Here is a 288,358-nt window from a genome sequence, read left to right as displayed (position 1 = left end):
TGGGGTCCAAAATTAAACTTTGTTTGATTTCAACAAAAATTGAATATATGGGGTTCTTTGATATGCTGAATCTAAACATGTATTTAGATTTTAGATTTTTGGCCCAGTTTTCAAGTTGGTCCAAATTGGGGTCCAAATTAAACTTTGTTTGATTTCAACAAAAATTGAATATATGGGGTTCTTTGATATGCTGAATCTAACCATGTATTTAGATTTTTTATTTGTGGGCCCGCTATCAAATTGGTTCATATTGAGGTCAAAAGGGTCCAAAATTAAACTTTGTTTGATTTCATCAAAAATTGAATTATTGGGGTTCTTTGATATGCCAAATCTAACCGTGTATTTAGATTTTTTAAATTTTGGGTCCCGTTTTTTCAATTGGTCTACATTAAGGTCCAAAGGGTCCAAAATTAAACTTAGTTTGATTTTAACAAAAATTGAATTCTTGGGGTTCTTTGATATGCTGAATCTAAACATGTGTTTAGATTTTTGATTATGGGCTCAGTTTTCAAGTTGGTCCAAGTTGGGGTCCAAAATAAAACTTTTTTTGATTTCAACGAAAATTGAATATATGGGGTTCTTTGATATGCTGAATCTAACCATGTATTTAGATTTTTTATTTGTGGGCCCTGCTATCAAATTGGTTCATATTGAGGTCAAAAGGGTCCAAAATTAAACTTTTTTTGATTTCATCAAAAATTGAATTATTAGGGTTTCTTTGATATTCCAAATCTAACCGTGTATTTAGATTTTTAATTTTGGGTCCCGTTTTTTAAATTGGTCTACATTAAGGTCCAAAGGGTCCAAAATTAAACTTAGTTTGATTTTAACAAAAATTGAATTCTTGGGGTTCTTTGATATGCTGAATCTAAACATGTGTTTAGATTTTTGATTATGGGCCCAGTTTTTAAGTTTGTCCAAGTTGAGGTCCAAAATTAAACTTTGTTTGATTTCAACAAAAATTGAATATATGGGGTTCTTTGATATGCTGAATCTAAATATGTATTTTGATTTTGGACATTGGACCATAATAGGTAAATTAAGAAAATTCAAGTTCTTAGACCACATTCTTTCTGTGTCAGAAACCTATGCTGTGTCAAATTTTTAATCACAATCCAAATTCAGAGCTGTATCAAGCTTGAATGTTGTGTCCATACTTGCCCCAACTGTTCAGGGTTCGACCTCTGCGGTCGTATCAAGCTGCGCCCAGCGAAGCATTTTATTAAATAGATTTTATAATGTGTTCTTTTGTTGTGTTATTATACCACTGTTCCAGGTTAGGGAAACATTTTTAACCCCCCCCTCCCCCCCCCCCAAAAAAAAAATATTCTGTATGTGCCTGTCCCCAAGTCAGGAGCCTGTAATTGAGTGGTTGTTGTTTGTTGCTGTATATCATATTTGTTTTTAATTTATTATGTACATAAATCAGTCCGTTAGTTTTCTCATTTCAATTATTTTACATTTGTCATAATGGGGCCTTTTATTGCTTTTATCAAGAATGGGTTTTGCTCATTGTTGTAGGACGTACAGTGACCTATAGTTGCTAACTTCTATGTTATTTGTTCTCTGATGGAGAGTTATCTCATCGGCAATCATACCATGTGCCTGTCCCCAAGTCAGGAGCCTGTAATTGAGTGGTTGTTGTTTGTTGCTGTATATCATATTTGTTTTTAATTTATTATGTACATAAATCAGGCCGTTAGTTTTCTCATTTCAATTATTTTACATTTGTCATAATGGGGCTTTTTATTGCTTTTATCAAGTATGGGTTTTGCTCATTGTTGTAGGACGTACAGTGACCTATAGTTGCTAACTTCTATGTTATTTGTTCTCTGATGGAGAGTTGTCTCATCGGCAATCATACCTGGCACATCTTATTTTTATTTATACAAGTATTTTTTTTTCTATCATAGATGACAGGATGTTAAAGTTTTAGATATTTTTTTTCAACTATAAATGACTTGTGAAGTTTCAGCCATTGGTGATTGAAAGATAATGTTCAGTTAGTCCGCTTTGAAATATAAATGACTAAATGGTAAATACTTTACATCAACCAAAAATGTTGTATTGATAAATGTCTATATGTTAAATTTTGAGCTAGAGAAGGTTGGATGTTAATAATAAACATTTGAACAAAAGGAGATGTGTTGCATACCTCATTGAGACAGCAACCTCAGACAAAAATAACCAAAAGACACCAAGAAGACAACATACATGCAGTGAACTTTAGACAGAAACCTAAGACAAAAATAATCAAAAGACACTCAGAGGACAACATACATGCGGTGAACTTTAGACAGCAACCTAAGACAAAAATAACCAAAAGACACCCAAAGGACAACATATATGCAGTGAACTTTAGACAGCAACCTAAGACAAGAATAACCAAAAGACACCCAAAGGACAACATACATGCAGTGAACTTTAGACAGAAACCTAAGACAAAAATAACCAAAAGACACCCAAAGGACAACATACATGCAGTGAACTTTAGACAGAAACCTAAGACAAAAATAACCAAAAGACACCCAAAGGACAACATACATGCAGTGAACTTTAGACAGAAACCTAAGACAAAAATAACCAAAAGACACCCAAAGGACAACATACATGCAGTGAACTTTAGACAGAAACCTAAGACAAAAATAACCAAAAGACACCCAAAGGACAACATACATGCAGTGAACTTTAGACAGAAACCTAAGACAAAAATAACCAAAAGACACCCAAAGGACAACATACATGCAGTGAACTTTAGACAGAAACCTAAGACAAAAATAACCAAAAGACACCCAAAGGACAACATACATGCAGTGAACTTTAGACAGAAACCTAAGACAAAAATAACCAAAAGACACCCAAAGGACAACATACATGCAGTGAACTTTAGACAGAAACCTAAGACAAAAATATCCAAAAGACACCCAAAGGACAACATACATGCAGTGAACTTTAGACAGAAACATAAGACACTGACAACATACATGCGGTGAACTTTAGACAGCAACCTAAGACAAAAATATCCAAAAGACACCCAGAGGACAACATTCATGCAGTGAACTTTTAAACATTTTTCTGGTAGAACATACTGATGTAATACTTGTGGATATACACTCAGAATAACTTTATGAACACACTGGAGCTGAAGTATTATTTAAGTAACAAAACCATGAATGAAGACATTTAGATATTTTATTCTGACATTGTGCTGTAATCTATGAATAACAAATCCAATAAGTTTTCCTTCTGATAAATAACTATAACTGTATATTAAGTACTTAGTATACATATATACAGTTTTTTGTATTCAAGATTGATACTCTTTCTGTTTAAATGGTAAGATCATTTTTACTTTTTGAAATGGCTGAGCTTGGGATTTAAGATACAAGAAGTTTATGTCATACCTCAATACATGCTGCATTTTTATTGCATCTTCAAATGTAGCATACATAGCTCAATTGGACTCTAAAGAAAGAAATATTCTTACTTTGACAGTTTTTACTGAAATTTCTAAAATTTAAAAAGAAATGTTATAACTTTGAATTATGTAAACAAATGTAAAAAAAAAATGTATTTTGAACTAGATTCACAGTTGCCATCAAAAAGTAGCTGAGAAATAGTAAAAAATTTATTATGATAGGCAATATATTTCGCCAGTGTGACTCCTTCTCGTTATTTATACTGATATGATATGTGACTGTTATTGACAACATGACAGTAAGAAATTTATATGGGAGCTCGAAGTATATACCTCTTTTGTCTTTTGTTAACCGTGCCATTGTCTTAGTTTTTCAGTTGTCTTCATGCTATATAATCCTGATGTGGTATGATTGGCAATTGGTCATAATTGCACAAGATTTATCAAACCCCAACACAAAAATCTGTTAAATACAAACACTGGACACTTTTAATTTGCAAAACACTCATTTGCAAATCCGCCGCCGCCTCTCCTTACAGCTACAGTGTCGTGTATATAACCAAAATGTGCGGAATTACATGGGATTCAATAATTTCATTGCTTTTCTGCTGTTATTATAATATATATTTTGTAATTTGATTTATAAAAACATGGGATTTTCAATATCCCATGGGATAGGGCAAATCCCATGGGATTGACCATTATCCCATGGGATTTTGGTTAAATCCCATAGGATTTTTTGGGGTCCCATGGGATAATTGTAGTCCCATGGGATATTTGTTGTCCCATGGGACAAAAAAAATCCCATGGGATTATAATTATCCTATGGGATTTTTAATATCCCATGGGATAAAATAAAATCCTATGGGATTCAAATTATAAATATACAGTAATGTGTATGTTACAATGAATTCTGTTTGGTAGTAAAAAGTTTATAATATATACATGAGTGTATTTTGGTTTTTTTTTCATTTTGTCACAAACATGTTTTTAATTTGTTTATATGACAATAAAGATAATTATAATTTTGGAAAGAATAATAATATTTAAGGTCAAAAAAGAAAATCCTTTAACTGAAATAACATACAACCTGAGACTGTGTTATACATGTAGTAGTCTCAGATACAACAGTGTATATGATATGACTTTCTCCATTTCAACCCTCATGGGTTGATGCCGGTATACTCTCTAGTATATATCTATAACATACATTTTCCGGTATACAGCAAAACTTACGTATCCGGCAAACACAGACTTTGAGTACAAATGAAAAGAATACACGTTAATTTGCATTAAAGTTTTCCTATTGAACTTATTTGCAGAATTTTTAATTGGATATGCTCAAAACTGAAGAATGGAAGTCCAAGACCTAAAACAAACGTTGAAGAGTTGTTCAAACCAAAATGGACCACACACGCAAAAAAAAATAACTTATCTAATTTTCATTCAGGTAATAAACAAATCCTTAAATTCACAACATATTCATGATAAACTTCAACATACATATCCATTAAATCATTCACACTTCCAAGTATATAACCGTTTAATAAAATCGAGTCAAATTAAATACACAATTGAACGGAACAAATGTTCATTTGATACCTGATTTATTTTATTAGTTGTTATTGGCTTTGAACTAGCTGTCAGTAACTTCGAGTACTCTCAGATCTGCACTTAGTGTCTTTTTGTTGTGGGGATAACCGACCGTGCAAGACCCTCATGGGTAGTCGAGGTCGTTAAAACCCCGGCCCTCGTCGTTGTGGGGATGTATAAGTACCCGTGCACGTCCACTCTGTTTTTTTTTTTTTTTTTTTGACTTACCGACCGTGCAAGGGCTGTATAGCCAGTCAAGGTCGTTAAAAACTTCCATATATATCTGTTTTTTGTTAGACGTATTTCTATTTGTATCCATCTGATGAGTTAAGCCTTTTCAACTGATTTTTAGCTCACCTGACCCAAAGGGCCAAGTGAGCTTTTCTCATCACTTGGCGTCCGTCGTCGTTAACTTTTACAAAAATCTTCTCCTCTGAAACTGCTTGGCCAAAGTTAACCAAACTTAGCCACAATCATCATTAGGGTATCTAGTTTTAAAAATAAGTCTGATGACCCCGTCTACCAACCAACATGACCGACATGGCTAAAAATAGAACATAGAGGTAAAATGCAGTTTTTGGCTTATATCTCTGAAACTAAAGCATTTAGAGCAATCTGACAAGGGTAAAAATGTTTATCAAGTTTAGATCCATTTGCACTGAATTTTTCAGACGAATCAGACAATCCGTTGTTGGGTTGCTGCCCCTGAATTTGTAATTTTAAGGAAATTTTGCAGTTTTTGAATATAATTATAGATAGAGATAAACTGTAAACAGCAATAATGTTCAGCAAAGTAAGATCTACAAATAATTTAAATGACAAAAATTGTCAATTGATCCCTTAAGGAGTTATTGCCCTTAATAGTCATTTTTAACCATTTTTCGTAATTTTTTGTAATCTTTTACAAAAATCTTCTCCTCTGAAACTACTTTGCCAAATTTAATCACACTTGGCCTCAATCAACATTGGGGTATCTAGTTTTTAAAATGTGTCCGGTGACCCCGCTTGCCATCCAAGATGGCCAACATGGCTAAACACAGAACACAGGGGTAAAATGCAAGTTTTGTCTATTACTTTGAAAACCATTATAAAGAGAGAAAATCTGACCAGAGCAAAAATATTCAGATTGTTGAGCTCTACCAATTGTCCATGCATGTCTAAACTGTCAGATGACTTCTTATAGGAGTTATTGCCCTTAAATGACAAATTTTACCTTTTTTTTTTATGTTTGCGTACTAAATTGAAATTATAATAGATACAGAGAAACTTTAAAATGGTCAGCAAGACAAGTTCTACAAATAAGTCAACATGGTCGAAATCGTCAATTGACTCCTTATTAGAGTTATTTGATGATGATTTTGACCAATTTTTTTGCGTTTTTGCCTTATATCTGAAAATTTAAATAGACAGATAGAAGCTTAGCTAGGCAAAAATGATCAGCAAAACAAAATCTACAATAAGGACAATATGAAGGAAATGGTCAGACGACTCCTTATTGGAGTTATTGCCTTTTTAAGACGATGTTCCCCTCTTTTTTTTTGCTTTTTGCCATATACGATAGACAATTATAAAAGATAAAGATACACTTTAAATTACAAAAATGATCAGCAAGTCAAGATCTACTAACAAGTCAAATCTTGCCGATATAGTTTAGTAGACTGTCACTCTTTCTAGGAGTGATTGCCCTTAAATGAGGATTTTTTTATCCTCTTTTGTGTTTTGAGCAAAAACTAAAGAAGATGGAGAGAAACTAAACAGGCTAAATACAGCAATACAATATTAACAAAACAGATTTTTGTCATGAATTCTATTCTTTTCTACAATGTTGGAGAGTGTCCTTTGTTGAATATGCACATAGAACAAGGTGAGCGACACAGGCTCTTTAGAACCTCTAGTTACAGTTTGTTCTTATGTTGTACTGTTACACCACTGTCCCAGGTTAGGGGGAGGGTTGAGCACTCACAAACATGTTTAACCCCGCCACATTCTTTATGTACCTGTCCCAAGTCAGGAGCCTGTAGTTCAGTGGTTGTCGTTGGTTCATGTCATATTTGTTTTTCGTAAATTGTTTTGTTATAAATTACGCCGTTAGTTTTTTCAATTGAACTGTTTCATATTTTTCATGTCTGGGTTTTTCTCATTGTTGAAGGCCTCACGGTTGCCTATAATTGCTTACATCCACTTCATTTGAACTTTGGTGGATAGTTGTCTCATACCACATCTCCTTATTTTATATGGTTTTAAAACTCTTTGACAAGTATCTCTTAAATAGTTCCATGTTATATAACAGTATTTGACATGAGATGATCATCATATATACTTTAACAAAATTAAAGGGTAATTAATAATCAATATTAATCTTTGTTTAAATTGTGCACCACTTTTTGCTGATATCTGTTTATTGTTGAAACCCATGCCGTTGATCCTTGGGTGTGTTTTGGTTATTTCTTTGTGTTGTTTTCTCATTGTCATATACCCCTACAATTTCTGGAACCTTGCTCTTTCTGTGTAGGATAAGCATGAAAATGAAGAATAACGTAAAAATTTAATAGGTCTGAAATACCATATTGAACTTTTAGTATAATAATTGTCGATTCATCTGGGGTTTCTATCAAGATTTTGGGCGATATATTTCCCTAAACCGGAACTACCGCGGGGAACTTACGCATGGTAGAATATACGTTATCCTACATAATATTTGTTTTCCAACATTTCGTACCATACGCAGAAACAATAAAGCAATCTTTGTTCTTAATGTGAATCATGGCACATATTAAACCAAATAAAGGAGCCATATAAAAAATTTTGTTATTCTTAACGGTTAATTTCGACTTTGTTGTTTTTTTTCTTCATTGCATGAAGAGCTAAGTCGCTGAAGATTTATTGCTATTCGTTATTATCATCTGTTCAATTGTCTAGATGAATATTATATGGTATTTGAACACTTTTTAATTGTATTTGCAAGGTTACCTCTGTCAATAATGATTGTCATATACATGTATCTACGAGAGAAAAATGAATTCACAATTAATTACCGATTTGAAGTGCTTATATCATATCTATTTTAATATATTCACATGTCAAATTGCAATGTACTAATTAAATCGAAATTAAAATTCTTGGTTGTAATTGATCTTGTTCATTTGAAGAATGGGGATTGTCACTGTCCTGTTAGCTTTGCTTTTGTTGTCATGTAAGTATTCATTTAAAAATAAGCAACTTGTGTAACTGAAATTGTTCCGATGACTTATTGTTTTACTATGAATTGATAATGACTCTCTCGGTTCATTATTTAAAGACCGGATTATCTCAGGATATATACAGCGGTTTTATTCCTTTACGCAAATTATTTTTCCGCAAAATTTATATTATCTTTCCGCAAACGTATGGACTTTTTTCGGCAATTACTATTAATTCAAATGGTATTTCTAGCTATAAAACCACGTTTAATCCACCATTTTCTACATAAGGAAATGCCTATACCAAGTCAGGAATATGACAGTTGTTTTCCATTCGTTTGATATGTTTGAGCTTTTGATTTTTCCCGATTTGATAAAGCACTTTCCGTTTTAAATTTTCCTTGGAGTTCGGTATTTTTGTTATTTTACTTTTTTTTCATAACAATTGCTTGACGTTTCCGCAAATTTTCGCATCCTCTGTAATCCCTTGTAGTAAATGTTGTATTGTACATACATGTATCTGAAAATAAAAAAGAAAATTATTCAAAATATAAGCATTTTAATCTTTAATTTAGAAATTATATTTTTTAATACATACACGGATAAAATCAGCACATATAATATGGAGAAACCATTTAATCGACAAAACCTTTTCATTTTTCACAAATATAGTAAAATTCCAATATGAATTGATATAAAATTCAAATATACATGCAGATGCAATTTTGATTTTTTTAAGGATTAGATAACCTATATGTTAATGTTTTATACTTATGCATTTACTTCCTTAAGAATTGATTGATTGTTGCTTGCTCAACGTCCAGTGACAAGTATTTAATGTACACTTGAAGGACGGGAACTAATTAACCATTAATACAATAGGTATGTCCTACAAAGTGGGTATGAGGGTATGACTGGTATGGTCAGTTTTTTGTAATAGGCCACAAGCGAGTTGTTGAAAGGTTCTTACGACAGTACCCCTTGTTTCCCATGCATATAGGGTAGGTTAATTAATTTTGCCATTAGCAATGCATTGAAGTTACAAATTTATTAAGGGGCATTTTTTTAAATCATCTTTTAAGATTGCTTATGGTATACTAAATTGAAACTTAAAGAACATTCATTAAGTCTCTAGGAACTGACATAAATCAACCATTAAAACATAAATAGTTACATTTGGACAGATACATACATGTACATGTAAAAACATAATTAATGAAACCATATCTAAGTGACGTATGTTATATTTACAACCTGGGAATAGTCAATACATTATGGCCCAGTTACAACCAAAGAATCTTTCAATGTTTAAATTTAATTTTGATCCATTCCAGTGTATAATATTTTTTTTTCGTTCATTATTTTGTACATAAATTAGGCCGTTAGTTTTCTCGTTTTAATTGTTTTACATTTGTTATTTCGGGGCCTTTTATAGCTGACTGTGCACTATGGGTTTTGCTCATTGTTGAAGGCCGTATGGTGACCTATAGTTGTTCATTTCTGTGTCATTCGGTCTCTTGTGGAGAGTTGTCTCGTTGGACAATTATACCACATCTTCTTAATTTTATATGTACACTTTTTATTAATTTTCAAAAGTCAAGGAAGCGAGATACCTTTCCGAATTTTAAAGATCGCAACTAATTTTTCATTTACTTATTTTGTTAGGTTGACTTTTACCTAACATTCCACAGGCGCTTGGGGAATAGACACCCCCTTTTATAATAAATATTTTTTTTTTTGTGTTTTAAATGTTTAAAGTTTATATTCTTTAATAACGAGAAAACGCGAAAACGCGAAATTGGCCGCATCCGGCTTCCATAAACTTACCCTCTTTTCACTTATTTAATATGATTTTGCTCTTATCAATACGATATTAAAATAACAGTATTCAAATATGACCCCCCTCTATTATAACTTTCCGCACTTGGTGGAAAATTATAGTAGAAGGGCATCAAATTATAAAAATGCAAGGTCAGCAAATATCTGGTTTGTGTATTTATATCGTGAAATTGAAACATCTTAGAAAAATAATATTATCATTTCAAAAATTAAATTTAATGTATTCCTGGGGCTCTTTTCAGAAAAAAATAGTCCGATTAAAATACATCGTTAGTTACACTTAACTGTTAATAATTTACTAGTATTTTGTCTCGTACCATTTTTTTTAAACGAGTCTCTGGTTCTAGCAGGAAACATAAGTAGTTTTGTTTTACAGCATTGGCTTCAAAAGGTATAGCCATCTTGTCATAACAAAAATTGGACAATACATTTTTCAATAGATATTTCGACCAGCTGTAAATCAAATAAGCATGGTCAGATTATAGAAAATAAAGATTATCAGTAAAAATACACAACTTTTTCTATTTCAATCTTAATATTTTGTAAAGTGTGTCCATTGATTTCCGGATCATATAAAAAGTATAGCCGTTTTGTCACAACGTCCGCAATACCTAATTATGTGCTGCTCGTATTCTATAATCACGGTTATGATGATCTTATCCAGTTTAAATCCAATAAAACTGTGAAAATTAAATATAAGTTATTATATTAGCCACAAATACGAACATACAATACAATGGTTCTAGTTAATGAAATAAAACTACCCTTGAACGCTTTTTATCTATGATCGTTCTTTTGAACAACGTCAAAATCTTCTCGTTGTCAGGACTTTCGTGTAACGCTCTTTAGTAAGTTACAATACCGTGCGCTACGTTTCCATTCAGAGGTCACCATTGTTTCGATTTAAAGAAAGCTTAACCGGCGTTCAAACTTTAGGGTCCATCTGTATTTATCAAATATATTTACGTATATTAGTATTATCCAAGAAGCTAACAAGTTTAGGAAATATTTTTTATTATTAATTATAGTCTTATTTTGTTGTTTAGTCACTCTGTATTGTTTTTGTTTTTTATCATTAAAGCTGTTTTGTTGATAAGACTTAATGATAAAACATCGAAAATATAATTTTTTTTCTCTTCTCGTAGTTCACTTGTAAAATTTCATTGTTGCATCGATAAAACACACACACACACACACACACACACGCACTAAGCTACCGTGTAACGGAACTGTCTAATATATACTTCATCCCGATTACAAATTAGATTGACAGATCAAAAACTAAATGTCAAATGCAACATGAACAGATGTGCACGTTTCGAACAGTATAAAGCGTGGTTTTATTGGAATTAAAATAGAAAATAAACACGGAAAACCGCCCCTTATCAGATTCACGTAATGAAAATCACACTTCAGAAGCAATACACGACATAATCTGACACCATATCAATTGAAATGTGTCAAATGAAGACAGATTCTTCACGTTAGATAATAATTATTATATTGACATAATGAACAATTGCCTGTACCATGTGTACGTAAGATCCTACTCTAAAAGTCTGTCTCGGTGTTGTTTTTTTTTTAAATGCTTTTCATCCCGGGTAGTCCTGAAGACGTTAACAGAAACATACAACGTAGTTTAAACTTAATCAACATTCAGAGAATTAGCGAAATTGTAAAAATAAGGCGGTGTGATGTAATCATATATATATCTGTAAGATCTTGCACTAAAAGTCTTTCTCGGCGTTGTTTTTTTCAAATGGTTTTCATCCTGGATACTACAGTCATGAAGAAGTAAACAGAAACATCAAACGCAATTAAAATTGTGAAAAATAGTGGAATATAAAAATAAGGAGATGTGATGTAATTACCAATGAGACAACTATCCATAAAAGACAAAGGACAAAGACGTGAGGACAGCCTTCATAAAAATAAACTTACCGTACTACTGATGTCGTAAAGTGAGCTATAATAGACCGAGATGACAAAATTTTAAATAATTTGAAAACAAAACAGTCTGATCTATACAATATAAATAAACAGTCTGATCTATACAATATAAATAAACAGTCTGATCTATACAATATAAATAAACCAGTCTGATCTATACAATATAAATAAACAGTCTGATCTATACAATATAAATAAACAGTCTGATCTAACGACAACCTTTGGATTACAGACTCTTTGACTTCTGAAACAAAAACATGGTTTGGTAAAACATGTTTTTGCGCGGTCAACTCTCCTTTTATGACAGTATTGTAATAACACTATATACGAACAAATTGTAGTTACCAGATGGAATTGGGAAATTGACTAATAAGCTCGGCATTAAGGTCGGAAACAAGTGAGACTATCGTTCTAAGATCACTTAAATTTACTGGAAGCTAGTCCAAAGCATAATTGCGTCTAATAAATGAACCTCACATACATAATTATATTATATATCCGAGGTCACGTCGTTTACAGAGACGACGGAACAAATGTATTCAATTAATATAAGTAATAAATAATAGTTTTATTTTTAACTCTAGTAATAAAATGTCTGAATCAGGAAGTTATCGAATGAAGTTGAACAATCTTTCTATGTGAAAAAAATACGGTAATTCAATGACTAAATTTAATTGTCACCACAATCGATAGCATGTCACTATTGACTTATGAAGAACTACTTCTATTTTATGCCCCCTTGTAGTCGAAGGGGGCATTAAGTGTTACCCTGGACCGTCCGTCCTTCCGTCCGTCCCAATTTCGTTTCCGCACTCTAACATAAGTTTTCAGACCTCATCCAAATTTTATGAAACTCATACAGAAATGCTAAGAACTAAAAACCCGCAGACAGAGTTCGAATTTGTGAAGTGAGTCACTTACCGTTCTAAAGTTATGCCCCTTTATAACTTGGAGAATTGCATTTTTTCTGTTTCCACACAAATTTTATGAAACTCATACATAATGCTAAAAACAACAACACGCAAACAGATTTAAATTTTGGCAGTTATAACTTGGAAAATTGCAAATAATCTAGTTTCCGCACTCTAACTTAAGTTTGTCTCACTCAAATTTTATGAAACTCATGCACAAGTTAAGAACCATAACACGCAGACAGATTTTGAATTTGGGTAGTGAGTCATTTACCGTTCTAGAGTTGCAAAGCTCGAGCGGGGGCATTCGTGTTCTTTTTTAATCTAAATTATTCAGTTTCTAATTCCTGACTCTCAATTCAACGAAAATATTTTGATTATCAACATTCACATATGAATACTTTTCCTCCATAACATAGAAAAAATATAAGATATAAGATATAAGATATACAATATGAAATATAAGATAGAAGATAGAAGATAGAATCGGATTGTTACACCACAAATTAACAATAAACAATACAAATATGTAACATTCACAAATAAAGTATAATCTTAAATTAAAACATATAAGTTATATTTGTATTTTACACTTTTTCCCCTCATTTTTCTTAAATGCTAGACATCATGCCTCTCCTCAAATAAGCACAAAAATTACTATGTAAAAAGAAGGTGTATGACACAAACAGCGAGATCTATGTAAAGTGTAGTTAGACTAATGGTCTTTATTTAGTTTTGAATGTATTTTTTCTACATAATATGTACTTGAATCAGCTAGAACTATTCATTGTATCCGTATTTTAAGATTTGCCCATTGGTTAATGAGTTCAGATATCAGATTTTATCCAAAGGACAATCCTTCGACAGAAAAAAAACTGTGTTGCAATGACATCTACTTCTATTACATAGATGCTGTGACTTGCAAGTACAAAACGGTGGCAGGCTTCTATATATAAAAGAACTTTAATTTAAACTATAGACCAGGGAACAATGCTCTCTACTTATTTCAATTACTTGTTGCCGCTCAAACTGGCTATTCAACAAATATACAACTCAGTTGTTTGATCATCTATCTTGGAAACAACAACGAAATCACACAACTTGAAATAAATGTCCTAAACCCATAACTCGAAAATTGTTTCAACATCTACAACCAACACTAAACTTATTATATAAACATTATTATCATCAACTTGTGACTTAACTTGTTTAACTATCTGTATTACTTCGACAATAAAAATTAAATATGATTGCTTTATAGCATTTATCCCTGTGGTGGATTAAGGAGGGAGAGGGCGACCTCTTTGATCGAAAAAATGTCATCTTTTTGCATAAAATCGAAATCATATATATTTCAGTATATATTCCGTTCTGGGGAATTACGGCCCACTTTCAAAAATCCAGGATCAGCCCCTGTATCCGACGTTAAACAGCAATTATGTTTTAATCAGTCACCATAGAAGGATTTTATTTCATACCGGCCTATCGGTTAATACAACAATGACTAATAAACAAAGTTAGTTAAAAATGACAAGTTAATCTGCGTTTTTTTTTTTCAAAATGGAAATCACATAATAAAATAGACATAAAATTCTAATAATTGTCATTTGGTTGTTTATAATAGAAAATCATATTGTTCGATTCGATTGTTTACAGGCGTCGAATATTTTACGGAATGACGCAATGGGAAGGCAGAAATTAAATCAATTTACAATTGTGATTAATGAGTGGGAATAATAAATAGTGAAAGATTAAACTGTCATATCAAACTGAAATACGATTGACATGTTGAAAGTAGGGCGATATTTTCCGCAATAAAAATTATTTGAAAGCCAAGGATTTATAAATACCTGAACACTTGAGGAGCTATTATTAAGTCTTATATAACTATTACGTACTTATACATCTATGGCTTTCTATTTCTTATTTAGGCGTTCTCGATAAATGCGCTTCGGACGCATCACATTTATTAACTGTTGATCCAATACTGTTTCTTGAATGTGGTTGATTGGTCTGTACGGGATAAACTGAAACTGTTGAAGTTGAGATCGAATTTTAATTTTGAGAATTTGTCATGCATTCTCTGCACGTTAAAGCATTATAATCGAAGCTCCAATGAGGGATGTATAAATACATAGTCAATTTCGGCGATTATGGGCATTTCATATGTATATATTACTGTAAAACTCATGCGGGATTATGTCAGGCCCTGTTAAGTTAATAAAACCCTTGCTCTTTTCAAGCTCTTGCTGAGAAAAGTGTATGTTCATTTAGCTACCAGGCTGTATATAATGTGAAAAATCAGTAATTTAAAAAAAAATCTAATTGAGAACTTAAAGGCATGGAGAGAGAAACGTGATCTCAACGCACAAGAGAACACACCTCTTTCGCAAGATCTCATGAATAGCATATATTGCAAACCTTTAATACATGACGTATTTTTACATACATTCAACGTTGAAACATTAAACGCTGTCTTGAAGACTAATTTTCCTTAATTTACTAAGGGACGATCATTTTGAAGGTTACTAATTTAGTCATAATCATTTGCCTTATAGTTAGGGGATGTCTAAAATGCATCTGAAACATGAAGACTGGAAAAGATTTGAAAGAAGTGGGAGGGTGGTCGCACCGTAAATCTGCTTCAATTTATCACTTTAATTTGTAAAGTACTTAAAAATGATTGCCTGTCACTTATTGTTCTAACGATGATCTTTTAAAGAGTATTTTCCTCGGATAGACAGTTTGTATACATGTTGATTTTTCGGTCCGATTTTGCGGATAGTGATACCATGACACCTTTTAAATATACATAATTATGGAGGTTATTAACATTACTTACAATTTATTCATTGAACAAAGTTCAGTGACTTTTGCGTTATATATTAATGGTTTTGTCCTTAGAATTTGGAAATTTATAAATCATTTTCAATTGATATTAGCAGAGACATATATACACATGGGTATATATGTCTCTGATATTAGTGATCTTTTTATACAATAATTCTCATGCCACTGTCATAATTAATCATGTTGGTTTTTTCTTTCTTTTGGCAAGGGTGTTGTCTATTTTTCTTCAATTTTATATCTGTACTGGCTCTTAATTATATTCGTCTTCTTCCATGTAGTGCGTTTTAATATTTTACACAAAAATTGTGCCCCACATTTAAAACATAATTGCAGGATGTTGATAAGATTTGAATACTTGGGTATTACACTGATTGACCTACAGAGAGTATGTAGCATTGGTAAACACACCCGCTACCGAAACTAGAAGAGGGCATACATTTCTAGACACTACTAATAGTGTAGCTCCTTCAAAGTTTCATTTGAAGATACATGATATAGTTTCTCTAAAATTTAGTCACAATTTTTCATTCCCGAGTGCGAGTTAGAGCTTGACATATTGACTATTGTAGAAACATCTGTCTTTTTTTAACATTTCTGTTGACACAATTGTGTCATTTTTTCTTTTGTGTCGTTGAGTTGTACTCTCGTTGATATAAACCACACTTCCCCTTTTTATCATGAAAAATACATTTTCAGCAAGAGCTATGTCTTAAAAAGAATGAAATTAGTTATTGCAAAATGCAACATGAATATTAGTCAATAATTTTTTTTTTTAATTTTCAAGCGAGGGAAATTTTACAATCAAGTTAATTCTAACGTAATTGAAGAACATACGTGATTATTTTGATGATAACTTAATTGCAAAAATAAAGGTAATTGAACTGCACAATATCTCGTTTGTTTGTATCTAGGTATTGATGATGCAGACAGTAAAACGAAGCTGGACGATGATGACCCATCTCAAGACGTAGGAAAGCTTATAGAAACAATTAAAACAATTTTGGAAATAAAAAATGATATAAAGAGAGCTTACGAAAATGTGGCTAAAAAACAAAAATCAACTAACGCTAAAGACAAAGATTGTGAGAAAATAGATGCAGCAACAAAACCAACTACTTTTAATACACGTCAGCCTAGCACAATTAACAATGTTAACCATTCACCGCCATTCAAGTATTCTGAAACAGTAGACAAACCAGCCATTGGTAAAACAGAATCTATGTTTAAACATACAAAATCAACTGGTGTAGAAATATATGATATACTTTCAAAGCAAAACAACAACAATGATAGAAATTCATTAAAAATTCAAAAGGCTGGGGGAAAAAACTCTGCCAACAAAGATATAAAAAAATTAGGACAAACAACAGAAGATGTGACCGACAAAATATCATCTTTAAAAAAAAAACAAATTGTCACGATTAAACTGCCAAAGGATGCACATTCTACTTCTTCTAAACCTACCAATAAGGATTCGAAAAAAATGAAGGATTCATTGACTCCAACTGAAACAGAAGAGTCCCAACCATCGTCTGCGAAGGTACACTCCGAGACCAATCATAATTTTAAGAATAAGAAAGATGCCGTAGTTATCATGCCTATTAAATCACAGTCCTTTACTATTAATATTTCAAAAGGTGATACCGTATTGCCTAAAACTACAAAATCAGTAAGCGAAATTGCAAAAAGTGAAAGAAAAACAAGCAAGTCACCACCTTTACCTCCACCAACAAATTCGATGGCTCAGCGTAATGTCACAAGAAATACAGTTTCAGTTAAATCCAAAACAACAGTGCCGAAAAAGTCAACTAAGGGAGGTGTTATGTCATTGGCTGATTTAAACAGTTCAAATGACGATATTACATTACATAAAACCTCAGGACCGGTTAATAAAATTGTTATAATTCCAAAATCACCTCTATCGTCAACCAAGCAAAATGGTATTATGGATGATGGCCAGAAAAAGAATATCGTATCGTCCGGATCATCTGCTACAAATCAACCAAATAAGTCTCATAACGGAAAAACTGAGTTGCATTCACATCAAAATACAGAACCTTCAATTACTGGGAAAAAACCAACTATTGCCGATAAAGCTATAAACATGGTATCTTCAAATGATGATGAAAACCATCTTAGCATCTCTAGAAATTCAAAATTTATCACTGGAATTAATGACGATGGTAATAAACGTCTATTGCATAAAAATGACTTTTCATATACGGAAAAACTAACCAGTCAAAAGAAAGGTTTACTTGACACAAATGAGCCGGTAAAGCACAACATATCAAAACCCATATTCAACACTGCTGATGAAAATCAATCGTCATCGAACAAGGAATTTTCCTGGAAAGGAGTGTCGGGTAAAAAAAACCGGAGTTCACCATTATCCAAAGATATAACAGTATATAATGACAGAATCCACACTACAAAAATTCAATCAGAACAAACACAAACTGAAGTAAACAATGGCAACCACGTATCATCTGTAACACGGACCGATTCTCCAATTAAAAATCAGAATATGAAACGTACCTCAGATTCAAGTTTTTTGTCTGTAATGAAAATAGAAGAAAATTTGAAATCCACATATGGGCAACATGATAATGATAATGAAGTATTGGGAAAAGGACACGTAACAGCTGAAGACAAATCAAATACTGAACGAAAATCCTTTCTAGACCCTAAAGATCCAATGCTGAACGAGGATGTACGAGAGGGAACGAAGAAACTTGTTGTGGGGAAGATAAGTCCATCAATTATAACTGGTAACGGTCAACTTGCTACGGAAGCTGTGGAATCAGGACAAATTTCTATGTCCCCTGGATTGTCAAATAGTAATGTATTTGTTGTAAATGCTGGGCCAAGATTTGTGAATAATCAGGAACATGTCCCCTTTTCCAGTGTTTCAATTAAAAAAGTTGATAGAAAACAAACCATAGATGGACTAAATCTGGGACAGAAAAAAGTAAGTAAACTATCAGATAGCAATATGTCTTCAAACGATGATGAAAGTAAGATTAACAGCATAACCACGGATTACGTTCCTATATCAAAGGTTGCCAATTTAGCTAACGTTTCGGAAATTTCTAACATTACCAAAACTGAAAATATACAAGTGTCCGAAGAAACTAACAATCAGCCTAAACATAATACAGTGTCAGGTTCCATTGTCACAGAATCATTCGGGATAGACCAAGTAGTTGCTAGGAATACACTGTCATCCCGCAGGAAACTCGATTCAATTGTGCCTACTCAGCCTAAAAATGCATATCATTTATCTAAAGGAACATCCATAAACAGAAATTTCTTTGATCAAGCGGTTTATGGAAACAGAGTGCAAAGCATCAACACTCTAAATGTGTCACCTAACGAGAAAACAAATACTGGCAATTCTATTATAATAAATTTGAAAGTTCACAGCAATGACGAAAACAGATTTCACAAAAGTTTTGATAAGAATGACGACTCGGACTTTCCTAAAAGTGGAGTGTCTGTAAAAAGTTTATCGACAGATTCACCTGTTTCATCCAAAACTAATGGATCCTTGTTCGTTGTTACCGCATCACTTCAAAGCACACCAACCAAAGTACGGAAGGCTAAATTAAATAAGGATAAAAAGAAATCTTTCGGCACGATTTTTGTTCCAACCACACAAATGGCTGGTTTTGTACCAATGAAAACTATTGTTGATCCGTTAGAACAGTTCTCTAAAGATAAAACAGAATTTACTGAGGATCCAGAAATGAAAATCAAAGAAAAATCTGATATCACTGAACGTAATATATCTAGTGGTAAAGCAACGTCTATGGTACCGGCTGGATTAACAATTCAAATTCTTTCATCAAAAAAGGATGAAAACAAACATAAAAGTTCCAAGAATGCAATGAATGCAGTTTCCTGGAAACTTAAAAAGACTGGACAAAAAGCCGTTATAACAAAACCTGGTAAGTAGAAAATAATTTTAATAAAAAGTAAAATAACAAAAATACCGAACTTCAAGGAAAACTCAAAACGGAAATTCCTTTATCAAATGGCAAAATTAAAAGCTCAAACACATCAATCGAATGGAAAACAACTGTCATATTCCCGACTCGGTACAGGCATTTCCTTATGTAGAAAATGGTGTATTAAACCTGGTTTTATAGCTAGTTAAACCTCTCACTTGTATGACAGTCTTATAGAATTCCATTTTGTTGACAACAATGCGTGAGCAAAACAAACAGATATAATAGGTAAAAATGTCAAAAATTGGGGAACAGCAGTCAACATTGTGTTATATAAGCTTAATCACTATAAAAACAAATAACTATTTCAACATAGAAAAACAAAACGGTACATAGACACTCTATAGACAAAGTACATAAGCAAAAATGAAAGTCAAATGAATGAAACGGTTCGTCAAAAGAACTACAAAAATTAAACATTTATCAGTCACAACTGCAAACAGTTTAAAGGTTCAAAATAAACTGACACATTTGAATGTGCAGTCCCATACAGTGAACAAATTTTGATTAAGTAAAATATTTTGGACCCTGTCAACCAATCAATTAGCTGTATTTGACATAACATTTCAGAATTTTTGGCCCTTAATGCTCTTCAACTTCGTATTTTATTTGGCTTTTTTCTTTTTTTATTCGAGCGGCACTGATAAGTCTTTTGCAGACGAAATGCATGTCTGACGTACACAATTATAAGCCTGGTATCTTTAATGAGTTTTTAAACGACCGCAAAAAATTGCAGCCGTATAATGTTATGGCGATGTCGTCGTCGTCGTCGTCGTCGTCCGAAGACATTTGGTTTCCAGACAATAACTTGAGTAGAAGTGTATGGATCTCTATGCAATTGTACCACAAGGTACCGTACCACAAGAGGAAGGTTTGGGTTGATTTTGGGGGTATGGCCGTAACCATTTAGGAATCGGGGACCAAAAAGGAGCAAACATTAAGGATTTCTGGTTTCCGGACAATGACTTGAGAATAAGTCAATGGATCTCTATCAAATTGTACAAAATGGTTCTAAAAAGGAAGGGTAGGGTTGATTTTGGGGGTCACGTATGGCCCTCACCGCTTAGGAATAAGGGAGCCGAAAACAATACTTTTTTCATACTAGTACTTTGTATCAATTGCCTATTTCTTGACCAATTTCAATGGGGTTTAATTCAAAGTCTTGAATTCTTTGGGTTCTTTATTATGCTCATGTATATGTATTTAGATTTTTGATTTTAAGACCGGTTTTGAATTGGTCCATATTGAGGTCCAAAGGGTCCAAAATTAAAATTTGCTTTATTTTACTAAAATTGGATTATTGGTGTTATTTAATATGCCTAATCTAACCGTGTATTTCGATTTTGGATATCGGACCATAATAGGTAAATGTCTTATTTAAAATTTTTAATCATTCTATGTCAGAAACCTATGCTGTGTCAAATATTTAATCACAATCCAAATTAGGAGCTGTACCAAGCTTGAATGCTGTGTCCGTACTTGTCCTAACTGGTCTGAGTTTGACCTCTGCGGTTGTATCAAGCTGCGCCTGAAAGCTTTTTATTCTATATTATGTATATTATGAAGACCATTCCCCCAACCGTTCAACAGACCAAAAACAATCCGAGATTACTTAAACAACAGTTACAGGTAGACGTAAATATTTGTGTTCCATTCCATTTACAGTATTTGTTAGATGAACATCATATCAGAGGCAACAGTATATCCCCAAGGTTCCATTCAATTAGAGTTAAAAAAAAAAATATGAGAAAATCGATTGATAGGAGGGAGACCGGGTATGTCGACATTGTAAGCGTCTTCTGCTATATAAAAATAAGAAGATGTGGTATAATTGCCAATAAAACAACTCTTCACAAGAGACCAAATGACACAGAAATGAACAACCATAGGTCACCGTACGGCCTTCAACAATGAAAAAATCCCATACCGCATAGTCAGCTATAAAAGGGCCCGAAATGACAAATGTAAAACAATTCAAACGGAGAAAACTAATGGCCTAATTTATATACAAAATAATGAACGCAAAACAAATATGATACACAGAAACATACGACAACCACTGAATTACAGACTCCTGACTTGGGACAGGCACATACAGAATGTGGCGGTGTTAAACATGTTAGCAGGCGCCCAACCCTCCCCTAATCTGGAACAGTGGTGTAACAGTACAACATAAGAATATGCTTGCATCATTTGGTAATATTATTTAAACAATATCAAACATTCTTGACACACTCAACATGATAATGGAACTATTTCTTTTTTGTTTATATTTTTTTTTATTTGATTTGTTTTTATTGAATGCTTGATTGGTATATTTTTATTATCTATTTTTTTCGATCGCAGTAGTATTTAAATATTTTTTGCAAAACTAATTATTGCTTTGTGAAAAACAGAAAAACTCCTTTATTTTAGACAGAATTTGCGCTAACTTAATTTTATTCTAAAGAATTTAAAACAAAACATGCGTTCCTCAATAAGAATTATGCCCTTTGTAACAATTTTCACAAGTTAGTAACCATGCCAACTGTATAAATTATGGAAACACACAACTTCATTTCAGATTAACGTTTTATGTTTGAAGAATTTTTAATAGGAAATTTCTTTTATAAAAGGTCCTTGGTCAGACAGTAATGGAAAAAGGTTATGATAAAATGGTTTTGAAATTATACCTGTATGTTACTTTAATGCAAATGATTTTATTTTTCATGAGATCTGCACAAATTCAAATTTTAGAAATCTACAATGAAAACTAAACAATCACATTATAGGATTATTATGGAGAAGTTAGTTGCTGAAATCCAATAAGAAAAATAATTAGGGTTTTACATGTACTAGAATAGTACGGAATTAAAAAGGTCTCATGTTTTTCTCCAGACGAATAAAATTAGTTATCATGCTAAATTTGTATGCCGAATTCTGACATACAAACAAGATAAAATCTCTAGTCATTCTATATATGGAATCTGACACTAGTCGACAGGCAAAGTTGACCTTAGATGGATTTGGCTATTATTTAATGTAGTTTTTGGTCATGTAGCTCTTCAAACTTTTCGATTCTTATAAATCCTTGGCTTTAAAATTATTGGCTTTGATCGTTCCTGATAAAGGTAAATCCAGAAAAGAGCTTCTGATCATGACATGTTTAAAGTGTTGTTTCAATTTTTTAGTCGAGAAAGAAATTATTTCTCAAATAAGATGTACCATAAAAAGGATTTTCTAAATAAATAGGATTATCATGCAAACAAAAACATACACACTTTTTTCTTTCCAAATTTACAAGAAATACCAATCTATTTATCTTAAAGTGCATATCTTAGAATAGGTTGCTTAATACGAAAATGATAATGCTCTGAAGAATTGTATGCTTCATTTCGTACAAGACAACCATAAAAATGGCGATGAAAGAGATTAAAAAAAATACGATTGTGAAAATGTCGATAGGTTAACCATTATTGGTCGATTTAGTTCAACAACACATAAGGATAAAAGTACTCAATAATGTAGTTGATTTTTTAACAACTCAGTTTAAAAGTTAAGTTTTATTTTTTTTACTCAAAATTTCCATGATCATACTTGAAGCTTTTTTTGATACAACTGTAAAAGTGGTAAATGATGAGTACATCAAATTAACTTAGTTTAATGAAACAAATTATAAATATCTGTGACTTGGTATTTACCATCCACTTTGATCCTCACAAGGGAGGCGAAATATGCCAATTGGATATACAAACTCATACGTCGAAATCAAACTGACAATGTCATGGCAAAAAAACGAAAAACGACGAAAAGACTTTTTTTTGTTGAAACAACAGTACACAAAACACAACATGGAAAAATAAAGACTTAGCAACACGAACCCAACCAAAAACTGTGGGTAATCTCAGGTGCTGCGGAAGGGTAAACAGATCTTGCTCCAAATGTGACACCCGTCGTGTTGCTCGTGTAAGTACAATTCCGGTGATAAGTCTAATTCGGTAGTTACAAAGAATGACACTTATGCTTACGATGATTGGTACTGTCATGAATTTTAAAATGCTTTAATCTGTTTTGTTTTTTTTTACCGCGGAAGAGTCTGTTGTTTAAGACCGTTGGCTTGTAGTTTTTTGGGTGTTGGTGTCTTTGGGTTGGTGTCTAGTTTGCATATATTCCACATCGCTTTTTATCCATAAATATCTTAGGGAGTACACTAGTTCCTTGTTAGTCCATAATAACCAACAAAGATTAATAACCAACATGAGCAATCACTGCAACACCTGGGGTATCACAGTAATAGTAGTAGTTAAAAGTATAGACAATCTAAACAAGCATGTAAAAAGATAAGTATGAATAACACTTATGTACTTATATACTTTGCTAGACTGGTCATGTCATGAGTGAATGATACAGGCATCTGATTCCTCATAGTTCTTTTGATTGTACAAATCAATATTAAAAAGTTCCTCCTTAATTTGCCTTACCTGACAATTAAAGTTACAATATCTCATATATTTTCTGTTTTAGGAACAAGCGTGAGTCCAACGTTGTCGACAGCTACTGAAAAACAGCACCACACGAATATGGATTCTTCTAATAATGAAAACAAACCTGCAGATTTGTATGAGAATACACATACAAGAACCACTAATGTGGATGGTTCAGAAGCAACCTCTACAAGAACCACTAATGTGGATGGTTCAGAACCAACTTCTACTAAGAAACAGCAAATTAAAATGTACTCTGTGCACCCAGGAATGGTACAGAGTATAACTAATTTTGAAAATAATAGAGTGTTATACAATGCATTCCGGAAATATAAACTTTCTAGTCAAAAACGACAGAGGAGATCAATATCAATTCCTTCTTTCTTACAAAAACCAATAAAAGTTTACAATAATGCGTATGGAACAGGTAAACGTAATCAGAATTCTATTCATATCAAAGGAACGAATAAAGTTAGAAAGATCTTTTTTGAAGTTCCAAACAATATTCATAGTAAGATTGAAACACCTACCGAATCATACAATGACTCAAAAGTTTTAAAGACTCAACCAGAAATCGAGGTGTTATTGAATTATGCATTAGAGAACACGAAAAATCCTGTTTATCAGAGTGACAAGAAAAGTGAATCATTGGGAGTTGTTATTCATCAATATACGACAGAGAAACCTACACTACAAAAACGCAAGAAAAGTCGGCACACAAAAAGACATATAAAAGACCGTCTATTTCGAAGGATAAGTAAATCTTTGTCAAATGGGCTGCCTATATATTCGAAAGCCAATAAAGAAAGTATTCTGGAGAAAAAACCTACAGAATTTTTTCCGGGAAATGAGTTAAGTCATGGTAGTGGGATTCGAATTAATCTGGGTAATATTCAACAAACTCTACAGGAAAACTCTGAAATGATTCGTTCAAAAGATGTATTAAAAGTGAACAAGAACAAATTTGATTTATCTCCATCAAAAACATTTATGTCTATTGACCATAATCCTGTTTCCAAGACTAAAATCAGACCGAAGAATATCTTTTATGATACAAAATTTGAATTACCAAAATCATCCAATCCTGCTGATATAAAAGAAAAAGATAACATTCCGAAACAAAATAATCAGTGGTATGAAATGCCTCAATCGAATTTAAAGCCGATATTCAAAACTCATCAACATGATAAGAACAAGGATAATAATGATAATAATAACAATTTACTTCCAGTTGATACTGCCATGCCTTTAAATAGACGAAAGATGCCAACATACAAATTTCCATTTAAACATTCCAATCAGATGAACGATAAGCCTACCAAAACAGAAGAAATAAAACCTACTAAAATATTATCATATCATAGCAGTGATACATCAAGCAGTGGTCTCTCTTCAAAGCCGGGAAAATCATTCGTGTATAACCCGCAACAGCATCACGACAGCATCACTGATAGGACGAAGTTTATATCTGGATTATCAGAGTTTAACGATATCGCGGTGGAAAATGATTTTCCCAATTTTAATAAAGAAAAGCCTTCTGAATCAAATCTTAATGCACACACTGATAATATGCCTAGTGTGAATGATATAGGGACTGATCAGATTGAAAAAAGTCGTTTAGATCCTAATCGTCCTAACGTCATTAACTTGTCAAATATTAAAATAGTGCCAGGGGGTTGTATAATCGAAGGCAGGTTCTATCGTTATGAAGATCTTCCAAAGTTTATTCAGGAATTTTATGATAACAAGACAAAAAACGAACATCTCGAACTGTCGCTCGGTGATGTTGAAAACGTTTTAAACGATTACACGGAAAACAAAGGTTCTATTTCTCAAAGTTTCTCAACTGAATTCCCAATGTTAGAGCTGATCAAAGGGAAAGATGCCAGTCCTTTTTCTATACAACTCCCAGAAGATTCTCAAGGATATGACATATTAGCGGGTCCACACCTCCACGAAAGTTCACGTCAGTTGGCTGTTTTACAAGCAAATAATTTCGCAGCAGGTAAGTGACGTTAATTTGATATAAACCCAAGCATGTAATGTTGACTACAGTGTTTCCTTACAGGAATTTGATAAATAACATTTTAGAGGGTCACTTTATTGTCATTCCTGTTAGATGTTAATGTCTTATCTTGTAGTTTTAGAAGAAATTAGAAAGGACACATTATGTAGTTTAAGGGAATTTGAAAGGGAATGGAGACATATTTAAGTTTTGGGTATAGTGAAAAGTTATAAACATGATTATTGGAAAAATATTTTTTTCAGGCAATGAACGTTTCGGCACGCCAAGAACAATGGTATCAAGGCCTGATATACACAATAGACAAACAAAAATAAAGGGAAAGGAAAACAACCGCCAATTATTCAATCCAGTTCTAAAATGGAGTGAAGGTGTTTCGGATAAAGCTTGGACAGGATTAGCCCCAGTCGCTAATTACCAAGTTGCTTCGGATATTAGAGTTGTAAATTCTTTATCACCAGGCCATTTTGGTGCTCAAAACAAAAACACCAACGATTACAGGACTTATAAACTGAACGGTAACAGCTTTGGGTCGTACAACAATGAAATGAAGGAAGTAATAAGCCTACCAGGAATGGGAATAAAAGACCAGAAGGTTTTAACTAAGTTTTTCAATCCAATTCACATCAGCAGTAAACAAACCGTTTCTCTTGTGCAGAGAAAAAATAGTGAATCACCACCTTCTACAAAGAGACCTAATGAAGGAAGTAAACTGTATTTAAATGACGTAAATACTGAAAAGAGTCATCAAAATAAATTTTTAAAAGGTGCTTCGGGTGATATTATTTTGAGGGGCTTTCTTGATATACCCCTGAATAGTATGTCAGGTAAACTAACATTGAGTAAAGCTTTAAAGAAAACAGCAAACCAAAAAACACAGTCAAACGGTGTTGCCAAAAAATTGGGTTTAGTACGAAAACAAGCTAAGCAAGATGCAAATTCAAATGGTAAAGCAGATAAACTGGTTTTTAAAAACCCCGTACAAGATGAGGCTTATCACGATGCATATGCAAACAATGATGCAGATAAACTGGATTTAAAGAGCCCAGTACAAGATAAGGCTATTCATGACCTACATTCAAACGGTGTCGCAAATATACTGGGTCACAACAGCTTATTACGAGAAAAGGCTAATAGAAATATACAATCAAACGGTGTCGCAGATAAACTGAGTTTAATGAGTAAAGTAAAAGATAAGGCTAATCAAGATGCACAGTTAAACGGTGTCGCCTATAAACTGGGTTCAAAGAGCCCAGTACAAGATAAGGCTACTCTGGATGTACGTTCAAATGGTGTCGCAGATAAACTGAGTTTAAAGAGCGAAGTACAAGATAAGGCAAATCAGGATGCGCAGTCAAACGGTGTAGCAAATAAACTAGGTTTCAGCAGCTCAGTACGAGGAAAGGCTAATAAAGATGCACAATATAACGGTGTTGCAAAACTTGGTTTGAAAAACGTAGTAAAATTACCGGCTAAGCATGTTCCAAGTGAACGGGTTTTACATAGCGCAATTCAAGAAAAAACTAATTACAAAGATCAATCCAACGGTAAGACAGATAAATTAAATTCAAATAAAGGAATACAAGAAAATGTTCACCGAGATACTACCATAGTTGACACGGTTAGTAGTGTCAGTACAAGACCAAAAGACAAATATCCCCATGATACGCGTATGAATAGCTTAGAAGAAAAACTAAAAAAACATACAGGAATACATGGCACAAGTCACAATGATATGTGGTTAAATGGATTAGACGGAAAACCAAGTTCAAGTTTAAATACTGGAATTCAAAACAAAAATCCCAATGATGTAAAGTTGAATGGTGTTGCAACGAAGAAACGTTTGAATAGCAGAAAACAAGACAAAACAACTCGACATGACAAGCAGTTAAATAGGGTTGTGTCTGTAAATACGAAAATACCAGAGAAAAGTGTTCTTCAGGATATAACACTTAAACAAAAAGATAAAGTCTTGTTATTATTGAAGGACAATAAGCGCAATTTAGACCACTTGAACAACAACGCATTTACAAATCTCAAAAGTATATTAAAGGCTACTTCCAGCGCACAAAAATCTGTCGCATCACACGTGCGTAGTGTAAAGAAGGAACTTGGACCTCGCACATTTTTTGACATAATTGAAAATAACATTATCAGCCCTTTTAAATCAGTACCAAAAGTTACTCATCTGAAAGATAATTTTGCTTCTAACTTCAATTTAGGGGAAATATTGAAAAATGGCATGTCTGCCTTTAATTATGAACCTGTTACGTTTCCAAATTTCATAGCGCCTCCGAAACGAAATTTAATAATAACACCTACAGCCAGTATCCCATTACATTTATCAGGACAACACAATCTGGACACTATTATGCACGAAATTGTGACATCACCTTTTGGGACGAGACAAAATTCAATAATGGACATTTTCGGCTAATGTTATCTCAAATCAGAAAAAAAAAAATCACCTTTGGTGATTACATATTAGATGGCTGCTTCAGGGGTATATAATGGAAGTTACTTTTCCTAAAATGAGCTTTATTGCTCTACGCTTACTCTCCGAAATAAAGGACGCGTGTAATATATGAATTATTTCAATTACGAGAAAGATCTGTTTATGGGGTCAGAATTATTTAGATAAAACAGAATATTAGACTTGAAAGTATGAAAACGCTATTTTAGTGACAGAATTTCTCATTCAAAAACAATAAATTTTATTGTACGGTTAGTTACAACATACTGTGTTTCAAAATCCGTCTTATTTATTTTAGCAAACAAAATAAATTATCTTAGCCAAAATGAAAGGTGTCGCTTTTTCGACTTTTTATAGACAAGCATCTGCTTGTCCTATTGTTGCTGCTTTTTCTGCAGATTATATCAGTCTGATAATTTTTTTATTCGACAAATGACTCTTCACTTTATACTCGCACAATTATAAAATGTCGAATTGTAATTATTTTTAATAAAATATCATTTATATTCTACGTAATTGAATACACCTGGGACTATTATACTAGTATAATAGTCCCAGAATAGACATATAAATATGTGTTTTCTCAATATATTTATTCTACGTAGTTGAATAGCAATAATATGTAGTAACAGGTCCGACTTAGAGTATCCTTTTCACCTATTTTTTTGTAAGTTAGTTTGACATATGCACATAATAGAAAAATCCAATCCATTTACCAATTTCCTTGTAAATTACATCTGTCAAACAAACAGAAAATATCAGTTAACACCCGGAAAATGTTTCACACTGTAAAACATGATAATTTTCTTGGTTTTTTTTTCGAGACTGCAAACGATTATAAACTTGGCCTTTTCAATATCAGTAAGAGGGTTACGCACTGTTTGTTCATTATTACGTAATTGTAAACTGTTTATTTTTCATATTTGTCACTTGATTACTAGATGTGACATTCATAATAACAAATGTACATGTATTATTACAAATGTTTTATTTTCATAGATAGTTATAAGCATCAATCATGTTATGCGTTCTTCATATTTTATGCAAAGCTTTCTTTTGACGCTGCCATTTTTTTGTTTGTTACTTTTTTATATGAAAAAATAAAGAATAAGGTAGATTTTCGTAAAGCAAATTCTTCCATGAAATTCTATGAAATGTCAAAATTTTCGAAGAAATGGCGATTTATATAGGGTGATGTTCTTTATCCTAAATGCTAGTAGAAGATCATCAAACAATAATTGAAGCGAGTAAAGTCTTCTTCAAATAGATTCTTGCATTTTTACTATGTATGGAAAGAAATGCGAATGAATGATACTTTATACATACTTTATTCATCAGCAGGATCTTGGAAGTAATAGACCCAAGCATCTTAAAGGACAACAAAATGTGACGTTAAAGATTTATTATCAAACAGTTTCTGTAGTCGGATTGATAAAAATGAAATGATTTCCGACAAACAAAAATGTCGAATAAACGAATCAATTAAACTTAAATTAATTGCGAAAAAAATGGAAGATATATAACCGGTTCATAACTTGAAATCAGTTTTGGTAGATGCAATAAGTATAAGTCGGGGTTTTCGATCGTGTGGATTGAACAAATAGTTATGCAAAATGTTGTTGTCCTTGAGATTTTCAAGACATTTTGACAAGGTTTCAGATTTTCAAGTGTTTTCCCCTGGATTGTCACAACGAAAAATGTAATTACTAATAACATAGGTACGTACACTGGTAAGGGGGTGGTGGAATATATCATGCTTTAGTACTGACTGCTACATTTGGTCAACAATCATCGAACAGTGACTTTTTTTATTATATTAAACAGGTTCTACATAAATGAAATCAATACTTTTACTTAATATGTAGTCGATTTGCTATGCATATTATGAGATCCTTAAGTTTCTGCTTAAACAACTGATGTTTTTGGACCAATATAGGTTCTGTATACTTTAAAATATTGGATTATTATGATATGCATATGCATTTCCTTTCACCTGCTCAATCTTTAGTTTTATGTTAAATATTGTGTGGACTGTCTTTTCGCCGATTTTCTTTTGGATTGGTATAGTCTGTTTTTTTTCCGACTTCTGGTTTGTATTGCCCCCTCTCTTTGATATGATATTCCTCTTTCTATACCGACATTAAAGTTCTTACCTTTTTACTGATAAAAACAAAGAAGCTATGGTATAATTGCCAATGAGACAACTCTCCACCAGAGACCAAATGACGTAGAAGTGAGCAACTATATGCACCGTATGGCCTTCAACAATGATCAAAACCAATATCTCATAGCAAGCTATTAAAGGATCCGAAATGACCGCATCTGTTTATTTCGCAGATGAAGATAAAAACGGGGGTTTGAGCACTCAACATACTATTTGACACATGTCTTAAGTCAGGAACCTCGTCTGTGGTTTACTTTACTTATATCTTGATAATTTTTTTTTTAAAGATCATTGGAAACCTTTGCAAGAACTATTCAACTTGTTTATCTCGGATAGAGCGTTAAATGTGTATAGACATGTGTGTACTGTTGAAGCATTCGTCCAACCCTCTTTAAAAGATAATAAAGACATAAATGAGGACAATTGTTTTATCCTAGGAACACTATTTCAGTGACCTCCATATAAAGGTTAATCATGTATGTTAATGAATGTTCTATCAAATTATAAGATTATTGTTAAAGGAACGTTAATAAAACAATGATATATATGCGTGTCGTGTTTGAACAAGAAAGTATACACTACTGTAGATAAAACAAGTAAGATATTAGTAATAAACAAATAACAAGGAAAGTGTAAGAACACGTCAGGTGTTTCTCTTGTCATTAATAAAACAATGCATTGTACATCCAAGAATTAAGACAAACTATGTAAAAATCATGTTTTTCTTCTATATACTTTTCCTGATTTAAATACATTAGCTCTTTATTTTGTTGCAATTTCACATTACTTATAAAAAAAACCTGTAATATAAATTGTTTCCTTCCTAACATTCTTTAATAACATTTGAAAAGTGGAAACTAGAAATTTGTCGTAGAAATTATTTTTTCTATTGTGTTTCATGCAAACTCATTGATGTGTATCTCACGGGTACCACATTTGGAGAAGTATCTGCTTACCCTTTCGGAGCACATGAGATCACCCCCGGTTTTTCATAGGGTTCGTGTTGCTTAACCTTTAGTTTTCTATGCTTTGTTTTGTAGACTGTTGTTTGTCTTTTGTCATGACATTGTCAGTTCGTTTTCGACTTATGAGTTTGAATATCCCTTTTGTATCTTTCACCTCTCTTTTATAAATGCAAAGTTTTCCTTTTTAATCTTTATACCATGAAATTTCGTGTTATAAAACACGACTGAACTGTAGTTTTTGGAAGACAAAGGTTAGGGTGAAGGTTGGCGCCTGTTAAAACGTTTAAACCCGCTGCATTTGTTTGCACCTGTCCTAAGTCAGGAACCTGTTGTTCAGTGGTTGTCGTTTGTTCATGTGGTTCATAAGTGTTTCTCGTTTCTCGTTTTTTATATAGATTAGACCGTTGGTTTTCCTGTTTGAATTTTTTTACACTAGTCATTTTGGGGTCCTTTTTTAGCTTGCTGTTTGGTGTGAGCCAAGGCTCCGTGTTGCAGGCCGTACTTTGACCTATAATTGTTTACTTTTTACACATTGTGACTTGGATGGAGTGTTGTCTTATTGGCACTCAAACCACATCTTCTTATTTCTATTTAACTCATGTATACTGGGGTACACAACTGTATTCCTGGTATCTATAATGAGTTTATTCACTACCAAAAGTGTTGATGTTTCTTCATCAGCAAAAACATGTCATCCATTACAAACACAACCGACACTAAAAACATCTGATTATAACAAACCAGAGTCGATACAGTCTTTGAAAATCGTATATATATTTGTTTTGAAAAAGCCTGCCGCACGGTTAAGTTTTAAATTTAGTACTTCGGTGCTAAGTCAGTGCTGTCATGGAAAAAAGGAAAATAACAAAAATACCGAACTCCAAGGAAAATTCAAAACAGAAAGTCCCTTATCATATGGCAAAATCAAAAGCTCAAACACATCAAACGAATGGAAAACAACTGTCATATTCCTGAAAATATCACTAGAGGCAAAACAAATCTAATACTTTGCAAGCAATTTGAGAAAAATGTTATAAACTGTTACTCATACACAAAAAACAACTGATATTACTAATTCTATTCTAATATACTTGTCAAATTTTTTTGCATACATGTAATGTTCTGAGAGACGTGTTAAAACATCAATTGAATTATTAAAGTAAGGGATCGAAAACTATGAAAATATTGCTCTGATGAATAGCCTGCATAATTATATATTTGACATATTCGTTATTGAATGTTATTGAAATTTAAAATTTGAATTTGTGTATCTTTATACGTAACCAGAGACATATGTCTCTGACGTAACTAATTTAACCAATTTTATCAGTATTCTCTACGTGTCCAGGAAAAGCCCTTGTAAATAGCTAAAGCAATGTTGTTCATAAAATATTACCTTTTATTTAATTCAATTTATTATAACAGTTTCATCCTAAGTATCATTAAACTGAATTACACATTCACACTTTTTAATGATCACGGAAGGAGTACTTTTTACAATATTTCAATGTCAACAGACTTTTGTGCAGACCAAACTATGTCAATTGACATCATTCAATTGCAAATTTCAAGATTTTACAGCATAAAGCTTTTACGAAAGGAAAAACTTTCATACAATACATAATGGTGAACAATTCAGTCAGATTTTCCTTTAAGTAGGTGTGAAGGAAAGTAACCATATATTAAAAATAATATAGATGATTTTACTAATGTTAACATATAAGAAAAAATCATACATTGTTCTAAGGAGGAAGTTGTAATTCACACTTATTATAATGACACATGTAAACCTCAAGTTTGTTACAATGATATGCATTAAACATAAAGAATAAATCAATTTGAAGACCAAGTAATGTAGCTGACCCAACGCTCTCTTGTCAGACTATTCATTTGTTACATACATGTATATCCAAAGTGAATAAATTACCAATAAGGAAATAACTCAAAAGGTAGAAGGTTATTTTCTAAAGAAGTTTTCCAGATTTTTTATTGAAGAAGCATTGAAAAAGATGTAATAAAAGTCTAGGTTCCAGTATAAATATTTATGAACAGAATACGCTGTAGACAATTCGGTACCACTGAAGATCATTCAAATTAATGTTAGGTTTATATTTAATATCAATAGTTTAGCAAACTTTGTTATAAACAATGTCATAATTTCAGTTCCTGTTGGCATACATGGAATTTATTTTAGATTGACTGCTATCTTATTGTTTCTCGTTATTAAGATTGGAATAGTTAAACCGGGATATATATAGATTGCCTATAGTTGCATACATCCACTTCATTTGAACTTTGGTGCTCATTGGTAATCATACCTCATCTCCTTATTTTCATATAAAATGATATTGCTTATATGCAAACTATTTGAATTTCTACATCGTACAGTGTCTAGCTTATTCTTAAATAGTAACTAACAATCAGTCTAATCGTGATGGCGTTTACGCATTGCAATTGATACGAAATGTTAGAGCATTTTCTAATGATGTCGATTTCACTTACATATACTGTATTGTACTCAAACCTATACTCCAAGAGGTTATGATGACAAATAATCGAAACTCATTGAGCCGGTATATTTATGTATTAATGCCTGAATTTGAATGTGATCTAATCATTTTAGTTGTAATAGAGGCTGAGTTACATATTTCACTACCATAATCAATTTTTCATCCAAACAAAGATAAAAAAAAATCTAAGTGTATGCCTGGTTGCGCCCAATCTGGTTCCTGTAAGTAATTTCAAACAATCAATAACTTTCATGCACTTAGTTTGTAAATTTTGAATATATATATATTTGTTTATGCAAAGTTAAGTTCCTTTAAAGAATTAATCATTTGTAAGTTACAATTTCTCAGTTTCTATTACAGATATATCTTAACGAGGATGAAAATCAAAATCACATGTCCTTACTCGATATCTGATTTTAAACTGTCGATCAAATAACCAATGGCCAGTGATTTGGCACTGATATAACTCGAACGTTAGGTTAAAAAAATGAAATAAAAACTGTCACGCTTCTTTCTCAGTGCAAAATTTTTCAATTGAAAGTTATAGGTTAAAATATGTTCTTGCTTTCAGTTACTGCGATCTTTCTTTGATATAGTATGACGTATTGTTTATTGAACACATGTTTTTGTCAACAGTACTGATAATATAGGGTTAAAAAACTGAGAGGCGGACGATACCAAGGGAACATTCAAAACTCATAAGTGAAAGAGAGACTGACAACGCAATAGCAAAAATTTAAAAACAAAACGACGAAAAGACCAGAAGTCCACCAAACACTACATAGAAAACTAAAGACCGAGTTACATGAAACCCACCAAAAACAGGGGTGATCACTGATGCTCTGGAAAGGTTAGCAGATCCACCCATCCGTCGTGTTGCTGCTATAAAATATGTTGACAAGTTCAAAGGTTTTTTTTCTTCTATGTACCTTTGTTATTCCACTGTTCTAAATTTAAAAAGGGCATTGGGCTGAGCGGTCAAACGATAGTCAAACACCATGATATGTCAACGTGCTTATTCCAAGTCAAGAAAGTCGTCAGTGCTTGTTTTTGTTATTTTTTGATTGTTTTGTACTTTGGGTCAATTGGGAAAAAAAGTACCGCAGTACCGATGACAGAAGTCTTATCCAAATATTGACTTCTTGAATTTCAATTTACAAAACCTAGCACCTTACCATAAAGGGCCCTTGTAACTACCGATGGCAGATCTTTGATAAACTCATACCTCATTAATGATACCCTTTTTATTCATTAAAACCAAATACAAGTTGTGGATTGTATCTAGTGTTATAACGCGACCCATCTTATCGACTGAATAAGCATAGACTTACATGGAGGGGAAGGGTCAAAAGGAAGTTTTATCTAAATATTGAGTTCTTGAATTTGAATTAACAAAACCTGGTACCTTACCATAAAGGACCCTTGTAACTACATGTTCGTTTATGTATGCATTCTGAACAGACAAGCGTAGGATATTTTGTAAGGATCTTAAAAAAACAGCAAATGTTCATTCCAATCTAATTGATATACAGATCCTGTGTCCACGATTCGCTACAAAGTAATGGAACCATGATCTGTATTTTAATCAAAATGATGTTCATTCTTAACACTTGACATTTCAATGTCTACATATTCGGACATTTTCCTAAGAAGTGCAATATTCTTCCATGGAACCTCTCCCTTGCATTAAGTTTTCATTTCTATTGGTTTTCTTTTCAAAAGGTTGTTTCACATAACAGTGATGTATTCTAGTGAATGTCATGCAAATTTAAAAAAAGTGATAAAACTCTTCGTTTTGAGCACGGTAGCGGACATCCTTGGCTGAGTTTTACCAAAAGCTAAGGTTTTAGAATCGGAATTCGTGCTATAACCTGCTTATACTATAAACTGTAATTGGTTTATCCCTTTTTGAGTGGCAGCTGAAACCATCGAAAACTAACATTTATCATGATTAATGGCGCGTCTACTACGTGTTTATCATTTTGCAGATAAATTGTCGTTGGGTTGTTGTCTCATTTTTTTACGTTTACCCTTCATCTTCATCCTACTCTTTATATTCATAATGATACATGTACCATTAATGACAGTAATTGTACAATTTGCATTTTAAGGCATCAAATCGGTGATACAATGCACCACGTATGCTTTATGTATCAAAAGTATCACGATGTTGGTGTATTGTTTTTTGTTGATGTTCGAAATAGTAATCCCCTTTTAACCTTTTCGTATTGTTTTCGTTAAAGAAGCTTTCAGGAAACAATACAAGTATTCCCATTACAGTAAGATGTGCAGAAGAAATACATTCGTACATTTTTGATATGGTCTACTTTGCTCTCTCTTTCGATCGATCGACGTGTCTACATATTCAATATAAAAACTATCTAAGTAGTACGAAGATAGATAAATAAATAACTAAAGAAAATATGATCGTTTTAAGGTGCCTACATATCAATCAATATTTATGTTAATTTGTTGTCCCTATAATTGTTGTTGGTATACAAATAACCCGTGGTTTCCTCGATCTTTATTCTATGTTTTTTCCACATTTTTTGCACTATACCTATAATGACAATTGGTTTTTTGTGTATTTTGCCATAACATGTTTCGTTAATTACACCTTAAATTGAGCAGGGCGAAATATAATGGACATACTTAAATTATTTTCATATTTATTCCTAGGATTTTTCTCCTCTAGTAAGTAAAATATTTAACTTTTAATTAGCATTTTATTATTTTCCAAACCGTTCATTTTGGTTCAACTTGCATTATTTTAAAACTGTACGCAATGGATCTAGAATAATACATAAATTTATCATAATACATTCTTAATTTAATTTATTATGTAAACAATTGTCTTCTTAAAATTTCTACAAATTAATCACAATTACTCTTTTGAATTTAAAATTTTAACGAGGTTTGACAGTACATGTTAAACTTTTAATGTTTTACGGGAGAATGAATGTCATGCATATTAATTTTATACATTTCTGTCCTATTTATGATCTGAAATTTAAACAAATAGAACCACAATATTTCTGACAGATTTCAAAGGACATCGTGAAACATCTTCATTGTATCTAGGGAATCAAAGCTCCGCGTTTATTAGTCACATATACAAAGTACATGTATTATCATATGACGCACGTGTTTGACAATAGATTTATAAAAATGGAATTTAACATAAATTTCAAGCGTAGAAGCGCTTTTCTGGATTTTCCGCCAACAGGAACGCTCAAACCTAAGCATTTTTAAAGCCAGGAGTGTATATATACTCAAAAACAGTTAGGAGCTGTATGACCAAAAGGGACCTAAATTATAGAACAGTATCTTATAAATCATGTCAGTACAGAAGTACTACTGAAATGAGGATTCCATCGGGGACTAACAGTCCACCAGTAATGGATTGACTTTTTGTTATTAAGCGAAAAATTACACTAACTGGTATTTCATCCTCTTTTTGTAATTAATAATACAATGTGAAAGTTCCGACTTAAACAATGACGAGAACAACATGCATTATTTGATGAAAACAAATATTGATTGGTTGAGAAAAGAATTTCTAAGTTTAGGTGGGAAACAAGTCCATGTTTAGTTTACAATACTAAATTGTGTATTTTCTTCTCGTTTCAAAGCTAGATTTTTATGCAAATCACGACCCCAACAAATCTTTAGCCAAACAAAAGTGTGAACATCAGAAAAATACATTTCAACAAGGATCCAAAGCGTTTGATCCGACATTTTACTTGAACCGGTATGAAAAATAGTAAGACTAGATTCAAATTAAAACTAAGATAATTCATTCGATTCAAAAGTCAAGTACATTTCAACGGCATATTTTTCTTTGGTCACTTTTAAAGAGAAACTCGCTTTTCAAATAAATAACTCTTAATTAAGTGCATGCGTCTGAAGCGCTTTCCTGGATTAACCTTCATCAGGAACGCCCAAACTCAAAAATGTACAAGCCAAGTATGGATTAGCACATACACAGTTAAAGAACTATATGACCAAGTATGGATAAGCACATACACAGTTAAAGAACTATATGACCAAGTATGGATAAGCACATACACAGTTAAAGAACTATATGACCAAGTATGGATAAGCACATACACAGTTAAAGAACTATATGACCAAGTATGGATAAGCACATACACAGTTAAAGAACTATATGACCAAGTATGGATAAGCACATACACAGTTAAAGAACTATATGACCAAGTATGGATAAGCACATACACAGTTAAAGAACTATATGACCAAGTATGGATAAGCACATACACAGTTAAAGTACTATATGACCAAGTATGGATAAGCACATACACAGTTAAAGAACTATATGACCAAGTTTGGATAAGCAAATACACAGTTAAAGAACTATATGACCAAGTGGGGAAAACCAAAAGCGGTCAACTTTATATGAGAGAATAGGATCCGCGGTTTCTTAGTCATTTCTTAATTTCTCAATGGTGAATTAAAAAAAAGTTTGTTATAAATCCTGTCAGTACCAAAGTACTTTCTACTGAGCTGATGATACCATCGTGACGAACTGTTCACCAGCAGGGGTATCAACCCAGCGGTAATAAATGAAAGCTAGCAAGACTAGTGATTTTATGCGTCCATAGCGGTATTCCGGATATACCTTAATCAGGAACAATTTTGAAAGTTTTTGATTTATTCTATAACTTATACATTTAATACGGGAATTCGGGAGGGCAGTATAACACTGATCGTTACATTATCAAATTTGACTTACTAGTAATTGATCTTAATTCAACACAAAATGTAATTTAAATGGACACAATGAATTAACATAAAATCTCTCCGGTCATCAAACTATCGAAACCAGTCTCTGTACTCAAAAGGCTTAATGGAAGCTGATATCAGAATAATAGCTATATTGCAAAAGTACAAAAAATGAAAACTTAAATCAATTTTCATCTATACTTTGGGCACTATGGGGTGAATCTCTTCAAACGTTCATTAGTAGAAAATTTGGAGGTTGCATGGCGTAGTCCTGTTTTGGTACAGGCACTTTGCATTGAGAATTGTGTGTATTCTACTGATTGTATTACAGTCATTCATAGTTTTAATGTATTTCTGTTTCAGACAAATTCGAAATATAAAGTTATAAAATTAAGGTCCATTATAAACACCTCGAATTGCATATTTTCATCGAAATTAGCGACAGGTTGACGCTTTAAATAGGATTAAACATTAAGATTAATAAAATAATCATTTTAAATTGAATGTTTCAGCTAAAAAGTAGAAGGAACTATAGATAAAGAACAGTATATTTCTAATTCAGGATATCAATAAAGTCTAAATGCAATAGGATAACACGTGGCATTAAATTAACTTTTAAGTTGCTCCAGATTAATGAAAATACAAGGCAGTCAAAATTTTATGTATATATAACTAGCGTTTATGAATAATTAGGTCAATCTTTGATTATTAAAAAAAAAGATTTTTTTTGCTTGTATTTTATTGATTTTTGTCATGTCATGTACCTATCAGCCCTATCACGATACATGACTTACTCATTATATACACCTGACCTCAAGTTTTTTTGCGCATGTTAAACAATCGTTATCTAATTTAGTGCGTCTGACATTTTAGTTAGTTTTTAATGTAAAAGGAAGATCGGGGGCCTTTATCCATCTTGGAGTGTAAAATAGTACAAAACAGACGGGTTAGGTCTTTAATGAAATATGCAAAAATTGAGACAGAAATGCACTGGCTTTTTATCTAAATGATGAAAACTACGTGATTGATCTTGTTATTACTACTTTTTTACAAATACGGAACTATGATATTTTTTCTTAGATTCATTTTTTTAAAAACTAAACCCATTTAAGGGGAGGTAACTCATATAATTTGATTACATGACGGAATGTAAAGTTAATCAACGACTTTGTTGTGTAGCATGTAAACTAATACGGCATCCCCATTTTTGTTTTCTGAAGGCACATTATAAGAGCTACCTTCTCATATTTTATTTTTAAAACTCTATCGTAAGTTTTGCGTCAGTAATAATATTGGTTTGTTACCTTAAGGACGCTTAACTATGGTAACGGCATACATGATGTCACCAATCTTTACTCTGATTGGACGAAATAAGGGAATTGAACAAAAACCAACAAAAATAAGATATATGCTACAATAAACGGAAAACATTACGGACATATTATCAAACTTAAAAATGAAATTATCCAGAGAAATAAAATAAATTCGGATAAAGAAGGTGTCATTATCACCACTGTCAAATTGTCTTGATTTTGTAGGCTTAGCCTTTAATACATGAGCAGGTAAATATCACTGACAGGTGCATTAGATCTACCATTTATGCTAATGCTGGTCGATTAGGCTATTAATAACTCGAGTGCTATAAATATATCGTATCGACTTTGTGTACTTGCAGCTGCAGTCTAAATCTTCCAAGGATTATAATAATCTCAAAGAGTACAAAATATTATACTTGAAATTGAGAAAGTCAAAATTCATATATCGACAAATGTAATTACTTGTCAAAATCTGTATTATATTGATCGAGACACTTAATTCAATAAACAAAATTGTGCTTTCCGTTTCAGGCATTCAGACACACAATGATAAACTGTATATGACCCGGCGAATTGCTTATAGCAATAAGATTTACTGATTGGTTGAAAGTTGGAACAGCACGTTTGAAAGAAAGAAATATTAGATTGGTGATACCCAAGAAACAAACCCCGTGGTAACAGTACAGCGAGCTCAAATCTAGTACTGTATACAAACACAATGTGCATGTTTGAGAAGATAAGCGATCGTTCTACTGATTCTTTGTATTGCTTTCAAAGTTTTCTGTACATACAGTAACCCATCACAACATGTCTAACCGATATTACTTTCTTTCAAACGTGCTGTTGCAACTTGTGTGTCATATAACAGCTGATGTGATTAATTACAGTGTTCTGTAGATAAATATGGCAATGCTGTTACCCATCACGTGTGTCAAAAAAAACTTAGTGGTACGCAATTAATGTTATTAATTACAGAATGACAATATTGGTGTATATAAACCAACAATTACATGGGAAATGACCCTGTATGTCCAACAAATTAGTGGCCCTAAATGACCTTTTAGCATTCTTCACTATTTGAAATAGTAGTAATTAGTAATTCACTATAGTAATTCGAGCCTCTCTACACCATTTTTAGACATCGCATAAACTTTTTTTTCTCGAAAATTCATTGAATAGATATAGGAAGATGTGGTATGAGTGCCAATGAGACAACTCTCCATCCAAGTAACAATTTATAAAAGTAAACCATTATAGGTCAAGGTACGGCCTTCAACAGGGAGAATTGGCTCACACCGAACAGAAAGCTATAAAGGGCCCCAAAAATTACTAATGTAAAACCATTCAAACGGGAAAACCAACGGTCTAATCTATATAAAAACGAGAAACGAGAAACACGTATGAACTACATAAACAGACGACAACTACTGTACATCAGATTCCTGACTTAGGACAGGTGCAAACATTTGCAGCGGGATTTAACGTTTTAATGGTACCAAACCTTCTCCCTTTTTCTGAAACAATAGTATGACATCACAACATAGAAAGACACACTATAAAATATCAATTGGAAGGCTTAACTCAATCAAAAAACGTAAATTAACACACAATGAACGAATAACTTTGATCTGTGATACCTGAATGCAAATACATAGTTAATAAAAATTATAAGGGATAAATAACTAAGGTCAAAAGTAAATAAACAGGTTGAAACAAAGTTAAAGTATGATACCACTGTGAAATGTTAAACAATATTTAGAAAATCATCACTTTTGAAAAAACCTGCGTCATATTATACACAGGTAAATGAAAATAATTTTGTTGTTAAGTATACTTCTTCTTCTGTGTGTATAAAATCTTCCGTTTAGGAATACCAAGAAATTTCTTTAATATCAATTATAAAACTAATCTAACACTTGGTACATATGGGGTGAATATCAACAATAAAACTATACAATTAGTGCTAGATAAAACTTCCTGTACAGGTGCAAGAACATTATTTAAGGAGAAATGAAATGATTTTGATGTTCATAGTACGAAGAAGTGAAAATTTGTAGTAATTCCAAATAATCAAAGCTGGTATATAGACAAGATCCATGTTAACATTAAATAACAAAAAAGCATTACAACTAGTATCAACAGGTCAAATTAACAAGAAAGTACGATTTGAGAGTACTCGCAGTTACTGACAGCTAGTTAAAAGCCAAAACAATTAATAATAAAAAAAAAAACATTTATTTGCCACGCTACTGATAGCGCATTCGAAACTTCTGACACTGATAATATGAATACAAATTTTACTCACAAAATACGAAAAGATGTGGAAAACAAATATTTGAGTAAAACATAGTCATTAACTTACTTATAGAAAGCGTGAAGTAAAACAAAACTAATAAAACATATTACTTTTTAGAGATAATCTAAAAAAATGTTCAGATATCATTTTAGGCTTTGAGTTTTGCTTGAAATAGTAAGAACTGCATAATGGAGGATCTGGATGGGGTTTACAGAATAGAGAATAATGGACGACATGGGCAGAAAAAAATAGAATAGAGAATAATGGGGTGCTAAAATATAAAGAATAGAGAATAATGAGCAAAATTATGATGAATAGAGAACAAATGCTTAAAAACTAAATAATACAGAATTAAAGGACCCCATTCAGACCCTCATAATGCCGTCTCTCGTGTTTTACTTAATTGTGGTACAAGTATGGTTGTAAAAACCCACAGCGAAACAAAAACTGAATGAAAGGGGTAGGCGGCCAGTATTGTAGAACACCTGATGTAAAATACATATTTGGTAATGATCCTGATGAATTTATGATGATTTTTACTATCATAATCACACAATAGATACTATTACAATGTCATCATGTTGATGTATTAATCCTGGTAACAAGTTTGATGATGAGAAGTACGATTGATAGATATTTGTTTACGTAAATAAAAGATAGGTTAATATGTTTTTAAGATACTGATAGACAAAACAATCTATATTTTATTACATGTCATTTCTTTTAATACTATGTTACATCAAATAAAATTGAGAATGGAAACGGGGAATGTGTCAAAGAGACAACAACCGGACCAAAGAGAAAAAAAAACAGCCAAAGGCCACCAATGGGTCTTCAACACAGCGAGAAAATCCCGCACCCGGAGGCGGATTTCGGCTGGCCCTAAACAAAAACGTGTACTAGTTCAAAGAAAATGGACGTCACACTAAACTACGAAACATATAAATGAACTAAAATTAAAAAAAAAAACATACAAGACTAACAAAGGCCAGAGGTTCCTGACTTGGGACAGGCGCAAAAATGTGGTGGGGTTAAACATGTTTTGTGAGATCTCAACACCTCTAGCCAATGTAGAATAAAAAAAAAAAACACACGGCAATACGCACAGTAAAACACAGTTTAAAAGGAGTCCGAATGTATACTTATAGTTGATTTTATTAGAATTGGATAATCTCATTAAAACGGCCAATGCCTGACAAGCACTGGGAAAGTCAAATGGACATTCAAACTCAAAAGTCGAAAAAAAAAAAAAAAAAACTGACAACGCCATGTCAAAAAAAAAAAGAAAGGAAAAGACTGAGTAGACTAAAGATTGAGCAACGCAATCCCCACCAAAAAAAAAAAGGGGATGATCTCTGGAATCAAAGATTAGATAGAAACAAAAGTGGCTAACAAGGGTGTAAAGTTACTGGTGCTATATCGATTTTGTTCGTTTTATTACTACCACTGGGTGACTGCACAGGTGTCACATTGTGCCAGAGGCCATCTATAAGTTTTGTTGCCAAAATTTTGTTTTGTCCCATTTAAAGAAGAATAAGCGTTTGAAATAAGAAAACAAAAAGACCATGAAAACCATTGACAAGAGATCAGATTGTCATTGAAACTAGTGTGTATTTTATTTTTCTCAGAGTGAGACGTTGTATTTGTTATTTTGCACTCTATAGTATGCAATTAAACTTTCTAACTTCCGTTTATATATAAATTTATCTATTTTGGTTTTTTTTTATTATGTATTCTTTATGTTTTGTAGATTTTCATCCTGCTCAGGGTCAATGGGGTCTCAGATGGGGCTGGCCGGGATCTTTCGGAAATTTAAAAACCGTGAAACTTCTTGGAAATTTGAAAACAATCAAACATAGCAAGGTTTTATGGCGTCCAATGAAACATGACATTGTTATAGCACGTGATAGTTCAGATTCTAGTGACGATTCAGATAAGCATAGGCGACGTTTTATTAAAAAACTCAAACGTCGCCTTTCAAGACGGAAACGTATAAAATTACGAAGAAGAAATGCTAATGTATTGATTGAAAAACTAATAAAAGAGAAAATTTTGCGAACAAAGACTGCACAAAACAAAATTGCTAAGTCGGATAAAATGGAACCTCGTATTCATAATATTGACAAAGGAAATCAAAACGTAAAACCCTTAACTAAAACAAGTTTGGTCAAAACCCTTGGAGAAAGGCTACTATCTGATTATGATTATACAACAATATCCCCAATTGACACCGAATCAAAAGGACCAGTTGTTTCTTGGGACGGTATCAATACGGCAAATAAGAATTTACAAAGTTTCACAAAATCTAATGCAGTTGGGAATATAGGTCACTCTCTTACCATAAATTCTTCACCGGGAATTGGCGTTTCAACATCTCCAAAATCAAACACAAATCAAAATACTGAACAAGAATTTGAAGGAGAGATAGAAACTGAAGAACAAGTTATAACAACAACAGAAAAGAATATATTTTCAACATCAAAACAAAATAATGGAGAACAGGAAATAGAGGCAGAAGAAACAACAACAGAAAATACCAAGTCTACCAGACAACAACCGTCATCTTCAATGGCGTCACAAAACAATGGTGAACAAGAAATAGAGGCAGAAGAAACTACAACAGTAAACAGTATAATTACAGTACAGTCACTTTTATCAAAAAGTACAGCCACCGGTGAGCAGGAAGTTGAAATAGAAGGTATTTCTAATACAACGAAAACCCCTGTCACACAACAAACTTCGGCAACTGTAGACCAAGAAGTTGAAGCCGAGGAAACTACAACACCACTATACAGTACATCTACAAAAACATTAGTATCTAGTATAAACGATCAACACCAAAAACAGGGGGTCAATGATAGTGCAGTGACAAATAAACAACACGGTATTGCGGGTATATATATTAAACCAAAGTCACTAAGTAAACCGCACATAACTGCTCAAAAGGCAGCATCGAAGAGAACAAAAACTGAAATCCCTTTAACTAATGGTAAATTTAGCTATGTCACAAACAGCGAACTTTCAATTTCTGGCAAAAATTTACCCATAGTTATAAATAGCAAACAGTCAAAAACAATTCTTAACAAAGATGTAAATGGGCATTCAAGGGGTTTTGAAAGAAAGTTTGATATGAACAGCAGTACTAGGCATCCACAAAAAGCTTTAGGCAGTTACCACCCACCAGTCGCAGCAGATGAGGCTGTCGTTAGTGTCCCAGGTGATGTTTCTGTAATCAGTTCGTTTGACAAAAACCTACTTAAGACTAAGACAATTTTAGGGAAAGTAGGAAGTGGTAGACGACGAGTTGATGATAATGGAAAACCAAGCTTGAAACATCCCGCTGACCTAAATTCTACAACACAGTTAACATCAATCGCACTGGATCCGTCAGAAAAAGAGACACTAGAATTCAGTGGAAACGTCTTTAAAACACACCCGTCATTAAATGTTCACAGTAGAACACCGGCATCAAAAGACAAGACGGATAAAACATCTGAAACTCCTTTAAGTGCTCATTCTAAACCCATTTCAAAAATACCATCAAAGTCTAATAGTTTTGTTGCACCAATCAAAATCCAGAAAACAATTCATACAATAAGAATTAACGGACAAAGTAAACCATCAACAAATCACATTACTCATGGAACAAGAGGGTCCAACATGCGACATATTTCACTTTCAGGGAAAGATAACTTCAAATTGCAAAGACATGGGATTACGTACTTACAACCAACAATTGAACTAGTAAAGACAAATGTGAAAACATCAGATTCATACAACCCCGAAGATCAACAAACTGGTAATGGTGTTGCAGTTAAACTAAACAAGAAAACAATCTATGGGGAGAAAAACCTTAATAATTTACCACGGATAAATGATGCCAGACAATCTTCAAATGTTATACTTAATGTTGGTGGTAATGCTTCCGGAAAGATAATGTCGCAGAAACCAATTGACAAAACCGTCATTGCTGGTAGGAAAGTACCAGATTCATATAACACCGCTCATCCACAAAATGTTAATGGCGTTGCATTTAAATTAAACAAGAATACAATCTCTGGGGAGAAAAATCAAAATAATTTACCACTGATCAAAGATTCTAGACAATTTTCAAATGTTATACTTAATGTTGGTGGTAATGCTTCAGGAAAAACAATGTCGCAGAAACCAAATGACAAAGCCTTCACTGCTACTGAAAAAGATATCAAGAAAGCAAGTTTAGGACTGGTGAAAAGTCTAACCCCTTCTCTTCATAATACAGCACCTATTTTAAATACAAATGAGAACAATATATATAACAAAAATCAAAATCAAAATCTGAAACCAATGGTTCACAGCGATTCAATCATGAATGAAATACACACAGAGACAGGGGGTTCAAAAGATACTGGTTTGGATCATACTGCAACAAGTAAACCAATTTATAAATCACTGCAAAGTAAAAATAGATCAGGTAAGCTGAATAATTTGTCATGGCAACACAGAGCTACCAGCAAACCAGTTGTTCAGCAACAAGCTTATGTAAACAACCCACCAAAGCCTTTACCTATTTCTTGGGGTCCTGTGGCAACGAGTAACACAGCTATCACAGAAAAAAAATTTGGAACTGTTGCAGCTGATTTACCCGGTCATAAAAAAATATCGTGGGGTCCAGTGGCAACCAGTAAGCCGAGTCTTGATAAAAAGAAAATTAATGTGGAAATTGATAATAATATACAATGGGCACCAGTTGCTACAAGTAAACCGAGTCTTGACAAAAAGAATATTAATGTGGAAATCGGTAACAATATACAATGGGCACCAGTTGCTACAAGTAAACCGAGTCTTGGTAAAAAGAATATTAATGAGGAAATCGGTAACAATATACAATGGGCACCAGTTTCTACAAGTAACCCGAGTCTTGGTAAAAAGAATAGTAATGTGGAAATCGGTAATAATATACTATGGGGACCAGTTGCTACAAGTAAACCAGCCTCCACAGAAAAACCAGCTAGTGTTGACTATATTCAAATTCCTAAAAATATATCATGGGGCCCAATAGCTACAAGTAATCCTGTTGTGACAGGACATCAAACGAAAATGCTTGACAAACAAACAAACTTAGATGTATCACGACAACTATTTACAAACAATGGTCAAGGCTCAAGGGGAAAAGTAGCAACAAATAAAATTCTTAACTCTGGACAGAAAACCAGAAGTCGCATATCTGGTCTCTCTATTGGTTTACTTGATCAACTTAGACCACCAAGCAAGAGAAATTTGGGTTCAAATAGAGGTAGGCTTACTATTGTGGATGCAGGCAACAGTTCAAACGTGTTACCAATGCCAAATGGAAAAGCCAAAGATCAGATACAAAATAAGATAAGAGCAGATGAAATTTTAACGACTAAGTGGTTAGACTCCAAAAGGAAAGAAGCTACATTGTTAGCAACAGAGTTGGACGGCATATGGAAAGGTAATTACTTTACATATAAATTAATAAATACAATGTATACTTCAATGTTCGACTAATTTTCAATTGATTTATGAGGAATTCCCATATTTAAAGAGTATCTCTGTTTGTGAGTCGTAAATGCATAAAATTTTAACCTTACACCTTCACAGAAACATTTGCATATAATGAAATCACAATAATGGGTCTGCTTGGAATGTCACTTCAATTTGTTATCATGCTTAACAATTAACAATATTTCAAATCAAGATATATATTCCTATACGGAAACTGCTTCTTCTAGAAATAAAAGTTCCCGCCAAAAATCAATTTAACGCATTTTTAGATATCAATATAAATAAGAAGATGTGGTATGAGTGCCAATGAGACAAAGTTAACAATTATAGGTCAAACCTGTTCTTGCTGCTTTAATAGAAAATAATACACTTAACTCCGACGTTATTGAAAAGCATGATAAATGCAGGATATCCAATTTCATTTCATGACATCTTGGTGTAAGATGATTGAAAACCACAATAATATAGAATGCATATGCTAAGGAAAATGCAAGTTTCTGATTATAAAAAGCAACCTTGAATTTCGTAAATATAAACACATTTTCTTCATCAATTAAAGTATGGTTTTCAGATGTAAATAGAACAATGATTGGTGGAGCAACAAGCTCGTGTCCCGTGTATACAATTAAATATCAGGACAATTCTGTCATATTAGATACAGTGGATAATAAATGCAGAACGTAGGTTCGCTGTCGTGCAGTAGTGCTAGTTTTGCATGTCATCTCTATTGTAATCAAATTCATGTGTGAAAGTAGAATTTAGTATTTGCAACTACGTAATTTTAATTTATCATATACATATGCTTAATGCGATAATTGCTCTTGTATACTCTGCAGGTGCGTGATTTCTGTGAGTTAATCTATATCTATCTGCTGGCATGCTTGATATTGATGTACAAATATAAAGTAACTGTCACTGAATATTTTTAATGCGTTTTTCAAGATATAATGCATAATGTGTATTGCTTACTCAGTGCTCTGACTTGTATCATCACGTATGTACGTCCATATCAACATTTCAATACATACGAAACATGATGTCAAATTTATTCTAAATTGCATATACCGAAAAATGAATTTTCGTCATCGTTGCATGAAACAAATACCAAATAGTAATGGGTTCAACTGATAGCATAAAAAAAATGGACAGCAAACACAGCTAATGACAACATGTACCAGTCCATCTGGAGGATTAGCTTAGAATGAACACATTAAATCCTTAGTGTTAACAAAAATATTGCCAAGAATCAATGTTCAACAAAAATATTACAATACGGGCAAGTGACCTATCAATTTTCCACACATTACACTAATAGATGAATGCCTATAGGGCAAGTTCAAATATCCATATGGTTGCCAATGAGACCAGTTCAACAATCCATGACAAGTCCTCAAATATCCATTTAAGACTAAAGGACAAAGATGTGAACAACTACGGGCCATATTAAGTAAGTTTTGAAGGGCACAAATGTAGAAGCGGTATGACATCCAAAAAGACAATTATTTATCAAATTGTGAGTTCATATGTACCATACTTGTTCGTTTTTCATTCGTTTTTCCATTTGATATAGGCTTGTCATATTGATGACATAATAATGTACTGCTCGATCTTCATCAATCTTTATGAAATTAACATTTTGATTAAGTTCATTGTTTACTTTATATCATTTTAGGGTTATCACATGGCACAAAAAGACAAAACGTGAACAAATCCGGGAGAACACGTGGTACGGTGCCAATGTCTACTACAGGGATAGGTTAGTTTAAATAACTTTTTGTTGGTACCATAGCAGATCTTACTAGGAAACAACTTATATTTGAAATGTTACGAAACATTATTTTTTTCAATTTTAAGCATGCAACATGAACAGAGCAACATGTTAAGCTTTTGTCTGTAATTACTGTATAATGTAGATAAAAACACAAAACATCAGTTTAAAGTAATAGATTTATAACTGACAATTGATATGGATAGCAATCAATCGTAGGACTCTCAAAGCAACCTTCTTCCGCTTGGTTTTGAACATTCTCTTCAATAGTAATATGAAATTGCAAAGGTAAATATCTGCTGCATGCATCTAACAACAATATTAACTGTTAAAACAATAGCAATAACAAGAGAGAGACTAAAAACAAGAAAAACAAAGATGTCGTCATCATCATCATCATCATCATCATTATCGTCGTCGTGGTCGTCGTTGTTGTCAACATCCATTATTTTGCTTCCGTTTATTTCAGACCCTATTACGTTCCGGTGGTCACCTACGTGGACTTAGCTAAAGTATGAGAACAGTTAGTCACTGCCTGTACTTCAAGAATTCCATGTTTCTTTCATCAGGGACGCAAACGCTACAATTGACATATGAATGTACATTTCTGTCTATTTCATTAAATGGGTACCATCGTATATCATGTATAGATGTGTTTCTGAACGCTATTTCTTTGAAATTCATATTTAAACCTTATATTGATATTTTTGGAAATGAGACACGGCTTTCTATTGGAGATTTCTTTTATTTAGAATCAGACTGATTTAATTCATTTTATACGTAAATATATTGTATGATTTATGGTGCCGTGGAATCATAACTGTTATTAATATTATATGACCCCTCCCCCCTTATATGTGTTCTCATGACAAGAACAATCAGCCCGCTTTATATCTGCGTCTCAACTCACTGGAGACGTGTGTCCGCAGTCATAGATCTTTTATATACCAGAATAGTCGTCTCAGTGATCTGTACCTATTGTGTCCTATTATATACCAGAATAGTCGTCTCAGTGATCTGTACCTGTTGTGACCTATTATATACCAGAATAGTCGTCTCAGTGATCTGTACCTATTGTGTCCTATTATATACCACAATAGTCGTCTCAGTGATCTGTACCTATTGTGTCCTGTTATATACCAGAATAGCCGTCTCAGTGATCTGTACCTATTATGTCCTATTATATACCAGAATAGTCGTCTCAGTGATCTGTACCTATTGTGTCCTATTATATACCACAATAGTCGTCTCAGTGATCTATACCTATTGTGTCCTATTATATACCATAATAGTCGTCTCAGTGATCTGTACCTATTGTGTCCTATTATATACCAGAATAGTCGTCTCAGTGATCTGTACGTGACCTATTGTGTCCTTCTCCCATTCTGGACATTTTTACTGAATGTGGATTCGCATGGCAGTTGATGCGTGCAAATCAGGAGACACTAACCTTGTCTCTTTTTGAAGTTATTGCAATTCCAATTTGTTTTCTTTACCTTGATTTGTGTCTTCTTAATGGATTTATTAGAATGTAAACACCGGTCAACGACTGCATGATGTTTCTAATTTGCAGTGTTCTCATGTTACAAGTTTCTAAATAAATTTCAACACACAGCCTAATAGTTGTCAGTCAGTGCGTATGACATTTTAAACTAATATTCCCTGTGATTGAATCGTCTGTGAGTGTTTTTTTTAAACTAAATAATCACGAAAACAAAACATGAAGTCGTCGTCAGAGTGGTTATGTTACTCTTCACACAGCAGCACATTATTCAAAAGATTTTAAAAATATGTTATACTTTTAGTGCATGTGTATCAGTGTATGTAATGTGCGAATCCTGAAATGTCATTTTCACTGTATCCGTGATGAATTTCTGATGTAGAATGATAAATAAACAGACGACAAATTCATGATTTTTTAATAAAATAAGAAATAATATATGATGTGTACTGTTTTTTTAAATTCATGATATAGGTATGAGATGCGCACGGGTTTTCATCGCGTCTACAGCCATCCAGGTGCAAAGTTGATACACAAATAGATAAATATTAAGAATAGTTCACGAACAGAGCGTGCAAGAGATTTCAAAGTTGTAGTTAAGTTTCATTTGCAGAAAAATGTACCTTTTAACATAATTATTAATGTTGTATAACTTAAAACAGGTTTTGTTATTCAGCTTCTTGATATTGAATCAAATTCCACTATGCTGTTTTCATTATGCGATTCATGTTAACTGTCGAATAATGATACTATACTTTCATTTTCACTGTAGGGCGATTCATTTCTATTGTATATGCGATGCATTTTCACAGAAGGAAATTAATTAATTTTCATTATATAAAGTCTTAATTCAGCCGACTCTCTAACAAAATTTATGAAGTCAGAAGGATTGATTATATATGCATACTTAGTGAGTGAAAGTCTGAGGTAATATATCAACAAATTCCTTAAAAATGGCATTTATTGTTAATATAGTCAATTCTATTTTCTTTAGTAATTTGTCCAGATCCAGATCTATATGTAGGATAAAATTTATCCTTTCCTATGACACGCCATCATTTAATACATATATCTTGGAAAGTTAAGCCAATCCGCGTCACCGAAAAAGCAACGTTTCTGTTTCGGTCTAAATCTACATCGCATACTAATAAAATAAACGTTATTAGAGCTATTTTCCTAATGCTTGTAGTTTAAAGGTGTGGTTGGCTTGCTTGCTTTGTATAAATGTTTGCTTAAGCATTATAATTAAGATTGAGCAAACATTTATACACACAAACAAAACAAACAAGCCAACCAAACCTTTAAACTACAAGCATTTGGAAAATAGCTCTAATGGATGCATTTTAGATAACAAAGAGCATTCACAAAACGATCTTCATTTCACGATTAAATGAGTGAAAACGTTTTCATCTTGTACAAACAATTGACGCTTTGATGAGTGGATAATTGATATTTATCGTGCAATTGTGTATACATCTAATACAGTAAAGAAAGTTCGAGCAACAGTCGAGTCACCTTAATTTATGTTTGAATTTCTTATAAGTTGGTGTTACAAATCAGCAAAAACGCAGTTGTAAGAATACAAGGAAATATTGACAACAGTCAGCTATTGTTACATGTTTAAATGGTGTTATACTACGTGGTATAACCGCCGTACAGTTGATTCCGGACGTTAATCGCTACATCGCGAAGCGATGTTGGTAGATAGACTGTTCTTATATTTTCACTAAAGACTAATTGACGTAATGTTTAGTTAAGTATTCAATATTTATTAAAACATAGTTTACTGCTCTTGACATCATTGTGTATTATTTATATTACATGAACACCATGTGACTATTTTAAATAGACAGGTCTGTGAATTACTTGTAAACATCGCGAAACAAACACTCTGTGTAACTCAAACTTGATTAAACTACAAATAGAGCATACTAGTAGTTGGTTGGCTCTTACACTAAATGCGACCGTGTATTTTGTGATTTGTTGTTGTTAAAAATACATCATGCGAATGAGAAACCCGTTGTTATAATTATTTTTGAAGACATTTACTTGCAAAATTGACCTCAGAATTTTGGCACTGTACGATTCATTCTCTTTGTAGTTTGTTTGCTTTCTTTAGCACCGTTCTTTGTACATTCTTGTACTGTTCGTTGTGAAAAAGCCTATCAATAGGGTAGAAATACGAATGACACGGCGTGACAAATTTTCAAAGCTTTTTTAAGCGAGTTCTAAAACTTTTAAAGGAAAATTCTCCGTAGAAATACGTTATATTCAAGAATGTTCTGCTCCAGTAAATTTTCGGATCCATGACAAGCTTATAGCAAACTCACCAACAATATTTGAATATGCATGCTATGAACGTGGTTATACCCGTGTTTATTCAATGAAGCATCTACGACTAGCTTGCATTTCAAATTGTAAATATCATCAATATTAAAGTCATTTAAAAACTATTTTCAGTTGTTGCATGTCGAATACATATAAAAAACAACAATGAAAATTCATCGCACCTCCAAAAATTCCACATCAGAAATGATTGCACTTACAGTGATAATTCATCGCATCTATAGTTAAAATGAATCGCATTCAGTAAACAATAATATGGATTCTGCTGCTTTAATACACTTATGTGAACTTAAATCCTGTTATTAAACATTAAAAAGTTATATTGTAATGAAATTGTGTTAAAACATACATTCAAATCAATTATTGTGTATTTTCAAAAAGTAAACAAAGGCATTTTTTCCCATCATCCTTTATTCTACAATAGACATACTCGCATACAACAGTGAAAATGAACTAACTGGATTCGCACTTTATATACACTGTGTATTACGATGGAATATTGTTGAAAATAAGCAACAAGTGGATCACCAAAACACTGATTAATCATCACCGGAAAGAAAATAAAAGAAAGAATTTGAAAGCAATTTGAGTGACACTTATATGCTATGTCATAACCATGACCTGTTGAAGGTCGAAACATACATGTTAGGCATGCCTACATGTTATTCACCAGCAATGCAAACTGTCATTAATTAAATTCAAAATGGCACATGCGTTGGTCACGAAATTTAAATTCAATGAAAAGGTAAAGGAGTGAAGAATTTTATACGCAAAGCCGAGTAGAACTTTGGTCACGATATTTTTCTTCAGTAATGAGAAATTAAATTCATCCTCAAAAGAAATCTTTCTAAATTCACACTTGCCTTTAAAATCCAACAAATGAGCACTTCAAAGGCATTTGATTTGTTGCTCTACAACGTTGAAAGAGTTTACCTTGTATATACATGTACACATAGTTTACTCTAAATAGAGACAGACTTGCGCAACTGGAAAAGTTTTAAGGCATCACTCGACTAGATATTTAAAAGCTAAATTAACGTATTTTGTGTTTGAGGAAATTACAAAAATAAAAAAAGGAGAATAGAGAATGAAAACGGGGAATGTGCCAAAGAGACAACAACCTAAAAAAGAGCAGAAAACAACACAAGGCTAGCAATGGGTCTTCAACGCAGCGAGAAAATCCCGCACCAAAGGCGGGCTTCAGCTGGCCCCTAAACAATAATGTATGCTAGTTCAGCGAAATGAACGCCAAACAAATTCTGAAAAATACAAATGAACCAAAACAAAAACCATGACTAACAAAGGCTAGAGGTTCTTGAAAGAAAGGAATACAAAAAACTATAGGTTGGTCGTTCCCCTCATGAAACAATTGTATGGAAATGCAATGATTGATATAAACTAAAGAGGGACAATAGATATTCTTGTAATTTGTCATTCTCGAACAAAATATCCTCAACTTCGGATAAGCACATATGGTTGTATTGGGTTTGCATGTTTAAAATGTCTCCTCTTGCAAACAACTTATCTGACTTTTGAATCAGGCTTCAGGCTAATCTAATATCATCAATAGCTTTCAGACAGTCATCCAAAGTCTCGTCCATCTGATGTAAACTGCCAGGAAAGCACTTATCGCTAAGGCATATCTAGAATTTCTCCAGTTGAAACCGCTTGTCTCTTTGAGCTTTATTAAGGGTAAAGATTTTTTTTTACCTTTTATTGACGTAAATCCAAAATACTTAAGCTCAACAGCATTATTATTTCTTTCATTAAACGCAGAAGTTCATTACAATTTTTCGGGTACTTTGATAGACATTCATTCAAGTCAACCACATCCATTTCTAACCACATCCATTTCTTAGAATTTCATCAAAATCTTTTTTAGTTGACACACCATGTATTTTTCTTTGCCTAATCTATCTATCCGGTCCTTTATTGTTGGCTTGTCTTCAAAACCAAAGAGATCCACACCGCCGCACATTGATCTGGATGATATAAAATTGAGAATGGAAATGGGGAATGTGTCAAAGAGACAACAACCCGACCATAGAACAGACAACAGCAGAAGGTCACTAACAGGTCTTCAATGCAGCGAGAAATTCCCGCACCCGGAGGCGTCCTTCAGCTGGCCCCTAAACAAATATATATACTAGTTCAGTGATAATGAACGCCATACTAAACTCCAAATTGTACACAAGAAACTAAAATTAAAAATAATACAAGACTAACAAAGGCTAGAGGCTCCTGACTTGGGACAGGCGCAAAAATGCGGCGGGGTTAAACATGTTTATGAGATCTCAACCCTCCCCCTATACCTCTAGCCAATGTAGAAAAGTAAACGCATAACAATACGCACATTAAAATTCAGTTCAAGAGAAGTCCGATATGTTCAGTTTGTTGCCGTCTACACAAACCTTGTAACCGTTTCTGTCTATCGTTCCCGGAATAAATTTCAAGCGAGCGCGTGAGTAATCCTGGTTTCATTTCACTACTTTGATACACCTGGGTGGCTTGTAATATTGATCTTGTTGGCACAGCAAAGTTGAACTGTGTTGAACCTCCATTCAAAAAAAATTCAGTGGATTTTTCTTGATATTATACATAAATCGAAGAAATCTCCCTTGAAACATGCAATTTACTTCCAATATGCCAGATTTGATTGATTTCATCCGAATATCTATCTCATTTGCATTATATTATCTGAACTTAGTAGTTTAACTATAATCTAAAAAACAAAAGATACGAAATTTGGTTTGGTTAAAACGTTTTTATTTGAAGGCTAAACCGACTATGTTTTTGCATTCCATGTATAAGTATACAGCAATATTAGGGATCATGCTTGTTTGATATCAAAGATAAATGATTTTGAAGGTGGTTAAAATACATTCTTTGGCATTTGTAGCAATATTCTCTATTTGAATTGTCAAAAATCTTTTGTATGCAAGTATGCAAAATTTATTCTGTAATGCATCATGTTATTAAAAAGTGAAGAATCAATATAGAAAACAAAATAAACATACCAAACTGAATGTCCTGTCGTCATGTGGTGTTGAAAAATGGAAGTCACAGTACACCATGAACGAAAGACACATATCATTAAGGACACCGTTTACATAGTGTGATCCTAATCTTTTAGCAAAAATTGGTGTGTTTCATCTCAGATTTTATTTTGAGTATAGATAAAACTATGCGACTAGCCAACTAGAAAAGTTTGACATGACCTATAGATTTATAAAAATTTATATGAATTTTGTGTTTGAAAATTGTTTGGGGGTTTGAGATTATTTTTTTCATCCGAACATCTTATTTGCCTTATACTATCTGACCTTAGTAGTATAGCTACATTTAAAAACAAAAGATACGAATTTGGTTTGGAGAAAAAGTTAAAACTTTTTTATTTACAGGCTAAACCGACTATGTTTTTGCATTCAATGTATACAGCAATATAAGGGATCATACATCCTCCCTGCAGCAGATGGTAATTGACAAACACCTGCACTTTATTTAATACATCGTCCATATTCTGAATGGATGGATGGCTGTTCAACATTCCAGTGGCAAATTTAAATGCATATTAAGGACGCCCTACCCGGACACATTATGCTGACTACGAGCCGACTAGTAGTTACTCCATCTCCTTAATGTCGCGGGCTTAGTGGAAAGCAGCAAATACCAATTCTAAATTCTTTTGGTTTGGCTTCCGTCGGGTTTCGACCTTACGACCTCCGGAATCCAGACATGCATGCTAAAACGGAAACCACTGAGGCGGTTAGCATATTCTAGCTGAGAACACATTTACAATAGATCTAGGTAAGCTCTGTTATGTAGGTAGATCAGCATTTACACGAAAATGGGGGCGGGAGGGGAGCTAGAAAGGGGGGCAACTTTTTGTTTTGCTTGTTACATGTAGAAGTTTCCCCCTTCCGCACTTTCAGACTACTCCTACACAACTGATATCAGGTGGGACATATAGATTGCCATGCACTGGAAAAGATAGGCGAAGGATACGAAAGGGACATTTAAACTCATGATACTAAAAATCAACTGACAACGCCACTACAAACGAAAAAAAGTCCAAAATACAAACAACAGCTTACCAAACAACATAGAAAACTATAGACTGAACAACATGAACCAAATTAAAAACCGGGAAAATGAGGGCATTTTGGTTACTGACAGAATTTTGGCTTGCAACAGGCTACCTACAGATCTCTTAAAAAGTTGTTGCATAAGTCTTTTTATGTTCTTAGAGAGTTATATTTTCCTCACGAGGCATCGGATTGAACTTCCCACATTCTGACCAGACGTGACTACGTAGCCGTATGCATATAATATCGTACACCCCAAAAACGGGTGTTGTGTCCCTCTCCACAGCTGGTGGTTGGAACCCTGCAACCAATTTACATATTTAGACTTGTATTTACTATATATATATAAAAATATTAATTTTCGCGAACCATTTAGGTCACGGAAATTCCATTTTTTGCCATCAGTAAGGAGAGTTGTACAAATAATTTGAATACACAGAACCCCGATCCAATTCATCTTTTGCTAAAAATATTTATCATTTTCTGTTTTATATCTCCTCACATCATTCCATTTTTCTCTAATTTCGATTAAAATATGCCAAAACCTGCAGTAAAAATAGATGTATGCCCCAAATAAACATTCCCCGATTGGTTGAACTACTATGGCGTCGATGTAATGCAACGAAAGCCTCGATGTAAAGCAACGCAAGCCTCGATGTAAAGCACACGCTTCCCAAGAGTAAGGAGAGTTGTACAAATAATGTGAATTCACAGACCCCCGATCCAATTTATCTTTTGCTAAAAGTGTTCATCATTTTCTGTTCTGTATCTACCAACAACATTCCAATTTTCTATAATCCCGATTTAAACATGTCGAAACCTGCAGTAAAAATAGATGTATGCCCCAAGTAAACATTCCCCGATTGGTTGAAAAGCTGTGGCCTTGATCTAAAGCAACGCAAGTACACGCAAAAATTTCCGTTGAAATGTTGAACTTCGACCCCGAGCCAATTCACATAGAGATTTTCTTGCGCTCAAATGTAATTCTAAGTGAAGTATACTGGTAAAGTAAAATTTTGTTCTTTTACAGAAATATTTACAAATTTTATTATTAATGTATTGTCATGCTTTTGCATATTTACGCTGAACTTTAGTTAAATATAATTCTATACAAATTTTGTTACGTCAAGCATTAAGAGTAAGAATATATTTCGCGCCAAAACAAGAAAATAATCTGTGTCACCAAATAAGTTTATCAGCATCTTTCTGAAATTTTCCAACAGAAAATAGCGTTAATTATAGAGAAATTTTGGTGAGTATTACTTATTAATGTTAAGGTTCTCCAGAGGTGGCTCTCTACACCTTCTTGGCGGTCAATTTAATCCCATTTATCAATTATCCCCGATGTCGATGACACCCAGTCGATTTGTGTCATGAGTGAAAATCTTTATCTATTTGATGAAATAACTTCTTCATTAACTGTACATGCAATATTTTTGTAGCTTTTGATAACCGTGCACATTCCCATTGCATGTCCGCAAGATAAATGGGTTATGCATTTGTGAATTGTGTAAGTACAGTAATATTGTGTGATAAAAATTTGTGACGGTCACTGCGTGATCACGTGACATTATTATTTGTAAACAAACGGGCTCCCCATATAACACGTGTCGGAACTATCCATACAAGTGCAATCAATCTTTTATTTCACTATTTGATGATATTTCTGTGTCTGTTTGTAGGTTTTGCATATCAGATCATCGACAGATGTCATAGTATAGTTTCATAGGTAAAAAAGTACCATATGATTGTTCCTGTTCAGTAGTTGTGAATTTTTCAAAAAAATGACTCAACTCTGTGTAATTTTCCCCCAATTTTTGATACATGCATAATTTAATGAGCATTTGCTTCCCTTGAACCCTCCCCCCCCCCCCTCCCCCTTACAAATTGCCCAAAACTCATACTCATAGTCCGAGATTACTCTAGTGTCCAACATCTGTTTTTGCGATTCCGGCATTTTAACTCTTTATTTTCAAATTGAACACACACGGCCATTCAGCTTATTTGCATCATAAATGAACGAGGTGTTAGATTATGTTTTCCTATTGAATAAGGGTCATTTTCATAAATCAGCTCTCATACATGTAATGCATTGTAAATTACTTTTTCTGTTGGTCATGTCACAATCTTTTAAAGTTAAAGTAAAAATGCCAGTATTGATGTGTCGATGTGAAAACTGTCCAAATATGAGAAAATAGCGGGTGGCAGGTCGATTAAACTTACTTTAATGAAGAGAAAAATGAACTAATTGAGGCTCGATTTATATAGATTATGTTTTCTATGGAATATGGGTCATTTGCATAAATCAGTTCCCATAATGTTGGTCATGTGACATTCTTATAAAGTGAAAGTTAAAATGAGGGTGGTAATGGGGGTACCTTCATGACGAATAACGGTAAAAAATCATGCCAAACGACGTTAACGGTAATTTTTGGTGCATGAGGATAAAATACTTTCTTCAAGATGATAAAAAAATAGATTTTGACGAATCACATTAATTTTTCCACAAAAATAACGGTAACGATAATTATTTGAGACCTCTGACGAATCACGATAAGGATATGTTGACGAACCACGGTAAAATGTTAACCAATTTTATGCTAACGGTAACCGAAAATGACTGTTTGACGCCTGACGGTAAAGGGCATTCATACCCTCTAAAATGCCAGTATTGATGGGTCAATGTGAAAACTGTCCAAATATGAGAAGATAACGGGTGGCAGGTTGATCAAACTTACTTAAATGAAGAGAAAAATGAATAAATTGAGGCTTGATTTATATGAATCCAGTCGCCTCCACTTCGGACAGGCAAATATCATCTATCTGATATGGGACCAGCTGAAGTCCCACTGCCCTAGCTGGTGCGCAAAACAGTCGTTCTAGGTTAGAGTAATCTCCGACTACAAAACTCAATTCCAATGACAAAAATGCCCTTATCTTAAATTGAAAGCATTGGAAAAGTAAACTAAACTATAATTTTTACAATGACCACAATTTGTTTTAGTTCAATGTACATGTAATAATATGCGGGATAATACATGAACTTAATACTGCTTCAAGGTTATACAGGTTTGTCAATGTAAAAATAAAATAATTTGTTTGCTAACTTAGGGAGCTATCATTTGATTTTTTTTTGGGGGGGGGGGGGGGGGGGGGGGGGAGGAGGGGGGGTCTAGGATGAAATTTGAAAAAAAGGCAGGATGAGACAATATGAAAAAAAAGGCAGGATGACAATTTATGTAAACAAGTCGGGATAAACTAATAGAAAAAAAGGCAGGACAAAAAAAGAGTGAAAAATCAAAAGGCAGGACAGATTACATCTCGAACTAAAAAAAAAGGCAGGAAAAAATTTTTTCATCGTAGCCCCCCCCCCCCTTTTTCCCCCATAAAAATGGAAAGGAAGCTCCCTTATAGTGTTTCCTTCAGAGGGTGTTGGCCTGGAATGGTACCCTGCAGTTTTCATACACCTGTTCATGAGAAATATTATGGTATGCCTTTGTCCGTCTGTCTGCCCTGATCTGTCTGTTTCTAGCATGTTGTTCACTTACTCCGTAATATTATCACCAATTTGCATGAAACTCTGGTGAATTGATTATATCTACTGACGTGAGCTCCCTTTTAGATTTTTAGGAATTTATAATATACATTTTCAAAATGTGAGGTTTTATTCATAAAAAAAGGGGGATTTTCATGTTAATGCCCATTAACTCTAAAAATGCTTTGTTCACCAACTCTTCAACGCTTTCACCAATTTGCATGAAACTGTTGTGAATTGATTATTTTATAAATTTTAGGTTTCCCGTTTCAGAGTTATATGGGATTGTATTTATGTATTGATGTGAGCTCCCTTTAGATTGTTTTGGAATTTTAGAATTTACATTATCCAGTTACAATATAAGGGGTTTTATTCATTCAAAAAGGGGGATTTCCATGTTTTCGGACATTAACTTGAAAATGCTTTAAGCAGTTGTTATTTGTCATGAAACTTTGGTTAATTGTTTATATATATCTATTGATGCAAGCTCCCTTTCAATTTAATAAATTGTGGGATTTTATTCGTAAAAAAGGATGGCTTTCCCAGTTTGCAGATTAAATTCAAAAGTTTGTACATGCACTTCTCTGGCATGTTTCAGTAAATGTGTAAATTATAACTGACATAACTAACTTTGACAATGACCACATATTTTTAAGTTCAATGTACATGAAATATACAAGGTAATGCATGTAGACTCGATACTGCTGCAAGGTTATACAGGGTTGTCAATGAAAAAAATAATAAATTTGTTTGCCAACTTTAGTGTTTCTTTCAGAAGGTTTTGGTGTGGTATGACACCCTGTCATTTTTATACGCCCGTTTACGGGACGTACTATGGTATACCGTTGTCTGTCTGTCTGTCGTCAACATGTCGGACATTTACTCAAAACCGCTTTAACCAATTTGCATAAAACTTTGGTGAATTGTTTATATCTATTGACATGAGCTCCCTTTCGTTTTTTATAAATTTTAGATTTTACGTTTTTGAGTTATGGGGTTTTATTCATTAAAAAAACGGGGATTTTCCAGTTTTCGGACAATAAAAGCTTTCACCAACTTGCAAGAAATTGTGGTGAATTGTTTATATCTATTGACATGAGTTCCCTTTCAATTTTTATATATTTTAGATTTTACATTTAACTTTTCTGAGTTGCAGGGTTTAATTCATGAAATAAGGGGGGATTTTCCAGTTACGGACAAAAATCAAAAATGCTTTCAGCAGTTCGTATGAAACTTTGGTGAATTGTTTATATCTATATTGATGTAAGCTCCGTTTAAAATTTTATAAATTTTACATTTTACATTTCTGAGTTATGAGGTTTTATTCATTAAAAAAGGGGTGATTTTCCAGTTTTCGGACAATAGCTCAAAAATGCTGTCAGCAATTCTCATGAAACTTAAGTGAATTGTTTATATCTATTGTTGCACGCTCCCTTTACAGTTTCATAAATTTCTAATATGACTGGGAATTAATTGAACTTTATTTGTTTATAGTCTGACGACAGATTTATTAAGTATTGCGCAACAGCACAGTGTATTGCACAACAGCAAGAAATCTTTATTTTCATCACGTTCTAATGAAGTAACAAGCTTATTTTGCTGAAAGTTAGAATGATATGATCTGCAATTGAGTAACAAATACCAGAAGTGATAAAAAAATTGTCTTTATGAAAATAACATGCAACCAACTTTAAAATCAATGCTTAAACCTCTTAAAGAAAATAAATTGTTTACGTCTTTGAATTTCTTTACTTTGAGTTTCAAATGAAAAATTGCTGTTTCATCGACTTGGTAAATGTTGAATATTGCCGATGACGAAAGCAAGTGAAAGCGAGTATTGTAAACAACAGGGCGACTAGATTTCACTTTTGAAGGTCGGTCAAAGCGAAGTGGCGACCGGGGAAAGCGACTTTGTTGCCCCAGTAGCATGGTAACATGAGCCCTGCACAATGCTTATTACTTTAAAACACAGTCCTGTAATATTTTTTATTCTACTTTGAATATTGCCTGCTTATTTCAGCAACTATTCTTGCAAAACAATCCTCTATTTATCCTAGGTGTTGCACTCAGTATTGTTGATTATATTTATATGTATATGTAGTAAAGTGAATGCAACCCCCTTTTTGAAGGGAAGTAACAGTTAACAAACTTTATCACTTATCAGTAGCTTAGAATGGTTTAAAAAAAGATCTAATAGATGTTACATGCATTTTGCCTTCCTCTCAAAAAGTTTGCATGTGTTTTAAAGTGGTTATTTAGCAATGTAATTTTTTCCCTCAGTATTAACATTAATTTGGAAGTAAGTTAAATGATTTCAGTTAACCAAATAATTTGGAAGTAAGTTGAAGGATTTCAGTTAACCAAAATTATTTCACGCCTAATTTATATAAACAAATCCCACGTCGATATATAACATGTACAACAATCAAACATCAACCCACGCCAAACTGGATGTAATTGAAAGACATCTAGAGGTCAATATACAGTCTCGAACAAAAGACAAAATGAGGAAAAATATAGCGAATTTTTGAGAAGTATTATTGCATGTATATTTGCAATATTTAAAATGCATAGTTTAAAATCTTTTGAGTTTTAGGTACCATTTTAGGAAACTGGGATTTCATTGCAGCTAGTCTATTAGATAACATTTTATAGTTTTGAATGTTTCTTCATCAGTTGACTAAAATTAGGTGGAGGTATGTTCTTATTTCTGACAGAGGGGTACTCAACCTATATCAATTTGTGCATGAAGCGATTGATAGTTGCTTGATACTGAATAATTTTACCACAAATTTGTGAAAGTTTTAACCGGTGTATATACTTAAAATATGTTAATAAAGTTCATGTCTATTTCAGGACTTCTGATCCAACCATGTAGTATGGCATGTTTGTGAGATATGGTTTTGGCCAGTAGGATGTTCATGAAGGACCTGTAGTACAAAGTATATCACTGGATTGAGCTCATTGTCTAAGTGTATTATTAAAGTGCTTTGCTTTGAGCTCAGTTCATTGTTATGCAATTCATTCTATGTGAAATAAAGATTTGACAGACAACTCTCATGTACAAGGAATTGTCAAAGTAGTATCCATTCTATGAACAATGTAAGTAATAGGGAGATAAAAGCATTTTATTTAGATTTGAACCAAACATTTTTTGTCCATTAGCCAAACTAAAAAAAAGAAGCACAAATTCACCAAACAATGCTACTGGCGCTACTAGCAATATGATGCTAAGTTCTTTTGTTACACTTTATTATGCCCCAGCCGTATCGGAGGGGGCATTAAGTTTTACCCTTGTCCGTCTGTACGTACGTACGTCCCAAAATTGGTTTCCGTTCTCTAACTTTAGTTTGCCTCAACCAAATGTTATGAAAATTGTACACAATGCTTATTACCACAAAACACAGAGCAAGTTTGAATTTTGGTGGCGTCACTTTTACCATTCTAGAGTTATGCCCCTTTACAAATGGAAAATTGCTGAATTTATCATTTCCGTTCTCTAACTTTAGTTTGCCTCAACCAAATGTTATGAAACTTATACACAATGCTTATTACCACAAAACACAGATCAAGTATGAATTTTAGTGGCGTCACTTTTACCGGTCTAGAGTTATGCCTTTTACAAATGGAAAAATTGCTGAATTTTTCATTTCCGTTCTCTAATTTTAGTTTGCCTCAACCAAATGTTATGAAACTTATACAAAATGCTTATTACCACAAAACACAGATCAAGTTTGAATTTTGGTGGCGTCACTTCAACCATTCTAGAGTTATGCCCCTTAAGAAATGGAAAAATTTCAAAATTTTTATTTTCTTCTAAATATCAAGTAATTTTTTAATTGGAGTTATCTTCCTTTGTCCATGATTATAGTTGAATCAGCTACAATCAATGCTTTATACAATGCAATGTTTAATTTTGACTTTCACTGATAAAACACAAATCAAGTTGAATTTGGGTAGTGTCACTTTAATCATTATTGAGTTATGCCCCTTTATAAATTGAAAGATTGCAAAATTTTTAGTTTCCATTCTGTAACTTAAGTCTGCCCTAACCAAACATTTTGAAACCTATACACAATATTCATTACCACAAAACTAAGATCAAGTACAAATTTTTTGTTTCCGTTTTCTAACTTTAGTTTGCCTCAACCAAATGTTATGAAACTTATACACAATGCTTATTATTACATAATACAGATTAAGTACGAAATTTGGTGGCAACACTTTTAACATTCTTGAGTTATGTCCCTTTGTAAACATAAAAATTGCTGATTTTTTCGTTTCCGTTCTCTAACTTCCAAATGTTATAAAACTTATACACAACCGTTCTAGAGTTATAATTATTTATTGCGTGTTTACAAATAGAAATTGCTGAAATTTTAGTTTCTGTTCTCTACTTAAGTTGGCATCAACCAAATGTTATGAGACTTGCACACAATGCTTATTACCACAAAACTAGGATCAAGTTCAAATTTGGGTAGCGTCACTTTTACCACTTCAGTTATGTCCCTTTATAACTATATGATATGCAAGTGGGGGCATCATCTGTGTCCACATGTGGACACTATCCACATTTATTTTTTTTTTACATCTGTACTGCCTACTGGTGAATCAGTTCTGAGTATAAATATGGTCATTCAGTATGTTAAGAAAAAGATTAGAATTTATAAGGCCTATCTGGCCTAATTGATTTCTAAAATATATTTCATTGTACATGTTCAACATTTATCATTCATTTGTTTATTTCTTTATTTGTGTGAATTAATTTACTACACTTTCATACCATAACAAAACTGCCTTACTGTATTGGTATCACTTATATTTGTATCCATATAACAAAAAAACTGAAAAGAGGTTACTTTTGCAATAGCTTTTTCATATTGAATACTAAAACTTTTTAGATATTTAGACATATTAAGTAGATGCTCATAATATCCACTTGACATTTTATCATATGACTTCTGTAGTTAGTAATGAGTCTTTGAAGCATGCTCACAAAGGTTCTTTTGTTGATATCATTTTCATACTGGTCAAAACTTTTTTTTTGTTTTGACCAGCTTTGGAGGAGATATTTTCAAAGAATTGATAAAAAATAACACAGAAATTCACTTTCTAGCTCATCTAGCCCCAATCATCATGTCAGGCATTGTCATTACTAAAAAACATTAAATGTCTTCTAAACTGAGAAACAATTTCCACATTTAACCGAAATCTTTTACTTATGATACTGACAATCCCCCACAAAGTAATATAAATAGAACCATACAAATAGTAAGCAAATACATGTTCTCAGATTCCATCTCCCATATAAAAAAAAATCACATTAAGAAAAAAATGAACCTATTATATGTTCCTCTCCTAGCTTCAAAATGTATCCAAAATCAAAGATGTGGAACATATATATTTTATCATAATCATTTGGTAATTAATGCAATTAGTATCTGTTGAACATAAAAAACTAAATATTACATAAACAACACCCCTAATGTTCATGTTGGTTGTCATTGTGCAACACAGTTAATACATAGAAAACATAAAACATAGAACTCCTTTTGTCATATAAAACACTGTCAAACATCCAATCATACTGTCCACACTGATCTGTGTCCACACTTGTTATATATATATATATATATATATAAATAAGTCTAAATTGAAAACAACGTTCAAACCTATGATTGCGTTGGATAAAAACCGCAATTTTTATACGTGTGCATGCAAAACAAATTTCTTGTTAGAGGGGTCTAAATACAGCACAAACAACATTTTCCAAAAGGCCAAAAAAGTGAAAAAGTATATTTTAACAAAACGCATATTTGACTAGCAGGTCGAACAACTGATGTTCTTAAACCCTGCTGACTGCCATTGGCGATTGCCAAATAAACGGATCACCGATGTTATAAATGGATCTTTATTATAAATGTAATACTAAACAGAAAACAATAAACTTGCGGAGAAGATGGTATACCGCAAACAAAAGTTGCAAAGGTTTTCGTACACGATATCCGGATTTCGACAAATAATGTCTCTTCAGTGATGTTAGGGATCGAAACGGTATTTGGAAAGCCCAATGATTTACCTCAATTTAGGATAGACTCTTGAATTTTGAGGAGTCAAAATAGGATGAACGGATCATATAAACCCTAAGGCAAATATAATACAAGCCCAAACGAAAAAATATAAACAAGTCTAAATTGAAAACAACGTTCAAACCTATGACTGCGTTGGATAAAAATCGCAAATTTTTTTGTTCTTCCCTCGCAGGGATTCGAACTCATGCTACTGAGATATCGTGACACCAAATCGCCTGCACTGTATACGACGCGCTAGACCACACGACCACCTAGGCTTCACTATAATAAAGCTTTCGGTGGCCGGGTGTTACCTTTCCTCGTCAGTTTTAATCTAGCGTCGTAATACAGTACATGATATATAAGGCATGAAGATGGAATTGTTACAGATCAGCTGAAATATCATATATATGTAGGACTCTAAAGTGCGATGGTACTCTAAAGTGCGATGGTCACGCTAAAGTGCGATGGTGTGCGCTCAAGTACGATGGTGTCTCACGCTAAAGTGCGATGGTTGTTTGTTTGCTAAAGTACGATGGTATATCACGCTAACTTGAGTGCAATGGACCAATAGGGTAAGGTTCGAGGGCTTAAAACGTTAAAGTACATGGATGTTAAATAAAATAGTTTTTTGGCAAAAGCTAGAAGGCTAAGGTATAACATATGTGACAGGCTTTATAATTTACCGGTAGGCTTAAGTGATTGTTTCTAAATTTAGAAGACCGACCAGGTAATAATTGCAAAACAGTCATTTAGAGGTCACAAAATACTATAGTTCCTGTAAATGTTTTTTTAAACAATTCAGGCGTATTAAATATTTGGATAATTGGTGTAGCTTGTCGTTCACACAGTCTATCAATAATCTGAACACCTCCCCTTACATGCAGTCGTCATTGTAAATTACAAATACAAAATTAGTTCATTGTCGGAATATAAGTAACATTTTTTTTGTACAAGCTTTAATGTAAATGCGAGAGAAAGACGAAGTTCGCCGAGCTTCCTCCTTTTTTCGTAGCGAGTACAAATACATGTTATATTTTCCTACAATGTACAAACTATGTTATAATTAACGATTGAAAACATGTACCTTTATTTTACCGATGTTATTTTTCAATAAAACCGACACTATTTTAACGGGGACTGCAAAGTAAACTGCAACGTAAACAATGATTTAATCAAATGTATCCGTTCGCTTCCAGTAGAAGCAGGATACAGGATACCTATGCGTATACTATTTTGTATCTATATAGTAAAATGGTCGACTGCAGGACACATTGTCAAGTCCTTCTTCCAGCACCCGAAAAAAAATTAACATTTGCTTCAGCGGACAAAGCACAGTTAGGTTTGAAGTAAAGTCATGGACATTTGATTTAAAAGTTGTTAATTAAATATTCTTAATTTATCTTCCGGCATATTCATTTTTGGTTTGTATAAACGACTGTTAACGTCATAATCCACCTACGTTTCATACTTCTATACTTTCGCGGACCATCGGACTTGAGCGTGACCATCGTACTTTAGCGTCCCCATCGCACTTTAGAGTCCTACATATATATATATAAACAAGTCTAAATTGAAAACAACGTTCAAACCTATGATTGAGTTGGATAAAAACCGCAATTTTTATACGTGTGCATGCAAAACAAATTTCTTGGTAGAGAGGTCTAAATACAGCACAAACAACATTTTCCAAAAGACCAAAAAAGTGAAAAAGTATATTTTAACAAAACGCATTTGACTAGCAGGTCGAACAACTTATGTTCTTAAACCCTGCTGACTGCCATTGGCGATTGCCAAATAAACGGATCACCAAATGTAACAAAATGGATCTTATAATAATTTATTACCAAACAGAAAACAATAAACTTACGGAAAAGATGGTATACCGCAAACATAAGGTGCAAAAATTTGTACACTGGCCATATCCGGATATATATAACTCAAAAGTTCGACTGAGATTCATACATTATTATGACAATGACGACAAAGGTGAATAGAAATCCTTTAAATAATGCCTGCGTCACGCTGTTCCGAAATTGACACAAGATGGACACGCGATAAAGGTAATGTTCCAATTCGGATATGATCGTAAAAACATCGGGCCATTCGTGAGGGCATCTTCCTGACTGAGGTCATAGTGTTACCAGCGGTTACGTTTCTCAATTTCTCAGGCTCCGGCAGCAACTTTGTGAACGGTAGCAAAATCTTTGGCATGCCGAAAAAAATGTCGACAAAAATTTTCGTATTTTTTTTTTCATTGTATCAAAATATAGTGAGATTCTGACATTTTTTTTGTGTTGAATAAATCTTAATCATCTTTTGGTTAGTGTATTGCTATAAATTTATGTTTTCATTGTTTCAAAATAAAGCGAGATTCTCACGTTTTTTTGTTTTTTTGTGCTGAATAAATCTTAAATTATGTTTTGGTTAGTGTTGTGATAAATTTTTTTTTTCATTGTTTCAAAATAAAGTGAGATCAAAGGGGCCAAGCTGTTAAAATCAATTATCTTTCGTGTTTTTCTTTTAAAATCTTCAATGTTTTACTCATACCAAGCTAAATACATGCAGTATTTACATCAAAGCAAGTTAAAACAACAATTATGATTTTTAAACACAACAATAATACCAAATTTAGCTGTGTATAAATACCAATTAGCAGTAATCATACATTTGTACATAATTAACATTTATTAATTAATCATCAAATTGATAAAAAAAAAAAGAAAAAAAAAAACATTCATATAATAATTCCCCAATTTTTATTCAGGAAAATATATTTTTTTTGGGTATATTCATATAAAAAAATATCTAATAATTCAACTTGAATTTGAATAAAAATTGGGTGCGAACGGACCTAGGGGGCGAACGTGTGAGGTGCGACTGAACGTGTAGGGTGTGAACGTGTATTGGGCGCGAATGGACCTGATACCGGTTCGGGTGCCATCGTGTGACTGTAGGCATCATAATTGCTTCGGCTGTTGATCAAGTCCGGGGCCATCTTCGCGCTAAATTCAAAATTTCATATTCGTATAGCCATCTGGTGTCAATTTCGGGACAGTGTGACGCCTGCATTAGGAATAAGATTTTTTTCTGTGTACATGGTTTCCTAACGTTGACTTACTCTACACTGGGAAAAGTATACTGACTCAATATATTATGTCCCAGCTCTACGTGTTTTTTTACGTGAATATTAGTCTTTAGAAGTGTCAACTTGACACTATAATCTCTCTGTATTTTCGATCACTCTGGTAATTTTATGTCACTATTGTATAAAACTCATTTGTATTTATGATGTGGCACTGCAGAGAAAAATAAATAAAAAAAAAAAAAAAAGTGAATAAATAAGTAACCCTTATAAAACCTTAACTATCTATTTTGCGAACCTTCCAGTATCTTTAATAAAGACCCCTAACAAATGTTGAATATCTTCTATGTGATGTTTGTAATTTTCATTTTCTGTTGTTGCTAATAATACTTCTGATTCAAGTGTTAGTTTTGATGTTATGAAGTAGAGTGCAGAGCGGAGTTTCTCTCTAGCCTTCTCATAATTTTCACAATACAACAGATAATGGTCAACTGTTTCTATTTGTCCACAGCTGCATTTGTCGATGAGTGCTAGGCATATCATTGATTTGTAAGAGTTTAAATTACAATATCCTGTTCTTAAACTATAGTAGTTATCCGATATATTTCAGTTGACGGTTTGTCTTTTGGAATTGTATTTTTTACATTTTGTTGAAAGGAATAATATCTTCTTCCTTTATCACTGGTGTCCCATCGGTTTTGCCATTTTAACATTACACTGTCTTTTGCTCTTTTTTGTATATCTTGTTTTGTAAATATTGGAATGCTTTGTATTTTTTCTGCCTCCTGTGCTGCTTTTTTAGCTAGTTGTTCTGCTAGTTCATTACCTTGTATATCAGCGTGTCCAGGGGTCCATTCAATGGAAACAATGATTCCTTCAGATTTTAGTGCCAATATACCGATTTTAATATCATGAATAGTTTTGCCGTAATTATCTGATTTCCAATTTAAAGTTAAAATTCCAATTGCTGATTGGCTGTCTGAGAAAATTTTGATGGATTCAGTGTTTTTTCTGTTGTTTGGAATTATAAGAAAATCTATTACCAGCTTGATAGCTACTAATTCCCCTAATAAAATAGATCCTCTATTGGAAACTGGCTGTGTTAACTCCACATGTTCTGTGCTGTTTGATATTAAAATAGCTGCCCCAGCCACGCATGGACCTGGGTTTCCTTTGCAGGAGCCATCCGTGAAAGCTAATGTTGTATTCTTTTTTAGTTGATGTATTTTTTCCAAAATAATAGTCTTTCCCTGAAATGCTTGTTCCTCTGATCTAGACTTTGAACTTCTACTACTTCTAAGGCTTCTATACTAGCTGTTGTTGGTTGGTTGAGACATAAGGCTATTCCTTTTCTTTGAATAGCATTTAATTTATTTATATGCGTGTTGTTGTTGATTTGCCATACACTGCTAGCATATAACATTGTAGACAGCACTATACTTTGATATATTTGTATTAAAATTTTTGTAGATACCTTTGCTATTCCCTTGATGTTTCTGATTATCCCTAAGGACTTTTGTGCTTTTTGCTCAACAGTGTCTATGTGTTTATTGAAATTACATTTTTCATCTAAAGTAGGGCCTAAAATTTTGGGGTTTGGATTGTATTTTAATTCCTTTCCTTGTAACATTATCTTGATGTCCTCCTTTGTCATACCATTTCTGGAAAATACACAAAATTCTGTTTTTTCTATACTGAGGTTTATTCTCCATTTTGTTGACCATTCATGGATAGAGTTAATATCTTTTTGTAACTCCTTCACTAATTCATGTTTGTCTTTGCCTGTTTTCCAGATTGTCCCATCATCAGGAAATTTACATTTGTTAGAGGAAATTTTAGCAAAAATATCAACAATAAAGATGTTGAAAAGTAAGGGGGATATAACTGAGCCTTGTGGAAGCCCAATTTGAGTTTTAAACCATTGTCCCTGATGCTTGTTTATATTACATCTTGCTTCTCTGTCTTTTCAGAGGCAGCACTAGGGGGAATTACAGGGTGCGCTTTTAACATTACCTTATGGAGCTACCTATATATGGTTAATGCATAGACTTTTTACATGTCTCACTCCAAACGTTGCCTGGATCTGCATCTGATTTTATTCTGTAATAAATAACTACAGGCACTTTAGTACCACGTGTTGAGTGCCGCATGCACTAGGATATTGTATTTTTCATCTTTTGCACTAAACATTGAAAAATTCTATTTTCATACCACAAACGTAACACTACTTTGCTTGTCTCGAGCTTTGTCTAACATTGTATAACATAAGTGGATTGATCAACTATGAAACAATCCCCTTTTTATATCCAAACTGACTAAAAAACAGAAAACGAAGACAGTACGTACAAAGTATCAAGATGCTACTCACAAAAAAGACATAAACACATAGTTGTAAAACTTTGCAGACATAAACACATAGTTGTAAAACTTTCCAGATATATAACAATAAAAACCAAATTATTGTTAATAGTCTATTAGACTATTTTCATATTACCGATTTTTGACTCCGGATTATATAATTTGTCGACTGGTTACCTTGGACATCATGGTACCAAGTCAGGTAAGAGCAAGCTTAAGAAGTAAAACCAAGCGTTCAATCGGTACAATTTTGGGGTAAAATTACCTGCTTAACATTTTTTTTTCACTACAAAATCATCATAAACAATAAACATTCCCCTCAAATTACACCGATTATATGTTTGATTTTACTTATTTTGGTTGCTCTTACTTGACCGAGTACCATGATGTCCAAGGTAACCAGTCGACAAATTATATAACCCGGAGTCAAAAGTCGGTAATATGAAAATAGTCTAGTTGTTTTTTTATTGTTACTTTTTGCGGGTAATCGTGGCCAGTGCCAAAAAGTTATTTACCCCCTCCCCCCCCCCCCCCCCAAAAAAAAAAAACGAATCGAATCGTTGATGCCTATCAAAATCGAAACTAATAGTAAGCTATTAAAAGTAAATCTGTCTTTCTTTATACAAATCTTTGATCTAACCTCTGACTTAACTGGCCACCCGCTGATTGATACTTCGACACTTGTGTAGATAAGATTGAAACAACAGCAGGGGTCCAGTTTAACCTCTGACCTCTGATCGTACCGAAGAATACGGGTTGTGCGGTTTACATTTTTCCCGCCAAAAATTACACGCGTATGAAGTTCTCCCGATTAAAAAAGTTCGCATAGATTACTTCTGCTCACTAAATGTGTAGCAATATTAAAGTAAATATAATGTTTAATTTATAGCCATCTTAAACTTGTTCAAGCCAGACAGAGATAAAAAAGAAAATAAGTGTACCCTAAATCTGACGTCATCTTACGCTGTGAAGTGTCGGGAGTTTTGTATGCTTTCTGGCAAAGGTCCCGAGGATTTCCTGCAAGATCGTCTGCAAAAGTCGAAATGACATTGATATCATCCTTTGTTTTAATGTTGTCATAGAATCAAGGTAATGCTGACCGGTATTTCCGTTCATCCTCTGAGTCTGTTCATTTTACTTTTTGTCATCAAATTGGCCGATCGTAGTTTATATGACACGATCCACAGAAAATCAAATGGTCGCCCCTAACAAGTTGGGACCAATCACTCAGTTGACAATATATCCCGTTTGGAATATAATGCCCCAAATGAGATATAAATTTAGTGTGCCCCAGAAATATCATGTTTTGGATTATTCGAGGGAAATTACCACAGGCCTATCCATGGGAAGCCCCACTATCAACGTATATTAATATACGTTGATAGTGGGGCTTCCCATGGATAGAAACAAGTGCCTGTGGAAATTACAGATTAAATGATTATATAAAAGGATACAGCTGTTGTTGGTTTATAGCAACTTTTCTTTATATGTTCAATAATCAGGTTGTTGAAGTCAATGAAGAGTTTGATCCCTTGGAAGATGCTATTTTTTCAGACAATCAATTCATTTTCTGGAAAAGTTGCTACTATTTACCTTATTACAAATGCACTTTTCAGTACTTTTGTGAATTCAAAAAATATGATTTATATCACTGTAGTCTAAATTTATATCCAAATGGGTGATTGGTCCCAACCTGCCCTAATATGACAGGAGTTGGCAGTTTTGTCAATAAATCAGAAAAATGATGTGAAAAATTAGTAGAATTCTATATATGAGCTTCACGTACATTAATGTAGAAATTCTAAATTCACTAATTTTTCAGGACTTCATTTCTGACTAAGGCCAAAAATGGCAAAATAAATCAATATTGTGTTTCTTATTTCACCCCCCCAAAAAAATAGGTAAGGTAGGTATTAACATTTTATTTTATGAAAACATTTTTATTTTGATGACAGCAGTCATGCAGCAGAAAAAAGTTCCAAATCAAATCATTTGATGTACTAGCCAGTGCTTCTTTGAAATTTAGAATAGTAATTAAATCTACAGCTTTTTTTATTTTCTGTCTTTGCATGTTCTGTGTCAGAAATATGAAAATAAACTTTAATGAAAATTTTATGCATTTCAATGATCGTAATAGGAATATGTTCTTGCCGAATAATTATCTTAAACATAAAATGGCAGTGAAAAATCTGGCATGGTATGTTATAATGTTGGGCCTAGTTGAACCTAACAATGTAAATGACACACATGTGGGAGCAGATAAGTACCCCTTGAAAACACTGTGAACTGATTCTAAGCAGCTGTTAATTATGATTTTTCGAGTGATAATACTCGGCCCTTGCACCCTCTTTATTTAATATATAGATGTGTTTTGATGTTTGACAATGTGATCTTGAAGAGTGGGTGGTTCTGACAATATTAAAACTCCAGGTTTTGAGAAGAGGGAGAATTTGAAATTTTAATTTTGTCTTAATCTACTGGTCAAATAAATTGCAGATATAAATATGACATGATTTTTTTTTCAATTTCTTGTATAAATTGTTATGGGACCAACCAGAGAAAATATAAAAGAATAAAAGTAGACATGGTGCTGGGGCAGATTCATTTATAAATGCTGGATAATCAGGATTGATTTTAGCTGTAAATTGAACTCATTTTACTCTAAAATTGTTTGTTAATTAACAAACAGATACAGTCTGTCCAACCTGAAACGATTCTGACTTTTGGTCCTACAAGACAAGATTTTGTTAATATATGTATATAAACAATATGCTATTCATTATATATATACAAATATTTAAAAAATCTCACTTGTACCTGTTCAAAGAAGTTGAGCAAAATGCGTCAACTTCGTATTTTTTATGGCCCTGCAACAAAGTTGTCATATAGTTGTACCCTTGTCCTTCATTCCGTCATTCTGTCATTCTGTCATTCCATCATTCCGTCATTCCGCAACAAACCATGATACGAACTTTTTATGCCCCCACCGTAGCGGAGGGAGCATAAAGTTTTACCCTTGTCCGTCCATATGTCCGTACATCCGTACGTCCCAAAGTTGGTTTCTGTTCTCTAACTTTAGTTTGCCTCAACCAAATGTTATGAAACTTATACACAATACTTATTACCACAAAACACAGATCAAGTTTGAATTTTGGTGGCGTCACTTAAACAGTTGTAGAGTTATGCTCTTTACAAATGGAAAAATTGCTGAATTTTCCGTTTCCATTCTCTAACTTTATTGATTTTTGGTATGTGTGTTAACCATGATGTGTTACAGATCAAGTTTAATTTTGTTCAGCTCTGCTGATTTTTGCCGTAATTACGGGTTTTGGACTTTGAAAATTGTTGAAAATCACAGTTATATGGACTTTTTTATATACGCCTTCAGAATTTGCACTGATTTTTGATATGTGAGTCTACCATGATGAGTTACAGATCAAGTTTATGTTTCGTTCCGATATGCTGATTTTCATGTCGTTTCAACACATTTTCAGTATCCACTTCCTGTTTGCTGATAGTTTGAAATTTAACTACTCATTGATCAAGGAAATTTTTCATCAAACTAGTATTGCTCTTGAGACCTGGATATTATCCATGCATGTTTGTGTCCGCATGTGTTGTTGAAATTGCAGATTTTCAAACTTTTTAAGACGGGGCCATATGTGTCGTTCCGACACATCTAGTTTGTCCATAGGTCCATCATGATGTTCTTCAAAAAGATTCATCATATCGTAATTATCCGGAATCGATGTCATTATATTTTGCGTCCATGTGATCACATTTTGCAAATTAAAAAATATCAGCTGCTCGACACAATATGAAGCCTTTTTTAACTCGTTTGATGCACTCACTCGACAAAAAGCTTCACATTGTGACTTGCAGATGATATTTTACAATATCAATATGCAGACAACCTGATAATCAGTACATTTTGGATAGACATTTTTACAAACAATGTTCTCCTGAATGTTCGATTAGACAAATTTCTTTTCAAGACCTCTATGTGTCACTGTTAAGGATTTTAAGATGGGATAGAATTCAGGTGGGGGATCCAGGATTTAAAAAAAGTGGGCCCCTAGCAACATTTGAGTGATACTTGTAAATAGTCTATGCATTTATAATATATGGAGCTCCATATGTTTTTTCTTTTTAATGTATCCTTTGGTTTTCAATTCTGGAGTTAATATTTAATAGCTGAATTTTGACCTTGGACTGAGACCAAAAAAAAATATGTGTGTTTACCGTCTAGGATTGGTAGCCATAGGTGGCCCCAGATTCAGAAATTGCCTTTTCCCCTTCTGGTATCGAATCCTGTATTACCTTTACCGAAGTTGTTATTTACAGTCAGATATATTTTTACTCTGTTTTACACATTTCTTGTTGAGAATTATTCTGCATTAAATTAGAGGTTGAACATAAAGAACATTGCACACATACATGTAGGTGAAAGTATGATTTCTAATATAAAAAACATTCATAGAATGACATTCCTTCTGAAAATGAAGTACATGTAGCACTGCAGGAAGATGTTCCTAAAAATCTATTTGCCGTTTGGGAAATTAAGTGGCCAGTGGGTGACTGCTTATTAGGAATCCCGTAATAAAACCAATGGAGCAGAGTTCATGAAAGTTTTTTTTTTTTGTCAGCCCAAGGACTGACAAACAGCAAACTTTTGCTGGTCCTTCATTTTTAAGATTTCGGATTTACTATTTAGATGCCACTATTTAGAGATGTGTCAAGACTTGCAGAAACTATAAAACACCATTTTATTTATCTACAATCACAATCTTCACGATAAACTTTTGAATCCACAAGCCTGAAGCTCAATTTTACGAAAATTTTAGTTGGATTCTGTTGGCTTGTAGAGAAGAATTTTAAGCCCAAAAGCAATTTTACAAGCCTGGGCTGGTGGTCTTGTGGTTAAGCGTGATGACTGATTGAATCAACTTTTCACATGCAATTTTATCAGCATCTTTTTCTTGTGGCACTGTTATAATGGTACTTAATAATATTCTGAAAAAGATGTGTATTGTGAAATTTACCCCTTTTTCATGTCCCATTCTTGGGCAGTATGTTTTTCGGTCTGTGCGTCTGTCCGTCCATCTGTCCCGCTTCAGGTTAAAGTTTTTGGTCAAGGTAGTTTTTGATGAAGTTGAAGTCCAATCAACTTGAAACTTACTACACATGTTCCCTATGATATGATCTTTCTAATTTTAATGCCAAATTAGAGATTTGACCCTAATTTCACGGTCCACTGAACATAGATAATGATAGTGCGAGTGGGGCATCCATGTACTATGGACACATTCTTGTTTCAAATATATTCTAAGGGAGCCATTATAATCTTCGTTATCAAAACTTGTGACCTATCTACAGGGTTCGACATTAACTTTTATACCAACTTGTCCAGTTGGGCAAGTGCCCTATTACTTTTACTTGTCCGAAAGTGAAATCTACATGCCCAAACTTTTACATGCTATTTTTGTGGTTGTAATGTAGTACATGCAGATAAAATATAGTTATCATGTATATGGGGTGTAAATTGATTATGGAGTATGAAAATATACTATGAGGTATATATGAGCCGAGGAGGGAGGGAAAAGATCGATGAATATACGGGAATTGGATCATTTACATAGAGATACTTATTTCATAATAATTTATCTAAGAAATGCCATTTCAAATAACCCTTCTTGATAAACTGACAACAACTGACAAATTTGTTAAAGTTTAATTTCATTTTCTCTTTCAAGCTTTTACGTTTTTCCATCTTAGGGAAATACACATCCGATGTCAAATTATAAAGTTAGAAAAACGAAAATAGACCTCCGCTTTCCATTGGTCGGTGGGAATAACACGTGCGTCGGAAACGCCCGAGTGGTGTCCCGATGGATAACGATAATGACGAAGCAACGCCGCGGCCACCTGATTGGCCAATATTTTTAAACGTGATCTATTTTTGGTAAAATGGGGAATTAGTGTGAACAATTGACGAAATATACGCATTGAAGGGGGGTTAAGACCACTTTACTCGACCGTGCGGTGTTATCACTGAGTAATCTATGGACAAAACAACAGACACTATTGATTTTGTGAAATTTTAATCATATAACACTTTTTTTTCACTTGCCCGATCGGACAACCAAGATGATGTTTTTACATATCCGAATACGGCATTAGCTTGCCCCGGGCAATCGAACAACCGTAAGTGTCGGAACCTGATCTAACATTTACAAGTTTATCTAAGGCCACCCTTAAAAAAATATTTGTTTGATGTTGCCTACCTATGTCTCATAGGGATGGGTAGGAAGGTAGGGATTTTTTTTCTCTTTTGCCAACAACATAAGTTACATGTTTCAGACAAGATGTTAGAGGCAATAGAGCAGGAAAAAATAAAAAAAAAAAAAAATTGAAATGATTTGTGTCACAAAATTTTCAAATTAAAAGACTTTTTAAACAAATTGCATAAATGTTCATCTCCCTTTTAATACTTCAAATGAGATTTGAACAAATGCTTTTGATATGCTGCTATTATTTTCTTTTTTTTAACCCTGATATCATTCTTATAAAAAGCAAACTTCATACTGTGACTGAGATGTCAATGTGCAGAATACTTGAATTATACTTGTGACTAAAACTAAAAAGGTGTGGGTATATCTCAAGAGACCGCAACTGGACTGGACAACAAGAAAATCTAAAGTTTATCATTGTTTATTCATTAGTTTTAATATATACATGTGTATTTATATAAAACTTTTTCAAGTTTCTAGAAAATGGCTTTCTTGGGTGCTGATCCAGCACATGGGATACAAGAAAGGAGACAGAGTGTTGCTATACATGCTGGTTTACCAGGAAGACGGAGGAGCACAGTAGGATCTCTGTTAATGAATACAGAAAGCTTAAAAGAAAGACAGGTGAACATTAAGTTTTGTTTGTAATTTAGATTGACGCTTGATTGAATCTAACTTTTGTTCTATTTACATCTGACAATATGTTAAATTGTTTAAGTGCTCATATATGTACATAGGAATTATATTGATATACAGATATGATTAGTAGGTTACTGTATGAAAATAAATTTTCTTTGGAGATGTCATATGGAAAAGCAAAAATCTTAAAACAGTAACCAGTTTGTCATCTTTATTCAGTCATTTATTGTGAAAGAAATGAAACTTTTCCACAGAATCATTTGTAGTTTACTTATGCATTTAAATTTTTGTTAGTTCACTTGTCCCATTGAATAAATACTGATATTGTTCTCTGTGGACTTTTATCACTTGGACCTTTAAATTTCTTCTAAGAGAAATCCATCGTTCAATGATTAATTTACCTGAAAAAAAAAATATTCTAAGTAGTGTATCAACTCACAAAACTGCATGTGATGTTGTATGTATTCAATATCATTAATAATATATTTTCAATCTGTTCAATTTAAACACTGATTTAGACATTAGAAGTTGATTACTGACAAAATTTTCAGCATTGTTCATATTAAATTTTTTTTGTTTTATGTTCAATGTGTAAACAAACACAAAAACAAAAAACACACAAATTTCAGTAGGCAGAAGGCTTAAAATATTTTGTCTGTAATCAACTCTTTACGATTAAATCAGTGTTTATATTGAACAGATTTGAAAAAATTTGGTGGCATAATGGGGAGATAACTTTGACGAAGTAGAATTCTGACTGCTATTGTATTCTTTCAATGGGACAGTACAGAGTAAAATTTAGAAGGATATGGTCTGAAGGTTTAACTTAGAGTAGGAAATTGCTGCAGTGTGACATTAAAAAATTGTATAAAGTCAAACTAAAACAAATTTCAATATTGATTTTGTTTGATGATTTTAGCAAAAAGCAAAAGAAGTAAGAGATGTGAGAAAATCACTGCTCCAGCCTCATCACAAATTTTTGATACAGATGGTAGCACAACATTTAGCATTAGACTATTCTGTATTGGAAGAATTTGTCTTGGATGCTGAAAGGGTGTGTATATTATTGTTTATCAATTTTTTCTGTAATTCTTGTCTCTCTAGTTGATAAGATATTGAACTTCAAATTTGATGATTTGAATACTTACTTGCCCTCACATATAATGCTGATTTCAATTGAATTTTATGAGGCTTCATGAAACCTGTTTGAGAGTTGTATCTGATTTTTTTTTTTAGCAGCAGTATTCATTTAAAAGCTGTGCCTACCTAAGCTAGCTTCCTGTAGTACCATAAGCGAGCACATTTTGACCCTGCTTTCCAAATTATTTATCCTCTAAATAATACATATTCATATTATTCAATGTAAAATCAATTATACCATCATGCTTTCAACAACCACTATTATCCTTACTTTAGATTCTCTTGCAAATTTAAGCTTATGGAGAGAATGAATGCAAACAAAGTAAAATTACAACTGGTATTTAGCTTGTTTTTCAGAATTTCTTGTATTTAATTCATATTAACCATACTGCATATTCATTTTGTTTTGTAGCAAGTTACACTGATAACAGATTTCTGTGTAAAAGATGGCAGTAGAAGTGTCAAGTTTTACTATCAGGAAGCAATGATACCTCTTCTTGAAGGTAATAAGAACTACAATCAAATATATGTATGTTATAATATTAATATCACTGAAACTGTCAATTGAATCCTTAAATAGGAATTTTCATTTTCGCTTATTATCTTATAAGTTGAAAACTAAAATAGATAAGCAGAAACTGTTAACAGCAAAAATTATCAGCATTACAAGCTCTACAAAAATGCAAATATAATCATGTCTGCTATAAAATTCACTTCTTTTGAGTGAAAACCTTTCTTATCAGGTTGCTCTACTCTTGTCCTGCTGTAGTAATAGCTTTGAATTTTGAACATCAATTCAATGGTCACCTTTATGCAAAGGTCAGTGTTATGTGTTTGCAAGAATGACCTTTATATTCAGTTTACTCAATTTACTCTTTTTAGGAGTTACTGCCAGATGAAATTAGATTTGACTATTTGAATAATCTTCTCAATAATTTAGGAATAAAAAAACTGAAACTTCAAATTCAGTACATTATTGCACATTTACACATTGTAAGTAAAAATATACTATTGCAAATTCAGAAATTATTGTGATGTTTTTATTAATGCAAAAAATGCTACTGTGTCAGGTTAGCAATAATAACAACTCGCATTTATAATTTCTGTAGGGATTTTCCTTCATAAAATTTTTGCAATCGCAATATTAGATTAAGCATTTTTTCTAGAGATCAAGGATTTACAATGATAATGAACACATTAACTTCTGAGTTTACAGTATAGAGATATAAGAGATTTGCAGGAAGGTAGGGATTTTTTTCTTTTTTGGCCAACAACATGAGTTACATGTTTTAGACAGGAAAACAATATTAACACTTACCATGCTGAATTGTTTTCAGAAAAAGTCTAATTTTCGTTTATTTGCAAAAATATGCAAATTATATGCAAATGAGGCTTACCCTGCTGCTGAAGCAATTGATTTCTTTAAATCTAAGGTAGGGGATCACGGGGCGGGGTGGTTGGGGTGAGGAGGTTCGGGGTGGGTGGGCGGGAATTTGCCCCAAAGTTGGTCATCAGGTGCAAAAAGCGTCATTTTTGACGATTTTTCGTCCTATTACTTGACCCCAAAGACCGAGGGATGCTGATATAGGTATCCATCTGTAGTCTGCATGTACAGTGGACCCCAGTAAACACATTAACCCCAACAGTTCTTAGGTTGGAGTGAAACTGATCTGGGAACACCAGTCTAAAGAAGGTCATTTGGACAAAAAGTACGGAATTTCACGATTTCTTCCGATTTTGGACTTCAACTGGACCTGAAACCGGAAGTAGTCGTTTCCTCTGCGTATTTCAAAAATAATTATGATCAGTAGATATATGCCTGCGGGTTTACACTATTTTTGAAAGTTTTAGGCCTCTGAACTTCCTGTGTAAGACACAGAAGGGAAGCCCACCCCTCCAGAAAAACCAGTTTTATCCAATTTCAATTTTCCAAGTTCGTATTTGAGCTCAAAATGCTACTTAAACATGAGAAACATGACAATAGATAGCCTCAGGTTGAGGGAACATGCATCCATTTCGAAATAAGTATCATAAAGTTGACCTCTAAAAGTATGGAGAGCCATTAGAGCCAAATAACGGTGGTCTGGGTCATCCCGTCATATGACGGGCTCAGCATGGTAAGGGTTAAAGCAGGAAAAGATCTTAAAAAAAGATTGAAACTATTTTTGTCATAAAATTTATCTGGTAGGCTGCTTTTTAGGTGGGTAGGTAGGCAATATGAAACAATTTAAATTTTATTTATGGTCTGACCTTAACACTAAATTCAATAATTTAAATGATATTGCACTTTTTAGGTTGAATTTGCCTGCAATATAATTTTCCAAAGAAAGTTAAGCAAACTACAATCATTTAACCTTATAACAATAAAAATCTTCAACATAAAATAAATGTCTAGAGACAAGATACACTTTTAAAATTTTACATTCTACCAATTTTTGTGTCTGTCAATTGGACATCTTAAAGCAAATTTTAAAAATTAAAAAATCTTATTGTACATATACACCTGACAGAATAAAGCAAATTTTGAAAATTCAAAAATCTTATGGTACATATACACCTGACAGAATAAAGCAAATTTTGAAAATTTAAAAATCTTATTGTACATATACATCTGACAGAATAAAGAATATTTCACATAATGCAAATTTATTACAGAATGTGGAAGAACAATACATGGAGCAGGAAAAGGAGCAGTAGCACCAAGAGTACTGGTAACAAGTGGAACAGGCGAGAAACTGAGAGGAATATGCATTTATTTTCTACGTACCAAAACTGATATTGCTTTAACCATAAAAAATATTTATGATGTAAGTTAACTGTTTTATTTGTTGTCTGCCCAGACAGAGGGATCACTATTCATCATATCTCATAATGCTGCAAAATCCTTTATCCATGTGCTATGCAGGGATAATACTTCAGCCCTGTTTTTATAACCTTTTGAGAAAAAAAAAATGTTGTTATGAGTGTCAAATTTACAATCTAAATGACTGTTCTTAATTAGGGCTGTTCCATTAAAACATGCATGGTACCCAGAGAAGGCACTTTGAAAACAGAGTGACCACCCATAGAAGCAATTTTAGAGTCCTGCATACAACAATATTTCACACCCACCCATAGTGGCAAATTTAAGTTGTCTTCCCTGGGTCCCATGTATGTTTTTATGGAACAACCCTTACAGGGATTGAAGTTAACAGTAGCACAGTTGCCCAGAACCCCTAAAATTTGATCTGAGCTGATAAAAAGTTTTGATTAGTAGCCTTGACTTTTTCTTGATCTTCATATTGTTTTGCTCTGGTATATTACATTGGGCTCTGAATATTAAAGACTGCAGCTTGATGAAATGTGTATGTGGCAATTATAGGAACATGATAAACTTTTCTCCTTTTGTTAAATGCTTCATAATACAAATGGTGGCAATCGTGTGCAATTTTAAAGTTTTACATAATCTCTGTTATGTGGAAACTGCACCACTTAAGGTTATACTTTTTGGGGTGTTAAATTAGGTATTATATCAAACCGTTATAAAGATTTGCCAGTGTTCTTCTGGCTTTGTTTGAAAAGATACCAAGTAATAAATGATAATGGTATTTTCAGGCATAAATTTTGACTTCTTTGGTCACAGTTAAAGTACTGAAGTATCAGTAAATGTCATATAAAGAAATCATTACAGGAATTAATCATAAATATAAGTAACATTTGCAAATGAAAAGATCTTAGACACAAAATTACCCCTCACATTTATTTACTTTTTGAAGTTTTCATCAGTTTTTTTTATGATAAAACCAGTTGTATGAGCTGAAACTTTTATGACTTGCGGTGGTATATTCAAACACAGTGTGTGAAACCTCTGCTTGCCAACTCGCCAAAGGTGAGTATTTAAAGAAACGAATATGATGAGCACTGATACTTGGTTATATATAACTCTCCAATGTGGCAAGTGATATAAAATTCTTCAACTAGCCAGAATAAAAAATTCTCTGACCAGTTGAAGTATTTTGACAGTTGTCAGGTCTTATATTGTCAAAGGTTCATGCATTTTAATATAAAAAAGAAGATGTGGTATGATTGCCAATGAGACAACTCTCCACAAGAGACCAAATGACACAGAAATTAACAACTATAGGTCACCGTACGGCCTTCAACAATGAGCAAAGCCCATACAGCACAGTCAGCTATAAAAGGCCCCAAAATGACAATGTAAAACAATTCAAACGAGAAAACTAACGGCCTAATTTTTGTACAAAAAAAGAACGAAAAACAAATATGTAACACATAAACAAACGACAACCACTGAATTACAGGCTCCTGACTTGGGACAGGCACATCTGTTGAACTAATTTCAATGTGGAGTGTTACTAAAAATGATATTCCTAGCTCTTAAACAGTTTATTTGTCGCAATTGGCAAACTAAAACATTATTATGATAACCTTGACACTTTTGAATCAGCATGCTAAAACCTACTATACGATCCCCACCTCGCGGATTTTAATTTCTTGACATGACTGAAATAAACATATTATGCATACAGTTGGGTATCAGTGAGTTACAAATAATACATTTAATATTTATTTTACCTTCCTATGGTCCATGTAGGTTTATTTTAAGCAAAGTACAGGATGAACAATGTATTTGTTGACTAGATTTGAAAGCTATTTTTTATACTTTTCTGAATGTTCAACAAGATACAAGATACAAGATGTTTTATTAACCAATCATGGTGTCCAAAATTTTAGCTATACAATCAAATGAATTACAAAATGAAGCACAGTAAACGATTAGAATGATTAGAATGATTCAAGTACCTTTAAACAAAAACATGTATACACAAGTTCAATCTGGAGGCATTGATTATGAAATATATAGTATAAAATTTCAAAATGGAATAGTTTTTAAGGCTAAATAATTTAAACAAACAAAAAGTAGGGATGTCAGCTCGGTTAGAGATAAATACTCGAGTACTCAGTGGTTTTACCGAGTGATACTCGAGTACTAGCTCGGTAAAATACAGATTTGTAAAATTACATAAGTTACAGATTTTACGATTTGTCAGTCGTTGTCTAATTGACTTTTAATCCCCCTAATTATGTGATACTAGAATTAATAGATCATTTATTAAATGAAATAATTAAGTAAACAATTATCCAATAAACAATTTAATAAATACGAATTGAACATCAATTATTACAAAGTCACACATGATCACACAACAGTTACATTCCTGGATTGTAAAGAAAACATATTTACAAAGGTGAGACGATTAAAGGCGCTGATGCGTTTAACAATCATTGATGGTCACTACGGGGTATGCATTTGTTCTTAGTCATAAATATTATTTTGTCCACTATTTCTGGTGAGAGTCAGTTTCGTAATTTTGTTACTAACAATCCTGCTGATGAAAAAATTCTTTTGGACAATACCGATGTTGCGGGAATGGCTAATATACGCTTTGCAAGAATTGTAAGCCTAGGGTAACTGTTCTCATTTGAAGCTCACCACTGTAAAGGATTTGTCTCAGGGCTAAGTTTTTCAGCGAGAAAAGAATTAAGTTCATCGTTATCCATTTCTGATTTTTCCGTAGATTCGTGAATTAGGAAATCAATCTTCGTTGTCGTTTCGGTTTTGGTTCGTTATCATTGCAATCCTGAGAAATGTTTGAAGATACTGATATTTTGTTTAACGGAATGTCATCTAGCTTTGACTCCAATACATCCTCTGCTGTTTTACGTTGCTTTTTGTCCAGAAAGGTTAAACGTTTATAACGAGGATCCAAGATAGATGCCCAAATTGGTGTTTGGTTTCCAATATCATCGTCGGTGGGTTTAAATCGCCGTTTAATTTCGTCAGCAAGTGTACTTTTAACTTTACGAACAACTGAGTTGTCGGTATCATTGGAATTCAAACTTTTCTTCAGTAATCCACACACGATAAGGTAGATTTGCGAAGTAGAAATGTGCTGTTCAGTAGACATGTACGTTGTTACATTAGAAAAATCATTCAAAACGGTTGAAACATCCGACATTATATCCCATAATGCATTCATGATCTTTTAATAACATTACCATATCTTGTTTCTTTGTACAGGAGGGATCTAGCATGATATCGTTAAGAACTTGTCCCTGCTCGACTAGGCGTTCCATCTTAAGTTGAGTTGAGTTCCATCTTGTTGTCACGTCCTGTATTAATTCGTGTTATGGTGCATTGAACAGTTTCTGTCGTTTTCTCATCTCAGCAGTTAATGTTGTAGAATGTTTGAAGTGACCGACAAGCTTAAGTCCTCTTGCTACGATCTTGGACACAGAACCTAGGTCAATTGCAGGCTTAATGCTTAATTGTAGAGTATGTCCAAAACAGCCTAAATTACCCCATTCAGGGCATCTGCTACCTGCATTTTCCATATTATGCCCATTATCGTGTACAACAGTGTCTATTTTAGTCATAATGTCAAATTCACTTGCAATGGACTGTAACTTTTCTGCAATATTTAATCCAGTGTGCCTTTCCGGCAATTCACGGGTACACAATATGTTAGCCTTCATTTCCCAATTTTCTGCTATATGGTGTTACGTAACTGTTAAATTACTGTCATTCGACGTAGAAGGCCATGTATCAGTGGTCAATGAAAAACTTTGAACATTCAGTTCTTTAATCAGATTGTCCTTTTGTTCATCGTACAACTTATCTATCCTAGATCTGATTGTGTTCCGCGATGGTACTTTATATTCTGGGATCACAATTTTCATCAGATTCAGAAATCCTTCTCCCTGTACGATACTTAGTGGTAGTTAGTCCTTCACAATCACATTAGTTATAGAAATGGTTATGTTTTCATGAAGTACAGTATTTACCTTCCTCGGAGAATTTACAAAACTGGTTATTGCCGTCTGATTGTCCGTTTTACTTTTAGCATTAAGTTTTTCTTCTGCAGGTTGTTTAGCTCTTATATGATGTAATATGTTTGTAGTTCACCCACAATATGTCAGTGAAACTTCACAAAGTTGACATTTTACGATTTTATCGTCAATACTGCGTTTAAAATATTTCCAAACAGACGACTTCGGTGGCATTTTAAATGATCAACAACATACAAATGTATATTATTTACACTTTAATACTAATCCATGATAACTATTTAATTTTCCCAGGGATATTCTCAAGAAAATCAATTGTATGAAAAGACGGGGACAATATCCCAAAGGACACTGATTAGTCGAGTATTATTTTGGTATTCGATACTCGGTACTACCGAGCAATACTTGAGTACTCGAGTACTCGTTGACATCCCTAATAAAAAGGCCTTTGGTGTAGAACAGTGTAATTATTCATGTTTTTTTAAATAAAAAATATGATAATCATAGTAGAAGAGGCTGCTCAATAACTCCAGCATTTGTACTAAGATTCATCCATAATCATTGGAATAAGGAAGTATGGTTAGGACAAAAAAACTTTTAACTTGTCAGTTGTGGTAAAAATGTAGTTGAAACCCCTCTCCTAAGGTAATCACAAGATTAGTTGACTGCTCCCCTATATAACTTAGACTACTATATGTTAATAGTAATTTGAATTTTCAAGTTACATGTATCAGTTATATATAGATTAAAATGATGAACATAAGTACATGCATTTAGTAAGTGGAATGGAATAATATGTTTTAATAATTATGTATGTAAAAGACAACAAGTTCCAAAAGTAAATCACTCACCAAGCTGGCATGTGGAATTTCAATTTGGCGAGTTGAAATGAAAAGTTGCTCGCCAATTTGGCGAGTAAGGAAAAAAAAGGTTTCACACACGGCAAACAAACCATATAATAGCAGAATATATTTTATCAATTCTTCCAATTAATGAAAGGGATGATTCTATTCAACTAATCTAATTATTTGAAATGCAGGGAGGAAAAAACACCTTTACAGTCTATTTTAACTTTTTAAAGTTTATTCATGTTGTATCCTTAGTATACATTTCTAATGGTAGAAAATATATTTTAATAGGAAGTGACTTTTGGAGTATTAGATGCTTCAGATCCAACAGGAATATTGACTGCATTTGAATGTGTAATGTCCAGTCTGTATCAACCATGCCTTACGGCACTAGAGACTTGGGGAGAGTTAGATAATGATCCTCATGGTAGAAAGTCCAGGTCAACTTTTATGGATAGCTATGAAAATTTTGTGAGCTTCCTTGGTCGTAAGTATTATTTTTCTGAAAGATTGGGCTAAAAAAAGTTATTAATGTTTTTGATTAATTAACAGAACCTCATACATTGTCATATTATAATTTATTAATTAAAGTAATTGCATATTTTTAAACTCTCTATTAGGTGTACATGTCCAGGGGAAAAGCAGGAATGAATATATTCCCATCAACTCACATTTAATATAATGCTGTCCAAGCAAGGTTTGAGAAAACTTGAGCATGCTTGAATGGATCATTGCAAAAGTTTTATCACAATATTTGGTTCTGTGTAGACAAGCTTTCTTTTGATTTTGAAGATTTTCAGATGTGTCTCTCCTGTGAGTTTTTTTATTATGGCCCCGCAACAAAGTTTTCAGGCCATATAATTTTACCCTTGTCCATCATTCCGTCATTCCATCATTCCGTCATTCCATCATTCTGTCATTCTGTCATTCCGTCATTCTGTCATTCCGTCATTCTGCAACAAACCATTATACAGACTTTTTTTCTAAACGCCTTCAGATATTGGGCTGAATTTTGGTATGTGAGTTAACCATGATGAGTTACAGATCAAGTTTAAGTTTTGTTCCACTCTGCTAATTTTTGCCAAAATTACGGGCTTTGGACTTCGATAAATTGTTGAAAATCACAGTTATGCGGACTTTTTTTCTAAACGCCTTCAGATATTGGACTGAATTTTGGTATGTGAGTTAACCATGATGAGTTACAGATCAAGTTTAAGTTTTGTTCCGCTCTGCTAATTTTTGCTGAAATTACGGGCTTTGGATTTGGATAAATTGTTGAAAATCACAGTTATACAGACTTTTTTTTTCTAAACACCTTCAGATATTTGGCTGATATTTGGTATGTGAGTTAACTATGAAGAGTTACAGATCAAGTTAAAGTTTCGTTCCGCTCTGCTAATTTTTGCCGAAATTACGGGCTTTGGACTTTGATAAATTGTTGAAAATCACAGTTATATGGACTTTTTTTCTAAACGCCTTCAGATATTGGGCTGATTTTTGTCATGTGAGTTAACCATGTTGAGTTACAGATCAAGCTTGAGTTTCGTTCAGCTCTACTAATTTTTGCCGAAATTACGGGCTTTGGACTTTGATAAATTGTTGAAAATCACAGTTATACAGACTTTTTTTTTCTAAACAACTTCAGATTTTGGGTTGATTTTTGGTATTTGAGTTTACCATGATGTATTACAGATCAAGTTTAAGTTTCCTTCTGCTCTGCTGATTTTTGCCAAAATTACGGGCTTTGGACTTTGATAAATTGTTGAAAATCACAGTTATACGAATTTGTTTTCTATACGTCTTCAGATTTTGGGTTGATTTTTGGTATTTGAGTTTACCATGATGTATTACAGATCAAGTTTAAGTTTCCTTCTGCTCTGCTGATTTTTGCCAAAATTTTGCTCTGAGTCTACCATGATGAGTTACAGATCAAGTTTATGTTTCGTTCCGATATGCTGATTTTCATGTTGTTTCAACACATCTTCAGTACGTCCCCTTCCTGTTTGCTGATAGGTAATTTTTCTACTCATTGATCAAGGAAATTTTTCATCAAACTAGTATTGGTCTTGAGAGCTGGATACTGTCCATGCATGTTTGTGTCCACATGTGTTGTTGAAATTGCAGATTTTTCAACTTTTTGAGAAGGGGCCATTTGTGACGTTCCGACACATCTAGTTTTGATTAGTTTTGATTAGCTTTTAAAGTTTAAAATTTTTAGTGTTTTGTTCCATACAGAGAAGCTCCCTGTCTGTTTTGCCTATTTTTTAAATTTGTTGTTCCAGGGTTATAGGACTGATTTGTCAAAAAATTTTACATCTCCGAAAACATTTAAAATTATAAAATTTGTACACAATGTTTGGTCCCCTCTTATCTTGGTTTATTTTCAAACTGCAATTCCAAAGCTATGGAACTTTTCTTGTTAATATATAATAAATTTTAAGAATGTGATAGCTTTTTGTATATGTCTTCCACAAAGTCCATTATTTTCATGTGATCTTATAGAATTTTAAAACTATTTCAAGACTTGTTAACATTTTTCTGTTGTGAGACTTTAATGGTCACTTTAAGGCATATCATGTGCTCAATTGCAACATTTATTTTAATGCCAATTAATGATAACTTTAGCTTTTTATAAAAAAACATTATTATTTTGTTTATCTAATTAAGAATTATTTAAGCTGAGATTTATGTGCAATGCTTACAGATGCACAAGCCAATTCTGGTGAATGTGTAAGATTAGCTAGTAATACCAGTGAAAAGATCAATTTGCAAGAGATAAAGACTGCACAAGACTGTATACAGGCTGCAGCCAATCCTGATATAGTCTGTGATGTAGAAGAATTAGCTACAGTTTGGTGTAAACAAATTGAACAAGTAAGAAAATAATCTTAGCCTAGGACAAAATTTTTTTTAGTAAAATTTCATTTTATGTAATCAGTAGTGACAGTAATCTATGTGTTGTAAATTTTACTTATCAATGGCAATTTGCATCATTTGCTGCTTAATTTTGATTGTAATTCTAAAAAGGATAATATTGAAAGATTTGCCTCATTGGAAGTAATTTATATATTGAATATTTATTTGTTGGCTAGAGCTTTATTTCTCAAATTGTTTCATTTAAAGATTTTAGCAGAAAGTGACCAGATGAGGAAAGAAGCAGATGATACAGGTCCTATGGCAGAGTTGGACCACTGGAGACAGCTAATGGCCAGATTCAATGCCTTGTTGGAACAAATAAAAAGTCACAATTGTCGCATGGTCATCAATATTATCAATATTTCTAAATCAAAAGTTCTTAAGGTACTTTATTATGTTATATATAGCTCAATTCACAAAAAGCTATACAAAAGAACTAGGAACCATTTGTGGCCTTACTGGCTCTTAATTCAATTATATTTAAAACTAACTTGGATTTTCAAAATTAAATGTTGAATGAGTGTACTTTAATTTAAAAATGCCGGTTTTAAAAGAATGTTCTCTTTTTCTGAGGTATGTAGCTGTGAAACGACAGTAAATTCAGTAAAGTGGCGAAGTTATGCAAAATCTTGATTATTTGATTTGTACATACTATTACTTAGAAACAATATAGAGAACAACTGTCACCCAAAAAAGATATTTATTTTTGGTGAATTTACTGGTCTAAATAAGCCCAAAATCTACCTTGTCCTCTCCACAATTAAGTAATGTTTGTGAAACACATGCTTTGTCAAGAGGGAAGCACAATCCCTTAGCCTTTGAATGGTGTTTAGTGTAAGTATACCCCACGCAACGAGTTGCAGGGTATAATGTTTTTGACCCGTCCGTCAGTCTGTTTCTTGTCATCGCAACTCCTCTCAAACCACACAACAGAATTTCACGAAACCTTTTTAGATAATAAGGACATACTATGTAGTTGTGCATATCGACAGGAAATTACGATTCAATTCTTTTTCTAGGAGTTATGCCCCTTTGAACTTATTTACTTTAATGTACTACTGCAACAGTTTGTCATCGCAACTCCTCTCAAACCACACAACAGAATTTCATGAAACCTTTTCAGATAATAAGGACATACTACGTAGATGTGCATATCGACAGGAAATTACGATTCAATTTTTTTTCCAGGAGTTACGCCCCTTTGAACTTATTTGCCCAATATACTACTTCAACCTTTTGTCATCGCAACTCCTCTCAAACCACACAACAGAATTTCATGAAACCTTTTCAGATAATAAGGACATACTACGTAGATGTGCATATCGACAGGAAATTACGATTTAATTTTTTTTCCAGGAGTTACGCCCCTTTGAACTTATTTGCCCAATATACTACTGCAACCTTTTGTCATTGCAACTCCTCTCAAACCACACAACAGAATTTCATGAAACTGTGTAGATAATAAGGACATACTATGTAGATGTGCATATTGACAGGAAATTATGATTAAATTTTTTTTCCTGATACAATTTTTTTTTCTTACACTTTACACTTATTTTATTTCTCCAATGACAATGTGGGGACGTGGGGTATATGAGCGCGCTCACTAAGGTTCTTTCATTTGTGTTATGTTAGTTAAAATGTATTTTGACATTTCATTACTTGAATTGATTTATTTGTTTATGAATTATACCAGGTTGTATTATGATGAAATGGAGATCAATAAAACAAGATGTTGTATACAATTTATGCTATGATGGTTCAAAAACAGAATAAGTGACAAAAAAAAAATCCCTCAGGTTAAAAAACAGAAAATGCATAGAATAATACATATTTGAAAAATTCATAAATGAAACAGTCCAAACCAAATATGAGGATGCAGATCGAAATAGCATTAATATTGTAGCAAACATATTACTTTACAGCATGTATATACACAAACAAGAACTGTTCTATTTAGTCTCTACACTTCTCCCTGCTAGATGCAGACAAAGAAGTTAATTCTAATGATTTTATAATCTTGCCACAGCTACATTTTAATTCTTAAGTTCATGTAAAGAATTATGTCTTAGTCTTAGTTCTTTTTTTGGCAAATTCCAGCTATATTAAGGTCCATGCTTTTTTTCAGAAATGGAAGGAATTAGACAAGAAAATAACAGACAGTGCAAATGAAACCAAAGACAATGTGAAATACTTGTATACACTAGAGAAATATTGTGAACCTTTATACCGCTGTGATCCGGTAATGCTGTTTTTAGATTGAATACTAATGTACTATGTGATACACATATTTCAAACTTACTCATACTGAATCATGATGTCAACATTCCAGTTTCCAAATATAATTTGGTATCACCTAACATCAGTTCTTTACCAAGTTTAGTTGTACAATTACATTGATACCAGTTCTGAATATAATTACTTAACAAGTTCTCACTTTTTTCAAAGAGATTTCATGGTAGAAATTTATGTAAACTTGAAGATATGGTAAAAACATCAGTTACTCAAAATGTATTTATAAGTCCCATTTTAATAGGGTTGGTATCTTCACAATTGCCAGTTGGGAGGAGGGTAATCTTTTATTGATTTCTAGGTCAATATTTTTAAGTGGTTAAGGATGTTTCCTTCGTTACTTTTCAGTTTAATCTAAATAATAAGTAAACTCTCAGACTTTTAATAGGCAACATGAATGCATTAAAACTTTTGCTCTGCAACCCTATGTTTCCCAATGTTTTTAAAGAAACTATTTCTTAAATACACTTTTGGTAAATCATTTTGAAATTCTTGTTATTTCTAATATATTTTTCATACAATTAAAACATTCATTTCTTCTCCGACATTCATTTTATATAAAATTTCTAGAGATATCTTTTTCTTGCCAAAATTTTTGTATAGGTTTTCAAATGTTTGTATCTCGAAAACATACACACTGACTGGCATTTATGTTTCAATAATTTTGGTGCATAATGCATTATCTGTCATAAAAGAGATCAATTGAGAAAATTTTGTTATTTTGAAATTCAATAGCAAACATCCTTAGAATAAAGTCAAGACAAGAAATACACTGAAATTTTGGGGGAAAGTTTGGTTTTTAGATAGTAAAACAGACATCAAATTTATGAACCTTTCTAGAGTATTTATTATATGAAATAGACTTGATTTACAAACATAGAATTTTATCATGAATTTTTCAGGTTTCTATGACAAATTGTTTGCCAGGATTAATCAATTCTATTCGAATGATCCATAGCATTTCTAGATACTACAACACCTCAGAGAGGATGACATCATTATTTATAAAGGTAAACATTGATATTTTTTTAAGCTTTTTTTGCATATGAAGGATATATTTTTTGGCCCTTTAAATTTTTTTCTGGAATTTATTATAAATCATCATCATCATGAAAACAAGATTTCAAGATACTGAACTAAACTTTACTGATTCTATACATTTTTGTCAATGAAAGAACTTTGGAGAAAAATTTGACAGTATTATTTCAAAGAATTGCTGTGTTTTCTGATTTAAAATAGATAGAATGAGGAGACATGTTTTTGTGTGTGTGCATTTTAAATAAAGATTTTACTTTGATTTATAAAGGTGACTAACCAGATGGTAACTGCCTGTAAGAATTACATAACAGACCATGGAGTAAACAGGATATGGGATCAACAACGACAGCCTCTTATAGAGAAACTGCAGAACTGTGTAAATCTTTACAAGAATTATCAGACTGTATTCCAGAAAACTAAACAGAAAATTGAACAAACTCCAGGAGAGAAGCCATTTGAATTTTCAGAAATGTACATTTTTGGAAAGTTTGAAACATTTTGCAGAAGATTAGATAAAGTAAGTTTCTTGGTGATTATTAAATTCAAATAATTTGCAGTTTTTAGTTTAGCAATGTCTAGCTGTGACTGCATTGGTAAAACATTTGATAATTACCCAAATAAACGACAAGTATTCAACAGGCTGATATGACTCTTATATTATCATTTTATTGAGATTACCATGCAATTCTTCCTCATTATGAAACCTATAAAATGTTATGACGAGAAAACTTACTTGTAATACAATAAGGTGATCTAATTTTCTGTAAGGTATTTTTCGTATATGAATGCCAACAGTATTCTTTCTTGCATTTACCAAAGGTTTCATTCTATTAAACTATTTTTAGGCAGTAAAGCTGCCTTATGCTAGCACTCTACTTGCACTTTCCCCATGAATACTGAAATAGGTGCCATTGTCCTTATCTAGCAGGCTGGTAGTTCATGTATAACTAATTGGACACTTTTTTCATGCATTTAGTTCTGGAATACAAAAAATAATTTAACCTTAAATGATCGTTGAACAACCCAAAATCAATGATGTTGCACATTGGAAATAGTGCTAAATGGAAAGTCTTACATTGAGTTTTATCTTCTGTGCTTTTGATAACGATGTTAAAGAACAATTGTATGAAATTTCTATATACAAGTCGTTTACATTTACCAAATTACAAATTGCGCATGGATATCGTTTGGCGGTAATTTTAAACTAGTAGACAAAAAGTAGATTTCAGGGATTTATTATAAAGATGTGGTTGATACTATATTGCAACTTTGTTTACATGAATCGTACCTATTACAGTGTCGTTTAAACGTAGCAGTCATATGGCAGTCTTTAGGCAGTCATGCATTGATCACTTTATTAACACTTTCGTTCCTTTCTATTATATTATTCCATTTTATTACATAACTGGCCTTGTCAAATGAAGTTGTTATAGTTTGACGACAAATGATTCAGTGGCTTCTAAGTTCAAGATTTTGGTCACGTGACAAAAGGTCAGAGTTTATCGTGTATGCATTGTTTTCGGTTGGTTTTTATAGATCGATAACATTCTATTTTTATAATTTCTTTTGTCATGGAGACAAAAGGAAGCGCTAGTAAACAACACATAAAAACAGACTGACCATTGTTAATGATCTTTATTGAAAGAATTAAAACATATTATATGTGACAAAAATATTTTATTGAATTTAACAAGAGACATATATTTCCTTGATTTAACACTGTGACGCTGACATATCCAGCATAGCTCTCAATCATTTTTTGGGTTTCCTGTTCTTTTGATCGTGTTTGACCCCGTAATTTCAAATTTCAGATAACAACTGTATACCTTTTTCTCAATCTAAAAATTGGAATGTAAGTAACCGAAATCCACTCTACTGCTGCCAAGAAAAAATGGTTACTACTCAAAACTTTATAAATAGGGAAGTGAAGTTTTTTTTCTTCAAAATCCAGTTTGGTCAAAGCAATGAAGTATATTACTAGTTATACATCCTTGGTCAAAGTTGAAATAAAATTATCCGTATTTGACTATAGTTCCTCAACTTCAGAAAACAGTGTCAGTGGACTTGTTATTTTTTTTTTTTTTTTTCATAGAACGGAGGAAACGCATAAATTTTGCACTGTAGAACTTACGTCGACCAAACTCAGTGTTCTCCCCAGGCCAATATAATATTGGCGAGTGGTCCTTAGACCTATTAGTTTTAGGGCTGTCCTTTATTTCTGGCCCATGGTGCTATAATTTTCAGTAAAAAAATTGAAGTTGTAAACTAGCACATTAAAACATTTATTCAGCGTGTTGGTCCTGAACAAAGCAAGGTTCATAATCATGAACATAATATTAGCCTTCTATATAATATTTTGTCTCTCTGTGTGTCCGTCTCTCTGTCCGGTCTTGTTAGCGCTCTCACAGGTACAATTCTTGCCAGATTTTTGTAAAACTTATACTATAGGTTAATATCAGCAATATCTCGGACAAGTTTTATAATGGTGGCTGATCGACTTTTTTAAAAGAGTTATGCCCCTTGGAAATATTAAGTTTATGGAAAATGGCCTAGTTAGCGCTCTCACAGGTACAATTCATGCCTGATTTTTAAAGAACTTATACTATAGGTTACTATCAGCAATATCTCTGACAAGTTCTATAATGGTGGCCGATCGACTTTTTTTAAAAGAGTTATGCCCCTTGGAAATATTAAATTTATGGAAAATGGCCTAGTTAGCGCTACAAAAAAAAAGTGTTTTATTTAGTTATCGCCCTTGTACCTTGGATAGATAAAATATGTGCAATGCAGGGGACATTGGAACTCTGTTCTTTTGTCATTATTACTTTTGCCTTGGTTTTCTTTTAATTGCCCACAGCACACGCAGTGCTTTGATTTTAAGGTTTATTGAACAAATTTGTGTGTCTTCTATTTTGACATACAATTCGATCTGTGATTGTCACTTGTTTAATTCTTTGCAGACATTTTGGTGGAATTTTTTACTTAATATTGTCAATATTGTTTTTGCCTGTTATAATATCAATATCAGCCTCAAACTTTTATCATTTTGCTGTTTACATGTTCACCTGTAAATCCAAACTTTTGTTATATTTGTAAGAAGAAATTTGGGATATATATTAATGAAATTGCAACCCAACAACACAAACTTACACAAAAGACATTTAGAAATCAACAGACATTCTTCGACATTAGATAAGTGTCTGTACTATAAGGAAAAGGATAAGTCAAGGTTTAATTTTCCCTAGGTCTAGAATAGTTGTCATTAAATTAAACTAATACTTTCAAAGTTCTACGATAAGTTACAGAAAACTCTTAACACCAATTTTGTAAGTGTTTTGCAATTATTTTTATAGGAAGAGTTTTATGCTTTGGTTTTTTTTTTTTCAGATCATCACTCTTCTGAACTACATTCAGATATTTTCCACATTATCAGAATCTAAGGTAGAAGGAATAGAAACATATGGGGGCAGATTTCAGCAGATCTTGGGTAGCATAAAGAAAAAGCCATATGATTTCTTAGATCAAAGAAAAGTTGACTTTGATATTGACTTTGAAGACTTTAAAAGACAGCTGGGAGACTTGGAGGCAAGTAAATACTTCTTTACCTATTAGATTCCAGGTGAAATTTGTATTAAAGTAAGCCTCAATGTTACCAGGTGTTAGTATAGTGTTTGTGAATACTTATTGAACAAACTTTTATAAATGCAAAGGAAATTTATTCCATACTGATAAAAAAAAGCAACAAATACCAGATATTAGAATTTATTAATTTCATCTTTGGTTACATGTTGATCTCACAAAACAGAAAGAAATCATTTTCTAACGAAATACATAACTAACCAACCATTCATCCAGTATTTAGCATGTATTTCACCTATTTCTGGTAAATGATGAATAGATATATGAATGGTCTGCTATAGAATTAGTTAGGATTCAATTCAATAGGGCAAGACCAGTGTGAACTATTGCCATCACTTGGTGTACATAGTTAATTGTCTGTTAATTTTTCACATTTTTATCTTCACTGATTACCGTAGATAGGCTTGTATAGTTCGCACTGGTACATAGTCCGCACCCCCTTCTCCCCACGAAATTTTAGGTAAAGAACTTTTTGTAACTGTTAGAAAAGGTCTAATGAAACTCCGGTAATTTCAAATCCTGTGCGGTCGTTTGCGGTATTTTCTTGGGAAAACCTGTTTTCCATCATCAAACAGAAGCTGAAACTGCTTGTAAATGATTCTAGAATGCTTCATGATTGTTAAAATAAGTTTAATTCACTTAAAAAACAATTTAGAAACTTGTGTATGTTTAAACAGGAAGTTTAAAAAGCACGTGTAAAAGAAGAAACTAACCGGTGAGAGTCGAAATCCGTACATAACAGATATCACTAAAATACGACTTTGAAAGTAAAACAGTTCCATCCTTTTGTAAAACAGTCTTTAATATATCTATCACATTAATGTTTGAAGGGTCTTAAGCTAATACAAAACATATCAGTCAGTATAAAACACCAAAACGAAACGAACAATAACCGATTACGTTTTGTAGTTTACAAATTCTAAGCTGGTTTACGGTTGTCTTTTTCACTATGTTTGTATCGTTTCAATCAAGCAGATACCAGTTTATTTCAACCAATGCATTGAAAAGAAACAAGAAATTTGTAATGAAAGGTTTAGTTTTTTTATTTATCAGTATTAATTTGATATTGAATAGAAATAACTTATTAATATGGATGAGTTAAAATTATTAGTTTGAAAAATGATAAGAGCGCCCTCTACAATATAAATAACAAAGATGGCGGAACGTAAACAAACCACCTCGCCCGCGAAATTGAAATTTTTCTCTTATTTCTTGCTTATTGTACTCTATAGTCCGCACCCCGTCTTGAAGGTCCAATTTTGGAGAATAAAACCGCGGACTATACAAGCCTTTCTACGGTACTGAGCAAATTTTGACAAACTTTCACAAGAATAATGTTAGTAAGGCCCTTAATATAGTTACCGTAGAAAGGCTTGTATAGTCCGCGGTTTTATTCTCCAAAATTGGACCTTCCAGACGGGGTGCGGACTATAGAGTACAATAAGCAAGAAATAGGAGAAAAATTTCAATTTCGCGGGCGAGGTGGTTTGTTTACGTTCCGCCATCTTTGTTATTTATATTGTAGAGGGCGCTCTTATCATTTTTCAAACTAATAATTTTAACACATCCATATTAATAAGTTATTTCTATTCAATATCAAATTAATACTGATAAATATAAAAACTAAACCTTTCATTACAAATTTCTCGTTTCTTTTCAATGCATTGGTTGAAATAAACTGGTATCTGCTTGATTGAAACGATACAAACATAGTGAAAAAGACAACCGTAAACCAGCTTAGAATTTGTAAACTACAAAACGTAATCGGTCATTGTTCGTTCCGTTTTGGTGTTTCATACTGACTAATATGGTTTGTATTAGCTTAAGACCCTTCAAACATTAATGTGATAGATATATTAAAGACTGTTTTACAAAAGGATGGAACTGTTTTACTTTCAAAGTCGTATTATAGTGATATCTGTTATGTACGGATTTCGACTCTCACCGGTTAATTTCTTCTTTTACACGTGCTTTTTAAACTTCCTGTTTAAACATACACAAGTTTCGAAATTGTTTTTTAAGTGAATTAAACTTATTTTAACAATCATGAAGCGTTCTAGAATCATTTACAAGCAGTTTCAGCTTCTGTTTGATGATGGAAAACAGGGTTTTCCAAGAAAATACCGCAAACGACCGCACAGGATTTGAAATTACCGGAGTTTCATTAGACCTTTTCTAACAGTTACAAAAAGTTTTTTTACCTAAAATTTCGTGGGGAGAAGGGGGTGCGGACTATGTACCACTGCGAACTATACAAGCCTTTCTACGGTATTGTCTGATTAGTTGAAGAGCATGACTACCTTCTGAACTTTTTGTTCTGAATAGTCAAAATAAAAAAATTCTATTCTTAAGTAGGCTACAGGGTAAAATTTTACAGGAGTTCATAGAAATGATGATCATGAGACCCTCTATAATAAATCCTAATTAGATAGGGCAACCTTAATTCTTAACTGTAAGAGCTATTCCATTAAAATGTATGTGGGAGGGTAGGAAGAGACTTTCAAAATACCCCTACAACCAAGAACCATTTTTTAGATAATTTTGCATAAGGCCAAAAAAAAATATATGTCTGTTTACGGTTACCTGACCGACCCTACTTTTGAGCGCCGACCCTAAGTCATTTTATTTCCGTCCTAAAGTGAAAAATAAACTGAACTCGTGTCAAAAGCGAAGTTAGTGTTGCAAATAATATAAATCAATTGCCTGATACATCTCAATGTTCACAATCGTGAATATGACAGCTGTTTAAGGAAATTCGCAACTCGTGTGATGAAATAAACACTTTGCCGCCATTTTTACCAAGGGAAATAATCCAATCATTAAAAATACGGGTAAACTCGGCCCATAATCAACTCGGACCACAACATGACGAAACGGCATGACTCAAAATCATGTCACAAAAAATAAAATGAAAAAATAAAATAAAATGGAAATACCGACCTATCTACCCTATTTTTTTAAAGAATGTAACCTTAAACAGACATAAATTTTTTTTTGGCCTAATGGTAATAGACGCATACTGAAAAAAGACCCATGACCCACATTCAATAATTAAACTTCCCTCCCTACCCTCCCACATACATTTTAATGGAATAGCCCTAAGGGCAAAAAGCAAAAACTACAATAAAGAATTTTAGTAATAAAATTGACATCTTCATTCTTCTAAGTAAAAGGAACAAATCAATCTGAAATATTTTTCTATCCATCATTGTGTGAGAAGCCCTCAACTGATTAAAAACTAGCCATCATAGGCAGTTTTTGAAAATAATTTTCCTATTATATAAAAGTCTGATCTTTTTAAATTTTTATATCAGTGACAATTTGGCTATCTACTGAGCCTGATTTTGTGGATGAATGCTGGTTAATAGGATCATGAACATAAGAGCAGTGTCACGTTTTTACCATACTATTAGACTTTAACACAGAATATCACTGTACATGTTGAGTCTTTAATTTATGTGAAATTATCTTCTTTTCCAGACTGGCCTTGAAAACTTTATGGACAGTTGTTTCTCAAAAACTGCATCTACAATAATGGCATTAGAACTGCTAACTAGGTAAGACATCTAAATTGTATTAGACTGAAACTGAGTTCATGTCAAGTACTGTTAACAGTTTTTCTTTTGCCAGCTTTGCTTCTGAAATCTGTCTGTTAGAACTTGAATGCAATTGCAGCACTGAAAGGTTTGATTTGAAAATTTTTAATGTCATTTTATACTTATCTCCCATTAAAAATTGATGATGAATTTTGCAAATATTTTTTTCAGAAAAATTGTTTGATTGGAAGTTTTTGCACAACAATATTCAATCTTTTGACAAAACACATATGCTAATGTTACTATTGAAATTTAAGTTGCATAGATGGTAAGAAGTTATCAAAATTTTTACCAGGTTTGACAAACTGAAAATACCATCACTGAAGATTGATGGCAAATATGCTGTTATACTAAAACAGTATGGAGAAGAAGTGGAAGAAATCAGGAAAGTATGTTATATTATTCCCTTAGTAAAATGATTGCAGAAGGGGTCCAGGGTTAAGTAAATATGCTGCATTTTCCATCCTATCATTCATTTGTCTTAACTGTCTGTATCAGTGTGGATATTTGTTAATTGTAAACATTAATCAACCCATCTGTCCATAACTGTTGAGCTCTAATCTTGTTGTCGTTCTTCATCTAGCACAATCAAATGCTTGTCTATTGATTACTTTTAAGATCAAGGTCACAATAAACTATTAAGCCATAAGAGCTTTTAGGCAGAGGGAAGATACAGTCATCATACAATGTCTAGTGCTCAGCCATTGGTAAGCTGGAATACTTTTTAATATCAAGGTCATGTCTTGTGTCAAGATCAGCAGATAGCATTATAGAGAACCAGTCATTCAATTTATTGTAAGGAGTATCTCGGGTTTTTAATGCTATTGTTTTATTGCTGTTATCTGTTGATTTGTTTTTATTAGTCACTCAGTGATTTTACAAATATACTTTGATGTAAGAAAATCTTTTCTGAAAAATTTGGGAAATTAATTTGAAATTGAGAAAGAACTACCGTTATTCTAATATACTCTATGTCCATGTGCATTTCCATATCTAGAGTCAAACCTGATTAAGTGCTTGGCCTGCAAGTATTAAACTTTGTATGTAGGTATATTTAAGTTCTTCCTATTATTTGCAATAAATATTTGTCATGTTACCTACTGATAATCTGATTATGTTTGGAATACAGTACTCAGCATTTATGCATCTGTATGAATGGGTAATTATACACCAATGCTATAAAGGACATGCACAAGATTCACCTTATTTGCTTATAAACCTATTATAATCGAAAATCACTCAAGAGCATGCATTTAGATTATTCTGGTTTATCTATTTTCTAGCCTATTCTCAACAGTAATGTGACCCATAGTTCATGATTGATTGACTTTTGTTAAGGTTAACACCCAAACAAACCTTGGTTAAGTTTTATGTTGGACTTCATATCTCAATCACTATACATAATAGCATCATGTTAACTAGTTTAAGGCTGTTCCAAAATTTATGAGGTTGGTGAATGAGAGGCACTCAAATTAATTTAATACAGGTGATTGCATTTTCCTTAGAGTTTTGTAAGCATTATATGTAAAATGAAAACTTTAAAAAAAAAAGTGTCTCATGCACCCCATGGGTTTATGCTGGAACAGTCTGTATGCACTTTGACATGCATTTTTGATTCATTAACTTATAAATTTTTTTCTGGGTAGGGTGACAGGTTTTAGTTACTGCAGACTTATACCATGTAAACACACACGATAAAAATCCTGCTCAAAATGTTGGTCTAATACAGAGCAGAGTTCACATTAATATTACATTTACATATCCTTTTCCCGATATTCATATAATATTTACCACTGGGCATGAAACACCAATTTATCATCTTAAATCATAACTTTCTTAATGAACTTTTTGTTGTTCCTCTGGAAAGGAATTATTCAATTTCAAGAGAGCTGGTACCAAGCTTAATTCATGTCATCTCATACTTACTTCCCTTTCATGGAACACAAGAAATTTTTTCAATGTTCAGTTATGCTGTTTGATGTAATTTTTGATAATATGTTGCTCTTTCTAGGTAAGCTATGATGATATGATGTAATATCAGTTTATTTCTGATTGTCTAATAATGTGTTCCCATAACAAAATAAATAACGCTCAGAGAGGGTTGACTAGTTTTGAAAGCTGGAATTACCATCTATAATCAGTGTAGTTAAAAATATCATATTTTCAGTCATTAACTAGATTTTTACTTGAGATTGATTGATTCAGCTGGAAAACTGGCATTATGATAGAATTCCTTACACCTTGAAGCCAGCAGGTTCAAATACAAAAGCTTTAATGTTGACAGGTTAAAATAGTTATGATATAATGTATTATTTTAATTGTGATTATGATATATTGCAGCTTTATATGAAGTACAAAGAAGAGCCACCAATACCCAGGAACATGCCACCTGTAGCAGGGAAGGTCACATGGGTTAGACAGTTATCACACAGGATAGAATACCCTATGTTGATATTTATGGTATAAATAGTATTATTAACATTTTAATCTCTGCTTATTATCTCATTTTTTGGGGGTCACCTGTCCCATTGGGGCCAAATGAAATATTGCCATCAGTTATATGCGTCTATATATTTCAAAAGTGGCTGTACTTAGAGTTGTTAAAAATGACACTTTTTGAAAGGAGTGATTTTCAGTTTAGTTGAAGTATAAAGTAAATGATGTTTGTCTGTCCCATTCAACAAATGACAAAAATAGAAATATAGGGATAACGTGCAAGTAATTATTTAATTATAACTATAATTACATTTGTGGAATGCCATGTTTTGTAGACCTGAACCTAAGAAATAATTAGATGATTTACAATTTGCAAAGCTTAGTGTAACATATCTTAATTCAACATCTTTTGTAGTAAAAAAACAGGATTCATTAAAAAAACGATAGCAAAATGAACCTTTTGCTGCTATAAATGTTCTCCATACCTTTTAATTTTTGGTAGGAACAATCAGCCTGCTTGAAGACAGATGAAGCAAAGAAGATAATAAGAGCATATAACAGGATAGCAAAAGTGCTAGTAGAATATGAAGTACTGTACCACAATGCATGGATCAAGTCTGTGGAAGTTGCTACCACATGTAAGATTTGTTTAAAGCAGCACTTTAAAAAATAATTCCTCTAGGAGTGGGGGCTATATTTCATTCACCTTGTCTGATTGTTCGTACGGTTTGTCAACAGTTATTTTCATCACACATTTCTTGGGCACTAGTAAATAGAATGACTTCATATAAAGTGTGAGGACTTTTCTGGTCTTTCACACACCTACTTTCTGTCAGGCGATACTTTAGATTTTCAATATTTTGAATGAATTTTTAATTTTTTGTTACACTTTTCTCCACTACTGAACATGATGGCTTCATATTTCATCAGCAGCTTGGCAGTAATGAGTTGTTATATGACAGTGCTTTTTAAAACTTCTTAATTTCTTATTCTTTGAATTACTAATGGAGGTATGCTTAGAATGATAAACGCATGCAACTTAACAAGTCTGATGAAGATGTATTAATTTCTGCTACTGCTCTATACTATCCAAACTGGCTATCTATAATTGTTATGTAGGTGGATATTAAAAAGAAATTTATAAATCATGTTTATTTATTTGGTCTTACCAGCACATGTTCAAGGTCATTGTCCATATTTTATTGGAATTTTACTAGATTTGCTATTGACAACAAAATAAGGAATTAGAAGTAGACATAAAAAACAAAGAACAAGGAAAGAGTTGCACCACAGAAGAATAAAGTGATGGTGTAATTATTGTAACTCTGCTCTAAAAAAAAAGAAAGGGTATATACTGGTTTATCTCGATCTGTCCTTTTCATTATATATAATTCTTCTGTTCATATTATATTTCTATGGATTTTTTCTCAGCAACTAAGAATCAGAGCAGTTTTATATTTGGTTCCAAGCTTTAGATTTGTAAACTTTACCCTGTGACACATTTCTGCTCTGCCATTCATCTTGTTGTTTGCTGCTCTGTTCTTCACATTGATCCATGTAAAAGAAAGTTTTGTAGCATTTTTCTCAATAACTACAAAATCGAGTATCTTGATAATTGGTACAAAGTGTTATATAGGTAAGCTTTACTATTTAAGATATTTTCAGATCCACAAATAATATTTTTATGCCCTTTTGACAAAATGTCGAGGGGCATATTAATTTACCCTATCCGTCCGACTGTCCGAATATAGATGTCTGACTATCTCCTACAGTTTTTGAGCTACAGCTTTAATATTTATAGGATGTTTCTACACATAATAGAAGTGTGCATGTTCACAGAATTTTGATTTTTATGCCCCTACCACTAGGCGAAGGGGGCTTTAAGTGTTACCCATGTACATCAGTCTGTACGTCCGTCCCAAAATTGGTTTCCGTTCTCTAACTTTAGTTTGCCTCAACCAAATGCTATGAATCTTATACACAATGCTTATTACCACAAAACACGGATCAAGTTCGAATTTGGGTGGCGTCACTTTTACCGTTTTCATGATATGCCCTATGTTAGTCTTGTATGTTTTTTAAAATTTTGGTTCATTTATATGTTTCACAGTATAGTGTGACGTCCATTATCAGAACTAGTATACATTATTGTTTAGGGGCCAGCTTAAGCCCGCCTCCAGGTGCAGGATTTTCTCGCTGTGTTGAAGACCCATTGGTGGCCTTTCTTTGGTCGGGTTGTTGTCTCTTTGATACATTTCCCTTTCCCATTGCCAATTTTACCCTTTATAACGTTATATGCAAGTGGGGTGATCGTCTGTGTCCCATGGACACATTCTCCATTTATTTTAGAACTAGAACACACCCGCGAAATTGCGGGCATTTAGAGCTTGGTTGAAAGTATGTAAACTGTTGTAGGATGAATTTTTGTAAAAGATTACATGCAGAGGCGGATTTAGAGGGTTTTTCAGGGGGCTCGGACCCCCCCCCCCTTTGTGGGAAAAATTTGTTGATTATATAGGGAATCAATGATGCATGACTGGAGTGGGACCCCTCTTAGGAAGTCAGTGCCTCCCCCACCCTTATGAAAATTTCTGGATCCGCCACTGTTATGTCTGGACAATTTCAGAAAAGGTATCAAAAATCATAGGTACTTGGAGACAGGACAATATTTTTAAGCCCTCTCTCGAGCTCTTTTTTGAAAGTCCGTTATTTTTTTTGTTTTCTGTTGAATTCCATTATTTTCGCGTTTTTGTATACTATGAACATACGTATATTATAAATAAAGTGTATGTGCTATTAACTATCAATTTCAAGTTTCTTCTCCACGGCGATCACTGCTATAATCTATAGAGAGTCTCTATATATTAAAGTAGTATAATCATAGTATACATGATGATAAACGCGAAAATGATTGTCCTGTCCCCAAGGACTTATGAAAATTATTTGTAAGTTTAAAACCGGAAGTCTTGTCTATGACTTAAAAGTCGGTCTGATGACGGAAACAATCTCCGGACGTCTATATTTTCGTTTTTCTCCCCAAATAACCCAAACTGAATAATCATAAGAAGCATGATGATTTATTTATTGTGGAAGGAAGAGAAGCAATACACAAAATGAGGTCTTCTCGTTTAATAGTATAGATAGCACATATTTTTTTACAGATTTGCAAGTGCCAGTTTTAGTTAGACATCCTCAGAACCAGAACATGCTGTTAGTGAACTTTGATCCCTACATATTTGAAGTAATTAAGGAAGCAGAATATATGATGAAACTGGATTTAGACATTCCAGAACCAGCAAAACTATTGGTACATGCAAAAGACAAACTGAAAGACCACAGAAATCAGATGCAGGTAGGTCAATTGAACACACTGATACAAACTTGTTATATAAGTTAAGGCATCCAGAATCATTGGTATTCATCATATAGTGGTCAGTCCATCAGTTTGTGTGTCCAATACATCTTGTCTGCCCTATATTTTGTACCTTTTTCAGTTAATTGTTGATACTCGGTTAGCATGTTCACCAATACCACAAGTTGTGTCGCTAAAAAGATTTGTAACTATTATTCAATGTTCAAGTTCACAAATTTGGTTGAACATGTTGAAAGCTGCCTACCCTAGATTCTGAGTCATACGCTGTGCCTAATTCACTTCTTGAATAAACTTTAATTGATGATACTTGATGTGTTATGTATTGGAAAGATAAAATAAAACTTGCTTTAATGTCAAAAACTAAGTTTAAATATCCTAACCCTAAGTCCATATTCAAAAATGATGTCTGCTCTATAGTTTGAAAATACTTAGAGTTAATTGAAGATATCTGCTTGGTATGAGGTTCACTCATATAGGAGGTGTGTGGCAACAAACATTTGAATTTCAAGCCTAATAGTCAAGATTAAAATTTCTTTTGGATCCTTTCCTTTTCTTTTTTTCCAGAATAAATTTGATTTCAAACAATAACCTGGTCTTCGTTTCAAAGGTATCTAATTTTACACATTCTGCATACTTTTTATTTAAGTGACGGGCACATTCAATTCTAAAACAATGATTTGATGAAAATGTTATGAATAAAGTGTATGGTGAGCATCAATGTCATGAGATGTATGAAAACATACCATAGCAACTGTTAAGATGGTGAATAGCAATAACCGAGCTATTTCGCTAACAAACTGTTACTTTTCACCTCTCCATTAGATTGTTGCTTTTTTATTTATATCCGTTCCATATCAATTTTTTTACAATTTTTATACTATTTTTATACTTATTTTCTTCAAAAAATCAAGGAGAGGGAGATTTGAAATTTAGTAAGTATTTTTTGTATTTTTTAAACCTATTTATGAATGAAGTAAAAGTTTCTAAATGTATTCAAATGTATTTTTTTCAGTAATATAGATATTTTTGAATCTAAAAGAATAATTTCCTGTTGATAAATTTATTGATCTTTTATATGTTTTAACATTCTTCCAGATGCTTCTTGATGAAAACAATTCTATTAGAGATGACATTCCTACAGTGTTTCAGATTTTACTTGGACCAACCCTTAAAAAGGTAATTTATATCTTGTAATAAATGATTTTACAGATTTAAATAACAAACAAATTTTACTTATCTTCATGGTATATTTAAAAATTTAATGTCAATATATACTGTCAGACTATTTATTTTTTGAAAATATCCTCTAACAATCCTCATGGGATCAATTGGTGATTGACTGTCTTAAATGAAATTGTTTGGTTGAACCAGGCTTAACTGTGCATCAAACCTCCCATTTGTATGACAGTTATTTCAGTTCCAAGTTATCTTGGAGTTAAAACCAAATTTGGCTGTGTATTCATAATGCAACAAGGCTGCAAGATGGATGACCCTGAGAAAGTATAGCTGAAAGGACGGGGTGGGGGTGTTTATACATCCAGAACAACCAAAATGGGAAATATTCATACTTCTTTCTTAACCCTTTCGCCGACGAGTCCCAGTTTACGGGGATTGCAGCTTCAGCCAGCTGATGATGAGTCCCGATGCGAGTAGGAGGTTTAAATTTCCAGCTGGTTTTAGATTGCGTTAAGTCCGAGTTATTGTTCTTTGTTCATTTCCGCCTTCTATTGTAATGGAGAGTAAAAAAAAAAAAAAAAAACAGGTTGAAAAAGACGAAATAATAAAGATTTTATCATGGTTCGAAAGTTGGAAATCAAAATAGACTAAATGTTATAAAAAATGTCGGACTTGAGTCTGAAAGACAATCAGAAAGTGACGATTCTGATGAGGAAAACAGATATTTGTCTTTATTGTTGGTTGACAATGCCCTTGATAGAATTTTAGAACTTTTAAATGAAGACGAAAACGAAGACGCCGAGGAATTTGAAGGGTTTTTGCCGGAATATAACCGGGAACCTCCACTGAACTTTAAAATGTCAAATTCAACGTCTAAATCTTTGATTATAGTGGGTCTCATTGGGGTCTAAGCGTGACACGGGATTGGCTGATTTTTTTTAAGCGTGACACGTGAAAGTCAAATAATTTAGCGTGAAAACGGGAATTGAAGTCAAGCGGGATGCAGGAAATTATATGCGCTATTATGGCAACGAAAAGCGGGATACAGGATTCTGACAAAACAATAAGCGGGATTGGGGATCAGACCACCCCAATGAGACCCCTATTATACTGGAATTTCAGGGCCACATCGAGTACTGGATGGAAGTAACACAGCCCTGGACTATATTCAGTTATTATTTACTGATGAACTGATAAATAAAATTTGTGAATGGACCCAGAAAAACGTGGCTAGCAAAGTTGAAAATGATCCTGATCATAACAAAGGAAAATGGACATCCATAACATTACTTGAAATGAATGCATATTTTGGAATTAAATTGGCAACTCTTATGTGTGTAATTTGTCCTAGACTTGAAAGATACTTCTGTCAAAAGCCAGACAAGTAGATTTTTGCAACCCCTGGATTTTCTAAAACATTTGAGTATTGTAGATTTGTCCAAATAAATAGATATTTACATTTTCATGATGATGACTTGGCTGATAGATCAGACTTGTTGTATAAAATTAGCCTTATCTTGGTTATTAACAAGAAAAGTTTGAATTCGAATATTATCCTGCTCAAAATGTGTCGATTGATGAGTGTATGTTTCCTTTAAAAGAAGATAAGGCATCAAACAATACATAAAAGACAAACTGAACAAATGGGGCATCAACACGTTCTTACTTTGTGATTCTCTGACGGCATATTGTTTTTGTTTTGAAATTTACATTACACGTAACAGTGAGTTTGAAGGTGAAAATATTGGACTAACGGCTGCTGCTGTACTAAATTTAACAAAGGGTATGGAATTTAAAGGTCATATTGTGAACACAGACAACTTTTACAGAAGTGCTGTGCTGGCTTTCAACTTGAGGGCTTGTGGTATAGGTATGGTCGGCCCAATAAGGAGTAACCGTAAAGGATATGCCAAAATTTTGGCTACAATTAAGGATAAACATTTACAAAGAGGCCAGTTTATATGGCAAATGTCTGATAACATTTTATCTTTAGTTTAGAAAGATAAGCGTCTTGTTCACTTTCTATCTAAAGTTCACAAACCAGTCACACTTCAAATTGGACGCAGTAATAAACAAGGTGTTGTTGAATATATAAATTGTCCCACTCTTGTACAGAACTACAATAATCAAATGGGTGGTGTGGACAGAAATGACCAAATGTGCCAAGCAGTACAAATGGTACATGCGTTAAGCCTTGAAAGCTGTATTATGGGCCGCATACAATACATACATCTTAGAAGGTCATGTTGTCAATCATAAGCCGCCGTGTAAAAGACCCCGTGACTTTCAACAATTCATTGATGAACTAATTCATAGTTGGTGATCATAGAGTTGAAAGGAAGCTTAAAAGAAGAGCAAATGTAGAAAACGGAATACCAGAATGTCTGGTAAATGTTGGGGTACATTTTCCAAATTCGGAAGAAAATGAGAGTACAAATCGTACATGTGTCGTGTGTACAAAAAATCATCCTGTATACTCCAATGCTAACGAACAGTTGCTAGAAAAGACAATCCTTATAAGCTTGTGAAAACTGTGTTTAAATGTTCTGAATGCAATGTTTACCGTTTTGTTAAAAAGGGTTCATCTTGTTTCAAAGACCATCACACCAAAGTGCAGTATTGGAGATGACTTGTATTTTTTTTTTTTTTTGTTAATTGTATTTACCTTTTCTAGTCAAATATTAACATGTTCCAATCTAATGTTTACCTGTTCTAGTCAATGAACTACAAAAAAACACTAAATACACAAGAAGGTTGTAGAATTTTATTCATTTTACACCAATTTACTAATATACAAAAGTATTATCAAAGTCTGTATTTTGCTGTCTCATTTACAATTTATTTACATGTACCTGTGCTCACCTGTAATTAGAAATATATCAAATTATACATAGAAGTTACCTCAAATTATGAGATTTAAGGAACAATTTTAATACTTGATTGTGAATTTTAATCATATAATTTTAATAGTTGGTTTTACCTGTTAATTACATTTTATATTACCTATGTTTTGTGATGTCACCCAATTTTAAAAATGAGGACATATTTTGGTCTTGAGTAATATCTCTCAAAGGAAAAAAAATTATGATGATATCAAAAAAAGTGAAGGTTTGATTATGTATAGAAATTAAGTGGTCAGATTTTAGGATATTTGTCTGGGAAGCCATCCTCACTGGTATTCCATCGTCTGGGCAGTAATTAGTGAAAGGATTAAGGAAGTTATTGTACAATCTATCAATTGAAAACCTCACATTAATTCAAGAATAACTATATGCAATTATTATAACCACATGCAAGATACATCCCACAATAAAAATGTCAATATTGAATAATTAAAATAATAAATAAAACTTCGACATGACAGTTAAGGTCAATATAAACCATTATTAACAACAGGGGAAAACTTATAAGATTATAGATCCTCGTAAAGCAATCCAAGAAGTCAAACATTACATTCCTAAATCTCAGGAAACAATGACTATAATCTACAGGCAATATAAATGGTACAGAAATTGATCTAGAAATTTAAACATGAAACTCAGGATACAATAACTTTAACCCTTTCCTCCATGGAAATTTTTTTTTTACATACTTGATTTGCATAGGATTTTTCATTAAAATGCTGAAAATATGCTTACTTTAATGAAATATTGACTGTACCTCTAATAGACCAGTTAGACATTTGAAATTTTTTGTCAGTTATACATTTAAGTCAGATCTTCAAAATTTACTAAAAAAAAAAATTTTAATATTGTTGCCATGGTAACAGATTTATCCAAATATAAAATTAAAATGGTTAAATTTTGGGTTAAATCTTGTAATATCAATTTGTTTCTAAGAAAACAATGAGAGAATTGAATGTACATAAATAATCTGAATGGAAACTTTATTTTCTTTAAAAGTTGTCTATTTTTTTCCTCATAGCAACAGAAGTATTTCCGTAGCAACCAAAGAAAATTGTGATTAAAATTTGAATTTAAAAAAAAAATTGGTGAAAATATTTAAAAATAAGGTTTTTACAGGTTAATCAAGATGACTCATATATTGGAATATATTATGGAAAATAATATTGTACATTATTTTTCCCTAGCAACAGTTTCTGTTCATAGCAACCAACTGAAATCCTGTATAATAAGTAAAAAATGATCAGTTGACAGTTAGATATTTTGGATGATAACAAATGGAAACTTTTTATCACAACATTGCTCTTGAAAAAGATTTAACATATGTGTGCTCCTAGCATCCAAATAAGGCCCAAGAATCAGACTAAAAAGTAGATGCTTAGGCCAACAAATTAGAAAATGCATTATTAGTTATCAGATATCTTGTTTCTAAAAGAAAATCTATGATGTTTGCGAAGTTGTTTAACAAAGACCTTTTTGTATACTAGTAGTGATAAATATCACAGTTTGAAAAGGCAATATGAAAATAATAGCATGTGGTATAGTTTCTTTTTATTACATTTTTGTACACCATTTTGCATCTGGTTTTAGTTGTGTTCAATGGAACACTGACACTGTCATTGTTAACAACATGCTGATTATGCATATGCCTGTTTCTCTTTGTAAAGTCCCCTTGAAAATGTAACATCAATCCTGAAATCTAGAAGGGTATTAAACTTTTTCCTATGTTGATATCCTGCTGTGCGTTTCATCACAACTTGAATTTATAAAAAATAAAAACATTATTTCAATTTAGGTTTTTTCCTATAAAGACAAACCCCTTCCCCTCCAGAAATAACAATACATTAACTTGAAAGAATTCAGCTAACCTCTTCCCCAGGGTTAGGTTTTTTCTTTGCATCATTCCTTCTTCTAGATACACAGAAGATTTGAAAGAAAAAAGATGAAGGAAAGGTTCCATTCATTTGTAAAACACGAATCATACATATATGCATATCTTTCAAAATCTACAATAGATAGCCATTACATTGATTGGTTGTTTGTTTCACGTGCAGTGGCAATTATTTCATGCATATTCAGAAGGAGGTCCTTATAAATCGTGAAGAGAAAAATGCACGTATGTCTGTTCTTTTAGTCTGACATATTTTATAAATGGGAAGTGAACCGCAAAGTTAAGGCTCTGTAATTTGTTAGTCAAATTGTTACTACTAAAACAAAGTGGTTCACGGAACCATATGCCTTCATAATTGTTGAAATAAACATCGCGGAAAAAATATTCATCATCTTTTGTTTGTGTAAACATCACTGTAAAAACGGTAAATTCTATTGGTGGGCGGGGCTTAGAATCACAACTTACGGATGCTGAATATTGTTGCATAATTCGCTATTCTCGTTAATTTAATTGAAGAACTTAAAATAATTATGATTGAAACTTAAATGTCACTTTCTATAAGCAAAAACATTGAAAGATTGTACGTTGAAAGATTTTTTTGTAGCCTGGGGTCCTGGCTAATCTGTCAGTATAGCCAGGCGTGTATCAATGTCCTGCCTGTCAATGATTGGTTAATACTAATTTTGTCGCGCAATATTTGTTTTACATCTGTATCCAATCAATTTTTGTTTAACATCAATTAGTAAAAATTATACTGTATTTATTTTTCTTTATGAATTGATGTACAGTGTTATCATATCTAATTATTAGTATGATGATAATTAGTAAGCAGAAAAGGGTTAATTCTTATCAGTAATCAACTGGTGAGAAAGTTAAAAGTTTAAGATTTCACATGACCAAGGTGTGAATTGGATTTTACTTTTACGACCTAATTTACATGTACACATGTATCTCAAAGGGCAAAATATATATGGAAAAAACCGTAAAAAGTAAAGGCCAACAAAAATTGCAGTTATTTTTTTTTTGGGAGAGGGGTTACATTTCAAATGATGTGTACATGTGCGAAGATACACCATCGTACATCTATTTTAAATTACAATTACATTAGACAATTACAATATTTATTAAATTTGATTTTTATAAATAAAGAGTTGTTTCGTTGACTCTTACCCCATATAATCCTTCCTGATAAAATATATATTAAATGTACAACATTTTTACAAAGTTTCTTTTGATTACACATACTAGTATTTATTTATACTGTTTAATATATAATAATTACATGTTTCGCCTGCAAGGCAGGCTTCATCAGGACAATTTTTATACAGAATTTAATCCCTGAAGTACTCAAAGTGGTGCATGAAATTTGACGTCGTCATGGTGAGAGAAACAATGAAAAGTGAAAGTAGCAATACAGAGTTATAAATAGATAAGATAAATATAGAAAATTAAAGTTTGTTTACAATGTAACTTGAGTTTGTTTTACTATTATATGATACATGAAATTGTTCTAATGGCTTGGTATCTAATTGGACGAACTTCCCATGGTTCCTACCACTTCGCAAGGAACCATGGGAAGTTCGTCCAATTAGATACATGTAGACATAGATAATAAAATTGCAGATCTTTTGAAGTGTTGTTGTCAATTTTAATTATTATTTAAGGATTGCATTCATTTGCATGATTTGACAACCCGGCATACCAAGGTATCCACTTCAGGGACTCTACCAAAACGATTTCACAGGCGTTGGTTCACCACACGGAATTTAATTTTGTTTAATATATATTTATTTTATTATATTACTGACAATGGGGACTCGTCAATCTGAGAGCAAAATGTATTGAATCAGAAGCAATGTTTCTTAATCATTGGTTTGAAATCTCTGGTTTACATCAAACATCAAAATTTATGCAAATATTTATTCAGCCTCACTTTAGATTCAGAGTCAACTGGCACTGAATCGATCACGTGGTATTTGTTCCCCACCTGGCCCTTGCGACGCGCAGCAAGATCGGGCCGGGATGCCAGGCTAATTTTTTTGTGGTCATTAAAATTTGTATGTTCCCGCCCACTTAATGACTCGCCGGAAGTCGTATAATGGGATTCCCCAAACACATGTTTACATTTTACAAGTTATATTTGTTCACTCAATGGGTCAGAAAAGAATTGTATGGACTCGACTGCATATCTCCGCGTTGTTCATTTAATTTCTGATATTTCAAAGTAAGTTTAAAAAAAAATGCTTTTGTTGCAATAATGTACGACTCCAAAGCGAGAAAAGCGGCAGTGAACACTCGGAGTTTCAAAATAAAGTTTTTCTTACGGAAAATAATTTTTTACGCAAACTGTATCGTAAACATTGATTATTAGGTATTTTATAACCAGTTGGTATTAATAACCAACAATAAATGTAGTTAACGTGACAATGTCAGTGTTCTGAAACTTGGTTGTCAACAAGAACTTCAAAAAAATGGCGACGGCTATTTATAAAATAAATCGGCACGTTTAAAGTATTAATGCATTGCGAAAACAAATATTTCATCAATGAAATTTAAGTCAGATGTTTTTATGAATATCCTTTTTATATTGGATACAAATTTTATTAAGTCTGATACAGACATTTCGTAGTCAAAGTGTTTCAACTGAGGTACTATACAGAGGCGTCAAAAGGCGTCATTATGGAGTAAAGGGGGTGGCGTCAAAAGGCGTCATTATGGAGGAAAGGGTTAACCCAGCTATGACATTACTATTGGTAGAAAGCAATGGTACAAACAACATTGGGCAAAAATTGCATAAACAGATTTATTTCAACAGTTTAAGCTTTCAACATTACATTCCTGAAACTCAGGAAACAATGACTTTAACATTGACTTGAGCTATGATATTGATATAAAGTAGAAAGCAATGGTACAAACAACATCATAAAAAATGGCTGAAAAATTAGACTTTTTAGTTTCAGGATGTTAACTTCAGTACAACTTGACAGAATGATTTTAAGTTCATACATATTTTCATGGACCACAAACTAAAGAAACGTTTTATTTTGAGGGATTTGACATTTACTGATCAAAGAGTAATATGTCCTGAAAATTTAATTTTTGTTTTGTTTTTGTTTCTGGATGATAGTAAATGTTCCACATGAAAAAATCTTTATAAATTTAAACACAATACCATTGAGCATAATGAATAAGTTTGACAGAATAGGCATTTTCTGTTCAGAGTATGCTGAATCACTAAATTACTTCATTCTGGTATTATTTAGAGATGGCATGCAAGCGACACATATATTTTCTTGAATAGGTTCAAGGTGTTAAAGGCCTAACGGTATATTTTTTATGTAGGTTGACATAGCAATGAGACCAGGAGTTATTTCTCATACATGGACATCACTGAGTCTTCCAGCCTACTTTGAGGAGGTGAAAATAGCTTTGAAAGAACTGAAGATAGTGGTGAAACAAGTAAGATATAAACATTGAATTTCAGAGGAGTGATTATATTATATAAATTGATAAGTTATTAAACTTACCTATATGATTTTGGTATGCTTTGAGTTTGATCATATTTTAGTTCGGTCAATCAAATCTATGATAAAGAATATTTATTGCAAACCAAATAAAACTTTTCCACAGAATCATTTCGTCTTGATCTTTCCAAATTCACCTGTTCCATTGTATAAATACAATAGCTATTGTTCCCTGTGGCAAATCATTCATTGATTAATTTAGCTAAACAAAATATTTAACTCCCAATGATGAAAATTCCTGTACCAATACTAAATAAGGACACACAACACTGCATTTGATATTGTATTTATTCAGTATCAACTGATTTATACTGTAATTGTTGTAATTTGTTGTTCTGTGGGTTACTAGATTGTACGAAGGAAATGTTGACTACATTGGCAATGTGCTATATTAGCCTTGAGTTTTATCAAAATAAAACCATAATGGATATATTTGATTTGCTGTTATGCGCCAATTATTACTTTATTGTCTACAGCTTCTCATAATTTTTTTAACAAATGCTTTATTTTTCAATTTGTTCAATAACAATTACTGATAACGCCGATTATAAAAAAAAAAAAATTTGACAAAAAGTTTGCTATTACATGTATAAGTTATATGGTTCGCTACTGACCTCTTACGGATCCATAGAGGGTTATTAAAATCCATAGGGGATGAGGCCAAAGGCCGAATCTCTTATGGATTTTATTCACCCTCTATGGTCCGTAGGTGGTCAGTAGTTAACCGTATAACGTATTTATCGCCCGCGAGACTTTTTTCCGCTGTGTTTTGTAGAGAAATAAACAATAAAACACAACAACATTAATAGATGACGTCACTATTAACAGTAGACGTAACGTCATGAACCCCCTATGAAATTTACTAACCCCCTACGGATCCATAGGGGGTCACCACGTGACGTTATTAAACCAATCACAACGTGATAATTTACTGGCGGTGCGATAAGTTCCTATGGAAATTTGTGATTTCCTTTTATTTTTTTAAATATTTGTTCAACCAATAAAAACTTGAAAATGACAATGTTTATATTTATTCCATGAAACATCAATCAACCAAAATTCCACAATAGACATTAGACATATACGTATCTATTAATACTTATATATGGGAATTAACTGTATTAGCAACTAAATTGCTATAATAGTACAGAAGCTAATCTTTAATACCATGTTTAATAAATCTTAATTTTTTTTTCTGTAATGTTATCAATTTATTGAAACTCCCTGATATTAATTGTAAAGATTTACATCAGGGGAATTACCTGGAATGAAGGTATGGTGCTAATGTCTGACTCAGTAAAGAACATGCACAAAATATAATAACCTACATGTACTGACCAAATAAAATGAACATTTGTTCTCAGTAATGTATTGACATAAATTATTAAATATTTCCTCTTGCTCTGACAATACATGTCATTATTCAGTATTGGTACATGCATTTTCATCACTACAAGTTTGCTTTTTTTTCTGTCAAGCTAAATTAATCAATGAATGATTGACTTTTTCAAGAAGAAATTTCAAGGCCCAATTGAATAAACTCCACAGAGAACAATAGCTATTGTATGTATACAATGGAACAGGTGAACGTACAAACATTTAAATACCTTGACCGAGAAGAAATTTTTCTGTTGGAAGGTTTCATTTGGTCCGCAATAAAGGTTTAGGCTATAATGTATTAGCCCAGCATGACAAGGGTCACACATTGTTGCCTGTCGTAGCTACCACATATGTTATTGGTGTCAAAAAATTAACTTCAATTTTAAATAAATACCCTATTTCTTAATGTAATTTCTAGTATAAGTGTTTTAGTTCAAGCTTAAATTTGAGTCCCAAAATTTCTTAAAATAAAATGTAACCCTTTTTCTCCTGACAGAAGACATTTGATCAAGTTCTACGAAATGTCATGTTACATATCAGTTAACAACTTCAAAATGTTATGTCAGAAAGATTGCCTTATAATGAAATGTTTTAGCAGAACTTTTAAAGTGTCAGTAGCGAATTAAGCTATATAGGAATCTAGAAAACTTAAAAATTAAATTTACCTTTTTATTCACAAATGATAATTTGTTAAATTTTAAACCAATAACATCAAATTTGTATGGAAATATATACCAGTAATAGAAATACGACTATGTGATTTTATAGAGAAGTCAGTAACAAGTCTACGTCAATAGCTTAGAGTTCTCAAAATCTTTTTTCCTGGTGGTCATTCAGAGAAAATTTGTTGGTTCTGTAATTGTACTTGAATTTAACTCTATTACTATAAAGTAGGTTTAATTGGTTGATAAGTATACAAAACTTTTAAGCCCATCACTTCTATCAGTTTCATCTGGGTTAATTTTTAAATGGTAAATTTATATGATTAAAAGTAGGTTGATTTTGGGAATTGAACCCTTAACCATGTTAACCAGATACAATTCAAAGAAGTTATATTTTCAAAAGTTTAATACCAGCAGTAAAATGAGTTATTAAGTCTCCCAAACGAAGTTTGGGAAGACTTATTGTTTTTGCTCAGTTCTTATTATTATTATTATTCTTCCTCTTCCTCTTCCGCCACTTTTAAATTTGAACTTGTCCGCACCCGTTCTCCAAAACCGCTTGTCAGATTAACTTAGGGTTTCACAATATGTTAGACTAACATGTCTAGTGGTGCAATCAGGGTTTTGTTTGTGCAATAGGGTTTATAAAGGGGTACTTTGAGGGGCAAAGAGAAAGGAGGGTTTTACTATAGAACCCTATGGGAAATTATTTTTTTAAATTTTCAAATGATTATAAATTGAAAACCATTTGTGATAGACACAATCTTTTTAATTGAAAATGTTCTAAATGATAAAGCACATTAAATGAAATACAGGGTTAGTCCCCAGGGGTCACCCCCACCCCCTGCCATTTAAGAAAGTTCTAATACCTTGTAAGTGGTCAAGATCCCCACCCCTAAACCATATATATTCTGGTTTGTCATGCTAAGAAGGTTTGAATGATATACAGGGTTAGTCCCCAGGGGTCATCCCGACCCCCTGCCATTTGAGAAAGTTCTAATATCTTGTAAATGGTTGAGATCCCCACCCCTAAACCATATATATTCTTGTTTGTCATTATAAAGCAAATCAAATAAAATACTGGGTTAGTCCCCAGGGGTCACCCCTACCCCCTGCCATTTAAGAAAGTTCTAATATCTTGTAAGTGGTCAAGATCCCCACCCCTAAACCATATATATTCTGGTTTGTCATGCTAAGATGGTTTGAATGATAAACAGGGTTAGTCCCCAGGGGTCATCCCCCACCCCCTGCCATTTGAGAAAGTTCTAATATCTTGTAAATGGTCGAGATCCCCACCACTAGACCATATATATTCCTGTTCGTCATGTCTCGAACATTTGAATGACGTATAGGATCAGTCCCCAATGTTCTAATATCTTGTAAGTGGTCAAGATCCCCACCCCTAAACCATATATATTCTGGTTTGTCATGCAAAGATGGTTTGAATGATAAACAGGGTTAGTCCCCAGAGGTCATCCCCCACCCCCTGCCATTTGAGAAAGTTCTAGTATCTTGTAAATGGTCGAGATCCCCACCCCTAAACCATATATATTCCTGTTCGTCATGTCTTGAACATTTGAATGACGTATAGGATCGGTCCCCAGGGGTTCCCCCCACCCCCTTTGTTCTAATATCTTGTAAATGGTCGAGATCCCCACCCCTAAACCATATATATTCCTGTTCGTCATGTCTTGAACATTTGAATGACTTATAGGGTCAGTCCCCAAGGGTTCTTGTAAGTGGCAAGATGATTTGAATGATATACAGGGTTAGTCCCCAGGCATCACTAATGCATATAACTTTACCAAACCAATTTTCACTGGACTTTGCCCAATGTCAGACGACCCTGGGAATTACGAATTATGGGAGCTTCGTTTGGGAGACTTCGTAACAGCATCCTGTTACAATCATTTCTTGTTTATAGTAGAATTACAATTTTGAAATTGGGTACCTAAAAATTAGGACAGTTTTATATGTTCTACTTTTCTGTTGATCTGTTTTTGGAGAAAGATCTTTATCACAAATTTTCATAATTTTGTTTAAAAAATATTGAATGTCCAGGACATCCTGTCAGTTGTAACTTGAGATTGTAATGAATGATTGTAGGCCAATAAATGTCTTTCACATATTAATTAATAAAGTAAGGGCTAACTTTTATTTTTATGCCCCCGCTGCAGTGCAGAGGACATTAAGTGTTACCCTTGTCTGTCTGTACTGTATGTACGTAGGTCCCAAAATTAGTTTCCGTTCTCTAACTTTAGCTTGCCTCAATTAAATGTTATGAAACTTATACACAATGCTTATTACCACAAAACTCAAATCATGTTCAAATTTAGGTGGCAACACTTTTACCATTCTTGAGTTTATATGTCCCTTTATAATGTTATATACAATTGGGGGCATCATCTGTGTCCCATGGACACATTCTCCATTTATTTTCATTAAAGATGTCAGATTTAAAGAATAAGTTGATGAAACAAAACAAGCTGCTGATCCCCAGCTTTCCACGTTTTGTACATGTACTTGCAATCAAATTATTCGTAGACTGTTTTGAAATTTTCACATTTCAATTTTAATAAAATAATAGAAAGAAATTGGCCCATTAATATCTACCCCTAAACCTACTGAAAAGTATAACTGGTCGGCTCGTAATAAAATAAGAAATCATTCTAGTGATTACGTAACATTCTCATTACACAAATCAATCATTGTAAAATGGTAACTCAAACAATCGCTGGGTTCTGCATTAAAATTGTTTTGAATGTAAAATCCAAGGGGGTGCAAAGTTTATGTTGCGTAAAAATTTCGTCATAGTATGCAAGACATAGGGATTACTCAGGGTTTTCATTAAGAGCCGGCAACCGGCGGAATGTCGCCGTTTCAAAAGACGGAAATCGCCGGTTCAAATGCTTAAACAAAAAATATTTTTGAAGAGAGTAAAATAAAAACAAAGTTTTATTAACCTTTTGTCTCATGCAGTTTTTAGTTTCATAGATTTTTCAAAAACGATGCCTTTTAAAACCGACAGGACCATTTTGTCTGACTGAAAGTAAACTTAAAATCGGCGTCAGTAAGACGTTTGCCTGCATTCAAATACGATGTTCAATCAATCGCTTGTCAATGGTAAAATCAAGAGGGATATCGAAATAAAAACGTATGTTATCAATCGATAACTCATGAGAAACCAAAAATTAAAAAGTTTTAGAAGGCAATTTTTTAAATTGAATGTCAATAAATAAAATGAAACTATATGAAATGAAAAACCAAAAGTAAATGATTTCTTTACCAGCCAAAAGACAAAATCATTGGAACCATTTACAGGTAAAACTTTTTATTTGAAGTTATTAAATTTCAAAGAAGCCTTAGAAGGTCTGTACAGTCTCATGTTTATATAAATGAGGCCTGCCAAGCCTTCTATGCCCTTTTTATAATGTAACAAGTATTCCATTAATTATTACCACCCTTTAACTCTTGGGGAGGGAAGGGGGGTTGAAAATAGTGCCTAGGCTAGGAGGGGTGCTGCCCATTTTTTTTTTTTACCTTTTCTTTCAGTTTGTAGTATATAGTTCCAGGTTTATTACTGCCCATTTGTTGTGGATAGGGCCATCAAAGAAGCCTATGATAGGAGGAAGGCTTCCCATTTTTTATTTATAGTTGTACCTTTCACCTCAAGTTTTACTGAAAAAGCAGGTAGGAGGGTAATTGCCAAGGCTAGGGAAAAGGCTCTCTTTATTTTTTTCAGTTATAATTTTCCCCTTGCTGATCATAAGCCCACTCGTTGAAAAAAGTACCAATGTTAGGATGGGTCCTGCCTCAGTTTGAATTTTTTTTACATTAACCTATCTCGAATGGAAGCCTTTGTTAAAAGTGCTGGCTAAGAAGGGGTGGACATTTTCCCACTTTGGCATGTATGTCCTTTCCCAGGTTTGCATGTTTTTATTGAAATATAGAACACATGTAAATAATATTTCTTTTCTGGATCAAAACTGAAATTGTCAGATTTTTCAGATGACATATATACACGTAGATCTTCACATAAATATGAGAAGATGTGGTATGAGTGCCAATGAGACAACTCTCCATTCCAAGTCACAATTTGTAAAAGTAAACCATTATAGGTCAAAGTAAGGCCTTCAACACGGATCTTGGTATTAATAGTTTATGCTGACCCTCCGTTGCTTTCTTACTTTTTGCGAAATCTGGCAATACAATAACAATTAAGATTATTTTTGATATATTTTTATTTGTCTTATTTTAATACGCAATATCACAAGACTGACCTTACAAGCTAAAAAAAGATAACATTCCTATGAAACCCCATTTTTTATGCACTTGTAAATAGTTTAAAAATGCCTCAGAGTGCACCATTTTCAATGTGAGGTCAAAAAAAATTTCGGGGGGGGGCAAGCCCCCCCTTACCCCCCCCCCCCCCCTTTTTGGTCAGCCACTTCAAATTAGTAAACAGCCTGTTCAATGTAAAGTTATTGAAAGCCCTGGATCATTACTATGTGGCAGCAGCGGCGTAAACTATTTGTATGAGGCTTTATATTTAGAAGGTAAAAGACCTGGATGCTTCATACCTTGTATGCAGATACCTTATGTTACAAAGTTTCTGTCTGTCATATGCTATTGTCCTCAACCTTATTTTCATGGTTCAGCGACTGCTAGAAAAAAAATTACAGTTTTTTTGTCATGTGAATTTCTCACTTATTATTAGCAATAGGTATATGGGTTCTTTGCAACGTCTACATGTCCATCAGACAGGGTTCACCTGACCTCAACCTCAATTCATGAATCAGAGATCAAGGTTAAAAACATGTGATTAGGTCCTTTTCTCAGATACTATAAGCAGTAGGTCAACTATGAAGTGTATGGAATGATTGTAAGGGGTACATGTTAGACTAGCAGGTTTCATCTGACCTTGACCTCATTTTCATGGTTCATTGGTCATTGTTAATTTTTTGTGTTTTGGTCTGTTTTTTCAAGTAATATAACAATAGGTCATCTATATTTGGTGTATGGAATGATTATAAGGTGTACATGTCTGTCAAGCCAGTGTCATCTGACCTTGACCTCATTTTCATGGTGCATTGGTCAATGTTAAGTTTTTGTGTTTTGGTCTGTTTTTCAAGTACTGTAAGTAATAGGTCAACTATATTTGGTTTATGGAATGATTGTAAGGTGTACATGTCTGTCTAGCTGGTGTCTCTGTCCTTGACCTCATTTTCATGGTTCATTGGTCAATGTTAAGTTTTTGTGTTTTGGTCTGTTTTTCATATACTCGTAGCAATAGGTCAACTATATTTGGTGTATAGAATGATTGAAAGGTGTACATCTCTGTCTTGCCAGTATCATCTGACCTTGACCTCATTTTCATGGTTCATTGGTCAACGTTAAGTTTTTGTGTTTTGGTCTGTTTTGCATGTTCACTCTTGTGTATACATGTACAAATTTTACCTATTTTGATTGCAACACAACTTACTTTGAAGTCAGTAGACTGGCATGTTTTACCGAGTTTGAAATTTTTTAGCAACTTAAATTGTTATTTCGTCGGCAAGATTATGCTCTTAAAAGAATCGGGCCATGCACCAGGTGCAGATGCTGCCATCACAACTAAGCTAATTGGTTCCTTATTTAAAATAATATCGTTATTTTGAGCTATGCTACAAAAGCTTGTTCACAGGAGTTACCACTTTAAAAGCTATCTGAATACCAAAAAGCCTAAAAAAATATACTGAACAACCATCAAAGTTTAGTCGATAATCAGGACTGCCCCTACACATGCAACTGTCAGTCCTAACAGATCTGTGGTGGTCAGGACCGACAGGACTGAAGTGTTCTGAGAATCTGTTAGATTTATTTATTTCCACATTCAGATTTGACATAGATTTTGAATTTCAGTTATTTGTCTATTCATTCTTAAATGAGATTTTCTTATATAACAGGTAAATGATATTAAAGTTATAAGAATTGACAACATGTTGAAAGAGATCAGTGAAACTTTACTGTGTGAGCTGCCAGAAAAGACACCATGGACTGTTGATGAATTTATGCAAAAAATGGAGGTATTTTTATTTATATTATATAAACAGGAATGAAAAGAGCATTTGGTTAATGTCAATGTAGCTTCAACCTAATGACTCACAAATCACATAAAGACATCTAGAGGTAAACATTCAGTCTAGATGTGCAGTTATTATCATACCTGAAAAATTGGATACCTTATTGAACATTTTTCGTCCTTGCATAATCCATGTCCCATTTATTATTCATCGAGCTCCACATCAATACAGTAAAAAATGGCAAAAAAATCAAATCAAGAAAAATGTAATCAACTTCAGGTCACTGTATAGCAAAATCAATAAGGCTATAATAAACAGCCACAGAATAACAAAAAAGGAAACTTTTAAAAGAGAAAACCAACTGATTTATGCAATTTACCCACACAAAAAATATTGCATACAGCTACCAACAACAACCACTATACTACAGGCTTAAGACTGACCCATTAAAGAATGTGGTGGGTTAAATTATTTTGTGAGCATTCAACCCTCCCTGTAACATGGTGCAAGTGCCACATAAGAACAAACTGTAATAAAAATAGTGGTAAAGTCCTTTGCATTGCCATATTATAGTGATATTTTCATTAAATTAAGTATTAATACAGAGGGAACTTGGATATAGCATTTTGCTTACCTTTTTAATTACCGTCTCCAGGAAGTTCCCTTTATCCAATCATGATTGAAATCATAATTTCTGCAGCCCTAATCTTTTACTAATTGGTATGATTGGTATCTAGGATGCTAGCCAATCATTGTTCTTGATTCTTTAAAATTGTCCAATCAGATTGTTAATTGCAGTCTTTGTTTTACCACAAGCGCGCTCTTGATCACTTTTGAATTTGCAAAGCGTATGCAGGCTGCTTTTCATATTCCAGTTACAATTCAATTTTATTTATCACTGGAATTATTTAAACTTTAAAAGCTAAACGTTTTTTAAACATGTTTGTTTAAAATATGACGTCTGAACGTGCATATGTTCGTGCAGAACAACAAATTAGAAACATTCTAAATATTCCGGAATGGTATATTTTCTCAAATGCTGAAATTCGCTATGTGGCCAGAGAACTTAAGAATTGTAGAGGAAATTTAACTAGCTTTTATTGGACATTACGAATGGATTGTGCAGCGCAATGCAACGGGTGCCTATTTTGCGGAGAAATTTTCAAATTGTGTGAAATTCACAACAAATATTCCAGACAGGCGTGAGCGTAAAGGATTTTATATTGCCTTTAAATTTACACTTTGAACACTTTCATCGTTAATAAACTGTAACAATGTTTGAATCAGAAACCGAGGAGATCGGAAACCCGATGATAGAGCTATCGGACATTGACCGGGTCAAAAAGTGGGCGGCCAGCAAAAAAGTAAATGAACATTCGGCGGCGGAGTTAATCAGGCTAGGATATGATTCGATAGAGGCCCTTTCTTGTCTCCTGCCTGAAGATTTGACAAAGTCTAAGATCCCCATCGGGCAACAACGGCTACTGCTGCGTGCAGTAAGATCTACGTTTCCAGCGGAGTGCGGGAGCGAATCTAACATGGCGGCGGAGGAACAACTTCCGGCATCTTCACCTGCAGCTCAACTTAACGCATGCGCAACATTGACGACAGATGGCGGTGCAGTTCAAACCGGAAGTGGAGATTTATATGTGCAAGCTATAACGAAACAGCTTCAACAACAACAAGCGTTACCATTAGGAGATAATCTGAACACCAGCAAGACAAACCAAGGACAATCAACAGTGCATCCTGAAGGTATTCAAGAATTTGACTGTGTTTCTAACATTATTTCGTGGAAGGACCCACAAATATTTTTAAAATCTTCCTTTAATGATGTAACTATAAATTTTTATGACATAACTGATTTCGTAAATGTACATATGTCAGGTACTGGTTTTTCAGAGGAAAAACTTATTTCAGATGCTTCCGGGGGTCAGCTTATTTTCAAATCTGGTCCAGTTAAGCCAAAACTTGAGTCCCTGAGTTTGTGTCAATGGTCTAGTGCGAATTTATCTATTATGTACAAACTGTTGTCCTCTGGCGATTTGTCACAGGCTCAATTACTTGATTACCTATCATATACTGCAAGAATTTACAATCTTGTTGCAACTTGTGACATGGTCTCTGTCTTCTTTTTTGACAGAGAATATAGGCAGCTGCAGAAACAGCACAAGTTTCGTTGGGGTACAGATGTTCCACATTTACATTCCATATATATACGTCCAAAGGGTTTTGTAAAGCCTCAGACAGGAGGCTCCAAATTTCAGACCACTGGCTCAAGACCTGGGGTTAAACATGAGATTACATATGCTTCCCATACATCAGGTGGGAGGGAAATATGCAAAAGGTTTAACAGCAGGAAGGGATGTTTTATGTCAAATTGTAGGTTTGAGCATGTTTGCGCGGTACCAGGCTGTGCTAATAAGCATCCTGCTCATTCTCACTCTAACTCTATGCATGGCAATCCAAAAAACGGGGTATAATGGTAAAGCCTACACGTGACCTAATCCTGTCTGCCTGGTCCAACGAATTACAAAATGATTTTGATAAAAAATTTCTTCTTCAAGGAATTGAGTTTGGCTTTGACATTATTGATGCTACTGATATCCCTTTAAATATTCAAGCAAAAAATCATCCCTCTGCTAGTCCGTCTGGCCCTCTTTATAGTAAAGCGCATACACAAGTTTTGATTGAAATTGAGAATGGTAACTATATTTTTGCAGATGAAACACCCAAAATTATTAGTCCCATGGGTGTTATACCTAAGCCGGGGGGCGGTATACGGCTCATACATGATTGTAGTAGACCTGAAGGTTCTGCCGTCAATGACTTTGCGGGTGACCCATCTAAACAAATTTTTCAAACTTTAGATGATGCAACAAAACTTGTAACAGCCAACTGCTATATGGCAAAAGTGGATTTGAAATCGGCTTATAGGTCCGTTCAAATAAGTAAAACAAGCCAGCAGGTGACAGGTTTTAGATGGACTTTCCCTGATGGTAGAGAATTTATCCTTTTTGATCGTAAACTCCCTTTTGGTTCAAAATTGGCACCTGGTATTTTTCATCGTTTGTCCCAGGCTGTAAGAAGGATGATGTCACGTAAGGGCTTTACCATTGTAGCTTACTTAGATGATTTTTTCATATGCGAGCAGACTAAATCTAAATGCAAAGAAGCTTTGAATGTGCTTATCACTTTGCTGCGTTATTTAGGTTTTGCGATAAACTGGTCTAAAGTGGTTGATCCCTGTCAGCAAATCACTTTTCTTGGCGTAGAAATTGATTCTACTACTATGGAAGTCAGACTTCCAAGCGATAAATTGGCGGTTTTAAAAGCAGAGCTGCATGCATTCACAAAGCGTTCCCATGCTTCTAAAAAGCAACTGCAATCCCTAGCGGGGAAATTAAACTGGGCGTCAGCGGTAATTCGTGGCGGAAGAGTTTTTCTTCGACGAATTATTAACTGCATTATGCGTATTAAGCGGGATTGGCATAAAGCGCGTCTTAAGGGCGATATTGCGCAAGATATTCTCTGGTGGGATAACTTTATTTCATCTTTTAATGGGAAATCACTGATTTTAGATCTATATCCAGTCACATCAGTAGCTACAGATGCATGTCGTTCTGGGGCTGGTGGTTTTTTTGATAATGATTGGTTTTATGTAAATTGGCAATGTGATTTCCCTTTTGCAAAAAATTTGCACATTAATGAGCTGGAAGCGCTTTCTGTTGTGTTTGCTGCTAGACGTTGGGCGAAAGCATGGCAGAATAAGCGTGTTTTAATTTTTTGTGACAATGCGACAACGGTTAGTTGTTTAAACAAGTGCTCTTCAAGGAATGCTACCTTAATGTCTTATTTAAGAGAGCTGTTTTGGTTGTCAGCTACTTGCAACTTTCACATAAAAGCTGTGCACATTGCAGGCAAATCAAATGTCATGGCTGACATGATTTCGCGTTTGCATGATACTTCTATGAGTATAAGGTTCATGCGCTTTTATTTACCCAATCCTCTGTTTGTGCACCACATTGAATCCCACATGTCTAGTCACTCCCTCCTTTTTCTTTTAAATAGGCTCACAGGGCTCCAAAGAGATGACGGCATTGGATGATATTGTTCTGGACTTCAGATGCCATGCCTATGCAGAGTCAACCAAAAAGACTTACATGACTTATTTAAAGTCCTTTGTGGCATTTTGTAATTTAGTTGGTATTCCAGTGGTTCCCCTAAGTCAAGAGAATTTAGCAAGATATATTGCCCACCTGTCTCGTCGACTGAAGTATAATTCCTTGTGCAATTATTTATCCATAATCAGAATTTTGCATCTTGAGGCAGGGTATAGCTCCCCAATTGACACTCATTTAGTTTTGAATGTGTTGAAAGGTGCACGTAGAGTGTTGGGGGATGTCAACACAGCTAAGTTGCCAATTACCCCCAAGATTTTGTTTAAAATTTTTGCCGTTATATCCTTTAACGATACTAAAGATGTGGCGTTTTGGGCAGCTTGCCTTGTGGCTTTCTTTTCCTTTTTCAGGAAGTCTAATTTGCTGACACCATCTGTGAATGATTTTGACCCTGATCGCCATTTAAGCAGACATAATGTTTTTTTTCAGAAAGATGGTGTCCTATTGCGCATTTCCAAATCTAAGACCATCCAGTTTGCAGAACGTTGTTTAGATATTCCACTTCCTGCTATAAAAAATTCTCCTTTATGCCCCTCACAGGCTTTATTATTAAATTTTAAAATGGTACCAGCTGTCAAAACCCCTACTCCGGCCTTTTTATATCGACATGGGGAAGATACTATCCCCTTAACCTATGCAGTGTTTTTGGCTAGGCTAAAAACTGTCCTATCAGTTATTGGTTTTGACGCCTCGCTTTATTCTGGACATAGTTTTCGTAGAGGAGGTGCCACGTTTGCTTTTCAGTGTGGTGTTCCAGGGGAACTAATTCAGTCTCAGGGAGACTGGAAAAGTGATGCATATAAGGGTTATTTGGACCCCTCTCCTTCCTACAGATTGCATGTTATGAAAACTTTTGCTAATGCACTTAAACTTTCTATTTAACATATCACTACTTTATTCCTACATTGTACCTGGTTTGGGCAAGTGTTTGGAGTACCACAGACTTATCAGTGAATTGATATTTGCGAAACAATTAACTTTTTATGATTCTTTCATTGTTCATTGGCATTGTTTATTATATAATGAAAGAAATTAATAAAACTGTGGTTAGTTTGCCCAAACCAGTATTTTGTCTCATTTCAACTTATATTTGTTTATCTGGTCCAGCCTGTGCATAACGGTTAAGGTACGAGATTCTGTTTGGCTTCAGTAAACATGAGCTCTTCAGGGTCTGGTCTTACATCCAATTGTGTTATGGGCATGGACCAGAGTATAGCCTTTGCCTGCTGGATGCATATCACATACACACATTCATTACATGTAATTCTCTCAGAAACCCATGAGGAGGTGGGTGGGACCAGTACAAGTGTATCTGGATTAATGTGATATTTTCATTAAATTAAGTATTAATACAGAGGGAACTTGGATATAGCATTTTGCTTACTTATTTAATTACCGTCTCCAGGAAGTTCCCTTTATCCAATCATGATTGAAATCATAATTTCTGCAGCCCTAATCTTTTACTAATTGGTATGATTGGTATCTAGGATGCTAGCCAATCATTGTTCTTGAGTCTTTAAAATTGTCCAATCAGATTGTTAATTGCAGTCTTTGTTTTACCACAAGCGCGCTCTTGATCACTTTTGAATTTGCAAAGCGTATGCAGGCTGCTTTTCATATTCCAGTTACAATTCAATTTTACTCCCACCCGCCACATCCCTCGCAATACTTGTATGTATGTTGATTTCGTTTTTCATGACTATATGTTTTCATTATATGTGGCACCTATTTGTAGATTTTGTTTTTGTTTTTGTTTTTTTTTTTTTATTTGTGTATTGATAGTTTAGTTTCCATTGTCATATTGATAACCACAGTTGTTTGCCTTTAGCTTCTTGTATGGAGTACCACAGACTTATCAGTGAATTGATATTTGCGAAACAATTAACTTTTTATGATTCTTTCATTGTTCATTGGCATTGTTTATTATATAATGAAAGAAATTAATAAAACTGTGGTTAGTTTGCCCAAACCAGTATTTTGTCTCATTTCAACTTATATTTGTTTATCTGGTCCAGCCTGTGCATAACGGTTAAGGTACGAGATTCTGTTTGGCTTCAGTAAACATGAGCTCTTCAGGGTCTGGTCTTACATCCAATTGTGTTATGGGCATGGACCAGAGTATAGCCTTTGCCTGCTGGATGCATATCACATACACACATTCATTACATGTAATTCTCTCAGAAACCCATGAGGAGGTGGGTGGGACCAGTACAAGTGTATCTGGATTAATCATGTATTCACTAGCTGTCTAAAGACAGATTTAAGATTTTGCAGTTGAAATAGCTACTGGTATTGTTTTTCCATGAACATGCAGCCTTTTATAACACTTCAGTAGATAATGAATTCTTCTGAAGGTGTCCTTTTATATATACATAGTAAAATTACAATGAAGCTGTGCCAAATCATGAAAGACCATTTCTGGACAAAAAGCAAAAAAATATTTTACCGACCATATGACTGTGTTGACAATTGCACATTTCCTCAAGTTAGACCAAAAACAGTTTGCCACTTTTGGACGACCATGGATAGTAACAACCCACATAAACAGACCTGCCAACCATTACCATATTAGCAGATTAATTATGATTTTTCACCCTAAATTTTGCTGTTGGGTGTCGAATGCTCAGTTTACGACTTTAAATGAAATCCTTATTTGTTTTCCTTTCCTGGCCCAAAGATGTCCAACCTTTAGTTTATTTTAACATCAGGTTATTTAAAGTTTTTATTTATCAACGATTTATGAAATCATTTGAAAGATTAAGATTGCTGTTTGGTCTCCAAAATGGTACAATTGTTACAGAAGTTATCTCAAGCGATGAAGACTCTATGATGATACTCAAGATAGTAGTACCACTGATAAATTTGTGAGACATATAGTTATGGTGTCTTGTAACTTTATTAAATGAATCAACCTGAAATTGGCCAGAGTTCATACCCGTTGATTTTGGGTCTTCTCTGTGGCTTGTGGACTTGGACCCCCCCCCCCCCTTTCTGCTTATTACACTTTTCTATTTTTTTTCTGAAACAGCCCCAATTTGTTGAACAGGAATTATCGAAGGGGAATTGACAGTACTGCACTGATAGAATCAGTGCACAGTGAAATAAATTTTGTTAACCATCCACTGTTACTTTTATCCCTATGATACCAACAAAATGTGATTGAAACTGTTATAAACTATTGTATTGTTTCATCTGTTTGTTATTAAGGTGTATTGTGGAGCTATGACATCTGAAATCAACAAAATGAGCCAGGTAATAGAAGATGCAGTGAAAGAACTAATTCGTATATTTCTTCAAAGAGCTCAAATGGATCAAAATTCTATACAGTCAGGACAAACATCAGAAGGTAGAAATTAAACTTTACATAAAAACAAATATAACTGTCAAAGTAACAATTTTTGGAGTATATTGATTTTAACAGTCCCTAGTGCTTATCATATTTTTATGTCAACATATTTATTATAATATTGCCTGTGTACAATTGAAATGTGAATATGGACTATTTACCCCAAATGTCACACAATTTACTTCATATAGAGACAATACCTGAAATGGATGGGAGGCACTCAAGTTAATAAAATACTGGTGGTTACATTTGCATTAGAAGAATAAAGAATTAGAAGTAAAATAAAAAAAATTATTTCATGGGTGGTCAGTGTCCCCCTATCCCCCCATGCATTTGGATTATGGAAGATAGCATCTTTTTATATTTTAAACTTACTACATGAACTAAGATATATATTTTAACTTTGTTATACTGACATTTCTAAGAAAGTGACATTTTCAATCAAAAAAGAGCATTCTTAATGATAGCTCCATTTATTTTATTTTAGTTTAACATCTCAGATAGTATCATAGCAGCAATGTAAACTTTGTAGTCAAAGCTGAGTATTTGCTTCAAATTTTAGGATTTGATAATGAATCAACTTCAGAGCATGAGAATTCAGAGGACCATGACACTACAGAAGAACAGTCAATACTGGAAGCTTGTGATGAACTGAAAGATTTCTTTAACAATAGACTAGTAGAATCTCTTCTAAAAGCTACCAGACATTCCTTAGATACAATGAGGAGACGCTTCTTTTCCAGGTAGAAACTAGTCATTAATTTAAACATGTGTCAGGCACATAAAATTTTGCATGCTGCACATGACACAATTTTGAAATTTAAAACATTTAGTATTAGTGTTCATATTTTGGTACTTTTGATACTTAACAGCTTTTCAGTATTGACATTGATTTTATTAAAGGGATAGTAGCTACTATGTTGACAAAATTATGACCAAGTTTTAAAGCTGCTAAAATCAAAGATATGTACTTTGAATTAACAATAAGATCGGTGGAATGTTTATATAAAGTACAGAAGTGTTAATAATTGATAATTAATATCGTGTAGCGTGCCTTTTCATCTCATTAATTATGCATTTGGGTTTACTTCCCGAACTTTGCCGACACAGCGAGTGAGATGACCAAGATATAAATAAATATGAACATGTGCTTTTGTTTCCTTACGTATTCGACAATTTCTTTAGATTAAACGTACATATTTGAAAACCATTTATCAAATTATGTAAACAACAAAATATACCAAATGCCTGCATATTATTTGAACCCAAGGTTCTCCAACAATGGCGATATTATACACTTGTTTTATATTTGTATGACAAAACTATGCCGATAACGTATACACGTGTTTGTGAATTGAATTGGGGCCTTCATGCAGGGTACACCGGAAGAATAATATTAAATTGTAAGAAGTTGATTTTTAATGTCTTTTAAGTTGTGAGATCACTGCTCTTAAATTTATAAAGATATTTTGGACAATAATGATTTGAACACGTCGCGATTTATTTTCATGTGATCTGGATTCGAAAAGTTCAGAAATATTTTTTACATTTCGCAAACCGTCGTAATGTCGACTGCTTATATAATGACTTTATCTGTGTGTCGGGTGTTTGTAAATGATTCTAATGACCGATCTCATCGCCGTAATTTATTTTCAATTTACAATAACTTGTCTGCACCTCTTTACTGTTTCTTTTTCTCGCAGAAACTGTAAACACACATTCCATTTCCGCGATAATATTCCTCTGTTCGACATTTTCCCTTCGAGGGACAACTTGCGATTGTGCATTGTGAACTGCAGAGTTAAGGCCAACATAGGTCATATGAATAAGGGTTGGCTTAACATCGAATTTTTGTCTACAGACAAAAATTAAAATTCAGGTGTAAAACGTTAAAAAGCTTCTAAATGCTAATTGGAAAGTAAACAGTGATGGTTTTATTCATTCTAAATAAACCTTTTGTACAAAATCCGGCATATAGATTAGAAAAATAATTTTAATGAAAATCGTAGCTACTATCCGTTTAAATATGACATTTTAGTTATGAGGAGTAAAAATTCATTAGACATATGTTTGAATGTGGGTTAGTTGGAAAGTATATGTCTGTCTGACATATGTTAGTAATTCTTGTCTCCTACAGTCCTAATCCTAAGCATATACAAACTATTTGTATTTTTAGAATAAAACCATTTTGGTATAATACTGCAATTATTATTTCTTCATTTTATATATGTGTTCATAACATTTTTTTGTTTTAGTGGAAGAAGGGGTGGTGGTTTACATTTTGATGAGAGTGTCGGAGGATGGAATGGCAGTAGAGTCCCATTCTTTGTTGCTGACATAACACTTTGTATTCCAAATGTGGTAGGTACTAGGTTATATGATATAAGGTTATAATTGTCTGAATGCCCAGATATTTTTGAAAAGAAGGATTGAATAAACCATATAATTTGAAGAACCATTTCCAAGACGTCAACAATCAATCAATCTAAGTCAAGTTTACTGAAATCAGTTTCATATTTTTATGAATCATTGTATATTTGTATGTAAATTAACTGAATGTTAATTCTTTATATATTGACATATTCTTACTATTTAAGCAGCAGCACATTAAAGATTAAAACTTAAATCTTTTAAGCCTTGTTCTATTCAGAGGGAAATGAGTTCTAAAATTTTCTGTTTACTTGATAACAATTCAAAATATTCCATATTAAGTATAGGAAAGAACATCATATAATTCATCTCCAAATAACATAACAGTAATGTTAAAGATTATTGTTCCATTTTGATACACCCTGAACATGATACCCTGGGATGGCACTATGAAAAATTGGTGTCAATCAATAGAAACAACTTAAACATTCCTACTGCATGTTTGTATTGAATAGTAGTTTATTACACTCATACATACTGACAGATGTTGGTACTGTTTGCAATTTCTTGGTGCTGTATATAATAAAACTGGAATTACACAGAGTGCAAATATAAGATCATAGATGATTTTGTTCAGTTATTTTGTTTCTGTTTCTTTTTTATTAGTTGTAGGAAGAACTGTTTGAAAATAGGGTATGATGTTCCAGACCCATATATTCTAATGAATTTGTTAATTTATATGTAGTCAAAATAATCCCTGCAAGTTATTACTATATTAGAAAATTTGTAAGGGGTTCCATGGAACCCTGAGTCTCACCTACGATTGCTGCTGTCAGTGTAAAGGTGTGATGTTGACCTACAAAAGTGAGTCCATTTATCAGTAAAATACAGAATTTAAAAAAAAATAAAACTTTTTCTCTAGATGCTATTTCTTGGTCTTGAAGATTAGCTTCTGTCCAAGTTTCATAACAATCCATGAAGGTTTACAAATTTATCATGTCAACAAAATTTAATCCCAAACTTCTGTAAATGTTAACTGTAAAAAACTAAGTCCATCTATCAGGAAAATATTGAAAAAAAAAATATTATTTTCAAAAGTTTGCTTCAGACATTATCTCTTAATCATAAAAAAGCTTCTGCCAAATTTTCATAAAATTTCCTGACGGTTTGACAAAGTAATTGATGTGTAACAAACTTTAACCGCAGACTGTATCTACTTCTGAACTGAACTGTGTAAAAAAACTAAGTCCATTTATCATTAAAATACAGAAAAATGAAAATAAATATTTTCAAAATTTTGCTCTGGATGCTGTATTTTGATAATAAACAAGCTTCTGTCCAAATTTCATAAAATGCCATGAAGGGTTGACAGTTATTGATGTCTAAAATAAACTTTAACCACAGACTGAACCTAAATGTTGACAATGCCAACGACGGAATCTAGAATCGCTATGTCTCGCTTTCACGACATAAATGTCGCAGGATCGACAAAAAAGGAACTGTTCATATATGTAAACCCTTACACAATACTGTAGTATTAATAAGTCAAAAGAAATTCATTGTAGGAAATATTTGACTATGTTTTTGAAACCCATGCTTAATAAACTTAATAGGTTTGCATGCGAAATTATTGGAATTCATGTTTTTTTAAAAGATTATAATTGTAATAGGTAATGCAACCAGGATTGGATGATATTCAGCAATCATTAAATAAAGCCACACAGCGGGCCCTTGATATCAGTAAAGGAGTTTATCAGTGGGGACAGGACAGAGAAGACCAAAACTCTGACACAGGCACTAGTAGATCATTAAATGTCACAGAAATAGGTATACTGTAGTATCAAGATAATATCCTTTCACAAATGATGTATTTTGAAAATATCTGTGTGGGCTTTTTTTATCCTGAATAGGCATGACTTATTTGCCACTGGAAGTTAAGCAAACAATAATCAATTTGTGTTGAAAAGAACCAAATAGATTATGTGGATGTTTATTTCAGAATTTAGATAGTTTTATATGAATAAGATGTAACAGACACTTAATTTCATTAGGGAATTCATCATTATACAATAAGTTTTGTAGATAATATTTTAATTACATATTGTGTAAAAGGTGTCAAGAATCTCAAGAATAAACTGTCTATTATCCATATTACAAATCAGATTTACATATAACAAAAGTGCTTTCTTCAATTATATTTAATTTTAATTACAATGTATTTTCTGTTTATTAACATATGTTAACTATATTTCAGATGTTGGTGCTTTATTGAAAGCACCTCCTCTTGGCAAGAAAAATTTCTACAAAATCATTGCTGAGAATAAAGATGTATCAAAATATGTAATGATGATGTCTTCTGCCATCAGTACATTAAAATCAGATGTTTTGGAATCCTTGCAGAGATATTCTGACTATTCCTTTTTATGGGAAAAGGACAGACAAGAAGCTGTCACAGTAAGTAGTTCACTGTCAATAAAGTTATAATGCCCATACAAACTATAATTTGTACCCCAAAACATTTTCTTCAAAAATCAATTTTGTTTTACAACCTTTCCTGGACAGAAAAGAAAAAAATCTTAAGTTACACATACCTGTATAACCTCATTTACCAGTTCACTTTGTGTCTAACTTGCCTTTGAAATTTGTTATGAATTAATTATACATGTTTATGATGCAGCTGAAGTTAAATACAGAAATTGTGTTTATCATTTAATTGATCCTTATTCCTTTCAATTAAAATAAAAAAATACCCACATAAGGGTTGTTCACCATAGGAAAATCTAAGCTAAATATAACAGCTGTGTGAAATGTCTTCATTGATTGCTCCAAAAATTGGACATATTTTTCTAAATTGTCTCTGTTTCAACCAAATAGTTATAAACCATTATTGGTGAAAAGAGGACAATCTTAACTTTTAGCATTTTGCACCTACTTGTCAACCTGTTAACCAGTCAGTGTTGATACAGGGAGAATATTATATTATATCCTTTAATAATTATAGCTGCTTCGAAGTTCATTAAATGTGTCTGCTTTTTATCTTAAGAATTGCTTGGAGATAATTCAGACTTTTTGACTGTTCATTACTCCTCAAATATGTATAAAGAATAAAGTTAAAATCTCTAAATGAAAAAAAATGTTTAAGTTTTAATTCCTTGGTTGATGCTAACTACTCGTGATTAATAAAGGAACCACACCTTGGGGTAAAATGAGGATTCTTTGCATGATTGGTCATTACATCAAGAGGATTATTAAGGTAAGCTAAAACAAGATGAGGAACACAAGATGGTTTCCTTCAATCTCAATGTTATTTTTCTGATGTTTACAGTTATAGACATAGTATAATTAAATTATTATTTTTTAGGAGTTTATTTCAACGGATCCAATTTTATCAGAATATAAAGCTAAAGTAGCCATGTTCACTAAATTAGAAGACAACATAGATGACATACAAGCATCAGAAGTTGTTGGTCCTATTGAACTAATTACAGGTAACTTGATGACATATTACCCGTAGCAGAAAGTAAAATGTCCTTTTAAGGTACTTTTTGATACAAACAAGTTTTCTCATTTTTGCATCTGTCCCAAGTCAGGAACCTCTGGCCATTGTTAGCTTTTATGTTATTTTTAATTTCAGTTCATTTATATGTTTAGGAGTTTAGTGTGACGTCCATTGTCTATGAACTAGTACACATTTTTGTTTAGGGGCCAGCTGAAGCCCGCCTCCTGGTGCGGGATTTTCTCGCTGTTTTGAAGACCCATTGGTGGCCTTGGGCTGTTTTCTGCTCTTTGGTCAGGTTGTTTTGGTTGAGTTGTTGTTTCTTTGACACATTCCCCGTTTCCATTCTCATTTTTATTTCTCAATTGAATTGTTTTACATTTGTCATTACTGGACCCTTTATAGCTTACTATGCAGTATTTATTTTGCGCCTTGTTAAAGGTCATACTGTGACCTCTACCTCATTTGGTCTCTGGTTGAGAGTTGTTTCATTGGCAATCATACCACATCTTCTTGTATTTGTCTCACTTTGATTGATTAAAAAAGCGAGACATAGGTATACTGTTACCAAAAGCAGCGTTGTCAGTATAGTTAACAATGTATTAGTTTGTAATTAGGCTCGTTTCTGGGAAACTACTAGTGGTAGGTCAAAGAAATTTAGTAGGCAGTTGTATTAGCATTGGCACATTTTATTGCCATGGAGATTGTTTGAGACCCTGTTCTTTCAGTCATGGTTCATTGACTTTGAATATTTTTGCATAACTTACATATGTTAAGGTAATGCTATTTTAATTTCAACATTTGCATTTTACTATTAAAATAACAAAAGGCGAGGTTTTTTTGGATTGTAAAGGATGTTTAGGACTTTTTGTAGGCAATAATTGCTAGCACATCATGGACAAACAAGTGAGTAATCTGCTTACAATTTTATAACGAAAATCTCTGTCATAAAGTCTGTGGGTTTTTGCAAAAATTTTGGCTTTATTTGCCACCAAATCCCCATTTTATATTAAATGCAATGAAATATTTAACAGTATTGCTATGAACAACGTTTCCCTTTAGTATATGTACAAAATGTCAGGTCACTTTTCTTCTGTATTTTTACTGGTTTGATATTATAGCACTTTGAATATTTCGTAATGCACTGGCCTACAGAATGGGTCATTAACCTTAAAGTGATTTAGTGTTTGCAGTGTTATTCAGTCTTATACAAGAGTTATATTGAATTTTTTTTATAAATTCTGTTGTGTACCTCTCTCTTATTAATGTTGATTGTAAGGATTTGTCATATTGTCCTTTACAAAGAGTGGTCATCTCTGTCTTTGACCTGTATGTTCAAATGGATATAAGGTGTAAAAAAGGGGGCACATTGAGGGTTAAAGTAATTCTTATTCAGTAACATTATTTTTTTAAAATATCAAAAAAAAAAAAAAAAAAACTTCATCCTGTCTTTCTAAAATAGAATAATATGGTTCATTATGAGTGAAAAAAGCACTTGGTGAAATGTTAAATAATTTGCTTTCAGAAAAATTGAAACTGGCTTTGAGAGTTGAAATCAAGGCATGGAAGCTGTTATTTGGGAAAGAATTGAACAACAAATTTAGAAATAAAATGGACGAGGTGTTGTCCTTTGTTGATGATTACAGTAAACGATTAGCTCGTCCAATCAGAGACCTTCAGGATGTCAGAGAGTCAATGGGAGCTTTAGCAGACATTAGAAATAATCAAATACATTTGGACATGTCACTTGGTCCTATAGAGGTAAATTATATGTTGGTATTGATGCAATTTTGGAAACCATGCTCAATTGTAAATTGAGATCAAGTCTAATTTATAGCTACTAAGCTAAAATATGCAACAATATAGGGATCAAACCTTGTGAAAGGGTTTATGTCAACCTTTGCTAAAACGTAATGAAGTATTATTTCTATCAATATCATTATTTCTGTGTACATATATGATGTCAGATCATTATATGTCAAGGAGGCAAGTAACCTTAAAAAATAGAATTTTGTGATGTTATTTACGTCCATAGCTAGGGTGACATTAGTGAACAAAAACTCACAGTACATATTGTTCAGAAATTACACTAAAGTTGTGAACAGACAAGGGAAACAATAGCTCTTTTTCTCTTATTAATATTTGTTCCATTTTGATTCTCCAAGAGAAGTAGGTCATTGATTGAAAAAAATGTATCTCTTACCAGTAGGGTAATTTCAGTCAGCTAAGCTTTAAACTCTTTAAATTAGTAACTTCTGACGAGTTTTTTACCATTGATATAGCTGAAGAGAAAGTGACTTATTTAGATTGATTTCATTGTAAATATATCTTAAAATCAGTAGTGTCACTTGTTTCTTCTTTCATTTCTTTTAGGAGTCCTATGCTATTTTGAATGATTTTGAAGTTACTGTACCCAAGGAAGAAAATGATCGAGTGGATTCCTTGAGATATTCATTCCAGAAGTTAATGAGGAGTGCTGTAAGTCTACTTGCTAATGACATTAATTTTCTTATTTTTGAGATATCAAATCAACCATAAAACCTTCATTTTACTTCATGTTAACAAAACAATCATCGACAAAAGGCACAAAGAAGGAAAAACATATCAAAGTCAGCACATATAAAAATCTCAAATGGACAGTCCACAAAAAAGAAATATTATACCCCCACTCTAAGAGTGGGTCTATATTGCATAAACCTTGTTCTCATGTACTAATGAACAAAAAGACTTCATAATTGATAGCTTGATATAAAATAAAAAATTTAATAACTTGATTTTTACTTTTGTGGATTATTGAAATTTATAATAGTATAAAACCAAATTTTCAATAATCAATAAATTTTTATTATAATCTATAATGGAACATCACTACTAGGTGATATGTCTTCCTGTCCACTGTTACCTAAGGACCCACTATAAATTTCGGCTAAGGTTGTCGGTTCATATTAAGATATTATTGTCCTGGTATGCATGTAATATTTGCCACTGGACACAAAACACTAATCCATCATCCTCAACAACAAGTCATGAACAAATTAGAATAACACAATTAATTTGATTGTAAGAATTTTTGGGAAAAGATCTATTGGATATTTCTTAAACACCTCAAAAGTTTTCATGGGCTTTGAGTCTTTTTCTGGAATACATTTTCAAATTAAATTATGGTTAGTTTGAGTTAACTAATTGTGATTTGAACACAGTTTGATTTCTTCACTTGAATAAAAATGTCAGAAATTTACTTTACCGTTGCAGACCTGAGGTCAGTGCTTGCAAATGTCACAGTTAAGTCAGTTATTCTTATTGATGAATAATAAAGAATATTTTTGTTTGGTACATTTGTTTTGCTTTAGCCAAAATGACAATTATTTATAGACTACATACTAATGATCACACATTAATAGCTTACACTAATATGGGACTTGTAAACAAGGTTATAGAGATGGGGCTTAATCTCAAAGCTATCTTGTAATCAATCTAGGTTATGAGTAAAAGTTATGTCAAATAAAGATATGGGGTCACGTGCCTTAATTTCTTAAAAATTCCAAAAAAACACATATTGTCCTATCAAATTCAGTATAATTATCTGCCCTTGATTTTAAAAGGATTTCTTCTGAAAAATTCATATATACTATACGACACTTAATTTTTTGATTGATTAATCTTTAAATTTCAAGTTTTAGACAATTTGTTGTATATTGAATGATACTTTGTAAAATATTTTTAAAAAAAGACACCCGATCTACCTTAATTTAAATTTGACGTATCAAAGTGATGATTATTGATGATTTATTAGAACCATGTCCAAGATGAATTGGTAAGAGTACAACCTGGATTCAAGGGTGAACTTTTGACATCAGTAGAAACCTTTCACAAAGATGCAGAAGATTTTGCTTTAAATTATGATACAGTAAGTAGACTATTCATAAGATATCTCGTGAATATTTACAGTGTTAAAAATGATTTTTATTATCCAGTTATGCTCAAAGGGTTTAGAGGGTAAAGATACTGGTAGAACAAGAAAAGTATAAGATGACATTTTGTTTACTAATGTTTCTGTATCAAAATTTAGAATTGTTTATAATTACTTTTATTTATGTGATTATACAAGGTTTTTTTTTAAGAGATTCAATATTGTAAGCAGCTTTCATCCAACTGTTAGAACCCAAAGCACAAACACACAATTCACTATGTAAATTTAAAGTCATATGAAACTTCAAATTAGTTGAATATGTTTTATATACTTGAATGGCTAAGTTTTTACTCTAAAAAGAAGTGAATGTGAACTTTTTTTAAAAAGAAAATCCTTTATATTGTCAAAATCTTCAGAAATGTACCGATATTGAATTATTGACTTCCCAGACACTAATTCGCTAATCTTTTCACGTATGCAGTGACCTTAACTTTGAAACCTCTCGTTATAACTTCAGCCAGCGCAAGTGCGAGGGGAAAACCGTGATGAAAGAATGTAAACAAACGTGCTCTGGAAGTTAAATAGTAATAACAGATTCTTAAATGAACAAATTTAATACAACAAATCATTTAACAATTGTTAAGGAAAAAGTTTATTCAACTAATGGGAACGCATGGAAAATATAAAAAATAATGTCATGGCTCTTTCAATTCACTCATTTGTCACGTTTACCACATGCTCTGTTTTTATTGTTTATCAATGTCACGATCCGGTAAACTTCGGCAACAAACTAGAAAGTTAATTAGCTTGAGATCAACAATCACTGAATGAAATATTATTTTCGATAATACATTATAGATTCGTAATAATATAAAAGAAACGTATATACAAGACTTAGTTTAATATATATTCAAATTTCAAGAAACTTGTTTCATATGACTGATAAGAAAACATATTTCTTTTCATTGTCATAATTTGTAGCAGTTAGAGATTCTAATTTTATCATTTTTTAGGATGGACCAATGTGTGAAGGCATATCACCAAATGAAGCAAATGATAGACTCCAAGTTTTTCAGGTGAATAATACATTATATCATGGTTCAGTGATCTATTGACACTCATTGTTTATCAGTACAAGAAAAGATTCAACCAGAGCTATGTTGGTCACATTATATAAATCCATGTTAATGTCCCGCTAGTAAGTAACTGGGGGCATACTATCTTTCCTTTGTTCAACCTTATAAAATGCAAATTTTGTTTGTTGCTTGCTGATATTGACCTATTTTTTGCCCTTATGAAACACAAATTTTGTTTGTTGCTTAATAATATTGACCCATTTTTTGGTTGGTAGTTGTATATTAACAAGTTAAACATTAATTTGAATAAAGAAATATGTTGGGTTGATGTCAATGAGAAAGCAACTTAACTGTCTTTTGACATGTTTGGTGCTTTTTTTTTTTTTACCTCCCATGGTGTTCTATTTTAGTCCATTATCATTTCACAAAATATACTCAAGCATAAAGTCTAAGCTAAAAAAGATGTATGCTATTCCGTAATTTCATGATGTAAAGGAGAAAAATCAGACTTAGAAATATGAATCTGGCACAATATGACATTTTTTTGTGGGTTTTAGTGTTTTATGAAAATGAGGGCCATGAAATAACTACCTCTGGTTTGAGGGCCAAGTTCAGTCAAAAATTGTAAAAAATGATTTTGGGCTTTTTTTGACAGAAATGGTTTTCTTCCAATCGTAGCACTAGAGGGATAAAAGTTGGACCACACTCTGTCTGCACTGGATACAAAAACTGTACCTTTAAACATCCATTTGCTTGAGTCAATGAATAAGTCAAGAAATCTACCAAAACAACGATTTTCCATAGGTATTCACTATTGGGAAATGATATATACATATGCTAGTCTTGGAGGAGCTGTTTTTTTCTAATTTTTATTCGACCGCAATCGTATATTGGTATCACGTTGTCGTCGTCGTCCGAAGACATTTGGTTTCCAGACAATAACTTTAGTATAAGTAAATAGAAATCTATGAAATTTAAACACAAGGTTTATAACCACAAAAGGAAGGTTGGGATTGGTCTTAACAGTTAAGGAATTAGGAATTAGGGGCCAAAAAATGGCCCAAATAAGCATTTTTCTAGTTTCCAGACAATAACATGTGGAACAGTGTATGAATCTCTCTGAAATTATACCACAAAGTTCCATACCACAAAGGGATCGTTAGGATTGACTTTGGGGGGTTATGGCTCAAACTGTTTAGGAATTAGGGGCAAAAAAGGGGGAAAAACAAAGGTTTCCTGGTTAATGGACAATTTAAAAGCAGTGTAAGGGAGGTAATCCAAACACATTTAAAGTACAATGTTGTGTATGTTTGGATTACCTCCCTTACACTGCTTTTAAATTATGTATAAAGAAATTTTGTATTGCCTTGAGGTGATTAGCTGTCAATTTATTCTCAGAAGTTACTATTAAAGGAATATTAATTTTAGCAATGATAATGTATGTCATTTTTTATTTTAAGACTTTTATGATGTATTTAAATTGGTAATTATGGTTGCAAACTCCATTGGAAATTTGAATTGAGATTATGACCATATCTTGAGGGAAAGAATTTTTTTTTTTTGGAAAGGGGGGGGGGGGGGGGGGAGGTGAAATTCAAATCATATAACCAATTCTAAGTTCTTTGACTACAGTTATTCGGTGTCAGAAACCTATTATGTGTCAAATATTTAATTACAATCCAAATTCAGGCCTGTATCAAGTGCGAATATTGTGTCCATTTTTGCCCCAACTGTTCAGGGTTGGACCTCTGCGGTCGTATCCAGCTGCGCTCAGCGAAGCATTTTATTCATACTTTTTCTTGAAATTTTTTTAGAGGAGTTTAAAGAAATATCAAAGAAAATAAGAATAGCAATGGTCTTCAATTTATATTTTCAGAGTCAGTTTGACGAGTTGTATAACAAGTATGGTATTTATTCTGCTGGAGAACAGCTGTTTGGTTTACCTGTGACAGATTATCCTACATTAATGAAGATAAAGAAAGAGCTTGGATTGTTACAGAAGTTGTATGGTCTGTACAGTACTGTCATGACTGTTATTAATGGATATTTTGATATTCTTTGGACAGAAGTAGACATAGAGAAAATTAATACAGAACTAAATGATCTGCAAAACAGGTATGATATTTACCATTTGGTAAAACATGTGTTTTGTTACATTTGTGTACCTTAAAAATGCAGTATGACCTGAAGATAAAAATCAAAATGAACACTGAAAAAAAAAGAGCCATGACATTCCATGTTACCTACTGAAGTATCATACAGCAAACTAGGTCTTCAGATGGTCAAGTACAAAAATAATATTTTGGAAGTTGGATATGATCAGGCCAAAATAAAAATATTGTATGTTTGCCCAAACGCGACCGACTCAAATTCTTTTTTTGCCGTTTTTTTGAAGAATTTTTTTCGTGTCCGCTCCGTTATCATATAAACTTAATTTTCGTCTTTGCGAATGAAAGTGAATAAGATTAAAAGAAAGCATGTAAGAGACGCAGTTAATCGATATTCGATGTACTCGGTTTTTATCTTCTGATTTAACGAACGTAAAGAAGTAAATCATGTGAAATTCCTTTACCTGGGATACAAAATTAGAACAAATTGTTCTAAAAATAGATTTGTTTCTATGACCCGTATGAACAATGTACATCATTACGCTTTGATTAAAATAAATTGTTCAACTATACTACACAGTTTATTATCATTTTTAACAATAAATGTGTAATGAACTGCCTTTGATATGCAGTATTTACCGCTTGCACAGTGATGTAACACTGTTTCTTTAACCTCGTTAGTTTCGTATATGCAAAGCAGTAAAGGGGCCCTGTATGGGTTATTTGCTGGACACGATTGTTGAACGTGTGAAAATATAATAATTAGAAGTGAATGCTCTTTTCCAAAAATAATAAAAATAAAAGATTGACAAATCAAATTCTTCAACCATATATAAATGCCCTGTAATGTTTAATATAAATGCAAATCACCCCAAGCCGAATTGCGAGAGTACACATTGGATGGTCTTTCAAAGTAAATTAGCAGGCGTTATTGTTTATAAAATTCACCCCAAATGTTATCTATGGACAATGCTTAAAATTCAATCAATAATTAACACCTTTTGGGATAGAATGGTCATGTTTTTACAACAATTACCTGTTTGACATTTTATGACCTCGAGGCTTAAAATAGAACATGGGAAACTTCACCTGTGTACACATCGAGGGTTATTTAAAGTAAAACTCCATCATCAGTTTGATCATATAAACACGAAAGAAACTGTTTTAAAACTTTATTTTAATAACACAAAAGTGAATATGAAATAATGATGCATTCAAGAAAAATATACTTACCAAATTGCCGTTTCCGGTAAAAAATCTCGTCAGTTTGAACTAAGCACATCTAGCCGGCAATTATTTTCTATGCAATTAACCGAAAGGCCACTTTTAAGGCTATGCATATAACCGGATAATTTAACATTAGATGAATGGGAAATGGTTTTGTGCAGGAGAAAATTATGCAATTAACCAAATTATGCTATTAAGCGGTATGCGATTAAGTGGAGTCGATTGTATACTGTTTTAATATTTTCATGCAAATTCTGATAAAAAAAAAAAAGAATTTGCCTACCTACCTACCCACACACAGTCATCATGGGTGGGGTTTGGGCAAACTGAAATATTTTTAATTGTGGCCTCATATATGCAGTAAACTGTTACTAATATATTACAACTTTTTTTTCTGTTTTACCCACAAGCTTTTTTGTGTTTATAAAAGGTTGATGTTGATTCTTTGATTTTAATCATTTATTCATTCCAAAAGACATTATAGTACTATTTTATAGCACTTGGTTCTTTTAAGTTTGAATATCCCTCAGGTATGTAGCAAAAATAAGACAAATGTGAATAATTCAGGTAATGCAGTTAAGAATAAAAACATTAAAAACATATTATTTGCAAAAATCTAAAGCTTTTTTGATTATATGACAAGCATTAACTATGGGCTGTTCCATTTAAAACATACATGGTATCAAGGGAAGGTTCTTTGAATATAGAGTTTCTACCCATAGAAGCAATATTAGAGACTTTCACACATTTATGTTTTTATACCCCACGCAACGAGTTGCGGAGGGTATAATGTTTTTGACCCGTCTGTCCGTCCGTCTGTCTGTCAGTCCTGTTTCTTGTCATCGCAACTCCTTCAAACCACACAACAGAATTTCACGAAACCTTTTTAGATAATAAGGACATACTATGTAGATGTGCATATCGACAGGAAATTACGATTCAATTTTTTTTTCCAGGAGTTACGCCCCTTTGAACTTATTTGCCCAATATACTACTGCAACCTTTTGTCATCGCAACTCCTCTCAAACCACACAACAGAATTTCACGAAACCTTTTTAGATAATAAGGACATACTATGTAGATGTGCATATCGACAGGAAATTACGATTCAATTTTTTTTTCCAGGAGTTACGCCCCTTTGAACTTATTTGCCCAATATACTACTGCAACCTTTTGTCATCGCAACTCCTCTCAAACCACACAACAGAATTTCACGAAACCTTTTTAGATAATAAGGACATACTATGTAGATGTGCATATCGACAGGAAATTACGATTCAATTTTTTTTTCCAGGAGTTACGCCCCTTTGAACTTATTTGCCCAATATACTACTGCAACCTTTTGTCATCGCAACTCCTCTCAAACCACACAACAGAATTTCACGAAACCTTTTTAGATAATAAGGACATACTATGTAGTTGTGCATATCAACAAGAAATTACGCTTCAATTCTTTTTCTATGAGTTACGCCCCTTTGAACTTATTTACTTTAATGTACTACTGCAACAGTTTGTCATCGCAACTCCTCTCAAACCACACAACAGAATTTCATGAAACCTTTTCAGATAATAAGGACATACTACGTAGATGTGCATATTGACAGGAAATTATGATTCAATTTTTTTTTTTGATACAATTTTTTTTTCTTACACTTATTTTATTTCTCCAATGACAATGTGGGGACGTGGGGTATGTGAGCGCGCTCACTAAGGTTCTTTCATTTTTTATGGAACACCCCCAACATAGAAGTGCTTTCAGAGGAAATTATTTTATTCCAGTTGTTAAATTTGAATAGAAATTAACTTATAAGCACATAATTTGTACTAATACTTCAATATATTAAAACATTTCTATAGATGTCGAAGGCTTCCTAAAGCTTTGAAGGATTGGCCAGCTTTCATTGAATTAAAGAAGAAGATAGATGACTTTAGTGAATCCTGTCCTTTATTAGAACTGATGGCTAATAAAGCCATGAAGGATAGACATTGGGAAAGGATAGCTAAACTTACTGGTCATACTTTTGATCTAGACTCGGAGAATTTCATGTTAAGAGATATCATGAAAGCTCCTCTTCTCAAGTATAAGGAAGACATTGAGGTATTGACTGGATTTGTTTTTCTATTTCTAACAAGGGAAAACTGACAGCGTATTATTATTTTGTCAAAATTGCAATGATAATATAGGTAAACCTATATAACATTTAACAGTTTTATTATTACCATTTTTTAAATAAAATATATTAAATTGCTGAGGTTTTTTTCAGAATTTTGACAATGATGTACTATAATGATAAAAATGATTGAACGAAAGTTGATGTAATTGTATCCATGATAGAAAAATCTCTTTTTTTTAACTGGCACATATTTTGTTGTCTTTTAGAAAGATTAAACTTACAGTGTAGTAAGCATGTAATTAAATTTAAATATGTCTTACAGGATGTTTGCATCTCAGCTGTGAAAGAAAAAGACATAGAGGCCAAGTTATCACAGGTTGTCAATGATTGGAATGGTCGTACACTGTCCTTTGCTAACTTTAAAACTAGAGGGGAGTTGTTATTGAAAGGTGGAGAAACAGCAGAAATCATTACTTTTCTGGAAGACAGTTTAATGATTTTGAGTTCTCTATTAAGTAATAGGTAGGGAAATAGTTAGTTGTTTTTACTATCTTATGCAATCCAGGCTCTTTCTTAAATAGCTATCCCTTTACCTTTCCATTAATAGAGGCTTCATTTAACTTGTGTGGGTCAGGTATAGATCAAGTCTTATCTTCACATGTTGAAGTTCCCAAACACTTGACTCTGACTTTGTTACACATGACACATGAGCCACCCAGAGCCTTCAAACGCTAAGAAATGTTTGTTTATAAATAAAAGATTTGAATATAAAAATATGGAGATGTGGTATGATTGCCAATGAGACAACTATCCACCTAAGTTCAAATAAAGTGAATGTAAGCAATTATAGCTAACCTTACAGCTTTCAACAATGAGAAAAGCCCATACCGTATAGTCGGCTGTAAAAGGCCCTGACATGAAAAATATGAAACAATTCAATTGAGAAAAACTAATGGCCTAATTTATAATCAAACAATTTACGAAAAACAAATATGACAGACATGAATCAACAACAACCACTGAACTACAGGCTCCTGACTTTTGACAGGCACATAAAAATGTGGCAGGGTTAAAAATGATTGTGAGCACTCAACTCTCCCCTAACCTGGGACAGTGGTGTTACAGCACAACATAAGAACAAACTATAAAAATCCGTGGAAAAGGGCTTAACTCATCAGATAAATACAAAGCTGAAAAACATTAACCAAAATACAGACTGGAGGTGGCAGGGTATTTATAGATCCCAAACAACAAATAAGACAAAAAATACAGATCTGAGAGTACTTGCAGTTTGTTCAGAATTTTTGCAGATTTTCTAGATGGTGAAATTTATTTATTTAAGAAGATTTGATAATAGAAGGAGATGTTGGGTAAACATCAATATAAAAGCAGCTTTTTTTTTAGCTTATATAACTTGGGAGACTAGTTTTCATTAGTTTAACTAATTTTTAGAGATCGGTAGATCTCATCTACCTTGCTAACATTAAGATAGATGGTCTTTAAAGCTTTCAAATACTTCTGTCACTACCATTAATATTATATGACCTTTCACATTACAAACTAAGTATTTCAATCTGTCCATTTGTGTCTTTGGTCCATAAAAAAGTTAGCTATTGATTTCAATTTCAGATACAATGCACCATTTAAAAAGACCATCCAAGAATGGGTAGCTAAGCTATCCAATACAACTGATATATTGGAGAACTGGTTGGTGGTACAGAACCTATGGGTCTATCTTGAAGCTGTATTTGTTGGTGGTGACATAGCTAAACAGTTACCACAGGTAAATAAAACTAATACATTCCATAAAAATGTACATCCCAGGGAATGTATTTTGAAACCTCATCCATGAATAGGTGCTTTTGTACAGTAAAAGAGTAAGAGAAATTCTTAAATTGCCACTTTGTCTATAGATGGTTTCCCTATTTTCAAAGTGCCTTTTCTGGGTACCACATATGTTTTAATGGAACAGCCCTAGCTAATTTTGAAAAAAAACAACTTATAAAATCAATTTTAGTGACATTGTCTGTTGCAAGACTAGAAATCCAATGAGGATAAAAAAATGTATTTCCATCTCTTTGCATCTGTCATAAAATTTTTGAATTCAAGTAATTTTCATAAGTAAATTTTCCCAAAATGTTTCTGTTAAAAAATAAAGAGATGATAATGAAGTTGAATGTGACATGTGATGTATCCTTGACATTCATGTACTTACATAATTATGTGTGTTATATTTAAAAAAAAAAAAAAAATTGTAAAACATTCAAAACTGGTCTGAAAGCCCTGTGACAGGAAGTTTCTTATTGAAATACTGACAGGATGTTTTTACCTCGATGCTCATCATACATCCAAATAGGATCATAAGAGAAAGACTTCATTTTACATAAGAGCCTATTGAAGAAATGTAGAGAAATCTTTTTATTTTGTTATATCTAGGAAGCCAAAAGATTTCAGAACATTGACAAATCCTGGGTGAAGATTATTCAAAGAGCTCATGAAGTAACCAATGTAGTACAGTGTTGTGTAGGAGATGAAACCCTTGGACAGCTGCTACCACATCTCTTAGAACAACTAGAACTATGTCAGAAGTCACTGACAGGGTAATTTAGGTCGTAATATGACGATAAATCAATTTATATACACTTTTATTTGCAGAAACTACAATACTAGGATAACAACTCCCCATTGTAAGTATATGGAGCTATGGAGGACTTTCTAGTGTTTAAACAAGGTCATACAGCTATATGACAAGGATACCTTATGAATTTGACAAACAGATGTTCAACTACCTGTATATTTCGTCATAAAAGCTAAATTAAACAGTTCTAAACTTGGGGAAAAAACCATTCCGGACTTAACTGTAGAACTAATTGCAAATATATGTCAGGTAAAGCAATGGTTTATTATGTAAAAGGACACATTATATTTTTTTAGTTTGTGGGGAGGAGGAAGAGAAGAGGGGTACCATTATGTTTATTGTTAAGGTATAATGTCTTTTTCAGCTACCTGGAAAAGAAGAGACTTGTATTTCCAAGATTCTTCTTTATATCTGACCCTTCTTTACTGGAAATTTTAGGACAAGCCAGTGACTCTCATACAATCCAGGTATATTTTGTTGTTGTGTTAGTATTTTGACCCATTTTAAGGAAGGAATTATGATATAGATTCTCAGCTTTTGCCTTATTCTTTGACATTAAATTTTTTTAATCTTTGTGTTAATTTAGAATAAACTTGATTAAAGAATGGAACTAAGAGTATTTGAAAACCTTACATTTATTACCATAGTTCATATAGATATATTGTTATTCTATACGGTTGGTTGTAGATTGGTCATAACTAAAGTAATATCATTCTAAATTTCAGGCACATCTTCTTGGAATTTTTGAAAATGTAAATGAAGTAGAATTCCATGAGAAGGATTATGATAAAATGATTGCTGTGTTATCCAGAGAAAATGAAAGAATTATGGTAATATTTCATTGAGAAAAGGCGACTAATGAAAACATTTGTTTTTTTGTAATTAGACATCATGACCAGATAATCATTTGTCTTAAAAACATATCTTATCAGTGAACTCTATATAATGTGGCTATATTTTGAAAATTTCATATATTTTGGCAGACATTGCAGTTTGATTTTGTTAGAATTTTTTAAACCCATATATGTATGAAATATTTAGAAATTTTCATTGTTATATACCTGTCTAAGACTATTATGGTATACCATTGTCTCTCCGTCTACACAAGCTGCTAAAGCTTGAGAATATTTGAATCGAAGGAAGAACTCCCTTTCAATTGATTTTGATAATTTTGCAATTTGTCATTCAAGAGTAAAGAAAGTTTAATTGTCAGATTAAAGGCAATTTTTGTCTCACCTTGACAGATTCAAAAAGCCAGACATAGATAGGTATGCTGTTTGCGGCAGCGGCAGCAGTGTCTACAATGTATTAGTTTGTGATTAGGTCAGTTTATGGAGAACCTCTAGTAGTAGGTGAATGATATTTGGTATGCAGTTGTATTAGCATTGGCACATCCCATTTCCATGGAGATTATTTAGACCCGCCTCCTCAGTCATGGTCTATTGACATCGAGATTTTTGCTTAGTTTACATGTATTAGTTTGTGATTAGGTCAGTTTATTGGGAACTATTAGAACCATCAAGTTTAAGGCTATTTTTGTACGTTTAAGGAAATTCTTGAGTAAATTTTTCTGCAGGACCATTTTAATGGCTTATGATTTAAGGTAGATTAACTGTATACTACCATCTTGGATTGTAAACTAGCAGTACACAATCTGTATAGTTCTTTGCTTAAATCTGCAAGTTTTGAGACACTGATAGGCAATTAATGTGTAAGACTGTTTATTTAAATTAAGAAGTGATTTATTGCATTATTAAGTCTTGTTTTAACAAATACCAAATATTTGTTTTTGTTCGATTCAGTTTTTCAACTTTGACATATAAGGGTATATAACTCTTGAAGTAAAATTTTATAAGGAATGTTAATGAAATTTTTATTTTTTATTTATAACAAGAAATAAAAGTTTGGTGACACCATTTTTCTTTTATTTCCTAAAGCATATTATAAAGCCTATCTTCATATTTTATTTCAAAATTCTACCTCATAGATTTCTTTTTATTCACAAAAAAGTATTTTTTCCATGAATAATCTATGCAAAGTTGGGGAATTTTGCACGACTTGTAGCTTGAAAAATAGCAAGAGGACCCCTACTTTTTATTATATTTTTGAAAAAATCATGGTAAAATCTACATTTTAGTAAAGTATAAGAAAATTCTATCCGAGGAAATATATTGTGATGATCCCCCTTAATGCGCCGTTCTTCAATAATCCATTTTATTCTTGCAACAATTTTAATATGCATACGACAAGCTCATCTTGTGAACCTGAAACAGCTGTTAATTAACATATGATGTACCCAAGGAAGGCATTTTGAAATTGGCAACAATTCCATAGTTGCAATTAAACCTCACATGCTTAAATAGAAAAGCATTTACTGAGGTTAAGGTTAAATCAGTTTGTATTTTTGTCCCCTACGTGACGCGTTAGAGGGCCATAGAAATATTGTGCGTCTTTCGGTCTGGTCTTGTTAGTACGCTCACGTGTACAATTCTTATAAAACTTATATCATAGGTTTATATGAGCAATGTCTCGGACAAGTTGGAAAATCAGTGCCGATCAAAGTTTTTTAAAAGAATGGAAATTGAATTATTTTGGAAATTGTATTGTATTTGCTCTCAAGCTTTCATTTCTCTAAGATATTTGTAAAAAGTTTTAAAGAACAACAAAAAAGTTTTTTTATGTTTTTTGGTGTTAATCTTAACAATAAAACAACATATTATATTTATTTTAATGAAGATAAAGTACTGTTAACAATGTAGAAAATATTATAGTGGTTTCTATAATATGCCAAAAGAGATTCCTTATTTATATATTCAGTTAGAAAAAGAAGTTATGGCCAAAGGAAATGTTGAGTCTTGGTTAGGAGAACTTTTGCAAGAACAGCAAAAATCATTACATGGTGTGATTAGAGATGCATTCAGAACCATAAACGCCGACGGATTTGAACTATTAAGTTTTACAAATGGTTTTCCAGCACAGGTTAGTATTGTAGTACCTTTTTCAGTAACATAAACAACTAAAATATTTGTTTTCATTTGCTCCAGAAAAAACTTATCCAAGGAATAGGTGCTGTTTTAGTTAATTTGCAAAAAAAAGATTCCAAGAAGATTTTTTTTTGTAACACTACACAACCTTCTTCAATGCTAAATGGAAGAACATAGTTCTTTTATATTGTAATGTAGACAGAACAGTTTTTAACTGAATAACTCTTTATATTTAAAGGGAAATACTACACTACATTAAGGATTAAACATGTTATCATTTTTAGCGGGTTGAAATGAATTGTGCATATTGACCCATCTGATACAAACAATGTTTCTGCCATTCAAAATCCCCTGAAAAAGCTTGTAAAGATCATGCAGCTTCCAAATCTTTGGAAACTGATATAAGCTCTGTGTTGAATCTGATACCAATACCAATAGTATATGTCACATGTAGTTTCCGGATGTAGTAAGAAATTCAAACAGAAAGATTTTGATAGCAGAGAAAACTGTAACTTATAATCAGCATGACTTTATCAGATGACAATATGAATACTAAAAATCCAGGCTAAAAATAAGGCGTAGGTACTTTCCAATTTGTTAGCTTGCATGACTTAAAAACGACATAATCAAAGAATTCAACTTTATATATAGCTATTATAGGACAATGATGTTGATTAAAAATTACACCATTCCGGGCCCTTTTGTTTTCCACATAATTAATATTACCAATAATTTACAAGTTTGGGGTCAATGGGTTCAAACAGAAAGATTTTGAAAGCAGAGAAAATTACACCTCATAATCAGCATGACTTTATCAGAGTACGAATACTAAAAATCCAGTCTAAAAATAAGGTGTAGGTACTTTAATTCAATCACGGACCCACGATGTCACATGTGTGTTATGGTATTTTGATAAAAATATCAAAATATTTCTGCGGAGGGCATGATTGCCACTAATCTTTTGGTTAACAATACAGTTAAGATCAGCTTTCAGAAAGAGGTTCATTTGGCAGACCATGAGCAATACATTGTTATTTGAAAGAACACTTATAAACATTGAAGGAAGATACTGTTCTTTATCTTTAATCCTTTCGCCGACAAGTCCTTGTTTACCGGGATTCACACTTCAGACAGCTGACGATGAGTCCCGTTTTACCGAGATCAGAATACCTCTTTTACATTTCCTGCTCAAAACGTTGCAAACACGAGTTATCTTTCTTTGTTTGAATACCCGGATAAAAGTGTAAACATGGCGCTTCTGTTTGTTGTAAACCGTGTCTAAATCAGATGAAATTTACGGAATTTACGAGAATTTGAAATAAGGGAACGTTTTTTTTGAAAGAATATGGAAGAATTGAAGTCAGACTTGTATACTTTTTAGCTCACCTGACCTGAAAGGTCAAGTGAGCTTTTCTCATCACTTTGCGTCCGTCGTCCGTAAACTTTTACAAAAATCTTCTCCTCTGAAACTACTGGGCCAAATTTAACCAAACTTGGCCACAATCATCATTAGGGTATCTAGTTTTAAAAATGTGTCCGGTGACCCGGCCAACCAACCAAGATGGCCGCCATGGCTAAAAAAAAAACATAAGGGGAAAATTGAAGTTTTTGGCTTATATCTCTGAAACCAAAGCATTGAGAGCAAATCTGACATGGGGTAAAAATGTTTATCAGGTCAAGATCTATTTGCCCTGAAATTTTCAGATGAATCGGACAACCTGTGTTAGGTTGCTGCCTCTGAATTAGTAATTTTAAGGAAATTTTGCCGTATTTGGTTATTATCTTGAATATTATTATAGATAGAGATAAACTGTAAACAGCAATAATGTTCAGCAAAGTAAGTTCAACAAATAAGTCAACATGACCAAAATAGTCAGTTGACCCCTTAAGGAGTTATTGCCCTTTTATAGTCAATTTTTAACAATTTTTCGTAAATTTTTGTTATCTTTTACAAAAATCTTCTCCTCTGAAACTACTAAGATGAATTTAACCAAAGTTGTAAACAATCATCATTAGGGTATGTAGTTTAAAAATTGTGTCTGATGACCCCGCCCGCAAACCAAGATGGCCGACATGGCTAATAATAGTACATAGGGTAAAATGCAGTTTTTGGCTCATATATCTAAACCTAAAGCATTTCGAGCAAATCTTTCAAAAAAGAAAATTGTTCATTAGGTCAAGATCTATCTGCCCTTAAATTTTCAGACCATTCAGGCAACCCGTTGTTAGGTTGCTGCCCCTGAATTGGTAATTTTTCGAAATTTTTTCAGCTTTTGGTTATTATCTTGAATATTATTATAGATAGAGATAAACTGTAAACAGCAATAATGTACAGCAAAGTAAGACCTACAAATAAGTCAACATGACCAAAATGGTCAATTGACCCCTTAAGGAGTTATTGCCCTTTATAATCAATTTTTAACAATTTTCATAAATTTTGTAAATTTTTACAAAATAATTTCCACTGAAACTACTGGGCCAAGTTCATTATAGAAAGAGATAATTGTAAGCATCAAGAATGTTCAGTAAAGTAAGATCTACAAACACATCACCATCACCAAAACACAGTTCTGTCATGAATCCATGTGTTTTAATATGCACATAGACCAAGGTGAGCGACACAGGCTCTTAAGAGCCTCTAGTTTGACATAAAATGCCGTTTTATGTACAAAAACACTTGGAATGGACATCGTTCAATGTAAGGAATTTGTACAGCCTCATTGAATTTTTCAAACTTTTGCCATTTTGGGTTAAAAAATTACGATTTTGGGTTAAAAGGTTGAATTTTGAGAATTTCATTCAAATAATGCCGAAAATTTGCAAATTTTGAATTTTTATGAAGAAAAAACTATCAAAACATGAACAAAACTATGTACATGGTGTTAGTGAGTAAAATAAAAACAAAAATAACAACAGACAAGTTTTTATAAGCTCACTTGGCCCAAAGGGCCAAGTGAGCTTTACTCATCACTTGGCGTCCGTCGTCCGTTAACTTTTACAAAAATCTTCTCCTCTGAAACTACTTGGCCAAATTTAACCAAACTTGGCCACAATCATCATTGGGGTATCTAGTTTAAAAAATGTGTCCGGTGACCCGGCCAACCAACCAAGATGACCGCCATGGCTAAAAATAGAACATAGGGGTAAAATGTAGATTTTGGCTTATATCTCTGAAACCAAAGCATTTAGAGCAAATCTGACATGGGGGTAAAATTGTTAATCTGGTTAAGATCTATCTGCCCTGAAATTTTCAGATGAATCGGACAACCCGTTGTTGGGTTGCTGCCTCTGAATTGGTAATTTTAAGGAAATTTTGCCGATTTTGGTTATTATCTTGAATATTATTATAGATAGAGATAAACTGTAAACAGCTATAATGTTCAGCAAAGTAAGATCTACAAATAAGTTGTCATGACCAAAATGGTCAGTTGACCCCTTAAGGAGTTATTGCCCTTTATAGTCAATTTTTAACCATTTTTCGTAAATTTTTGTAATCTTTTACAAAAATCTTCTCCTCTGAAACTACTAAGACAAATTTAACCAAACTTGTCCACAATCATCATTAGGGTGTCTAGTTTAAAAAATGTGTCCGATGACCCTGCTTGCGAACCAAGATGGCCGACATGGCTAAAAAATAGTACATAGGGTAAAATGCAGTTTTTGGCTCATATCTCTGAAACCAAAGCATTTAGAGCAAATCTGACGAGGATAAAATGATCATTAGGTCAAGATCTACCTGCCCTGAAATTTTCAGACCAATCAAGCAACATGTTGTTGGGTTGCTGCCCCTGAATTGGTAATTTTAAGAAAATTTTGCAGCTTTTGGTTATAACAGCAATAAGGTACAGCAAAGTAAGATCTACAAATAAGCCAACATGACCAAAATTGTCAATTGACCCCTTAAGAAGTTATTGCCCTTTATAGTCAATTTTTTACAATTTTCATAAATTTTGTAAATTTTTGTAAATTTTTACAAAATATTTTCCACTGTAACAACTGGGCCAAGTTCATTATAGATAGAGATAATTGTAAGCAGCAAGAATGTTCAGTAAAGTAAGATCTACAAACAAATCACCATCACCAAAACACAATTTTGTCATGAATCCATCTGTGTCCTTTGTTTAATATGCACATAGACCAAGGTGAGCGACACAGGCTCTTTAGAGCCTCTAGTTGATATTTATTATGAAGATCTCCCACTTGAGTCATAGTAGCCAGGGAAGCCATCGTCTCAGAGTAGCTTCTGTCAGGGCAGCTATCGGTGAAAGGGTTAATTGAAATTATGAAGGAACATAGAACATACATACCTATGATTGTTTAGGATTTTCTCTTCAGTAAGTGTTACCCATCTGGTATTAAACATATGAAGCCACTGTTTTTGAGGTAGGAACAAAGGTCAATTAAAGACAAATGCACTAGGTTTTCCTTTAATATTATGTTGATCTTTGGCCAATTACATATAATTATGTGTGAACTTTTGATAATAGGTTGAAGTAAATATAAATGTTTGATCTGTATGAATTTATTGTAGGTTGGGTTGCTGGGAATTCAAATGATCTGGACAAGAGATGCAGAATTGGCTCTACAGCATGCAAGAGGGGATAAGAAAATTATGCCAACAACTAACCAGAGATTTCTTGACATGTTGAACAAACTGATTGATCAAACTACTCATGATCTCACCAAGTTTGAGAGAATTAAGTATGAGACCCTTGTTACAATTCATGTACATCAGAGGGATATCTTTGATGATTTGGTGAGTTATGAAATTCTCTAAACATTACACTAGACTGCTGGCTATGTCAGCAAATATATGTCCTTCTTTTATTTTCAAAAGACTTGGGACTACTGTTGGTTAGGATTTATTTTTTTTATGTCAATTCTTATGTTGATGGCCTATTTTAAAATGTTCATTTAATTTCATGTAGAATGTGACTTTTATTATAGAAGACTTTATTTTATAACTTGCATTGACAATTTAAATGTGTTGTGCATTGTTATATATTGTGTTTATGTATAAGAAATTGTCAGTCCTTTGTAATGAAGTAAAATGTAAATATGAATTTAAAATTGTGACTATTGTTCTGTTACTATGACCATTTCAGACAAAAATGCACATAAAATCGCCAACTGACTTTGAATGGTTGAAACAAGCAAGGTTTTATTTCAAAGAAGACACAGACCAGTGTATTGTATCGATCACTGATGTAGACTTTATTTACCAGAATGAATTTCTAGGATGTACAGACAGATTGGTCATTACACCACTTACTGACAGGTACACATAGGAATTATTTTCTTTTACAAAAAAAATAACATTTTGACCAAAAAATATTTTATGATGTATAATTTATTGTGATAATGTATGTCTTTATTGTGTTTGCTATTATTTGAAATATTTTTACCAAATATAAACAGTCTGTTCCCCTAATGATATAAGTGGCCTCGGTGGCAGAGTGATCTAATTAGTCAAACTACTGTATCACTAGCCTGTCAACACTGAGGTTGTGAGTTTGAATCCCGCATGTGGCAGGTGTGCTGGACTCAAATCTTAGTTAACTAGGATTGTCAGTTTTCCTACTGAAGGTCGTGGTTCTCTAGGGCACTCGGCTTCCTCCACCAATAAAAACTGAACGCCACAAAATAGCACAATAATGCTGAAAGTGGTGTTAAACACCAATTAATCAATCTAATGATAACAAGCTTTAACAATAAACAATATCTCCCTTTCAATGTTGACAATTTTCAGATTTGTATTCTTGAGTTATGAGACAAATATAGTTGAAGTAAGGATACAGACATCTTGTTTCTTGAGTTACTCCTTAATTTTCAACTGTTTATAATTTGGCTCAGATATTATAGTTGACCCTTTGTTAATTTAGGTGTTACATTACCCTTGCACAAGCTTTAGGAATGTCAATGGGAGGTGCTCCAGCTGGACCCGCAGGTACAGGAAAAACAGAGACAACTAAAGACATGGGTAAAGCTCTAGGGAAATATGTTGTTGTCTTCAACTGCTCTGATCAGATGGATTTTAGAGGACTTGGCAGAATTTACAAAGGTAATCATATTTATATCTGTGCCTTATGACTAACTGATATTGTATTCACACATCCAACTAGTGTAAACTATGCAAACCTTATTCTAAAAACCTAACTCCTATTTTAAAAGGGGGAGATCAATCTCCAACTCAGGAGAGAAAATGTTCCAATATCTTCCCTTTTCTTTATTACTTGCCGATAAATATTGATTATTGTCAAAGATATTATGTACACAGATTCACTGGTCGATGCATCATTTATTTTTTTGTATAAGTTTTAAGTTACTATAAAATCTCAAATTTAAGTTTACAAGTTTTGTCTTCAACATGGAGTTTCCTTTCATATATAGGTGTGACCTTTTTATGACATTTTCAGGTTGCTGGGCAAAACATGATATTCTAATTTTATAGATTCAATTTGATTATGGTGTTATACTTCTTCATATTATTAAATTGTTTCACTGTTGTGTGTATTTGGCACCTTCATTAAAGGAGTAGGCCCAGTAAGACCCTTTTTTGGCCCCAAAATATAGCAGTTTTACAAAATTGTTAAAATGTAAATTTTTAGCTATTTATTGGAAAGAAGAATACTTCTGTTACATAAATATGTGCTGTTTTTGACTACTTGCATCATTAAGTCATGTTAGATTACTGAAATCTTCGAAATTTTAGCATTTTGGTTAATTTTTAGACAGTTTCTGTCTGAAATGGAAGTGGCCGCATTTGTGTTCATTCTTTATATTTAATCGTAAGTTGTATTTGATGATAATACATGACATATATAAAGGTTGAGAATGAACACGGATGCAGCCACTTTCATTTTTAACAAAAACCATCTGAAAAGTGACATATTATGGCATATTTGATAGATTTTTCATATTTAAGCTTGAATTTGAGCGTCTTTAATGACTAAGTCAGTTCAAATCTTTCACATAAACTGATTGAATCGACTGAGGTAGACACTTAAGTTTTTAAAAAGTGTCCAAAATCTTTCATCAAATGAACTTGAATTTTGAGACCAAAATCGGCCCTTACCACTCCTTTTGACTGAATTTACATAAAACCTCATATTTTTATAACTTTTTATTTCAATCATTTGAAGTACAATGTATTTTCAAGCTGCCAATTCCTCTGTTGAAAGAACACAGATAAATTCTGTTTTGTATATTTGATATTGCAGGACTTGCTCAGTCTGGTTCGTGGGGATGTTTTGATGAATTTAACAGAATTGAGTTACCCGTTTTATCTGTAGCTGCTCAGCAAATTTATATTGTATTAAGTGCCAAGAAGGACAGGAAGAAAGAGTTTGTATTTACTGATGGTGACATAGTAGAACTCAACCCTGAATTTGGTATATTCTTGACAATGGTAGGTGAATGCTGAACATATGTTATTAGAATGAATAAAGGAAGGTTTTGGGTACACATCAATGAGACAGCAATATAAGAAAAACAATAATACTTTTTATAGCCGACTATACAGTACGAATTTTTCTCATTGTTGAAGGCTGTATGGTAGCCTATAATTGCTTACATCTACTTCATTTAAACTTTGGTGGATAGTTGTCTCATTGGCAATCATACCATATTTCCTTTTTTTTATATAAGGGCTATTCCATTAAAAAGGAGGTACTAGGGTCGGAAGGCAATTTTTAAGTACCCCCATGACCAAGAGGAATGTACCATGTATCTTAACACCAACCAACAGGAAGTTGTTTCATAACAATACAAGAACCAACTGGAATATATCTAACTTATTTTATTCTAATTTACCACAACCAAAGGAATTGTTATTTAAACATTATAGTTGCTGGACAATTTAGAGGGGGTGGACAGGGTCAAGGAGCTACAATGTTTGGTTATTACTATGATATAAAGGGCTATTTGTATCTTTTTTTTTTATATTGTTCAATTCATACCCGAGTATATAATTAATGTAACAGTTCAAATTCAAAGCTGTTTAAATGTATCATATCTAGTTGCACTATTATATTAGTTCCTTTGTAAAAATAAAGTAAGAAACTTCCAGATTTTTACTGGCCGTTCAAAATTGAGAAGAAATGACCTCTTGGAATTGTAGATATATGTATACTCTATAAAAACATCTACATGTAATATCAACATTTATTAATGATAAAGAAAATTACTGTCACATTTCATCGGATTTTGACATGAAAATTTGTGAACTAAAAGTTATTTTGAGTTTCTGTATAAAATATTTCATGCTTTTTCTTTCTTTTCCATATATCTTTTGGTTTTCAATTCTAGTGTTTATATTTCATCATCATAGATGTATTTTGTCACCTGCCTGGAATTATTATTTTTTTTATTGTATTTGATCGGCAAACCCGGAATTACCCTTATCCGACCCCGGAATCTGATCCGGTATTGTAATCGACTTCATTTCCGGTTTATGGCATCCATTGTTTTTCAATGTTGTTTTTGTCAGTAAGATACGATTTACTCGTATTTACACATTACTTGTTGGCAATTTTCAGTATAAAGCTAGCGGTTGAACAAACTGAGCATCGCTGTCATGAATAATAAAGATAAAAATAAATGTTGAGATCGTTTGGAAGTTTTGGTCCCAAATTGAAAATTGGGAAAAACGTAGGGTATTTGACATTGCCAATAGGAATGGGTCCGGTATTTGGACCCTGTGGAATGCTAGAAAAATCCCTGGAGAGTGTACAATCTCAATAGTAATATGGCTTTAAAATGACCATACTGATGGTTAAAAAGGTTGCCATAGTAAATTTTTATTTTCTTTCAAATCGAAAGTCCGTCGGGCCTAGCTAGTCACCAAACGAAGTCCGATTGCAATAGTGGAAGGTCACGAACCTCGGACCACTGCTAATTTGAACCTACAAATATTATTATACCCCACGCAACGAGTTGCGGAGGGTATAATGTTTTTGACCCGTCCGTCCGTTGTCTGTCCGTCCGTCCGTCCGTCCAGTGTCTGTCCGTCAGTCCGTCAGTCCTGTTTCTTGTCATCGCAACTCCTCTCAAACCACACAACAGAATTTCACGAAACCTTTTTAGATAAAAAGGACATAATATGTAGTTGTGCATATCGACAGGAAATTACGATTCAATTCTTTTTCTAGGAGTTACGCCCCTTTGAACTTATTTACTTTAATGTACTACTGCAACAGTTTGTCATCGCAACTCCTCTCAAACCACACAACAGAATTTCATGAAACCTTTTCAGATAATAAGGACATACTATGTAGATGTGCATATCGACAGGAAATTACGATTCAATTTTTTTTCCAGGAGTTACGCCCCTTTGAACTTATTTGCCCAATATACTACTGCAACCTTTTGTCATCGCAACTTCTCTCAAACCACACAACAGAATTTCATGAAACTGTGTAGATAATAAGGACATACTATGTAGATGTGCATATCGACAGGAAATTACGATTCAATTTTTTTTCCAGGAGTTACGCCCCTTTGAACTTATTTGCCCAATATACTACTGCAACCTTTTGTCATCACAACTCCTCTCAAACCACACAACAGAATTTCATGAAACCTTTTCAGATAATAAGGACATACTACATAGATGTGCATATCGACAGGAAATTACGATTCAATTTTTTTTCCAGGAGTTACGCCCCTTTGAACTTATTTGCCCAATATACTACTGCAACCTTTTGTCATCCCAACTCCTCTCAAACCACACAACAGAATTTCATGAAACTGTGTAGATAATAAGGACATACTATGGAGATGTGCATATTGACAGGAAATTATGATACAATTTTTTTTTCTGATACAATTTTTTTTTCTTACACTTATTTTATTTCTCCAATGACAATGTGGGGACGTGGGGTATGCGAGCGCGCTCACTAAGGTTCTTTAATTTTCAAGAGAATTTGACATCGTTCCCCATGTGCTTGTCATTAAAGGGAAGTAACTCTTGCACTTCCGGAACTGGTACCATAGGTAGAATACAACGGTTACGCCTTCCGCTGTGTAAGTCTCGGGAACAGTTATGTTTTCCAAAATATCACGATAAGAGCAGGAGACAAAAAACAATCGGTTATATAAGTCCTTGCAAAAACAAATAATAATAAATAACGGAAAATAACACATTGAAACCGACAGTCACGAAAAATGACTGTCAAAGAAGACCAACAACCAACAATACTTAGTTTCTCTAAACACCAAGGGCCACTGGCCATACACACTTCAACACATCAACAACCAACGGGATTTTTTATAATTGCCGTCCGACCCTGGTACATTCTTTTTAATGGAATAGTCCTAAATAAGACATCTAGAGGTCAACCGAATTTCTTCTATAATGGAGAAGTGTCAATATCATATCTCAAGGTGTACATAGTCCTTTGTTTAGACATGTTGTGAATGACTTAAATTTGAAATTGTTATTTAAATTTTGAATTGATCTTGTATGTTAGATAACAGTTATATAAACAATTTTAAGTTTCTTTATATTTCCAAAATAAAATAATTTCTTTAATTGAAATTATCAACAACAGTAGCAGGCTGAAAACCCAGTTTTATGGTTCTTTACAATAGTTGACGAAATTCCAATTTATTTTGCGGCCTCTGGCATATTGAACTTTTTCAAAAGGACTTTATGTTACTCACAAATGTTCTGATCATTATGAAATTGCTTTGTTTTAGAACCCTGGTTATGCAGGTCGTCAGGAATTACCAGAGAACTTGAAAATACAGTTTCGTACCGTATCCATGATGGTGCCAGACAGACAGATTATTATGAGAGTAAAACTAGCTGCATGTGGTTTCATTGAAAATGTCATTCTTGCCCAGAAATTTTACACTCTTTACAAACTATGTGAAGAACAGCTTTCAAAGCAGGTTAGACGTTAAGAATTAAGCAATAGCAATATTCGATCCCAACACGTTGGGTTGTTTATTAGATAAAAACACTAATAATCAGTTTTCAGGTTAGTTAATAAAACTAAAGCATATTGTTTAGAAATATATCATACAGGATAACAAAGTAAAAACATCTTTGAAAATTTATTTTTATGAAGACCAATAAAATGTTCATTAACTCTTAAGCATTAAATTCATTCAGACAATAAATATGTAACACTCTCATATGTGTCCAACCCCCAAAATGTGGCCAATCCCTTAAACATGTTCACAAAATTATATCTCCCCAAAACATGGCACAATTCACGAAGATTTAAAAAAGATGCTGACTTCAAAGTAAAAGAAGTAAAATCAAATAGAGGCTTCATAAATTTGCAGAGATGGTTTAATAGAGGTCCAAAATGTTAATTGAATCTATTTTAAATTGGTAACTTTATTTTGATTAATAAATAAACAAAATAGTAATCAATATTTGTAGAAAAACATACTTGTTATAACTGAAATGAAAAAAAGAAATTCTAGAAAACTATTTCATAACAGTTTTCTGTCTTGGCAATTTTCAAATTTGGCTGCCTGATCACCCGCACTTTTTATTTTTCATTCTGTGCCCTTTTTGCTTCAAATCGTGGAACCCAAGCCCTTTAAAGAGCTATTGTCCTACTGCCCACTTTTTACAACAACAAAACAGCATCCTTTGAAAAATTACAATCAAGGAAGAACGTTTTGGCGTCCTTCATCAACTATATATATTTTGGAGTTCAGTGACTATGACGTCAATTGGACACGTTTCTGAGTGTTACAAATATATAATAATGACTTTTCATTTATTTTCAAATACAGTTTTACTATAGCATTTAAAAACTTATGACTGTTTCTATCCAGAACATGTGCATGGACTTTTAATATTTAACAGGTGCATTATGACTTCGGTTTGAGAAATATATTATCTGTATTGAGAACACTTGGAGCTCAAAAAAGAGCTCGACCTACAGAAACAGAAAATACTATTGTAATGAGAGTATTGAGAGACATGAACCTGTCTAAACTTGTAAGTATAGTGTTTTATTGAGTTTTGTCTCTAATGTTAAGGTCAAGTTGAAGTTATTGATGGTGTCCCACAAAGTTCTAATTTAAAGTAAAAGCATTCAGATAATATTAAAATATGTTTTGGTACCATGCTTGATTTTTCACAAATGATTCTTAAGTAGTATGTTTTGGGGGTTAGTTGAAAAAAGATCTAATTTGAAAGTTTGAAAGCATACATTTAGTATTTTTTTCTCAGTAAGATCAATTTACATGCAGAATATTATTTTTACATGTACTGCAACATAGACAGTCAAACTTCTTTGTGTCCAACTCGGTTGTGTTGAAAACTCGGATGAGTCAAAGTAATTTCTCATTCCTGGTAAAGTTCCCATTTGATCAATGCATATTTACCTCTGATGTGTCGGATTCGAATTCTCGGTTAAGTCGAGTAAATTTTATAGTCCAGTCGATGTAAAAATAATGTAAATTGACCCTGATGTCTTGAATTTCGAAAGTAAAAGATTTCTAAAGATGCAGACGTAAAGATAAAAATTCAAATCAGATGTTTTTCTTATGTAACCTTATCATTTTCATACGAGATTAAAGCAGTATAAACATACTTCCACTTCATTTGAACTTTGGTGGATAGTTGTCTCATTGGCAATCATACCACATCTCCTTATTTTTATATTGTTAGTATAACAGTTAAAATGACATGTTTATAAATAGTGACTGGTAATTAACATCTTTGTTGATCATCCAAGGGGAACTTTAGGGTGCTGAACATATTTCACCCGATATAAAACGAAACGAATTTAAATGATTTAAACCAAGATTAAATGAATCTGAATTAAAATTCATTAACTGCAATAAATAAAAAGATTAAGACAATTATGATGAATTTACAATAATTGAATGCAAAGCAGACGACCCTCATCACAGATCTTTCAGAACTAGTTTTCTACCGCGAGTGATTCCATAATTTATATTGACTGACCGTTGTAAATATTTGCGTATTGATTTTATTTGTGAATGTTTTGTATCTGTACTTGCGTATTTAATTTATATGATGGACCAAAAATATGGAGATTGAATATACAATCATGTATTGTCATATCGAAGAAAGACAAACTGTTAAAAATATCTAGTTTACACAAATTTCATACCATATTTCATGCATTCCAAATTTATGACAACACACTCAACCTCGGATAAGTCAAACCTTGGATAAGTCGAATACATTCATCAGGTCCCTTTGACTTTGACTTAACGAGGTTCCACTGTACAACAATGATATAGATTCATCAAAAATGATCAAATAGTAAATCTATCAATTGAAAAGTTCTTTGTTTTTATAGTCAAAACCATGTTAGGGTTGAAAATGGTAAAGACATTACTGTTGAAGAACATATGTTCAACTTGAAGTGTCTTTTGGGTTTTATTGTACTGTTGGTTTGTTGTCTCTTTTACACATACCTCGCATTGCTTTTGTTTCATAGATATATAAAAACATCTATTAATTTTGATATTATATCCTGTATTTTATCATCATTTCTGTCGTAATTTCAAAACACCAATTAATATCATCACATGTTTCATTTGCTTCCCATAGACAAAGTTCTGTACATGACAGATATTACTCGGCGCAAACACATTCTTTTGAATACACAGTCCCAAGTACAGACATGATCTTGTTTGAAGAGTTAAGACATTAGATCCTAAAGAAATACTTAAATCCATCCTTATCAATCCTTCCCAGCTTTAGTGGAGATCTAGAGGTTGTTTAGCATAATGTGATGTGATTCATGTATATGTCAGATTGTCTGCAAGAATGCTTGAAGTAAATATTGATAAAACCTGGATTCCAAGAGATGCTTCTTTGCAACCAGAATGATACAGTGTTTCAATTTTAGAAGACAAATGACAGCTTAATTCAACTATTAATTTATTATCACTGCCACTGTTAAAATATTCTTAACACAATTAAATCATAGTGGAATGGAGTGTCTGATCTTTCATTAAGATAAATAAAACGGAGATGTGGGGTTAACATTAATGAAACAGCAACCCAACAATGAATGTATATGTATGACGGTTTAATTTATGAGACTTGTATGTAAAAGTATGGTTGACCTATAATGGTTTACTTTTATAAATTGTAACTTGGATGGAGAGTTGTCTCATTGGCACTCATACCACATCTTCCTATATCTATTATATGATGAAATACATTTAATATAACACATCATACCATGATAAATAATTTACAATAAATTTCAGGTAGGAGTTAAACTTGTTCAATGAAATTATCAAGATTTGATTGGTGTGGTTTTCTAAAAATTTTCTGTTGATCCCATACTTCTCACCAAGTTGTTTTTGGGTTAATTTTGGAATTTTGTCTGAGTCTTTAATCAAATTTAACTTTTTGTCTAAACTTAAATCCTTTCTAGCCCGTTTTGGTGAAGGCGAAGCAGAATGATTTTCCAAAATTCTCCTTTTACATTTAGGTGTCGTAGCCATGTTGTATAATACTCGAATGATTTTTATAAAGAAACTGAAAATAACTCGCATTTAAAGTTTGTTTAATTTTTATTTAGGTAAATTTACCTGTAACCCTTAACGAGGCTCAAATCACCTTCCGATCTATAAATTTAAATGTACACAATCATGTCAATTTGTTTGACTGTTCAGTGATCATGATACACATTTTAAAACATGTGATTATTATTTTTTTTGCTTGTGACATCTTCATCATTTTGTCGCTTTTGATATGAGCCAAGGCTTTGATAAAAAAATATTCTGGCATCTGAGAGTATTGGGAAGGAAAGAGACATGTTTTAATTTTCTTGTATTTTAGGTTGATGAAGATGAACCATTGTTCATGAGTTTAATAGCAGATTTGTTCCCTGGAATTATTCTTGACAGTGCTACCTATGCTGATCTTCAAGTTGCCATAGCAAACCAAGTTGAGGCTGCTGGGCTTATCAACCATCCACCATGGAATTTGAAACTTGTGCAGGTTAATATTGTTTAAAAGCCTTATTTTGAGAATTGCCAATAAAACACAAGCTCTAAAAATTTTAAGATATTCATATTGTTAAAAACTGAAGTTGTACTTGGACTTCATCCATAAGTGGTAATTCCTAAAGCCTTTTTAAATTATTTACATTTTAGTTGTATTTTCGTGAGACCTCACTACTTTGTGGACTAGACAGGGGACACTCTTCTTACAATATTTGGTAGTTCCAGCTGATTAAATAAAAGTTGTTGTTCTTTATAATGTATGTTGTGTTAATGCCATTTTATGAATCTTCTAGACTCACAATAACATGGAAATTTGAATGAACAATTTCAGAGTTACTATGGTCAAGTTTATAGTGGTTTTGTAATGTTCAAGTCAGACGTGTTGAAACTTGTGATTTATTAGGTTTATGTAAAATTTTCATACATGTAGGAGAAAAATCTGAAGAAATTTTGATGCATGAATTAACAAGTATTTCAATAAATTCTTTTTAGCTGAAAATAAAATTGATAGGTTCGGGTCATATTTTTATGCCCCTGCTTTAAGTGTTACCCTTTTCTGTCCGTCCGTAAATACGTCCCAAAATTAGTTTCTGTTCTCTAACTTTAGTTTTTTTTGCCTCAACCAAATGTTAAGAAACTTATTCACAATGCTTATTACCACAAAACACAGATCAAGGTCAAATTTGGCTGGTGTCACTTTTACCGTTCTAGAGTTATGCCCCTTTATAAATAAAACACAGATAAATTTTGAATTTGCATGCCGTCACTTTTACAGTTCAAAAGTTATGTCCCTTTATAACGTTATATGCAAGCAGGGGCATCATCTGTGTCCCATGGACACATTCTCCAATTATTTCACTTCAGGACTAGAGTAGTTTAAAGAAATGTTTGAGTGGGACAAGAGGGTGGTATTTTTGGAGACCCCTTGAACTATTGGTGTGTACTTGTCTTTTAAAATTGGTGAAATGTTGAAGAATGATATAGACCTAACCAGATTGAGTAATTTTATGTAGGACAATATTCAATTTGAAAATTTTTAAGCCAGACTATGGCAATTATTTTAACAGATAAGCAGCACAGGAGATATATTAGGAGCCAGTGAATTTTTCAAAATTATACAATGTATTATCTCATATATTTCAGCTTTTTGAAACACAGAGGGTACGTCATGGTATGATGACCCTTGGTCCAAGTGGAGCAGGAAAGTCCTGCTGTATTTATGTACTGATGAAATCAATGGCAGATTGTGGAGCTCCACACAGAGAAATGAGAATGAATCCAAAGGCTATTACTGCACCTCAGATGTTTGGACGTTTAGATGTAGCTACAAATGACTGGACTGATGGCATTTTCTCAACTTTGTGGAGAAGAACACTTAAAGCTAAAAAAGGTTGTTTTTGTCTCTGAAAGAACTAAACATGTGAAACAATTAAGAAGCATTTGTTAAATGGCAAAAAATGCTACATTGATTTGTTTTTAGAGGCAGAAAGTAGAATCCTTCAAGAAGAATAGATGCATTTACCCTTTAATGGAAATTTGTTTGCCATTACTTAAAACCTCACAAGTTCCCGCAAAATTTGCATCACAATTTAAAACATTTGACATCAAAATTAAAAAGGGATTGTTGCATGACCCAAAAGTGCTAATGCGTCTATAAATTTGGGAGTTTTATTTTATTTGAAACGATATAAAGAGGCAAGGACATGAAGAAATAAGTGAAGAGGAGGAATCAATGGAGACTAATGGTGTCCATAATCTATTATTTTTGGTTCTATTATAGTGAATGAGAATAATTTGATATATTAAGCTTTAAATTAAATAAAACCTTTATGGCATGCTCAGTCTAGTAGTTATAATTACAATAACTATACATATCTTTCACTATAGGAGAAAATGTTTGGATTGTATTAGATGGACCTGTAGATGCAATCTGGATTGAGAACTTGAATTCTGTACTTGATGACAATAAGACTTTAACTTTGGCTAATGGAGATCGTATACCAATGGCACCTCAGTGTAAGATCGTCTTTGAAGTACATAACATTGACAATGCATCACCAGCTACAGTCTCTAGAAATGGTATGGTTTACATGAGCTCATCTGCTTTAGATTGGAGGCCTATATTACAGGTATACTTTTAAGGCAGTTATTGTTTAAGTTCTATGGCAACATTGTAACTATAATTTATTAGATACATTGAAGTACCTCAGAGGTAATGCTGAAGTGCTATGGTTTACTTTTAAGTAGGAATTGGACATTATTTTGTTATTCTATTGCCCAAATAATCATTCCCAGCTCTCAGTTTAGACAACTAAAACAGTAGCCTGGTAACCTAAAATTCACTGTCGGTGGCCATTTGGCGAACATAACTTTATAAACCTGGCTACCATAAACAAATGTCTTATGGATTTTTTTCGGGCCCTATCCCTTTGCAGATTTTAAAGTATATTTCTACTGCCAAATTAGCAATGCACTTGCAAGTGGGGTTATTTTTAAAAGTGTCAAGCATTTCATCGACCATGGTTAAAGACAGCCATTGATACGACCAGAAAACGAAATAAATGTTGAAATGTGAAGACACTTGAAATGATATGGTCACAATTTTTGCTATGGAACAGAGACAAATATGTCTATACCCCTGTAGATGAGAGACAAAAAGGATTAATTATGAATTTACATGCTTTCCTGTGGTAGACCTTTATATACAGGTTTGACTATATTCTATAAATTATATTAAATAGTGCTTTCATTGTCAACTTTCCCACCATTAGTATTAAGGATGCGTGAAGGATTTTATCATTTGTATCTTGTTGGAAGGATTCTTATTATGTTTTTTTACTCAGCTAAGTTTGAAACCAAGAACTTTTAATAAGAATCCATTACCATGAGTCTTTATTACACATGATTAGATTTAATAGTTATTTATATTGAACATGGATTGTTGAAGACTACAATCTTCATAACACATGATTAAATTTAAAAGTGATTTATGTTGAGCAGGGATGGTTGAAGACCAGAAATGCAGCTGAAGCAGACATACTTCTGGGATTATTTGACAAACTGTTTGAAGATGTTAATCTTTATGTCAACTTACAGTTAAACGCCAAAATGGATGTGTTACAGTGTAATCAGATTAAACAGGTTTGTGTTTCTGTATAAACATACATAATGGAGGAAGTAGGATAAGACTCATTATTTTGACCCTGAAATTGCAAATATTGCAAAATTCTTCAATTCTGTCAAAATTATGTTAATTTTATTTATAAATGAATAGGCCAATATATAATAAATCGGAAGACTTCTATGCCCGTTTTCAACTATTCCCTTGTTGAGATATCTTTTACAAACATTTTGATGTTTCATCTTGATGTAAATATATAGGGATTGCAAATATTCATTAAATATGGAGGACTTAACATAAAAAGACATTTCTGAAAATTGGAAAGTGTTTGTGTAATCATATATGGACTAATTTATATTTCAGGCATGTGTGTTGTTGGAAGGTCTGATTCCAAAGAGAGATGACAAAGGAACATTACAGGCCCCTCATCTGGAGAAACTGTTCATCTTTAGTGTTATGTGGAGTCTTGGAGCATTACTAGAACTTGAAGATAGAGCTAAGATGGAAGAATTCATGATGAATCATGAATGCGGCTTTAATTTCCCCCCTAAACAAGATGATGAAACTATATTTGAGTATATGGTAGATGAAAAAGGTACAATAACTAGTAAAACAGTAATAATAGTTTTTATGGTGTTAAATAGTTCCTGATTTTCAGATTTCAAAATATATTTTCTTTCTTTCTTTCTTTCTTTCTACAGGTATGAATCGCTGTTCTAGATCGGCGCACTCCTACATAGTAGGATGTCTAATGCGCTATATACAAATATACACCCGCACCCACTAAAAACTCATATTACACACAAAGGAACGTGCCACTAATCCACCAATTCATGCATATATATATATATAACGGTAACGGTAAAAGCGTGCTGCACAAATACTGTGTTGTTATTTACATATTATATATACATCGTACATTACAGTGAAGTTACGATTAAGACGAATATGATCATCTTCACTGCTCCATGCTTAAAATACTAGTTGCTAATTTATGCTAGGTGTGCGAATATATACATTAGCTTTATAGCAGTCTATAGGTAAGCACTAAATGTTAATGTCTTATATTTTGGACATACTGTTAATATTGGATATATGCGTTCATCTGCAGAATATGTAGATATATTTAAAATTTAGGTACACTAAAGCACTATGCGGTAAATATGCAGGAAAAGAGAATGTTAAAGCACTATTCTGTAAAATGGCCAAATAAACGATACATGTAGGTAAATAGCCAACCAAAAAACTTACCACAAAATTGCCTTTTGTATACTTGTAGGTGAATGGTCTCATTGGTCAAACAAAGTAGAGGAGTATGTCTACCCTGATGACAGTGTACCTGAATTCTCATCTATTCTGGTACCTAATGTGGACAACATCAGGACAAATTTCTTGATTGAAACAGTTTCAAAACAAAATAAGGTATCGTAAATTAAGTAAATATATCTTTTGTTAAAATTCACTCATGAAATAATTATTTTGTAAGTTTGCCCCTTATGGTTGGTTCAGGATAGAATTGTGTAAATGATTTGGACACAAAACATTTGTGCATAAAACTTCTTAAATAAAGACAGTAAATCAATGTGAATCATGTTGAAGAATTAAATGAAAAAAGTTGATTTTGAATTTACAGTTATAAGCCAAACAAAAATATTTATGCAAATGGAAGGCTGGGAAAAAGTAGATACCTACTTTGTTTAATCGCCTCCTTCAACGTTTTTTTTTTTAACCCAGATAATCCCTGTAACTTCACAGAAAGGTTGCACATATGTTGAAGTTGTGCACCTAATATTATGGCATTGTTTTATTTTTTTTCCATTTTTAACCCTATATTTCCATATATTTGAATGTTCATTAATAGATAATTCTCCATTGTTTAAGAAACATTCTGTGGAACCTAGCAATTTGATCAGTCATTGATCCATTTTTATATGCTATTAGATTTATATTTGATATCTCTATTTCAGGCAGTCCTGCTTATTGGAGAACAAGGTACAGCCAAAACAGTTATGATAAAGGGATATATGGCAAAATATGACCCAGATAGCCACTTAAGTAAAAGTTTCAACTTCTCATCTGCATCTATTCCCATGATGTTTCAGGTACAAATATAAATCAAGGAAAAATAAACATTATCAATCTCTGCAGGTTGAAGTCAAAAATGACGTTAGCAACTGTAGGTTGTGGGAAGCCTTCAACAATGAATAAAATCCATAGCGAGCTGTAAAAGACCTGACATAACAAAATGTAAAACCATTCAAATGAGAAAACCAACTGGCTGTTTTATAAAAAAATAACAATTGAAAACATATGTGAAACATATGTGAAACACAGTATTAAATGACAACTTCTGAATAAAAGACTCTCTACTTTGGAGTTTTTGGCTGAATTTTTCATATATGATGCATAATTATTCTGTCAAACTACTACAGTTTCTAAACTAAAATATACCAGTTCCTAAAAATGTTTTCATACTTTCACACATGATATTTGCAGGGTAAAAAGCAAAATTCTGTGCACTCATTAAAATAAATTCCATGAGGCTTTGCATACTTTTGTGAAGTTTGCTGAAAGGAATATTCACAATAGCCATACAAGGTGCCTAACTGATTTAAATATCAGCAGATTTTATATTGTCTGCTCTTTGTCAAAAATAAGGATTGTTAATTTTTTATCTTTATGCAAAGTTTTTGAATGGAACAATTCATAACATTTCATAGTCTTTTGTGTACCTTGTGATTCACAATATGCTGAAGAATTCAGAATGAGTGAATGGAAATGTAAAGATGTAGTTCATAGTTTTATTGTAACCTTTTAATGTATTTATATCTTATTCATTTAACTCTTTTACAGAGAACCATTGAAAGTTATGTAGATAAAAGAATGGGAAGCACATATGGACCACCAGGAGGAAGAAAGATGACTGTCTTTGTGGATGATATCAACATGCCAGTTATCAATGAATGGGGAGATCAGGTTGGTAATATGAGATTGTCTTTTATTTATATAAATAACCAAATAGGTCAGTTTGAATATAAATAAAGACATTATGAGAACCAATCAGCTGACAATTTAGTCAGAGTTCTGAACGGATTATTGCTTGGGAAGTATTTTTACAGCAAAATAATTGATGACATGTTTTTGTGACACCAGGACTACTATAAGAATTGAGAAAAATTACTGAAAAAAATGAATCATTACTGAATTATGTAAACAAACAAAAATCCTCTATTTCCCCAAAATGCTGGCATGTCAGAAAAAGAACTTAGCAACCTCTTTTATACTTTATTTCATAAACATTAAATATTACATTTGATATACAATGAAATACCTTTTTTCTTGAGCTTTTGCTTACTTCTACTATTATTGGAATCATTTTGGACCCTCAACCAATCCACCCCTTTCACCACTCCTATGATTTTTTTCTCGTTTTTGGTAAATGATTGGCCCTTCAACCTATCCTTCCTGTTCGTCTTATAGTCTGATTGCAGTACACATTTTAGTGACATCAGTTTTAAGTCATAGACTTTATGGTTATACCTCAAATACTAAAACTATCAAGTAGGCATATCAAAAGTTCACAAGTACACATATTTAAAAAGAAAAGTATATTTAGCCCATTCCCTTCTTTTAATTGAAGCTTTTCATTATATTAGTTTTACAGGTGAGCAATGAGATTAGAAGAAGTTTTAATGAAGCTATTAAAATGAATTATTTATTTTACAGGTAACAAATGAAATCACAAGACAGATGATGGAAATGCATGGAATGTATAGTCTAGATAAACCAGGAGAATTTATATCCATTGTTGATGTCCAGTTTTTAGCAGCCATGATACATCCTGGTGGTGGACGTAATGATATACCACAGAGACTCAAAAGACAGTTCTCTATTTTTAATTGTACACTTCCATCAAACAATTCTATTGACAAAATTTTCAGTGAGTATTAGACTACCGGTACTCAGGGTTTAAGCTATGATTTTAAGGAAATTGAGACATAGCAATCAAAACAAAAACATACAATATGTATCTTTAGAAGGTAAACAGCTGTTTTGTTTTAATCTTTCTTGCATGATAAGAAAACCAACCTTTCTTGGGTAGCAGCTTAACATGATAGGACTATGGTAGATATTGCATAGGGTTAAATACATGAAGGAAAAAAAGTATACTTTCTTTTTCTTTCTCAGTATTTCATTAGTTTACAAATACAAAGATAACAATAAAGATTAAAACAAGACAGCTGTTTTGTTCGTCCATCTGTTCCACTTCAGGTTAAAGTTTTTGGTCAAGGTAGTTTTTGATGAAGTTGAAGTCCAATCAACTTGCAACTTAGTACACATGTTCCCTATGATATGATCTTTCTAATTTTAATGCCAATTAGAGTGTTGACCCCAATTTCATGGTCCACTGAACATAGAAAATGATAGTGCGAGTGGGTCATCCGTGTACTATGGACACATTCTTGTTCTTCTAAAGATACATATTGTATGTTTTTGTTTTGATTGCTTTGTCTCAAAACGGGGACTAATGGGACTAATATAATGAATCTATTGGAAATAGAAAATGCTTAAAAGTTATAAATAAAGAATAGAGAAAAGTGGGCAAAAAAAAAAGAAGAGAGAATAATGGGTGCTTAAAAATACAGATTAGAGAAAATGTGTAAAAATTTATAGAATACAGAAAATGAGCGAAGTTGAGAATCCTAAGGCGACAAAGTGGCTCACTTCACCTGGTGTGGTTACCCCTGTTAGTTACTAGTTATAAAAAAAAAACACATGAAAAAACAAAACAAAAAACTAAAAATATAGCCCATGAATAAATTTATACTTTAATAGGTATAATAGGATGTGGATACTTCTGTCCCACCAGATTTGAGCAAGTTGTTTGTGATCTTGTACAGCTGTTGGTACCTGCTACAAGAACTCTCTGGCAGATGACAAAGGTATGTAGAGATTTAAAACATTGTTACACGTAAAAAGGATCATACATTTAGGATGCTAGATGGTTCAGGAGAAAAGTTACCATAAGGTAAAAAGGATCATACATTTAGTATGCTAGATGGTTCAGGAGAAAAGTTACCATTGTATTCCTTCAACTTCACAAATTCAAAAGAGAAATGTATCTACCATTATATATATATTATAATTTATCATAATTTGTATTACTGTAAGTTTGTCTTTCTTAAATATGCATAATAGTACTGTTTTTTGTAGAAAAAAAAACAAAATGTAATTGTAATGTGCTAAAGTCAACACACATTTTGAAAGAAATAACATGATGCACATCACTGTCTCCTTTTAAAATTTTAAAATTAATTTTAGATGATAGATGGCCACTATTATTTCTGCTAAATTATCATTAAAACCTATTTTTTATAACCTGCCTCAAAGGCCTTGTGATCCATTACCACCACTTGGCGTTCTTTGGTCAGCTAATATTTCATTTGAGACCAATATAAAAGAACAACACCAAACAAGCAAAAAATTGCAACTCTCAAGGTCCCAACAAATGTTACTTTGATGCGAATATGTCAACAAGCATGCTGTCTTGGCCTATTCTAGTTTATTTTTCCCGCGCTCTGAAAGGAGGGTGGGTACACTTGTTTACTTCTGTTTGTCGGTAAGTTTCCATCCGTCCTGACTTTAAATTAAACAACTTCTCAAGTTGAAACTTGTTTAATAAATTGGTATGAGATTGTCCCATATTATGCAGTGTTCTAGCTAGACGGTTTTCAAAGTTTTTAGCTCCATTCCTTTTGTGTTTTTTTCATGATGCCTTGTGCCCTTTTTTTAGCTCACCTGGCCCAAAGGGCCAAGTGAGCTTTTCTCATCACTTGGCGTCCGTTGTCGTTAACTTTTACAAAAATCTTCTCCTCTGAAACTACTGGGCCAAATTTGACCAAACTTAGCCACAATCATCATTGGGGTATCTAGTTTAAAAAATGTGTCCGGTGACTCGGCCAACCAACCAAGATGGCCGCCATGGCTAAAAATAGAACATAGGGGTAAAATGTAGATTTTGGCTTATATCTCTGAAACCAAAGCATTTAGAGCATATCTGACATAGGGTAAAATTGTTTATCAGGTCAAGATCTATCTGCCCTGAAATTTTCAGATGAATCGGACAACCCGTAGTTGGGTTGCTGCCCCTGAATTGGTAATTTTAAGGAAATTTTGCCGTTTTTGGTTATTATCTTGAATATTATTATAGATAGAGATAAACTGTAAACAGCAATAATGTTCAGCAAAGTAAGATCTACAAATAAGTCAACTTGACCAAAATGGTCAGTTGACCATTTAAGGAGTTATTGCCCTTTATAGTCAATTTTTAACCATTTTTCGTAAATTTTTGTAATCTTTTACAAAAATCTTCTCCTCTGAAACTACTAAGACAAATTTAACCAAATTGTCCACAATCATCATTGGGGTATCTAGTTTAAAAAATGTGTCCGATGACCCCGCCCGCGAACCAAGATGGTTGACATGGCTAAAAAATAGTACATAGGGTAAAATGCAGTTTTTGGCTCATATCTCTGAAACCAAAGCATTTAGAGCAAATCTGATGAGGATAGAATTGTTCATTAGGGCAAGATCTATCTGCCCTGAAATTTTCAGACCAATCAGGCAACACGTTGTTGGGTCCCTGCCCCTGAATTTGGTAATTTTAAGAAAATTTTGCAGCTTTTGGTTATTATCTTGAATATTATTATAGATGGAGATAAACTGTAAACAGCAATAATGTACAGCAAAGTTAGATCTACAAATAAGTCAAAATGACCAAAATTGTCAATTGACCCCTTAAGGAGTTATTGCCCTTTATAGTCAATTTTTTACAATTTTTATAAATTTTGGAAATTTTTGTAAATTTTTACAAAATATTTTCCACTGTAACTACCAGGCCAAGTTCATTATAGATAGAGATAATAGTAAGGAGCAAGAATGTTTAGTAAAGTAAGATCTACAAACACATCCCCATCACCAAAACACAATTTTGTCATGAATCCATCTGTGTCCTTTGTTTAATATGCACATAGACCAAGGTGAGCGACACAGGCTCTTTAGAGCCTCTAGTTATCTCTTATAAACTAACCAGGCCCAAAATTCAACCAAACTAGGGCTGAACAATTGTGAGTATATAATATAAACATATGAGAAAATCTGACACAGCTCAGAATGTCAAGAGCTACCCACTTTTTTATTCCACTAAAATGATTAAGACAACTCTCTGCAGGTGTTATTGCTCTTAAATGATGATTTTTTTTTTCTACCATTTTTTGTATGTTTTTGCAATTTATCTCGAAAACTATAATAGATAAAGTGAATCTTTAAACAGTAAGATTTTCAAATAAAGGATATAGTACCTCCACTCCTAAAAGGCAGTTAAAGGAGTAATTGTCCAAATAATAATTTTTTCCTAAATTCACATTTTTATGCTCTGCCACCTAGCGGGGCCATGAAGGTGTACCCTAGTCTGTCTTTCCGTACGTCCCGAAATTGGTTTCTGTTCTGCAAAATTGATCAGCTAGATAAGATCTACAGATAGGCAAACATAACTGATTTGCAATAAAGGTGAGCAATTCAGGCACATAGGAGGCTCTTTTTTTTTACATCCTGCCTTTTGTATCAGCCCACTCTCACTCACTCTCAATCACAGAATCAAATACAGGAGTAATTGCTTCCTAAATTTTGTTAAATGATTCATTTATGGTCCTCTTTATGAAATTTGAGGAAGAACCAATCAATTTTCAAAAATGCCTGCCACTGTAATCAGAAATAGAAAAAATCAAGATAAATCCTTTGAAAACGGTAAAAGATCAATTGCTGCCAAAAGTTGGATAAGTGATACCTTTACTTTCCTTAAAATTTGACAAAAATGCAATAAAAAAATTCAAGTAGATCAAAGAAGTAACAATTGCTACTAAACATTAGTTAAATGCTGTATTTATGATTCTTATTTATATATTCAGTCTCCTACTGGAAGTTATTCTTAATTCTGATCAAATTTTAAAAGCAATACAAAAAAGTTCTGAAAACATATTACAGTATAGGTCTGTCTTTGTGCTTGTGAACACAAGGAGATTGAATAGGTTTAATAAAGTTTGGCGAGTGGTTATTATTGACAATGTGCATAGATCAAGGTGATAGATACAACTCTTTAGAGCTTTTAGTTATGCTTATTAACTGATTGTCCTTTTGTGTAGGTCAAAATGTTACCAACACCAGCAAAGTTTCACTACATCTTTAACTTGAGAGATTTATCTCGTATATGGGAAGGCATGCTGAATATTCAAGGCAATGAATGTAAAGATGAAGCTACAATGATGGGTCTATGGAAACATGAATGTACCAGAGCTATTGCTGATAGGTCAGTATAATTTAAAACAGGACCAATATATTTGCAGGTCAAGTAATATTAAAATACAAAAGCCCTTTCATGGTCTTACTCCTATAGTTTTAAGCTCCCTGTAAAGAAGCAATGTGATTTTGCTAAGACCTGATATTCTTTGTTATGTATCTCTGAAATTTTCTGCAATCATACTCTTTTATATTTCCATCTGCCAACCAAAAAGACTGCTTTTACTATAAAACATAGAAAACAATCAAACCCCATCATTGTTGGTCTGTTTTTAAAACTGACTTTATAGTCATTTAGGAAGTATGTTAGTTCTATTATGGACACAGGTCTGCTTTTTGAAAGTGGGAATTTAAAACAAGAAAGATTTAAAAAAAAATAAAAAATAGTACCCATTATGCCATATCTTGAATATTTTATTTTCCTGTTTTTTATTTACAATTGGTTAATTTTGCTGGACTTTGGAACAAGGAATCCATCTTCATGAACAATTATTCTTTTTTTTTATTCATTTTATTCATATTAGATTTACTAACTTTGAAGACAAGAATTGGTTTGAAAATGCACAGAAGGGTGTTATAAAGAACAACATAAGTGAGGATTTAGCCAGTATATGTCCAGAAGAACCATACTTTGTAGATTTCCTTCGAGATGCTCCTGAGCCTACAGGAGAGGAGGCAGAGGATACCGCATTAGAGGCTCCAAAAATATATGAACTGGTAAGTATGAAATGTTGAATAGAAATATAAAAAAAAAAGTTTAGAAATTTGTTTGTTTGAGTATTTTTCAATTCCAAATTTGTTACTGAAAAATTTTTGATGGTGATGATGGATGGATGTTTAACGTCAAGCTGCAAATTAGATTCATGTTCAGGATGAGAACATTTTAATGTGGTATTTCACAATGTTAAACATTATTCCTTTAAAAGGCAAGAATGACTAAATTGTAACAGATTGAGCATAGGCTTACATATTTACCCATCAGATTCTTAAAATCTTCTTCAATTTCTTATATTAATTATCATTCACATTAAATATGGTTTGAAATCAACCTTTTCAATTTCTGGCATTTAGCCAAGTAAACAAACATCACTTGTTAAATGTACCCAATAAAAATGTCAAGAGAGGAAAAACTAGTATATTTTTAGGTATGGCTTTATCATATCAGAATGTTTCAGTCATGGAAATGATGCTTTGATATACAAAATTTAGGTGCCTAGTTACGAGTTCCTGAATGAAAAACTACTAGGATATATGCAGCAGTATAATGAATTGGTTAGAGGAGGACATATGGACTTGGTATTTTTCAAGGACGCCATGGTTCATTTAATAAAGGTAAACATAATTATAGAATAACTAATCCACAGCAACATATTGACTTGGTATTTTTCAAGAACCCCATGTTTCATCTTATAAAATAAAAATAATGTGATATTTTCATTAAATTAAGTATTAATACAGAGGAAACTTGGATATAGCATTTTGCTTACTTATTTAATTACCGTCTCCAGGAAGTTCCCTTTATCCAATCATGATTGAAATCATAATTTCTGCAGCCCTAATCTTTTACTAATTGGTATGATTGGTATCTAGGATGCTAGCCAATCATTGTTCTTGATTCATTTAAATTGTCCGATCAGATTGTTAATTGCAGTCTTTGTTTTACCACAAGCGCGCTCTTGATCACTTTTGAATTTGCAAAGCGTATGCAGGCTGCTTTTCATATTCCAGTTACAATTCAATTTTATTTATCACTGGAATTATTTAAACTTTAAAAGCTAACGTTTTTAAACATGTTTGTTTAAAATATGACGTCTGAACGTGCATATGTTCGTGCGGAACAACAAATAAGAAACATTCTAAATATTCCGGAATGGTATATTTTCTCAAATGCTGAAATTCGCTATGTGGCCAGAGAACTTGAGTTGTAGAGGAAATTTAACTAGCTTTTATTGGACATTACGAATGGATTGTGCAGCGCAATGCAACGGGTGCCTATTTTGCGGAGAAATTTTCAAATTGTGTGAAATTCACAACAAATATTCCAGACAGGCGTGAGCGTAAAGGATTTTATATTGCCTTTGGATTTACACTTTGAACACTTTCATCGTTAAAAAACTGTAACAATGTTTGAATCAGAAACCGAGGAGATCGGAAACCCGATGATAGAGCTATCGGACATTGACCGGGTCAAAAAGTGGGCGGCTAGCAAAAAAGTAAATGAACATTCGGCGGCGGAGTTAATCAGGCTAGGATATGATTCGATAGAGGCCCTTTCTTGTCTCCTGCCTGAAGATTTGACAAAGTCTAAGATCCCCATCGGGCAACAACGGCTACTGCTGCGTGCAGTAAGATCTACGTTTCCAGCGGAGTGCGGGAGCGAATCTAACATGGTGGTGGAGGAACAACTTCTGGCATCTTCACCTGCAGCTCAACTTAACGCATGCGCAACATTGACGACAGATGGCGGTGCAGTTCAAACCGGAAGTGGAGATTTATATGTGCAAGCTATAACGAAACAGCTTCAACAGCAACAATCGTTACCATTAGGAGATAATCTGAACATCAGCAAGACAAACCAAGGACAATCAACAGTGCATCCTGAAGGTATTCAAGAATTTGACTGTGTTTCTAACATTATTTCGTGGAAAGACCCACAAATATTTTTAAAATCTTCCTTTAATGATGTAACTATAAATTTTTATGACATAACTGATTTCGTAAATGTACATATGTCAGGTACTGGTTTTTCAGAGGAAAAACTTATTTCAGATGCTTCTGGGGGTCAGCTTATTTTCAAATCTGGTCCAGTTAAGCCTAAACTTGAGTCCCTGAGTTTGTGTCAATGGTCTAGTGCGAATTTATCTATTATGTACAAACTGTTGTCCTCTGGCGATTTGTCACAGGCTCAATTACTTGATTACCTATCATATACTGCAAGAATTTACAATCTTGTTGCAACTTGTGACATGGTTTCTGTCTTCTTTTTTGACAGAGAATATAGGCAGCTGCAGAAACAGCACAAGTTTCGTTGGGGTACAGATGTTCCACATTTACATTCCATATATATACGTCCAAAGGGTTTTGTAAAGCCTCAGACAGGAGGCTCCAAATTTCAGACCACTGGCTCAAGACCTGGGGTTAAACATGAGATTACATATGCTTCCCATACATCAGGTGGGCGGGAAATATGCAAAAGGTTTAACAGCAGGAAGGGATGTTTTATGTCAAATTGTAGGTTTGAGCATGTTTGCGCAGTACCAGGCTGTGCTAATAAGCATCCTGCTCATTCTCACTCTAACTCTATGCATGGCAATCCAAAAAACGGGGTATAATGGTAAAGCCTACACGTGACCTAATCCTGTCTGCCTGGTCCAACGAATTACAAAATGATTTTGATAAAAAATTTCTTCTTCAAGGAATTGAGTTTGGCTTTGACATTATTGATGCTACTGATATCCCTTTAAATATTCAAGCAAAAAATCATCCCTCTGCTAGTCCGTCTGGCCCTCTTTATAGTAAAGCGCATACACAAGTTTTGATTGAAATTGAGAATGGTAACCTTTTTGCAGATGAAACACCCAAAATTATTAGTCCCATGGGTGTTATACCTAAGCCGGGGGGCGGTATACGGCTCATACATGATTGTAGTAGACCTGAAGGTTCTGCCGTCAATGAAATCGGCTTATAGGTCCGTTCAAATAAGTAAAACAAGCCAGCAGGTGACAGGTTTTAGATGGACTTTCCCTGATGGTAGAGAATTTACCCTTTTTGATCGTAAACTCCCTTTTGGTTCAAAATTGGCACCTGGTATTTTTCATCGTTTGTCCCAGGCTGTAAGAAGGATGATGTCACGTAAGGGCTTTACCATTGTAGCTTACTTAGATGATTTTTTCATATGCGAGCAGACTAAATCTAAATGCAAAGAAGCTTTGAATGTGCTTATCACTTTGCTGCGTTATTTAGGTTTTGCGATAAACTGGTCTAAAGTGGTTGATCCCTGTCAGCAAATCACTTTTCTTGGCGTAGAAATTGATTCTACTACTATGGAAGTCAGACTTCCAAGCGATAAATTGGCGGTTTTAAAAGCAGAGCTGCATGCATTCACAAAGCGTTCCCATGCTTCTAAAAAGCAACTGCAATCCCTAGCGGGGAAATTAAACTGGGCGTCAGCGGTAATTCGTGGCGGAAGAGTTTTTCTTCGACGAATTATTAACTGCATTATGCGTATTAAGCGGGATTGGCATAAAGCGCTTCTTAAGGGCGATATTGCGCAAGATATTCTCTGGTGGGATAACTTTATTTCATCTTTTAATGGGAAATCACTGATTTTAGATCTATATCCAGTCACATCAGTAGCTACAGATGCATGTCGTTCTGGGGCTGGTGGTTTTTTTGATAATGATTGGTTTTATGTAAATTGGCAATGTGATTTCCCTTTTGCAAAAAATTTGCACATTAATGAGCTGGAAGCGCTTTCTGTTGTGTTTGCTGCTAGGCGTTGGGCGAAAGCATGGCAGAATAAGCGTGTTTTAATTTTTTGTGACAATGCGACAACGGTTAGTTGTTTAAACAAGTGCTCTTCAAGGAATGCTACCTTAATGTCTTATTTAAGAGAGCTGTTTTGGTTGTCAGCCACTTACAACTTTCACATAAAAGCTGTGCACATTGCAGGCAAATCAAATGTCATGGCTGACATGATTTCGCGTTTGCATGATACTTCTATGAGTATAAGGTTCATGCGCTTTTATTTACCCAATCCTCTGTTTGTGCACCACATTGAATCCCACATGTCTAGTCACTCCCTCCTTTTTCTTTTGAATAGGCTCACAGGGCTCCAAAGAGATGACGGCATTGGATGATATTGTTCTGGACTTCAGATGCCATGCCTATGCAGAGTCAACCAAAAAGACTTACATGACTTATTTAAAGTCCTTTGTGGCATTTTGTAATTTAGTTGGTATTGCAGTGGTTCCCTTAAGTCAAGAGAATTTAGCAAGATATACTGCCCACCTGTCTGGTCGACTGAAGTATAATTCCTTGTGCAATTATTTATCCATCATCAGAATTTTGCATCTTGAGGCAGGGTATAGCTCCCCAATTGACACTCATTTAGTTTCGAATGTGTTGAAAGGTGCACGTAGAGTGTTGTGGGATGTCAACACTGCTAAGTTGCCAATTACCCCCAAGATTTTGTTTAAAATTTTTGCCGTTATATCCTTTAACGATACTAAAGATGTGGCGTTTTGGGCAGCTTGCCTTGTGGCTTTCTTTTCCTTTTTCAGGAAGTCTAATTTGCTGACACCATCTGTGAATGATTTTGACCCTGATCGCCATTTAAGCAGACATAATGGTTTTTTTTTTTTTTTTTTTTTTTTTTTTTTCTCAGAAAGATGGTGTCCTATTGCGCATTTCCAAATCTAAGACCATCCAGTTTGCAGAACGTTGTTTAGATATTCCACTTCCTGCTATAAAAAATTCTCCTTTATGCCCCTCACAGGCTTTATTATTAAATTTAAAATGGTACCAGCTGTCAAAACCCCTACTCCGGCCTTTTTATATCGACATGGGGAAGACACTATCCCCTTAACCTATGCAGTGTTTTTGGCTAGGCTTAAAACTGTCCTATCAGTTATTGGTTTTGACGCCTCGCTTTATTCTGGACATAGTTTTCGTAGAGGAGGTGCCACGTTTGCTTTTCAGTGTGGTGTTCCAGGGGAACTAATTCAGTCTCAGGGAGACTGGAAAAGTGATGCATATAAGGGTTATTTGGACCCCTCTCCTTCCTACAGATTGCATGTTATGAAAACTTTTGCTAATGCACTTAAATTTTCTATTTAACATATCACTACTTTATTCCTACATTGTACCTGGTTTGTGCAAGTGTTTGGAGTACCACAGACTTATCAGTGAATTGATATTTGCGAAACAATTAACTTTTTATGATTCTTTCATTGTTCATTGGCATTGTTTATTATATAATGAAAGAAATTAATAAAACTGTAGTTAGTTTGCCCAAACCAGTATTTTGTCTCATTTCAACTTATATTTGTTTATCTGGTCCAGCCTGTGCATAACGGTTAAGGTACGAGATTCTGTTTGGCTTCAGTAAACATGAGCTCTTCAGGGTCTGGTCTTACATCCAATTGTGTTATGGGCATGGACCAGAGTATAGCCTTTGCCTGCTGGATGCATATCACATACACACATTCATTACATGTAATTCTATCAGAAACCCATGAGGAGGTGGGTGGGACCAGTACAAGTGTATCTGGATTAATGTGATATTTTCATTAAATTAAGTATTAATACAGAGGAAACTTGGATATAGCATTTTGCTTACTTATTTAATTACCGTCTCCAGGAAGTTCCCTTTATCCAATCATGATTGAAATCATAATTTCTGCAGCCCTAATCTTTTACTAATTGGTATGATTGGTATCTAGGATGCTAGCCAATCATTGTTCTTGATTCATTTAAATTGTCCAATCAGATTGTTAATTGCAGTCTTTGTTTTACCACAAGCGCGCTCTTGATCACTTTTGAATTTGCAAAGCGTATGCAGGCTGCTTTTCATATTCCAGTTACAATTCAATTTTACTCCCACCCGCCACATCCCTCGCAATACTTGTATGTATGTTGATTTTGTTTTTTATGACTATATGTTTTCATTATATGTGGCACCTATTTGTAGATTTTGTTATTGTTTTTTTATTTGTGTATTGATAGTTTAGTTTCCATTTTCATATTGATAACCACAGTTGTTTGCCTTTAGCTTCTTGTATGGAGTACCACAGACTTATCAGTGAATTGATATTTGCGAAACAATTAACTTTTTATGATTCTTTCATTGTTCATTGGCATTGTTTATTATATAATGAAAGAAATTAATAAAACTGTGGTTAGTTTGCCCAAACCAGTATTTTGTCTCATTTCAACTTATATTTGTTTATCTGGTCCAGCCTGTGCATAACGGTTAAGGTACGAGATTCTGTTTGGCTTCAGTAAACATGAGCTCTTCAGGGTCTGGTCTTACATCCAATTGTGTTATGGGCATGGACCAGAGTATAGCCTTTGCCTGCTGGATGCATATCACATACACACATTCATTACATGTAATTCTATCAGAAACCCATGAGGAGGTGGGTGGGACCAGTACAAGTGTATCTGGATTAATCATCAAATAGCTAATTCAAGAATTTGATTGTTTAAAAATAGTCATCAAGTGGCTGATCAACACATTAATTCATAAAGGCACATGGTATCACATGAGTGAATAATCGGTTTTTTTTTTGTCAAGAGTTGAATGTTTTTGTATATTTGAATTCTTTGATTAGTTAATCTGTTTATTACATTGTCTTTTTTATGTAAATAAAGTATAAAATGCTGCAAATGTTGTTTTGTTTCATATTTTCATAACATCTTGACAACACCTGTAACTTAATTAAACTGATTAGTTAGAACTAGAGTAAATGTTGCAAAGGATTTTTTTATGACTCCAATCAATCATAGGATGGAGCATAAAGTGTTATCCATATCTATCATTATCTTCTTCCTAAATCCTAACTTTTTAAGTTGTGCCTCTAAATTTTGAGTTGATTTTTGTTCCATTGTATATTGAGTTACAGATTGAGTTGGCATTTCATTCTGGTTGACTTAATTTTCACAAAACTAGGCCCTTGGAAACTTACAGCAGGCAGGTGCATTCATGTTGTCCTGACAAATAAGTTTTCTATTTATTACTCATGATTTGCTTTAGGCAAGCTAAAATTACAATGAAAACTGATATTAACATGAAAATTTATTTTAGATATCAAGAGTGATAAGAACAAAGAGAGGAAATGCTTTACTGGTTGGTGTAGGAGGATCAGGGAAACAGTCTCTAACTAGACTGGCATCCTTTATTGCTGGATACAAAATCTTTCAAATCACGTTATCAAGGTAATTGCCATGCTTATATTCTTTTTAGCTAACCTGGCTGGAAGGGCCAAGTGAACTTTTCTCATCACTTGGCGTCTGTTGTCGTTAACTTTTATAAAAATCCTGTCCTCTGAAACTACTGGGACAAATTTAACCAAACTTGGCCACAATCATCAGTGGTGTTTCTAGTTTAAAAAATGTGTCCGATGACCCCACCTGCCATCCAAGATGGCCGACATGGCATAAAATAGAACATACGGGTAAAATGCAAGTTTTGTCTATTATTTTGAAAATTGTTATAACAAGAGAAAATCTGACAGGAGCAGAAATGTTCAGAATGTTGAATGTCTATTAATTGTTCATATACGTCAAAACTGTCAGACGACTTCTTATAGGAGTTATTGCCCTTAAATGACAAATTTTACCCTTTTTTTTCATTTTTGCCTGTTATCTTGAAAACTATGATAGATAGAGAGAAATTTCAAATTGCAAAAATGACCAGCAAGACAAGTTCTACAAATAAGTCTTTGCATTGTCAAAATTGTCAGTTGACTCCTTATTAGAGTTATTGCCCTATGATGACGATTTTTACCAATTTTTTGCGTATTTGCCTTATATCTTGAAAAATATAATAGATCTTAAATAAGTAAAAATGATCAGCAAGACAAGGTCTACAATTGAAACTATGGAGGAAATTGTCCGACGACTCCTTATTGGAGTTATTGCTCTTTAATGACGATTTTTACCATTTTTTTGCATTTTGCCTTACATGATAAAAATTACAGTAGATAAATAGACACTTTAAATTACAAAAATGATCAGCATGGCAAGATCTACTAACAAGTCAAATTTTGTCGATATCGTTAATAGACTGTCTCCTTTATAGGAGTGATTGCCCTTAAATGAGGAGTTTTTTTTACCCTCTTTTATGTTTTGAGCAAAAACTAGAGAAGATAGAGAAAAACTATACAGACTAAATGATCAGCAATACAAAATCAACAAAACAGAGATTTTTGTCATGAATTCTATTCTCGTCTACAATGTTGGAGAGTGTCCTTTGTTAAATATGCACATAGACCAAGGTGAGCGACACAGGCTCTTTAGAGCCTCTATAGTTTATCAATCTGCCAAATTATTTTTATTAGAACAAGAATGATAAAATATTTGATACTATGAAGATTGTTTCAAAATGATAAATGCATTAATATATTTTGACTTTTTTTCACAATTCATGTTCAAGTAAAAGTAAAATTCACATAACTTCTGTGTAAGAATATATTGAATCCACTCATTTGTTTCTCAGACACTGGATATTCCAAAATGATATTTAAAAGTTCATGTAAAATAATTGATAATAAACATATCTTTATCTTTCAATGCTAATAAAAAATCCTTTCTTTTTTTTTGATACCCCATGATACAAAGTAGGGTGGATATTTAGTTTTTGACCTGTCTGTCATCTTGGTTTCGAGATGATAAATCAAATATTTTTACTATCTTTGATAAATGTTCATATATGTGATTAAGAAATCTTCTTTTGAGGTCTCTACAATGTATGCCAAGGTCACAGTAACTAAACTATAGTGTAGGAAAGTGGTTTATATCAAAACTTAATGTGTTTACATAAAAAATAGCAATCTTGTTTTACTTGTTCTTTGTACTGTCAAAACAGTTTCCCATTTAGAGTTATTTATTTTGATTATAGATCTTACAATGTGAGTAACCTGATGGATGATCTAAAGTACCTTTATCGTGTAGCTGGTGGTGAAGGAAATGGCATTACATTCCTCTTTACAGATAATGAAATTAAAGATGAGGCTTTCTTGGAATACCTCAACAATGTTTTGAGCTCTGGAGAGGTAAAACTAATGTTTGAGACCAAGCTGAAAAGCTATAACTCAACAATTTCTTAATAAGGAAAAAAAGGGGGGGGGGGTCTTATTGGGTTTCCTCAGCATTCATCTCCATATGCATGTCCTCATTTATTTCTATAATTGATTTACTTATATAATTCCTGTTCCAATTGTGAGATTTTAAACCATGACACACTAAAGGAAGGTTAAGATTGCCCAAAGACTAAAAGAAGGTTGAAAATTTAGCCCAAGCCATTTCAAAACAAGAGGCACACAGAAATAATCTTCATTCAATCTCTTCTGCCCTACTGCCCCTGAACTTATTCACAGAATTTTTGGAAAGTTTCAGAGTCTTATTTTCATGATGTACTTTTGCAACTCTAGTTTCATCTCTTGGTGGAATGGTCTTAGTGGGATTCACTTTTGCATGACATCAATTTGGTGGTTCAAATTACATGATATACTATGCAAAATGTTACTTTTCCAACAGTATTATTGGATAAAAACAACTAGATGAACCAGGTAATTTTTCAACTGGTTATAGGAAATTCATTTTCATTTCTGTTTTTTAGCTACCAAAACACCATAGTATTGTTTTAACTTACAGGAACAAAAGTCAATAATATTTCTAGATACCAGGTGATAAAACACGCTTTTTAGAGCCACTAGTTATCTATCAAAGATAATCCTAAGTCAAATGATTAATAACATAATATCTTTGTGTGCAAAACAAAAGTTAATATAAGAGTACTAAAGATTTGTGGATAAGAATTTCCTGTTTGGTCTGCACTGCAATTCCCAGCCCTGTAATCTTAGAAATGTTGTCCCATTTATTCAGTACAACTACTTTAACATTGTTTATTGTGTGCTGTGTTAATTGTGTGATTATTGTATATAGTTGGGTATTTTGGTTGACCATAATGTTTCCTTGAAGTAGGAGATAGAAGGCGTACTTAGCAGCCGTTTTTTAAGAGTAGTGCTTCTTATAAAAACATGAACTAAGCTGTAATTTTTATGTGATGCAGACATTTATTGATTATATTCCTGATATTTTTAGGTTTCCAATTTGTTTGCCAAAGATGAGCAAGATGAAATATGCCAAGAATTGATTTCGGTCATGAAAAAAGAATTGCCAAAGCGTCCACCAACACAAGAAAACTTGTATGATTACTTTATTTCTAGAGCTAGAAATAATCTTCATACTGTTCTGTGTTTCTCACCTGTAAGTACCGGATTAAAACAATCATAATTCATATATAAAATTGTGATGAAACCACATGCAGCTAAACATTGTTAACAAAATTAAAAATGGAATTTTGTATGCTTTTTCTGTTGCTAATTGGTTAATTGGTTGAAACAACTTTTCCCAGCTTATAGAATTTATTTTCAGCTTTTAATCTTCATACAGTTCTGTGTATTTCAACTGTAAATATATTTTTTTTTATATTTGAAATTAAGGGAAATCTGATACTTCATTCAGCAAGACACTGCTTCTCAAACAATTTTTTGCTCTTTGGTTTTCAGCTTTTGAAAAAAATGTTTTTGCCAAGTCTGTCTGTAATTCAAAAGCGAAAGCTCAACATATGGTGTTTTGATAAGGTTTTACTCTATGAAACAGGATGAATGAGGATTACATATTTAACATGTAGAGTTTGAATTGGGTGTTTTTCAGTTGAAATTAAATTCATTTTGTATTACAGGTTGGAGAGAAGTTTAGAAATAGGTCATTGAAGTTTCCAGGGCTGATATCTGGATGTACAATGGACTGGTTTAGTAAATGGCCAAGAGATGCACTGATAGCAGTATCTGGACATTTCCTAAATACGTTTAATGTTATTGCTACACCAGAGGTCAAGACACAGCTAATTAACACAATGGGTGTAGTTCACGATGATGTAGCTCAAGTTTGTGTGGATTATTTCCAGAGGTTTGTATAAAAACCTTCAATGAAGTTTCTTCATACTAATTCAAGGTTCTGCTTATCACAGAAATGGAATGGGATTTTGTTTTACCATATTAAATATTTAAAATATATTATAATCAAGCTGTAAATTCTCCCCAAAAAAATTTCATTGTAGAATTTTTTTTTAAGAGAAGTGATGTCTTGTCAATGTATATTTATTCCATCTAACAGAAGTTCCCCTGGAAACTTTGTTATAAACAATGATTATTATGACCCTTTCTCTGAACAGAGGAGGGTATACTGCTTTCCCCATGTCTGTCGGTCCGTCACATGAAACTTGCATCACATTTTTCTCAGGAACTACAAATCACAACTTCCTGAAATTATTTATCAGGATTCATGTAAACATGCTTTATGGTGCGATGCAGATTCAGATACACCTATCTTCAACTTCCTGTTTACCAAATACTTCTATTTTCGAACACATAATGGCCATGTATTAAATTTTTGTTGCATTTCTTTAGGGAATTACAAATTATAGTTTCCAGAATTTTGTTATCAGGCTTTATATGATCATGTTACACTGTGTGATGCATTTTTCCATTGCTCTTCAACTTACTGTTTACTGAATTCTTGAAGCAGCATATCACTGCTCACAGTTTTACTTGTTAATTTTAAAACATACAATTTCATATTCACAAAATGTTTATTTTAAATAACTTATAATTTTTATGTGCCTATCAAATATTTTAGATATAGACGACAGACTCATGTGACACCAAAGTCTTACTTGTCTTTTTTGGATGGTTACAAAAGTGTATACACAGTAAAACATGCAGAGATAGGAGAAATGGCCAGGAGAATGAACACGGGTTTAGAAAAACTTATTGAAGCTAGTGTATCAGTGGACGCACTGTCAAAGGAACTAGTTGTCAAAGAAAAGGAACTGGCTGTTGCTAATGTGAAAGCTGATAAGGTAATTTTTTTCAGTTTTAAAATCGAAAAAAATGATGCACTTATCTCTTATTTTCTAAAAAATTACTTAAAAAAAAAAATGGTGCACATTTATAGATAACACATTAAATCTGTGAAAAAGCTTCTTAATTGTGTCTTAAAATCACCCAATCTCTAATTAATAACCTAATCGAGCATAGATTGTTCTTAAGAATTGATATGTTGTTACTAAACGAATTTCAGTTTTGATGATTTTAAAATAAATTTTAAAACATTTTCCTGGATTTTATGTCCTTTCTATACAAATGAATACCTAGTTTGAAAGAAATTCATTCAATAGTATTTCAGAAAATAAAAGAGATTAATGCATTAGTTTTTCAGTATTCAGTTACAGTTCAACCTACCAAAGTATTATGCCAAATTTTACCAAAATCTATGAGGTCCCATTTACTGTACCTTGACCTCAATCTAACCAGCAGCACTGGTTATGCTAGCAATCTAACCAGCAGTCCTAGACCTTATTACTGGCAATTTTAGTGTGAAATCTCCTTCCCCTGTTAGGTCATGCAAAATCCATTTAGGTGTGTGAGTATGGATGAATATTTCTTGTTGGAAGGTCTAACACTTATTGATTTGTAGATAGGTATATTTTTTTTTAATTCAGGGTATTAAAGTAGAAGTGACTGCACATTTTATTTTTTCAATTTAATGTATAAGCAGAAGTTTCTGAACAATTTTTTTTCAATTTAAGGTATTAGCAGAAGTGGCTGTACTATTTTGCAATTTAAGGTATTAGCAGAAGTGGCTGTACTATTTTGCAATTTAAGGTATTAGCAGAAGTGGCTGTACTATTTTGCAATTTAAGGTATTAGCAGAAGTGGCTGTACTATTTTGCAATTTAAGGTATTAGCAGAAGTGGCTGTACTATTTTGCAATTTAAGGTATTAGCAGAAGTGGCTGTACTATTTTGCAATTTTAAGGTATAAGCAGAAGTGGCTGTACTATTTGGCAGTTTTAAGGTATTAGCAGAAGTGGCTGTACTATTTTTTAATTGAGGGTATTATCAGAATTGACTAGATTTATTTTTAGTCCCCTACCGACGAAGTCTAAGGGGACTTTAGGTTTGCACTCCATCTGTCTGTCTGTCCATCCGTCAGTCCGGCAAATCAGTTTTCCACACTTTTTTTCTTCCTGCTTGAAGATATTGATTTGATATTTGGTGTATTGTTTAATCATGACAAGTTACAGTTCAAGCTCCAATTTGTTCTGGTCTGACGATTTTGTGCAGAGTTATGGTCCTTGAACTTAGAAAATTCACTTAAATAATCAGTTTTCTGCATTTTTTTTTTGTCATAATTGAAGATATTGATTTGATGATTGGTATATAGTTTAATCATGACAAGTTACAGGTCAAGTTCGAATTTTGTTCCGGTCTGATGATTTTGTGCATAGTTATGGTCCTTCGACTTAGAAAATTCACTCAAATAATCAAATTTTCCACTTTTTTTGTTTGTCATGCTTGAAGATATTGACTTGATATTTGTTATATAGTTTACACCATGACAAGTTATAGATCAAGTTAGCATTTTGTTCCAGTACAATGACTTTCTAACTGGTAGGGGACTATGTATTGCCAGGCAATACTCACAGAATGCTTGTTTAATTTAAGGTATTAGCAGAAGTGACTGTAAGTGCAGCTGGAGCAGAAAAAGTCAAAGCAGAAGTGCAAAAAGTAAAAGATAAGGCACAGAAAATTGTAGATGAAATTAATTTGGAAAAAGCTTATGCAACAGAGAAACTTGATGCTGCAAAACCAGCTTTAGAATTGGCAGAATCAGCTTTAAAGGTATTATATTTCTTATATATAAAGCTGAATCAGATGTCTTTTGTTTTGTTATTTTTTCTAAACATCAGCATCCAGGTGAGTACCTGACTGGAATAGAGCAATGATCCACACATTTGATTTTGAATTAGTCTTCAAACAACACACCAATTGTATCCGTAGTCTGCATACAAGGTAAAGAGTTTGGCCTTTTTACTGTGAATTTTTCCAATCAAAATCAACATTGATAAAACTCATTATTTTGAGTTGAAATTTATCGCTGTCAACTGAAAAATCTCAAATCAGGCCAGACACTAACATCATGAAACGTGAGGGGTATGAAAAAATTCAGAACCAAATTTAAAAAAACTCAAATTGAAATCTCAGAATTCAGAGTGGGTATTTTGTCAAACAAAACATTATTTTGATGTGGCCTTACCATGCAGGTCCAGTCCTTGAGATGTGAGGTGCCATTTGTTGTTTTTATACCCCCGCTTTAAAAAAGTGGGGGTATACTGTTTTACCTCTGTCTGTCCGTCCATCAGTCCATCAATCCGTCCCATGAATATTTTTCGTCGCATCTTTCTCAGGAACTACATCATAAGGATTTCTGAAATTTGGTTTCAGGGTTTATATAAGTCAGCTATACCGTGTGATGCTTTTTCAGATTCATCACTCAACAACTTCCTGTTTACCGTACACTTACATATTTTTACACTATTAAAATTATCCAGTTGCAGCAGGGGTATCATCAGTGAGCAGTAGCTCGCAGTTTCACTTGTTTTCATTATTTTAGACTCTTTACATTCTGAGACCTTTTGTATTCCTCTTTACCCCTGAAATTGTTTGACAATAGGCCACTGCTTAGTGTAACATAACATGAAAATCAAGTTTTATGCCAAAATTTTCACATCAGTACCTAAATGTTAAAAATGACTGCAAGTCCATTGTAATTAAAACTGTATGGGGGAATCATTTCAAAGGTTCTAGGGAAGATAATGTCATGTGTGCAGCTTTTGTTCCCCAGTCTACTCTTAAGATGATATATTATGGGGAAAGGGACAGGGGGAATTTATCTATGTCTGAGCAATCTTGCTCTTATAAAGTGTCCCTGTAATACTTCTTAGGTAACATCTAAAAAAACTTTATTCAAACAAATTATGATGTTGTTTGTTTATAGACTATTAAAGCATCAGATATTTCTACTGTGAAGAAGCTGGGTAAACCACCACATCTGATTATGAGGATCATGGATTGTGTACTGATACTATTCCAGAAGAGAGTAGATATTGTGACTGCTGATCCTGAAAGACCTTGTTGTAAACCATCTTGGGGTGAATCGTTAAAGGTCTGTTCATCATGTTACATGCATTATAATTACATAAGCTAGACTTGTTTGGAATGACTTACTAAGACATTTCAGATGTTATCATTGAAGTTGAAACATTGAAGTATGCTTATCCAAGCTATTTTTTTGTAAAGCTTTAAATTTCATAAGGTAAAAAAGTTGGGTGATCAGCATATAGTTTATGTATGCCTTATGGTATTTATAAGTTTCTGACTGGCATTTCATAATATTACTAAATTGTTATAACCTCGCTTAACCAAGTGAGGGTATATAGGGATCGATATGTTCAACTGGACCAATTTCTTCTACACCAAATAATGATTTTTAGAGTAACTTTCAAATGATCTTTATTACATAATGTTCTTGAGCATCTTCTATTTTACTTTTAACATAACAAAACATGGAGTGTTCAATTTCATATTATAGGGTGTGGACATACCCCATCTGCATCAAGCAAAATTAGATCTTCTCTGGTTTTATCCCATAAGATGGATCAATCACACAATCTGGATTACATCAATTATTTTTTACTGAAAACAGAAGACAATTTCCTGTTTAGAAAATATTGACAAGAAGCATGTCTTCAAATATATGCACCCGTTTTAATGGTTTTACACTAGTAATTTTTGGGGCCCTTTATAGCTTGCTGTTTGGTGTGAGCCAAGGCTCCATGTTGAAGACCGTACTTTGACCTATAATGGTTTACTTTTATAAATTTTGACTTGGATGGAGAGTTGTCTCATTGGCACTCATACCACATCTTCTTATATCTATTATGTGTATTTTGCAATTAAAATTTGCTGCATGAGGCTCTGTTTGGTATTTAGATTCACTTTGCAGGGAACACCACAGGCTAATTAACAGTGGTGCTCCTTAGATGCATACATTTTTGTAAATACATGTATTTATGTCTTTACGAGTAATGCAGAAGGTGTAAAATTTATAAATTTTTCAACAGTTAAAATAATTTTTTTTTTTAACTCAGCTCTTGAAAATATTTCTGTGATGATCCCTACTGTTTGATAATTTTAGAGTGAGAATCATCAGAAAAAACAAGAATTGAATGTCAGTTTAAATAAATTACATGTCTTTATAGTTGATGAGTGGTTCAGGGTTCCTGCCTAGTCTACAGTCATTTGCCAAAGACACTATTAATGAGGAAACAGTGGAACTGCTAACACCTTATATATCTATGGAGGATTATTCATTTGAGACAGCTAAGAAAGTCTGTGGTAATGTGGCTGGACTCCTATCATGGACAACAGCTATGGCATTTTTCTTTGGAATCAACAAAGAAGTATTACCTTTGAAAGTTAGTCACTTTATTTACTTGATTTGATTTTATATTTTATGTTAAAACCTAAACTAGAAGCAACAGTAGGTTGCCCATGTTTAAATCTCATAAATTTGTCAAGAAGATACAAATCAAGGTAAATAAACCAAAACTGAGGAAATCCCATGAACTCCAAAAGGGGCGGGACCAAGTGTTATGACAAGGTAAACGTCTTATGCTATGCATGCATCACCTACATAGTCTTTGTGATCAAAGAAACTTGTTGTCTACAGTCAATAGCATTCTTCTTGAGAATGTATCAAATACTGAAAATTGTTGTGTTGCAGAAAAGGAAATCAAGGGTTAAGTTAATTGAGACAGCATTTCAACAACATTAGTTAATCAAAATAAGTTTTTAGAGATTGAATTTTATTTTATTTTTAGTATTTTTGGGACATGTTTTTTGAGTCACCGCATTCACTCCTAAAGTACAGTGGCAGTATGTGAATTTCATGTAAAATACTATGATAATAATTTGATGCCCATCATAATTATTACTTGCATCCTGTACCTGCCCTTCTGTGCTCAGTACTTTCTAAAAACTGTAAGATGATATTATGGCATAAAAATAGCTGACTATGCAACAAATTAGCAAGATTTGTTTTATTTCAAAGGCACTTGCAATACATCTTTTGCTGGGGGCACTGTTTTTTTTTTTTTCTTTGTCCAAACAATTTTTTTTCTACTTTCACAAACAAGAAAAAGTGGATTATTTTAGCAATGTTATTTTTTTTTGTTTATTTCTTATTTTCAATAGAAATAAACTATATTTGTTCCCCTTTCTGAAACAAGTTAGTTTTTTCAAGAATTAAGAATCACAAGTTATTTAATTTTTAAAAGAAGACATACTCCAGAGCATAGTTTCTCATTACAGTATGTTGATAGACATGTTAAAAAAATTACTCCTGTGAAAATAATGGGATAACTTAAATCCAACATTTCAGTTGTCTTTGTGGCAACTGCATAAAAACATTTCTTTTATTAGGTCCAAGGACACAGTTATCGTCCTTTGGTTTTCGTTGTCTACAAATATAGTCCCTAGTGTGAACAGTGTATAACTTGCATTTTTTTTTGCTACACTTTCCCAATTTATTTCTTGATGTTTTATGCATGAAATATTAAGTAAAGGGATGAAATTACATGTTAAAAAATTTGGGTGCTGAATCTTTATGTTAAGTAGTGATTTGGTACAGTTAAAAAAAGGTCAAAAATTAGAATGTCTGAAGCTGTCAAACTGAATTTTAGCCCCCCTTAACACAGAATTTTCAATATTTTGAGTTAGAGCTGGTAGAAGTTTCTATAATTTTGATATTATTTGTATCAATAGTAGTACACTACACTGTAAAAATCTTTTTGAGATAGAGCAGGTGCGATTTTTTTAATTTGAATTTATTGTCTAAAAGAAATGCACTACGAAATAACTGTGTTCTCGGGCCAATTGAAACAATGTTTTAAATAGAAGCTTTAAATATTCTCAATAGTTATCAATAATCTTTTTCCATGTATAATTTTCTAATCTACAATTTAGTTTAATATACATTTCTTGTGATAAACATAGGCAAATCTGGCAATACAAGAGTCCAAATTAGGAATTGCCACTGCTGAACTGAATAAAGCACAGGCACAGCTAGATGAGAAACAGGCAGAATTGGATAAAGTGCAAGCCATGTATGATGCTGCAATGGCCGAAAAACAGGTGTGATATAAAACTACAAATAAATTTAAGAAGATTTCTGTGTAAACTAAATGAACCATCGAAGTTGGAAGATCAGATTTTCTCTCTGAAAGAAAGTACTGTGGTGACATGAACCAAGCTTGACAAAATTTATTACTTAGTTCAACTTGATGAAAAACATGTGGAAGAGGAAATTTTTCATTGTCAATTTTCTAAATATTTCTCATCGGTAGCTTTATAAACTTAATAAAAATGAGGATTGTAGAACCATTTAGTTAGATTCATAATGTTGTGATCATCTGATAGAATACAATTTAACCCAGTTATTATGCTCACATATATCACCATTGATTCAGAAACCTTTGGGACATTCCTTTTTACTGAAAATCCCAGGGTAGAATTAAAATCAGTCTGGCATGGATAATTGAATGATATTCATTTGAGGATTGAATTTAATGCTTTTTGTAGTTTTATTGGGGTGTAACAAGCGATGAATGAAGCACATTTTGTATGAAGCATGAATTCTTATGAAACATATATGTAATGTAATGTAATTATAAAGAACATCATGGTAATTTTTGTTCATATTTATACCCCCGCTTTAAAAAAGGAGAGGTATACTGTTTTACCTCTGTCTGTCCTTCCGTCAGTCCATCCGTCCGTCCCATGAATATTTTCGTCGCATTTTTCTCAGAACTACCTGACATGGATTTATGAAATTTGGTTTCAGGGTTTATATAAGTAAGTTACACCGTGTGATGCGTTTTCAGATTCATCACTCAACAACTTCCTGTTTACCAAACACTTGTATTATTTTACACATGATAGCCAAGTTGAAAATTTTCATCACATTTTTCTCAGGAACTACTTGACAAGGATTTCTGAAATTTGGTTTCAGGGTTTATATAAGTAAGTTACACCGTGTGATGCGTTTTCAGATTCATCACTCAACAACTTCCTGTTTACCGAACACTTGTATTATTTTACACATGATAGCCAAGTTGAAAATTTTCGTCACATTTTTCTCAGGAACTACTTGACAAGGATTTTGAAATTTGGTTTCAGGGTTTATATAAGTAAGTTACACCGTGTGATGCGTTTTTAGATTCATCACTCAACAACTTCCTGTTACCCAAAATTTTTCGGCGGGGGTATCATCAGTGAGCAGTAGCTCACATTTTTACTTGTTTGATATACAAGGAAATAATAAATATGCCAGGTGAGTCATACAAAATCCTTCTAGTATCTTAATTTTCTTGCCTAAAGTAAGACTTGTATTTTAGAATAAATTACAGTAGAAACAAATTCAGTGAGAGGTTATATGAATTAATTTGATGTTATTGTTTTAAAGGAATTATTGGAAGATGCTGAATCCTGTAGGAGAAGGATGTCAGCTGCTTCTGCTCTGATTGGTGGTCTTGGTGGAGAGAAAATCAGATGGACTGAACAAAGTAAACAATTCAAATCACAGATAGAAAGGTAGGCTTAGTTTCTTACATTTGAGGAGGACAGTTCTGTTTAATAATTATTGAGATAAAATTTAAGGACATGTACATAACCAAATAAATTCTCCATTAGTTCACATGGTTACAGCCTCAAAAGCCTTTTTCTTAAAATCATGTTGTTTCAATTTATTTATAATTTCTCTGATGTTCACATAAAATGATGCAAATATGATCATTTTTATGCTTCTCCTAAAAAATTGCAGTTAATATGAAGTCCTGGCTTTGTATCTGTCCTTTAGCTTCCAGATAACTTAAGTTTTTCTTTTTGATAACGACTAAATAATTTTGTAACATTACTACTCTGCAATGAATTGTAATTCAAAGGAGAAGGTACATTCTGGTCCTTATTTGGTCCTGTAAATTGGCCAAAAAATAAAATAATCGGACGAAACAATTATTGGTTACATTCTTACCCACTATATGTAGGCCTTTTTGAAAATAAAAATCTAATTTAGTTTTGATTGTGGTGTCATTGAAGTGACATCATAGTGGTGATTTACCCAATTTTAGCACACACAAAAAAAGGCTAATTTGATGAACATTTCAGTCAAAATAGTAAAGACCACAAGAATTGCCCAAATTATTTTTCAGGAAGTAGATAAACATGAAATACAATTCCTGTGAAGATATCTTTTTGGGAGGTCAATCTGTCCTTCCTTTCCAATGTTTTATTTAAGTACATACATTCAACATTTAATATCGACAAATTTGAGTTAATTTCAAACACTATTCATATTATGGCCAATTTTGCCAAAAATTGTACCTTGTTCCTTATTTTTAACTGTTATAAAGTTTTACCCCTTTGAAATGGAGTTAAACAGAGGTTTTCATAATAGTGTGACTGTGCTTTGAGCTTGGATCTTTTAATTTATTGTTCCACTCAAAGATTTTTAACCCTTGTCTGACTATCAGTAGGGCTATGTTTAGTTCTTGTGCACCTCTAACAGACTAACTGTATCAAAACAATTCATATAAAAGTGGGACTTTTGACTGTTTATTGTTTTACCTGTCAAAGTTACACCAATACACAAGAAAATAATATATATAGGAAGAACTATTATTATAGCCACAGCACTCTGTTACTTATAAAGGATTGTCAAGTCTCTGGCTTTTGGTGAATATAAATGAAAAAAATGGATATACTGTAACGTAAACGGGTTTTTCTATGTAAACGGATATTCCGTTCATATTTTGTCTCATGTAATTATACCCTGCTAGCTCATCCATTTACGTTACTGGTAGAGAGGGTTTGGCCTGTGCTTTCACTCCAGGTCTTCGGACAGCATACTAACAATACTAAGATCCAACACAATACAACAACTGACAGGTGCCAGAAACCTAGAAATGACAAGAGGCGACGATTGCGCCAAGCAAAGTATTCGCTCATATAACAAATAACCAAGATTCATAAAACAGTTTCATATTCAATAGACAAAGACAATGATACACAATATCGCGGTATCTCCATATGAAATTTTAATCCTAAAATTTCAATACATTTTCGAACCTCACCTTATAGGATAAAACGGGGCATTTGCAGTAAAAAATACCCATAGTAAATAAACCAAGTACAAGGAAAGTGTTTGGCCTTAGTGCTATAAAATTGATTAAAATAAATATATTCACACCAAGAGATTTAGACGTGTCTGTTTACTTAAAATATTAAGAGCTGTACGCTAGTCTTCCTTAACAAAAACTAAATTCAATCAATCAAGTTCGTGACGTCCCACCTTCTGAGAGAAAATAAATATACCCACTGGTTCCCACCGACTTTGTTAGACTAGAACATGAACCTCGTAATTCCATGTACCAGGAACCAAAGTCAGTCCATTAAAAAAAAAACACATCACATTAAATCTATTCCCGTTTAATTCTCAGTCCAACCAGAGCAATGTCTTAAACACATTATTCAGTAGCATTTACCAGTTCAAGACCTTAAAAAAGAACATGCGATAATACAAAATTTAATTCCAGAGTAAGGCTCGAATAATTCCGAAGATTGACGACCGTTACTCTAAAATATCCCTCGGATAACCATCTTCCTCAATATCACTACCAAAATGTACCCCATCTCTTTATAAATCAGAGCAAGTGTACAATTCTTTCTATTTTTTTGAAACGGAAACGTAAATTATGTTATAAAGATACAATGGATAAGCGTGGATTCTTGAAAAAGAAACCATGAGCCTGGAGGGCGATTGATTTGTTTTTCATGAATCTACGCTTATCCATTGTATCTATAACTTAAACTATTGTGTTAATTTCTTTTCAAAATTAAAGCCTTTTCTTAATTAGAAGGTATTGTAAGTGAGTTTGAATAACCATGTTATCGTGTCCAACGATGCATTGATAATTCTCAGATCACAATTAACTGGTTAACAAAATACAATAAAACACTGCTACCTTTAAAGATCTTTATATTATCAGGCATCTGAATATTATCTGTTTTTACAAAATAAGACATATTCGAACTTATTTCTAATAAAATTGAGAATGGCAATGGGGAATGTGTAAAAGAGACAACAACCCGACCAAAGAGCATATATAAAGGATATATAATAAGTATGTTACCAAAATTTCTAGCACTCTAGGCACATCACGATTTTCTAGCATAGGAATTTGCGAACAAATATTTGTAAAATTATGTAGTAAAACAGATGAAATCATACTATATTTATACAACAAAAATTGACAAATAGAATGTAATCATTTTTGTTTCAAACATGTGAAATAGCCAATAATAATCCAAAAAATAAACGGTAAAACACGATATTATTACAAAAATATCCACTATAACATGCAAAATTAGGAAAAAAAAACAGAAGTGGGACAATAGAGATAATACAGGGATTCGAACCTAAACTGACAAGTCCCTATCTTTTAACTCGTTGATTTTAAGCATGCTAATCTCGCAGCTACCAACTCATACTATACGACTGCCCATTGTGTATATATAAAGGTACAACCCCTGTGTGTCTTATGTTCATTTATACATATAAAATAGACATCTAAGTTGTAACCCATTGGTAGCCGAGAGGTTTCGTCAATGTGTTGATGTCAGTCATTCAAAACAGATTTCAAGGAAGGGTTCAATTCCCAGTGAAGGCATATACAAATTACAAAAATTAAAGGTAAGTTTTTAAATTAATTCCATTAGTGAACAGAAATCAGTAAATTAGCTAATTCAAACTTAATGAAATTAGACACACAAAGGAAACAATTGAATATAATTTGGTGAGTCCATTTCAGCGGGAGATTTAGGAAGCGTTGATTCTAGAAAAAGAATCCACGGTAAATGAATAGGCTGACGGCACCACAATGGTTTAAGAATTTAGAAATGTTTGACTCTAAAACCGAAAAAATATATCAAATGTAAAGAAACAAATATTTAAGTCAAACATTAAAAACAAATAAAATGGAATTTAAAGTACAACTTACTTACTAATCTAAAGAAATATTGTCCAGACGAGGTTTAAATATCCAAGTCTGGACATTGAGTCTCAAGCACGAGAAAAACGATCCCTGCGAAAACTGAACGGACAAACCTAGTTATATACAATATCTAAAAAGAGAAAAAGGGGATTTACTATGACCCATAAACATTACAATACAATATATAATTTATTAACCATGTATCAGAAATAATTATAATTTGTAACACATTAAAATATCTTATTATAGTCAATCTATTTCTGGGTAGCTGCCTGGTCCTCTTGCACAATGTATTTTTCTGTGGAAAAAATATTGGGCACCTTGTACTGATACGGAAATAAAAACGGTTAGTCTTCTTGTGAAGATACTGTATAAATCCTTAAACAGACAGTCTTCTTTCTTTTATTGAAGGTCTATTATTAACTGTAACAAAGATACATCCGCTTTTAATCTACTATACTGAAAAGCAAGGTATCCTAAAATTTCAGTTCTTCTGTATGATGGAATTGGCTGGCCAGTACAAGTATTCTAATATAACTTGTTTATTTTTATCCAAAAGAAAAATCTGATTTGTTATCTGTACAAATTCTAATGTATCTCTAACCAGACACGTTCTTTATTTGTACAGTAATTAAGGGCCATATTGCCTCAATTATTTTTACAAGTATGCTGATTTGTCAATCCACACTCGTCAATGTAAATAATTTAAAGTAGTTTTTGTAATTACACTACTCTATTCACTTATTCAAATTCTTCGTTAAATTGTAAAGAACTTTACAATAATTTATAAAATTGTCTTAATCTAGACAAATAAATATATCCTTTTATTTTTAGGAACTTCTGTTACAAGAAATAATTATATATATTTCTTTAAATATTACTTATTTGCTTTAGCTAAATATCTTTAAATTCAAATTGTGTCTTTCTGAACCCGAATAATTATGTATGAAACTACGTTCACAACTAATGATGTATTCAAGGGACAAGTGAAAGACACCCTTTTTTGTTTTATTAAATTAATTTCTTTATATTGAGAAACCTTTCTTTATATCCCTTTTTAAACAAGTAATTAAAACTGCAATTGCCTTTCGCCTAGCAGTTCCTTTTATTTCGGCTACATTTCCGCCTTGAGCCCTATAGCGAGACTGCCTAACTGACCCTGTGCAGGTTGTTTTATAATCATTTTCGCGTGCTCTGTCCTCGTGCATATCACGATGTCTCCTATGGTTACCTCAATAACCAATCAGCCCATCAGAAATCGATTTCTACAGGAAACGTCATATTTCCGTTTCCTACCTGAACAGATTTTCATAAATATGTCTGTAAGTGGAGAACCGCAAGAAAAAGCTATGAATATTGTGTCGTCTAAATTTAGATTAGAACGTCAGTTTGTTATCAACTTGAGACAAAATATTTCTTTATTCAGACAGTCAGACATCGCAGTATATTAAAAGTGTTACAAAATGGATTATGAGGATTCTATGGACTCTTCTTTTAAGCTGGTATGACTTGTGTAAGCTGAGAACAACGATTATGGCCTCTATCTGCCATTGTTCTAAAAAGTGTTTGTTTATGTCACATTTCAAACAATGACAATGACATAGACTTGTGTAAAATTACACAATACATCTTTATACCATAAAATTTTGTAACATAACCACTCTTATCATGAATCATATATAATGTGTATTATAAAGAAAATGAACATAAACTACCTCCCTGTGTGTTTTTACCTTTTCTACACAAGATTGTTTTTTTAGAACTCTACAGGGTCCTTGTTTCATGTGTACGTTATTTTAATTATATATAGTGAGCGTAAGGTACCTGATCGTGACAATATTTTATGGATACTTTATTGACATGTATCATAATTTAATTTTAAAGCTCAGCAATAATGTCAGACATTGACGACTATTTTTCCATATCTGTATTGGGTTGATTTTCAAAATAAACAGAATATATTTACAGATTAGTGGGAGATATACTTCTTTGTACTGGATTCCTGTCTTACTCTGGACCATTCAACCAAGAATTCAGAGATAAATTGATAACAAATTGGCAAAAGGAAATGTTTGCCAGAAAAATTCCATTTTCCGGAGATATAAATTTGATCACCATGCTTGTAGATAATACAACGGTAAAATGTTTGATAGAACTATATGGACTGCATTATTTTGCTAATTTGAAAATAACACACACAAAAAAACCAAAAAGATGTTATCTAGTTCGATTGACAACTATCCATCAGAGACTAAAGGATGTAAACTGCTATATGTCACTGAACAGCCTTCAACAATTAGCAAAGCACATACTGTATAGTAAGCTATAAAGGCCCCTGCTGGACAAATTGTGAAACAATCCAATGGCCCTGGTTTATGCTAAAAACAATAAATGAAAAACAAATATGACAAACGGCAACAAATGACATACATTGAAATACAGGCTCCTGAATTAGGACAGGCACAAAAATAATAAGGAAGGGTTAAACATGTTAGTTATCCTTTCAACTTTCAACTAAATAAATTAAAAGACAGAATTTTGTCTTTTTTATTTCTTTCAATGAACGTTTTATGGATGCTGTAAATGTTGAATGAAGAATCATATTTTGTAAAATTTGAAAATTCATTGTAATTACAGTAAAAAGAATATGATTGATTTTTTTACAGAACAAATATTGCTGTTATGCATTGTCAATCCGTGAACAAAGGCGAAACATCTTAGTATAAAGTGAAAAAGTAGGGAATAACATTATTTTGGTTTTAATTCATGTTTTCATTCCTGAAGTAAAATGTTTTTCAAGTCCCACATTCTTGCAGACCACTTGTCAACAATCGATTCACAGTACGCCTTTAGAGCATACACACATTGTTGTCCATAAAAACCCATGGAAAATGTTACATCAGTGATGAAAGTGTCAAATTATTTGTCCTTGACAAACTTAATCTTCCACCAAAAATATTTACTTTCAGATTGGTGAATGGAACATTCAAGGATTACCAAATGATGAATTATCAGTACAGAATGGTATCATTACAACAAAGGCCACTAGATATCCATTGCTGATAGATCCACAAGGGCAGGGTAAAAACTGGATTAAAAATCGTGAGAAAGAAAGAGAATTACAGGTTACTATACTATAGTGTAAACAAACATTATATTGGTAAACAAGGACATCTTTCTTTTTGATATTTGTTTTTTTCCAATATGATAGAGGTATGGGTGAACTTTGACATCATATTATACTTCCAGCTTGGTGAATGGCAAAGTCTAGTGATCATGGTGTTTATTTGTCTGGATTTCAAAGAAACTGCCAGATTACCTTTGGTAGTTTGGACCTGAAGGCAATAGCAAATCATATTTTTATTCAAAGTCATTATTCCAATTGGAATTTATTCTCCAAAATTTTATTGATAGATCAAGTACAAGGTTACAGCCACAGGGCTTTTTTAAGGATTGTCTTTTTCTTGCATAATCCCATCTTGCACTAGCTACTATTTAATCTTTTCATCCAAATCATTTCAAATCATTTTTGGTATAACAGAGGGTACAGCTTGATTTCAGTGAAAACTTTCCTTTCACAGTTCCTTTTTTACAAAAGGACATTGTGAATCCACTTTATTTCCTGATCCAAAGAATTTTTGGGTTTCCCATTATACATCAGACTCTACAGTTATAATGATCTTATGGGAAGAAATATTGTTTTAGATTTAGGTAATATTTCATCATGTGACACTGACTTGTCTTCAAGAATGGCTTGAAAACAAAACTATTGATAATATTTGAAACCTTGACAAAAAGAAGTGTTTTGATCATAAATTGCATGACAATTTCAGTCATTTAAGTATTGATGAATTATGATTTTAATCTTTTTATAGGTAACATCCTTGAATCATAAATACTTTCGAACACATCTTGAGGACTGTCTTTCTTTGGGACGACCACTTTTGTTGGAAGATATTGGTGAAGACCTTGATCCAGCATTAGACAATGTTCTAGAGAAAAACTTTATCAAATCAGGATCAACTTTCAAAGTAAGTACTTAATAGAAAAATCATACAGTTACAATTCATGGTAGTTCTGTGATTAGACAAAAGTAAGATGCATCAACAAGTATTGAAAACCATAAACTACATCATATATGTCCATGTGATTGTAACACTTGTGATTGTGTTTCATTTATGAGTTGCTTTAGGTACAGTTTTATTATGATTAAATGAAAAGTAAGAAAAATGTCTATTTAAAGGAATGCCTCTTATTTAGCCCTTGTTCTAAGGGGCAGTAAACACAAAGGCCATTGTTTTTTTGTTTGTTTGAATTGTTTCAAATTTTGTCAGACTGGGGCCTTTTAAAGCTGACTATACGGTATGTGTTTCACTCATTTTTGAAGGCCATTTGTTGACCTCTAGTTGCTTAAATTCCACTACATTTGGATAGACGTCTTATTGGATATCATACCACATCTCGTTATTTTCCCCTGCTTAACGCAATGTGGGGGGCATGGAAATACCGGGTGCCCGTCCAGTCTTGTTAGCACTCTCACAGGTACAATTCTTGCCCGATTTTTATAAAACTTATACTATAGGTTAATATCAGCAATATCTCGGACAAGTTTTAAAATGGTGGCCGATCGACTTTTTTAAAAAGAGTTATGCCCCTTGGAAATATTAAATTTATGGAAAATGGCCTTGATATCGCTCTCACGGGTACAATTCTTGCCAGATTTTTATAAAATTTATACTATAGGTTAATATCAGCAATATCTCGGATAAGTTTTATAATGTTGGACGATAGACTTTTTTTAAAAGAGTTATGACCCTTGGAAATATTAAATTTATGGAAAATGGCCTCGTTAGCGCTCTCAGGGGTACAATTCTTGCCAGTTTTTATAAAACTTATACTATAGGTTATTATCAGCAATATCTCGGACAAGTTTTATAATGGTGGACGATCCACTTTTTTTAAAAGAGTTATGACCCTTGGAAATATTAAAATTACGGAAAATGGCCTCGTTAGCCCTCTCACAGGTACAATTTTTTATAAAACTTATAGTCTACTATAAGTAATGCCCCTGGATAGATAAAATATGTGCAACGGGGGGCTAGAACTTTTGGTCTTTTATTACATATAGGTCCATTTCTGGTTTTCTCCTGACTCCACTTTTATGAGTTTTCAGAGGGAAGATGGTTAAAAATAATTTCAAAATCGATTTTGGATAGATACCTTTCTTAAGATGAAACACACAAGCATACTTTCCAACCTTCAGCATTGAGAAATCTTTTTGAGGCATGACATACCATAAAGCATTTTGAAAAGGGTGCAATGCTTTTTTGCTCTGAAAAAATAATACATATAAATGAATAGAATAGAGAATGGAAACAGGGAAAGTGTGAAAGAGACAACAACCTGACCAGAGAGCAGAACTTAACTATGTTACTTGTTATTATATTCAACAGTTTACTGTTAGGCTCTATTTAGAACTTCAAGGCTTGATGCATTTGTATGATACTTACAGTTTTGATAATCTTTTCAATGAGAGTATGATTTGCACTTGTCATGAAGGATGAAATTGGATTGACTGAGGTTGATTATGAACTGTGCTGAGCAAGTAATTTTGAGTTTTGGGGATTTCTTATTTATATCACATTTGGAGAATAATTGAATTTAATGTTAATATGTGAGCTGAGACTGCTATTGTGAAATAGAGGCCATCTGGATATGATTTCACTACAGCCCAGAAGTATCATGCAATAATATGTTCATTATAAGTGTTACCAGAAAGGTAGAGCTCAATTGCATATTGGCATATCTTTGCAAATAAAATAAAGTTTACAATTTACTAAAAACCATTCAACATGTAAACAATTAATATAATTGGTTTATGTTTAGGTGAAAGTTGGAGATAAGGAATGTGATGTTATGCAAAGTTTTTATTTGTACATGACCACAAAGTTAGCCAATCCAGCTTACACACCAGAGGTTAGTTCTTTATATTATACAATGGTCAACACACTTAAAAACAAGGAGAAGTCATGTCACTGTAGGAAGACACCATGGACTCCTAAGGGAGAAGTGAAGGAGACCAAATTCACATGCTAGCTGATATGCTTGCTTTGAAATTTTCACAATTCCCTTGAAGTTTGTATGTAACAACATATTTTCCTTGATTTTTATACAATTCGAAATATTCATGGATGTCCCCTAAAACTAGGACTATATATTTTTATGTTCATCAGGTTTAAGGTACAGTTCAGTTAACACTTTCCTTACTGATTTGTTTTTTTTCTACGACTTTGTGTGGCCTGTTAAAATTTAAGGTGCAGTTTGCCTGGCCTGAATTAATTTGCCATGTGCAGGGAGAAAAAGTGACGTTGTAGGAAATACTTTCGTATCTTCGTTGTTTCTCAAAACATCAGTGTCAAACTCGACAGTAGTACACTTTTCTATGTAAGGATTGTAGCAAAATGGTTAATTATACATGACAATACCATTTTTTTTTCAAAAAGATAAATTTTGTAGCAAATCCATCATCTATGATGACTGCCAACGGGGAACTTAGTTTAACAAAGGACCCTACGGGAAATATATACAAATGTCTTCTTTTGAAGAACCTTGAAGAACCACTGAATGGAATGAAACCAAACATGGAATGAATGTTCCTTATGAGGTGCTGACCTAGTGTTGTTACTTTGTAGCAAATCCATCAACCAATATGGCTGCCAAGTGGGGACTTAGTTTAACAAAGGACCCTATGGGAAATATATACAAATGTCTTCTTCTAGAAAACCGCTTAATGGGTTGAAACCAAACATGGTATGAATGTTTCTTTTGAGGTGCTGACCAAGTGTTGTTACTTTGTAGCTGATTTGTCATCCAAGATAGCTGCCAGCAGGGGGAGTAAGTTTAACACAGGACCCTATGGGAAATACATACAAATGTTTTCTTCTAGAGAACCACTGAATAGAATGAAACCAAACATGGCATGAATGTTCCTAATGAGGTGCTGACCAAGTGTTGTTACTTTTTAACCAAACCATCATCCAAGATGGCCACCAGCAGGGGACTTAGTTTAACATAAGACCCAATGGAAAATACATACAAATGCTTCTTCTAGAGGTGCACTGAATGGAATGAAACCAAACATGGCATAAATGTTCCTTATGAGGTGCTGATGAAGTGTTGCTACTTTGTTGCCGATTTACTGTTCAAGATGGCCACCAGGATTTTTTTTATTAAATTATGGTGCCAATATTAAACCAAATTTGGCCTCAATCATTATTAGGGTATCTGTTATGATTTTAATCTATTTTTACATGAAAGTAGAATCAGGTGAGCGACACAGGCTCTTGAGGGCCTCTAGTTACTACAAGTCGGACATAATTTTACAAAGAAGGAACACAGTTGGTTAGCTTTATTTAGACTTTCCTTAAAAGGAATTTGACCCTTGAAACAATGTGAAAAGTATGATTGGCTTAAATCGTATGTTCAATTGAGTTCTTGCAGACAAAAACGAAAGTATATTGACCCCTTGTTAGTGTCAACAAACACAACAACCAGAAAGCAGCCCCTGTTTGCAAAAATTAAATACTTTTACAAACTTTGAGAAATGTAAGAATTAATAACCGATCTGCTTATGTTGTTTCCTCTTGAAAAAGTTGATTTTTAAACATGAAAATACTTGTATATGTTTCGTCTTGGTTTGTCCCACATTGATGAAAATGGCGGCAGATTTTGAAAACAAAAATCACTTGATTTTCAGTCGTTTCCTTGTTATCTTCTACTTTCCTGAAGCAAAAAGTAACTTAAAAGAAACTATGAAATCTACCGTTTTCAGAATATATCGCTTTATTATGCTAAAGTTGATGGGGGCGGAACAAGAAGCTTGTTACATAACCATTTTCATGAATCCGCCTACCATCGGTGCAGGAGTGGCAATGCCTCAAGGCATCGTTCGCCTGGAAAGGGTTAAAGCCCAAATTTGAACATTGAATAATGAAATTAGAGAAAAAAAAATGGCAACTTTGGAGGGGTGGGCTTCTCTTATGTGTTTTGTCAAACAGTACAGAGGACTGGAACTTTAAAAAAAATGTTTTTGTTAAATTTCATAATGCCATGCAATTTGTTAATGATATGTAGTATTTGATATTCAAGTTACCAGTGATGTGTATTTGAATTACCATACTTCTCAAGAAAACTTTTTAATTAAGAATTACAAGATCTACAAATGTACAATCATGAACAAAGGAAGATAACTCCAACTCAAATTTATAATTAATACAATTCAATGTTTTATTTTGAATTTTCAATATTGCAAAACGAGAGCATTCTATACCCACAAGCAACTTGATTTATCATTGATATTAAATGATATAAAGTCCTAATTACAAATGGAAGTATAGAAGACTAATGTAAATAACTTTAATCTTACAGGTCAGTGCCAGGACATCTATAATAGACTTCACAGTAACAATGAAAGGTTTGGAAGATCAGCTGCTTGGACGTGTCATACTTACAGAAAAAAGTGTAAGCTTGGGAAGGAAAAAAAGGGGTGACTGCTCAACCATATAACTTCAATTCAAAATTATAGGAAATAAAAAATCTATTATTTATATTGTGAGAAACATATTGAACCCCTTCATCCATTTATATTGTTAAATGATTTATAGTCAAACCCCTCCCCCTTTTCCATACATCTTTTCCTGAAATAGTCCTAAGTGATTTATTAGTGTATGGAAATTAATGCGTTAAAGCATTATAGAATTATACAAATATATTATGAATTGTGACTAACCTTATGATTGCAGGAATTGGAAGCTGACAGAGCTAAGTTGATGATGGATGTTAATATGAATAAAAGAAAAATGCAAGAACTAGAAGATAATTTATTGTACAAGCTAACCAGTACTAAGGTAAAACTTTATCATTGGTTTATATGCACTGCCACCATCAAGTAGCAGAAAGTTTTTATTTTAGGTCCATTTCTTAGGATACCTTTTGCCATTATAAATATCAAAGATATTCTACCACTACTGGAAATTACCTTCTTGAGACTGCCGTACCCAGATCAGTTTCACCCTGACCTAAGCACTTTTAAGGTTAATGTATTTACATGGGTTCACTCAACATGCAAACTACAGTGAGAGACATCTATCAGCATCGCCATCCTATCAGTCTCCCAGGTCATGAAATAGGACAAAAAATCGGCAAAATTGAAGCTTTTTACACCAGATGACCAACTTTAGGGCAGCAAAAAAAAAAAAAATATTATTTGCATTTCTAAAATGAAACCAATCAATTAGTAAAAAAAATTTTGTTATTGAATATATTATTATTACACATGTTAGTTTTTCATTACTTTTAGTTTTGTAAGATGAGAATATAAAAGGTAGGTATATAAAGTCATCCCTGGAGACTATTCTTTATTTCTCATTGTTGTATGCTTGGTTGTGGTGTTGTCCAATATTTTTATCCCTGCTTGCTCTCTTGCTTAGATATTGTAGTGCTGAATATACATCTGATGCCAGATTGTTATCCATACATTCACTAACTTACTACTAGTGTATCTTAGTCCTTTTGACTAATATGTGTGATATAACCTTCCTTTATTTCTTATTACAGTTTACACATTATCATTCTCTAGCATTATGTTTTACAAATGCACTGCTAATTAAAGTATAATTTTTTGTAGTGTACTTATTTTCTCTACCCATGTTACCTACAAATACAAAATGTAACACTTAATAAAAGCTGCACTCTTTTAATGATAGAACACACAGAATAAGATCATAAACAACAATAATTTATAACAGCAAATAAATTGTATCAAACACAGTCCCAAAAGTTAATGCTTACAGTGATCATACTGATATTTAACCAAAAAAAATTTAATGTTTGAAATTATCCTTATTATTTAATCTGTTGTTGAATGAAAATGTTTTCATTTCTTGTAAGATCCTCCTACAGATTTAGATAAAAGTTTTCTTCTAATCAGACCTTGGATGAATTCAGTTGCATGAGAAAAATCAAAACTGTAGACCCATTTTCTGGAGTACTCCCAAATATAACATTTTCCTTAGAATAGTACAAGCCTAGATAGAACTTTCATTCTTGTTTTGTTTGAAATATATGTATCAAATGTCTCATATTAAATTCTCTTGTATATGCAATATCTTTTCAAAGCAAGCTTTTTTGTAAAGTATATTTAGTACCTGTAAACAATACTGTGGATTCATTTATTTTCATGGCTACCAATTATTCGTGGAATAAGGAAAATTTTTATTTTTGTAGATTTCATGGTTTGGATAAGGTTTGTATTCAAAATATTAAGATAATTAGTACTTCGTTGAACATTTAAATGTGTAGTTTACCTGTACCCACTAACTCCAGGAATTGTAATGCACCCACAGTAGTTTTACATACTAATATATATGATGTCTTTTTAAGGGTTCTCTAGTAGATGATGAATCTTTGATTCAAGTTTTGTCTACAACAAAAGTGACAGCTGCTGAAGTGAGTGAAAAATTGTTCGTAGCTGCTGAAACAGAAATTAAGATCAATGAAGCAAGAGAAGAATTCAGACCTGGTAAAATCTACCTTATACTAGTATTATTTAATTTACTGTTTTGTTTATAATTTATAATTCACACCAATTTATTTAGTCTTGCATATAATCAGAATATGGCGTGAAAATCAAAAAGGTTATTTTTCATTGAATTGACATTTATATTTTTGTCGAGCCTGCAACATTTATGTCGCGATAGCGAGGCATAGCGATCCTAGATTCAGTCAGCGGCATCAACATTTAGGTTCAGTCTGTGGTTAAAGTTTTTTTAGACATCAATAAATTTGTCAAACCTTCATGGAATTTTATGAAATTTGGACAGAAGCTTGTTTATGACCAAAATACAGTATCCAGAGCAAAATTTTGAAAATATTTATTTTCATTTTTCCATATTTTACTGATAAATGGACTTTTTTTTTTCCGTTAACAAGCAGGTACAGTCTGGGGTGAAAGATTGTTCCACATCAAATACTTTGTCAAACCTTCATAGAATTTTATGAAACTTTAGCAGAAGCTTTTTTATGATTAAGAGGTAATGACTGAAGCAAACTTCTGAAAATATATTTTCATTTTCAGTATTTTTCTGATAGATGGACTTAGTTTTAGCTCACCTGACCCAAAAGGGTCAAGTGACCTTTTCTCATCACTTGGCGTCCGTCGTCCATTAACTTTTACAAAAATCTTCTCCTCTGAAACTAGATCTATCTGCCCTGAAATTTTCAGACACTTCAGACAACCAGTTGTTGGGTTGCTGCCCCTGAATTGGTAATTTTAAGGAAATTTTGCAGTTTTTGGTTTTTATCTGGAATGTTATAATAGATAGAGATAAACCATAAACAGCAAAATTGTTCAGCAAAGTAAGATCTACAAATAAGTTTCATGACCAGAATTGTCAATTGACTCCAACAGGAGTTATTGCCCTTTAAAGTCAATTTTTTACAATTTTTCGTAAATTTTTGTCATCTTTTACAAAAATCTTCTCCTCTGAAACTACTGGGCCAAATAGAATTAAACTTAGCCACAATTTTCAATAGGATATCTTGATTGAAAAATGTATCCAATGATCCTGTCATCCAACCAACATGGCAGCCATGGCTAATAATAGAACATAGGGGTTTACTATAGAAGTCTAAGGGAAAATTGTAAAAACAAAAAATTTCAAATGGTCACAACTTGAAAACTAATTTAAATAATGATAAGGGGTCTTTAGTAACTATTGTAAGACTATAATGGGATGACCTGCTTTTAATTTAACTACTGGGCCAAATTAAACCAAACTTGGCCTCAATCATTATTAGGGTATCTAATACTGTTTATTATGATTTTAACCTTATTTTACATGATTTCCAAAAAAAAAACACAGTGGATACAGGTGAGTGACACAGGCTCTTGAGAGCCTCTAGTTTACAGTTAACATTTACAGACAGTCTGGGATTAAATTTTTGTGGACATGATAAGTTTGTAAACCTTTATGGATTGTTATGAAAATTGGACAGAAGCTCATCTTCAAGACCAAGAAACAGCATCTAAAGAAAAAGTTTGAATTTTTTTTTTTAATTCTGTACTTTACTGATAAATGGACTCACTTTTTAAGTCAACATTACACTTTTACACTGACAGCAGCAATCATAGGCAAGACACAGGGTTCCGTGGAACCCTTTATGAAATTTTGTTATTGTTTGGAGCATGAAAATGCAAGTGAAAAAAAGTTGAAAATAACGCTCTACGCCCAAATAGGTCATTTCTATGCTTTCAAAGATGTTACAAAAAAAAAAAAAAAATTTGTGTCTAAAGGAAGTTATCTGAACGCAAAACTTAGTCTTTGTCTTTTACGTGCTTGATAATGATTATATAAGTATGTCTTACAAACACTCTGGTGATCATGAAAGTCAATTAGACACATGGTGTGAAACGAAAGTATCATGGAGGAAACCTTAAAGGGGAAAATGAAAAAAACAAGCAAAACATTTTAGGCAGGAATATGCTGAGATTTGGAAGTGTCTCGATTCATCCAAGAAAGGATACCAATTTGTACACTACAGGTTATGACTAACGGACTTTTCAAGTGCACAAAATCTAGTCATTTTTGTTTTACTGACTTATTATTAAAAGTTGAACTGTTCAAACGTTTTCAATTAGTAACATATATTGTGATGCCAGGCTATATTCATGATGCTTTAGAGATTTAACACAAACTTAAAACAATAAGTTGTATCATACACTATAAGTTCATATGACAAGACAAGACAACATTGAACAACAATCAAGATAATTTTTTGTCTCATGAAAGGAGATTAGTAAAAAATTGCTTGATGTCTTAGCATTTACCTCAAAATACTATCAAATTGCATGAAAGGACAACTTCTTTTCAAAATTTTCTTGGGGGGGGGGGGGGGGGCAACCCCACAAAAAAATTCACTGGCATATATTATTCAGGTAGCAATACAGCCTTCAATAAAACTACACCTAAATATTGAAAACTACACTTTCTAAATGTATAAACTACACTATTATCTTAAAGGGGGTAAACAGGTCTGTACATGGCACTTGCATCTGGGATAAGTTTTAATATCACTATTGAAGCAAAATCTTTGGAAAATGTCACACTTTATTTGAATGGAACTCCAGTCTTTTAAATGATCAATACCTCATATCAGCTCACATCTTATGGTAATTTCATATGCTGAATAGTTTATTTAAAAGCTTTACTATGATTAGTTCATTATGCAAAATAGTCAAAAATATACCTGACCCACAATTCATTTTATTTATATTAGTTTGTAAAAGAACTAAAATAGATGTTTATTTTACACACATTAACATCTGTGTTAAAACATCTTGTAGCAAAAGATTTTTTTTTATTAAACTGTTGTTTATATCTAAATATTATTGATAAGATCTTTTAATGAGACTATTTTGGCAGTTAATGCAGTTTTGCTCTAAATTCAAGAAAATTGAAGCCAAAACCAAATATGCAAGACAAAATTCTAAAGTATAAATACTGATGTCTATTTTGATTTTAGAATTCTAGGGGCCAGAAAAGTGTCCTTATCATATCTTCTCCTTTCATAAAATTCTTACAATTAAGTAAAAGCTACCATTTCAATTTTAAATAATTTTAGGTTTGTAGTTCCAGAGTTATAGGACTTCAATAGTCAAAATAAGGGTTCAATATATTTGCTCATGGTGCAGCTGTTTATTTCTCTTTTCAGTTGCCACAAGAGGAAGCATTTTGTATTTCTTGATTTGTGACATGAGTAATGTAAACAGAATGTATCAGATCTCATTGAAACAGTTCCTTGGTATATTTGACATTTCTATGGCCAGGTAAACTTAATTTAACTCAATTTGGAGGGAACTATATTAATAACTTTTATCTTATAAAAATACCAAGTAATTTGTACTTATTTTGATTTCAAGATACAATAATTACTTTATTTACAATTATTTTGAAACACTTGATAGATTGATTAATTTGTGTTTAATGCCACTTTCAACACTATCGTGCTCTTTCGTGGTGTTCAGTTTTTATTAGTGGAGGAAGCTGGAGTACCTTGAGAGAACGACCGACCTTCAGTACGAAAACTGACAATTCTAGTCAATTAAGATTGGAGTCTAGTGCACCTGCCCCGTGCCAGATTCGAACTCACAACCTCAGTGTTGACAGGCTATTGATACAGTAGTTTGAGTACTTAGACCACTCGGCCATCGAGGTAGCTTGAAACACTTAAAATTTAGATAGAATAGTATTGTTTCTTGCCTAAACTATTGATTTTTAGCTCACCTGGCCCAAAAGGCTAAGTGAGCTTTTCTCATCACTTGGCTTCCGTCTTTCATCGTCGTCGTCGTCGTCTGTTAACTTTTACAAAAATCTTCTCCTCTGAAACTACTGGGCCAAATTTAACCAAACTTGGTCACATTCAACATTGGGGTATCTAGTTTTTTTTTAGATGTGTCCGATGACCCTGGCAACCAAGATGGCCGACATGGCTAAAAATAGAACACAGGGGTAAAATGCAAGTTTTTTATACGACCGCAAAAATTAAAAATTTTTTGGTCGTATATTGGTATGACGTTGGCGTCGTCGTCCGGCGTCGTCTGGCGTCGTCCGAAGACACATTGGTTTTCGCACTCTAACTTTAGTTTAAGTTAATGGATCTCCATGAAATTTTACCATAAGGTTCAATACCACGAAAGGAAGGTTGGGATTGATTTTGGGGGTTATGGTACCAACAGTTAAGGAATTAGGGGCCAAAAATAAGCATTTTTGTAACTTCCAGACAATAACTTGTGTGTAAGTGTATGGATCTCTCTGACATTGTACCACAAGGTTCCATATCACATAGGGAAGGCTGTAATTGATTTTGGGGGTAATTGCCTCAAAATTTTAGGAATTAGGGGCCAAAAAAGGGGCAAAAAACAATTATTTTTCTAGTTTCATGACAATTACTTGTGTGTAAGTGTTTGGATATTTCTTAAATTGTACTACAAGGTTCCATATCACAAAGGGAAAGCTGGAATTGAGTTTGGGGGTAATTGCCCGAAACGTTTAGGAATTGGGGGCCAAAAGTAAGCATTTTTCTAGTTTCCAGACAATAACTTGTGTTCAATTGTATGGATCTCTCTGAAATTGTACTGCAAGATACCATACCACAAAGGGAAGGCTGGGATTGAGTTTGGGGGTGATGAATCATAAGGGGGTTAAAAAAAATTTTTTTTGGGGGGGGGGGGTTTTCTTTTTTTTTCTTTTTTTCCTTTTTTTTTTCTTTTAAAATTTTCCATTTTAAGTTGGTTATTTCTGATTTATATTTAAAAGCAAATAATAATGATATGGTAGGAAATACACACCAAACAGGATGTGTAAATTATTATACAATAAGTATTGTGCAATAGCAAGAAATTTTCAATTGCACAGTATTGCACAATAGCAAGAAATCTTCAATTGCACAGTATTGCGCAATAGCAAGAAATCTTCAATTGCACAGTATTGCGCAATAGCAAGAAATTTCCAATAGCACAATATTGCGCAATAGCAAGAAATTGTCAATTGTACAGTATTGCGCAATAGCAAGAAATATTCAATTGCACAGTATTGTGCAAAAGAATATACTTTGTATAAATTGCTTATTTCTTGATCAATTTCAATGGGGTTTTATTCTTGAATTCTTGGGGTTCTTTAATATGCTGAATCTAACCATGTATTAAGTTTTTGGATTTTGGGCCCTGTTTTTAAATTGGTCCACATTGAGGTCCAAAGGGTCCAAAATTTAACTTTGTTTGATTTCATCAAAAATTGAATTATTGGGGTTCTGTGATATGCCGAATCTAACCGTGTATTTAGATTCTTAATTTTTGGTTCCGTTTTCAAATTGGTCTACATAAAGGTCCAAAGGGTCCAAAATTAAACTTAGTTTGATTTCAACAAAAATTAAATATATGGGGTTCTTTGATATGCTGAATCTAACCATGTATTTAGATTTTTGATTATGGGCCCAGTTTTCAAGTTGGTCCAAATCGGGGTCCAAAATTAAACTTTATTTGATTTCAACAAAAATTGAATATATGGGGTTCTTTGATATGCTGAATCCAACCATGTATTTAGATTTTTGATTATGGGCCCAGTTTTCAAGTTGGTCCAAATCGGGGTCCAAAATATAACTTTGTTTGATTTCAACAAAAATTGAATATATGGGGTTCTTTCATATGCTGAATATAACCGTGTATTTAGTTTTTGGATTTTGGGCCCCGTTTTTAAATTGGTCCACATTGAGGTCCAAAGGGTCCATAATTTAACTTTGTTTGATTTCATAAAAAATTGAATTAATGGGGTTCTTTGATATGCCGAATCTAACCGTGTATTTAGATTCTTAATTTTTGGTTCCGTTTTCAAATTGGTCTACATAAAGGTCCAAAGGGTCCAAAATTAAACTTAGTTTGATTTTAACAAAAATTGAATTTTTAGGGTTCTTTGATATGCTGAAGCTAAACATGTGTTTAGATTTTTGATTATGGGCCCAGTTTTCAAGTTGGTCCAAATCGGGGTCCAAGTTTGATTTCAACAAGAATTGAATATATGGGGTTCTTTGATATGCTGAATCTAACCATGTATTTAGATTTTTGATTTTTGGGCCCCGTTATCAACTTTGTCCACATTGAGATCAAAAGGGTCCAAAATTAAACTTTGTTTGATTTCATCAAAAATTGAATTCTTGGGGTTCTTTGATATGCTGAATCTAACCATGTATTTAGATTTTGGATATTGGACCATAATAGGTGAATGTCCAATTTAAAATTTTTAAGTTCTTAGACCACAATCATTCTGTGTCAGAAACCTATGCTGTGTCAAATATTTAATCACAATCCAAATTCATAGCTGTATCAAGCTTGAATGTTGTGTCCATACTTGCCCCAACTGTTCAGGGTTCGACCTCTGCGGTCGTATCAAGCTGCGCCCTGCGGAGCATTTTATTGTCTATTATTTTGAAAACCGTTATAAATAGAGAAAATCTGACAGGGCAGAAATGTTCAGAATGTTGAACTCTACCAATTGTCCATATATGTCAAAAATGTCAGACGTCTTCTTAGAGGAGTTATTGCCTTAAATGACAAATTTTACCATTTTCTTTCATTTTTGCTTATTATCTTGAAAACTATAATAGATAGAAAGAAACTTTAAATTGCAAAAATGATCAGCAAGACAAGTTCTACAATAAATGTAATGGTTGAAATCGTCAGTCGACTCCTTATTAGAGTTATTGCCCTTTGATGACGATTTTTACCAATTTTTTTGTGTTTTTGCCTTATATCTTAAAAATTATAATAGATAGATAGAAACTTTTATAAGCAAAAATGATCAGCAAGACAAGATCTACAATTTAGACAATTTTGTTGAAATTTTCCAATGACTCCTTATTAGAGTTATTGCCCTTTAATGACGATTTTTACCATTTTTTTTCAGATAGCGACCTCGTGTAATTGGACTTTTCTAGGTCTGTTTGATTTCATGTTCTAGGTTAAAAAAATAATTTAATCATCGATTTTACCTGTATAAGAATGATTTTTTTGTGGTCGAATCAGTCAATGAAATGGTTCTCCTTTGTTTCACTTTCGATGTTGACATTCTTTTTCTTTTAATGGCTGAACACGACAAATACATGCTTAACCAATCTCTAGCTAATGGGTTAAATTGAAGGTCACATGAATACGGATTCAATGAGGTCAAATTATTCACTTGCAAGTGAATAATTCATCAGCAATGTTTCTTAGCTTATTTTGACAAAATTGAACTAAACTGGTTGCTAAAAGCCAATTGTTTATTTTTAAGACTTCCATAGGCCAACTTTTAAGTTAATGTTTTGTTTGTTTGTTGGTTTTAATAATTTGATGATGTTCTGTTGGTAGTTGTTAAGGCTACCTGGATCTGTTTCAGAAGATAATTGTGATATATTAATTGGAGTATTTACTATAATGCATCAATTTTACACTGTCCATGGACCATATACATATATATATTAATGAAATATACAATATTTTCTGTATTATTATTTCATACATTTGAGTAATAAAATTTTTTCATGTGTATATATAATTCAGATCAGAGAAAAGTCCTGTGACTACTAAAAGGATTGGTAACATCATAGAGTACTTGTCATTTGAGGCCTTCAGATATACATGTAGAGGGTTGTATGAAGAGCACAAATTCCTCTTTGTATTGTTGATGACCTTTAAGATAGATTTACAGAATGGAAAAGTGAGGCATGAAGAGTTCCAGACGTTTATAAAGGGTAACCAACAATTTACAAATTGTTAATTTTCTACATTAGCTTATCTTAAAATTACAGTAAGTAAGATTCTGTTGTTTGTAGGGGGAAATCTCAATCATAATAAAAACAATATTTAATGAAAGTATAAATGAATGAAGTACCAACTGTGATGTGTTTAAGTCAAATGATATGAGATTTATGTCATTTTTATGCCCCTGCCATAGGCAACGGGGGCATTAAGTGTTACCCTTGAGCATCCTCCCGTCCGTCCCATCTTGAGTGAGGGGTATTCATGTCCTCAGACACATTCTTCTTTTATTTTTAAAACATCTAACCTTTCTTGACTTGCTACAATTTGTAATTGTAGGTGGTGCTGCTTTAGATCTGAATGCAGTTACACCTAAACCTGCCAAATGGATTTCTGACATAACTTGGTTAAATCTTGTACAACTTAGTGGTCTTGCTCAGTTTGGTGAAATTCTTAATCAGGTAATGTAACATAAATAAATTTTGAGTTTGAGCATTGTGGCTGGAGACATAAAAATGCCGGATGAATGGCTGTCTTTTTGCCTTATAAAGACAATAAACCTTACAGTTGTTGGTGGATTTTCTTAAAATTTTTATCATAAATTTCTCAATCGATTGTTAAACCCAAATCCAATTTAAAAAAAATTGATGGGAGTTGTGCACATCGGAAATAAGCAGGTTGAAATTAGACTGAAAAGCACTATTACCATTTTTATTTTTTGTGGATTTCGATGATAGTGTATACCAAAATATCTTTCTTTTTTTTTTAAATGTGTGCTACTCCACAATTCATTTATTGCTGTGGGCTCCAATTTTTGTGGATTGAGGTAAAAAAATTGCATTTTCTTAGATATTTGATTTCATTGTTTTGCAAAAATTTGTATACAAGCCTTTAGATAATTTATAGTTTGTTTAACATTTAAATTCACAGCTTCTCTGTATGCACAAAATGAACAAAAATTGGTACTCCACGAATAATAATGAATCCACAGTAATTGAAAAATTGCTTAAAATAAAAATAAGAAGAGGTGGTATGATTGCCAATGAGACAACTCTCCACCAGAGTCCGAATGACGTAGAAGTTAGCAACTATAGGTCAATGTGCGGCCTTCACCAATGAGCAAAACCAATACCGCATAGCAAGCTATCTCAAAATGACAAATGTAAAACAATTCAAAACCAAAAACCTAATAACTTATGTACAAAACAATATCTGAAAAACAAATATTATATACAGCAACAAATGATAACCACTGATTTACAGGCTTTTGGCTTGGGACGGGCACATACAGGATGTGGCGGGTTAAACATGTATGTGGCGTAAGCACTGTTTAATTGATCAGCATATTTTAGAGGAGTTAAGACCTTTGGAAATGAAAATTATGTAAGAACAATTGTGTTATGAGTGTTCTCATGCCTACAATATGAAAATGACCATAACAAAACTTTTTCTGACAGATTTACTGGAGTTATGTTGCATGAATTGGGGTTTTAGCATTATTTCAGAAAACCACTTCTTTCTTTATAATTCAAGCAACATTTTATATGTTTTATGTATCCATTATCCTATCTTATACAAAGTTTACAAATAAAATGTAGATGTAGATGACCCAATTGTGAAGTAATGTCTAAAAGTTTTTGAAACTAATGTCAAAGTTCTCAGCTGTAAAATCAAATACTTTACAGAAATTTATTTAAGGTAAAATAAATTTCTAGTTTAGAAATTTTGTATTATTTCCCAAAAATTCATATATCTTCAAGATTTTTAAAAAGAATTAAGACTGCACATGTATTGTGATGGTATCTACATTTATAATTAAAAAATAAAGAAGAAGTGGTATGATTGCCAACGAGACAATGAGACCAAAGGGGAAGGATGTCAACTACTACAGTCACTGTATGGCCTACATACACATTATGCCCTCCAAATCAATTTTGCAAAGTATTGCAGGAAGTTTTGTCTAATATTCATGACTGAAGAAAAATGAAAGGATATTAAATTTCTCTTTCATTTTTTAACAGTACAGGAATATTCCTGGAAAAAATCTTACTTCCTTTGAAATTTTGAACTCACATTCGTTATTTTTTTGTCCATTAATTAGGTGTCAAGAAATGAAAAGGGTTGGAGAACATGGTTTGACACAGATGCTCCAGAGGAAGAACCAATGCCAGATGGTTATAACATTTCACTGGATAGCTTTAGAAAATTACTTCTCATTAGGTAAACAGAAATTATTTCTTTCCATGACGTGAAAAGAAGATTTGTCCACTTATAGTTACTCATTTTTGTCCCCTGCGCAACGCATTGCGGGGGACATGGAAATACCGGGCGTCCTTTCGTCTGGTCTTGTAAGCGCTCTTATGTGTACAAGATTTTTATAAAACTTATATCATAGGTTTATATTAGCAATGTCTTGGACGAGATCGAATATCAGTGCCGATCAATTATTTTTAAAAGAGTTATGCCCCTTGAAAATGTTGATTATATGGAAAATTGCAATGTTATCGCTCTCATGTTCTTTTCAATTCTTGCTAGAATTTTATGAAACTTATATCATAGGTTTATACCAGCATTGTCTTTGACACTTTTGAAAATGAGTTCTGATCAAATATTTTTAATGAGTTATGCCCCTTGGAAATATAAATCATAATGGAAATCACATTGCATTTGCTCTGAAGCCTTCATTTCTCTTAAGATATTAATAAAAAGTTTTAAAGAACAAAAAAAGTGTGTTTTTTAGTTATTGCCCATGTACCTTGGATAGATAAAATATGTGCAACACCGAGGACATTGGAACTCTGTTCTTTTATTAAATTTACAATTTGAGGCTTTTAATTTAAATTTTGCCATTCTAGGGTACTATATCTTTAAGGCTTTACATTACCACATTGACTTCTATAGATGAAGGGGAGATGTATGTTTTATTCCACTAGTTCCTACTAGTTTATAGAAAGTAAAAAGTCATACTTGTGGTTACCCTACTGCCAGATTTAAACTTTTGCTATCATATGACATCCATTAACTTGTTTGAAGCTCAATCGGAATTGGAAAACTATCAGTTAGAAAGATCTGTTGAGACAAAATGTTCATGAATTGAAATTATGAATAAATTTTTGCAACAAAATGTTTGTTTTTTTTTTATTTTGAGATAATCAATCTGTTGTGTCTGATAGATTTCATTTCCAATTGTACATGAACGCCTCAATGATCTTGTGGTAGCATACTTGCCTCAAGTACAGGAGATTGTGGGTACAATCCCAAGCCAGGTCAAACCAAAGAAAAAAAATTGTGTTTGCTGCTTATCTGCTTAGTACACAGGATTTAGGAGTTAGAGCAAAGAGTCAGAGTAATATGCATACCTGTCAACTGACCCGTATTTTGTGGGTGTGACCTGTGAATTTACCAGCTCACCTGAGATTTTTAAATACCCATCCGGGTCATTAAATAACCTTGGAATTCATCAAATGACCCATTTTCACCCATTTTATGTGCCATAAGACTTCCAATGTCTAAAATGCTAAATTTTCCTCTGAAAAACGGCAAATCAAATTTTTCCTTGACAGGAAGTTCGATAATTTGCCCTTAATGAATGATTTACAGCTATCTAAACATAATTATGAGACTCTTTTGATTGAAAGGTAATAACAATTTGCTAAATTTTTCATCAAATGTACACCAGAAAGGTTGAAGCCAGTCTAAAGCTTGGCACACAATTTTATGTCCTGATTTATGAAATTTTGCTGTTTGCAAATACCAATTATCCCATTAAAATGATTTTAAAACAATTTGAACCTCTTTACACATTTCTGTTGGAGAAATAAAGATCCCTAATCTATTTTCAACATTTGTGTTGTCACTTATAATTAAAGATCCATGTGGTCTACCTGGGACTGCACAGAATGTAAACAAACAGTAAATTCATTTTCTCATTATTTGCTCGCTATGTATAGGAGCACATTAGCCAAAGCTGATTTTTTATCATAGTTGGAGTTTACAAAATTCTTTCATAAAAAATAGTGTGAATGAAACAATTTGAGGGCAATACTTTTAATATTGATATTTGATTAATAATAGATATTTTACAAATACTGTAATGAAGTTTAAATGAAAACATAAATTGAAATTTTAAATAATTTTCAGCAAATACTCACAATAGTGAATATTTGTAGGTAACTGTAGGTATATGTTATAGAATTTTAAAAAAAAACTCTAAATACTAAAATTCAACTAGAAAAACTTTGTACAAATTATGACCTGACTTTTTGTTCCTCAATGCATTTTCATTTTCAGAGGTTGACAGGTATGAATATGTCTAGGTATGGTGACATGTCTTCCTGTGAACTGTTACCTTGTGAAGTAGCTGTTTAAAAATTCTGCTCAGCGTGTCACTTTAGTACAAAGCAGGGTTAATATTCATATCACATTTACATGTTTTCCACCTGAATAAGCATTTAATTTGCCACTGGACATAAACCAGCCATCTATCATCAATTGCATGTACATACCACTAATAGGAATATGGAAAGGAAATGTGAGGTAAATACCAGTGAGACAGCAAGCCAACTACACAAAATACCAAAAACATCAAAGAAGCATAGTTACACAAAGTATTTTATTGCAAATGGTTTGAAAATTTCTTATGAAGCTCCTCCCAAAATTATAATTTGAACCAAACTTGGCCAAAATTATCCTTCAGTGAAATTCCTAAAATCATATTTACAAAATGAAAACAAAAATGCATGACACCCATTGCTAATACTGAAGATAAGGTCAAATACCAGTACCGCTTATTTCCTGTACTGTTACAGAAACTATTGAGATAAATGTAACCTTCATTTGTGCAATTACAGATAATATTAATAGGAAAATTATGTTTAAATTGTCATATAATGGTCTGGTGTAGGGATTTTTTTGTCACTGTTTCAGAATCAGTCCTTTATTTACAGATCCTGGTGTGCAGACAGAACGATACCACAGGCAAGAAAGTATATAGCTGAATCTATGGGAACTAGATATGCAGAAGCAGTTTTATTGAGTCTAGAGGATACATGGGCAGAGAGTGATACCAGAACACCCCTTGTGTGTTTATTGTCTATGGGTTCTGATCCTACAAACCAAATAGAAGCACTGTCGAAGAAACTTCAGCTTGGTTAGTAAAGATGGATTATAATTTTATCCTTTTGAGTTTTTCTCATCCTTTGGCCTCAGTTGTCTGTCATATTTTTTATTTCTTTGAAATTACATTTGTGGAGTCAAACAAAACTTTGAAAAAAAAAAATATAATCATCAATATTAGGGTGTTAAGTTTAGAATTATATTAGGGTGTTTAGTTTAGAAATTATAATGGATGTTTTTGCTCCTTACACACCATGGCAACTTTTTTTTATACTTTTTATAAAAAAAGAAGATGGGTATAAATTCAGTTAACCTTACACTTTTTGGCCTCCCATATGCATGGTGCTCCATCATTTAAAAGGGGGTTTTGCATTTCCATTTCACAGAATATACTTCTGCAACAAGTTTGAGCTATTTTTCTATGTCTAACATCATAGTTTTAGTTTTAGGATGAAATTCAGGCCCAGACATTTGGAATGCCTAAAAAAGGAATTTTTAATGGGGTGGGCTGAACCTTTTCCACTCACACACATAAGTCAAAGAAGTAAGAAGATTAGAAATCTTGTAAACATGCAAAAATGCATCTACTAAAAGTGTTTCTAGAAGATGAGGGCAGTGAAATGACTATTTCTAGTTTGAGGTTCAGTCAAACATTGTAAAAATTCAGAAATTTTGCCATTCTTGACAGCAATGGTGTAGCTTCCATAAATACTGTAGCAAGGCATGGTTTTTCTGCAATGTACTGTAAAGAGTCAATTGCATTCAAAATTTTATTAAATAATAAATAGTGGATATAGGTTAAGTGATGCATTTATGATACCTCTATAGTTTACAATTGATAAATCTAACCACCATCAATCATGGGTGCCAGCTTATCAAACATTACAAAATTGGCAAAATCTCGTTAGAAAATCTCTAACATCCTATATGGTACCAATTGCTTTCAAAAATTGAGAAAAGGATACATTTATAATCCTCTTTGAGAATTATAGTTGATGACCCCAGTAACTTGAAGAAAAAAACATATGTAGCTCCAGAAAATATGTCCAAATTGTGAGAGAGAGAAATTACTAAAAAGTCATATGCTGAAATAATATCAAATATTTCATTTTTGATTGTCGTTCTAAAATTTGGTGGACGCCGTAGCGGAAGGGGCATTAAGTGTAACCCTTGTCCATCCGTCGCGCACATCTCCAAAATTGGTTTCCATTCTCTAGTTTGCCTCAACCAAATGTTATAAAACTATACACAATGCTTATTACCACAAAACTCAGATCAAGTTTGAAATTGGGTGGCATCACTTTTACCGTTCATGAGATTTGCCCCTTCATAAACATAAAATTGGGGAATTTTTTGTTTCCGTTCTCTAACTTTAGTTTGCCTCAACTAAATTTTATAAAACTATACATAATGCTTATTACCACAAAACACAGATCAAGTTTGAAATTGGATGGCGTCACTTTTACCGTTCATGAGATTTGCCCCTTCATAAACATAGAAATTGCGGAATTTTTTGTTTCTGTTCTCTTACTTTAGTTTGCCTCAACCAAATGTTATAAAACTTATACACAATGCTTATTACCACAAAACACAGATCAAGTTTCAAATTGATTGACATCACTTTTACCTTCCTTGAGTTATGCCCCTTTATAAATGGAAAAATGGCTAAATCTGTCGTTTCCGTTCTCTAACTTTAGTTTGCCTCAACCAAATGTTACGGTCTTAACTACGTTAATCCTGCATCTGTATGTGTAAGTTGACTCTTGCATATTTACAAGCAGAGGCATCTGTGGCCCATAGACACATTCTCCATTTTTAGCTTACCTGGCCCAAAGGGCCAAGTGAACTTTTCTCATCACTTGGCGTCCGTCATCCGTCGTCCGTCGTCGTTTACTTTTACAAAAATCTTCTCCTTTGAAACTACTGGGCCAAATTTGACAAAACTTGGCCACAATCATCATTTGGGTATCTAGTTTAAAAAATGTGTCTGATGACCCGGCCAACCAACCAAGATGGCAGCCATGGCTAAAAATAGAACATAGTGGTAAAATGTAGATTTTGGCTTATATCTCTGAAACCAAAGCATTTAGAGCAAATCTGACATGGGAAAAAATTGTTTATCAGGTCATGATCTATCTGCCCTGAAATTTTCAGATGAATCGGACAACCTGGTGTTGGGTTGCTGCCCCTGAATTGGTAACTTTAAGGAAATTTTGCCGTTTTTGGTTATTATCTTAAATATTATTATAGATAGAGATAAAATGTAAACAGCAATATTGTTCAGCAAAGTAAGATCTACAAATAAGTCAACTTGACCAAAATGGTCAGTTGACCCCTTAAGGAGTTATTGCCCTTTATAGTCAATTTTTAACCATTTTTTGTAAATTTTTGTAATCTTTTATTAAAATCTTCTCCTCTGAAACTACAAAGACAAATTTAACCAAACTTGTCCACAATCATCATTAGGGTATCTAGTTTAAAAAATGTGTCCGATGACCCCACCCGCGAACCAAGATGGCCGACATGGCTAAAAAATAGTACATAGGGTAAAATGCAGTTTTTGGCTCATATCTCTGAAACCAAAGCATTTAGAGCAAATCTGATGAGGATAAAATTGTTCATTAGGTCAAGATCTATCTGTCCTGAAATTTTCAGACCAATCAGGCAACACGTTGTTGGGTTGCCCCTGAATTGGTAATTTTAAGAAAATTTTGCAGCTTTTGGTTATTATCTTGAATATTATTATAGATAGAGATAAACTGTAAACAGCAATAATGTACAGCAAAGTTAGATCTACAAATAAGTCAACATGACCAAAATTGTCAATTGACCCCTTAAGGAGTTATTGCCCTTTATAGTCAATTTTTTACAATTTTCATACACTTTGTAAATTTTTGTAATTTTTTACAAAATATATTCCACTGTAACAACCGGGCCAAGTTCATTATAGATAGAGATAATAGTAAGGAGCAAGAATGTTCAGTAAAGTAAGATCTACAAACACATCACCATCACCAAAACACAATTTTGTCATGAATCCATCTGTGTCCTTTGTTTAATATGCACATAGACCAAGGTGAGTGACACAGGCTCTTTAGAGCCTCTAGTTTCAAATCCAAGTTAGGGCCCGACAACTGCTTCTGAACTTTAAGTAATTGAACAGGTTAAAGGTATTGGAGAGTATCAATTATTTACATTAAACGTATGTCAAAGTTAGTGATACATAAAATTGAGAATGGAAATGGGGAATGTGTCAAAGAGACAACAACCCGACCATAGAGCTTCTTTAAAGCTTCTTTTTTTCTTAAATCTAAAAAAGAATGATATATTCCCAGGGGTTAAAAAAATTTGTTACAGCTCACTAGCCCAGGACTTATTGGTAGCAGGATTTTACTAGCCCTGTTGAAAGGGCTGCTAGCCCATCAAAACTGACCTGCTAGCCTGAGTATACCTTTCAAATTTAGAGTGGGTGTCCCTTGTTTTGAATGCGGCATTATACACGGTATTTGATAAAATAGATCAAATAAATTTTTGTTTTATTAATTATAACAAGGATCTCTAGACATCTTTTTGGATATCCCTTGTACTATGGGTTAAATATTTTCGGGCACAGAAAACATGTTCATTGATATTGTCATGTTAAACCAGTGGTTCAATTCGTATATTTGTTGTTCCCACATACAAAGCAGACTTTTTATTAGCGAGATCGGGAAAATAACGGCAATATTCACAAAACATCATCTCTTGTTTATCATCAGTAACAGTCGACCTTGCCCATGGGGAATCTTTCTGTCCATGACACTATAAATGTTTTTTTTCGCTTTTCCTGGTCGTATTTGGCATTTTTTGGGATAAATTTTCAGCCTCATTACCCCCTTCATCTACCGTTTTTCGTTTTAAAACTGACAAAGTTCCTGTGGTGGCCGTACTAAAATGTTTAGAAATAATTTGTGCATGGTTTCAAGCTCAAATTAACAGCTGTCCGACAAGACAGGTCAATATCGATCATTACATCATACACCCAAGTACCATTAATTGAAAATCTCGGCATAAGCAATGTACAATACCCCCTGTACTGAGAAATTGATATTGAAAGTACGTGAATTGCGATCAATACATGATACCGGTCCACCCAGAGTTAGTTGTTCTATTTTTAAAACATGTACAAAATCGGTTCAAATTCTTGGAATCCCGGATGACGTACGTAATTGAATCTGATTGGCTAAGATAGAATAGTGATGAGGGGATTTTCCACTTACTATTTTGGAAATGCCAAGAATTGTTTGTTACTAGTCCGTCGGGCATATTCGGTTACAAGTTTTAATTGCCCGAAGTGTAAAAGTCTAGTCCCGGGCGTCGGGCTAGTGGATTTTTTAACCCCTGATTCCAAGCTAACTACATCCTCATTTCTTCTATTATTCAGAAATCAGAGCTATATCTATGGGACAAGGACAAGAAGTTCATGCCCGGAAATTAATTAGTCAGTTCATGCATTCAGTAAGTATTTGAACATGTATGCGGGTCTGGATGAGGTTTACAGAATAGAGAATAATGGGCCAATACTATAGAAAAATGGGCCCAAAATAAAGGAAAAGAAAAAGTTAGGCAAAAGAATAGAGAATAATGGGCCAATACTATAGAAAAATGGGCCCAAAATAAAGGAATAGAAAAAGTTAGGCAAAAGAATAAAGAATAATGGATAAAAATTTTGAAGAATGAAGAAAACTGGCTGGAAAAATAAAGAATATAGAAATGAAGAAACACCCCCAATCCAGACCCTCATGTATGGATATTTTTGTAGCAACATTATGTTACCAGTATAGAGCATAACAAAAGTAGGTGAACAGTATTTGTTTAAAATCATCTTGATTTGATTTTGATTTTTGGTGTTTTTTTTTATCGCCACTTTTAAGCACCACTTTTGGGCTATTTCGTGGCGGCCAGTTTTTATTGGTGGAGGAAGCCGGAGTGCCCAGAGCAAAAATCATCTTGAAGAAGTCTTGTTAATCTTCCTTGCCATATAATGGAAGGGTTACTGCATGAACATTGCGGAATATTGTGCCTTGTAGAATATTATCATATTGATAAGAACTTGCATCTTGAATTACCCTGGTATAATAGGAGTATTTGTAGTTCTTGAAATGTCAGTTACTATTTGTAAAAACTTTTATGGTTAGTGTAAACAATATTTTATTTAGAAACAGATAAATAAATACGTACATCAGTACAATACATGGATTGGAAAACAAGTGACAAGTCACTTATACAAATTTTATGGTTTTTAGTTTAAGATTCACATCTAAAACTCATCTACATAGAACCAGTTAAAGGTCTTATTTCAGAGTAGACTTATTTAAACATTTTTTACACATGATATATTTTACATTTACAAGTTACAATAATTCCAAAAAAAAATTGTTAAGTTTTTCCCATTGACCAGTACTAAAGATACTTTTTTAGCTCACCTGGCCTGAAGGGCCAAGTGAGCTTTTCTCATCACTTGGCGTCCGTCGTCCTTCGTCGTTAGCTTTTTAGCTCACCTGGCCCAAAGGGCCAAGTGAGCTTTTCTCATCACTTGGCGTCCGTCGTCGTTAGCTTTTTACAAAAATCTTCTCCTCGGAAACCACTGGTCCAAATTTAACCAAACTTGGCCACAATCATCATTAGGGTATCTAGTTTAAAAAAATGTGTCCGATAACCCCACCAACCAACCAATATTGCCGCCATAGCTAAAAATAGAACATAGGGGTAAAATGTAGATTTTGGCTTATATCTCTGAAACCAAAGCATTTAGAGTAAATCTGACAAGGGTAAAACTGATTATCAGGTCAAGATCTATCTGCTCTGAAATTTTCAGACAAATCTGACAACCTGTTGTTGGGTTGCTGCCCCTGAATTGGTAATTTTAAGGAAATTTTGCAGTTTTTGGTTATTATCTTGAATATTATTATAGATAGAGATAAACTGTAAACATCAATAATGTTCAGCAAAGTAAGATCTACAAATAAGTCAACATGACCAAAATTGTCAGTTGACCCCTTTAGGAGTTATTGCCCTTAATTGTCAATTTTTAACAATTTTTTGTAAATTTTTGTAATCTTTTACAAAAATCTTCTTCTCTGAAACTACTGAGACAAATTTAACAATACTTGGCCATAATCATTATTAGGGTATCTAGTTAAAAATATTTGTCCGATGACCCCGCCTTCCAACTATCATGGCCGACTTGGTTAAAAATAGAACATGGGGGTAAAATGCAGTTTTTGGTTTATATCTCTGAAACTAAAGCATTTAGAGGAAATCTGACAGGTGGCAAAAATGTCATCAGATTTAGATTTATCTGCCCTGAAATTTTCAGATGAATCAGACAACCTGATGTTGGGTTGCTGCCCCTGAGTTAGTAATTTTACCAAAATTTTGCAGTATTTTGTTATTATCTTAGATATCATTATAATATCTAATACTATTAATTTTGATTTTAACCTTATTTTACATGATTTCCAAAGCATCAGTAAATACAGGTGAGCGACACAGGCTCTTGAGAGCCTCTAGTTTTTATTTTGTGTCTTTTTTGAGCTTATATGACACAGGCACTTGTCTCAGAAAAAAATTTCCTATATACCTTAATATAACACAAGGTACTTAATTCGCATTTTTGAAAAAATGTCACCCAGTCGCTAAACTCCGTTATATTTCGATTTCTCGGTTGTCAACCCCACTAAAACTTGTTATGCCGTAAATCTAAATTGATTTATCTACACAATGGTGTATAACACACATACCTTTGTTGTCGGAATCATTCGTAGCAGGCCTACCCAAGTATGTCAACCGTAATTATTTCCTCTACCAACACTCGATTGATTCTGAGACAAGTGCCTGTGTTCTTTGATATGAAAAAAAAAACTTTTTTGTAATGTTTACATTGCCTCAAAGAGTTTGGCAACTTTTGCCATGGACATCTATTTTGTCATTTTTTTATGCACTATTTCTTCTACATGCATGCTTAATATACATAAAATGAATATAATTCTGTTATAATTACTAGTTTCTAAAATAAGATTTGCTGCACAAATAAAATCAGATAATATATTATGAAACTAGATGTATAAAAATATATGACCATTGAGGCAGTTTGTTTGATCAAATCTAAGTTTAACTGCTTGAATGTTTTAAGGTTACCTTTTGTAATTATTATTATTGTAATTTTATTGAATATAGATGAATTTGAAATTTTAGGGAGGATGGGCTTTGCTGCAGAATTGCCATTTAGGTCTAGATTTTATGGATGAATTATTAGATACTTTAGGGGAGGTGCAACAGGTACATGACCAGTTCAGGGTGTGGATAACTACAGAACCTCATCCAGGATTTCCTATCAGTTTACTACAGGTATTTGTTATTGTATGTAATTCTCTATTGAAAATATGAATAAATGAGAAAATATGAGGGTTAATGGTATTTGCTTGTTTTGTTTGTGCATTCAGTTTGAATTCTAACTTCTGCAATTATTTCTTGGGAGAAAAGAAAATATAACATTGGATTTATTGGTGTTCTTCATTTAATCATTTGATAGGTTTTTTTCAACAATTAACTAGAGAGTTCACACCTTACATCAAGATTCAGTCAGTCTCTAGCATCAACTTAAGCTGTACTTTTTTTCATATAATACCCCCACTCACTGAGTAGAAGGTTTACTACAATGCACCTTATCTGTCCCTCATCTTATGGCTTCAACTTAAGCTGTAATTTTGGATATTGTGTTCCCACTAAGCCAGTGGTTGGTATATTGTAATGCCCCTTATATAACTTCTGTTACATATGACTGGATTTGATATATAGTCCGGTACTTTTTAATGTTAAGTTAATATACTTGTTAGCATTATTCAGACCTGCTGGATGTCACTTCCTGTTTGAGGAAATTTTGATTTTTTATCTTGTTAAAATCATCAGCAGTTATATAAGAAGATAGTTGAAATTGACGAATCCTATCAATTTTCTTAGAAGTCACTTTTGATAATGTTTGTTTCAGACTTCTATTAAGTTCACCAATGAACCACCTCAGGGAATTAAAGCAGGTCTAAAGAGGACATATGCTAGTATTACTCAGGATTACCTTGATGTTAGTAACATGCCACAATGGAAAACAGTATTATATGGTGTGTCATTTATGCACACAGTAGTACAGGTAATTTATACACAAGCATGGTTTCCACTATGAAATATAAACGTTTTTTAAAATAAAAGTGTCACATTGCTTTGTGATTTAGAAAAGATTGTATTGCACAGAACAGGATGATTGTCAAACAGAACAATTCAGGTTTGTGTACTATATTAAACAACTATGACCTTCATTAAAAGTTAATATCAAAAATTATTAAATGGAGAAAAGATTATTTTCATGAGGTCAAAAGGACCGAGGGAAAATAAAATTTTCAATATTTAATTATCTCAAATTAAACTTTTGATGGACATAATTTAGTAAATTTGAGTTAATGTACTTTTGTTGCTTGTTTTGTGCCTTTTAGTCTTTCTGTTGTAGAATATTTTTTATGTCTAAATCAGAACTGCAAACTATTCTTAGAAAGAAAAAAAAAACTTAAATGTCTTTCACTTGATTAATGCAAGTCTGATGCATCCATATACCTTCTACCAGAAAATTCTAACTACAATCTGTTTCCAAAGTTTACTGAAGTTTAGTAAGTCTTTTTGTGAGTCTGATACCTACAAGCATAACCTGGACACAATTTCTATATATGTTATACTCTATAACTTAAACTCCAATAATAAAAAAAACTAGGCAATATTTCTTTTTCAAATGTTTGGTTATTTCTCCAATATGCTTTCACTGACATGGTTTAGCAATGTTGCCACTGCCTTAATTAAATTAAGGACTGTTCCATTGAAACATAATTTTATATGGTACCCAGAGACAGTACTTAAACTACACAAAAAGAGGCAATTTTAGAATGTAACTTACTTTTTCAAAGAACAAAAAAAAAAGTTTGACACCAACCAAAGCTACCTTTCCTGGTTCTTATGTATGTTTTAATTGAACAGCCCTAAGCTCCTTTTTGATTTTGACAATTTCGGTTGGTTATTCCAGAGTTATGGGACTTTGATTGTCAAAAACTAGACAATTATTCATGTATGCTTGTACAAATCATTATGAAATTTTTTAAACACTTTTATTTATTCAGTAACATGTATTTAATCTGCATATAACCAATTTGTAGATTAGCCATCAGATACTCCTGGCACAGCTGATAAATTCTTTGGTGGTGACCAGAAAATGTTGATGCATATGTTCAAGCCTTAAGATGTTCAGAAAACAAATTAAAAGATGAAAATTTTAGATAAAAAAAGTATGTAACAGACAGACAAATAAATAATAAGTTATAATTCTTTTACTAGGAAAGGAGGAAGTTTGGTCCACTTGGATGGAATATTCCATATGAATTTAATACTGCAGATTGGGGAGCTAGTTGTCAGTTTGTACAAAACCATTTAGATGATGTTGATCCCAAAAAGGTAAGAAACAGAGAACTACAGCCGTTTTAGGTATAATGATGGCCTGACTGTACTAACAAGAACACAACAGATTTATATGTTGATAAAATCTAGCACTGTAGTTGTAAGAGTTTATATATAGGGCAATTTAACTTGCATAGATTTTTATCCAACTTGACAAAAAACATTTTAGGGTTGCAGAGAGAATTATATATCTATATATATATATTTTTTCTTCTTCTCCCATTTAGTTAATTTAGATACGGAAATTGTTCCATGTTACATTGTGGGACGATTCTTACGGTCTGCATTAGATATAGATATATGTTATCATGTAATATAAGTGTTCTTTCTAAACAGATTAAAATGTTTTGCTTCTGAAAATGGAAACTTGCCTTTCAATATTTTAAGTTAGATCTAAATGCAGCTTCACTTACAAATCTAATTTAGGGTATATCTTGGACAACTGTTAGATATATGCTTGGTGAAGTGCAGTATGGTGGACGAGTTACAGATGATTATGATAAACGCTTACTTAATACCTTTGGAAGGGTAAGATATGATTATTGATTTCAGTCCAGGAATGTCAAAGCATCATTTAAATATGTCTTATAATGAAGAAATTTAGTATTTAGATTTTGATTGGTAATCCTATCACAATATTGTCAAAACTTTTGACTGTTCTTTGTACCATAGACAAAGCTTTATAAAAATCTTGACAAGGCAGTTCTTAAAAATATTTTTAGGATTGTGCTTTTTCTTCTTCTCCACAATATCAGATAACAATGCAAGTAATGTAAGTGCTAAACTTAATTTCATTTGGCTCTCAGAATTGATATTTTAATTCTGTTGGTTCAAAAATTCAGAAATTATTGTATTAATTGGCCTATTGACTTTGAAACACTTTCTTAGCTTTCATGTATTGGTTTGTAATAAGTAAGTTCAAGGGGAGCCATTAGTGTTAAATCAATGATATTTAGTATGCAGTTGTATAAGCATTAAAACACATCTCATTTCTATGGAGATTATTTTGCCACACCCCCTCAGTCATGGTCTATTGACTTTGAAACTTTTGATTAGTTTACATGTATTAGTTTGTGATTAGGTCAGTATTAAGGGGAAATTTTAGTGGTAGGTCAATGATAATTGGTATGCGGATGTATTAACATTGGTACATCTCATTTCCATGGAGATTGATTTGCTCTCCCCCCTTTTTTTCAGTCATGGTTCATTTACTGAATGTTTTGCATTATTTATATGTTAATGTTTGTCATAAGATCAGTTTAAGATGAAAGACTAATGTTAAGTCAATGCTATTGTGTATGCAGTTGTATTGGCATTTGCAAGTCTCATTTTATTGGAGATTATATGGCCCCACCCCCTTGTCATGCTTCATCGACTTTGAAACTTTGACATAGTTTACAAGGTAAAGTTTGTGTTTACGATAGTTTAAAGGGAACCACTTATGATCAGTCAATGGTATTTGGTATGTAGTTTTATAAACATTGGCATTTCACATTTCCATGGAGGTTCTTTTGCCCTGCACCTTCAGTCATGATTCATTGACTTTGAATGATTTGCATAGTTTACAGTGGGAAATCCAGTGACAAAATATTACCTCCCCTGCAAATATTGAAAACTAGATCTTCTCAATGTTTGTCCCATTTTAGCAAGGACGCTGTCAATTATGGATTCACAGGAAAACGTTCTGGTAAATAGTAAAAAATATAAATAAGTCGAAATAAAAACAAAACTTTCATTCAATGTTATTATTTCCCTTCTTAAGTAGCAAATGACGAGTTCAGTAGGCTATAGAAGCTTTATGTAAAAGTGGTTTGAAATGTTGCTATGCGAGAATAAATTCCTGGAGTACCAACTTCAATTTATTTTTCTACTGGCTGTATACCTTTCTGGAACATGCTAATTATCCAAATATATATACAGCTAGATCAGAGAAAGTCAGGGATTAAATTCCAAAGGAATCGATTGATATGCAGCAAAGATTGGCACTTTTGAAATTCAGTTACTAAGCAAATTCAAAGGGCCTTATCTCGAGGTAAACACTGAATGTGAATAGATCAATAAGACCGCAAATACATGTAAAAAAATAGAGACAACCTTTTCTTAAAGTTGTATAAAAAATAGTAGAAAGATACCTACTTTATAAAAATAGTTATGTTTAATTTCTTAACCTGCACATACACCTTCGGTTGTTGTCTGCTCTTTGGTCGGGTTGTTGTCTCTTTGACATATTCCCCATTTCCATTCTCAATTTTATTTTAGACTTTTAAATTTTTATATTCACAAAAAGACAGTACTTCTCTATTGAATGTACATGTGACAAGAGCAGACTGGTGTGCTCGATAACTTAGGTGTGCAAAAATAAGTTTACTTTGGGAACTTGTAACATGCTAAGGACTTTGTGGAACACTCCGAAAATTGGTGAGCTGAAAGATCTTTAGATTTTGTATGTTCATGATTTTTCCCAATTTTTTTTTATCAATATGCAGCAAAGATTGGCAGTTTTTAAATTTCAGTTTCACAAGCTTCTAATGCAATTATCTCGATAAATACTGAACATAAAACAGCATGTATTTGCATGTATATTTCTAATAACACAGTTTAACAATTAATTTATTTAAAATGCACAGTTATTATTTAGAAATAACTTTTGATCAGTATCGTCACCGGCATTGTTTTATTATTGACTTTCTCGACTCTATCATAAGAAGAGTGAATTTTCTTTTGTTTTCGTTCACTGGATATCCCACTGTTTACATGTTTAAATATTGCTATTTTAATTTCAACATTTGCATTATACCATCAAAATTACAAATGCGAGACATATCTCTGTCCACAGTTCATTATTTTGCAATTAGGGGAGTATCGGAATAATAAGAACTCGCATTCTGATATTTGTTACATGGGTATTGAATGCAGATTTTTCTGAAATTGCAATAATTAATCTCACATTTTCTCCATTTTTCAAAAATCACAATAATAAATGCAGGCAATAATTTCTGAATTTACAACTGTATGTGAGCTTGCACACTAAAGGTTATTGAATTCATATCTTTTTGACACCCATTTCCTGTTCCCAGTGTTTGACCTGACATTTTCTTTTCTTTCTTGAAAATAATGGTGATGGCATATCTTGCAACCATGGCACTGCTGTTTGTGATTGTTTTTCATATTTTGCTATTAGAAGGATTTTTGACCTTTTTTGTGATCTTTCTCTCTGATGTTAAACTCTCATCATTTTGTGAGTTAACATTTATTGATGCAAGTTTTTACTCAGTGTTTGGGTATTGGGTAATTCTCTTGTTTACATCTACCTGATTTATTTTTAAAGGTATGGTTTGGCGACTTCATGTTTGCTGATACTTTCCAGTTCTATACTGGGTACAAGATTCCTAAATATAAGACTATGGAAGATGTAATGGGATTTATAGAACAGCTGCGTTTGGTGGATTCTCCAGAAGCTTTTGGTCTTCATCCAAATGCAGATATAACGTAAGTTTATTTGCAACTTGAAACTTTTGGCAAAGTAGATATATATGGTTTCTCTTATGTCATTTCATCAAGTGTGTTTGGACATATAATATACTTTTACCTGAGTAAAATATCAACAGTGTTGGAATTTGAATTTGTTTAAAAGTCCTCTTGAACTTGAAAGTTTCTGCTAAATGGAATTCTTTATATATGAGAAATTCATAACTGGTCAGCTACTACAAAGTAAGTGATTAATTAGTTTTATCTATCCAAATTTAGAATGCTATTTGGATATACTATATCTTTCATTTTCAAACCATTTTTTAAGGTACCAAACCAAGATGTCAACATCAGTTCTGGAGACCATCATGAGTATACAACCTAAAGATAGTGGTGGTGGTAGTGGAGAGACCAGGGAAAGTGTGGTCTACAGACTGGCTGGGGACATGTTGAGTAAACTTCCACCAGATTATATACCACATGAGGTACATACATAACGGTCCTGTATATTCAGAAACTATTGTGGCATTTATATTGCGATTTTTGAAGACTGAACAAAAATGCAAGCTGAAATATTGCGATTTCAGGAAAAGCTTTATATAAACAAATGTATCGAATATTAGAATGCGAGTTCTTATTATTGCAATACTCACCCAGTCGCATTATTTGCATTAATAATAAACCTCACAATAATTTCTAAATTTACAGTTATTTGTAAGCATAGTGTGTATTCCAATTAAGGTTAACTTTTACAGAAACAAAAGAAAGAAAGGCAACTGTTACATTGTACTTTGGCATTGTAGTTTTTTTGAGTTAGCAAATAGAATGTCAATTAGTTTAAGACAGCAACTATAAATGATTTGCGTTCTTGTTGAAGTAATAATTCTTTATTTTATCTTACAGGTAAAAGACAGATTAAGAAAGTATGGACATCTCCAACCATTAAACATTTTCTTAAAGCAAGAGATAGACAGAATGCAGAGGGTAATAGGTGTAGTAAGGACAACTCTAACAGATCTGAAACTTGCTATTGATGGTACCATTATCATGAGTGAGGTAGGACATCATTAAGGGATGAAACCGGTATTGCAGCTGATGGTCATAATACTGAATAGAACTTCATATATATGAAATTTAAATGTACCCACCATGATGGAATTAACCGTTCTTTGAAGAAGCCTTTGATTTTAGTTTGTATTTCTTTATTCTTATATCTGTAACTGAAGTGCTAAATCTTTTTGTTGCACAGAAGATAGGTCACTTAAATATCATTTAACAATATGACTACTATTAAAAGTAGGGATGTCAACAAGTATTCGAGTATCGAATACCTAAATGATGCATCACCTAATTGGTGTCCTTTTATATAACTGTCTTCTTTTTATGAAATTGATCTTTTTGAGAACCTCTTTCGGATTAAAGAGGCATCACTGATTATTCAAATAGTAAATAAAATACATTTTGTTTCGAATGCTTGTGCTAAACTGTCATTTAAAATGCCTCCTACCTTGGGTTATACCTAGGCTTACACTTTAAACTGAACATGTCTTAGCCATTCCGTTACATTGGTACCGTCAGATCAAATATTTATGTCTGAAATACTGTTAGTTACAAAGTTACAAAAACGACTGTACCCAATAATAATTCACAAGAAAATGTTTCCAAAAAAAATAAATTTGTTGCATCCTCTGGTGACCCTCAGTGAATAGTTAAACATCTAATCCTTACGCCTTTGTAAATAAATGTGTTTGCTTAACGTTTATCAAATGATATTGTTTGAAATGAGTTTTCCTTGTTATAATTCTTAAATATGTGTTCATTAAATTATATTGATTAGATTATTGTTTTTTTTACTTAATTACTACTTGTAGGTAATGAGCTATTAATTATGGTGTGTAATTCATTATTTATGTACATCTTTTTTCGTCCGTTGAACAACAAACCACAGAATGTAAAGTATGTATTTTTGTGTTTCCATGTTTTAGATATATTCCCGAGCAAGTACTCAAGTATCGCTCGATAAAACCAATGAGTACTCGATTAGTAATTGTTCACCGAGTTGACATCCCTAATTAAAAGGTTTAAAGTAAACAAGGTTTCTTCCTAAAAATAATATAAATGTGAGTGGTTTTTTACCTACTTTTAATACCAAACTAATAATGTTTAATGCAACTTGCATTATAATTTCAGAACCTAAGAGATGCTTTAGATAATATGTTTGATGCAAGAGTACCAAACCTTTGGAGAAAGATTTCTTGGCAGTCATCAACCCTTGGTTTCTGGTTTACAGAGTTACTAGAGAGAAATGAACAGTTTTACTACTGGGTATTTACTGGTAGACCAGATGTCTTCTGGATGACAGGATTTTTCAATCCTCAAGGTATTTGTCTGCATTTAAATATGCATCATCTATACTTAAAGTATTATTTTGTGGTAGAATAACCCTTGCAATGTTAAAGGTCTAATGTTATCATTGATATCATCCAAAGTTTTGACAAAACATTTACAGTAGTCAGTGGCTGGGACATACAGTTTTACCTGTAGATGCTTGGCTTATTTTTTTACTTTTCACATCTTACTAATAAATGGATTTGTTTTGATTTTATTTTTCAGTCAACTTTTAGGTACAGTTTTAAAAGATTTCAAGACTTTAATTACTGAGTGGTACCTTCATGGAATATTATAAAACTTGGATAGAAACTTCTTAGTAATATGATGACGAGAGCACCCTGAGCTAAATTTTTCTATGTTCTGTATTGTACTGATAAATGGAGTTTTGGGTAGTTAGCATTAAACTTTTACACTGACAACAGAAAATGTTCTATGTACACTTGTTTTTTATATAGGATTCCTAACAGCCATGAGACAAGAAGTGACAAGGGCACATAAAGGCTGGGCATTAGATTCTGTCACTTTACATAATGATGTTATCAAGCAGTTCAAGGAAGAAATAACTTGTGCTCCTCCAGTAAGTGTTTCATGCACTGCTTATATCAAATATATGTGTAGAGATAACGATGATGTACTTGTATTCGACAGCAGAACCTCTGATTCATTTCTGAATTTTTAATTTTGAATATAATTTTGCATGATGAATGGTTTGGCATAAGAAACACTGGCAAATACAAATTTTGCTAAGAAAGGCAAAGAAGGAGGTATGATAAGGGCCTTTATTTGGCCCCTGAAATCGCTAAAATAGTAAATTTTATTGACGTCTTTCAAATCAAGTCCAGAAAGTTCACTTAATTTGTGACATCACTATAAAAATGTAAAGAATTGATCCAAGATGGTTCTTTCAAGAATACTTTTTGATTTTCGAATTCAAGGGGCCAAAAATAGTGGCCTTATACCTTCTCCTTTGTTTTAATTGAGCATAAAAATATGATCCTTCATTTTCTGTAATTGGGTTTCCTGTTCTTTTAGAAAATTATTTTTTAGTGAATTCCAGTGTAAAATATTGGACATTCTATGGTATGACAAGTAATGTCATCGCAAACATTTCTTCAGGCATACATAAGTTTTCTAATAATTTGATGGTGTAAAATTTGTAAAGGAATTATTTTATTTTTGTACATCAGATGAACTTTAAAAAAATTATCACCAAAATGAAAATAAGAAGATGTGGTATGATTGCCAATGAGACAACTTTCCACCAGAGACCAAAAGATTTAGAAGTTAGCAACTATTGGTCACTGTACGGCCTTCAACAATGAGCAAAACCCAAACCTCATACCAGCTATAAATGGCCCGGACATGACACGAAAAATGTGAAACAATTTAAACGCAGCCTGATTTATGTACAAAACGAAGATGATGTGTAGCAACAAATGACAACTACTGAATTATAGGCACCAGACTTGTGACAAGCTCATACAGAATGTGGCTAGATTAATGTATGTTCCTATATTACTGGTACATCCTTAGTGTATGAGAGAATGTTAGAATTTAATTTCTTGTAAGTTCTTCATTTTGCGAAAACAAAAGACTACTTCAATGAAAATTGCTGTAAATCTTCACTTAAAACTGTGTTTATTAACATTTAAATTTTCTATATTGTCAATGGTCTTTTTAAGTTGAAATTTATATGTATTGGAATTACATACTTTTACTATCACCAGTTGAAACAAGGCAATAGTATGTGAATAAGAAAATTAAAACAGAAAATATCTATGTTTTCGGTAGATGGTATAGTATAATTAATATAATGATAAAGTAGTATAATTTCATTTTACAGGAAGGTGTTTATGTTTATGGCTTGTGTTTGGATGGTGCAGGATGGGACAGAAGAAATTGTCGTTTGTGTGAGTCTCCAGCTAAAGTCCTGTTCACACCCATACCTGTAGTTCATATGTTTGCCATTAATTCTACTGCACCAAAAGACCCAAGACTTTATCAGTGTCCCGTCTACAAGAAGCCAAATAGAACAGATTTGACATATATTACTTTTATTGTCTTAAAGACTACTCAGTCACCTGATCATTGGATTCTCAGAGGTGTAGCAGCTCTGTGTGATATCAAGTAGACGTTACATGAATATTGTTATCAACCTGACTAATATCTAGGTATTATGGAATACTGTATTATGTGCAAGGAACTATAAATACCATTATTATAGTATTGTATGGGTATATTTAAACATTGTTTTAGTTTATATTAGTATTGTTGGATTATTTATTTACTTTTACAGAGAATTATATTATTGTTGTGTAATGAGCATGCTAGCCAATTCACGTTATACTCAAATTTTTAATATTTATTGTTGTCTTGTAATTTTTTTATTTTATATATTCTAATAAATATTTTGTTGTGTTATGTCAGTTTGTTTATTATTCATCATTACAAACCATTGGATTCACCCAAATTTCGTTTTGTGTTATCTCTCTTTAATCTTTAATTTTAACATTACTAACATGTTACCTTGTAAATCAAATCATTATACGCCCGTTTATGGGATGTATTATGATATACCGTTGTCCCTTCCGTCTGTCTATCCATCCGTTTGTCCATCCGTTGTCAACATGTCATACACTAACTCAAAAACGCTTTAACCAATTTGCATGAAACTTTGGTGAATTGTTTATATGTATTGACGTGAGCTCCCTTTCGATTTTTATAAATTTTAGATTTTACGTTTCCGAGTTATGGTGTTTTATTCATTAAAAAAGGGGGATTTTCCAGTTTTCGGACAATAACTCAAAAATGCTTTTAGCAGTTTTCATGAAACTTTGGTGAATTGTTAATATCTATTGACATAAGCTCCCTTTTGATTTTTAGAAATTTTAGATTTTACGTTTCTTAGTTATAGGATTTTATTCATAAGAAAGGGGGGATTTTCCAGTTTTAGGACAATAACTCAAAAATGCTTTGAGCAGTTTTAATGAAACTTTGGTGACTGGTTTATATCTATTATAATAACCTTCCTTTAGTTTTTTTATAAATTTCTGATATGACATTGAGGAGTTATGGAACTTTATTCTTTGAAAAAGTGACGGGTGTATCATGCGCTCATGGCGCAGCTCTTTATTTTTGCATCACAAACAAAATGAGGTGTAATAAATATTTTTAACAGACTCACTTTTGGCCAGGTTGGTGAGGTCCAAAATGGCCTTATAGTGTGGGGATGTCTGGTGGGGAAAAGTGGGTATCTTATTTGTGTAATTAACTTTTCCTACAGATTCGACCCAGATCCATGAAACTTCACATGAAGATTGCACATATGTTGGAGTTGTGCACCTGCTATTATGGGATAATTCAATAGATTTTTTTCTCATTTTCTCAGAAATGGGAACTTAATCATTTTCAGCAAACTTCATGAAAGAGGGTAAAAGTTTTCAAATTCTTCTTCTCCTTCATGTAATTACAACTACATTGTTAACATTCTACATTGATTCGTCACAAATTTTGCAACCTGGCTGTTTGAAAATTTGACCCATTTATTTTAAGTCAAATCACATCTGATGTATTGAAATGGTGTCCAATCACACTGTTTAGCCAAGTGATTCTGCATACAGCTTCCCTTGCTCCTAGAAATTGTCAGTTCTTTTACCCAAAAAAGGTTTAAATTTGAGGGTCAAGCTAAACAGTTCATTTTGCGTTCAAAAATGTCTTGGCCATATCTTTTTATATTGCCTGCATGAATCTTATGTGACTTCATACAGAGGTTGCCTTTGTCATGTTATGCTTAACTAAAGGTCATATTTTGAAGGTCTGTGTGAAAATATAAACCTGTTAAAATCAAAGTTGTGCCGCCCTCTTACAAAGTTGAGTTGTTCCATATGATCATGATATTTATATATATATATATTTAGGCGTTTTAATTTTAGCTCATCTGGCCCAAAAGGCCAGTGTGGGCTTTTGCCATCACTTGGCATCTACCCTCTGTTATAGTCCTTTGTCCTCTGTCATAGTCCTTTGTCCTCTGTCTTAGTCCTCTGTCTTAGTCCTCTGTCTTCCTTTAACATTAACAAACATCTCAAACCTACTGGGCCAAATTGAACCAAACTTTACCCCAATCATCTTTGTGGTATCTAGTTAAAACAAAATAGCGTCTTGATAAACCTGTCCATAAACCAACATGGCCTCCGAGGCTAAAAATAGAACATAGGAATAGTATGCAAGTAATGTCTGACTGTGGTAGAAATTTTTGGAAGTTGAGATTTACTTACTGACTTTTTAGTCTCGTACTGACGAAGTCAAAGGGGACTTTAGGTTTGCACTCTGTCGGTCTGTCAGTCCGTCCGTCCGTCTGTCCATCCGTCAGTCCGGCAAATCAGTTTTCCACACTTTTTTTCTTCGTTCTTGAAGATATTGATTTGATATTTGGTATATAGTTTTGCCATGACAAGTTATAGATCAAGTTCGAATTTTGTTCCAGTCTGATGATTTAGTCCAGAGTTTTGGACCATATCTAATGTAAGAGTACTATGTTAAACCATATTTCTGTACAAAGGGAGATAACTCATTTTTAAAAAGACATTCTTTGGTAAATTATTTGAAGAATTTTTTGGCAGGTTTGTTTGTTATTTTGTTTAAACTAATTTTCTGAATGCTATATATATTTAAAAAAAAATTATGAAGTGAAATCCTTTAATTAGATAATCTATTTTTATTAATGTATATATTACATTACATTGTGTAGATAAAAATTGTTGACATTTTATAGATAAGTTACAAATCTATATTAGTTTGTGACAAATAAAAGAAAAAATATTTGGAACTATTAATTATGTTTCATTATAATTTGAAAATAGATATACACTGTATTACATCATGTCTAATTAGAGAACTATTAATCATATCTAATGTTGAAGTGTTTTCCACACTTTTTTCATCATGCTTGAAGATATTGATTGATAATTGGTATATAGTTTTATCATGACAAGTTATACAGATCGAGATTGAAATTTTGTTTCGGTCTGATAATTTTGTGCAGAGTTATGGTCTTTGGACTTGAAAAGTTCACTCATTTAATCAGTTTTCTACACTGTTTTCAGTCATGCTTGAAGATGTTGACTTGATATTTTCTTTTTGTTTACACCATGACAAGTTATAGAACAAGTTAGCTTTTTGTTCCAGTATAATGAATTTTTACCCGGTAGGGGACTATGTATTGCCATGCAATACTCTCAGAATGCTTGTTTACATCAAACTGTGAAATAACTTTTTTATAGAAGTTATTTCCCTTAAATGGCGATTCCCCCCCCTCACTTTTCTCATCACTTGGCGTCCGTGGTCTTCGTCTGTTAACTTTTACAAAAATCTTCTCTGAAACCAATGGGCCAAATTTAACCAAACTTGGCCACAATCATCATTGGGGTATCGAATTTAAATTCAAAGTCTTTATTTTTTGGGGGTTCTAACCTTGTATTACTATTTTGGATATTGGGCCCCATTTTTAAATTGTCTACATTGAGGTTCAAATTTAACTTTGTTTGATTTCATCAAAAACTGAATTATTGCGGCTCTATGATAAGCTGAATCTTATTGTGGATTTAGATTTTTTATTTTGGGTCCTGTTTTCAAATTAGTCCATATTAAGGTTTGAAGGTCTAAAATTAAACTTGTTTGATTTCAACTAAAATTAAATTTTTGGTGTTTTTTTATATGCTGAATCTAACCATGTTGTTAGATTTTGGATATCAGACCATACTTGGTAAATTAAATGTCCCATTTCAAATTTTTAAGATCTTTGACCACATTTATTTTGTATCAGAAACCTATATTATGTCAAAAATTTGATCACAATCCAAATTCAGACAGTATCAAGCTTGAATATTGTGTCCAAACTTGCCCCAACTGTTCAGGGTTCGACCTCTGTGGTCGTATCAGGCTGTGCTTGGCGAAGCATTTAATTACAATTTTTTGGGGTTTTTGCCTTTTATTTAAAAACTATAATAAATAGATAGATAGAAATTTTAAAAAGAAAAAAATTGATCAGCAAGATGAATAGTTCATTATTGGTCAAAATAGCCGAAATTCTAATTTGACTCCTATGAGGAGTTATTGCCCCCTCAGTGATGATTTTAACACTATTTTGCATTTTTGGCAAAAACTATATAAGGTGGAGAGAATTTGTAAATGGTCAAAAAGATCAGCAAGACAAGATCAACAAATTTTGTCACCGAAACAAAAAATAGTCAGTCTACTCTTAAAGGAGTGCTACCCTTAAATGACGATTTATAACCCATTTTGTGGTTTTGACAACAATTATAAAACACATGTAGATATAAACTAAACAGGAAAAATTATCAGCAATACATGATCAACCAAACATTTTAGTCATGATTTGTATTCTAGTATACAATGTTGGAGAGTGGCAAATGTTGAAGATGCATATAAATCAAGGTGAGTGACAGAGGGTCTTTAGAGCCTCCAGTTATTCTCAAACGTTCCGAAACTTTTGGATAAGAAATTATGTGATGAAGGCTTTTCCTGAAGTATGTGACATGGATACTGAAATTGGTGACATATTGTCATACTCTGTACATTATTGAACTGTTACCCGCACCACGTCTAACCACTGACTTAGATTTAAAGGAATATCATGATGCAAAAGTTTGTCCTGATGTTTACTGTAGTTTATATCTAGAAGATTAGAACAATGTGGGATTCACTTAAGCTGTAAATGGTCAGGTAGTTGCATTACTGAGTTATCAGTTCTTTTTTTTTCAAGTTTTATTTAAAAGATGTTTAGTTTGTTACTGAAATAAATAGCTATTCCCATCATTTGATCTGTCTACTTCCTGCTGCAAACCCTTTCAATCTGATGAGCTACTATGGATTACACTTTAAATTTTATCTTTTTGTAGAAGAGTTATGTTATTGTATAAATTTTACTAAAACAAGTTTGGCAGTTCACACATGTAAAAATTGATAAGCAGATAACAAGGGGGTAATAACAAGTCTTGTTAGAATAGACACAATACCATTGCACAAATAGGTTACAAACACAAATCAGTCAAACAAAACGGCAAACTAGAGATTGAGCAACATATCCTGGTATCACAAAACCCCAGGACTAATCATGTCTTAACAAGTAAAAGCCCAATGATTAAAAAGGGAGGGACGGGTGTGGATATGACAAACGGAAGTTATCTGTCTCGTGTATGTATCCTGTTACGTTCAACTAAGTAATGCTGGCATTGTTCAGTAGCTTTCTTATAAGCAGCAAAACACTGTCAAGGAAATCTAAATGGAATATATCATCATACATATACTTGAAAGTACAAAGACAAAATTGAAGTCTACTTATATGTTATAAAAGCATTAATGGTATGAATTTTTATTACACTAGATGTGCATTTCGACAATTAATGTGTACATTGACGCTCTTGGCCAAAACATGTGAAAATTTAAATTTCTGTCAACCACCACTCACTATTTAGGTGAATAATATATATAGATATATATAAATATGTAAATAAAGGCAACAGTAGTATACCGCTGTTCAAAAGTCATAAATCGATTTGAGAGAAAACAAATCCGGGTTACAAACTAAAACCGAGGGAAACACATCAACTAAAGAGGAAAACAACGGAACAACAGAAACACTGAAGTACAACAAAAACAAACGCCAACATACATAGAAACGAACTATCTGATAACAACTGCCATATTCCTGACTTGGTTCAGGACATTTTAAGAAAAAATGGTGGGTTGAACCTGGTTTTATGGCTAGCCAAATCTCCCGCTTATATGGCAATGTTAAAAAACATCGCTAAAATGACAACACTAAGTGACAGAAATACAGCACAAACAAACGCAAGAACACTCAGCACAGAGAAACGCACAAATAGATAATATAATAGTTGTTACAACATGTAAACCACAGAATAACAACGAACTGTACAGGGGCGGATCCAGGAATTTGTCAGGGGGTGGTCACCTTTTGAAATCTTAAATTAAAATTCAATTTTTTTTATTGATATCATGAAAATAGTTACAACTATAGAATACACAAGTTACACATGATTTATAAAATTGATTCTAATTTCATTTTTCTTGGATGCCTGCCTGCAAACATGTCAACGATCACATCAAATCCTAAATCTAAATTGAAATGCACGTGAATCAGTGCAAGTCTATTTAGTCAATCCTGGTCCATTGTTACACGTAAAAATGTTTTTAGTAACCCGAGCTCACTATTCGAACGCGCACATTCACAACTTGTTACACTCATTGTGCAAACTATTTTGAGAATAGCATAAATGTTCTGATAATCAAGTTTGTTGCATTTCATAATGGTTTCAGCAGCTGACTTTGGCAATGTATCTTTGGTATGTTTCCAGAAATGCAACCACCTATCTACTTCCGAAGAAATTCCACATGGACTAGGCAAGTCAGAGTTATAAAAATCAAGAAACGGTTTTAGGTTCTAAGAACAGAGTCCCCAGACTCTACACGGAAATCAATCAGTGCTTGAAAATTCCCGGAATTGAAACTTCTGTCCGAAACATGTTTTGCATCATCCCTATGGCCCCTTAATGGAAGATTATGCTTGCCACTTACATATAGATTTCAAAACAGTTCTGTTTGCTTTTATACGTTCATTCATTGCTTTATCAATAAATGTTTGCATATCAGTAGTCCTTTGCTCAATGTTGTCAAGAAAAAGTTGAGCTTTTGCTCTAGCTCCAGTATGACTTCTTTTACATGATTTTTCATCACGGCCGAAATGATCGTTAAGTCTTGTACTTGCATGTGCCATATCTGTTAGTGGTTTGCATGATAATGTCCCCAAGTTATCAACCCCAAACAGAGCATAGTATATGCAGTAAGCTCCTTCTTTTGAAGGTGAGTACACTAGCCCATCATAGCGATTAAGCCAATTCAGCTGAAACAGTCTGTTCTTTCCTGCATACTTTTTTTATGGAAAAGTTATAGTTTATTCCAGGTTTGAAATGATTTCTTATCAAATTAAATTTCTCTTCGTTTGTTAATATACGTGTTGATTGTTTTACAAAACCAATGTCGTTTGCACTTATATGTAAGTCGGGGGTTGTTTCTTTAATCGGATCACTTTTATTCGTATCAATGCTAGGTCCATTACAAGTCGTTGGTACTTCAGAGGGGGCTGATTTGTGGCATTTCTTGAAGGAAAGAGGGTATAAGTTACTAAAAAATTGGAATGATCGGAACTTTTAGACAAACAGATGATAGAACGGGGGTATTCAATATAGAATATTTATGTGAATTAAAAGCTTCAAAATTATATTTGAATTTTGGCATCACAGTAAAAAAACATTATTGGTCGAGAAAAGTTATTATACAAACTTTAAAAATTTAGATAAACGTAATGTAAATAAAAGTATGAATTACCTGCTAAAAACATCTAAGATTGAGGACTGTCTCTTCATTTTTACACCTTAACATCAAAGAAATCGACCAAGTAATTAGCGATCGTTGATTACATGTTCATTGTGTAAACATACATGTCAAGGTACATGTATTTCGCCTTAAGGTAAGTAATGACAACTTTATGACTGGTGATTACGATAGACAAATTGATTTAATCAAAGAATTTATTTTTCAAAATGTTCAAGGTGCACAATTTTTTGGTACATGGTGCACCATTTTTGCAAACCCAGGGGGTGGTCACCGGCACCGGGTGACCACCCCCTGGATCCGCCTTTGGAACTTCCATTAACGACAGCACAGGACATCACAAACAGTGACGTATTTTTGTGTGTGTAATAGAAGGCCTAGCTTATTTGTGAGATATTTTAATATAACTTCGAACTATTTAGTAAAAGAAAGAACATCAATATCGGAATACAAAGTTACAGGATAATGCAAATTTTTCATTTTGTGTCTAGATGTCCCTGTTTAAAGCCATGTAGAAATTGTCATGTGACGTCATGAAAACGCTGATTTCTACATTCCCAACACAGAGGCATAATCAATAACAACTCATTCTTTTGGCTATGATTCATTGTTATATTGGTCATAAAATCCTTTGAAATGTAAGCTAGAAATAGTGTGCATGATAAGTCAAGAATCGGCAAGAGTTTAGCCTATGATAATCACATGTCTTTTAAGCGGTTTCTGCTTTAATAATCCTAATTTTAAGACCAAATCATTCCCCAAAAAAAATTTTGAATCTTTTTTTTTAAAGAGTAAAAGATGTCAAATAAGATTAAAAAAATTTTTCTTGGGAAAAGTATTATTCGTAAAACTGGCTATATTTTGGCAGACATGTAAAACTTCATTAGAATGATGTGACTTGTTGTGGACTAGCGCACACATGGTTTCATGCAAAATCGATGAGGAAAATATAAGTTGGAAACTCATATATTTGTCTGTATTATTCGGAGGTGACTCGTTTATGTGAACCTGACCCAAAGGGTAAGTGAGGGCTATTGTACTCTGTTGTCAGTTGGTTGGTTTTTTTTTAAATCATTCGCTAAAATCAAGAAGCCCATTGAATTCAACCTTGGTATTAAATCATCTTTTTGGCTTCTAAGTTTCAGAAGTCATGCAGACCAATTAAATCGTATGTCGCTGTTAATATAAATTTACCATATGGGGATAGTTTATCTTTTCCATCCTTTTGCAACATACTTACAAATTGACAGTTCTATCATGCTCTATTTCAAATGTAGGATGAATTCCACTGGCTAACCAAAATCTGATTTCATAGATAGAATTTGCTGAAAAAAAACAATTACTGAAGAAAGTTTTAGATAGCTTTCTGAAGGTGGATTTCTTACAATTTTTTTTTCTTCTGATAACATATTGATACATAGAACACTGTTTTCGAACAACAAGGAAAGTTTTTTTAGAATTTGCATCTTTGCAGAGAGTTTAAAAACTCATCAGTTGATCCTACTTAACACCTGTCATGGTAATTGTTGCTATATCAGTATCAATAGGACATTGAGAAAATGAACCAATACTGCTAGAACACTGTTTTCGAACAACAAGGCAAGTTTTTTTTTTAGCATTTGCATCTTTGCAGAGTGTTTAAAAACTCTTCAGTTGATCCTACTTAACACCTGTCATGGTCATTGTTGCTATCAGTATCAATAGAATATTGACAAAATGAACTAATACTGCTGCTGTTCCAACAATTAATCTTTGATGAGTTTTTACATATTATTGACATAAAATGTTGAAATTGTGTATTATGCCTGTATCAATATATCAATTGAATACTGTCAGCCAGCTAATATTGAGAACGTTATACTAAATCGATTTAGTCTTCTATAATATTCCAATATGTACCGATCAGGCTCCTTCGAGCCTCTTGTTCCAAAAACCCGTTTCATAGTCTGAAAGTGTATCCTCTGGACGTATATATTGATGGATGCTACCTTTAAAAAGGGCCCGAAAGCTATCAACCTGACTATTTGGAACAATCTACTATACAATAACGGTACCAATTGTACTGTACCCGGTGTTCATTTCGACAATTAATGTCTCTTTAGTGACACTCGAGTCAAACATTTTGTAAATCAAACACCTAATACAAACGTTGAAGAGCTGATAAAATAGATAAAGGAGCCTCAAGAATATCCAAATCCAGAGAAGGAATCAGAGCTATGCATGAGGGAGATATTCCTAAATATAAAATAATTTTCAAAATTTTATAACAGCAAAGTTCAATCAAACAATATCTCTATTTTCATGCCAGAACTGAAGTATTGACTACTGGGCTGATCATATTGAAAGAGTAATGCTTACATATTTCACAGGTAAAAACTATTTCTGGATGAAACTCGTGTACATACGAGGTCAAAAGACAAAACAAAGTGATGGATTTTAGAAAAAGAAATTCAAAACCTATGAATAAAATTTCATATATTGAAACTATGATAAAACAATACGCATACAACTGAAATTCATGACTTTTGTGCTAATCTGAAAAGACCGAGAGCTCGAGAGTGCACAGGAAGATCGTACATGGAATTAAAGTAAATTCTATCTTTGATCCGGTTGACAGACTTTAAATTGACACTTGGACTTAATAAAATATCATATACATTGGACATGTTCTTATCAAAATATTTTGTAAATATTTTTTTTTTAATTTATTTAATGATGACTAACAAAATAAGTTAGGGTTTTGTTTGTGTAGACAAACTTTTCTCGGAATTGTTGCCTTAGGACTTCATGATAATTGTACCGGTACGATTATTTTTGTAATGCTTGCATGTCTTGAAATAGTATACATTAATGATGTCTTACAGACTGACTTGACATTTAGTTCCCGTTGACCTATTTTTCGCATTTAGATTCCAGGCAGTGGTATTCATGAAGTACCGATATGTCTGATTTGTGTATCGTTAGTGTATTTCGTCGAAGCAACAGTCCCGTCCTCTCCTCTTTAGTTTCATCCCCGAATTTCGAAAATGTCTTGCCTCGGATTTTTCTTATCACGTGTGGCTGAAGTTGAGTAGGAACTGGTCTTAATTGGGTAGTGTTTAGGTTTAAAATTAAGATGGTTTAAGATAACAAATATTAACCAATCTCATTGTATTTGATGTCTTATTACCGGTTTTGATTCATTAAATAACTTGAACAAGGTTTAACGCAACTGGTGTCACTGGTAAAGGACACATTATTCTTCCGGGCAACCTGAGTTAACCCCTTTTAAGTTTTGGGTGATTTAGGTGTTGTTAATCTATAGTTTTCTTTGTAGTTGTTCATTGACTTTGTGTTTTCTTTTTGCATGGTGTGGTCAGTTGTGTATGACTTATAGTTTTTTATTGTCCCTTCTCTCCTTTTTTTTTTAATTGATATAAATGGTTGAAAAGTGAAACTACAAAATCTATTACATGACATTTAGCCTGGTATCATATAACTTAAAGCTCGCATTAAACCCAGTGAAAAAAAACATAGGCTTATCTTATCAATGTTCTACCGAACTGTATAGTCATGCTTCAATGACGATACACTGCAAAGGATCTGGTTAAAACATTATTGTCGCTATATATGGAGAACTTATCCATGTATTTTAGTGTCCCAAATTCTAACCACAATAATTACTGTTAATGTTTTGAAACTTGCTAAATGACCATATGCGTATTAATCTGTCAAAACAAGCACTATAAATGTATGTTAAAGCCTGGTATCTATGATGTGTTTATTTACAACCACTGGTTCGCTGCCACTTCTGGTGATGGTTTCCTCCCCGACGATATCACCAGCCTAGTAGTCAGCAGTTCTGTGTTGATGTGAATTATCATTGATATGGTCATAATTTTGAATTAAAGGGGCACTAGCTACGAGATATATAAAAAATCTAAAATACGATTTTTCTTGTTCAATCATTAATGAAAGTGAAATAGTGAAATAATATATCACTTTTAGCAGCCAGTATTGTTCAATTTTGTCAAAATAAGCTAAGAAACATTGAGGATGAATTATTCACTTGCAAGTGAATAATTCGACATCATTGAATCCGTATTCATGTGAACTTCAATTTAACCCCTTGGCTAGAGATGGATACCGCATGCATTGTGCGTGTTCAATTATTTAAAGGAGGAAAAGAATGTCAACATTGAAAGTGAAACAAAGGTAAATCATTTGATTGACTGATTCGATCCACCAAAAATCATTCTTATACAGGTAAAAACGGTGATTAACATATATTTTTAATCTATAATATGAAATTAAACAGACATAGAAAAATCCAAATGCACGATTCTGCTATATCTATTTATATCTTTATTTATGTTTATATCGCTTATATGGCAATCGGAGGTCTTCGGGGGGTCAACTCGACAGTTAATTAGATGTCGTCTAGATTAAAATACACACGGAACGAAGCTACATATTATCGAGCCCATGCCCGTAATATTGTTTATTTTAGACTTTTTATAATTTGGATAAATGTTTTACATTGTTATAAATCAAATATGAGAATTTGAGTCAAATCGGTGAACATGAATTTGACAGCTAGTGCCTCTTTAACCGTTTATAAACTTTGAATTTTCGAAACACTAAGGAATAGATTACCTCAGCTGTCTTTGGCAAAACCTTTTGGAATTTGGGCCCTTAAACTTCGTGCTTTATTTGGTTTTTTTTTTATTCGAGCGTTACTGGTGAGTCTTTTGTAGACGAAACGCTCGTCTGGCGTACTTGATTTAAGCAGCATATCCATCCGAAAAATCTTCTAATTAACTAATTTGAATCTCGAGAGTCTTATATCTAACCACTACGTGCCTATATTCTTTAAAAAAATATTCGTTATACCAAAATAGAAGTGTCGTCACATAGTTTGATCGTGCCTTGAGGATGCTGAACAAATTTTGGTACAACGTTGCATAAAAATGGGTTAACTGATCAAATACCGAGTAAATGCTTCGTTCCATATCGTGTGTATATAAATCGGTATCATACTTTTTAGTTCACCTGGTCCGAAGGTTAAAGAAAAGCGCTTAGGACGCATGAAATTTATAACGTGATGTTTTCGTTTTTTAAAATACCTTGGAATTGATGAATCTTCTTGCATAAATATTCACCACTTCAAGAAGAAGAAAAACGAACATCGATTACCGTGGTTAAGTACTTAGGCTTAAATTAGACACCCATTGTTATTGTAGCAATCGCTAGTCTCTAGTTTATATGGTCATTAAGTATATATCGCCATCTTTTTATCCTACTATAAAACCGAATAAAAAAGGAAGATGTTAACAAAATAGATTAACTGTGCCATGGAGGGTGACAGAACAAAAATTAGATAAATTTAGAACTGACCGACATATCTGTAAGTAAACAATGTTTTCCTTGTATAAATAACACGGTTTATGAAATGTATGTCGATAAAACATATGTGTAAATGTTAGTTTTTTTTTCTCTTTCTTTCGAGAAAAACATCCAATCTATCTTTTCATCATTTCTTTGAATAATACCACCATAGCCAGCTGAAATCAGGTGTTGATGTGACGTACGAATACACTGGGGGGACTGAAAGAAACAATTAAAACAGTGAATGTCTTTTTTTTAAATAAAGGTCATACTTAAAAATTATTGTAAATTAAGTAATTGTAAGTAAGTGAGCTTATACCATTGTGCATAGCTAAATAAGTGTTCTTTTCACATGCAAGATTGTGAGAATCTTTGATTAATTTGCTATCACAGTGTAAAATTACCTTTTTCCAGGCTTATTAAACCAGCGGATTGAATCGTCTTGAGATATCACACTGAAAGTAAATGTTAGTATATATAAAGTATGCTGGTTAAATGTGGTTAGTGGCTACAGAGCCATTGCTGTATATTTTTGTAGTTATATCAGATGCAAAATTATGTGGAAATATTATATTGCATGTTAGCACATTGATTAATAGATGTTGCATTCTTTTTATTACGTCATTGAATGTTGCCTCACATGTTTTTTTTATAATCATAAGAATAAAATACTTAGTGTGCATCCCAGAGATAATTATATATAAAAAAAGCTGATCAAAATAAATTTGACATTAGATAAGTCTAATCTCTAATATTAATCATTTAGCTCGAACACTTATGTCTGACCTTCGAAACAGAAAAAAAATCAAGATTTATTTAAGCATGTTCTTAAAAATCTCATACATTTCACATTCTCCGTGCCTCAATATGACATGATGTTCCACTATGGCATCATGTAAGGGTGGACAACTGCCTGTATTTTTGCGTTGTAGATTACTTTTACTTGTTGCGTTCCCACCTATTAATATCAGAAAATGAATTACGCAGATTTAGAAAAAAAAAGACATGAATGACATTAAAACTATGTCATTACATAATCTTGTTAAATTACAAATCATGACTTTAAGTACAAATATATAACTACATATACCTTTTAACATTTCTATACATTTAAGTGCAAAATAGTCTTAAATGATACCATTGATGCATAACATACTTGGTTTAGTCTGCAGTTGATGATGATAAAACTGGATAAGAGAGGTAAAAGAAGCTTAACATGGTCAACACATCTTCATCGCCATCATCCTATTTCATATTAGTAGTATTAGATTGACACATTTACAAATATTTTGTTTCAATAAAACTTTCTCTGAAATGCATGTTTGTGTCAAGAAATAAATGTCCCCACTTCGTATACAATTAAAAGAGCGTTTTAAGGTATTGAAACATGTCTAAAACGATCATGCACTATGCAAATATCAAATCAACCTTCATTAATTTTACGAAGAAAAGAGGGACATAACTATGTCATTCTTTACACTAAGGTACGTCAAAATGTTTGTGGAAATGAAATGAATCAAGACTCCAATTTTAAACGTACTTTAAGAACTCTGATCATGTACGAACGACACACATTTCAGTTTTCAATCATTGTTTTATTGATCATATGTTTAAATGCATGCAGAATTGCAATGTACATGCCAAGCATAATGCAAATGTCATGCATTTTGTCAATTTTCAAATTGGTATTAAAATATTGCTGAAACTATACTTTTACATATCAACCTTTTTCCAACAAACTCGATTCAATTGGGAACCAAAAGAGTTTTTCATCTCTTGCCTTGATTTTAAGACAATTAAATTAATTTTAAGCAAATATATTTAATTTCAAATCATGCTAGTATCGAAGCACTTGTACTGTGAATGTGGTGTTGTATTGGTAGTTCAACAGTTACGGCACCTCTGGTTTGTAGTAGCTCAACCATGTGGTTCTTATTTCATTTTGCTGTAGTATTCTATATACCATTTCTGCTTTACTGCTATTTAGATTGGGTCACTACTTTGTACACATGCAAAAAACCAAAACAAATGAAGGTAGATAAGCTGCTTTGAGCTTCTATTCTAACTTACTTTCTCGTGATTGATGTGATGTGTAATAAAGGATAAACAGATTTATAAAAACAAAACCAAATGAATGAACATTTTATGAATGATAATCAAATTAAGAATATTTAAAAGTACCTGTTAACTGGAATCAGTAATTGACAATTGTTATGACAACGGAAGAACATTGAATTATACGATGACTTAACAACGTAGACATTTACCGCTTGTTCCTTCGTATTCAACCTCTGTTTCCATTGCTTCTGGTGCTTCCGTTGGTTCTGAGGTAGTCTTTCTTGTACTTTTAACAGTTGTCATTGAAATTACTTTAACTGGTTTTGTTGTCTTGCTGTTAACATTTTGCGGACGTCTAGTGGGGTTGTAAAAATCATTCTGTTCTATTGGATCTTTGAAGAAATATAAAATTCACAATAAGTAACATGCTTTGTATTAAAAAGAATATGCATGCTTGATCCATAATATCTGAGGATTGGTTTTGGCATTTACATGTGTTATAAATATTTTCTAAGACAAATATATATATAGCAGAAATCCGCTATTCAACGGCAACACCGCCTATCATTGCACATTCGCCTTATCCCTTCCCTTACTTCTGATTTTCTCCATTCGTTATTATCAAATCATTAGGAATCCTCTGTCATCCTCTTTAGCCGAAACATACGGTTTCAGGATAACCGAAGATTACCTTCGAGTAGAAACTTGTGGTAAAACTATGTGCAATAACATGAAAATAAAGTTCAATTTTCACTGTTGACATTGATGTTCAACAGTTGTGCACATTGAACTGTGGCATGTTTCAGAACTTTAGATTGTTAGAAATACATAGGATTTTCTACCTCAGGACCTTAGCTATATTTGGCAAAACCTTTCTGAATTTTGGGTCCCCAATGACCTTCAACTTCTAACTTCATTTGGACTTTTAACTTTTTTGGTTCGAGCGTCACTGATGAGTCTTTAGTAGACAGAACGCCTACTATGAAATGCAGTTCAAGTAATATTGTCACAGTTGCTTCAATTACCGTTCCCGATTTATGACCCTTAAAATTTAATCAAAATTATGAAACATGTTTCCTGTAGTAGAGCCTTTAAGCTTTTCAACAACCTACCATCAAATCAGGGCATCCTCAAAATGGCGCAATTATACAACTTTTGAAAAGATACGCCCCTTGAAAACACTCAAACTGATAATTATTTTTAGATGATTGCGTATTAAAGTGTGTTACGAATACGAAATTTATATTGTTTAGATGAGGAACAGTAACTTTAATGGTCCTTATTATGTTTTCTGACTTGTGCGGTCCACAAATTGTTAAAAAATATTGTAAGGACTTAAGAGCCACGGTTCCGCAGCTATGTATTGTTTTGACACAATTACTCACAAGAAGTCGTTTGTAATCCTATGTACTATTCCAGAAATATGTTCCTTGTAAAATGGTAAAAATTAATGGTTTCCAGTCGATACACGCAATATACTATATAAACTAGAACCAAGCCTCTACTTCTTTCTTGCATTTCTGTCAGTTGTGCAATTCGAGGAAGCATATTTTGGCTATGGAAATTTTAACTAGTTTTTAATTTGACGACCTACCAGCTATTAAAGTTTGCAGCTGTTCATTAGAATGTATAAACCATGAATATTAAATAATCATTTTGAGCATACAAATAGGAATCACTGATGGTGAGCTTTTTCAAACATTTCGTACCATTAGCAAGTGGTGTAGTGGGTATTGAAGAATTGTTTGTTGTGACATCTTCGCCAACCTCAATCTCTTCGGGAATATCAGTTGTTCCTTCCCATTCCGGTGACCTTGTTGTTGTCGTTGCTAGATGAACACCAACAAGTACTGAAAACAAAAGAGCAACATTTATTATACTAAGTATATTAATTATCATGAATCAAAATGCATTTCAGAAACCTTTGCCTACAAACAATTTAACTCTTCTTAATTTTGCCTTTATTTTGATTGTTTTTTTTTATTATTTACCTTGCTTATATTTTAAAATTATCCTTTATTACACGATATGTCATATTTTGAAGTAACAAAAAACGTAAACATATTCATCTAAAATAAAATTTAAAAATTTGCTTTTGTCACTTGTCAGCATTAAACTTTTATAAAAACCATGATTTCGATGACATATCTTCTTGTAAACTTTAATATTCACCTTCAAATTAATTCCATAGGCAGAAAACAAGGTTTCTTAATGCCAAATAAGATGAAAATAATTTTTTGTCAAACTTTTTTCAAAAACTGCTCTCCATTAACAATGATATTATATCGTTGTCAGCGTCAAACAACGTTTAACCTTTGTACACATAAACATATCATTTCAAGCTTTGATCAGTCGTTTATGGTATTGCGATAACACAAAATGTAAGAATAGATATTGTGGGATAAAACTCTACCACATACTTTTCTAAACATTTCCTTCGAATTTCCCGATTTTAACATGTATTCGGGTGGTAATTAAACTAAGGAATAGAGCATTTAAAAAAATGTTATCATGGTGTCAGAGGCTTGCTACTAATGATTACAGTTTGCCTTATGATGATTTCAAATTCTTTCTTTTACTACTCGAGTTGACTTACAAGGAGAAAGGGAAATATATTGCAAATATGTTTTTTGATACAAATTGGCTACAATCATATAGTTGCCCTGTGAAAAAATTGAGCCGTTGAAGACAAAATGTAACGCTTTTTTGACTTATATTAATTTGCTGACATGTAATCAAATAACTCATGTAAATCTGCATCCATGAAAGTAAATCAGTTAGTTTCCTTCCAACGTAGATCCTATCCACATTGCATGTGTTATTTACATAGATTAAGTTTAATGTCCAATATTAGTTTTCATACGCTAAGTGATGTAGAATGTAATAATAACGTTGTGAAGTGATGCCTCTAGGGGAGTAACAAAACTTTCAATCCAAAAGCAAGCCAAACTTCTCTTTTTGCTTCAGTTACTCAAGCCAAGATAATAAAAGGAAGCATATGTTTGACACTGATTGAATTCGTCAAAATATTAAGTACTGTATTTAGAGAAATCAAAATTAAACAGGGCTGCATCAGTTACAATGTAAAATAAAGCTGTTATTATAAATGTTATTCCTAAGTAAGGATTTTTTTGCCAATGTAACGGTCGATGGGGAGGTTTTACTCTTTCAAATACAGCATTTAATTAAATAACAAAAATTAGTGTTTGTTACGCTCTTCACGTAAATATCAAAATGAGAGACAGATTATGAAGTAAGTCAAACCTTTAAAATTAATTTTAGACTTAATATATAAAAAAAATCATCCGGAATACTAGGCTTTTGATTCAGAACGCCATTCTACCTAAGGACCCAGTAGTAAAACTCTAATTAACGGAGGCTAAATCAAAAATGAAGTGCATTGGAAAACCTAAAATTCAGAAAAGTAATGCCATAATGATTTCTATGTATGAGGGAAGAAAATTTAGCGTTTCGAATAATACAACATTTTATATCAGTAAATATACAGAAAATGGTTGTATCAATGATATTTCATGTCAACACAGAAGTGCAGTTGACTACTGGCCTGGTGAACCTCTCGGGATCGGGACGAAACATCCTCCAGTAGTGGCATTAATCAAGTGGTTGTAAAAACTCATCAAAGATGCCAGGCTCATAATTTTGTACGCCTGGTGTGCATTTTGTCTTCATAAGACTCATCACTGTCGCTCGAATAGAAAATTGAAAGATTCAAAAACAACAATCGAAACTAATAACTAAAACCAACTTTACTGAAAAAGATGCTCATTTCAAAATTTATGTCACTTAAGTCGTGTTCGACGCCAAAATACTTCAAAATCCAACACCTAATACAACCGTTGAAGGGCTGATAAAACCAAAAAAGACCTAAAGTATAGCCAAAGCCAGACAATCAGGTGGTGTTAACAGGTTTATAAATAAATTCCCAGCATTATTCAACGAACATACATGGGACTGGAGCTTATCTCGTAACAAAATGTAACCCATTGCATGGTTATTCATATGAAACAGTATTCAAAGAAACTGGATGCTTTAAAAACATTTGATTTTTTTATGAAAAATAAATATCTTGTATTATAAGTTTCTAGGAATACAATGACCTCAAAAACAGTTTAGAAAATGTTATAAAACTTACCCGATAATAAAGTTATGATTCTAAGCATCCCTTTTAAATTTTGATATGTCCTTAGTATTCCAGAATTGGTGAGAAACATTCTTGAAATTAGATTTATGTTTATTTTATATTTGACAAATGTTCCTTTCAGTCGGTAGAAACGATATGACAACCCGTCTTATCCAATCAAATATTCTGTGATAGGTTGGTATGCTTGTTCATTTATTTTATTAACACGTTATTTACATTAACTAATAATAGCAGTAATGGACTTCTGATAATAGCAATAACAAAAAAAAAATAACTATGGATATCAGTATTATACGAGTTTTTTTTATAATTACAAGTCAATAGAACTGCGGTTTTATCATAAAAAGTTTCAAAAAAGTATGATATCCAACAAAAAAGGATAAAGTATTACAAATCTAATGATAACATTTGTTAAATGCTCATATTTGTTTTTAAACTGTCTATTTTTTCTATGGTATCTGAAATTGCTAGTACATGTCTGTTGAGATCTAAACTTCACAGGAAAGGGGTCATCTGATTTTTATGGCCATAAAGTTTTATCATTATCTGTCATTCCGTTGTTCCATCACTTCGCAACGAACAGTTATACGGACTTTTCTTCTTAACACCTTCACATATTGAGCTGGTTTTTTTTTGGTATTTGAGTCCACAATGATGAGTTACAAATCGAGTTTACATTTGATTCCGCTCCAATGAATTTTGCTAAAATTGCGGATTTTATGCTTTGAAAACTTCCACTCCTAAAAATGGCTTCAAACTTTTTTTGCGAGCGGGGCCATTCGTGTCGTTCCGACACATCTAGTTTTCAGTTGTCTTCATAAGATTGTTAACCTGTTTTGAGTGTATTCCTCCGATGTCCACAAATCTATTTCTTACCGTTATAATTCCTTTTCCTTTATTATAAAAAAGGATAGACATAAAGGAGAAGGGTCAACATATCGTTCCGAAGCGCATTAAATCATCCGTGGTTTTGAAATTTTTAACGGGAATCAAGTTACCAAATTTAGTTTATCATTTCATTTCAAGTCATACGATTTGAAACGGTTCTAGCATTATTATTGATATCAACTAAAATACTGGTATTCAATACAGGTATAATTTTGAGATAAGTGTTTTTTTTTATCAGTAACAGGCATGTAAATGGTCTACTACAGGTTGTTATCCTTTCGATAACGTCGTGAAGTTCAAAGAAAACTTACTTGTCCAAGGCAATGTATCATTTTTATAACATGGTGAGAGAAGTAAAAATAACAAAGATAAATGACAATGAACAGGTGATGATACTGACAGGTTTACTTTGAAGTGACTATTTCTGATACTGGGAAATACTAACTAACGACAGACTCTTGTTATATATAGAATATTCTGTATACCAAAACAAATTGTTAAAAAAAAACATGTTAATTATCTTATTTGTCTTTTTTCAAAGCAGATGTAATATTAACGTCAAATTTTGTTAAATTCAACAAATAATATTATATCTATTTTCATCACTAATGTATTTACTTAGTACAAATGAAGCATTATATATGTTCTCGTAACTTTTATCAATCTCTCATTTTAATCTCTAATAACGTTACGTTTAGCCTACAAATGATTCAGTATGTGTTCTAGTGGACAACCTTAACGAAGAGCTGGTTCATTTAAGATATATACTGATATCGTAGATTGATGGATCAAAACGTCGCGTTTGTCGTCTAATCGTCTTGAATTCCTTTTCAAAATCATTTTGATTAAAATTGGCAAGTCTACCCCGTTGTTTGGAATAAAGTAAAATAGTTGGGTTTCAATCAGCATAACCAGGGATTTATAATATGTCATAAACAACAGTTCAAGAATGAAACAAATTTGATTAACAGATCTCGTAGATCTTTCTTAACCTTGAATTGATAAATAAAGATATGTAGTTTGAAAAGGATATATCGGTACCGATTTCTCAATTGTAGGTTTTCATTTCCTATCTGCTATCGAATGTAGCAAACCTCCTGAAACAAAGATTCAAAGAAAAGCTTTATGTAAACTGCTCATCCTTTAACTTGTTCCACAGACTGAACTCATCTACGATACATAGGTGATTAGATAACAACTATTTCATATTTTAACTACCAAAAAAGCATTCAAAATTATATTGTTTTTTTTTTTAATTCATTTCATTTGTCCTATTAAGTGATTTCTGTTTGTTAATTGACGTCAAAGTGTCAAAGAGTAAAGATATCTTTTTTCTGACAAAAAAGACACTAGATTTCATAGTTGATTTAACACTGATGTAAAAAAAAAAGTATAAACAAAAATACCGAACTCCAAGCCAAATTCAAAAAGAGGCAAGTCTATAAAACCTGACAAAGGCAACGTTAGACTACATCAACCAACGGAACAAATGTAACACAACTGTCATATTCCTCACTTGGTACAGGCATTTTAAATTTGCAAAGAAAATTTTGGTGAAACCTGGTTTTATAGCTTGTTAAACTATAAGCTATGATATGTTTTTTCATATATTTAAATCTTTGTATATCTGGAAGTATACACCTTCCGACTTTTCTACTTAAGATTATATTACTTAGCACATAGTCAAAACTCCTTGTCCAATCAAATTGCTTGAATTTTCCATTTAAATTTTATAATACATACTTTTTCTGTGTATCAAGTAAATATGCATGGGTGACCACAAGGGTAGGATTACATTGTATTGTAATCAAGGTATTGTGTGAGGATCAAAAAGTGCCTTATGCGTTTCCCAAATTAAAACACGTGGATTGTAGTAGTCTCAGTTCTATGTGATTGGTTTGACGAAATATTCTATAAAGGTTAGTCAATGACAAAGCATTTACTACGAAAATTAATACTAGATGCTTCGTTTCGATTACTTATTTTCAGAGAATATGCCTTTTTATTGAATAACTTATTTAGAACATATATTCACTACCCGAATATATATATATATTCTTATAGTTGATCTATTGATGGTCATTTGACCTTAAAGTTTACTGACTACTAACATAAAGGTGCTTGAAAAAATGAGTCAATAACAAGATCTGTCGTTAGATTTCAGCAGAGACAATTTGTCTGATTTCAGTAACTTAATATTAGTTTTATGTTTTTTTTAATCTTCATACTAATACCATAGCTGTACAAATTGTTAATGTGAGATTGATTTGCCCGATTTGGTGCTTTTAAATACTGCAAATGTCGATGGTGGCTTGTCTATTAAAACGTCATTCAAACATAAAAACTAATGATTAAAACCGTTGACCCTAGAGTAAAAGAGCTTACGCCTACGGGTGTTAATTGAGATTTAAAGAAGACAAAAAATCACCAAAGACCTGCATATTACCATTTTAAAGCCTGGAAAAGCAAAAAAACACAGCATCACACGACATGCAGATGGTAGCGATGATATTCCTTAAAAGGCGGATTTTTTTAAGCGTATGATTCATATCATTATGATAAATTCTGTAGAACAGATGCATAATTCACCACATGTATCTATACTTTGATCAATAATTACATCGCTATAGTTTTACTGTGAAACCAAAATGGCAAATGTATTTTTATCCAAATCCGCATTGAACAGTGCAACCGCTATCATTGCTGTTCTTCGTCAAATTCACAACGATGCATTCAACGCGGAGCGAAAGTTCGCAAACACGTAAAGTTCAAGACAGCCCCTGGCACTGATTAAGGTGCAGCGTATCAGGTACGTTTGAAAGCTTTAAAGCACGTGAATGTTGAAGGTCAAACTTACCCATAGCCAGAATTTTAGACTCAATTCTAGAATTTACGTAGTGAAATACGTAAAAATAAATACATAATTGAGCCTGAGATCTATAGGTCAAATTTTCTGACCAACTATTGTGTGATACTAGGTTGGCGTTTGGAAGTCCATACTTTTTCATATATGATTGATCACTAAAATAGACATAACAATCCACCATGTGTATATAGATTTAACATCATATCCCGAAAAGTGCACACTATTATTGCAATAAACCGATATATCGCGTGTATGTTTGTTTATTTGTACTGTTAGATCATAGATCATTATGGGCTAATCAAGCATTTTTTGTAGTCCAACAAATGATAATTACCTGACGTTTACCGTTATTTGAGTGATTGTTGTTGACATATTTCTGCACCTGTGGTATATAGTCCTGTATTGCCAATAATGATATCATAATACGATATTAACGGAAAGAAAATGGACCTTTCAATATTCCTTGTATCTGGTTAGTATTATCAAGTTAAAAATTGGAATCTTTAATGAGTTTTTTGAAATTTGTTATTACGAAAATCAAAAGGAGATGTTTTCTTAAACAATAAATTAGAATTTATTTTCAAATATGATTTAGGAAAACTGCAGTGGTTATATGTTTATGCGAAGTAATTCTGGCTGAATTCTGACTTCTCTTATATTTCTTAATCCGGTATTAAAATAGAATTAGTAAAAAAGCTTAGAATAGTATTTTTATTTATATTTTCATTTGACTTTCCAGTTGTATCGTGCATCCTAACGAGTAAATGGGTTGATGCTGTTATTTTTCCATTTAATCCCTACGCACTTCAAAGACCAAGTTTACGCAGCCCTGTAAAAAAAAACGACAGAGGAAACACACCTGTAAATACTGTCCAGGAAAAAGTTGTTTGTCCGTCATATAAAATCTATTACGAAGGTGATAAACTGATACTGGTACTGCAGGCCGGAAAATGTGAGCTTATTGTAGAAAAATATGCAATTGAAGATTCAATCACCATGACAGGGAAGACACCAGAAAAAAAGAAGTAAGTTTTATCAATAGGAAAGAAATGAAAATAAGTAAAGTTTTACATTCTAAGGTTTTTATGGGTTGTATTTATGCAATAGGTTCAAGTTGAAGTTTGTTAAATTACAAAAAGAGGAGATTGTTATCATGCTAGTTTACGGGATACTATTCTCAAGATTTGAGATTTCCTTATTATTAAGCCAGTTCAAAAAATGATATTTTAATCTGGAAAATAATCAAATTGGCAGTAATATTACTTTATGTTGAATTAGATTGAAATTCGAAGTATTTTTCGAAAGCTTAAAAGTCTTCCTATTCATCTTCGCTAGCCATTTACTCGTTAGGATGCACGATACAACTAGAAATCCTCTGTAGAGAGGAGGGGGCTGGATCTAAACTTGGCTAGCGAAGATGTTCCTTTTTAATCTCTTTTTAATTTCTTTCATACTGCTATTTTTTATATAATATTTAATATTAGATAAATGTCATTGCCTTTTTTTATATTAGGAAATAACATAAATAATATGTGTTCTTCGATTTTTTTTAGAGAAAACCATGAAAACTGGTCTCTATAAATATAAAATAAAATGACACGAGTTTTTAATCACAAGTAGCAGCAAAGTGAAAACTACATTTATCGCAGATTGAATTCCAATTTTAAACACTGAATTCAAACATATAAACATGTCGGGAACACTACCTTATATGGATATGCATAAATTAGCATACCTATGTCCTTGCACATGTAATTGTTTATTTACGTCAAACTCCATACAGCGTTATCGTTCGGGTCATACTGTAAAGAAGCGTAGCATGATGTCACCACTGTTTCGGAGTTTGCATTTACGTATGACGTAATTTTTTTTACCTGGGTTTTTGACCAATCTACTAAATGAGTAACAATGCACGATGGACTACTACGTGTTAACGATCAACCGAGAACACGTGTTATTTACTGAAATACAACATCAATTTTGCATGCATTGCGGGATTAACAATTTCGCTTAGTTTTTCATTTTTTGTATCCACATTTATAGTCCGTGATATAAAGTATTAGTTCCATGCTCAGATTAACGCAGAGTTGGTTCTATGCGAAGAAACGAGTGTTTTAAAAATATCCGAAATATAGCCATTAATATCATTGATAATTACACGAAGATTTCAGATTTTCGTCCAAAAGACAGCAACTAAACAACAGTGAAAAACACAATTACCCATAAGACAAACTTTCATTCATGCAGATAGTTAAAAAAAAATAAGGGATCCTTGAAATTTTGGTTCGTAAAAAATGGGAAGACTAGCTTAGAGTGTGTCAAATATCTGTTGGGTCACTAATATTTCCGAGCTTTTCACAAAATTGATGTTATGATATTGTACCTTCTTTTTTTATTAAAAAGTCATTTCAATCGATAAAGGGTAGGTATTTATTAATATGTCTTTAAGAAACAAACACATATAATCATCAATCGGGGCCATTTACAGCCGACTATACAGTATTGGTTTTTCTCATTGTTGAAGGGCTTACGGTTGCCTATAATTACTTACAGCCACTTCATTTGAACTTTGGCGGATAGTTGTCTCATTGGCAATCATATCACATCTTATTTCTATATACAAACACCTTTCAGAAAGATCGGTTTTCCGTTATCTTAATATGTTAATCATTAATATGTTAGTAGGTATATTTTAGGATAAATTAGCAACCGAGACGGACTTCATCGATGGATGGACAAACGTATACAAAATATGTCAAGCTATAATTTACAGCCCCTGCTATATATAACACAATTTTTTGAGAATACTGAATTTGACGTACTTTTAGATCAGGTCCTGATAAAAAGTTTACACATCCAGTGCAGATAAGTCTGCGTCTGTCGTTACATCCATCATATTGCCGGGCACCCTGTAACGCTGCAACGGGAACATGCTTGAAATTAAGCAGTGTTTCAGTGCAATGTTCTTTGTGTTTTTCGAAGCAACAATATTTTAGGAATGGCATTATACAGGATACGAAAAATCCAATAGCATATATATATAGATGGACGTGTAACCACAGTCGCCTGAAGATTTCATAATTATAGCGAAAAAATGGTGGAAATAAACTATTTTTAGTAGTATTATAATAGAATATAAAATATTTTTAGTAGTATTATAATAGAATATTATTCTATTATAATACTACTAAAAATATTTTATTTCCACCATTTTTTCGCTATAATTACGAAATCTTCAGGCGACTGTGGTGTAACCCATTTATTCAAGTCGTTTTGACAGGTTTAAAAGAGCTCAAATGAATTTTACATCGGATGTAACCTTGAGTGGTCATACCGGTGTTATGTTGCCGCAGAAATTTCCTTGCCTTTTGACGGATAACGTATTTCGTAAAATTACGCGGATATTATCGAGTGCAAAATAACATTCCTCATCGCTTGTTATATATTAATTTCATCAATAAATATTCATGAAAATAATTTGTAAGAACATAAATATATGATATGAAAATGTTTTGTCGTGAGAAATATATATATCAATAACAAATCATGAATACCGAAAATTTGTGTTAACGCATGCGGAAGGATATCTCGAACACGTTTTGCAACAAGAGCGGGAAAGTATGAATGCCTACTCAAATCCAATCTATTAGAAAAACGAATTCTTACAGAAGAGTGTCCACCATACACTTGCACTTCACTATCATTAGAATAGTAGAATAGAATGATATATAAATGGATTAAAAATTGCCTGTAGAGTAATTAAGATGATCTGTTATATATATATTACTGTTATACAAATATTAATATAATATATAACAACAAAACCAGAGTATACTGATAACAAATGATTATATCACTACAATATAATAATTATTACGGTGAGGTTGAATTCCCTATCATTTATTCATCATCCACACAAGAACTTGTCTCAGAAAAAAATATATCTATGTACCTTAACCTAACTTTCAGGTATAGAGATATAATTTTTTTTTGAGATAAGTGCTTGTGACCATCCACCATAACTTGCGGTCATCCGATGTTCAGTACTTCGGTACTTTGATTATACTGGACAGTGGTTACTTCTTCGGAAATTTCACTGTTTCACGTGAAATTAATGCACAGATACAATGCATCATGACATAACAATGGTGACAAAACCTGTTCAAATACTTTTACAAGGCGAAAAAGAAAGTCGAATCGTGAAGCCAGTAAACAATTATTTTTTTTTATCTGAGCATGCAAATTGAAGATTATGCTATATATTTTACATAAAACACCGTGAACAAAAACATTTATTATGAGAGCCCCAGACACTATATTATTTGACAGTTTTCCCACTAATTCCACGTGTTTTTAAGTGGTAGTAAACTCGTAGTAGCCCACAATGCATTGTAGTTCATTGAGTCGATTGGTCAGTTTTTCAAGGCCATGTTCACCTTCAATTTATAAAATTACTATGCAAATATATTCTGGCGTCAGGAAATCTAGAGTTCGCATATCCCGACCTGATAAATGGATTATAAAAAGATTTACTACGGAATAGTAATGAAGTAATGTTACATTAAAATATAACAGAATGTGACTTATTATCAACTTTACTCTGCACGAGCAACATGGCGGATTTCACAATAAGAACAGGAACTACTTACCCTTCAGAGCACCTTAGATCACCTACGGTTTTTGATGGGTTCGTGTTTCTCTAGCCTTAGTTTTCTTTGTAGTAATGGAAATAATAAGAAATGATATAAGACCAGACAGAACTAAAAATAAACCATCTTTTTGATATGGCTTAATCTACAGATCTTGTATTATATCCCTGCAATATATTTTGATTTTCATTTGATGCTACTTTTCAAAAAACACTGAATGGAGGATTCAGAATGTACAAAGTTTTGTTTCATCAGTTTTAAACATGTCTGTTGTCTTTGCATTAGTACTAGCGAATCTGACGAGAATGATATGACTATCCAATGTATAACATATTTGTCTCCTTATAAAGACTATATAACTTAAGGTGATTTCTTTTTTGATACCATTTTACTGACAAATTGTTATTGCAATTTTATGTGCAACCAATGCATTTAATCACCAACACCGAAGTGTTTTTTTTTAAGTTTTATATGTAACCAATGAATTTTATTTCCAACACCGCAAAATCTTTTTGACACAGTTTTTATATGTTACCCATGCATTTTATTACCTACACAGCAAAATCTTTTTGACACAGTTTTTATATGTTACCAATGCATTTTATTACCAACACCGCAAAATTTTGTTTGACACAGTTTTCTATGTTACCAATGCATTTTATTATCAACACCGCAAAATCTTCTCGACACAGTTTTTGTATGTTACCAATGCATTTTATTACATACACCGCAAAATCTTTTTGGCATAGTTTTATATGTTACCAATGCATTTGATTACCAACATCTAAAAATCGTTTTTTTTTCTCACAATTTTCAGGACCTACGTACCAATTCTACATTTCAAAAATATACTACCAATCTGTCGACAACTGCCGTATGAATACAAAGGATTTCTCGTTACTGTAAAAACCACCAAAAACTGTCAGTTGTAAGTACAAACATATGTTTGAGAATATGTCTTGTTATATAGAAGGGGGTACAGTGTAACCGACCTTCAAATCACCAACTAAAGCTCATCAAAGTTGCCAGACTAATAGTTAACTACTGGAAACCCGCGTTTCAAGGAGTGGATTCATGATTAAAGGCGCAATCCCCAGAGTATTGCTGAGCGGAGCGATACGATTATTTTTTAATTTATTTTTACACACATTATTTTTAAAATATTAAGGGAGGCCGGGGCGGATGTCCGCTGTGCCCCTTTTTGAATTCGTTTTTTTTTTTCATTTTTTCTAGAAGTCCTTGATACCGGGTCATCAGTCATCAGAGACTTTTACCCAGTAGTAATATAAAAAACCGCTTTAACATGTTTCATGAATAATTAAAGCAAAAAGAAATAGAGAAGTTTGATTAAAGATGAGAACAAACACGCAGGAAAACAGAGCAATCGCATTATTACTTATAAAATATATCACTTTGCGTGTTTCTTACATACAAGCAATTATTTGAAAGGCTTCAGTTGAATACAAAAAAAAAGATTACTTTACTGCAAAATCCTATCTTTCTAGTAGGAAGCAAATTTATATAGATTAGATAAAGTTATATCACAAAAAAAAAAAAAAAATCATAGATTCCCTTTCTATATTTACATTCATGATTATTTTTATTTCACTTCGGCTGATTTTCATAATGATATACATCAATCTGTGACTATAAATTGCTACAGTAAAATGCTGGAATACAACATAACATTTATTTTTTATAGCACCTTCGCAGTGAAACAATTCAGAGAGATGAATCCATTTTCTCCCCAACCGAAGTGAGTATCTTCCTCTATTTTTGAACCTTTTTAAATCTCAATGATGTTGGTTTTTTTTTTTTTATCTAAACGTGTATTTTGTAGTTTTTCGAACTCATTGTGTGTTTTTTTTTAAATCTCAGTGTGTAAATTTTTCGAAATATGACTTACATAGTTTTGACGAGAACGGCTTACCATACTCCATCAAATTTCCGAGATATTTTTCTACAGTAACATTTCAGTTTTAATCACAAGAATAGTGATAACATGCAATTCCTTTATTGACAAAAGTTATTCCTGGGTTTTGAAAATGCAGAATACAGTAAAAGAAAATCATACAGAATACAGATAATTAAAAAAAAACATACAGAATACATTCTAAAAAGTTATTTTGGGGTCTTAAACATGCGGAATACAGTTAAAAATAATTCATGTGTATGTAGTGTGTCAAAGAGAACTTCAATGTCCCTTACATTAAAAGGAAATTATGTAATTTTATACTTGCAGACTGATTTCACGACCAGTTGTTGTAAATTCATAGCCCATGGCAGCTTGACAGTCAGTAAAGGAAGAGAAAACAGATCGTGAAAATCCATCTTGTGTTTTATTTTTTTTTTATTTAACAAGTCGGTCATTTAAGATACTATAACCAGACTGAAAAATATTAAAATGAATAGTTTCCAGACATGTATATGTTAATGGTCAAATTCTGTATATTTTATGCAGAAGATATCTAAATTTCAATAAAATTCTTTACAAAAAAAAACAGTTATATTTTTTGCCTTTCAAAAAAGAATTTCGTACTTTCCACGACTTGAACTTCACACAACATTGAATATACTAAACCCAATTCAAGAATGGGGCTGTATTGAGGCCACTAGTCCGTTCGTCCGTTTTTTCATCCATTCGTACGTCCATTCGTCCATTCGTCCAACAAATATTTTTGTTTTATTTTTTTCAGAAACTTCTTAACTTAAGACCATCCCCAATTTTTGGTGGGGTTTGTTTTTCTCAGTCTATAGTTTATTATGTTGTGTTTTGTTGATTGTAGCACGTCTTTGATAGATTTTCGTTTTCGCCTCGGTGGTTGTGTGGTCTCGAGTGCGGGAGGTCTTCGGTTCGAACCCCGACCGTGTCAAACCGAAGACTTTAAAATTAGTCATTGCTGTTTCTTCACCAAGCATATGGCATTAAGGAGTAAGAACAAAGACTGGTCGGCTTGGAATCAGAATCATAAGTCCGGGTAGGCTAACATATGCATGTCTTCCTGCAGACTATTACCTCTTGAACTCCGATTCAGCGTATCGATCTATTACAAAGCAGGGTTCATATTCATACCACATTAACATCTTCTCGTCCTGAATATGCATTTGATTTGCCGCTGGACGTTTATTATCCATCTATCCTCATTATCCTCATCGTTTTCTGCCATGGCGTTGTCAGTTTGTCTTTGACTTATGAGTTTGAATATCCCTTTGGTATGACTACATATTTGGTCGACCAAGCAGTAAGGATTTGTAACATCTATGCGCTTTTCGGATCTCTCTGAAACCTACTTCCTGTTTTCCAATAATAGTACGTTGAAATACGATTGGGGAACGCTTATCACGACAACGCAGTTTGCTTTGTTGTTATTCGAGAAATTTCAATTCTTTCCTGTTCTATTTTGCACAATCGGTATACATCTACGTCATTCAGTCCGTGGTGGATAGTTGTCTCATTGGCAATTATAATACATCTTATTATTTTCATACTTTTTTATGATCTTTCCTTTATAGTTGTCTCTTGTGCATCTTCCTTTATATCACATCGTTTTTCATTTATACAAAGTTTTACAAGTGTGATAACTCATTGTTGGACGTTAACCAAACAAGCAATCAGTCATTGCTTGGTGGGTATAGTTTCTTTAAAACACTAGGCAACGGCGGATTATTGTAAATGAGAAATATGAAAAAAAGCAAAACAAATCGACCTATACTAAAATATTTAATAAATTAATTGATTGAAATAATGAATGGATTTCAATAGAATTGAACGAAACACACAATTTAGTCATCAGAAGAATCACTTTCTGAAGAACGTCGTGGCCATCTTGGCATATTTCTCATTGGTGGAGTCCATGCTGGTCTTGTGTTCGACATAATATACCGAAGGTCAGGCAGTGTTGGTATTCCAATTACCCTGAAGTAAACATGTTTAGCATTACTTAAAATTATTATGCATTGGACCTACAAGTAATATCAATCATGTATTTAGACTGCTTCTATAGAAAACAAATATATTTATATTGCAGGTGGTCAATTCTTTTTTTATTTCATCGTGCTCAAACGTAGAGTAAGTCTAAGTTTTTTATCAATTGGATAGCATTGATAACAATACATTGTTTCCTAAAAATAAAATGATTAGCAGCAAAGAAGTAAGTTATAACTTGCATGATTTGGTGGAAATTTAGATCAAGAAGCGAAACATAATTGTTTCCTAGCTATAATAGTTTTTCTTTGAAATGGAAAATGTATCGTGAACCGGTGGATTTAATTTAATTGTTCAGGTAAACTGTAAGAAAACTAATATGCCTTATTATTGTAAAAGATTTTTAAGTACATGCACAGCTTTCTAAATAATTGTTGTAAAATTGAATACCAGAATACAATGAAATAGAAAAATACCGAAGTGGTTAAACGCGCCTTATTACCGGCTATCATAACGACAGATACAATATGATATGTATTCTCTATTGCTATTTTTGCAATTGTTTTTGCGTTCGTGTACAGGAGATTTTTGTCTGTGTTTCCAATTGCCATTGCAATACACAATTAGATTTTGTAATGTTGTATCTGCCTTACCGATAGGTTGTTGTAAAGGGAAAATATTGCTGATAAAACACAAAAACTAAAACCACAAAACAATGCACAAAAGCTTTATTACTTGGTATTTTTTTACTTTTCTTTAAGCTTTTATTATTATACATTTGTATATTTAACCTCTGGGTTTTGTACCTTTTACGTAATATTCAGTTTTTTACCTTTAATTACTTCTCTATTTTATGATAAATTGCTCAGTTTATACTACTTACATTTGACAGCGCCCTAACACAGTATCCACTACAAAGAAAGAACCCATTTCCCTTGTATGGTGATGACATAAATAATCTTTTTTTGCCAGTGATGTCGGTCTGAAAGTGACTTCTGGTTTGTACTTTCTGTTAAATTAAATTGAAACATTAGTCAAAAACTGCAACAAAGTTGTATGAATGTTATGCTAAGTATTGAGAACCCAGAACCAAATTATCGTACAAACATTGAACCTTACCCAATCTAATTAAAATATAGTTCTCTGATTTCGCTATACTCATATGACGAGCACGCGAGTGAATATAGATCTGAATTTTAATCAGATTTAACCTAACCCGAAATTAGAAAGAGTGTGTATAACATTTTTTTTTTTAACTGATCGAAGGCAAACAATTTGCTGATGCTTTTCCACTTATATATAGTGTTACCCAAGTTCGATTCAATGATCAATGTTTGATACATATAGATTAAACTGATTATTGCTAAATCGAAACAGGAATGTGGTTTTCTAATTAAGCTGTATAAATACAAACAATTCATTCTTATGGGAAGTGGAATACGTATTTTTTATTCGGTAGGCCACCTTGGTGCACTAATCTCATGAAACTGCACTAAGCCCATGATGGAACAGTCATATTAGCACCAATGTCATTCAGTACGATAACACTTTGAATAAAGAGCATATATTTAAATTTTGGAATAAATATATTCTGAAATGAAAGAGTTATTAACATTTCACATGGCACGCGCCGACTTTTGTGTAATGTGTCCAGTTGTCATATTGTTGAGTGAACCCACTGAAGCTTGACGAATTCATAAACACTGCACTAAGGATATGAATGAAAGGTTAAATATGCACCAAGATCATTAGTTAATATAAATCATTATATTAAAAAAATTATGTTTAAAGTTGGTTCGAAGATCTAAAGAAATTTAAAAGTTATTAAAATTTTTAACGTGGCACGCGCTCTTCTCTTCTTCTCCAATCAATTTTGAGGGATTATCTTTTAACTAGTAAATTATTTTTCTTTGTTGCTAATTAGTAATGATAAAAGGGTTGTTGATCTTTTCTTTGATGCTTTGTTAGAAAAATTATATTTGGAAAAAGTGTTTGTCTGCGCTTTTTGGAATAAAAGATTTGCGGAAATAACAGTAAAAACAATGGAAATTGGCTTTTACTCAAAGTCGAGTATATTATAGTCTGTTTCTTTCTTTTTATTCTTCCCCATTTACTGTTTCAATATTTGCACGAATAGACACAAATTATAATACAAACTTATTTCAAATATAAGAGTTAAAATGTAGCGTCCTTGGGGTTCAATGCAACCCAATATCAACAAGTATGACAGACCGCTTGAAATTCTGCAAGAGGTCATTATTATTAAATTTATATTTCATATAAAATAGGGAGTTATGGTATGATTGTAAATGAGACAACTATCCACCAGAGATGGAATGACGAAGATAATATTAGTTACATGGTGTGTTATTTAGCTAATACGATATATATGGGGTCAGTAAATTCCATATGCGGTGAGAGCGAAGACCGCATATCCAAAGAAATAGTTCAAAAGTATCCACAGTTTGCCACTTACTTTAATGCCCATCCGAGAGATAGACTCTTTGATCATGTCAGTGTCCCCATGAAGCAGCTTAAAAACCAGGACCGCTTATTGACAAATAATAATTGCGAGTCAATCAATCATGTTTTCAAAAAGTCAATAAATTGGAAGCCACAAGGTCTACAAGACCTATTCCTTAACTTTCATGACATCACCAGAGTCCATTTTGCTGATTTGAAAAGAACGTTGTATGAAACCGATAACTATGAACTATTTGGTCAATACAATAGTCATAAAGTGTCACTACAGTGTTGGTTGTCTAAAACACCAGAACAGAAAGATAGACTTTTCTTTAACTTGTGAACGACTGCAAAACAGCCAACTGTACCAGAGTCATTCGAGCTGTCAACAGTAATTTTGAAATTCCAATTCCGCAAAGACTAGGAAAAAAAACCAAATCAGAGCAAAAGACCAAGAGTGTGTCGTACAAAACCTAGATATTAAAATCGTTGATGTATATATAGACAAATTATGACTTATATTTGCTTGTGATTCTTTCTTATATTTAATGATTTATTTATTTATTTATTTATTGATAATGTCATCCATGCTTTACATATGTTTATAAACTATATGTTTCATATCTGTTGATAGTTATCAAAATGATATATTAATAAATGAATTCATGATATTAGTCGTTAATTGTGCACTTTTGAATCATAATGAAGTTTTGATTATTAAAAACAAATAAAATCATTAAAATCATAATAACCTTAAAAAAAAATACGTACAAACAAAAATACATTGAATTAAAAAGAAATACAAACAAAGTTTTTTTTTAAATCCTACAAAAACATAACACACGCATAAACAAAATATAACACGACGAACAAAAAGGTGTAATTATATATTAGCCATGTAATTGTCATGTTTCTTTATTTCTTCATGGATCAGTGATTGTATTACCTGTTAATTACTGGCACGTGCCGTCGAACAAAATCTTTGATGACAGAAAAAATCAAATTACGACAAAACTACAATATATACTGACAAAAAAATTCAGATATATTATCTTGAGGAAAAACTACATCCGATGATATGTTTTTTTTATTCATAGCACCATCCCATCATGGGCTTAGTGCAGTTTCAGGAGCTTAGTGCACCAAGGCGGCCTAGGTGGTGTTTAGACGCTCCCTTTTGTATTCAACTACATTTATTGGTATGTTTGTAAAATGTGTCATAAAAAGAAAAAAAAATGTAGGATCGATATTTTTTTTTTTATAGGGCTTATAAGACGAAAAATATTCCAAAGAACTTCTGAAATGATTGCAGTACCATTTGCATTTATTTGAGTTGGCAGACGGTGCTTATCCGTTTGCCAAAAATAGTACGTTGGGTTTCTCCTTTGAATTGTTTCACATTTTGTTATTCAGATGTTTTACAGCTTACTCTATAGTTTTTGGTCATTGTTGTAGGTTGTAGGTCTATAGTTGTTAATATCCCAGTCCTTTGGTCATTGATGGATACATCGTCTGGTTGGTAATTATCTATTTAGTCCTCCTTATTTTGACATGTACTATGCTGACAGTCGCGATTTGGGATATAGTCGAAGTTATTTTCATGTCACTATATGGACTTTTTGTCTACTTAGAACCTTTGTATTTTCTATACAATAATTCCATGGTCTCAGTGACAGTAAAGTAGAAAGAAGTGTAAACGTGAATCTATTTTTAACGGGAGAATAACCCTCCTCCTTAATAAAAACCCACTATATTGTCTTTTCAATGTTATGAAAACTGTATAATTTAGAAACCAAATCAGTTTTGATAAAAGGTTGGTAAAAAGTTACCATTGCGAGAGACATCAAACATGTTAAAAGCGATATTTACTAAAAAAAAAAAATTAAAATAAAAACTCTCTCGACGGATTGATCCAAAATTTTACCATGTCAATATAAAAATGAGTAAGAATCAGTTTTTACAGAATGCAAAGAGCGTACTGAATTTCATACTAGTACACCTTCCCGACTGGTTAAAAATGAACAACCGACTAAAGGCATTATTCAAAGGTATGGAGATTATATTAGTGTACTTAAGGACTAAATGATTATATAAAAGAGGGCCTTACTCCAAAGAATATTCATTTTCATTCAACATTTCTCTAGTAATTACCTGGTTAACAATTGATAGACTGGAGAATATCTTCCTCGAGCCCATTGGTCGTTCTGCTTTTCCTCGACGGGTTTCTGGTTAATTATCCTGTAAGAATTTTTCGAATAATTATACAGAATGTAAAGTTTGAATAAATTAGCGTTTGAATAAAAAAGGAAAAGTGTATGATTTTGGGACAAGGTTTTCAACCTAAAACTATTCATTTACATGTTTAACTTGCGCTTGTGTGTGAAACTAAATAAAGCCTTTCAAGTTTATGCCCGTGTTTCATTCGATTACAATTGAAGGTTTGTCTTAGGTTTAAAAAAACCAAATGCAACATCGCAGCTGAAGTCATACATTTTATGATTTTGTTGCAAACAAATATACGTACATGGAGACATTTTTAATTTTTTGATTACACAATGGGCGTCTTTTCAAATCTATAGAGGATGTATTTATAACAAAAATTTGATGCATTTCAGTAATCAAAATAATGTGTCAAAATGTCATAAATTTGAATAATGGATCAGCAATTAAATCTCAGTGTTTTATACCATATAATGCATTACTTACATTTCACATTTTCCATCATCTAATGTTACAACGAACGTTCCTTTCTCGTATCGTGAATCAAACTCAGGACATGGTTTCATATGTTGATGTGATATACTAGAAGCAACTGCAGTCAACACGGGATCAATCGTGTTTGCTGTAGACGGGTTTTTAATTGTTTCCATTGACTCTATATTTGTAATTTCCTTAACGCCCGTTAACATTAAATTATCATCTCTAATAAGAATAGGTTTTGGTGAAGTTTCTAGTGAAGGCTCTTTATTTGTCGTTTCCATAGCGCCCGTTAACATTAAATTGTTATCTATTATGAGAATAGGTTTTGGCGTAGGTTCTGGTGCGGGCTCTTTATTTGTCGTTTCCTTACCACCCGTTAACATTAAATTGTCATCTATAATGAGAATAGGTTTTGGCGTAGTTTCTGGTGACGGTTCTCCCAGTGTGTTGACATTCTTGTCTTGTCTTGGTATAGGATTTGATACATTCTCCTCTTGTATAGTTGTAGTGGCTATATTCCCATCTTTAATCAAAATGGGAATGGGGATTTCCTCGGTAGGTGGAGTTTTAATCAGTAAATTGTCATCTTTTATGAGAATGGGAATCGGTACATTTTTGTATGTTGGAAATTGGCTCAAGATACCATTTGTATTGGCTGGTACTGGTTCTATTAATACGCCGTCTAACATAGGTCCAAATGTAGTAGCATCTGATGGAGATGCTAATGATTGTCTAACGATTGGCCCTACGGCGGCTGGTTTCGACTGCACTATATTATTTGATGGATTATTTCCGGTAGAGGAAAGAACAGGTGCAGCATCGTGTATCCCTGTCGTAGCACATTGAATTTTCCATACATCTGTTGAAATACAAAGCTATTATTACTATTTTCTGTGATTTTTGTACTGTTTGTACTTCCTCTTGCAAATAGTTTTATCTTTTATCTACATGTACAAATGTACATGTATTGTACAAATATTTATGCATTGTACATGTATATCAAAATCAACATCTTAACTTCTTGTTCTGACAGATACTCTTAGTTACTTTCTTGAATTCTTTGATAGTTAACCATTTTAAAGCGCAACACTAAATTAAAAAAAAAAACATCCACCAATATATTGACAAATAAATATAATCATAAGAATGATTTTGTTTTATTCTATCGAAAATTACTTACATGATATTAAAACAATAAATAAAACTGATATCTTCATTATGCTGTTAAGTTATTTCTGACACTTCTACTGTTTTATTTAAGTTTATATATATCCCGATCTTGTGATTATTAATTATAATATTGAATCAGCGTCATAGCGGGAAGTAAATATTCCTACCTAGTTAGTCGGCGGACACGTCCTGTCATCTTTTTGATTGATGAGTAAACATCGAGAAAATGTGTATAGCGTACTTCAATAACTGTGGTGTTTTTCATACAATAAAAATGACCAGGCACTGAAATCTAGTGTTACAAATGTTTTTTTCGTAAAATCATTCAAAATAATTGTTAACATATACTTTTTAAGTAGACGATTTGGTAGGATATAACATATCTTTTCTCTCTACATTAATGTGAATGGGCTGAGTGTATGCGTCAAAATTTTGCAAATTTAATAATAAAAATAACAATGTTCTGGCTCTGCTATACCATCTGTTTCTTTCATATGACAAGTCTATTACAGACGCGGATCCAGGCATGATCTGAAGTTGGGGGTTGGGTTGGCGCTCCTGAAAATAAGGAGTTGAAGGACCATATTTTGACCCCAAAAATGGCTGTAATTTTACCTTTGAATTACATTTTAGGGTGGGCGTAAGCCAAGTGCACCCCTGTCTGAATCCGCGCCTAAATTAGACTGAAATTAGAGGGGCTGCGTTCAGAAAAGATGGTGGTCCCCCTTTTCGATGCGATGTTTGTAATAAAAAAAGTATCAAATAGTATGTAAATACTATTGTAAATAGTAATAATACCAGGACAATGCGGGAAAGTTAATTACCGATGAATATACACAAACAATGACAAATACTATATATGGGATGACATATTTTGATTTTTGGGGGATGGTTAAAGAAACTTAATTGTTATAACAAATATCTAAGTGGGAATATTTACTATGTTTTCCTTTTTCTTGTAATTACAGGCACGAATGAATACATTGATGACCATCCTGGTATGATTGAAAAAGTGACAAATTGTTTTAACAATTGACCATGAAAACCTTTCCCGACGTCTCATTACTTTAACAAAATATACGTCAACGTCGTTACAAATCATTAATTTAAGTTATGTTCTCAAAGCTTGAACAGATTTTTCCAAATCTCAGTCAAAATTCAGATTTCAGTGTAAACAAGGAATTGTATATTTTTCCTTTTTTAAAAACACAATTCATTGGTTTAAGATATTACTAGATGGAACATTGATTAGTCATTCGGTGATATCGGTGAATCGTTACTATCTTTCATTGATTTTTCTCCAATTTGGGAAAGAATTTTCCTTTGCAAATTTAAGAGGACTATTTTAAAATTAAACAAAATTCACATTTCACTGATATAGTTTACAATAAATGCAGATTATCAGTCAGTCTTACTCTTAATTAACGGTTTTAGTCATAAAATTATTTTAGTATGTGAGATTTGAATAATGACAATAGCTGTGTGAGTACACCAACACCACATTTTCTTATTATTTTATTTTCAATTATACATTTGAATACATTTATAAGAATAATGAAAGAGACGGTACCAATTTTCCATTTTTTTTCAATCTAAATATATCAGTTTACATCAAAACAGCTTCATGTGTGCATGTATATGTTGAGGTTCAAATTTATATACATCGCCAGAAGTCCACCACTAGTAACAGACTTCTGATATCGCTGAATTAAACTTCGATTTTATGGATAAAGACAAATCTGTTGAAAAATCTATAAAGTATATCGTTAAAAACGTTGTATTGCTATTGAAATTTCACCATGTTTCTATTTTACTTGTTTTTACAGTCTGATTGAAAAATTCGAGACGGGCGTTAATTGACATGACGTTAATATTTCTTCTTCATGAATAAACTTCGCATTAATTATTTAAAACATGTTCTAAATATCTTTTGAACAGAGTTGCCCTCTTTCTTTTTATTTACTGCATTTGTAAATTTTTAAGTAAATAAAGATTTTTAAAAGCGTAAAAAAGAATAATTTGACATTGATGTTTATCATATTGTGCATTCAAAAGTGACAGTAATTAAAATTTATCACGGCAAAAAATACGAACGAAAGACCACATGTACCGCAATCGTGATGAGAAAATTGTATCATTATGTTATGTGGTATACACCAAAACAATGGTATAGGACCTTATCATCTAACATATAAAAAAAATATACATCAATGAGACTGCAACCATACAACTAAAAAAACCTTAAAGACAAAAAGAATGTTCTAGTGTACGGTACAGCTTCAGTAAGTAAAAACTTTCTTGTAGACGGTATAGCTATAGTAAGTAAAAACTTTCCTGTGTATGGTTTAGCTATAGTAAGTTATTATTTTCTTGTGTACGCTACAATTTTCTTGTGAATGGTAAGTGACTAGAAATACATCTTGATTACGACTAGTTCAGTGTTTACCAATCTTATTCTTTAACTTTGTTTCAAATTTTTCTCTATTCTTTATTTTTTTGCCCATCTATTCTGTAAACCCCATCCATCCATGGCTATAGGGAGCGCAAGAAACTGTAAAAGGGGAAACAGAAACAAAACCTGATTAAAACACTCATTTACTTATTAGCCTTGTGATACATGTAAACCTAAAAATAAACGGGACCAGTTGATCTACATTGCAAAAGAAAAACGCATTTAAATCAAGTTTAATGCCATGAATTTCCCGAAAACAATTGTTCGAATAGTTAAGATTTTGTTGACTTTTAAATATTATCTTGCACAAGCAAATTGTGCTGATTTCGATTAAAACGTCATGGAAACTTTTAATAGACCGAATTTAATCGGCAATTGCTCAAATGATTACTCGCACTTAATCGAAGAAAGGCTTATCTGGAGGTAACATTACTCTGGGAACAGTATATCTAACATATATATGTTCCTGCACTACTAGCCTCAGTTAATTACGAATGATTCCGATGGTTAGTTGAATATAACTGGATTTTTCAGTTTAAATTGGCACAGTGTAATTTGCTACTTTTCTTATTCCATATTCTCTTTATTGAACGTACATAAAAGTTAAATTGTCAGTTTACTTTTGACAAACTACAGAAAAAGGGACAGTAAAAAACGAAGAGAAAACGGCAGTCAGTTCGGTGAATTATTAGCAATAGTCATTTATAATTAAAAAATTAAAATAAATAACACCCGCAGTTTAAGTATTGAATCTGTGTGTATCAAACTTACAACATATAGATGATAATAAATGACTATAAATAATCAAGGATTTGTATAGTGAGACCCTATACAAATCCTTGAAATAATATTGTCTTCTAAAAATACAAAAACAGATTTAAAACTAATGTATGATCACAAAGCGTTTGATAGGAATACACGGGCTATAAAAATAAGGTCCCGGGTTAGGCGATCCCTGTCAAGTAATGTGATGCAAGTTACACTGATTTCAGTTCGACTACAGTAACAATGGAAGATCAGATACCATATTCACTTTAGCAATGATTTATACCAATTATTGGGACAAAGAAAAAGCTCGCCACGATATAGTCATTATGTGTTAAGATGGCGTTGAGAAAGAAACAATTAATTAATCAATTAATCCATTAGGAAAGGAGAAACAGGCTTAGTCATGAAAACATTGATAAATAAGGTCAAGATCATGAGAAGCTTGTCTAACAGACATGAGCATTGTGACTGAAATGCTTGCCATATCACGTAAACGTAATGTTGATCAATGATACATGGAAATAATATCAAGGTCAGGTGTTTCCTCGTTCATGGATACGAGATCAAGGTCAGGTGTTCCCTCGTTCGTGCATACGAGATCAAGGTCAGGTATTCCTTTATTTCCGAATATTTGGATTTGATGCTCACAGACATTTTGTGAATTTGGCTTAAAAAAAATCACTGATCATTAACGTTGAGGAATATTCCATAAAAAAATTTTGTATAACACTGAAAAGTGGTATCAGACATTTTTACTACAGTCATGCTATAGACTTCCACAAACCATTACTCATTATGGCAAGCCGTTTAACTATTTATTCAAACTTCAAGATAACTTATAAACTTTATAAGATATCTCATATAGTTTATAAGATATCTCATATAGTTTATAAGATATCTTATATAGTTTATAAGATATCTCATATAATTTTCTTAATAAGATATCTTATATACTTTCATAAGATATCTTATAAACTTTAGCAGTTATCTTATAAAGTTTATAAGATATCTTATAAAAACTGGATTATATAAGATATCTTATATATTATATGAAATGTCTTATATATTATATGAGATATCTTGAAGTTGGAATAAATAGTAAAACGGCTTGCCATAACTCATACTTACAGAAAACTCAAAAGATCCATTGACTTAGTCATGAAAAATGTACAGAAATTGTATTGAATAGTAATTGAATCATGAAAATGAGGTCATGGACAACAGGAACCTGCAGACCATAATGCATCTGTATACAAGAAATGAACCTTTGACCTCTTCTGAAACTACTATATAACACATTTTTAGTAGTCTAGACCACTTCAATCTTCTTAAATGTAAAAATGTGCATATACTTTGTCCTG

At 32.8% G+C, this 288,358-nt stretch overlaps 6 protein-coding genes and 2 long non-coding RNA genes across 9 annotated transcripts in view; 5 read left to right on the top strand and 3 right to left on the bottom strand.

The window, feature by feature from the left end:
• Positions 1-1,224, bottom strand: part of LOC127701732 (uncharacterized) — a 1,856-nt gene extending 632 nt beyond the window's left edge. The window contains exon 1 of the long non-coding RNA XR_007982177.1: positions 202-1,224. This is a non-coding gene — a long non-coding RNA (uncharacterized LOC127701732). The remainder of the gene's footprint in view (positions 1-201) is intronic.
• Positions 1,225-8,151: 6,927 nt separating this feature from the next.
• On the top strand, positions 8,152-19,695 carry LOC127702803 (DNA-directed RNA polymerase III subunit RPC1-like). The gene is made up of 2 exons (XM_052207106.1): positions 8,152-8,204; positions 16,652-19,695. The coding sequence occupies exons 1-2, from the start codon at positions 8,162-8,164 to the stop codon at positions 19,693-19,695; spliced, it is 3,087 nt and encodes a 1,028-aa protein (XP_052063066.1). The 5' UTR covers positions 8,152-8,161.
• A 4,560-nt stretch (positions 19,696-24,255) lies between these two features.
• LOC127701654 (uncharacterized) lies at positions 24,256-31,415 on the top strand. The gene is made up of 2 exons (XM_052205642.1): positions 24,256-26,215; positions 26,479-31,415. Exons 1-2 carry the CDS (start codon positions 24,307-24,309, stop codon positions 28,668-28,670), a joined length of 4,101 nt encoding a protein of 1,366 aa, XP_052061602.1. The 5' UTR covers positions 24,256-24,306; the 3' UTR covers positions 28,671-31,415.
• Positions 31,416-45,995: 14,580 nt separating this feature from the next.
• LOC127701660 (uncharacterized) lies at positions 45,996-50,719 on the top strand. 2 transcript variants are annotated; one of them, XM_052205652.1, is made up of 4 exons: positions 45,996-48,155; positions 48,780-48,888; positions 49,881-49,964; positions 50,446-50,719. In XM_052205652.1, the coding sequence occupies exons 1-4, from the start codon at positions 46,361-46,363 to the stop codon at positions 50,492-50,494; spliced, it is 2,037 nt and encodes a 678-aa protein (XP_052061612.1). In that variant the 5' UTR covers positions 45,996-46,360; the 3' UTR covers positions 50,495-50,719. The 2 variants fall into 2 exon arrangements, with proteins under 2 accessions (XP_052061612.1, XP_052061613.1); XM_052205653.1 differs by lacking the exon at positions 48,780-48,888.
• Positions 50,720-79,728: 29,009 nt separating this feature from the next.
• LOC127701706 (dynein axonemal heavy chain 8-like) lies at positions 79,729-246,424 on the top strand. The gene is made up of 89 exons (XM_052205709.1): positions 79,729-79,871; positions 80,806-80,940; positions 81,439-81,529; positions 83,682-83,833; positions 89,015-89,210; positions 91,428-91,597; positions 91,847-92,023; positions 93,768-93,881; positions 94,834-94,941; positions 95,238-95,486; positions 98,357-98,554; positions 102,089-102,165; positions 102,500-102,593; positions 104,545-104,664; positions 105,143-105,278; positions 107,802-107,992; positions 109,109-109,189; positions 117,326-117,442; positions 125,495-125,614; positions 133,000-133,138; positions 133,701-133,881; positions 135,394-135,499; positions 137,179-137,335; positions 137,763-137,962; positions 138,870-138,996; positions 140,530-140,765; positions 141,378-141,482; positions 142,798-142,911; positions 143,928-143,990; positions 145,867-146,105; positions 149,183-149,423; positions 149,762-149,961; positions 151,069-151,222; positions 151,876-152,039; positions 152,442-152,544; positions 152,803-152,907; positions 154,895-155,056; positions 159,593-159,817; positions 160,167-160,339; positions 160,944-161,122; positions 162,282-162,469; positions 165,760-165,954; positions 166,889-167,023; positions 169,859-170,020; positions 171,169-171,415; positions 171,913-172,154; positions 173,026-173,166; positions 173,510-173,741; positions 174,426-174,568; positions 175,114-175,248; positions 176,000-176,122; positions 176,873-177,086; positions 177,983-178,089; positions 181,348-181,511; positions 182,026-182,218; positions 182,711-182,833; positions 189,309-189,439; positions 191,124-191,277; positions 192,329-192,493; positions 192,972-193,198; positions 193,928-194,150; positions 195,798-195,974; positions 197,131-197,298; positions 198,395-198,610; positions 200,190-200,327; positions 201,658-201,785; positions 207,212-207,380; positions 208,213-208,368; positions 209,119-209,274; positions 211,130-211,219; positions 213,671-213,763; positions 214,045-214,149; positions 215,684-215,822; positions 219,014-219,128; positions 223,395-223,585; positions 223,932-224,053; positions 225,694-225,812; positions 228,539-228,741; positions 233,131-233,204; positions 235,944-236,096; positions 236,737-236,892; positions 238,119-238,235; positions 238,665-238,766; positions 241,567-241,727; positions 242,035-242,191; positions 242,610-242,762; positions 243,897-244,086; positions 244,553-244,674; positions 245,941-246,424. The coding sequence occupies exons 1-89, from the start codon at positions 79,731-79,733 to the stop codon at positions 246,226-246,228; spliced, it is 13,842 nt and encodes a 4,613-aa protein (XP_052061669.1). The 5' UTR covers positions 79,729-79,730; the 3' UTR covers positions 246,229-246,424.
• Positions 246,425-258,838: 12,414 nt separating this feature from the next.
• LOC127701694 (uncharacterized) lies at positions 258,839-265,245 on the bottom strand. The gene is made up of 6 exons (XM_052205694.1): positions 265,108-265,245; positions 262,664-262,804; positions 261,164-261,346; positions 259,740-259,854; positions 259,301-259,351; positions 258,839-259,115 (listed from the first exon to the last, which is right to left on the bottom strand). Exons 1-6 carry the CDS (start codon positions 265,184-265,186, stop codon positions 259,079-259,081), a joined length of 606 nt encoding a protein of 201 aa, XP_052061654.1. The 5' UTR covers positions 265,187-265,245; the 3' UTR covers positions 258,839-259,078.
• A 3,848-nt stretch (positions 265,246-269,093) lies between these two features.
• LOC127701718 (uncharacterized) lies at positions 269,094-277,144 on the top strand. The gene is made up of 5 exons (XR_007982156.1): positions 269,094-269,342; positions 269,610-269,895; positions 274,337-274,447; positions 275,222-275,275; positions 275,762-277,144. It is a non-coding gene; the product is annotated as an uncharacterized LOC127701718 (long non-coding RNA).
• A 79-nt stretch (positions 277,145-277,223) lies between these two features.
• LOC127701684 (uncharacterized) lies at positions 277,224-283,460 on the bottom strand. Its single transcript, XM_052205682.1, has 4 exons — positions 282,614-283,460; positions 282,059-282,145; positions 278,328-278,453; positions 277,224-277,435 (listed from the first exon to the last, which is right to left on the bottom strand). Exons 1-4 carry the CDS (start codon positions 283,294-283,296, stop codon positions 277,303-277,305), a joined length of 1,029 nt encoding a protein of 342 aa, XP_052061642.1. The 5' UTR covers positions 283,297-283,460; the 3' UTR covers positions 277,224-277,302.
• Between the last annotated feature and the right edge of the window lie 4,898 nt (positions 283,461-288,358).

This window comes from Mytilus californianus, unplaced genomic scaffold (assembly GCF_021869535.1).
Source record: "Mytilus californianus isolate M0D057914Y unplaced genomic scaffold, xbMytCali1.0.p SCAF_5, whole genome shotgun sequence".
NCBI classification, from domain to species: Eukaryota; Metazoa; Mollusca; class Bivalvia; order Mytilida; family Mytilidae; genus Mytilus; species Mytilus californianus.
This window is presented reverse-complemented; position numbering and strand designations above follow the sequence as displayed.

Excerpts from the sequence above, each read along its gene's own strand:
- LOC127702803 (XM_052207106.1), top strand. The coding sequence starts at position 8,162 with ATGGGGATTGTCACTGTCCTGTTAGCTTTGCTTTTGTTGTCAT. Across the intron at positions 8,205-16,651 it reads AGCTTTGCTTTTGTTGTCAT|GTATTGATGATGCAGACAGT; the intron begins GTAAGTATTCAT and ends GTTTGTATCTAG.
- LOC127701654 (XM_052205642.1), top strand. The coding sequence starts at position 24,307 with ATGGATTCTTCTAATAATGAAAACAAACCTGCAGATTTGTATGAGAAT. Across the intron at positions 26,216-26,478 it reads AGCAAATAATTTCGCAGCAG|GCAATGAACGTTTCGGCACG; the intron begins GTAAGTGACGTT and ends TATTTTTTTCAG.
- LOC127701660 (XM_052205652.1), top strand. The coding sequence starts at position 46,361 with ATGCGACATATTTCACTTTCAGGGAAAGATAACTTCAAATTGCAAAGA. Across the intron at positions 48,889-49,880 it reads GTGGATAATAAATGCAGAAC|GGTTATCACATGGCACAAAA; the intron begins GTAGGTTCGCTG and ends ATATCATTTTAG. Across the intron at positions 49,965-50,445 it reads AATGTCTACTACAGGGATAG|ACCCTATTACGTTCCGGTGG; the intron begins GTTAGTTTAAAT and ends CGTTTATTTCAG.
- LOC127701706 (XM_052205709.1), top strand. The coding sequence starts at position 79,731 with ATGGCTTTCTTGGGTGCTGATCCAGCACATGGGATACAAGAAAGGAGA. Across the intron at positions 194,151-195,797 it reads CTAATGTGAAAGCTGATAAG|GTATTAGCAGAAGTGACTGT; the intron begins GTAATTTTTTTC and ends GTTTAATTTAAG. Across the intron at positions 214,150-215,683 it reads ACAAGCTAACCAGTACTAAG|GGTTCTCTAGTAGATGATGA; the intron begins GTAAAACTTTAT and ends TGTCTTTTTAAG.
- LOC127701694 (XM_052205694.1), bottom strand. The coding sequence starts at position 265,186 with ATGTTTCTCACCAATTCTGGAATACTAAGGACATATCAAAATTTAAAA. Across the intron at positions 261,347-262,663 it reads CACTACACCACTTGCTAATG|ATCCAATAGAACAGAATGAT; the intron begins GTACGAAATGTT and ends ATTTCTTCAAAG. Across the intron at positions 259,352-259,739 it reads AGGCACGGAGAATGTGAAAT|TGTGATATCTCAAGACGATT; the intron begins GTATGAGATTTT and ends ATTTACTTTCAG.
- LOC127701684 (XM_052205682.1), bottom strand. The coding sequence starts at position 283,296 with ATGTTAGACGGCGTATTAATAGAACCAGTACCAGCCAATACAAATGGT. Across the intron at positions 278,454-282,058 it reads GTCTATCAATTGTTAACCAG|AAAGTACAAACCAGAAGTCA; the intron begins GTAATTACTAGA and ends TTAATTTAACAG. Across the intron at positions 277,436-278,327 it reads GTGTTAGGGCGCTGTCAAAT|GGTAATTGGAATACCAACAC; the intron begins GTAAGTAGTATA and ends TGTTTACTTCAG.